The 288,358-nt window shown below is 37.9% G+C and overlaps 1 protein-coding gene across 1 annotated transcript; it reads left to right on the top strand.

The window, feature by feature from the left end:
• The first annotated feature begins 12,192 nt into the window (after positions 1-12,192).
• INSC (INSC spindle orientation adaptor protein) lies at positions 12,193-118,206 on the top strand. Its single transcript, XM_072865136.1, has 12 exons — positions 12,193-12,272; positions 47,900-48,245; positions 48,746-48,798; positions 50,920-51,043; positions 53,349-53,462; positions 60,584-60,709; positions 95,787-95,958; positions 98,005-98,183; positions 112,580-112,646; positions 115,518-115,673; positions 116,345-116,421; positions 118,078-118,206. Exons 1-12 carry the CDS (start codon positions 12,220-12,222, stop codon positions 118,204-118,206), a joined length of 1,596 nt encoding a protein of 531 aa, XP_072721237.1. The 5' UTR covers positions 12,193-12,219.
• The last annotated feature ends 170,152 nt before the right edge of the window (positions 118,207-288,358 follow it).

Genomic DNA, 288,358 nt, shown 5'->3' on the forward strand with positions numbered 1-288,358 from the left:
CAAATAATGAAAGCCATATTTGCAGGTGAAATATAGACTCTGTCCCCGTGAGGGGCTAGAGACATGTCTCTCTTGCTGCGGCCAATTATTGGCTTTGGTTGCATTGGCAATGTTGGGAGATGATGAGTATTTGGAGATGAGCAGAGTTTTCTGAGGCTGATCACGAAAAATGGAGATGTATGAAACTCTTAAACATGAAATGCTCTCTGTAGAGGTGGTAGATGGAAAAATGCTCATCTTTTAATAGTGAAACGAGCTCTCTGGAGAGATTTGGAGTTTACTTGGCTACTCTTGTCCTGTTCCTGTAAATGGAAGATTGTCTGCTCCACAGCCCACATATCACAGTAACAACAGTAACAAGCCTGAAGACTGAAGTTTTCAGGGAAATGGATCAGCTCTGTGACCTCTGCTAAGTTTTGGTGCGTTTGCACCTGAAATGGTGTTGAACACCAGATTTCTGGGAATGGAAGTTCATGGAGAACTTTCACACTTACAGATTTCCTTAGTCTTACCAGTCTCATGTGCCTGGAAGGTTAGTAGTGTACAAGCTTGTATTGGAAGGGAGTGAACAGATTGCTTTCCAAATGTGAATCTAATGTGTATCTGTCTGACTTTCAGTGAAGTATTAATGAGCAAGTTCTGTGGTGTAGTCATAAATAACTGCAAGGCTCAAGCCAAAATTGTGGATAAAAAACCCAAGGTCACAGTTATGTTTTTCTATGGGGAGGAAAAATAAAGTCTGGAATCTGAGCACTCCTAAGCCTAATGATGAGGAATTTGTTGAATTTGGCTACTAATAGCAAAAGCTTGGCTCTGGGACCTTTACTTCCAACTAATTCTGGTGTATAGTCTCTCTACTTGTGCCATCACAAACTATTAAAAACTCATGATAATAATGAGAAATATTTATCAAAACATTAGGCCTCTTCTGCAGTGAGACTTGTACAGTTTAAAAGATAATTTTTCTCTTCTTTCAATACTGCTTTTTAGAAAATCATGAGAAAAAATAATACAGCCATCCTGGAACAGATAGTGAGGTAGCTCATCATGTACTCAAAACTTGCATGCCAGTTCCTTTGCATAATAGGTTATCGAATGTCAGCTGAGGAGCGCAGCCAGTTACTGTGGTTCAGCTGATAGATGCGAAGTTGCTGGACTCCAGTAACTTGCTATGTATCTGGGAGTTACCAATGAGAAAGAAGATATAAGCCGTAACTTGTATACCTTCCAAATTTGGGGCTTTACTAAGTAAAAGTACTGTGACATGTAGGTAGTCACTTTTAAAATCAGATTACACAGGCCCCTACTGAGTTACAATATTTGTAGGAATGGTAATGCGTCATACAGAGTTATGATGTATATTACTCAATATTGCTCTAAGCTCATGGAGGATGTTGTGTTGGCTCTATAGCACAGCTGGATTTTAAACAAAAGAAAAAAAACAAAAGGCCTAGCACAAAGCCCTCTTTGCTCTATCCTAATATTTTAGTCCTTGTACTGAGTGTAAGTGGCAAACCCTGAAGCTCTTTCTTTCCCATTTTCACTGACTCCTTAGTCATACAAACTTTTCACTGATGGACACATTTCTGGAAAAGGGCATCCAGCTTTGTTCTGTCAGGATCAGTAATGTTATAAGCTCTCAGGTGCGGTGTAGTTCTTCATATGTACATCCATCAACATCCAAACTTTACTTGCTAACAAAGAACGCTCCTCTCCTTGTGTGTCTTTCTGTTGTTTTGTTGCCTGTGCTCTGCTCCTTGGCCCTTCCATACTAAAACTTCGGCCTATGAATTGGGGGGGCAGGGGGGAAACATTAAAAACAAAAAACCAAACCAAAAACTCCAAAAAGAAAAAAACCCCACCAAACCCCCATGAAAACTGTGCCATTACATCAGACAATACCGTTTCAACTTTTTTTGCTTGGCCTTCTGGAGCTCTGTGGCCAGAGGCTCAGGAGTGCTTTTGACACAAAGACTGAGTGCAGCATGCTGACTTGAAGTAGGCTTTGCACTTTCTGCTCCAAGCTGTTCCCAAGACACAATGTGATCTCTGGTGTAAATCTAATCTAATATGTATAGGCTGCAAAGTCCCCCCGAGCCTTTAGATTTGCTAGGGATTTCCAGATATGCGCTGGTCACATTACACCTGCCCCTGAGACACCGAATACGGGAATGATCCTACAGAGCAGTTCTGCCTCTAGTCCTGCTGGAGATTCCCTATCTGCATTGTTATTACAGCTTTTTGGCTCCTTCACGTTGTTTTCTGCGAGGGACAGATGGAGAAGATGTCTGATGATCGGATACTCTTTGGCAGTGGTTCAAAAATATAAATGCAGTATTTTCTCCTTAAAAAGGGAAAAAGCCCACTGCTGCTTTATTACTTGACCTTTATGTAGAATTATAATGACTAGGCAACATAGTTCTGCTGATAGGCTGTCTGGAGGTGTTAATTTGAGTTATTAAAGGAAAAAAGCAAGAAATAGAAACAACACATGTTGCTGTAGCTCAAAAGTTTGTAATTTTTGTGTATAGGTAATTTCACAAACATATTCTGATTTTTTTTTTTTTTTCAGCTTGTAGGAAGAAGTTTGTGTTCATCTACTGGATTTGTTGTCTCTATCTAGAAAAGACATGCTTAAAGTTAGAGACTGCGATTAGCATGAAGGTAGCCTAGTGGAGAAGAATCGCTGTTCAGAGGGCTGGGATCCTTGAAACTATATAGCTCAACCACACTTGCTTTACATGTTCCTTGGTGTGTGTTGGCTCATCTCGCATGCTTGTCACTAAACTAGATCTCCTGTTCTTGTATTCTGTTGAGATACCTTATTAGCAGGCAATAACTTTGACATCTCTTATTTATCTTCTTCCATTTTAACTTTTCTATAGCTCTTTGTCCTTTTCTTTCTTTTCCCCAGTATGTAGGGGAAAGGGGAAAAAATTATGATAAACTTTAGTGGTAGAAGTTAACAAGTTTATTGGTAATTCAGTTAGAGAAGTTGCTCAATGACTAGAGAGCGCTATTCTTGGCCTTTTGTGTTTGTGTTAACTTTTAGGTAAATGTGTGTTTATCTGTATTGGTCTAAAGCTGGTTTTAAGGTTTTTGGAGTTATGACAAAAAAGAGCAACTGGATATTAACTCTGTAAAATGAAAAACTTGATGGCTACTGGCAAATATTGTGAAAATACCACCACTGTTTACCATGTAATGCCTTGTGATACTTCCAATAAAGACTTGGCTAGTGTGGGCTGTAACCTGAATTAATAATATTGTTTTGCTCATCTCTGTTAAAATGTCAGACTTTTTTTTTGTTCTTTAGAAGAATATCAATGTAAGTAAAGATGTCTTTCAGACTGCCTGTCTGACTAACTGGAATGGATATTAAGTAAGATGAAATCCTTTCATTACAGAAAATGGGTTGTATACAGAGACGTGCAAAGATATTATTGTCATCTTTCCTTGCAGCAAGTGAGTAACTTGTGTAGGTCCTTATTCTTTTCCCTTCATTGAAGTTGTTAAATACAAGGTTATTGTCTTCTCTATGTACTTATTTACAGTATTAAACATTGGAATATTTGGTTTCAGTCTGTACTTGTCTCATGTTTAACTTTGGGTAAGTCACTTAATTTCTGTTTCTGTATTTCCTGCCTGGATAGGGAGATGATTTTGTTTTATGTCTTTTCATTGCAAGCTCCTTCTGGAATTTTTTGATGTTTTTTGGGGGAATAATGAATCTTAGCTGTAATTTCATTACATCTAGAAGCCTCATGTTAACAAATAACAATAAAATAGCGATATCCCGTAGGCATTTTTTCCGAGCAGCATAGTCTACACTTGCACAGGCTTGTACAAGGTAAGGTGCAAAAAATCTAGTCCTATTTTTCTTTGTGCCCTACACAATGGCTAGTTGAAATAACAGCCCTTTTATTTCTGATCTTTCCACAAGGGGACTGGGAAGGCACAAGGTCCCATCTCCTGTTGAGGAGACAAGATTAAATCCTTTAGATTGGATGGTGTTTGCATGTGGCTATGGTGTCGAGGGTAAATCAGACCAAAGCAGGGGAATTTCACTTGAGTTAATTTATTGCCACAAACCTTTTTATCAACACAAACCTCTGATCTCTAACATAGATGTTGGGGAAGTGTGGGGGAGCCCCTAGCCTGTCTTCAACTGCCCTTATTTTCAGGGAGACCTGGGAGGTTGAGGCGGTGCCGGCAGCAGTTTCCTCACGGTCCCCCTCAGCCCCGAGGCCGCGGTCCTGGCAGCGTGGTTTGGGCTGGCGCTGCGTTCTGCCGCTGGGCTTCTGCTTACCTCAGGGCCGGCTGGAACCGGTTCCAACAGGTGGGCGGCAGCTGGGGGCTCCCCTCACAGGGGGTGTGAGGGCCCTCAGACCCATGCCTGTGAGGCACTGAGTTTACAGCTTGTGTGTCCCTGATTGCTGCCTTATAGCTAGTCGGGGGCGGGGGGGGAGAAAAAAAAAAGAAAAAAATCCTCCAAAATGGAGAGGGGGAGTTGTTCTTCGGTCTGATGGCACCTGGGCATCTCCGAAGAGAAAGCCCTCACACCACGTAGAGGCCATCGATGCAGGCACCGCCACGGCCGAGGGCGATCCACAGCGAAGAGGGGTGGTCTGCAAACCATGCAGTTAAAGCTTGTTTATCTGTTTCTCTTCAGAAATACCTTCAAAACCAAGAAGCCATAGCCAGGAACAGGGATGCCCCTATTGTGAGTGTTTGAATTGAGACTTGTGTTGGTGCAGGTGATGTCAAATTGGCTGTTTGGTTTCTTTTAAGAAGGGAGGGGGAAAGCACTACGCAGTCTGTCAGAAAGCAAGGGAAGCGTAAATACAGAGGAGTTGTATGTCTCAGCATTTTATAGTGTCAAGTTGCATTAATACTGCTCTGAGAACCAATAAATATTTTTATATGGTGATTATTCTGCATCACATAAAAGGTAAAATATAGCTCTGGAGTGCACCAACTTGCCACCTATTATTCAGTTCCTGAACCTCAAAAGCAAATTTTTTTCCAGTGAAACTGCCTCTAAAATGCTAATTGCTAGAAATGTGGCCACTAATCAGTTTGCTCCCATAATATTGCCATCCATATAAATCGGTGTGCTTCTTCCAGACAGAGAGATTTTAAAGATTTTCACTGATAAGATTTAAAAAAAGATGCCAACTAAGTGATTAGCCCAGTGGCTTTTTGCCCAAAATAATTCGGGGGGGGGGGGGGCGGGGGGGGGAAGGAAATCTTAAAGTCTGTTATGCCCTTCTCTATTTCCTTATTTTAAATATTTTCATAATGTAGTCCACGATGATGCAAACTCCATCTTTCTAGTGATTTTATATTTAAATGGGAAAATTTGCTAAAGATACATTGTAAGAAAACTCATGCCTTGGCAAAAGGACTGACTGTAGTGCATGTGATGACAGATCTCTTCCATTCCTAATCTCTGTGGTTATACGTATGCTTTGTCATGGAGAAAGCTAGATTGTCTGGGTAACATGGGTCTATGCTTCCCCTCCCAGTGGAATCAGATCTTCTGGTTGCATTGCAGATATTCTACTTAGTGTGTTTCCATATGATCCACTTGCTAAAATAAAGAAAAGGAATGAAAAAGCCAACATCCCTTGCTTTAAAAGCAGACTTTTGCGTTGTGGTGATCGCAAAGAAGAAATTGTATATGTTCAAGGAGGACATCCTGAAGGCGTTGAAACCAGAAAGGTGAATGAAGGAATCAAACTCTGTATGCAGATGAATGAGACCGTGTCTTAAGGGACTGGCTTCAGATTTCTCCCCCGCCCCCTTGATATTTGTGGTTGGCAATGTTGCACTTCTTGTGCTGTCTTAAGATCTACAAAATAATGTTCCTTGTCTGAATTTATAGGATGATCTATTTGAACTGAGATAGATCTTTATCTGCATCTCCCCTTTTTTTCCCCCTATATTTCTAAGGTATATCTGTATACAGTAAGGCTAAAATGAGAAAAATCCAGAACAGAAGAGAAGTAGCACAGACTTCAGTTTGCAGGAATAACTACATTAGATAGATAGATACACACACATCATATCCCTTTTTTATATGCATGTATATAATACATATTTTATAAATATTTAATATAAATAATATGAAATAGTTATAAAATAATAAAATAGAAAATATTTTAGAAAAATAGAAAAATAATATAATTGAATATAACAATATATTTAAATAAATGTTATATAAATGCATACTATATTATACAATATATATTATATATATTTTTATATGTATCTATTCAAGGCCAGGTTGGATGAGGCATTGAGCAACCTGATCCAGTGGAAGGTGGCCCTGCCCATGGCAGGGGGGTTGGAACTAGATGACCTTTAAGGTCCCTTCCAACCCAAACCATCCTCTGATTCTATGATATATAAAAAGGGATATTGTCAAAGATAGTGACTTGTTTAAAATGAGATCATGTCTCTGCAGAAAACAGAGAAAAGATGGGAAGAAATATGCATTAAAATTAAAATCCTGTGTGAGTAAAAATGGATTTTTGTTTCAGATTGTAGTTGAAGTGTAAGGCATAAACTACTCAGCAGTGCTTCCTCTTTGATTATTGGCTCTGCAAGAGCAGCTGCCATGAAAGAATGCTGCAGGTAGCGCCTGTTCCCACCTCTCCCTCTTCTAGGTTTAATTTTACATTCTAGGGGCGTGGTACATACATCTGTTTATATGTTCCCATGCTAATACAACCCATTTTAATGCATCATTTGAAGGACTCTTCATTATTTCTTGTTCCTGGTTTTATGGCTTCTTAGATTTGTGACACCCAGCTTAATTCTGAGTTGGCTCTTACTATTGTAATTAATTCATGTCTCTGTAAGCCTGTTATAATGCAAAATGACAACAGAATCCTGAGTCCTCAAATGGTTAGTGTGAAAAACTTCTGATGGACCTGACGTGTTGCTGAAGGACAGAGTGTATGTATTTACTTTCTGACCTATCACATAAACGCTGTCAGAATTTTGCTCTTAATTTGATTTGTGGCATTCCATTAACAGTTATTCTGTGTACCAGGAGAATAATAACTAATGATTCCCAGACTCCCAGAATTGTAAAATAAGGACAGGCACTGTTTGGCAGAACAGAGATTGTACTTTACTACAGACAGGAACTCTTCATATTAATCAAATGATATCTAGTCTGAAATGACTTTTAGCTAATGACTTCTTATTCTCAGGTTAACCATATTACTTACAGGTAACATGCTCTTCTAATTCTGATGATTATTAATAATCAAAGGCTAGATGTGTGAATTTCTGTCTTTTGGAAAGAGAAATGATGCTCTTGATTGACCTTCTTTTAAGATGTTCTTACTGTTGAAATGATGATGTTAGGGGTTAGAAATGGGGTGGTAAAAGTTCATGGATTGGCCTTTTGATTTAAGCCTTTACAAGGGTGGACATGTGTGCAGTGAATGAGCTCAAAAATGTGAATTTAATTGTGTGAGTTTCAGGGCTTAATTATTCGGGACATCATTTTGTGGTGGAGAACTTCCTTAGGGCCATCAGTAGTAGGAGTGGGTGAGTCACACTTATTTCACCTTGAATATGTGCTGTTACTGTGATACTTTCGGACATGGATGTGTTTCTAACAGAATACCTGACTGCTAAAATCCTCCTAATTTCTAGCTTGTTAAATATAAGTTAACACGTTGAATGACGGAGAAGAAATTTAAATTGGGAGATTTTACAAGATGCAATTTGTTTTCCTACCAGAAAGAACATCTTTTGTAGGATGCTAAAAAGCTATGTTGCACTGTAGAAGCTGCTCCCCAATGCTAAACAGACTTGTGCAAGAGGAGGCTCCCAGCAGGGAGTTCCTGTAAGGCAGGAGAAGTCTGCTGTTGTGGAACCAGTGGTTTGACAGCTCCCAGCTGCGCTGCTGTGCTTTGCACAGGTTTCACAGTTGCTGCCAAGCCTGCTGTTTAGGATGAGACTCCTCCTTCTTTAACTTATGGCTGGGCTAGCTTGACAGCTTTTTAAGCTGTTTTTAGTTCTCTGTGTCAGTTGACAGCATCAGGGCCTGGTGCTTGTATATAAGCAAGTTACCTCTTCCTGGTGGTGTGTGTTTTGGTTTTTTTGGGGTTTTTTTGGCCATGAAGGTCACATCCTCTGCTGACACTGTTTTTTCTGTGAGCAATGCTTACATGCTGTTTCAGGTGTGATGCTTTGTTTTCTTCTTGTGTAGTAGTTCTCTGAAAGAAGCTTTTGGCTGACTGTCTTTGATAGCAATGAAATGTGGTTTGTGGTCTGCTTATCTACATCTATCTAGTAAACACGAGGAAATAACATCTTAATATTTAATTCAGTGTTGACATGACAAAGAGAAAGATGAAGGACACAAGGAGAGTCTGCTGCCTTGAATACATCTAATTCCACATGCACACACTGCTATCTACCCAAAGAATTAAACTGATTATAAGTCATTATTTATAATTGCAATACAAGTCTATGCGCAGACATTTACTTATGTAAAATCCTATGTAAGGTATTAAAAAATTGGCCTTATAATAGTCCAAGAATGACAATTTTATTATTTCAGCATAAGTGTCACTCAGGCTTGTACCAAAATGACAACTATTGTGAATTACAAGTAGTGTTATTTTTTTGGTACAAGTTTACCTAGACAGCATCTCTGACCAGCTGTGGGCCTGATCAGTGGCCACTTAAGCCAGTGCAAAAAAACTGTTAGCCTCCCCTGCACAACTCTGCTAATGCTGCCTATTAGTAAGTATATACTTAATAAATATTAGTGTGTGTGTATGTGTAGACATGTATAACATATATACAAAATATGTATATAGATACATTTTTATGAAATTTTAAGTCAGAGGGGCATCTTTTAAATGGTCATTAGGAGAAAGGTCTCTGACTTCAGGCACTGTTTCAGATCTGTAGCTCTGCTTGCTGCCACACTGTCTCCACCATCTGTGAGGAAGCAGCTAGCGGGAAGGATTGAGGCATGTGGGCACATGCTTACAGTTTGTGTATCCTTGAGTGCGTGTGCTCCTGTGCTTGCCACCTGTTGTAGTTGCGTATAGCCATTGTTTGAAATCTATTGAACTTCTTGGTGCCTCTGCACAGAGGCTCAGACAGCAGTTGCAGCAGAGGCTGTGCACATAGCCCTACCCATGTTTCAGTCTCTCAAGGAAAAAGCCTTGGAGAGGTTTTCATGACAGGTTGCTAGCATGTGTGTTTCTGTTAATAACAGCGTGTCTCTGTCTGTTGTCCTGTATTTGTCAGAGTAAAGAAGCCTTTGACCCCGAGTAGGTTTTTTTTTGTAGAAGATGAAAAATTTGATACTCTGAAAGTTTCTTGCTTTGCCTTGATGTGATGCTTAAGGCGGTCATCAACGTGGTCAGCTATAGCAGGAGACATTCCTTTTAGGAATGCTAGCTAGAGCTCAACACTGTGTTGTGGCCTTTAATAAAAAGCAGCATCAACTAAACAGAAGGATTCATCAGTCCTGTCATGGTCTTTACTAGGAAGTACAGTGGTCTTGGTCTTATGCAGAAAGGTGAATGAGAACACTGAAAACCGAACAACATCTGCCATTGAGCACCGTAATTGCCCAGCATGTGGAGCAGCCATTCTGAGCAGGACCAGAGCCTGTACCATATCAGGCACTGGGTCTTCAACCTCTCTTGTAGTCATGGGTTTAGGTGGTCTAGTGTGGTACTTTGCTGTCCTGGGGGTACAGTTGGTCCTCTGGCAGGCTGCCAGGTGCTTGGGGAGAGCATTTCCTCATGTGATCAATGTCAACTTAAGCTTAAAGATTTGAGTTAATATCTAATCATAGGCTTGAGACAGACTGTTTGGTTAAGATATTGGTGTGGCATTTTGTTATTGTTCCTGGAGCATAAGTAACCTCTAAGTAGGAGTTGATCATGTTTTTAAAGGCTCTCAGCCATAATATAAATGTGTGTTTTGTGGGAAGACAGCATATAAAAAGCTGCATTTTTGTCAGGTTTCTAATTTATAGGGAACAATGACATGCAATAACCTAATTTATGTCTGTGTACATTATGTCACCAATCACAACTAATGGAGTACAAGCAGATGCTTTGATTTGTATGTATAGAAATTGTTAGTGGGCTGCGCTAATGGTGAAGTAGCTTTAGCTTGCCAGAGGGAAGCTGTTGATTTTGTGTTGGTAGCATAAGAAGGTAAATCCTGTGCCTGATGCTGAGCAGAAGGAGACAGCTTGTGTCCATGAAGTCTGTACTTCTGCAGACTGAGAGACTATTTTCTCGGTCCTTTACATGATAGGGTTTAGGAGAGGAGCCTTCATCTTGGATAATAAGACTTTATGCAGACATGTTCATTTTGATTAAAGGTATCTTCTCAAATGAAGATAGTGATAATCGTGATAATTGGCTATTTCCAGTAAATCTGATTATATGATTATTTTTATTTGGTAATCTTAAATTTCTTTGACAAAGAGACAAAAAATTCCACTAGTAAAAAGAAATGAGGATCGCTGATTTATTCCAGTTGTTAGTGAAGTCTGTGCATCATATGCTAAATGCTTTAAAAAAACAACAGTAAGCTTCTTTTTCAAATTTTTGTGTGTCATGGGAGCAGAAGGATATATACTAATATTTTCATACTTGGGAATATCAATTTTCAGGCACAGTCTGTCAAATATCTGATATTTGCAATCTTTTTAAATCAGAGAATTCAGTAACACTTAAACTGCCTATTTTTAATTATTATTATTTTTTTAAACAGATTCTTCTCCCATATTTCAATATACTCCTTCATTAGATGCATGGGCTAAGAAGATTAAGTTTGTTTTTTCCAGGAAAATTCGGCAGGTGGGGAGGAACACAGGACAACACCATTACCAAAGCAATCTGGCACTAACAGTAGACAGAGCATGTGAATACATTACTCTGTTTGTAATACTTTTATGTACTCAGGACAATGTTTGTGGGATCTTGGAAAAAAAACAAGGACATGCATTAGCAATGAGATCAGTTTGCTAGGAAAGATGCTGAAGACCACTCTGTGTCAATTAAGAGCAATTTGGAGTGGCAAGTATCTTAAATGCTGGCTGACTCAGCTTGCAGAATATAGCCAATAACCAAATGGCAGAATTTCACAAGTGGCTACATCAAAAACATTCTGCCTCAGTTAGCGACACAAACAGCATTAATTTCCTACGTAAAGTGTTTTCTCCAAGAGTGAGATCCATTGATCCCAGGTTTTTCTTCACATCTAAGAAAGCATCATTTCCCCACTGTTCCTGTCTCCTCCAAATTCATTCATCTCCTCCTTGTTCTTCTTGAGTCATGGATTAATCTTTTCCTTCAAGTATTTTGCATTAGTTCTTCCTCTAGCCATGTGGGTGAGTGGGAATGACTTCATCTTTTCTGGTAGAATAAATCCTCTCTGGCTTTTGTTGAGAACATGCATTGATCCATAGTGGGTAATGCCCTAATGTAAGATGGCGCTAATTAAAAGAAGAGGGAGGGAGACAGCACCCCTCCTTTTTGTGAAAATGAGGAGGCTCTCTTTCTCCTTCTCTCTTGCATCTCTCTAGTACAGTAGTGTTTGGATGCGTCTCTTGGTCACCAGGTATAAAGGAAAAACATGGAGGAAAAAGATGTGTACAGCATTTCAAACTGATAGAAAAATGAAACTGTTTAACATGGAAGGATCCAATACTTCAGTAACTTAGACATCAAGGGCCTTTCTGTAAATGTAATACTAAATGATCCTGAAATCATATGAGCATACACTTGCTTTCTCTTGCAATCTTTCTCACAATAACCTGAAGAATTACAATCATACTAAATCAATTTCCTCTAGAGTTCAAGTTAGTTGAAAATAAATGAGGCTAAATAATAATTTGATATTAACTCAGAAATGTTCAACCCAGATGGCTCTGACCTGTGCAGTAGTCCAGGAAGTTCAGGAATATGCAAACCCTATGTTGCTTATGCCATGAAATGTCCTTAATGGCCTTGGTTATCTGCTGGAGTTGTGTGGTAGCCTGAGGAAAATAAGTCTTTTAAATTGTTTTTAATGACTTAGCTCCACAGATCAGTAGGAGAATGCCATGCTATCCTGGACTGAAGAGGCCTGAGTTTCCCTAGGATTACTAAACGACTGTTTGTTTTCTTCCTAGATTCTAGCCTATGGAGAAGTGCACATAAGAACAGGATAAATATGGCTTTTAAGGGCGAGGACCACTTAGATTCCCTTCCGTTACCTGTTCAGCGGTAAGTGGTGCACTCTGTCATCCAGACTTGAGTGATTAAATGACTCTAAGGCTGCAGCTGCACTTTCCTTTGAGGATCCAAAGATGCTTAAAGGCTTATTTTTAAACTCAGTTTTATGTAACGTTCATGCAAAATGTTGCAAATGAATGTGGAAATCTGGGATGCATTTCTCAAGGCATTTGCAAATTTGTATACCTGCAGTCTGGTAAATCATGACAGTGATTATGCAGTCATTATTTTAAATGGACGAACATGTTTGCAGTAGAGATGTGACTGTATTTACTGGATCAGTTCTTTGTCATGATGGACATCACCTGAACTCTCTGCACTCTGTGAAGACTGCTGAAAACTATAAATATAAATTTCTTCAACCTGGTTGACTTTCTTCAGGTGTAGCTGAAGATATGATATGAAGGTTATAGTATAATCTCTCTAGTCTGTGATGCCCTGGTGGGACTGGAGATATTGGTGACTACTAATCAACAGGTTTTTAAAACCTGGCTGTTGTTTGGCATCTACTAGCTGCATCTGCATAGTATAGTTTCAGTTCTAGCATAACGGAGGTTCCATGAAAAGAAAAAAATGAATAATGAATACAATAACCTTCTGCATTCTCATTGAACTATAGTCTTGATATGTGGCACAACTGATCTTTTTTTCTGGGGGGGGGCTGGGGGCTGCTGAATGCAGGAATAAAATAAAAAATAAAAAGGATTAAAATTTCAGTCTTTTTCCTAGTCTTCCTTCTTCAGGTCAGATTGTAAGTCTTTATTGTAATCAACTGGCTGCTGACATGCAATCTCAAAATGTGATGCTTTTCTTCACCAGGAATTTGATATTTCTCTACCTTTCCTGCCCAAGTCTTCCAGCAGATACTTTGATAATGCCATTAAGTTCACAGTCACAGTAAGACCATATGAGTATATTGTCTTCTGGAAGAAATGTTATGTGGAGGAACATAGTTTGTGGTCCCCAGGTGCCAAGGTAACTGATTCTAGCCAAAACTTGCTTTGGAAATCAGTGAGCCCTAGAAGCCGTGAATAGCCAAGCATGGAGTGGACTAGTATAAACAGCACTGAGGTGTCCTGTCTCAGTTATTAGTTTAATTTTCTTCCATGGGATGGAGCCATGGAATATCACTTGAGATGCACACAGTAGTGAAGGCAGATTAATGACTTTGCTATGGAAATGCTCAGGCTAACCCAATGGTCAGATAAGGTTCCAGACATCCAGGTTAATTGCTTGGTGATAACTAATGGGTTCCAGAAGCAGAATCCTGGATCAAAAAGTCAAAGAAGTTGTTAAAGCCAACTGCTATGTCAAGAACTTAGGTTGCAAAATGGGCTAGTGAAGCCTCTTATTGTAGTAGAAGACTAGCTGCAAACAGAACCAAAGGCAGTAGGTCCTATGGATGGCAAAGGCTGATCCAGGTTGATGGTGGCACGTTTTGTTTGCAAACACATAAACGGGGAAATTAGCTGCAGACTTTCTATGCTAGCAACTGGAAATGTGGAGTAGGAATAATGCATGCAGCACTCAACAGTAACAGTAGTACAGAATTGAAAAGCACTGAATTTTGTAGGCTAGAGATTTCTGGAAAAGGAAGCTGCCTGCAGGTCAGTTCTACTGCATTCAGGGAAGGAGAACTCTGCCATGCTATGTGAACAAAACCATGCTGCCTTATATCGACTCTGCACTATGATGTATCTTAGCACAAGAAGTGATCTGGAGAAGTCCCATATAGCGAGCACTATGTTCTGGCAAACTGCTTGGCTCAGCAGGGCAATTCTATATAGTGAAATGTAAAAATAAATAAATATTCCATAAATAAATTCCAAAAATAAATAAATTTTCCATGTTTATTTTGAAACAGAATCCTTTTTCCTTTTGATGCGGGTTGTTTTGAAGAAAGCCCATGTAACAAGATGGGCAGACTGAAGTTGTCAGTGGTCAGACAGGTGAAAGCACAGGGAAGGCTGGTACTGAAAATGATTAGATGTGTTTTTACCCTAAGAATTTTGTAGAAAGAACACAGTATGGACTAGAAGAACACAGTATGGACTAGGTCAATAAAGTCCAGGAATTGTACAAAATGTTTTTCTCTGGGTTAGAGAAAGGAGTGATATGGATCCTATAGGGAATTTAAAAGGATTAAGTCAGGTTTCAAAATAACTAACAAGATTCAAGGATTATTTATTCTTTATTGTTCCTGTAACCAAGCCTAGGTTGTATGCCTGCCTCAGGATTCCAGTTCATGCTCCTGCTTTTCATGAGAGGGACTTGAATTAACTTAAAGGCATGCACTGTGGTGTCCTGTCACAGGCGAAAGGTAACACAAATCCAACTGAGGTTAGTCCTGTGTAGCACCACAACCATGCCTTGCTTCATGTTTAGGTCAGACTCTTTCAGAAGTAAAAGCAGACACAACCCCAAGCAATAATATCTGTCTCCATAAGAAAAGTGTACCATACACATACAAACTGATTCCAAGTGTTTCCACAGCAGCCATTAAAGTCAGCAGTTATCTTGGCTGTATAAGGAATTTAGAACTGGGGCCTTAAACCAAGTCTCTGTACTGCATGAATTGTTGTTTACACTCTTCTCTCTCCTCAGATTTTGTGGGAAATCACAGCTTGTATTGGAAAGCCTCTAGAGTATTGAGTCACTATGCTAGTGGTTTTCTAACATACTGTCAAACCTGCTTTCTCTAATTGACATCTAGACTGCTATGGATACAGTATTTAAGACTATACAGTATCCTGAGGAAAAAAACAAATTATTGTTACAGAAACTTTATTTTCTGCTTCAATGAGTTAGGAAGTTACAATTAGTGATAGTTTTGACTCTTAGCAGAGAAAACAGTTGGAAATAGATCACTTTTAAAAAGAACTGATGTAGTTACTCTCCAAAAACTGTCAGTAGTCCTACGTAAAGCACTTTACAGGACCATAAAAAGTAATCTGTTGCCATCAGTGATGGCCAGTTTGCTATAGCATGTGAAGTGTGTATATAGTCCTTAGAGATGCATATATCCCCATTCTGAAGTATAGTTATTTTACTATAGCTTTTGAAAAATGTCATGACCCTTTCCTCATATCTTTCTATTGCTATTGCTTTTCCATATTTCTGGTGAGTTTTTCCAGATGGGAAAGCCAATGTAAAAGAAGCTGCCTTTCTCTTCTGTCCCTCCCCCTGCCTCCTGTGTAATGAAAGTTCATCCTTTTTGTTTTCTTTAAGATAAAATTGTAATTTACCGAGTTTTTTTCATTGTAGTCATGGTTTCTTGTACTTTCCATATTGGATAGTAAACTAAACTTAACATTTGGAGTGCTGAATCTGAAGTCATTCAGCTAAAGAAAGAGTGCTCCTAACAAAAAGTGAAGCAGAACACCGTTTTTGCTTCTTGGATTATACGTTCAGTTCAGTGTTGCTATTGTGAGAAATACAGTATGATTAGACATATTTTTAAAAAAGGAATAAAGGAAGGTCTTCTATGGAAATTAGGTAAAAAACCACCACCACTACCACCACCAAAAAAACCCCAAACGAAACCAAAATCAAACAAACATCCAAAACCAAAAAATGAAACTGAAAAAACCCTTCATCTTGCTGAAAGTTGTTGAAATTTGGGCTATATATCATGGAGGTACTCTTGAAAATGAAGTGGGGGTGGGGGCAGAGAGAATTTGTCTTCCTGATCTTCAGAAATGCAATACCACTGGACTGTTGAATACATTGTCTAAACATCCTTACAGCTTCAAAAATGAAAGATGATACTGGAGGTTATAATTTCAACTCACATACAAACAAAGGGCAATGCTGATTATTTAAAGGGGTTTTCTTTGTTTGCTTATAAAAAGTGAATACTTTGAGAACATAAACCAAGAACCAAGAACCTTGACCAAGAACATAAACCTAATAGGTGTCTATATTTAGTTTCTTTCTCCTGGTTTTAATACTATTACTATGTTGTTTTCTGGTGGAAGTTTACATCATCGTTGGGATGTAGATGAGAATTTTTATCACTGCTTCAGATGAAGGAGATGAGGCAGAGAAAGTAGATAAGCCTTTCATATCTAGGTACTTGTGGTTAAGTCCTTTGTAGCATTTCATCTCTCAAAATCACTTCCTCCATTTGACACCCCTAAGCAGGAAAAGTTTGCCATAAGAGACTTCTGTGGCAGAGCCAAAAATAGAATCCAGGTTTCCTGTCTCCAGTTCTTAAGCAAAAAACCAGTCCTTCCTCCTTTTGTTACTTTCTTCCTTTTTTTGTTGAACTAAAGATCTGAGTCCTATGAAAGAACAATATGAATGAGGTCATGCCATGCATATTTATAGCCTTGCATTGCCCTTTAAAATGTACTATGTATCTGCAGGTGTTCTTAGTGACTTCTCTAGAGGATCTGCTTAGGTGTCCTGTTATACAAATTAAGATTAACGTGCCCTTTGTTATGAAGAATATCAGTGTTAGAGTACCTATCAGCTCTTAAGAAATGTGAATTTCTTCCAGTATGCCTTTTGGGGTTTTTTTTAGCCTACTTTTTGTTTGTCTGAAGTTTTTTATTTCTTGCAGTGCTATTTTTGTATTTCTGCATGGTAGGTAATGTGGTAGCTGGAGATCTGCTTGCTGTGCATGCACGCTCTCTCTGGTGAAAGGAACTATACAAGCTGTAGTGACTACATCTGATCTGTACACTATGTAAGATATGATGGAAATTACTGAAGGAAGGAGATTCATAAAAGAACTTAAGAAAAAAATCCTGTTATAGGAACAACTTTACAATGGAAGTAAGAACATGGTTAATGTAAGAAAAGTATGCCTTTTAAGTCCAGGAATTGTAACATCTTGCCCCAAACTTAAGTTTACTGAAATAAATGGAGTAGTTAAAAAACCCAAACAAAACCTGGGAGTTTGTGTTTGCCAGTGTCATACACAAAAATCAGATTTTTTTTCAGTTCAGATTTGTTCAGATTTGTTTAGTTTTTAAGTTCAGATTTGAAACCTTTTCCTAAGTAATAATTTCTGCTGAGGAATGTGCTTCTCTAACATGCAGCAAGAGCAGGGATTTAGAAGGGTCTGTGTAAGAAGCCTGCACATAGCTGAGATAGCAACATAGCAACAGACCTATTGCAAAGCCCATACCTTGATGGCCCTTGAATTAGCAGTAGCTTAAGATACAGAGAGCTAAAGTGGAGGAGACACCAAATTTTATAGTATAAAAATTTGAGGTCAGCTTTGACTTGGTTATGAGAAAAACTATTGTTCTGCATCTGTGTTTCCTTGTCTGACTAGGTATAAAGCCAGATGAAATTGATATTTGGAAATTTATAATGTGTTTGTCCCCTTAGATCTAGAGGAATTGGGGATGACTTGGAGGGGGTTAGAGTGAGGACGTGAAGTGAAAGAAGAGAAGAATTTGTTGATTAGGTTCAAAATCCAAGGACAATACTGAAGGATTTAAGGAATCCACAGTGACAGAGAACCCAAAACTTTATTTTCTCAGCAGATGGTGTGAACTGGAATACCACCTCATTGCAGACTGCAGGGAACTATGGATGAATTGCCATCCACAGGCTGGAGAGGTGGGCCTGTGCGAACCTCAAGTTCAACAAGGCCAAGTGCAAGGTCCTGCACCTGGGTCAGGCAATCTCAAACATGGTTACAGGCTGGGCAATGGGTGGATTGAGAGCAGCCCCGCGGAGAAGGACTTGGGGATATTGGTGGATGAAAAACTGAATATGAGCTGTCAATGTGTGCTCGCAGCCCAGAAAGCCAACCATATGCTGGGCTGCATCAAAAGAAGCGTGGCCAGCAGGTTGAGGGAAGTGATTCTCCCCCTCTACTCCGCTCTTGTGAGACCCCATATAGAGTACTGTGTTCAGCTCTGGTGCCCTCAGCATAAGAAAGACACGGATCTGCTTGGGTGGGTCCAGAGGAGGGCCATGAAGATCATCAGGGGGCTGGAGTAGCTCCCTTATGAGGACAGGCTGAGAGACTTGGGGCTGTTTAGCCTGGAGAAGAGAAGTCTCCAGGGATACCTTGTAGTGGCCTTCCAGTACTTAAAGGGGGCCTAGAGGAAAGATGGGAAGGGACTCTTTATCAGGAAGTGCAGTGATAGGACGATGACTAGTGGTTTTAAACTGAAAGAGGGTAGATTTATATTAGATATTAGGAAGAAATTCTTCACTGTGAGGGTGGTGAGACACTGGAGCAGGTTGCCCAGAGAAGTTGTGGATGCCCTGTCCCTGGAAGTGTTCCAAGGCAGGTTGGATGGGTCTTTGAGCAACCTGATCCAGTGGAAGGTGTCCCTGCCCATGGCAGCGGGGTTGGAACTAGATGATCTTTAAGGTCCCTTCCAACCCAAACTGTTCTATGAATTGTTCAAAATAACTTGCAGGTTTTCAGTAAGCCAACAGAAAGCAAGCAATTCCAAGGCTACCTCCAGAGCTCTAGGACCAATGCCTTCCATCCATGAAGTGCTGGGCACCATGTTGTCTTTCACAACTCTGCTAAGTACTTTGCTGCTTGCTCAGTGGGGAAAGAGGTATTGCTTGAAATGACGCTAAAACCTTTATGAAACTGGAAGTAAAACAATTGTTTATATTTGGGATTAATTGATATTTTGATAATTGATATTGATAATGATTGCCAAAAGTTGAAAGTTGAGACTTGAAATAGAAGCAAGAGAAATTCAGAATTTTTATACTGCAGAAACTGCATTGATTCTACTTGTTTCTCTGCCAAATCAGGATGACAAACATGCAGAACTTTATGGAACATGCGGACATATGAGATGAAAAATACTGAAATCTATAATGGATTTTTTTTTAATAATGGAAATTGCATTTTTCATCCAAAAAACACTCAACATTTGACAAAATATTCCTAGTAAGGAAGATGTGTAAAAAATCTTTGTAAAGTAAGATGCATTTCTACCTGTTCAGGAATTGAGTTATTTCAAGGACTATTCACATAAGATTTTACTTCTAGAGCTTCATGTGGCCTCTGTACAGCTGAGAAGAGGTGTTTTGAGAACATTGACTTTGAGGTATAAGACATGTGAAGAGCCTTTCAACATGTTTAATATTGTGTTCAGATGTTCTTTATTAAGAAAAAGAACCCTGAACAGGGCTGTCAGGAAAAGAATGGATCCACCTATTTGGTTTCTATCCCTAGTGTGTCTAAAATTTCATAAATGCTGGGTGATTTAGTCCTCAGAGTCAAAGGTAGGGAAATTATGTTATCCAGTCATAAAAAGTGAGTCTTGGCTGAAATTGCACAGGTGTGCTCCTTTTTATTCAGCTAGCCAATGATCTCTTGCCCCTTGTATTCTGTAGGTGATGGGAATCTGTAGGTTTTGATGTCATCTGTTCATCTGGCCTTAAGTTCAAGTTAAGTTCTGGTTTTGACTGAATTTTGACCAGCAAGTCGTTTGGTTGCATGTCAGTTCATTGAACCATTTCCTGTTTGGTTATCTACCTATTTTCTTAGATATTAATCCCTCAAGTGAATGATTCCTAGGGATGTGACTTCTGTGAATTAACCTGAATAAAGGTTATTCGCTTTTATCTCATTCTGGTCTATTCTTTTTTTAACCATCTCAGTTCTTGTTACCTTTCTACTTCATATCTGCATGGCTTCTGCACTTTGTTACCACTTCTGTTATTAGTGCCTGTCCTCACAAGATTTGCCTCACTTTTTCACTTTTTTTATAGCACCTTGACTCTTCAAGAATCGGCAATCCATTTGTAAGTATGCACAACTCTAAGAATGTGTTTAAGTTCATAATTAATCATAAAATCATGTTTAAGTGCAACTGCTTTAAATGCTTTGTCTAATCAGTGATCGTATATGTCCTTACACTTTTTAAACATCTGGAAGTTCTGAATTCTTTCTATTTCATGGTTTCCGACAGTGTCTGCTGCTGATAATCAAAGGCTTGTTCTGTATTTCTGGCTTTTCCCACCTACGTCTGCAAACTGAGCTTCCTGTCTGACAAGGACTCCATGCAAAGTAGAAAACAACATTTGTATTTCCTGTTTGTATTTTACAGGCTACTTACTGTGTATAGATCTTGCCCTGCTAATTTGAATCCTACATTCCCTATAATAAATTTTATTTGGATGATTTCAGGAACCTGGATGTTGTGGCTCTTTAAAGCATTCAGATAAAGACTGTAAGAAACTCTAGAGAAAAAATGCATGTTATCTGTAATACAAGAGCTAGAGCTGAACAGTTTTGGAGTTCAAAGTTCACTGTGCTTACAAGGCTCTATGAATCGCTGCTCTATGAATTTTTAAAAGCCATTCAAGAATGGAATGCTTGCTGGGGAATTGAAAATGTTTTTTGAAAAACCTCTTTCTGCAGCAAGCTGTAGGAATAGAGTACTACAGAAGAAAGGAAGATGCTCTGCCAATAATGCAATAAAGTTGCCTTCTGGTGACAAGGAATAAATTCAGTTACTGCATAGCTCAAGGCACTAATGATGCCTCATTTAATGACCTTGTATTCTTTTCATTTCACTCAGTTACCCTATAACAATTCAGCAAAGAATTTTATAGCTTCAGAAAGGGAGCTTACCTTACTATGAAGTATTTCTGATTTTAGTGATTTATATTCCTCCTGTAAGCAAACTGAAAGCTGGGTTGTTTGTGGGGGTTTTGATGGCAGTAGTTAAAACAGATTTGTGTATCCATATGGTCCTTCTGGGAAGGATTTTCAGATATGCTAGTTGACTGGATCCAAAGGATGATGTTAGTAAAGTAGCGACTATTGATTTGCCATCATTTGGTGGCATTCATGAGGAATATGAACTCAACAGATTTTTATTTTTTTTCTTTGAATCCCTGGGTAAAATATCTCTGTTCCTATATTCAGGATGTTAAAATGTAGGTCAGCAGTTTAGCTCACAGGCAGTAAAAATAATTGCATTTCACTTGTACTTTATGCATTTTTGGGGTGTGCAAGTCTGCCAGAATGCAAGATTTTTCCTAACCTTTTCATACTGATAGTTTTATCACTATATCTTTATATTCAGTTGTATAACATGCTGTAGAAACATATTATATTACTTCCCAGAGCTATGCTGTAAAATATTTTATGTTGAACTGTAGAAGTCACAAAAGAATTTTGGCTTTTAACCTGAAGGAAATTTGAGTTTGTCCATTGTAATAATTGTGAAGTTATGGTGACTTTAAAATGTGAACAAATTGATGAATTTAAACAATCTGTTCAACTGGCCTCACTAGACCTTTTTTCATTAAAGTTGGTATTTCATATTTGTGGCTTGCTGTTAGTTGGGAACTTTTTTAAATGATCAAGCACCATCTTTCATCCTTAAAGACAGTTAAGAATTTATCCTGAATCGCTCTTGTCAGGGTCAAGTAGCATGTGTCATAGTATGTGGCACACAGGCACTGTAAGGAGGTCAAGCTAGTGCTGGTATAGCCTTTATTGTAGAAGTTTGGCTAATTATTTTCAGAATGCATAATTTTGAAATGTGGGAGTCTATAGAAAAGACTCTTCTTTTTGTGTATTAGAGAAATAGCAGTTCCCATCTGCCCAATGAATATCTTTTGTTTGGGACTTCCTTTTGAGGAAGGACCCTCAAATTAATGTCTTTGAAATAACAGTGACAGAACTTGCCTGAACATTAGGTTACCTTATCTGCCAGACATAGATGAAGTTTTCTGACTGTATCTTCACAAGTATTGCATGACATTTTTACTGTGACATCAAATCAGTGATCCTGTCAACTTTACACCCTGTAGCTAGCTCTTCTAGACATTGTTTTATGGCTTTGACTTCATGGTTTGTGCTTCTCTGCAAATTTTCCCTGGTACTAGCAAGACCTTTTCAAAGAATTTGAATGTTCTGCACGGTTGGTCATGTTTACTTGCATTCAAATCTTCATCATGCTTATTTTTCTGTAGCATATTTCAGAAGAGATGCTGATCGGGTTTACACATATTCTGCCACTCCTGTTGCATGTCTATGCTCTGTTTTCAGAAGACAGTCTTGCTAGTTATTTCTGTGTTTAAGGTTTTATCTTGCACATGGGAGTCTTCTTTCTTGTTTGTGAATCTAACATTGTGAATGATGCATTAATTGACACAAAAGCTGACACAAAAGCTTTGATTCCTTTTAGTCTACTGGATGTTTCTACTGCAGTTTGATCCTTGTCTGCTTTGTGAAGTCCTAGTAATGTAGATGGATTCCTGGAAGTTTGTGATATATAGCTATACCATGAGAAGCTCATGGAGTTTTTTAACTGTAAAGTAATTGTATTTATGTTGTCACCTCAGTTCTTTAACTCAAGATTTTATTTCGGCATATTATAATGATTTACACTTTATACCTGTTTTAGCATTAACAGTCTTCCCTTTTATTTCACAGATGGTGTCCCATATGCCCCCCCCCAAAAAAAAAAAAAAAAAAAGACAAAAATAAAAACCTGAAACTGTTTACTTTTGGTACAGTCTTAAGTAAAGTATCTAGACATCTTGATTATTTACCACATCTTGCTTATTTGCCACAGAGGCTTAGGAAAAACCTCCTAAAACCTACCATAAAAGTTAAATAGCTCTTTTGATTGAGGAGTTGTGCAATAATATGTTGTTATGTAATAATGTTTCAGCCGTGGGTAGCTGGTAGGAGCCACATTCTTCACTTCTGTATTGTCTATGTGAGCTTCCTGGCATCAAAGAATACTAAATGTGAACGGCAAGCATACTCTTTCTGAACCCAGTGCATTAGCTGTGGGGAAGGGATATGCAGAAGGAACCTCTCCCAGCAATTGTATGGCTAAGAAGGAAAAAGGAATACAGAGTCAGAAACAGTAGAGCATGACAAGATCAGACCATCATGATAACTTGATATGTCTTGTGACATGCAAGATAAGGAGTCAAACTTGCACTTAAGAGTTGAGGAACTCAGAGGGCTCACAGAACTCAAGCCTGTATCTTGCAATCATGTCTCGTGGTCATGGAACAATGCTGTGTGCCTGGCAGTGATGCTGTCCTCAAGGGGCTGAGGCTGCTCTCAAACACTGTCGCCTGGGTGTAAGAAGCAGTGAGCAAGAAATGGTAGACCTGGCATTTGCAGGTCATCCTGAAACTAACTGCACCCTTGTTCCTATTCTGCTCCACAAGAGCATAGGAGTGCCTCAAATCCTGTCTATGAACTGTATAGAGAACTTTTTTGCTGCACTGGCTGCAGTTTTTGGTGTGCATCTTAGAAAATTTTATTTTTGATTTTTTAGCAAGTTTGGTCACACATGGAAGAGTTTGCAAGTTATAAGGAGTTTTCAGGAAGGCAAAATTAAGTAGTATTAGTTGTAAACAGTACAGCTTACAAGGAAAACAAGTGTCTAATCTTTGACTTGATTACTTTCCAGGTCTTTCTGAACTTTGACAAATTACAGTAAAGACTGTGTCTTTGTTTTTCCATTTACAATATAGGGTTAGTAGTTATCTGTTTTGCAAAACTATTGTGAGACCTTGACTTTCTCTGCAGTTTTATGTGTATTGAGTAATCTGAATTTAGTATTCTGCTGGCAAGAATAAAGATCCATATTTTTGTCTCTCATTTTAGCAGCAAGGCCATATTATTGTTGTTATAATGTAAGTAATATAGCTGGGATTCTTGTTAGCCCTGGAAGGCAATTAAGGATGAAATCCTGTCTGTTGACTTCAGTATATCCAAAATATCTTTCCTGTATAAAATGCAAGCTTTGTTGAAGCATTCCAGGGACGTTCACCTTCACTGTGCTAACCAAGAGGGAAAAGAACCAACTGGTCCTCCTTAACAGGAATGGGGTCCTCCTCTTCATGGAGGTCAGGAAGACCAACAGGTCCTCCTCTTCATACAACTTGAAAACAGAGATCAAACTAATGAAAGGATCCTAATGCTCAAGAAAGCAGATTCACTGAATTTGTTATTGTGTTATTGTGAGAGAAGACAGTGTTGCCATCTGTCTTCAAAAGGGCAGTAAGGTTTGTTGAAGCTTTAATTTTGATTTGAGCATTATACATAATTCCTCATGATTCTACCCTGGTTATACTGCTGATTAATCTTGTCTTAGGCAAACCACTTTACCTTCCTGTGTCTTTCCTTGCTCCACCTAAGCTGCGGAAACACAATGGCAGTCCTTATTAGGCTATGTCCACAAGTTGTCATTTTAATGATACTTATATAGCCCTTGGTATGTTATGACCTCATATGCCTTGTTATGCCTGATTTGTGTGCATCATGCTATTGCATTGTTGCAGGCTGGTAATGTTGAATACTACCTAGCAGCCGCTTTCAGTAAAGGTGAATTGTATGCTTCTTTTCATAAAAACTAACGTGTTCCTTCCATGTGTTATATTTTACCATCATTTTCACAGTGGTGTTGCCTGGCAAGTGAGTTCACTAAACTCTCTTTACAACCATGGCTATAACAGACAATGATGATTAATTACCCATACCTTGTTATTTCTGAGGTGTTTTCCCACAATCCGATTTTAAAAAATAAATCACTTCATTAAGGATATTTTAATGTTGTTACTATGACTTGTCTTCTCAGGTATTTATTAGAAATACTAGTATGATATTGTGTTAAATACAATATTTGTCACTTCAGTTCACATTTCCTGGGAATTTCTTCCTTACTTAATTGCCTGGTCTCTCTCAATCTGGTTCACTGCTGCCTGGGGATGGTGGGAGGATCTTGTAATCAGTTGTTCAGTAACCTGTAATGAGCAAATTTAAGAAAGCTGGCAGAACAATGCTACAACTTTATAAATGGTTTTCTGCTTTTTTCTCCTTTTTGACAAATAGTATAATGATCTTAAGAAATGTGCTGGTCTGACCCCATTTCTAGGCTCATTAAATTTGCTAGTGTCTGTTAGTGGTTGTATTTCTGAGCTCATATTAACCCTGAGGGATTTGGAGTGATGGAGTGAAATGCATACAGGAGTTTAATATTAAGCTGAAATGTGACTGTTAGCAGTGCCAGTTGATTCTTTTTGCTCCTTATAGTATTATAGAGAATGTGATGAAGTGTGTGTGTGTGTGTGTATATATGTTATTTTATTTAGGGCAATATGCCTAAAGGACTATAGATATGCAATCTTTTACTTGTTTTTAAAGAAAAAACTTTTTATTATGTTGCATGTATAGACTATGCTTCAGGTATTTGAATTTTGTATCTTGCCTTTTGTGGTTACTTTATTGTTGAAGTTATTCCAGGGCTACAATGCAAATACAGAAAACATCTACATCAAGAACATAATATTCTGTCCAACTAAAGTTAGTGGAAATATTTTTCCACTGTCTTAAAAGGCAGCAGGACTGGGCTCAGAGTAAAGATTAGACAGGAGCAAAACAGGGGAAAGCTGAAAAAATAAAGGAAAAAGGAGAGGATCAGGAAATGGTATCAAAGTAGATCGAGGTTATTCAATGAATGACAAGATAGTTGAAAGCAACCTTTTGGGAAGCGCTACAGAGCAAAAATGTCTTGTTCAGTATCAGCTGTGCACACATAAATGTTTGATTTTGGAATTTACCTACTTTGCATTTTGAAATGAACTTTGTAGATTCAATTTGAAACACAAGATGCAGGAAGTAAGTTACTTTGCTACAGCAATGACAAATTATTTTTGATACTGCTTATGTAAGAAGGGTAAATTAATTTGGTTTATCTGTAGTTTAAAAATAAATAAATTGAAAAGTAAAGGACATTACATGATTATGAATCTATGGTTTCTAACTAGCCAGGAAGCAAATATTCAGTGTGATATTCCATCAAATTTTTCATTTTAAAAAATATTCTGCTTAGTTCAGAGCAAAAAGTGTACTGCTAACTGGGAGAACTAAATGGTAACTTTTAACTACATCTGTTGTCTCCCAACACGCAGGCCTGCCAGTAGAATCACTACACTGACAATCAACAGAGTGGTCCATGACTTCTCTGAGAGTACTGCCAGCTTATGGCCCGAGAGCCTCAGATATTCTCATCATAGAAAATCTCTACCTTCTTTGCCCTTGTAGCGTAGCCGAGAAGCTTTGAAACAGTAGCCAGAATGTTACCCTTTTTTGGTGTAAAATTTTTTTTAATCACATGAATGTCATTAGAATTAGATTTTTATTAGATTGGAATTAGAATTGTATCATCTTCATTGAGGGGAAAGTTTATATGTGAAGAGGGTGATCTTTATTCAGTATGTGAAATTACTGTTTCAATGACTGTTCACTAATTTACCTTTGGTTTCTGAGATTTAAATAAATCATAGAATCGAGGAATAATTCAGTTTGGAAAGAATCTCATGAAATATAGTTCCATCTCCTGCTTGCAGCAGGCTATCTCTTTCTGTTTCTTCCTTTTTTTTTAATGTTGATAAATTTCATATATTTATAGACTAGTTTTCCAAACTTAGGTCAACTTGATTTTGATGTATTATGTGTTAGCCAATTTGCTTCTGGGATAAGTGTGTGTGTGTGCATAAATAAAAAGCAAAGGGCAGGAAAATACTGGCATCAGGAAGCAGTAAAAACAGCTAATGATACCTATTCAGATTGCTATTCTTATTTGTCAAAGTAACAGAGCCATAGTTGTTTGCAGGCTGACTTGTAGGCCAGGCTTGAATGCTGGGCCAGTGGCTTCAGAATTCAAGATCAGAGATTTTTATGTCTTGTGCCATTGATGCAGAACTTTTCCCTTTATTTTGTGAACTTTTTTTTTAAAAATTGCCACTTTCAAAAGTAATTCACTTAAATCCCATTACTAAGGCTAAAATTTTCAGTATAAAATCTGACATGTTGGCCTGTCTTCAAGGCTTAAAGGATGAGACCTTGGCAGTGACCTAGTGAATATTACAAGCATCCAGGCTGCAGCAATCGAGTCCTTTATTCACAGGTGTTTAAGTTGGGTTCCCTATCTTGAGAATATTATTGAAGTCCTCAGGCTTCCAGATTTCAAGTAACAATATTTGTATGCTGCTATTGTTTAACATTTTCTTATAGTCCAGTGCACTCAGTGGGAAGTCAGGATGGAGAAATATGGCAGATCAATGTCTCTTCATAAATTTTTTTTTCATGTTCTTTTGACAGAAACTTCTCTCAATAATGGTTCAGGCATCAAGCTAATTTTCCCATCTCATTTAAAAAAAACCCAAACTTTTCTTAAGCCAGTGAGAACTTCCTGTGGCACAGTCCTGATGTGGAGGGGTAAGGGCTGTGTTTATGTTGTGAAAGTGAATCAGGAAGTGATTAGATCGGAACACTCCTGGTTTTGCTGGGTAGAGAGTCTAACCCTGTATTGCTCTTGGCTAAAGTACCAGAAACAACCTGCAAAGAAATCAGTGTGCTACTGCCAGGGGAAAATAAGATTCCCTCCGCCAGGCATTTTGTTCTGTTCCTAAGGGCTGGAATTGCACTGAAGGTTCTCTGTGGTTCAACTACTGGGTGAGAGGTTGACCTCAGTAATTTTGAAAAAGTATCTTTTTCTTGGTAAAGTGTGAAGACAGTCCAACTGAGTACCCTGTTACACAGCTGTCCTGCTGTAAAAGAGGGGGGGTATTTCAAAGTGTGCGTTGGACTCAGCATTGTTCTCCTGTAGTTCCAGTTGCTGCAAATGCAAGGACCTCAGTAAATGCTCAAATTTAGCATTTTTTACTATTTAAACTGACCCCTCAATATCAGTTTACACACACCTGCAACTGATCCCACAACCAAAAAACTGAATTTGGATTTTTAATTTAAATGTCTGCTGTGACATGAGGAGCACAGACCTTGCTTGTCGTTTGCTCCAGCTCCTTAGTTTGGGTTGCATGAACCAATCCTCCACAGCCCACCCACTGAACACCTTCCACACAGAGGGTTTTTAAGCCAGCAGAACACCAGCCTTGTAGGACTGTTAAGGACAGTGTAGCATCCAAGAGTAGATGTGCCAGAAGACCACGTGTGGAGGAAGTTTGCAGGCACAGAGCATCACAAGGGCTTTGTGTGTGCTATAAGGACTGTGGTAACAGAGGTGAAAGCTGAAGCAGACTGGCAGCTGCTTTGTCTGCAGTAGGGTCAGAGCTATACTGCAGTTGCAACCCCTCTCAGCCCCACTAGCCTTTGCTAGTGCCAGGTAGAATGAATCAGGCCCCATGTCTTCATGAGGTGAGACACTGGAGTAATAAAGCTTTATTACTCTCTTTATAATGGTAGGCAAGAGTTCAAGCCATTTCTCCTGTTGTCTTTGTGAACTTTCCAGCATCGAAAAATGATCCTGCTCTCTGCTTACGAATTAAATTCCAGTGTGTGTATGTATGTGCTTGTGGGAGAAACAGGGAAGGTCTTTGGACAGTTCTGATGTTCTTCTTCAGTTAAAATTTAGAACAGTGTTTGGCTATCTGCTTTTTAATTTGACACAACATAGAGATATGTATGATACACATTCAGTACACACTCTATTCATAGTGCAATAGCACAGAAAATTTGATTTCAGTTTATTCTTCCAGCAAATCTGTGCAGGATTTCATGTCTCCAGAAAGAGGCTTAAAACTGCATTTGGAAAAAATAAAAACGGCTCCATATGTTTCAAAAACTTACTGCCATTCTCTGTCTATCCTCTCTACTTCTACCTTTTGTGGGCATTTTTTGAGTGACCCATTCTCTCTGAGGGTTATAATTTTTTTTTTTTTTTACATATAACTATCTCTCCTGCTGTCCCCCCAGTGTGTCTCAAGGAATGCTTTTGCATCACTGCTCTTTCCATTTTGTATACATGATGCTTTTGACAATGACACTTGAGCTGAGATTTTCTCAGGATTGCTTACAAAGGCAGGTTACAAAGAAAACCAAAACCCTGTGAGGAGGTCGTCCCTCCATTTGTATTAGCTTTGTATACACTTGGTGTCACGTCACTCTCTTTCTCCCCCTACTCAGCATTTCGTCTGGACCCCCCATAATGTGTGTTTGTACATGGCCACATGCCCATGTTGTTGTAAAAGTATGCTTATGTGGACGCCCATATGAAGAACAGGTGAAGCCATGCTTAGGACTTTTCATACGCGTCTACACTGATTACCTGTCTCCGAAGAAATGCCTTTGGCAAATATGATCACCTAGGCATTAAATAAATCAGGAAAGATAAAACTGATAAGCTGGAACATGCATAATATTTCACAAACCTAATACAGGAATCACAGAATCACAGAATCGTATAGGTTGGAAAAGACCTTTAAGATCATCGAGTCCAACCGTAAACCTAACACTACCAAGACCACCACTATACCATGTCCCTGAGCACCTCATCCAAACGTCTTTTAAATACCTCCAGGGATGGTGACTCAACCACTTCCCTGGGCAGCCTGTTCCAATGCTTGATAACCCTTTCAGTGAAGTAAAATTTCCTAATATCCAGTCTAAACCTCCCCTGGCGTAACTTGAGGCCATTTCCTCTCGTCCTATCACTTGTTACCTGGGAGAAGAGACCGAACCCCACCTCTCTACAACCTCCTTTCAGGCAGTTGTAGAGAGCAATAAGGTCTCCCCTCAGCCTCCTTTTCTCCAGGCTAAACAACCCCAGTTCCCTCAGCCGCTCCTCATCAGACTTCTGCTCCAGACCCTTCACCAGCTTCGTTGGCCTTCTCTGGACACGCTCCAGCACCTCAATGTCTCTCTTGTAGTGAGGGGCCCAAAACTGAACACAGTATTTGAGGTGCGGCCTCACCAGTGCTGAGTACAGGGGCATGATCACTGCCCTAGTCCTGCTGGCCACACTATTTCTGATACAAGCCAGGATGCCATTGGCTTTCTTGGCCACCTGGGCACACTGCTGGCTCATATTCAGCCACCTGTCAACCAACACCCCCAGGTCCTTCTCTGCCAGGCAGCTTTCCAGCCACTCTTCCCCAAGCCTGTAGTGTTGCATGGGGTTGCTGTGGCCCAAGCACAGGACCTTGCACTTGGCCTTGTTGAACCTCATCCAGTTGGCCCCAGCCCATCGATCCAGCCTGTCCAGGTCCCTCTGTAGAGCCTTCCTACCCTTCAGCAGATCAACATTCCCGCACAACTTGGTGTCTTCTGCAAACTTACTGAGGGGGCACTCGATCCCTTCGTCCAGATCAGTGATAAAGATATTAAACAGGACTGGCCCCAACACAGAGCCCTGGGGAACATGGCTTGTGACTGGCTGCCAACTGGAGTAAACTCCATTCACCACCACTCTTTGGGCCCGGCCATCCTGCCAGTTTTTTACCCAGTGAAGAGTACACCCATCCAAGCCATGAGCAGCCAGTTTCTCCAGGAGAATGCTGTGGGAAACCATGTCAAAGGCTTTACTGAAGTCTAGATAGATGACATCCACAGCCTTTCCCTCATCCACTAGGCGGGTCACCTTGCCGTAGAAGGAGATCAGGTTGGTCAAGCAGGACCTGCCTTTCCTGAACCCATGCTGGCTGGGCTTGATCCCTTGGTTATCCTCTACATGCCGTGTGATGGCACTCAGGATGATCTGCTCCATCAGCTTCCCTGGTACCGAGGTCAGGCTGACAGGCCGGTAGTTCCCCAGATCCTCCTTCCGGCCCTTCCTGTAGATGGGCGTCACATTTGCTAATCTCCAGTCAACTGGGACCTCCCCAGTTAGCCAGGACTGCTGGTAAATGATGGAAAGGGGCTTGGTGAGCACATCTGCCAGTTCCTTCAGTACTCTCGGGTGGATCTCATCAGGCCCCATAGACTTGTGAGTGTCTAAGTGGTGCAGCAGGTAAATCATACATACTTTCTGCAGGTATATTAACCTTATCTTTATTTGAACCTATTTATAGCCTCCAGTCACTCTTGTGCTGGAGTACAGCAGTGCTGCTTCCCAAATTAGGTTCTTAAGTAATCTATGACTAGAAGTGAGCTTAGTTATGTTTTATATCTCCAAGAGCTTTAACAGTGAAAACAGCCCATTATCATCAGAGGTCTGTATACATCCCTGCAGCTTGTTAGGACAAGTTTTTCTACTTCAAGCAGATAAGTGTGGTACAGATTAGCTAATTTACTACGGTTACATAAGAGAAGACATGTTAGGATTTCAGGCATTCTTTTATGTCAGAAATAGGCGAACTTTTTGCTAATAGGCAAAGTGCTGCTGATATTTGCCTTAACACTATTCTCCAAACTTTTTTTTCTGGGTGCCTGTGAAGCTGTGGTGCCCAGCATGCTGTCACTATTAGGCACCTGTGCAAGGCATAGGCAAGTGGTAGACTGAGCCACATACTGGTGAAGAGGCAGTCGAAGGGTATTCTAGCTAATAGTAATGTGACCCAGAGATTATTCAGCATGGCCTAGAGAATTCCTTTGAGAACCTCTATTCTGCAGTGTTCTCAAGAAATATGAAGGTAGAAAGTTGAATGAATCTTGTATGCAGGTGTAAGATTATTATTTCACAACAGCTTAGGTCTGCAAATAAAATGAAGGGAAATAAGAAGGTGTTGTAGGACTGTTTATCAAGTCGTTCATTTGTTTTTGTCAAAGCTGAAGTTGTGCCCCAAATTGACAGGAATTCTGAGTACAGTTGGCTGAGAAATGGTTCTTCTGTTTGAATATTTGAGATTTCAAATGTATTTGTTCTACCTCTGCATAAAGATAGTGTTTCTCGTCTATTCCACTCAAGTATTTGAAACCAGCAGAGGAAGATCTTCCCTTCTGCCAGATAGCTTCTATTTCCTAAAAATATTCCTTGAAGTGGGGACTTAGCCTAAGGTCAGTATAAATGCCCTAATATCTTTCTGGATAAACATGTATATATGTATTGATAGTTAAATGGTTCCAGCACAGTCTATTGCATGGGTCAGAATCAGGAGATATTTGGCCTGTTATTAACCCACAGGTGCTGGGTTTTTGACTAGCATGGGTTGCATACATGTGCACTCTTCATTGTGACTGCAAGTTAAGTCTGGTACATAAAAAATGATCTGACCAAAAAAAAAAGGGGGGGGAGGGGGAAGAAAGAAACAAGAAAATTGCTCAAAAAATGGCCAGCCACTACTAGGTCTGATGTGTTAAACAGCGTTTTGATATTTGGTCTGTAGTCTCATGGATCTAGCAATTATTTTTTTTCGTATGAAGTATCATGGCATTTGATTTAAACTGTGTATGTTTCTACAAGTGAGCATATTCATACAATATGGACAAAAGTAAGATAATGACTTAATTGGCATATGCCCTGCCATAGTTTCACTCCTATCATCACCACCCATCTTTTCAGGCAGCTGTGAAGTACAGGAAAGACTAATTCCGGTAAGGTTATGCTTGATGGAAAATCCAGCCATATATTTAATAGATCAAGGGTGCAGTGAGACAAAGGTGAATAGAGGAAGAAGATACTGTCCCAGTCTCAGTAGGACCAATGACACTTCTATCAGTATTTCTCTTCAAAGCCTCACTATCACACTTTGACCTGAATGGTGCAGTCTGGAGTATCTCAAATCTTCAAAACTTCTGAGTTCAAATCAGACGTCTTGAGGGTTGAGGTGGTGGGAAAAGGTGGGAAGGGAAGAGAAAAGCAAAGATGTAAGCACACAACTTTTGTTGTCTGTACACATCTGGCAAAATACAGAAGATATTTAATGTTGTTTTCACTGATTCAATTATAGGAGTAAGTTTGCACCATGTAGAATTGATTTTTTTTTCTTTTTTCTACTTCTACGTACAGTATTGAATGTAATTTAAAGGTGGGAGATTGTGGTGAGCTATTATTGTTTTGCTTGTGCCTTCTATCACACTGTTTCTAATGCCTGTTTTTTGACCACCCTTGAAGAGGTTCATTGGCATTTCCTTTCTTCTGTCTATTGGAAATGGGCTGTCTTCAGCTTTTGTGCATAGCACTAGTGAGAAGCAGGAAAGCAGGGGCACTTCCTTGTTTGGTTTGTTGTGTGTGTGGCGGTTTTAATGCCTGTGTTATTGGTAACAGAGAACAGAGGTACCTGTCAGTGCCTTTTGAAGAGCACACCTATTTAAATTATTAATTTCTGGAATATATTGAAGAGAAATGTTGTATCTTTCCCAAAATGGGAATTGGGTAATTAGTTCTTGTCTCCTGATTTCAGGAGGAGGTTTCAGTTGCTTTGGTTTTTATGGATAATCTCCAGTCTAATAATGAATTCATTTAAACAAAACTTCTGTGGGAGAGGGACACTGGAGAAAGAAACTCCATCTCCCTTCAAGTTAGAGACGGCCCAAAATGCACAGCTTTGATCCTGTTTCAAATGTTTTCAGATTTAGGATCTGGATTTGAGGGCATTGTTTGAGTCCTTCCAGAAACAGGGGTCAGGTGAGAGGTGGAATCTGAATTGCACAGCCTTTTGCTTGCAGTCTGTGCCAAGTTAGCGCTAAGATTCCTGCGTGATTTTTTTGTACCAATGGCAGTTATAGAAAAGTACGTGCTGCTTGAGAACTGATAGACTTTGAGAAACTATTGAGCATGTGCTTTGAAAATTTTATGAAGTGATGAAAATCCTTTAATAAAGCAATATTGACTTATTTTTGCACTCCGGAAAACGGTAGAACATAGAAATCACATAGAAAACTGGATCTACTTGCATTTGCTTCTCTATACAGTGAAGTCAGTTATCTTATTTTCTGGTTATATGATGGCAGCAGGAAAGGATTGTTAATCAGACACTTGACAAATACACAGAGAGCTTTTTTCCTTCCTCTGAAGACTTTACTCTCATAATAGAGACTGACAAAGGGAAAGTAAAAGAGAATATTCAATGAATAAGCCACTTATTTTTTGTGTATCAGACATGTATTTCCCATTTGTGAGGAAGTTCTGTTATCCCACAGTAATTTATATGAAGCAAATTTCTTTAGCTAAGGCTGGTGACTATAACAGACAATATTATGGAATATTTCCTTGCTTCCATTTCTGATACATTTTCACATCCAATTTTCTTGCTCTCCTGGGAGGTATCATAAAGCATTGTAGCAGGACAAAAACCTAGTTCCACTTATCCTTTAATTGTTTTTTAATGCAAAATATTGTACTCACATAAAATACCCATTTATTTATATTTGATGCCAGAGGCCTAATTCATTGAACCTGGGATGTATTATTGCAAAACAATGGTGTTCACTACACTTTTTCGCTCCTGTTAGCTGTTTCCCAGGTTCCTTTCATGGCCAGTAAGAGTTTATTAATGCTAAATAAATAATTAAGAGGGATAATTGACTTATTTTTGTGCAATGGTACCAGAAATATGATTTTTTTTTATGGAAAATATCATTGTTCTGTTTTTAATGCACTGCAGAATGTGGAGCCTGCATACCCTTATGAATCATGGATAACTCATTTGTGCCAGAGATTCACTGACAGTGACCCAAACCCTGCTCTCACTAAATGAAGAGGAATAAATAGATATGCTGTTTCATCCCACTCACTAAGAAGGGGGAAAATGAAGAGATCTTTCTTCTGTCTTCTCATCTTGTAATCATATTCTCTCAGTCCCCGTAAAAGCCACCTGGTTCTATCCTCCGTGGTATGTAATTCTTTTCACCTGCTCCCTTCTGAAGATGGAGATTGACACCTGTGCAGTGGGGCTCTTGTCAGCAAGATTTCCTCTCTCCCTTGCTCCTCTTTTACATCTGAGATTACCAGAGTTGCTGTGAACAGCAGTAAGGTGAAAAGTCCTCGCTAATGAATTATTTCCAAGGAAGGAGTAGTCTGCAGGACTCCTAACCCACTCATCTCTACTTTCACCAGGAAGCCAGGCTGTGCTTGTTTCCTCACCTCATTCAGCATTTTGAAGAACCCTCCTGAACTCTTGTCTTTTTCAGGTCTTGGAATCCAATTGCTTTGGATTTTATATTTTAATGAGACTGTTCTAGCTCAGGCATTATTCACACTTCAGCTGTTGTCCCTCATTCAAAAGCAACTTTATGGTAGTAAAAATAACCACTCATTTCCTTTCTCCTTTTGTTATTTAGCCTTCAGAACTCCTTTCCGGATTGCTTTGAAAAACTTAGATTTTTGCCTTTCTCCACTACATGTGTTACGGTAGCATCTGGAAGTTCCAATCAAGATCAGAATGCTGTGCACAATGCTCAGTGCAAACGCAAGAAAGTGTCACTTCATACGCTAAGCAAAGGAGAGAGACAGAGTCTAGCAGGAGAGAAGGATGGCACAAGGTGACAAAACTTGTCAGAATATTAGTAGGACAGCAAAGAGTGGAGCCCAGCTTTTTGAATTTCTACTCAAGGAGTCTGTCCACTATATCACTCTGCTGCTCTCAGTAAATTTATTGTGGCTGGAGGGCCACACAAGCTTTAAGTAATTCAGAAAATACAAGTCTGGCTGTGTACAGCAAACGGAGTGCAAATATCTCCTGCTTCTGCTTGGCTCAGGGGTCTCTCTCTGGCAACTGAGCAGTGGATACGTAAGCAGAAAGAATAAAATAGTAGTATCAGCAGAAGGGAGGGAAAGGGAAGAGAAATCAGAATTTTGAAGTACATTCAAAAGGCAGGAGTGAAGCAGGGTCTTTTCCAATTAGATCAGAGCCTTAGACATAATCTGTTGTTCGGGAGGGATGTAGTGTGCAGAGAAGGGAAATGTCATACGCATATGTGTGCATGTACACATACATTCACAGAGTAACTGCTGTTATTGTACCCTAATTGGAGCATAAGGAAGGGTCCAGGTGGGGAGACTAACACAGCAGGTCTGTGCTTATTAAATAGCCTTTTAAGAGGTGATTTGACTATCTAGGACTCTAGTCTAGTATATATTGTCAGTTACACTTTTTCCAACAAGACTTTTGTTCAGGAAAGCAATTTGATATGTATGAATACAATCTGAATTCAATAATCATGCAGATTAAAAGAGAAGGTAAGAAATGCTTACTTTATGTAATTAGTAAGGAGTAGATATTAAACGCAGTCATAGTACCCTGACTGAACAAAGACTTAATTTTCAGTGCAGACAGGAACATTAACCATCTAGTTTTGACTGTCACATGCATGGAAAGAGAAAGAAACATATCTGAGGAGAAGCAAAACACAACTCAATCTACAAAAGGCAGGAAAATGATTCTATTTAGGCTGCTGAACTTGCTAGCAAAATTTTGTAGCAACTCCAAGTAGAAAGTAGCAAAACATAATGCTTATATCTAAGGAGTGAGAGAGGGTGGAATAAGAGATAACTGGAAAGGAAAAGGAAGAGAGGACAAATTCAGGAAAAATTCTAGTAAAGAGTAGCTAGGTTTGGGATTAAATGGGAAATAGGATGCCAAAATGTGAACCTGCCAAAGATGCATTGTACTGAATAACCTACTATCTTTCTCTGATAAGGTAACTTTTTCCCCTATTTTATCTTTTAACAAAGGAAAGTCAGTGGAGATTATACACATGGTAATTTACTAGTAAATACAGAAAGCAGTAGCTATTAGACAAAGGGTAAAATGGGAAAGGGTAATGGCAAAGGTTATTTTTGAAAGCAGAGAATTAGAAGTAGACTTCAAGTATTGAAGAAAAAGGATGAGTAACTGAAACCTCAAGGTTATGCATTTAGGGGCTGAGAACAGGAAGGTCTGCAACAATTTGTAGCTCATTCAATGGAAAAAAAATTAGGAGAAGGACTTATGTATACTAGTTGATAATGAGATGACTGTGACTGCATTTGCCAGTAAGATGTAGTGATGAAGGCAGCAAGATCAGTCCTAGACTGTATGAAGTGACGCATTTCTGGTGGAGATAAGGGTGTACTAATGTCACTGTGCAAGTTACTGTGAGACTTCGTTTGCTATCAAGCATGATATCAAGTCTTTCAGTAAAAAATGAATTTTGCAGCGTCTACAGATCTACCAGGCTGTTTAGGGCAGGGGGATTGGAAAGCAATGTAGTTTCATAAAAGGAACCTAAAATGTTTTGCTTGTTAAGTCTTGCAAAACAGTAGCTGAGAGCCTGTGTTTGCTTTCTAGAAACGCACTGGAAGATAAATTCTTATTTAAAAGGAAAGATGAAATGAAATGGCAATGAACAGGCTCTTAAGAAATTTAGATCAGAAATAAGAAATTTCTAGCCATCGGAGCAGTGCAATTCTAGAATAGCCACTTAGAACATTTTTAAGCTCACAATAAATTATTTTTAGGGTTGATTTTTAAGCCATTTATGAAGAAATTATCTGATCTGGTTGCTTCTGGTATCATAAGAGTGGATTTGATGATGTAAGATGACGTTCATTTTCAGTCCTCTGCCTTCTACGGAAGTATATAAGCATGTGCTTAAATATCAAATTTGTTCGATTAGAAACTGCTTTGTTATTTGAATGAGGCTACTTAAGGTATTTTTACCAACTTGTTCTGCTATTTGTGACACTGTGTTGCTAGTTTTCACCTTTTTAACTTGTCTGTTGAAGGGTTAATGTGAATCTTAGAAAAGCCAACACCAGGCTATCCTTTTCTTACTCCTTTTTTGACAGTTTTAGCTAGAGCTGCTGTGTAATAGGTGTGACCGAGGGTCCCCAAATTTCTGTAGTCTCCTGAGTGATACTGATCTCATAACTCCCCGTAAAATGGTTGTTGCTTCCTTCATTAAGTAATCGAGGCTTTACTTAATCAGTAGGGTTAGGACCTTAAATGAGTAAATAGTAAAAGGTGAAAGGCTAATGGTGGTGCTCATAATGCATGTCATAACTCCTTTGAAAAAGGCACAGAGAGCTGTACTGTTTGTTATTAAACTACAAATTAAGGCAGATTTGGAGGAAGAGAAAAAAACGTTCAATGAGGCACTGGCACTATTTTCATGGACTCTCATGTTAGTCTCCAAATTAGTCCTTGCTTGTGATTGTGTATGAGCATTTCCATGGTCTATGGCCCCATATTATTTCCAGTGTTGTTTTTCTCCTTCTCTCTTTCATTTCTATTTCTCCCTCCCTGCTAGGTGTTTACAAGGACTTCTCTCTTATGGCATATTGTTCTTATAAGGCTATGAGGAATATTGTCCTCTGCAATTACAAGTGTAGCCTGAGCATCAGGAAGCAGTGAACTGGGATGAGCTCTCTGGTTAATATCTTGAGCACATTTTCTCCTGCTGATGGCCTTGTTGACTTTTCTGTCACACAATGCAGGAAACGTGCCCAGCTATTTATGGGAGTGAGAACTTTGTGTGTACTCAGTAAATAGCAATTTAAATGTATGCTGATGACAACATCCCTTCAAGATTATCAACATACTTCAGTCACCAAGTTGGACTTAAAGTCCTGAAAGACGCTGTAAAAATGTTCTGAGTAGATCTGCCTTGTGATGTTCCATCAGGCTATGCTGTTCTGCTTACACTGGGCTAAATGCAGTCCAAAGTTATGGATTCTGTCATTGTGCACAAAGCTAAGACCCCTCAGCTCTGGTATCTCATTTTTCAGAAAAGCTATAGCTGTTTCATCTTTTTGCAAGACTCAGGCTATAATTTGCAAAGAGAACAAGAGTGGTGGGATCTTGCCTCTTCAGCACTGCTTTTGTCTGTGCATTGGAGGATAGTTTCTTATGTCAGGACCTAACCTCAGATGGAGGGAATGGCTACTTCATCCAGCTCATCAAAGAGCAATTTGCCTGAGGAATGAAGGGGATCTGCTTATTCACTGCAGAACAAATGATCAAGTAACACGCTGAACAAAAGAACCAATATCCTTGACAAAGCTTGGTCAGTGGATTATTTTATTTTTTACTTAATGTATAACTCTTCTGTCTATCTCACACTGATATTCTGTAAATATCATTAAAAATGAACAGGAGCTGATCCAAGAGAGAATGGTCTTACCCTCTCTTTGGATGGTCTTATCCTATTTTTTTTTTTTTTTTGTGCAGAGCACAAAACTGCCATAATGGTTTAGCAGGTTTGGCTAAGTGAGAAATCTCAGCCCAGAGAACATCCAGGCCAGTGTAGCTGATGGAGTGCATACTACTGCTGAAATGAACTTGCAGAGGAAAGCAGAGTTTAGATGATGATCAGTGTCCTGTTGCAAATGGCTTATCTCTGACCTTCAATGAGTAACAGACTCTCTTACACATAGACAGAATAAAAAAGGCCAATATTAAAAAGAAAAAGAAAAAGAAAAAAGTGCTCCATCACAGAGTTCCACTTGCAGAATTTGATAAGTTCACCTTCATTTCTAGTTTTACCAGTTGTTAAAATGGAGATTAAAAAAATATAGGCATGTCAGTAACCAACGCATTTGCGTGAAGGGATCTAGGAGCAGTGGATTTATATTGGCCATCCCCCACCCCCACTTCACCATGAATGGACTCTCAAGCAGTAGAGCCAGTAGGAGAGCATTTTTTTCCCTATCTACCATATTGTCCAAATTGTAGAGTGGCTAAAATTGCCTGCTTATAAGTCTGGTGGATTCCTCAAGTTCGATCAAAGTCCATCAAGTCTGATCTGAGTCCGTAAGAGTTTACTAAGTCTGAATATGCTAATATCACAGTGTTCACCAAGCTAATTGGTTTTGGAAATTTTAGTCAGTTTACTAGTTTATAATGACACTACAAATGCAATAGTATTCATTGCGAGTATGAATTAATAATACTATACAAATATAAATTCAACAGACATATTTTAGTTGGTGATTGCTGTAATAATATTAGCATACTGTTTTTTCAGCTTTGCCTGTAAGCAGGCCAGTTAGCCTTTTACTGTCATTAACTTGCTGATAGCAGTTTATTCAGCATTTTCCTCCTTTCTGTCAGGAAATTATGTTCTCTTTTACTGCTGTCTTTACCTTCTGTGAACTCAGTGGCTTATGTGCTTGTTGAGACAGCTACTGTTTTAGTAATTTAACTACCAGGCACAAAGTAAAAATCCACAAAACCAGTTTGAACTAGTCCTTTTGCCTTCTGACTATTCCTTCAGTTGACAGAGGCTGGAAAGGACCTGGCCTTACTTAAACTCTAACCATGTAAAGAAAATTGATATATGATAAGTTTATCCTAGATTTTACATAAGCTAATCAGCAAGCTGAATTGGTCTGTGATTTTTATATTGTGTCTTCCTTATGTTCTATAGTGTGCCAGTAATTCTGGGATGGTATAATATTTCCAGACATTTTTAGAGGGACAACTTACAGTGAGGATTTCTCAGAAAAACATAAAGATCGGAGAAGAACATTGGTGCAGCACTTAACACGAAATGATTTATGTGGCCTTTTAAATAGGTGTGATGAAGCTATAGTTAATTTACACATCATACCTTATATATTACAAGTGTTTATAGTGTTTTTACTTTCCTTATAGACATTTCTATATTGGTGAATGCAAAAGATTTCACAAAATGCAGTAGCCTGACCACAAATGTTTAGTTCTAAGTTTCACAGGCTGGTCTTCATTTGATCTCCCTGCAGAAGTTGGATGGATGCTTAACAAGGCACAAGGTGTTATTGGTTTTAACATATTTTCTCTGTAGTAGCACCGAGTTTGAGGCGGCTGGTGATTTGAGTAACTCCATCATCCTAGAGTGCAGATGCCAAACTGAATTTGGTGGTACTGAAGTTTCTGTAAACGGCAAGGAGGCACCATTGTTGGTTTCTGGTCAGGTGAAGAGACTCACAGATATCAGTTACCAGAAAAGTAGCAATATTGACGTGTCCCTAGTCAAGAAAACAGTTAACTTATTACCGCTATTGTTTTTTATTTTACTTGTGATCTTTGAGTAACTCTGATTTTGTTACCAATATTTATTTATTCTGCCCATTGGCATGCTGCTTCCTGAAACTAGTGGTAATGCCTCTATTACTTCTGCTGCATTTCTTTGTGGTTTAAACCTACTCCTAAATTAAATGGAAATGTTAAAACTAGAAGGGTGATTGATGCTGGCTAAGAGTTCTGCCTTCCATGTTATGCTTCAGGATATCTGGCTGACTACGGTGCACCTTTCCTTAAGCTGTTTTGTTTTGAGAAATGTTTCAGGGCTGTAGTTTGCATTATCCGTTACTGACTTCATTTGGGGAAATTGTTAGACTTTAGTAACTGTAATGACTGAGTAATCATTGAGGCAAATTAAAATACCATTTTAATATAGCCTGTTAACTTTTTTTGAAAACGAGGAATGAACTTGCTTTTATGTGTTTTCTAAAGGTTTAAATAATGCATACTAAACTCAGCTTTTTGTCCTAGTGAAGCTGGAATGCTGATGTTCTACTGGAAAAGAAGAACATAAAATCAAGCGGAAAAAAGAACACAGTACAAATCATCTGGCTAATCTTTTAGCTTGCCAAATCAATTACAAATACCAGATATTCATAGACCTCTGTTACCTTAGGAATGATCTACAAAGCAAGTGTGTTCACTTAAAAATCAGGAATCTGATTCTCAGCCACCTTAAAGCTATTCTGTATCTTCTAAGCTAGCTCTATAAAATTTTGCTAAAATCAGTGCAAATACAATATCATGGATCTACAAGTCTCTTCTATGCAATTAATATTGTGTAAAGCAGCTTGAGGATAAATAGCCATCTCTATGGCTCTTCACTAAATCCTTCCACTGAAAGTTGAGTTCTGCTGTCCATTGTATTCATGTAGAAACTGGCCCTGGGTATACTGGGTACCTATGAATAATTTTGAAAAGATGAATTAGAAAAAAATTAGAGAAGATTTATATTCAAAGAGGGGGCTAAATCCATTCAAGAAGTTGTTTGTTGCCAATTAATTACCTACTGCTAATTAGAACAATAAATTTGAGCACGGTTGCAGGACTTGGCATTGACTTTCACCATAGGCTTATCTGGAAGCTGTACTAAATCCTGTCATTAGGATTGGTAATAAATCTGTCATAATAGGTGAAAATGGATAAGAAGGCTAAGAAGCCTTGAAAACATAATTTGACTGAGCAGAAGTCTTTACACTTTATAAATATGACCACTGGAATTATTCACATGAATTGATCAGCTCAGACTTCAACACAATGTTATAAAACACGAAACTTTTGCACTTAGTGAAACTCAGTGCTAAAATGGAGGTATAACTCTTTTTCATTATAACATTTGCAATTTAAAAAAGAAGTGTATGTGCTGCCAGTAAAATTGTAGTAGAGAGCTCCAAGCTGGAAGTTTTAAACAAATGATCTAGTTATTAATTCTTCACTTTTGTATTCATGTAGCACCAACATGAGACAGAGCAATTCTTTAGATGTCAATCCATCTTGTCTATCCTGAAGATCTTGTGATTCATCAGTTAACAAACTACTTACTAAATGACAGAAAATAGCAAAAAAGAAGAGAAATGCTGGTAACAGAACTCTGAATATGATATGCCTCTTTTTAGAAATTTAAAATGTGATTTTTTTTTTTTTATGTGAGTCTTTCTCCAGGATGAAATTTCCCTGAAATGTGTTATATAGTGCAGAAATTTCTGTATGAAACAAGGGCTGAGCATCCTTTGAAGCAATATACTTTCAACATGCTGTTGCCCTAAGTTGGTCTCAGCCAGTGACATTAAATGATTTTGTCAAAATAACATAATTTTTAAAAGACTCTGGGTTTTTTTGCAAGCACACTAGAATTCAGAGTATTCAAATTGCTAGTTACCCAAGTTCAGTTGAGTGCTCTTGAAAACTTCATCAAATATTTTACAACCTCAATTAAAATAGAATGACTTTGAAGAAATGCTGGAGACTTTCTTTTGAATTTTTATTTTGCACTGAATTATTTTTACTGCTATTTTTACATGAAATGCTGCTTTTATAGTGTAGAGTCTAGATAAATTGCTTTTTTGTCAATATGCCATGACATACTAAATTCAGAAATTCTAACTGGTGGGGAACTATCTATATACATCAGGATCTCTGCCAGTTACCCAGCTACTGTTGCTCAATTAAACAGAACTGGGGAAAATCACACTGGTAAGGTCCCTTATGCTTGAACCAATCTTGATCAATGTATTTAATGACCTGAAAAATAGTTATAATAGCAGGATAACAACACTTCCTGCTGATGCAAAACTGTTCAGGTTAATTTAAAATAATGTGTAAACACAAAAAGTCTCACAATACTGAGCCACTGAAATGTAAAATGCCAGAAGAAATTATACGTTAATGAACATAAAGCAGTGCATGTGAGGAGGGGAAGGGAACTGAAGAACAATCTTTTTCATCACACATATAGAATAGCGAACTATAAATTATGTATTATCACTCCTGGAGAAGATTCTGAAATCCAAATAAGTAGATTTTCTGGAAGGTAAAAATGAAACAGCTCTCTGGAAAAGACTCAAGTAAAAGAGAAATTTAATTTTGGGAATTCTTGGAAAATCGGGACGGTGCAGAAAATGTAATTCAAATGTATAAAACCATAATTTACCTGAATCTTGGATATTGTGTGCTGTTCTTGCCATCACATCTTAGGACATAAGAAAATTGGAAAAGGCTTTTTGAAAAGGTGGGGAAAGTAAGTGGATGATCAGAGGCGTGGAATCACTTCTGTATGGTGACAGATTAGATAGACTGAGTTCCTCTACTTTAGAAATGAGGTAACCCAGAGAAGGTAGAGTAGAGCAAATAAAATAATGAATTAGACGAAGAGAGTGAATGTGGGACTGTCATTTCAGTATCTCTTAGCATACAAGAACGAAAGAGCTTGTGTTAATATCTCCAGGCAGCAAGTTTAAAACAAACAATAAGAAATACTTTTTCATATAAGAAAATAATCAAACAATGTGAGACACTGCCACTAGATGTTTTAAAGGCCAAAAGTTTAACTGAGTTCAAAAAGGGATTAATGGCTACTTTTGTTTCATGAATTGTAAAAACATCCTGCTCAGACACAACTTCTGGTTTAGGAAGTTCCTAAACCACTAATTGCCAGAAGATGGGAAGGAGGGGTTGCTCAGCTCTTGCCATGCCTCTTATAATCTTTCCTTATGCATCTCCTAATGGCCGTGTTGGGAGCAGGATAATGGGCTAGACAGATTTTTTTGGTCTGACCCATTATGGCTGTTTTTATTTTGTAGGCGTAGATTTTTTTTTCAGTAATGGGGAGACAAAATGGAAATTTTCAACTTGTTTTAGGAGTTCAGTAAATGCTGTCTGGAATATGATTCTTAATAGCTAATTAGGAATGATCACACTTTTTGCTTTCCTTATTTTAATGTATTAAAAATTAGTCTACAAATTCATCTGCTGAATGTTTAGGAATATTTTCTCTAAATACAGGGAGATGTGGATAAAGGTGGATCATTTATGTATTTCACTTGAGTAATGATGATATATGTGTATTTTAAAGAATAATGTGTCAGAAAAGCTGACATAGTGAGCAGGGGGAGTTTTCTGTGGTTCTTCTGTCTGAAAGGAGGTGAATGGTATTATTTTTGCCATTGTTGTGAGTTAAGGAATACTAAATTTCAATGACAGAACATCCTAAATTCTACAGTTGTACTTCTGACAAGTAGTAGCAACAGAGCCAAATGAAAGTTTCTTTAACATCTGTACCTTTTTTCTATGACTCTATCATCCTTTTTTCTCCTCAGAGTGAAGATTGGCTTTTGGGATTAAAGGAAATATGAATGATTGTTTGTTTTTTCTGACTAACCTTCTATTCTAGGTTTTTCCGTGTGAATTTATAATGTAGGAGTCTATTTGTACTTACTAAACAGAGATTTAATCAATTATCATAGTGCACTTTAGAAATGAAAAATACGTTATTCTGTGTCAAATGGGTTTATCCTGTACTGCATGCAAACTATGCACATGGTTATAAATCATGGTCTCAAACTTCTAAAGTTGTTGTTTTTTTTTATTAGGAAACCTTGCTTCAGATCCAAAAAGGCAATAAGGAGACTACACATAGCAAGAAGAAAACGAGTCACAATCGATCATGAAATGCAATTACACAGTATTCAAAGCTGAATGAAATAAAGACCTTAAGTAGCAGTAGCCTGTAAAGTTTAAAATTAAAAGTAGTTTCATTGTGTGTGGTGAAAAGGGGGATTAGATCAATGAAACTGATCTCTTGTATCTTGTTTGCTGTTGATTTATATGAAATTATACTTGAGGTGAGCTTCCTTTTCATATGTATGTTAATAAATTTTGGTCATTTGTGGAATATTACTTCAGTGGTCTGGAAGGAGATTTCTTGAGTTCAGCTGGTGCTCAGTGTATAAATGGAAGCACAAGAATTAAAAAGGCCTTCTGCCTGGTCATCCTTAGCTTGGCTAATGTAATTGCAGATTTTGTTCTAACAGTAAGGCTTTATATAACAGCACAGAGCATTACTGCTGTGATGCTGAGTTGCAATAAATCAGTATCTGGATTAAAAGAATGGGGGCTATAATACAAACTTTCTTTTTGTCCTTTCTGGTCCAGCAACTTATAAAACTGCAGAATGTATCCAGAAGGTTGACAACAATCCACCACACTGTCTGACTAGCTGTAGGATACCAATAGAAGTTTGGAAAAAATAATTAAGCCCAGTCTCTCTTGTTTTCACTTAATTTCATTTCTTCTTTACCTTTCATCTTCACTTCTTTGGAATCCTTTAATATCAATCCATCCTTCACTAGAGAAAGAGATACTAAAATTTTGAAGTATTTAATGTTAAGAAGACTTTCCAAAAACTAAGACTGAGTCTTCAGCTGATGAAGACTGTCAGAAAAATTATTTTATTCATTGTAGATCAGAAATCTGAAATTGTTGCTGAGTAAAGTGTCCCTTTTGGAAGTGTGTTGTGTATGCGAATATTACATTCTTTGGTCATGCTTGTGTTTATAAATTCTGCAGAAACTGTTTTAGACATATAAAAATCAAAATCTCCTATGCCATGGAGGCTTGCAGTGATTCTTTGAAGTCTTGGCCTCCTGCTTTGCTTTATTACCAGTGAATGATGTTGCACTGAGAGGGGATATAATGGGCCTAGTGAGGGACAGATATTGATAAAGTCAGTCTTTACCATTGCAACCCTGGTTAATTTCAGCAACCATTATTGAGAATCTTTTAAGCTTTTGCATAAAGATAAGGAAAATTTCAGTCATTTGAAAATACATTACGGCTTTCTTTTTAACAATAAGTCTTGTCTTTTTCCCTTAGCTCTATGTGACAGTCCTTTAGATTTATGTATATATTTATTTATATATACTTATTATATATCTAATATTGATAGTAAAAAATGTTTTATGTATTTATATATGTATTTACCAGAGGAACTAGTCTCTTGGGAGGATTGGGGAGGGGAAATGTAAACTGAAATAATGTGGACCTACTGTTAAATACGAAAAAAAATTTTGGATGGATGATTTCTGGAGATGGACAGTGTCTGTTCTGTCCTTGATTTGGAACCAAGGGTCAGATGGGACCCCTTGGCAGAGGCGATGCTCCTTCCTTTGGAAGCTCCATCCTGCAAAGAAAAACAGAGGTCCAGCCGTATTAGATGTGGTAGGTGAGAGTCAAAATACAAAGCCGGGAGCCTGCATTTTGTGCAGACAGTCTGAGAGACTGCAGGAGGCAGCAATGGGCAAGGCAGGCCTCAGAGAGAGGGAGGAAATTTCCAGGGAGTCAAAGGGATCAGGGTGCTGCTACTAAGGAATTCCCTGAGCTAAATGAAACAAAAGCAGAAACCGTAGCCTATCTGCAAAGACAAAGGAGGTAAGGATGAATGCAGTTGTGCAAACTTTGCTCTGACCTATGGTCCTGTACCTGACCTTTATATACTGTTAGATACAATGTTAATAACACTACTCATGACTAATAAAACCTGGCTCTGTATGTGTGTATGGTTGGGGTGAGGATTAAGGTTTTTTTATTAGGATTTGGGCACCTCACTATAAGAAAAAATTCTAGGCAACTCTACCTCAAGGCTCTGGGGAGCTCTGGATCCCTCACAAAGATGAGCTCAGAACAGCTCAGTACAGCTGCTGTCTCGGGTACAACATTTTACTAGCTGGAGGGTGCAAGTGCACAAAATGCAGGTCCGTTGCCCTTGTGTCAGGGTATGCTCATCAAGGAGTTTCTTTCAGCCTCACTGGTTCACAGCGTATTTGCTGTAGTGCAAAAACGTGCTTTGGAAGTCAGATGTGCAAATTGTACAGAGAGCAATGAGAAATAAGGGGGAAGGTAAAGGACTGGTCAGGAAGTAGAATCCAGCTGAGATTTAAGGGATTATGATAGGGCAGAAACTAATATTGCTGACAGTATCGTTTGCTGTCTTGGTTTGGCTGTGTCAGTGTGGGTGGAAGGGCTTTGGAGAGATGCTGCAAGGTAAAACTTTTTCTGTTAAGTGTCTAATAGGCAAAGTGTCTAGAAAAAGCTAACAGTACAATCCCATAAACAACAAGCAAACACACCCGTAACTTTGCTCCTTCGTCATACTAAACTCTGAATGTACAAGAAACATTTCCCCCAAAAAAGTGTAGCCTAAACGTCTCCTGTTTACTTATCTCTAATCTCTACTGATTTTTCACAAATAATTTTATAGCAGGGTATGTGGTGTAAAGGTGATTAGAAACCCAAAACCTGTGTTTGGAATAGAAAGCTAAGCATGTTGCTGTGTTACTGCAAGCAAATTGTTTGTTCAATTAGTTGCCTTTTGTCAATCAATTGCAACCTGGTAGGTGGATGCAACTGTATTATATTGCTGGTGGTTATTCTAAGGTTGTTTTGCTTTACCTCATTCTTCCTTCTCTTTCTCTGCCTTGTAGCATGCACTTAATTCAGGTGGACTCTGTTCAGCGATGGATGGAAGATTTGAAGCTGATGACAGACTGTGAATGTATGTGTATTCTCCAGTCCAAGCCAATCAGCATTGAGAAAGATGAACAAAATGAACTTATCCTTTCCTCACAATATAGCACATGTGATAACTTACAGCTGCTGTTAAAAAGAGCTTGGATCATAAGCACAGAGTTGACCAGGATTGCTCAAAAGCTGGAGAAGAATAGATGGCAGAGAGTCCACAGCATGACAGTAAGAGTCAACTGCCATGTACGTTCAATGATAAATGAATACAATACGTTCACCAGGAATTCTTCAGAAGAAATGCACCAGGTAGGATGCCTTACCTGATGTAATGTTTGTCTTGTTTAATTTTTTTATTATAATAATTGAAACTTACTTTAAACAATCTGTAAGAAATCTTTACATACTGATACTCGTCCCTTGTTTAAGACTTTCTAATCCCTTTTCAGCTATGGAAACATTCTTGACTCATTTTGGATCCTATTTTATCATAGGCTGGATTCTGAATGTTAACAAAGCTGACAAATTATATTGAAAAAGGTTTTGGTTTTGAGGACTGCTGGACTAAAGTAGTTAGATGCCCCATCTGTGAGTTCCTTTGCATTTACAATGTAGAAAATACTACTTTTTCATTAACTTCAGTTTTATCTCTACTCATTTTATGCAGAAAAGTAGAAAAAGGGTGTCCATATGAAATATTATGTTTCTGGAGGGTTTTCACCTAATTATCATAAACAAGCATTATTTATTTTTAAAAAGCAATTGTGTGTATGGATATTGCTTTAAAACCACTTTCTCTCTCTCTGCAGTTTGAAAAACTTTTAATAGACAAGTGTTCCGAATTTACAGCATTCACAGAAAGGTAATTTAAATTTTCTAATTGAAATATTCATTTTGCTGTTTTATGATGTTATAGAATTTCTAATGAGAAGTACAAATCTACTAACACCCTCAAATGTTTGAACTAGGCTGCTGCAGCTCTGAAAGGTTTTCTAAATGTTAGCCTCTGGAGGGTGAAGGGAGTTGCTTTTATCTAAACTGCATCCTAATGAAAGACGGGATCTGCTGTTGCACAAAGAGCCTGGCATAGACACAAAGCTGCGTGTGAGTGGATTTTTCAGGGCTTTTAGGCATTAAGGGAGAAAGTCTGGCTCTAATGATATCAGGGACAAAGTTCCCTTCAAGTTCTGTGGAGCCAAGATTTCAGCTGGTGTGAGAACTTACGTTGTGAGACTGTCATACTACATGTTCCTGTATGCACATATCCATGTATTAGTAAATAAAACCCAAATAAATACACATTCCTTTAAATTGCAGTTGTAGGTTTACTCAGCTCCGTGTACTCCAGAATGCTGAGACTGAAAAATAAGAATCTCTTTATAATTCTTGTCATGCTATTTCCCCTGCCTAACATAAGTTATCCTGTTTCGTCCAGCACATTTCAATCAGTCTTTTTCGATTTACTTTAAACACTGTGCAAGTCATTCTGCTCGGGGGATCATCAGGGAAAAAGACACCATCTAATTATCAGGAAAGAACATTTCTTGAGCACTGTTGCTTTTTGCCAAACCCACACAGCTCAGACTTTACTTTTATATTCTACTATGAGACACATTGATTTAATGAGAGCTCTGATCTCATAGTGTCTGCCCCAACTCAGCCCTCTCCCTCCTCTGTTTGACAAAAAGTTGATATAGGTGGGTGAAAGACAGGTAAAGCTGAAAAGGGGACCTACTGTGTAGGTGGAGACGCTGACCAACCAAACTGTATCTTCTATTACAGTGGCCTGCCTGGGTGGAATATGTTTTGACAATTCAAATGAATGCATTTCTGTGAGGAAGTAATAGTTATTTCATCTGAATTGTATAAAGTTTTCCATCGTTATCTCATTTCTTCAGTTACAGCCAAATATCAGTGGTTACAGGGTAGTTATACTAACTTAGTAAAGCTGCTGTATGTGATCTCTCTGCATAGGAGGCCAAATTTTACTTTTGAGTATGCTGTTTAAATTTAAATGAACTTTACTCATCTGGGCACATGTTCATTTTGGGTCCTTATCCTGCTATCATTAAACTATGGCAAAGAAGGTAAAGAAATGAAAATTATCAAAAGCACTTCTTGGTCATGAAAGATGGATGGATATACACAGCTGCAGTTGAAATGCAGGCAGACTAGAGTGACTGGAACTACAAGCACAAGTGAAAAATAGCAGAGTTACACAGAATCACAGAATTGTATAGGTTGGAAAAGACCTTTAAGATCACCGAGTCCAACCGTAAACCTAACACTACCAAGTCCACCACTACACCATGTCCCTAAGCACCTCATCCAAATGTCTTTGAAATACCTCCAGGGATGGTGACTCAACCACTTCCCTGGGCAGCCTGTTCCAATGCTTGATAACCCTTTCAGTGAAGTAAAATTTCCTAATATCCAGTCTAAACCTCCCCTGGCGCAACTTGAGGCCATTTCTTCTCGTCCTATCACTCGTTACCTGGGAGAAGAGACCGACCCCCACCTCTCTACAACCTCCTTTCAGGCAGTTGTAGAGAGCAATAAGGTCTCCCCTCAGCCTCCTTTTCTCCAGGCAAAACAACCCCAGTTCCCTCAGCCGCTCCTCATCAGACTTGTGCTCTAGGCCCTTCACCAGCTTCATTGCTCTTCTTTGGACACACACTGGTATAAACACAGCATCTGCAGCAAAATTTGGCCTGCAGTCTGTGAAGCAAATTGTGATCCCAAACTTATTCATTAACGTGCACTGTTGCCCTTTGATGGTATACTTACTATGTGTAGATAAAGCTTTGGTTAAAGTTCGGTATGATGCTAATGGCACAAAGACAGTGTCCTCATGTGAAAAGTTGAATTCCCATTATATTGCCATTACTAACACAGAGCTCACCTGTGACAATCTGCTTGATAAAACAATAGTTGTCTGTTGCATATTTTTTCATTCATCCCTTTCCTTTCTCTTTCTTTTCAGGTGCATACAAACTGAAGATGAACAGATACTGAAGTCCATGAAATCTTGTATTAATGAAACACTCACTACCGTTGCTCAGTATTTTGGCCAGTTAATAGAGCTGGTTTTAACACATGAGGCACAGGTTAGTTTCTAGTTTGGAAAAAAAACCAGTCTTTCAAAATTGTTGAATCCTGAGGGAAGCATCCATTAAGAGGAGGATTATAATTACAGCTCTCAATTTTCAGCAAACTCATGATCAGTAATTCAAATATCTTGCAAAGAGATTTAGGTGTTTGTATTCTTAAATTCTCCAATACGCTCAAATCCCAAACACAATGATGTTGTGTCTCAGTATGTTACGTACTTTTCCTGAAAGGCCTCCTTCATTGCAAAGCATCTAACATCTGGACAATATCTTGCTAATAAGACCTTTGGACGCATTTTCTCTTCCTTTCATGCAGGCACCGCTTTTCTTTAGAAACCTTGAAAAAAAGTCTCCCCTGCTGTCAATGATTATCATAAAAAGTTAAACTTTTTAGAAGATGTACATATAGCAAGTATATTATTACAGCACACATTTTAACCAGTGCATGTCTTACACTCTAGGAAGTAGTGATAAAAAACAGTGTTGTCATAAAATACACTGCTTGCTTTCTTGAGATCTCATTAGTAATCCCTTTGCACCCTCTAATCCTCCTCAAATAAAAAACCCCAAATGTAATTAAGCTCAATTAATTTGTCCATATTTTAGAGGTGATGTTGAGCTGAAATTTTATGTTGTCCATACAGAAAAAGAGGAAATAAGAGGCTTAGTGAAGAGGAAATAGTTAAATAGTATTTACTACAGTGCTAAAACAAAATTAATGCATGGTATTGGTTAAATTCTAACATACCTTGATGCATTAAAACAAACAAACAAAAAGTTGTGGCTCTTTCAGAAACATCCCTCATAGTTTTTAGACATTGTTGCTAGGAAGTGAGAATCTCCAGACTACATTTGCAGAATTAAGTCAAACTAACAAGCTACTTGCTATATGCGCTTTGGTTAGGCTTTATGAGAACTAAATGAAATGCCACATATGAGTTGAAGTGTGTAAATGAATTTGCATATTGCAAATTCAGTGAGTAGGTTGTGGTTGTTTTGATGCTTATTCTGTTTAATCTGAAAAGCAGTTCTTCATTGCTAATAGTTCTGTCTTTGGGCACTTTGACACCTACTGACACACCTGAAATCCTAGTCGCTTTGTCTTTTAAGGGAGCAGAATTAATTACTCTGCACTACCTCATGTGTATTTGTGTGGCTGAAGACCTAGAGTAGAGGTCATGAATAAAGACATTTTTAAGAACAGTTTTCTGAGCCATTCAGTCAGGCTTGTGTGCCCACTTCTGCCATACAACAACATTGTCTGTGGGTAGTTTGCTGCTCTGGAGCAGAGTGTGTCCCTGTGAGAGGCCAGAACTCTCATCTTAAATTGTGTACTCAAGAGCTTTCTTTTCTAATCAGTGTATCAGGATTTTATTCAGGATAGGTTCATAGCAAAATGTGAACTGATAAGTTATGTCTTTTATGGAACATTTTTCTAAGGGGAGATGCTAAAGGTGGGAGAACACAGCCTCTTAAAGGGAAGATAATAGAATTTTGTATCAGTAACAGTGTAAAATGTGGGATATTTCTTTGCACTTCTTTCGAAGTTGGATTAAATATAAAAATGCTTACCTTCTTCCTCCTAGTAAATGTGATCAATTCTTCCTCTAATGATTGTATGTACTTTCAGAAAGAGTAAAAGTAAATAAACTTCATATTCTTCTGATGGCTGTGTTTCTCTCTGAAGCTGCAATGGCACAGATGCAAAAGCAAGATAACTATTTACAAAGATAAAAATATTTAACTTATTTCATACGTTGGAGAAATAAATTATATTTCTCTATGAGAATTCCCTGTATTGGTCAATGACGTTTTCTGTGTATACTGAGAATAGCGATGAACCCAGAGCCTTAGAAAGTAGTGTTAGAAAGGGTATAGCAATATTCCTTACAAATAAGGTGAAAAATCTTGTATCGCCTTGTGATACAGCTTCAGCACTAAGACAATTAGTTGCCTTCTGAAAATTTTAGTTCAATCCCAGGCCAAACCTAATAATAATTTACTAAATAGCTGAAGAGTTCTTTATTGAATGTTCTCACACACATACCTGTTCTTGTACTCTATTCATATTTATTTTTAAATATCACTATTCTTGGTTACATCTATTCAAATGCAATGATAAATATGTTAAAGTGTTATTAGTTTGACTGCTGCCCATGTTTTTTGTCCTTTCCTTTCTCTGGGTCAGAAATAAGATGATATGCATTAAATGAACTAGACTTTCTACTCCATGTTATCTTTAAATATAACACTAGTGTTTTTCAATGGAAGTAAATTATGTTTATTATCTTGTGTCACACAGAACCTGCTGAGACAAATAGAATTGTCGGATAGTGTGTACATCACTGAGTCAGCGATTAGTAGTTTATTCAGCCTTACCCAGGAAGGTGCTCATCTGTGCCGTATCATAGCTAAGGTAAGGGGATTTATGGATTAATCCAAAGTAAACTAGTAATACAGGTGAGTTATTTTACTTAACACAGTAGCGGTTGCAAGTTTTGAAAGGTACAGTATAATATGAAATTCTGTATTTCAGGAGACAAATAATCTAGGTTAAAGAACAATAAAATTTACTCTGAGAAACTTTTTTTTCTTCTGCTGCTGCTTTTTGCAAGCCTGCCTTACTTACAATTATCCTATTAGATTAAAAAAAAAAAAAAAGGCAGACCACAAACCCAAAAATCTTTAATTCAGTAAAGCTCTGTGCAAGCAACTGCAGTAGGATGGTAAGCTCCAACAGGCTTCTGGGCATTGATTCAACTACAGTTGTCTTTGTGCCACCTGATGTATTACCACTCCCTTCAGCACCTTGGGCATTATTTAGTGTCTCTCCTGACAGTACTTTTTAAGTACCAGCCACAGAAGTGGAGAGAAACTTTACAATTGGCCATGCATATGGCTGATAAGTATGCAGAGAAACAGCAAGACTCTTCAGCTGTGTGTACAGAGAAGGTTAGAGATATTATTAAAGAAGTAATTTTAAAAATACTTTGCATCCATTATTTTCCTTTTACAGAGGAACAACATTACAGTTACTTCTGGCAGTGTGTATTCTCATTCATTGAGTAGTTGATGCTAACTTTTGGTATAAATGAGTAATTCTGCCAAGATCAATGATACTGGCAATCCCTGCAGAGTTTGCACCTTTGAGGACACTTGAACAAGTGAGAAAGACAGGGCATTGTGTGAGGTCAAGGATTGGATAATCACATCCACAGTGTATATAGAAAGAAGAAAACCTCCTTTCCGAAGCTTCTGCTTGTGGAGTGGTGTGCCAATCCCTTGTCTTGCTGAGAGATGTGGTTAAATAGTGGCATTTAATTCATTTTACTTCTGGTCTGCCTTTAGATGGATGTTTGCACCATAAAAAGTACTGTTCTGTTCTGAAGGCTGCCAATGAGGTAGACTCAGAAATGTGCAGTGGATCCTGGTAACAGCCTGAGAGGTTTAATTTTTTCTAAATTGATATTTGAGCTCCACTCAGTGGTATCCAAAAACAATGTTAAAATGTTGAGTATTGAGGAAGTGCAGAACTAACAAATTGAGGAAAATTAGTCTTGTGCTTTTTATCACTGTGCGAATTCCTAACAGTTTAATTTAGCAGAAGTGAAGTCTGACCTTCCTTAAATCACTCAATTAATTTATTGCTAAAACCTGGATGTGTTACAGGTTTACCAGTGAGGAAATGCATCCCCTTATGCAAAGAACCCTAAGTGGTGTTTGGTTGCCAAATTACAACAGTGATTGCTTCACCTGTCCTGTGTGTCCGTTTTCTCTGTGCGCTGTGAAATACATTTGTCCCAACTCACCATCATCCTTCACCCCCTGTTTTGCCTCAGTTATCTGCATCAGTGAGCAAGGTAGCAGAGGAATTGTAACAGACCAGAATTTTGAATTCAGTCACTTGAGTAGTTAGCTATGACAGTGAAAGTGGAGGGTGATTTAAAAAAAAAATAAATCTGGAACTGCGCCCACTCATTAAGAGGGTGAGAATGGATTCAATTTTTGTTCAGATTTCAAAATCTCCCACAGATACAGAAGTTTCCTTGAGAGTTGTCATTATCTTTGTAAAAACTAGCCAGAGAAGTGGAATATTTGTTTACAGTGAAAGCAAAACTCAACAAATTTGTTCATGTAAACTTGAAGTCTTACTCCCCATGACAATGTGTGATCTTGTGGAACGCAAGTTGTTAGCTTTTGTTCCTGTCCCAAGCTATAAATTACATTGTTGTTAGCTGTTAGCTGTCCCATTGTTGTTAGCTTTTTTTCCTGTCCCAAGCTATAAATTACAACTCTAAAGCACAGCAAAGTCTTGGACATGCAACAAAGAACCCTGATAACATTGTAAAGCTACAATATGATAGGAACTGGTTTCTCACTTTACATTTTGGTAAGGGTTTCAGTCTTCTCTCTCCCTCCCTCTACTTCCCCCCCATATTTTTACCAAAATTTAAAAAGGCTTTGAAATGCTAATCCCCCATGCTGAAATGTCACCTATAATTTTATTCTACCTGGAGGCATTCTTCGACTTTTTTTTTTTTCTTTTAGCATGTAAATTTGTAATCTGCTGAGAAAGAGTCATGTTGCTGACTCACCCTGGCAGCCAGCTAATCGTTGTCACTAGCTGTCAGAAGTATAAAGACTAAGATCTCTAACACAAATGAATAGTAGCAAGGGCAAGACAAGAAATGAAGGAAGAAAGCCTAAATAATAATAATAATAATAATAATAATAATAATAATAATAATAATAATAATAATCATCATCATCATCATCATCATCATCATCATCATCATCATCATCATCATCATCCTTGAATTCTGGGCTAATAGAATAACTAACGTTGAGCTGTGATTTTCAAACCGTAATATGTAGTGTTCATCTACAAGTAACTACACTGGTGGCAGCATAATGGAAACTACACTGATTTAGATAATTTTAAAAGCAAAAAGAGAAAATGAGGAAAGGAAGAGACAAGTAGAGTATTTGTTGCAACTACCAGGAAAAATTTTTAGTCAGGTTTCTCTCTGCAGATCAGTTTCCTACCTTTGGAACCAAATGTTGCTAAAATACTCCTCTGTCAAGTCTTATGACACATACTTAAGCATCAAACAATGTGACTAACTTGCTTGTATCATTGTCTGGTGTTGCATTGCAGCGGTGTATTCACAAAAGTCTTTTTTATTACATTATGGATGTATGGATTTGATGGATGGACTGTTCGGTGGATGAGGAACTGGCTGGATGGTCGCATCCAGAGGGTAGTGCTCAACAGCTCAGTGTCTGGATGGAGATCAGTGATGAGTGGTGTCCCTCAGGGGTCCGTACTGGGAGAAGTACTGTTTAATATTATCATCAGTGACATAGACACTGGGATCGAGCGCACCCTCAGCAAGTTTGCAGATGACTCCAAGCTGAGTGGTGTGGCTGACACACCTAAGGGATGAGATGCCATTCAGAGGGACCTGGACAAGCTGGAGAAGTGGGCCCATGTGAACCTCATGAGGTTCAACAAGGCCAAGTGCAAGGTCCTGCCACCTGGGCTGGGGCAACCCCTAGTATCAAGACAGCCCGGGGGATGAAGGGCTTGAGAGCAGCCTTGCAGAGAAGGACTTGGGGGTACTGGTGGATGAAAAGCTGGACATGAGCTGGCAATGTGTGCTCGCAGCCCAGAAAGCCAACCATATGCTGGGCTGCATCAAAAGAAGCATGGCCAGCAGGTCAGGGGAGGTGATTCTGCCCCTCTACTCTGCTCTGGTGAAACCCCACCTGGAGTACTGCCTCCAGCTCTGGGGCCCCCAGCATAAGAAAGACATGGACCTGCTGGAGCGGGTCCAGAGGGAGGGCCACAAAAATGCTCAGAGGGATGGAACACCTCCCCTATGAGGACAGGCTGAGAGAGTTGGAGTTGTTGAGCCTGGAGGAGAGAAGGCTCCGGGGAGACCTTATTGCGGCCTTAAAGGGGGCTTAAATACTTAAAGGGGGCTTATAAGAAAGATGGGGGCAGACTTTTTAGTAGGGCCTGTAGCGATAGGACAGGGGGTAATGGTTTGAAACTGAAAGAGGGTAGATTCAGACTAGGTACAAAGAAGAAATGTTTTATGAGGAGGGTGGTGAAACACTGGAACAGGTTGCCCAGAGAGGCTGTAGAGGCCCCATGCCTGGAAACATTCAAGGTCAGGCTGGACGGGGCTCTGAGCAACCTGCTCTAGTTGAAGATGTCCCTGCTCACTGCAGGGTGGGTGGACTAGATGACCTTTAAAGGTCCCTCCCAACCCAAACTATTCTATGATTCTATGATTGTATGTGTTAGATTTTGATCCTGGGTTCTTTCACATTAAAAATTATAAATTAGTCTTGGTTGTTAAAACTCTGCCTTCATGTTCTGAGAGCATAGTGAGACACTAAAAACCAGAAATTATAAATTTTGAGTGAACTTGAGCACTTGTCAAAAATTAGCATTACTTGAAGTAGACTGGTTCTAAATCGAGTCGGCTTTGTAACAACCAGAAAAATCAGTAAAAATCAGTTCCAGAGTTACAACAAATAAATGCTGGGTCACGGTGATATAGAAAAAAAGTCTTTGTTAATAAAATCATTTCACTGATGATGATTAGAGTCTAATACCAACTGTATTGAACTGGGTGCTATAATAATAGTCTCCTAAAAGAGAGAGATGCAGAAATGGTAACGAAGATAGGCATACCTGCTTACCACACCGTTCTTTGGAGAATTCTTAACTATTTGAGTCCCACCTAGATGTGCAGCAGATCACTTGCTCTGAGAAGCTTCTAATACATCTTGGCCTTACCTTTTTTGTACATCAGTTCCTTTTCTAGCAAGTATTTACTATGAAGATTTCTTTGGAGATCATCTTTCAAACTAATTATAAATATTGTCCTCCGTCATGAGGAAAGGCTTGATGAGAATTTGCTGAACTTTGAGTCATTTCAGGCTGAAACTGCAAAATATTACACCTTAGAGTTGGATGCCTTTTCTCTCCCCTCTTTGTTCACTCAACTCACTATGCACAGTGGGGCTTTTTATACTCATGACCTCTTTCACATACTTTTTGTGATTGTATTTCAGGTGATTTTGTTATCTACTGCTAGCCCTTCTGAACAGCATCTCACGGATTTCTCCAGGAAATGGAGACATCCTATTAATCCAGTATAGAAGACAAGTAGGTCTTCAAGCAGTAAAGCAAATTCTCCTCTTTTTCAGATACTGCTTCACGGAGTATGTGAAGCCTGTCCCAAATGAAACCTGAATTACAGCAAGAGCAGCATTTCATGTGTTATTTTGCTATTTCCAGTTTCTGACCAAAAGTCTGTAAAGGATAAATAAAAGCATGCTTAGACATATCAGGAACTTTTGGAAAGGTGCAAGTTAATCTCCAAAGCAAGCAAAGCTCCGTGCTGTTATGTTTCTTTGTCTGAATGGTACTGTTTACCCATTTGACCAATTTATGTATATCCCTGTCAGATGGAATAGTTTTGTCATCATTGCAAAAGATACAGTGGACAAATCTTGAAAAAAGTGAATAAATTCTGGGGAATGCTGAGATCCCAGTGAGGGGAATGTTTTTGACAAGCCATAGAATCAGGCTCAGTATTTCCTACCTATTCCATATTTCAGTTACAGCTCTCTAGGTTCATTACTTGTGATCAATATTTTACAGCTTGGTAATGGCACGCAGGGAGCAAAATAAACAGTTTAGATCTCCTCCTGACAAATGCAGTGATAAATCACTTCCTGTCCATCAGAGGCAAAAGCAGGGCACCTGCATTTGTCATGCAGAAAGCTTGAAGCAAAATGTGCCAACATCACTTGAGCTTTACTAGTGTTGTCCACAAACTTCTGCTTCTTATGACTAAAGCAGAGAAGCAGATTATCTCTGATTCCACTAAACTGTGGGGACTTTTAAACTGATAAGAAAATAAACAAAATAAAATCTCAGTTACCTTAGGTTTGGGGACAACACTGTAATAGCTTTTTTCTGTATTTTTCATAGATCATTTAATTACTGCTTGGGTGAAATCTCAATATCCTTTTGTGGAAGGAAAAATATGACTGAAACAGTTTTTGTGAGTGTACTGCCTTTTTTTTATTTTAAAGGCTCAGAAATGTCTTTCTGCAGTAGGCTATATATAGCAGTACTAGATATAAAATAACTCATACAGATACATGTGCACTTCTTACAATTCCAGAAATAAATTTTACTTTCAGCAAACCTCAGTAAGCCTACCATTTTCACTGATCTCACAGAAATTACATATACATGTGCAAAGACATAACATAAAACTTCTATCTGGAAAATATATTGAGGTGTTTAATTTGGTCTAATTCTAATTTTCTTATAAATTGGTATATATTTTTGTTAGACTGAACAGATGGCTTTGCTTGCTCTATTATTCTCTACTCTATTCCAGCAGAACTAGTACAAAAATGCAGAATTCTGAAAATGAGTGAAGTCTGAAGTCTGGAGATTTTATGTCAGTACAACCTGTTGAGCTTTCAAAAAACACAAATGGTTGAGGAGAAAAAGATTATTTCTGTGAATCTGAAAAATATTTTTATATAGAGGCTACAGAAACAGGCTTAAAAAGAAGGGTGTATATTACACTTGGTCCATGATTCCAATTATTTTTAATTTACTAGTGTAATCTGAATACTTTAGTCTGAGATCTTTCATCTGTCATTAATATTTTAAATGGTTTCCACTTCATTATATGTCTGCTCTTACATAATATAAGGCATCTGTAGTCTACCTGATGGCATAATGTTTTGCAATGTAGGACAATCCAAAAAAACCCACCGCATGAAGTGCATATATTGTCTGTATTTATTTATATCCTTCCATTTATTATGTGAACTTTGCTAACACTTATAAGTTTACAAGCTGTGTTGGAAATTAAGGATAGCTACTGCAAGGATGTATATGTATTCAAATCTTTATAATTATTGCCATGTTTAAAGAAAAAAGTGTAGGAATGCAAATTTTAGGTATTAGAGGATGAAGATATGGATTGTAACTGTATAGAACTTGACACTTATTTCCACATTATTTTCAGAAGCTCTTCAACCATATGACCTTCTCTTTCATATTTTAGCATTAAGTAAATATTGTATGGAGCTCAGAAATGTAGAGGAATGGGAAATATATGCTAACAAAAATCTGTTTTAAGCTAATAGCATATGGTTGGACTGACACTTAAATGTCACTCCAATCGCCACCTATTGATAATTCTTTGTAATTTTCGCATGAATGTCAAATTTAATTTAAATTGTGCTTGTAATTGGTAAAAGTCAATCGCTTAAGCACACCTCCCACTGAGGCTATATGACTTTTTCATCACTTAGTGTATAAGCATTAATCAACTTGAGTTCTCTGTGTGAGCTTAACATCTTTGTTGGTGTTGTGATGATAGCTAATTTGCATAAATTACTAAAGGAATCTACCCCCCATCCCAATCTCAGTTAAATACTAGGGAAACATTTAGTGCTGCTTTTCTGATTTTTGCTTTTCCCCTGCAGGAAGGAGGTGTAGTTGCTCTCTTTAAGATCTGTCGCCAGGATTGTTTCAGGTGCCTTTATCCGCAGACACTGAGAACATTGGCATCCATTTGCTGTGTAGAGGAAGGGATGCACCAGCTGGAAAAGGTAAGTACTTCAGCCTTCTTTACAGACTGCATCATAAAACAGAGAAGTCCTGTCTTTAATCTCTTCTAGGAATTGGTAACTTGGTGGTGTTTGATACTATGCTCCATACTATGCTCACTTTTTCTGTGCTGAACACATCTTCAGTCTTTACAAAATTAGTCCCATCAATAACATTATTCTATTGAGTTGCTTGCACAAATAAGCTTTCTAAGTGGGGATAATTTTCATAAAACAGGTAAATACATTAATGACGATGTCAAAAAGCTAGGGAAATTATAATTTCTGGACTCTCTGAAGTGTTTGTTTAGAAACTCCAATGTTTCAAATAACCCTTAAAAGACAGAAAGCTTTATACCTCTTTAAATCCTTTCCTGATGCTCAGGTAGGGCACCTGCTTGTGCTACTGCAGTAACTTGTGAGAGTTGTAATTGCACAGAAAGAACTGGGACACATATAGCAGCTAGCCAATAGAAAAATGTGTCTGCTAATCAGCAACAAGTCTCATAAAAGCCAATTTTAACTGGGATGGCAAACATCAAAACATTAGCCAGGTAAAATTGTATCAACTGCTTAGGCTCCATTCCTTTCTCACTCTCACTACATAGTGCTGTGTTTTGGAAAATTAACACTTCTGGTCACTAAATCATGATCTCATCCTTTGTATTTCATAAAACAGTCATCTTCCACAGCTGAATAATGGCCTCTTCAAGTTAATGATAAATGATTTCACTGCCACTTTACATTGACATATCTTGTAATTTACTGCCCAGAATTCAAGCAAACCGTGACAGAACATCTGCAGCAAAAAGCAAGTCTCTGAGCTTACAGTAAATGAAGATGACTTAAATTTTTTTTGACATAATGCTTGTTCCGAGTGACATCAGAATCAGTCTAAAAGGATCTTTCATTATGTCCACTATAATAGTGGAATTAATAGAGTTAGAAGTGGAAAAGATTGATTCAACTCACCTGGTCCAATTCCTGGCAGTGTCAACATGCATTTAATGTGGCCCATATCAAAATCAAAGCTGACGAAACAGAAGTCCTAGAAAAAGTGGTAACTCTGAGGCTCATATGTCTTTGATCTACTTTAATGTTGGTCACAAGTAAAATTGCTCAGGATAAACTTTGTCACAATCAGGATTGGAATAGAGTTTAAAGGATTTTAACTGAAATCCCCACAACTGCTTTCAGTAGTTCATTTTTCACCTGGGCCTTCAATTCTTAGATCACATCTTGGCAAAACCTAAGTCTGCAACATGAGGGACTAGACATTAATCCTACTCACCTGACTGAACAGACAGGTTTATGACAGGAGTATTTAGTTATCACTTTGCCGACTTCTTTGCCTAAAATTGTGTTGCTGAGGATCTGTAACTTATGTGAGTCCAGTACATGCCTGGGTTTCTGGTGGGAGAGGATGGGATATTTCATATCTCAAAAGAAACAGAAATTTTCTCTGCAAGGAGGTTGGTGTCCCTCCAATTGCTAATGGAAGTTAAACAACACAGGCCAGTACAGTGCTATGTCATCTGTAAATAATCTATCAGCTGGTGACAGCCCAGGTTTGCCAGTTTATAGAGCTAAGGAAGGACAGTAAACAAGAAAGTTTCACTACTCTTTGTACTCTCTCTTCACCCTTCTCGTACACCTGTTTAGAAGCAACAATATATTCTGACCATAGGGAAACAATGGAAAGTGAATGATCGGATGACCAGTATTTTGATGTGAACAGCACTCCAGTTTTTTATATTGTCTTCTTTAAATAAGAATGATTTTTTTCTTTCAAAATTTGAAGTACTCTTGCAAAGAACAAAAAAGAGGGTTAACAATATTAGCATTCCCATCATTATAGAAATTACCATAGAACTTCTTATCTGGCAGAAAGAGTGGCTTCTATTATCCAACTAAGTACCTGGGTGGTGGTGAAGCATTTAATTTGCTCTAATGTGAATATTGTTATGCCACCTAGTGCATTAAAACATCAGTGCAATTTGAACTTGATTTTTAATGACAGAAACTTCATTCAAGCAAATAAAGCTTGACCTCCAAACAATTCAGATTAAGTAATTCAAGATTAAAAAAAAAAAAATAAATAAAAACCCACACAAACCCACAAAATCCAAACAAACCCCACCCCCCTCTATTTTTCAATTAGATTTCACAACTATTAAAGTGTTTAAAAGACCACTTAAAAGAAAGCAGCAAGAGCTACCATTTCTAATGGAACTTTTGTTGGGGTGGTATAGCTTCTGCAGTAACTGCAGTGCTTAATTACTAAAGACATTAGGAATATTGCTTATTTATCCAATGCTCTTTGATCTTGCCAATTCAGTAGCAACACAAGAAGGTAACAAGAACATCTGTGTTAATGTAGATGGTTATTTAGAAAGCAAGCAAGGAAGTCAGTAGTTCACAGGAGGCAATCCAAGTATAGAGTATTTTAACATTTTTCGTGGGTTTTAAGATACCTGAATATTAGGCTTTCTTTATAATTAGTGCAGATGTAATGCGAATGATGTTATACCAGGTTTAAACCATTTGTCTTGGGTGAGTTTTTGGATTGCAATGTGGAAATATTTCATTTACTAATGAAGGAAAGTAACAATTGAGCGCTCATTTCTAAATATGTAGAAAATTGCGTATTTTACGCAAAAATATTTCCTCATTTTTTAAAAAAAATAATTCTTGTTCTTCTCAGTCACACATCTTTAAATATATATCTGCACTACTCTCTTACCAGCACACTTGAAAAAGCCATTATCACTTTCATCATCTTGATAAACAAGCTGATCTTTGCTATAATTACAATGACCACATAGTTGTTGCAATGACTAGCTTTTATTTTTTTAGGTGAATCTAGTGGGCTGTATGTATAATAATGCAAAATCAGGTGGTTAAAATGACAGTTTTAAAAGAGTTATTATTTCACTTGCAAGTACTTTACTGACTTTTGAAAAGGTACTGTTACTTTGTGGAACATTGAACTACAGAGCTCCAGGAACTCAACAGTAATAAATTAGTCAGGTAATTAAAGTAGAAAGATAGTGAAGAAATAGTCTAATTTTGTGACTGAGGACTGTGTGTAAATAAATGTTGTTCAATGTAACCTGTGCTCCACAAGTGGTAATTTTGGTGCTTCAAGCTGCCTATGGATGTCCGGTTGTTTGGTACACTTTAACTTCATAATCCACTGTGACACTAGCAGGTTTGACATCATTCTTTGGACTCAGCTGCCTGACCAGTCCCACTTCAGAGAGGAGTGGAGAGACCCTGGAAAAGCAATCAGAATTTTCCTCCTTTGCATTATTCCTGTAGCTGCCTGTCCCTGTACCCAAGAGAGCTTTGTCATCTGTGTCTTGTGGCACTTGAGCATGCAAAGTTTTTAGGAGAATGCTCACTGCATCAGAAAAGATGGTTATTCTTGGCCTAGGCATTCCAGAGTTTATGCAGAGACAATATATAATACAGGTAATAAATAATACAGAAAATAGCTAAAATTACTAAAACCAGAAGAACTGAAAGGAGTTTGGGGGAGGTGAGCATGACTGGAAACTGAAGAACAGTGTTGCTGCTGCACATGCAGACCTGTTTTCGTATCCAGCCCTGAGGTTTAGGACAGAAATACAATGCTGCAGTGGGAGATTGGTTCCCAGCATAGACATTTGTTGAGCGTTCTGTGAGCATTCTAGAGGGAAGAATATCTGAACCTTCATGAGTGTGCTTTGAAAACTTAATTCACCTCAAGGGTTCCTATATATAAAGGACTGTTAAAGGCAGAGAGTTGGGATAGATTAACGTGTGCATTTCATGAAACTTAAGGTAAAAAAAATTTAAAAATTGTGATCTTGATTGTCTGATAATGTACATCCTGCAAATTACATTAGGAATAACTGTACTTCAAATACCATTTTCTTTGTCAAGACACATATAAAATCTAACAGATACATCTTCAACATGGAGCAACCTTGCCTGGAAAAAGGGTTTTGTATTTGAATACAATCGTACATCTTTAGCAGTGTTGTTTGCCTAAAGCAGTTCTTCACCCCTTTCACCTCCTGAAGCTGCATTAGGTCCTTGTTTTGCAGACCTCTCTGAACAAAGTGTCTGCTATACCTATGCTGACATGCAGCCTCATTGAAGTCTAAAGACTGTGGCAGTTTCTCTGCTTCAGGTCTATCCATACAATGCTTCTTGTTGACTGGTGCTCGATGGCATGGCTTTCCAATTTTTGCCCTACACTGAAGCTCAGTTGTGTGATTTTCACTGAGGCAAACTTCCTGCTGCAATAAAAGAACTGCAGTTAGTTCAGAAATAAATAGCAGATAGTGCAATGTACTGCAATTTTTACTGTGCTTGTGAAACATTATTACATTAAAAATCTGCAACTCAGCTGCGACCTAGATCAAGGCTCAACTGCCACAAAAACATAATGATTTATACAAATGGTCATTCAAGCAGCTGCCTAAATATTAACACTGTGCAGTGTATGTTTACTTACACTATTTAAACTACTCCAGAAAGCAAGACACCTGGAATCAACTCATTAAGAGAAGATATTCCAGAGATACTGGTGACAACAGTTGTTACTTTCATTAATTAAAACCTTCTTTTTAACAAATGACACAGCTTTTATCACTGTGGTTTAAGCAAAATTGCCTAGGTATCGATTATAAATTGCTTTGGATCCTTCATTTAAAGCACATTACATAAGATAAGTATACCTCCAGAAAAAGAATCTGAAGAAGGGGGAAGCAAGTACAAAGTGTACAATTTTTGTGGTTGGGAAACTGCATGAATTTCACGAAGACTTCTTAAACATGAGTGACCTAAAATCTATTGTTCACTGTGAAACCAGTCTCATTTTTAAGAACAACCATGATCTTATATGCAATAATAATTTCTGCATGATGGAGATGTAGTCTGTCAATGATATACATGAAAAACAAGCTTTTGGTGGGAATTAAGTAAAACTTTTATTACAGAACCTGCAACTACAATTTATTCATAGCTTTTGGGTGAATGTGAGCTGATTATTTCATTCAGCTCTAACCACTTTGAACTTTCAATGTCAAACATTAACCTCAGTCAAAACCAGGGAGTAACTGTTTCAGATGAAGTATATGTGTTGCCTTAAATCTAGGGTGAGACAGAAGTGAGAATTATGGAGCGGGCTTTGATTATGAGGGCTTGGATGACCTGGTATGAGGGTACAGTCACCAATTCTAAAATTTGAACATGAAAGTTAGCTGGTGGCCTTTGGATTTCATTGTCACAGCATGTGAATGCTCCACAATCATGAATGTTTTTATTTTCATAGTACCTGGTATATGATGGAAATAGCTTCATACCATACAAGAGAATGCAAATTTGCCTGATCTGAGTGAACTATTTGAATATTCCAAATGTAATTGCAATATTCATTACATTTAAATATTCCGATTACACTACAATTACATTTGAATATTCCAAATGTAAAATACCAGGGGAAGCAAAACATTAGTAATGGTCTAGAAAAGGTGTGTGAGATTGCCAGTGATTAGGAAGGAGAGACCCATAGGTTGCTACATTTAAAAGCATGTCTGCAGGTTGTTCATTTCTTTTAAGAAGTGCAAGAGTAGTGTGCAGCTTTCTGAGGAGCAGTGAAATGTTGGTTTTTATTATGGCAAGTAGCAGCTTACTCACAGGACTTCCAGCAATGAGAAAATCTCAGGAAGTGCAGAGGTCTTCCTCAGCCTGTTAGCCTCTCGCACTCCTCAGAGAAGCGCTTTGTGTTAAAATTTCTTTTTATCTGGTTAATATATGAAAAATTCTTATGGCCTATTTCAGTGGTTTTGCATCCAGTTAGTTTCAGAACAAGGGATTAGATGGGCCTATAAGATGATCAAAATCACATAGCTATTTTATTCTAAAATCAGTCGAATTCAAGAGCTTAAAAGATTAATCATTTATTATTTTAAGAAAAATATTTTAAAAAACCCCATAGTTCTCAAAATTTAGTTTTAATCCATGGAAAGTCAAATTTCATGTTATTCTGTCTCCTGAGTGAGACAGGGCAAGGCTGGGTATTAACAGCAAACCAAATGACTTTTAGAAGTCATTAGAAGGGGATAAGTTATTGAGGGGCCCTTCTCTTGTCTTTCCCACAAAAACAGGTAACACATAAAGTTGTAATCCTTTCCGAGTTTTTCATGGTCTTGTTGAAAAACACACTCTCAACACTGTTTTCTGAAGAGGAATATCATTCTTGTTTTTTCCCCCAAAATAGTCCTTGTGAAGCTTCATGGACGGGAAGAAACTGGAAACTTTCTACATGCTTAAAACCACAGAACACTGGCTTGTGGGCTAAGAGCATGTGAGATGATTTAGATGAAAGAGTTCAAGTGATGCATTCTTTTTACAACCCTTTGGCTGAAGAGTCAACTGTTCTTCTGGTTTGCATAATGCACTTTTCTCCACCTGGGAACATTGTTTTGGCTCATCTTCCATGGCCGTTTGTAGTCAGGCTTTGAAATCACACTTGTGAAGTTACGAACAGTAAGCAGGAATGGATAAAGAGATTCCTGTTATTCTGAATTTTGAGAGAGGAGGATAACCTTTTAAAGACTAATTCAGGCAACTTTTGACATGCAGTGGAGAGCACACTGAAACTTGGTGTCATTGATAGCTGGAGCTGGGAACTGTGTCTCGCTGTTGTCACTGGGTAATTGTGTAGGTCAGAGGAGAATGAAAAGCTACAATGAGACAGAAATATAAGTTAACCTTAAGGAATAGTGTGGGGAACAACATTTTCAAAGCTGCTTTTCACCTAGCCTTTTTGATAACCAGGCAAATCTATTTCAGTAGCTGAGTTTGTGGTACAATTAGATAATGTAACGTTCTAGGCTTGCAGCTCTTTAATTTACTGGACACTTCTTCTCAGTAAGGCTGTTTAATTAATTGGCAGTGAAAAATGTGCTGGGTTTGGCAAATTACATTTCTGTCAAAGCCCTTGCAAGATTCATTAAATCATATTCGAGAGTGCAGGAACTGCCCTTCCTCAACTGCTGGCTTCGTATCTATTAGGTGGTGTTTCAATTTTTACCTCCTGATTACACAGCTATGTATACATAATTAGTAAATGAAGCTTCTTTCAGCACAATCCCAGGCAAGTGTAGCAAGAATTCTTAGGTCGTTGCAGGATCTGACCATCTTCAGATGCGACAGGCTGCAGTTCTAGGGCAAAATGCTTTGGAAGTCATGGAAGGGACATGTTTCTGAATACTGAAAACCAATGTGAAAACATGTTTAAAAAACCAAACCACCCCCACGCCCCCTCCCCCCCAAAGAAACCCCAAACCCCATACCAACTGGCAGCTAATCTCTGCAGTATCATTTGGTCTGTTGAAAACCTTCTGCCAGTTATACAGCAGATTAAAATTTGTTTGCTTTATGGTAGTACCCACTTTATCATGCAAAGAAAAAGCAAGGGTTTTTTTTGATGGACTTATTATTCAAGAGACATGGAATTGAATAAAGATAGACATTTTAGTGCAGGATTATGGGGCATTGCCAGATCTCTGTAGGAAAAAGTATACACAAAATGCTTTGGCTGAGGTCACTGCCATTATTCCAATTCTGTTAAAATGACTAATTAAATTATAGTGGTTGTGTTCTTGTAGCCCTGATGGTCTAAGAAGATACGTATCAGTTGCTCTAATAAAAGATATTACCTCTCCTTACGAACCTTGCTTCACTTTAATCATATTATAGATTTTAGAAGAGGGAGAAAGGAGCCAGCAAGCATAGCACTAAAGATAAACATTTTGATAATACTGGTAAAGTAGGACAATGTGAGACTTGGCTAAGGAGTTGGAGAATAGCTGCCGTTTGGATGACACAGATTCTGTTGTTTATCAGTAGATCCTCATTTAGATATCAGGCCTGGCCTAGACTCTGCAAACATATACACATGCACTTAGCCTTAAGCATGTGAGTAATTTCATTTAAAAACAAGAGAACCACTACCTGTTAAAAATGTCAACAGAGATGCACATCTGTTGGTCTGTTCATGATTGAGGTTTCAGACTGCAATAAATTTCACAGAGTAAATATTCATTTGGTGATCACTGAACAAATAGTGCTGTGGAACAAAGCAAAACTTTCAGAGTCGGATCAAATAGGTACAAGACCTTTTTGACAAACCTTGTCTGTCTTTTCACTAAGAGGCACAGCAGGCAGTCTATGAATTAATACATAACTCTATCTATAAATTGGTAACAAAAGTGTGAGTTGTCTTCTAACCCAACAATGAACAGTTTAAGTCTTTTGCCTTTAGTGTGAATCCTTCCATGTCACCCACAGATTTAGGCTTTGCTTCCCTTTGTCCTGTGCTTAAAGTGGCATATTGCTTAAGCATGGATCTGTGATAACATATCCACATGCAAAAATTTCATAATGGTCAAAGCAGCCCTGTTTTATTCAGGTTTTGTCATGTTTCAGTAAGACCTGATCAGGAGAAGGCATTGCAGTAGCATTCATGTATTATCAATGATGTGCTGAGAGTAGAGCTTGCTGCTGCTCTGTTGTATTTTTTTCATGGCTCCAGAGCAGTGTTCACGCAGAGTGAGAGCTGATAGAATTAGGCGTACTTTGGCATTTGGTTCCTCTATATGATGCAGTCACTGCAGGAGGAACAACCTCTCCCCATCTATGCCGCAGCTCTGTCTTTTTATACACCTCTATTTTTTTAGCTAAGGTGCAGAAGAGAGTGTCTTCAGATTTTTTTCTTCTTGTTTTAAAAGGATAAGTTTCATTGAAATAGATTTTGAAAACTGAAAAGGAAAGTCCTCAGACTATGCCAGGTTACTGAGGTGTTCACTTCAATGTGCAAGATGAAATTGGAGCAGTGCCTGTAGATTGCCATTCCCTCCAACTTCATTTTGAAAATTTGAGCTGGTGCCAGGTTACCACTCTATGCTTGTTTGGCTCCCATATAATTTACACATGGTTTTTGCAGTCAGTTATGTTGGTATTTTATGCTATCTATTGATTTTAGATTTCACTAAGTATTTTATTTAAAGCACTCCAAATAGCTCTAGATTTATGTTTCAAAAGTCAGGATGTTAAGAGAATTTTATAAATGAAAAATAATTTGGAAATCACCAGATGATGATTTTTCTGTAATGATTTAAAATATTGCTTAAAGCGATGACAGTGATCAGGGCAGCAAATGATCCACGAATGACGTCTGAAGGAACAGAAGCCAACACATCAAATGACAGGTGGGTTTTCCTTACCTAATAATAATAATAATAATCTATCAAGCAAATTTAATTTTAAGATGAAAGAAGAAGCTTACTCAGCTCCTAAACTGAAAGCAGAGATTAATGAGAATCAATTGAAGCATTTAAAAAGAGTGCAGGGAGAGAGCTATTTTGGACCTCAAATACTCCTCCTGTCCCTGATAGAGGCAGAAAAGAAACTGGAAAGACATGGCCTTACAGAAAGACCTGTCAGATGAGTAGCTTTCATAATTCTTCTTCTCACTCAGCAGGAAACTGTTGCATTGCATATCTGCATTTGTATCCATATGTAAACACACATACTGAATGTGCTTACATGTATACGTTAAATAGCTTAGCTGCAGCCACAATCAAGTGTGAGGAGAGATAGGGGTGAAAATACTTATTAAATGAGACAGACACATTAGATAGCTCCCCCCTCACAAAATCTCTGCTGAAATTAGATACGCTAGTCTAACTGACCCATCCTGCTGCGGACTTCATGACTCAGTATTGTTGATGATTTTTGTGACTCATTAGAAAAGTCCAAAGAGTTTACTGCTCAGAGCCTCCATTTCTTGTTTGGCTGACCTTTGAGCTTGCCTAAAACCCCACTGATTTCAGAGACCTCTGCAGGAAGAAAGTGTACCTACATAGATTTGGCTACACAACAGGGATTTAAACACCTTTGGAGCCTGAGAATTCAGTCTAGCATTATTTTCCCTTCTAAGGCTTCTGCCACATTTATTTTCATGCCTGAATTAACTATGATTCTTGGAGTCTTCTAGTGCTCTCTGTGGTTTCTTGTACATCTATTCTTGCTTGCATAACATTGACTTTCAAAATTTTTACACACATTTAATTTTGAAGGACTGAACTCTCACAGATGCACATTGCTAAAAAGCAAAAGAAAATCCTTTCTTCATTAATCTAAATGCAGTTATGGAATTCCTCACTAGTATAAAACTACACCTACAGAAGTACTGAATGACCAAACCCCTCAAAAATAAAAAATAATTTCTCCTGGTTCCAGGTGATTTCTATTTCTTTTCTTTGGGGCATGCCAGTTGGAAACAGATAGCTCTGTATGTTCCATCTGCTGGAGTTTTTAACTCATCCATAAATGATCTGATCTCAGTCATACCTGAGGATAACATGATGGAGGCTGCTAGACAAAGTGACTGGCTTACTTTGATCTGGTAATGAATATCTATTGGGGTGAGAATCAGGACTTGAGAGCACTGCAGCAAATTGTTTTTCCTCACAAGAGCATCTGTATTCTGAGCTAGCTTCTCAGCTTGACCACTTCCTTGGGCTTGTTTTTTCAGTAGGAGTTCAAACTAGCAAAATACATAAACCTCAGCTTACGCTTGGCTTATACCTTGGCTCTTTTCCAAAACCACTTTTGTAATTCTTGTACTCCCATGAGTGTTACTACCCTTCCTTGGGTTCAACATGGGGTTAACAAGCCTCTTGCATCACAGCACTTATCAGTATTCACACTTGCTTAGGCAGTGAGGCTGTAAGAGTCCTGCTGTGACACGCAGTTCAGTGCAGGTGTCAGCTAGGAACCTTTTCTAGCTGCAGGTACTAAGGAACCTTTGCAAATCGGGTCCCAGCAGTGCTCCCAAAATGTGCAAGCTCTGGATATTGTTACCGAGAGGGAAATCCACAAATCTGTATTTTGCAAAATCTAATTTTATACATATATAGTTGCTTTTGTTTTTGTTTGTTTTCACCCAAGGTTTGCCAAGATTGTCTTCAAAATACATGGTTCAAAACCTCTTTTCTCTTTCCTCCTCTCCACTACCTATCACTGCAACAAAGTGAGAAAACGCTTTACAAGACAGGGAAAAAGTACATACAGGAAACTTTTTTTATAACAGCTTCAACCAGTTCTGGCACTGGCCGCTATTACTGAAACTTTCTACCAGTAGATTTGCTTAGTTTAAATGAGCGCTTAGCAGTTTAAATTTCTGACCCAAACAGCGTTATATAAACACAAAGCTGTCTCAGGGTTTTCCTGTCAGTATTGGCATATTCTGACTCTGTCGCATGGACCAAATGCTAACTGTTGCTGGAGCTGAGTTTTTTTTCCCAGAGCTAGTTGTAAAAAAGAAACACAAGGAAATCAAAGGCAGTGTACGTTAATTGACCAGTTAGCTGAAACTCAGTATCCTTTCCTTGTGACATGCATTTTAAGTTGGGGCTAGAAGTATTGAATTACTCAGGTAAAGTATCCTGCGTGTGCTCCTAACAAAAACAAAGGAAGTTAATTGTATAAGTTTTTCCTTACCTCACATTTGTAATGAGCTAAGAGCTGCCATGTGGCTTAGCTGAAGCTCACCCATGATATGTATGAGTCTCCCTGTATTTCTTAAAAAAGTGAAGGTTAAATAATAATTAATGGCAGATGATGTAGAGGCATGTTTGCGCGTCAGTATAATGTTTTTTTGCTTAGGCTTGTTTGCAGGAAACCACTTAGATCTGGCACTGTGCCTGATTTATACTAAAACTTTCATATTTCATAAAGCATCTTTGAAAACATTTAAAGAGCTGTTGGAAAAACAATCTCATCCGTTTAAGATAATGATCCTATTTTTGAAAAACTAAACTTCTAAGAGTGTTGCTCATTTATTTACTGTATTTTACTTCTCTTGCCTATCATTAAATTCCCAGACAATAGCTCTTTCACTGACTGTTCCTTCCCTTGCCACTACTGTCTAGAGCTTTTCCTTTTCAGAGAGCTTTCAGTTTGTTCATTTGCCATCCCTGGGAATGGACAAGCAAGCTTTTGTATGGATCAGGGCATACTGATATGCAAAATCAGTTTCAATTTTCAGAGATACTTTGCTGCATGTCATAGAATGGCAGGCTTCCCCCTCCACCTTGTGTTTTAGGGTAGGTAGGTAAAGTCCACAGATTAATCAGGGCTGACATAAACCTGAGCTGGAAACTTGAGCTAGGTGTTTAGTGTTATTCTTTAATTTGGAAGTAATCTGGAGTCCTGGAGATTGTCTCTTAGGCCTTGTGCATAGCTGGTTTTGTTTAACTCCACTAGCTTTTAGACTTCAAGTAAAAGTTTGATCTGACAAGGATTTTCAGCTGAGATGAGGTCTTGGAGAAGGACTCCCTATGGGACCAGCAGGTGGAATTAAGATGGCAGAAGTCTTTCCAGTTTTTATAAGAGCTCATCTTTGTCACTTTGTTCTCACAAAGAAGGTGTGGGAAAAGTTCCCCAATAACTTGGCTTCACCATGGGCAAGTCTTGCCTGACCAACCTAGTGGCCTTCTATGGTGGAGTGACTACATCAGTGGACAAGGGAAGAGCTCCTGATGTCATCTATCTGGACTTCTGTAAGGCCTTTGGCATGATCTCCTAATACTGAGAATTCTGCCACACTAGGTATGTATGTGCGCACCCTTTATACTTTGTTTATAATCTCCAGATGACCTTATTTTCTCAGTGACAGCACTGAGTAGAAGATTTTTTATTTGAAATGAACTGTTAGTTTCAATCACAAGAAAAGAATTTTACACTTTTAAGATACCAACAAAATTAACAAAGCTCCAATTTTTGTCTTTTTTCATACAGGTTTTACAGTAACCCACTGTAAGAGGTTTGTTTCTTACAGACCTTGTTTCTTAGGGAAACTCCCTGTGCGATGTGCTAATTCTTGTGCAGGGTCAGTTATCCAGTATTATCCCTTAAAACATGGGCAACTATTAGCAATGTTTTGTTTTTCTAAACACCCTGTTTAGTTGCAGTAATGACATCATAGAATTTGATGGCACATTTAACAGAAAAGGTCAACTTCTTCACTGATAGATGTTTTAGATCCCCCTTTGAGTGCCACCAAGGCTTCATGGGATGTACATAAAAGCAAAATTTGGCCTCCCTTCCAAATCCACCTTCCGAAGTATTCATGCCAATACTGCCCAATTTTTGAGATCCAGATAAGCCCACGTTTAAACAAAGACAGACAAGAAGACATTAGGACTTTTGTAGAGACACGCAACTGTGGCATTATGGAGACACAGCAGAAGTCAGAAAGAAAGTTTCAGTTACACCAGCAGGCTTTGGATTAGGCCCGAAATAGAAATAAACAGGTGAAAATGTCATCATGAAGAAATCTGCACATAAATCAAGCTGTTTAGGAGAGAAACAAAGGGTATGGGCAGAGTTCTTACCAATATAACGCAACATAACCAGTGACCAACATAGTCTGTCAATGAATACTGAAACCCATTACGCGCCCTAAGCGATGCCAAGCAGTGTGCCAATTCTCCGGCAAGAAATCACCCCACTGTCATTCCCCAGCACATACTGCTGCCTTGCCTGCACGCTGGAGTTCCTCCACATCTGTAAATGGAGCTTGTTTGCACTTTGGTTTGCTTCTCTGTAACTGCACCCCTTGGATTGTATATTCCTTTTTCTGGGCTTAGGGCTCAGTATAGTGCAAGTATAATTAAAAAAGTGTTATCTTCTTATATGCAATGCAAACACATGAAAAGTTCAAATAACTTAAAGAGCCACAGGTCCCAGTTTTTGCCTTCAGGAGGAGCTCTTTCTTCAGTATTAGGAGAGCTGTATCTTAATGGCTTCGGTTCTGCAGTTTCTTTGCTAAGCTTCCATGCACGTCTTTGCAGCAGTGTCCTCTGACTGGTGACAAGCACACAGGGTGGGAAACAGCACACGGGGAAAAACACGCACTGTTACATAGCAGGATGACAGTAAGCATGTAATAGTTGCATTGCTTAGCGATAAACCCATCTGTAATAAACCCATTGTGTGTGTTTTTCTTATATGGTGGGTGCTTGCATGAATGCTAAGAGGGGCTCTCATCCTCCAGATCCAGGCAGGTATAAATGAAGAAGGAAAAGAAAAAGGAAGATTATTTTCTGAGAAACAAGCATATCTCTGGTGGGAACTGTAAAAATAAACCTAGTTATACTGGCATAATTTACACCATGCTCCTAGCATCAAGCTCTGCTATACTATAAAGCAGTTGCTTTTAGCAGATCCTTGGCATCCACAAAATCCAGAGAAGAAAGCACACTGTTGTCAGGAAGGTTAAATTCATCATACAGGTGGCAATAAATCAGAGAGGGCTGAAAACCCTCCTGTCTATGATAATTCTGGTTGCTTCCAACGCAAACAGGACACAATCCTTGTAGATTATCCTGACCTGAGCCAGCCCTCTGCAGAGGAGGGTACAGAAGATGAGGAGCATCTGTGCAATTAAACCCTGCTAACTGATCTTACCATGGGAAGGGGCAGTCATGATTTAATGCAGAAAAAGGATGAGGCAACTGGCATCAGTGAAGGGGAGAGGGACCTTCATCACAGCCAAAGCACTGAGGAGTGCTGCTGTTGTTACGAGGATGACGATCCTGCTGTCATAGCGGAGAACGCTGGATTCGACTCTGAGAGCTGCAGCGAAGCAGAAGAGCCAACCCAAGAGCACCTGTCTGTGGAGTCAGAAAATGAAAATGCAGCACTGAAAAAGCAAAAAGCCACTGATTCAGATGAAACAGGCACACTGAGAAAGCGCAACATGAAAGGACTTGAGTAATAGGGACAACAGTGGATGTTACCCAGATGGCGAAGGTAGAGGTCATAAACTGTCATTTGTGTGGTTTTTGTTCCCGATTAAGACTTCTCTGTGTTCATCTCCTTGTACCAATTTCATTCCCATGGTAACAATCAGTCACATCATCTACCTGAACTGGAAGCCGATGCCCTCTTTCATGCAGTCTTGTCATGGCTTACCATGACGTTGCCAACAGTGCTTTGTCCTTGCTTTCTGGAGACTGGTATCTTGAAGCAGATTATTTGGTTCAGATATTTGTGATTCTTTCCAATTCTGAAGAAACAGTCCTTGTTTTTGCCCTTTGTCATCCCAGAGTTAACCAAATGTCTCTTCTGACTTTCTCAAAAACATGTTTGTGTGCTACCAGTTATGAAAATTAATCAAATCCATATATATTTATGATATTACTAGGAAGCTGGAGGAGAAAGTATGCCTTCTTTCTCTTACTTGAATGCTAACTGATCAGCAGAACAGGCCATCGTCACAGATGTGACTCTTTCTCAACTGTACCATTGCTGCTGTATGCCCGAGAAACTGTTGTCACTACAGTCCACAAGTTTCATATGCTACCCCAACCCACAGCCCGTTTCCCAGCTTATTCCATGCTGCAGGACCAGTAGCCTAATCTATGTTGTGTTCCAGGAAGAGCGTGAGCAAGACTGATGTGTTATGAGTTGTTCTTTGACTTTGCCATAGCCGTGGTGAAACGTCTTGGTGAAACTCCCAGATGAGTGCAGGAATCGGACCATACTTTGTGTTAGAGAACAACACTAAAAATATCCCCAGGGATTAAAACAAAAAAAAGAGCAGTGAGAAGGTTTCTCCTTAAAAGTAGAGAAAAGAGTGAGGGTGAATCTCAGACTGAAAAGAAACCCCACCACCTCCAGGCGCCAAGGACCTCCCTCGGTGGCCCTCCAACAGACTCCTTGCGTGTTGCCGGCATAGTGTCCCAAAGGACACCAGGCCCTCTCCTCCCCTCTCCCTCGGGGCTCCGTGCAGAGGAGATGGCACCTCCCCACGCTCCAGGGGCAGGGCTGGGGGATGGGGAAGAAGAGCCCATGCAACACTTGGCAATCAGCAATTCTTTCATGGAGTGCTGGGAGACCTTGCGCAGGCCGGCTGCGCCTCCCTTTCCTGCCGGCGGGATGTCTGGGTGCTTCGCCCCCTCTCAGCCACTGTCGGGCATGGGGAGCTGTGCCACTTGCAGGGAGCCGGGTCGGTGGGGGGTCACTGAGGACCCCGACCCTCCTGCACCACTGTTGCTGCCACCTCATCCAGGGGAGCCCGGGCACGGGATGAGGAGGGGGCTGGAGCCCAGGCACACGAGGGGAGGTGGAGGGCAGTCCCTGTGCCCAAGGGACAGCGGAAGGGCACAGGGGAGCGATCCCCAGGAAAGGGGCCCTCAGCCCCCCCGACCCTCCTCCTTCTCCCACATGAGGCCATCTTCCTCCTTCTCCCATCTTTCAGGCCACAGGCCCCCCAACTCCCAGAGCAGCCGTATTTGGCCACATGCGTCACCATCACAGTGGCCTCCTGATGTCACAAGCCACCTTGCTACTGTTTGTTCGGGGCCCTATAAATACAGGGACCCCAGCAGCTGGCCCACAATTCGCTGCGCATGGTGGGAGGGAGGTGATTCGAGACAGCCAGCATGGCTTCACCAAGGGCAAGCCTTGCCTGACCTACTTAGTGGCCTTCTATGGTGAAGTGACTACATTAATGGACAAGGGAAGAGCTATGGATGTCATCTATCTGGACTTCTGTAATGCCTTTGGCATGGCCCCCCACAACATCCCTGTCTCTAAATTGGAGAGATATGGATTTGATCAATGGACTATTTGGTGGATAAGGAATTGGCTGGATGGTCACATCCAGAGGGTAGTGCTCAACAGCTCAGTGTCTGGATGGAGATCAATGACGAGTGGTGTCCCTCAGGGGTCTGTACTGGGAGCAGTACTGTTTAATGTCTTCATCGACGACATAGACACTGGGATCGAGCGCACCCTCAGCAAGTTTGCAGATGACTCCAAGCTGAGTGGTGTGGCTGACACACCTAAGGGACGAGATGCCATTCAGAGGGACCTGGACAAGCTGGAGAAGTGGGCCCATGTGAACCTCATGAGGTTCAACAAGGCCAAGTGCAAGGTCCTGCCACCTGGGCTGGGGCAACCCCTAGTATCAAGACAGCCCGGGGGATGAAGGGCTTGAGAGCAGCCTTGCAGAGAAGGACTTGGGGGTACTGGTGGATGAAAAGCTGGACATGAGCTGGTAATGTGCGCTCGCAGCCCAGAAAGCCAACCATATGCTGGGCTGCATCAAAAGAAGCGTGGCCAGCAGGTCAGGGGAGGTGATTCTGCCCCTCTACTCTGCTCTGGTGAAACCCCACCTGGAGTACTGCCTCCAGCTCTGGGGCCCCCAGCATAAGAAAGACATGGACCTGCTGGAGCGGGTCCAGAGGGAGGGCCACAAAAATGCTCAGAGGGATGGAACACCTCCCCTATGAGGACAGGCTGAGAAAGTGGGAGTTGTTGAGCCTGGAGGAGAGAAGGCTCCGGGGAGACCTTATTGTGGCCTTTCAATACTTAAAGGGGGCTTATAAGAAAGACGAGGGCAGACTTTTTAGTAGGGCCTGTAGTGATAGGACAGGGGGTAATGGTTTGAAACTGAAAGAGGGTAGATTCAGACTAGATACAAGGAAGAAATGTTTTACGAGGAGGGTGGTGAAACACTGGAACAGGTTGCCCAGAGAGGCTGTAGAGGCCCCATGCCTGGAAACATTCAAGGTCAGGCTGGACGGGGCTCTGAGCAACCTGCTCTAGTTGAAGATGTCCCTGCTCACTGCAGGGTGGGTGGACTAGATGACCTTTAAAGGTCCCTTCCAATCTAAAGCATTCTACGATTCTACGATTCTAACTTTTTTCTCTAATCTTGCTGAAGAAGGAAGCAACTTCCTGTAGCAGCTGAACTCTCCAAAGGCAATACAGCTATTTCCAAAAGGCAGAGCTTGTGATATAGCCTACTTGTTGACTTCAAGGGCTGTGAACAGTGATATCTTTGTAGAGCCAAAATTATCTTATTAGTTTTACTAGTCCCTACACTGCTGTCCTTAGTTACAACCAAGTGGTCAAGATACCAGCTAAAACTACTGCCTGCAGGCAGTACTCTGGCCCACAGGAGTTTATACCCTTTCCTCCCACCTATTTATGCATCCATTTTTTGTAAGGAAATATGCATCTTCTAGGTTTATCTTGAATTTTCAAAGGAACCCCTTTCTGAGAGGGATGGGTGACAGCCTTGATCTGAGTGAAGGCAATGCAGAGCTGGATGCTCATGAGGCTGAATCTAAAGTCTTGTGCCATTGGAGACCTTGTCACATGAAGATTTGCAACTAGAGCCATGCAAGATCTGCATGTGATGACATCATCATGTGCATGTGATGAAATCACTACCTGGTCAGTCTATTGTTTGCAAGTCTTCGTCTATACTGAGTAATGCTGCAGTCTGCCATATCTAGCTGAGACAAAGTTCATTTAGCGTCCTTTCATTTCTGACCACAGTCCCTGATTAACTAACATTTATGAAATAAGGGAAAGAAATGAAATCTAAAAGAAAAGGGAAAAAAAAATCCCTAACAAATAAGTAAAACAAGACAGCAATGCTGAGGTTGAATTCTTCTGGTAGCCTGACCATTGCGCTGAAGAACTCTGAAGGCAGAACAAGACCCCTTTGGAAAGTATTTCTGGTGGCTGTGAACAGGCAGTTTCCCTAGCCTTTGGTGAGGTAGGAAAGAATATACATGTTCTAGATTCCTGGAAGTAGGACTGGGCCTTTCTCCTACTGAGAAATTTTCAGTTCAGCTGTTAATAGAAAGACAGGGATTTTCCAGTTTTGTCATAGCAGAAATTGAGTTAGAAACTCGATCTTCTTCCCATCAGTGACGTTTCCTTTACGTCCACACATGTATGTCTAATAGCCACATATCAATTTAAAGAGCAGGTAGGTAGTTGTTTTATCTTGTTGCTGTTTTTAATATGATTCAATAAGTAGGCATAACGGGAGCAACTACGTGGGTGATAGTCATTCCTGCAGAGTTTGCTATGTCTGACGAACAACAGCCTGCATGCTGAGAAAAGAGCCCTAGCAGGGCTGTTGTAGCAAAGTGAAATGCTGCCTCTGTCTTGATCTTCTTTTGCAAGTATTTCTATTTCCTGCCTTGGTTAAATTTCTTGAACTTTGCAGTTTACCTTACCAAATGAATTGCTGTTTCTCCTTAGCCACAAACAGCCACTTGTGAGTTTCTCAGCGATGCAGGAATGGCCAGACTTCAGGACATTGGGCTTGTCTATTGCCTCCAGACCTGCACCACAGCTCTGTTATGCTGCATGGTGCCAGTGATTTAGCTGGCTGTAAAAAAACTGTGGGTCAGATTAAGATTCAGTCTTCTTGCGGCTTCCTTCTGTTGATTTCCCTGGTTTGTCATATAGTCTCTTTCTTTCTCTCTTCCTGCTATATCTTCTTAGTCCTAGAGAAGCCTGTACTGCCAGACAACTGCTTACACATTCTCCTTTTTTTCCCATCCCTGTGATAATACAACCAATGTTGGCAGAGTCACATAAGCCTCTGTTTTCAGGAAAATCTGTGTCAGAATATAGCAGAATTTCAAGAAAGTATTTTGGATTTCTGCTAGAAAAAGGCTAAGATTCTTTTAAAGATCAATGGCTATAGAAATTTCTGTACTTACCAATGCCACTGTCTACCAGACAAGAGTGTTGAAAGGAGTGAGAGGAAAGACCAGAAGTTATAAAGGTAGGCTTCACAAACACTGAGACACTGCTTCCCCTGTCCTCAGCAGCTTGAAACAATTGTGGTTATGTCAGTTCTGTCAAATGAATAGTATGACAAATGGTTCCAGTATGGAAGGATAGCATGAAATCTCCTTACAACACTCTTTTGCCTGTAAGAATTTTTCATGTTTAGTGTAAGCTCTCAAAATCTTCCATCAGGTAAGACTGAAATTAAATCTTGATATTATTTATTTATTTATTTATTTATTTATCATTGGAGGCCTGGGAGAAGGAAATAAAGCAAAATCCGAGAGCAGGGATGCTGTGAAATAGACAGACTAAAGGTGACTACATTGGCCAGAATTTTCCAAAGTGATTCATAACATTAAACTTCAGTATTTTTGGGTTCCAGGTTAAGTCACCATAATGAAATTTGGTATCTAGCAAGTTGTGGATATCCACCAACAATCAAATGGAAATTACATCCATTCCATAAAACAAATACTTAATTGCCATTAAATTAAAAGGTAGGCTGATAATGTATTTTCAATGTTACTGCCATCCTTCTGATGTGCACACAGTTTAACAACACTCACTAAGTGAGTGTTGTTAAGGTCACCCATGAGTTTGTGGTAAGGTTTTACCCTTGTGTTAGTTAAGCTGTCATCAAAGCACTTTAGATGGAGACATGTGGTGATTGTCCCTTCAGAGGTTAAAAAAGATAGGTCAAAATAGGGTGCTAAGTTGATTATCGGTCAGCATGGAGGAACAGATCCACTCATGGGGCTAAAAGGCTTATTCAGATACAAAATCAGGAAAGAATCTGAGCACTTCTGCGTTTGAGCCTTTTTGCTGTAGTGATATAGGAGGAATTAAATCCTCCTTGTATTTCTGTCTCTAAAAGGATTATCATGTGGCATTTTAAGGACATTAAAAATGAGCGATAACTCTCTGAATATGGTTTGAAAACTTCACGAGAGTGAAGTGCAAGTTGAAAGTCGTTTTTGCCAATTTGTTGACTCATGCAGTGTAATCTACACATAGCGTTATGCAATAGTGGCACCCAGTGGAGACTGGAATTACAGCAAAGTGTCCGTTGCTGCTGGGTAAGGCTTGCCCAAATCTACCCCGAGTTTAGGACTGTAGGCACTGATTTGGGAAGGTAGGTCTATGAGGACCAAAGCTATGCACAACTTAAATGTTCTCCTAAATCAAGAACTTTTACCTGTCATCCGGGCTTTTAATTTGAAAAGTTTAAGCTATCTGAGCTTTTATCTATCTATTCACAACAAACTCTGGATAGTGTGAGGGCCTTTTTCCTACAGAATAGACCCTCTGCTTTAGCTGCATTAGTTCAAAAACCTTAAGCAACATCTCATGCAAGAGCATCCTGGGGAGTGGAGGAAAAATGCCCTCTACTCCTACTGCCCTGAAAGTACTGCTTCAATAGCGACAGTATCAGCCTCAAAAGCTTGGAGAGAAAGTGAAGAGCAGCATGTGTGCATGGGGGGAAGGGGGAACAGAAGGAAAGCATGGCTCCTGATTCAGTCACAGTCTGGGCTTAGAAGCAATAGTCTGAATAGGCTGTAAGGTGTGGGAGAGAGGAGTGAGAACAGGAGGAATGCCAGATGTGTGTCACGTAGGTGGGAAGGAAGTCTCTAGAGAGCATATTTTAATATTTTAAATTCAGGCAATGCTAACAGTAGCACCACGAAAAATAAATGGACATTAATAATAAGCTGTAAGCAGATCAAACCCTCCTGTAACGTGGAGTCCTCGATATGTTACAATGTGCATGGAATATCAGATTTCTCTAAAGAATATATTATTTACTATGAGGCTGGTCAACACGCTGCTCCATGGGGAATGAGGCTATATGTGTCATTTTCTGTTTAGTGTTTTCTCAGGAGTCATGTATTGCAAATAGTTGTGGTGAGCAGGGATTTGGGAGTAACTGACTTGTAGTGCCAAAGAACTGAATGAAATAGAATAATATTCCTGTGTACCTAGTGCTATTGAGCTTAGATTTCAGTTCCAGGTTGCATGCCTACTCAGTGTCTGATAATATCAGGAAAATGTGATTAATGAGGATGGTGATCTGAGTTCCTAGAAAATGTTCATCTTTAACTTGTTTAGTGCCCTCTGCCCTTTTTTTTTGTATTTATTTTAACATTTCATTGTAAGCACTGGATGCTTTGGCATTTTGGCCATGCTGGAATTATTTTAGATCTTCAAGGAGAGGCTGGGTGCAGGAAAGCAAGTTCAAGTAACTGTTGTTTTGCAGTCAAGAAAGAGTTTAAAAAAGGGAGAATGACAAGTTGGACCAGTTTATTTACACACTTTGGAATTGTTTTCATAGGTGCAAAAGTCATTAGGCAGAAGAGGCTGCTTATTAAGTTCATGCTCTGTCACTGTTGCAGTACTATATTTTGCAAGTAATCCCACTAAGTCACAAGGACTTTCTGTTGATTAGGTTACTATTCAGTGTAAGAGATACTCTCATAATTTCTGGAGAAACGACTGCTTATTTTAATGATAATAGGTAGCATCATTACAATGGCATTTATCCAAGCATTATGTGGTGGTAGGTAAGTAGATTTTTATCTTTGTTTTATAGCACAGGGTGTGAGAGCAAAATTAAATCTCTCAAGAGTGAGAAGCTGCCTCAAATGTGTGACATGAACTTCATGGCTGATCCAAACATGATGTTGTACTACTGTCTAGGTTGAGGAAGGAATTATAATGAAAGAGAAGGGAAATCAGAGCTGTTAAAATAGGTTTGCAATTTATTTTTGAGCTAGATACTTGATGTGTTCTGACCAAAATTACTAAAAGCCATAAGACACCTTTCTTGTTACTCAGTAAAGATTGCTCCCATCTCATCCTGTATCCTGGGAGAAGAACTGGGTTACAAGACACAGGATCTCACCTAGGAAATACTCATTGATGAAGCCAAAGGTCTCCTGACTTCCTGCTCCTGTTAGAGGAATTTATTGTATGTGTTTAAAGGCTGTAAGAAATTGCTTTTCCCCTTACTCAGAAGAGGTTTTTTGAGGAATTGTGCCTCAGGGAACTGGCAGTGTTTGAATTCCCCAGCCCATGGCACTTCTGTGCTGCTGTGTCAGATTATGTTGAGAAGCACACCCTACACCTTTACTGTACTGGCTTTGCCATCTAAGTTGTATTACAAGTGATATTGATGTTACTCTGAGTAAAAATTCTGTGTGTTGCTCCCCTTTGGTTCATCTTCCCTTCAAGCTCCTTTAAACATGAAATAACACACTTGCATCTAATTTTTGGCAGTTTTACCACTTCTCTGCTAAAAGGATTTCTGTCTTGTACGAACTGGTCAAAATGAAGGACTTGCCACAAAATGTATGAAGAAAGTAAGGCACCTAGGACCTAGGGCATTGGAGAAGTCATTAGGATAGAGAAGTCCAATTAATCAGATGAAGACTTTCATCCCGAAAAAGGACGGGTAATTGAGACATACTCATATAATTACAATTGATTTTACTCACAGAAAAAAAAAAGACAAAAAGTATGGCAATTGCTGAAAGTGGTAATGGAAAAGGAAGTAATTTTAAGTAGGGATGATGCTGGCTTTTTTCTTTCCTTTTCCCTCTTAGTTTTTAAAGAAAGCTATGAGTGCTGACTTCTAATCCTAAAAAGAAATGAGTCAGGGTAAGCCTATACCAATAAATGGTATTTCAGAGTTTCAGGAAAGAGAAAATAACATCGAGAGAGAGATAGGAAAGGATATAACAAAGACCTTTTCAGTAACATGGATTAAGATTTACAATTGAGTTAAGAAAGATCAGTTTTTCAAGCTCATTAAAAGATGACTGATCAGACCTTTTTCCTTTTTTTTTTTTTTAAAGCAGGATGGTTTGTGGCCAGCTGTTCTGAACAGAAACATGATTGTACTTTCCCTTAAAATCCTTGATGCTTTGGAGTAGGTACTGTCTTGCATTTATGTTGGCCACTCATCTTGGTTTGGAATGACTTCTGTATTTTACTTCTGGTTAATGGTGCTCTTCAGTAACACAACCAAGGATCTAAGCCATAGGCGTCAGTAAAAGCCCAGCCGATATCTCTGTTGCAGTTGGGTAACTAGTCCATAATGGCTAGCAATGGAGATGACAGAGACACCCTCCAGGCTTTGTGCATAAGGAGTGGGAAGCCTTAGCTTTCTGCCGTGGCAAGGACCATCTTGAAGGTAGTTTGGATCTACTTTGCTATAAAGGTACCTTTGCTCAGTGATGTGACTAATGAATCTCCAGAGTTCACGGTGAATGGATTTTTGGACCTGAGAAGATCTGAGTGGAAATCAACAGTTAATTAGAAGCAAATGTGTTGTTTCTAAAATTCCCTGGATGCATGATAAAAGATGCTTTACAAAGCAGTTTAAAAAGTGTTTTAGAAAAAGACTTAAAAAACCCCCTCTACATTGCTCTGCTGAAGTCTGAGTGCTGTTCTAAACATACATGTTCTCTTTGGGGTCTGATCATTAAATGTAAAACTTGTACTCTCTAAAACTGTCAACCAGTTACTGTAACTTCTAAGAATGACATAACAATGCCAGGAAAGAAAAGCAAAGTGGAAAGTCATTTAAAATGTGTATCTATTCAAGGGCAATATCATGTACATATGGATGGTAACCTAGCTGTTTTGGGACTGTGAAGACACATCTAGTAAACATACATACTGATATCTAATAGATCTCACAGTAAACAAAATTTCACATTGTTGTGACAAACTTTTGTCTGTAGGCTTTCAGGGAGAACTGCCAGAAGGCGTTGAGTGAAAGCATTTAATTAGAGTACTCCAACAGTGTTGCTGCTATCTTTGCTATTGGTAATATGGAAATTATTTTGATTTGGAACAATATGGAAATAAATGCTATTGATATTTGATTTGGGTATTAGGAAAAAGCCTAGTCACAGACCAAAACCCTATGATGCTAACTATGGCATGTGCACACACACACACACACGCGTGCGCGCATGCAAAGTTTCTTCAAGAACAAACAATTCTATAACTATTTTGAAAACAAAAGCCCACTTGTTCAGTGTAACAACTGTTGTTTAGGTTATTAAACAGAACTTTAGAGCAGACACTGTGAACAGAACATCGAGGTGTCTAGGCAGTCTGCGAGCATTCATAACTGTAAAGACCTATAGTGAAATGTGGGACAATGTGGGATGTGGAACAGTTCTTAGCTCAACTAGGTCTTGATCCTGTGGAAAGACTTTAATTGACGGCTCCTAACTTCACTGGGGAACTATAAGACTTCTGTTTGTCATATGATTAATGTCCCTGAATTGCAAGGCACATTTCACACATTTTGTGTGAAACTAAGCCTGTAGCATGTTCTTTGTTCATGGAAAGTGAGAGAGACAGTGGTTTTTAGCACACCAGAGACAGTCCAAGACAAAGTTTTGAATGACCTTTACTAGAACACTTCTTCTAAGTAAGTTATATGTAAAGAACGAAAGAAAATGTGTAAGAGACATTGGCCTGAACTTTTTGTTTGGAGGCTACTAATCTAGTGATAAGCAAGAATAAAATGTGTGGGTTATTTTTAAAAGTTATTTGCACTGATTATTCTTTTTCCCCCCAGGATCCTTGTTGGCTTTGAATTTGGCATAATTCATTTATTTTGAGTCTTGTTTTGTATAGCTCACCTTCGTCATTAGACATCAAAGTAAATTTCAAAAATACGCTGAATTCATCTCTGGTAAAAAATAGTGGGAGTGATATAACACAGACATTGCACTGGTTTTTCCCTAGCAGTTGCTGTCATTGCTTACAGTGCTATCTCAGTCTTGTTGCAACACTTTCCCAAGGGTGAGAAGAATGTGACCAGGGCTCTACCTGCTGCCCAATGAAGCTGGACACAGCTGTACTGAGAGAGATGGCTGAAAGAGTTTCAAATCCTAATATAAATAGAAACAAGTTCAAAATTATTTCTTCCTTTTGTTCTTTGTCAGCTGTAGAGCTGAAATATTGTAAAAATATTTCCGTTTTAATATTTTATTTACAATCTAAATTATTCTATAATAGATTCCCAAGCAAATTACATTTATTCTGTTTGTTAGTGCTGTTGGAAAGGGAGAGTGCACTGCAAGCAAGTCTCAGGAGAGAATCCAGTAAGCCACTATTTCATTCTAGTGTCTAGCAAGGCACTGTCCTTCAAAACAGCATTTTTCTTTCTCTTTGATCTTAACAGAATTTGAACTCTTTCTAGAAGTTTGGTATACTTTGATCTAAAGTTATGTTCTTTGGCCACAAGGGTTTGGTAGTTCTGATTTCAGAGTGACATGTTTATACCCCTGTTTTCTAGATGTCATGCTTTTCTAGTATCTCTTCTAGATGTCGCATGACGTTTATCTGTGCTTCCCTCTGAAACAGAAGAGAGTAAGTCCTAATCCTGGGAGCCTTTCCTGGAGCCAGGGGAAGCCCTGAATATTTCTGTGGAGAGCTGCAGTGGCTCTTCTTCTGTTATTTATGGACTGGCAAGTGGCAGAATGAAGCCTGATCACATGAAATTTCTAGCCCAGATTTGGGCATTACAGATCTGGAGGATTAGATTGGTTTGGAATAAGGAATGAGAGTTTTTACTGCTTATGTGAGGTGAACCTTGAGTGTTACTGGGGAATTCTAATATTTACTACTTGCTAGTTGTTAGATTCCTTCTGTCATAACATCTCTTGTGAGTATTATGCTAAGAGTGAACAAACTGGCTCAGAGATTAGGGACACTATTAGAAAAACAGGCAGTGATTGGATGACAGAATCAGGACAGTATTTAGGACTTTCCTCAACAACATGCTTATTTTCCCAGATCTATGCAGCTTCTTAGCTAAAATATGGCAAGTTGAGGTTTTATCTTTGCCATAACATAACGCTTACACATTTTTCCATCTAAATTAACCAGAGAAGATCCTGGGCTATTGAAGCTGGAATCTGCTCACTAGGTAAATTCAATTTCAGTGATTTCTGTCATGGTTTTCTGTTGTGACATCAGTTTATGAAAATAAGCCTGACTTGCAAATATGATTTTGAATGCAGACTGGAACTGCCCCTGTATCAAAGTGCTATGTTGTAGCTATCTTTGGTTGCTGAAGAAATAATCTCTGTTGAAAGTGTAACCAAATATGTGGTTTTGTTCCTCCTTCAATGCAGCGTTCAAACACTAGCTTAACTTTAAATATGTATGTTTGTTATCCTCAATAAGGATGCTTATTTATGTTGAGACCTGGTAAGGCAGCAAACAATATCGAGTAGAAGAAAAATCAAAATTCCACTTGTAAAAATATTCCATTTTGTCAGCCTCTTAGCCTTGTCCTTATTTCTTCTAATATAGAATCAATAGAGCAACTATATTTGACCACAGAACAGTATTGGGAGGTGTTAATGGAGAGAAAAACCTCTGTGATCATTTTACCTGATGGCTCATAGTAGACCTCTGACTGCTCATAAAGATTCCATGCAAACAGATGATCTTAAACTTGAATTTCTTGTGCTTAAAGCAATTCTGAAATTATTTTATTGACACTGCAGTCATAGAAATAAATCAATGTTTGTAGGAGACCCAAGGAGATTTTCCTAACTGTCAGGAGAGGAATCTTAGGACCAAATAGCTTGAGTCTGCTGCAGCCAGTAAAGTTCCATCAATTTTCACCAGACGAAAACTGTTACTTTTTTACTTTTTTGAAATTCTTGTTTGAATAAGAGTAGCAATTTCCTCTGTTGTTATTACAACACGAATGGACTCTTATTGAGTTGCTCACTAAAAGTTTTATAGCTAAAGTGCTGTGAGTGTTTTCATTATAAATGGCTATCATAAAGCTCTATAACTTGCTTGTAAAAATTCTCTGCCAATAGAAATCTGGAACATACAAGGTCGGTTCTGGAGCTAATGTATTAATTAATTAATATTATAAATATTTATTAATTTATTTATTAAAATAATTGAACAGCCATTGTGAAGTAATGAATGTAGCAAACAATTATATTAACGCTTGGTGCCTCATAATGCTTTTCTTAAAAGCAACAAAATGTTTTAGAAAGAACAACATGGGTGAAGCACTGAGTCAGTTTTGGCAATTATGTGAATTTAGACATAAAAACATTTTTCTGAACAAGCTGCTGTATATATTTAATACATTCTATTAGATAAATGTCCTACTGTTATGGTGTGTTTAATTAGTGTACATGTGATTCAAACACTGTAGAGGCCTTGCATTTCAGACACTCTGGATATTTTTTAGGCTAAACTGACTGACACTATTGAAATGAGAAATATTTGCAGGAAAATTGTTTGCATAAGGATCTGTTTCTGAATGCATTTGCAGAATCTCATATTTAAAGTAACAGTAAAAAAAGTGACATCCTGTGCGATCTCTGTTGCTTATTCACTCTCTTTACCTTTCTAATGTAACTCTACTTTCTGCTGTGGTGTTTTCATTGTCATACTTTGAGCATAGGGTAGGGTTACGTTTGCTTCTAACTTCATGGTGTATTGACCTGTTCAAGAATTTTAATCTGATGAGAGGAGAAGTTGTATGTGAAATTACAGTAATAATTAATAATAAGCCCTTTTATTAACTCTTTAGCATAATCATGTTAAGGTTTGAAAGTATTGACTTAAACATATCCAGAATTCTAGCAGGAAGATTATCAGATACTTTTCCTGAGAGAAGAAAGACACTATGGAGAGTTAGATTAGCTGATAATGACTGATTCTCTGACTGTGACCTCCATGCTACTCTTTTTGGATAGAGGCACTTTCTCATTACTGTAATAGATGAAGAGGGTCCTCTATAAATGTGGTGTGCATGGGATTTTTTTTTTTCTCATGAAGAGGTACACTAACAAACACTTCTTGAAAATAAAATCCATGGTGTCACACCAAAAACTAAATGATACCAAGTAATCAAACATGTTGAAAGAGTGTTCTTGTTTTTAAATGCCAGACACCAGGTGTTTGAGAATATGCCCTCATGCAATGAAGTGTCTGTGACATTATTTATTTAAAACTAGATGATCCGAGCATGTTTTTTTCAGTGAGCACATCTAATTTTCTGTAGTGCCCTGCTATGCATAACCCTGGAGCCCCTGTTTGTTTATAGGAATAGTTGAGGTGTTTTTTTTTATTTTTCTCAGACTATGATCCCCCAGGGTAAATAAAAATGAGGGCTATATGAAAACTACTAATGTATGGTCTTTCCCTAATTCAGACTTCAGGTCCCAGTATCTTATTCAGCATTCTTATATAACACATGACAGTTCCTCTCATCTTGTTGCCGAGTCCTTTTAGTGTCTGTGTGGCTTCATTTTAATGAAATTCAAGCCCCAAAGTATAATATATAAAGCCTTATCCATTATTTAAAAGAAACAAGCATATACTTTCTGGAATTTGTAATGCAGATATCAAGAAAATCCTACAAATAGGAATAGATTCCTGCAACTTAAAAACAAGCCAGTATATCCAGCCCTCCAAAATGTAGGGCAAAAGAAACCTTTGGCTTCTGTCACGTGTCACATAACTTGAAGAATTTAATCTCTAACTTTATCATATGTTAACACAAATAGTTCTCCCCTATTCTTATATGCTCCTGAGATTACAGATAACAGTCATTATTGTGATTGTCTTTTAGCTGTGACGGAATAGCAGAAAGAGAATGTAACAAATGCTGAGTACAAAGGCCATTGCAAATGTCTTTTTTTTTTCCCAAACCACTATACTCATTTGTGCTCAGTAGTTTTCCTTATGTTTTATCAATGCATCCCAATTCTATAAACACCAACAGTGGTTGAGTGGAAGGATCTGAACTACAGATGATTTCTACATAACTGCAAGTGAATTCCATTGCAGTCTCTTCTGCCCTTTGTAGCCACTCAGCAGCTATCCTGTAGAATTGGAAGCATGTGAGGAGTAGATCAGGAAAGTTGAATGTATCCTTGGGTGGTTCACCTATGTTTGTAGAGGGTAGTTTGAAGCAATGTAAGCTGTGACTTATGGGAGTGGGAATATGTGAGCTGCTAGGCTAATAGCAGTGCAGTTCCTGGTTTCTTTTATCAGCTACAGAAATAATACTTTAAAAGACTGTCTTACCCTTCATATCAGTCCTCAAAACTGAGGGAGTTCAAAGCCAGCTATTCCCTTATCCTTGAAGCAAAGACAAGAAAGAAGTCTGGATGTCGATCTTATTGATTTTGTCCATCCTTTCTGTAAAATGACTTATTCTCTATTACCTCTTTGACAAATAGTTGTACTTTTTATCTGCAACAAGCTTAGAGCATCTCTGAGTGCCAAAGAACATGCATTGTGAGGTGACTGCTTGACTGCTTTCCCTAGGTTTTGTAGGGAAAAAAGGTTTACATACTATTTATCCTTTCACTCCTAGTCAGCCCAGAATAAGGAACTTGTTATTTCATCATCTGCAGTTTGTTTCTTCCTGCAGCATGGCCGCAAGGTTGCTACTTAGGCATTGCCACATTTAATGCACCCTTCAAGCTGATACAGCCAACTATCTCCTTTTTTTTTTTTGAGAGAGAAGGTTGAGATATCTTTTTTTCACGCCATATAACAATATTCCTCATATAGATCAGATCATCTTCACACTGCCACTTGATGGCTAAACACAAGCAAGAACAAATAGCTCTTCATTAGCTTGACCACATTCTGAAGGAGGGAAGTTTAAAAGGGAAGCTTTAGTTGAAGTTGCCATGAACCAAAGCACCCAGTCACAGCCAATTTAGATACAAAGGTTATTGCCAGCAGTTTTAAAGCTACTGAGATGGGAACCATTCAACCTTTATTCAGCCCCACACTATTCCGTAGAGTATACAATATGGCTTATCAATTAGGTCCCATGGCCACTGTTGTACAGCAGTAGTTAGAAAAATCATTGCAGTTTTGTTCACTGGTCACTGCTGCTGCCATGGAATTCCTGCACTAGCTTTGATTACTTGGAATAGTATTTGTGGACATTTTAATGGCATCACTCTATTAATATATCATCTCACTTTAAAAATAGCTGACCAAATCTTAATCTGGTATAAATCAGCACAGTTCTCAGTTAGTGAAGCTAAGGCAGTTTTTATCTGCAGAGCACTTGGCAGGGAAACTCTTCAAATATGAAAGATCATTGTGTGCAAGGTAGAATACTTTTGTCCTTTTCCCTTCCTTTCTTTCGACATAGAAATTAAACAAGACTTGTAGGCCTTCTACAGGTGCACATTAAGTTATAGAAGTTGACATAGGATATACCTCAGCCTTGATGATCAGGAATTCATTTCATGAGTAACAAGTCATCAAAATAACAGTATATGGATTCTGCTGGATGACATTTTCAATGGAGTTGCAGAATAGTGAAGTGACTTCATGGTTCATGCAGTGGTTTGGGGAGTGAAGTAGACTGTGTTCAAAGAATGCTGAGAAGGGGATTCAAACATTTTCTGAATATGATAATTTTTCCTTCCTTCTTTCTCTGTCTCCCTCTTCCTCATCCCATAAATTTTAATGTGTTTGGGTTTTTATCCAGCTATGCAGTTTCTATTGTCTGCTAATGTTCATGTCTTCACCTATATAGTTAACTTGTTCTAGCTCCAAGTTGGAGGTGCTAATACACAGCATGTGTGAAAGGATAAAACAAACACAACTCTGATCTGTCAGTTCTTGACTGCTTGATGCAGCCTCTGCTTTTGAAATTCTCCTCTACCCTACAGGGAAGGTTGAAACAATGTTTAAAAGGCGATCCCCTTTGAGATTTTATGTCCACATTTGCTGTCTTATATCTAGATCTCAACACCTCCCTTCCATTCTTCCTTTAAAACTGTTTTGGAACCTGCTGGTGCTGCTTACCAGAAGCAATCAGTTGTAGGCTGATAGTGTTATCCATGGATTTGACAGTAGGAAATCAGCCAATAGCCTGTAAGGATTTCCAATCTCAGCAAGATGACTTGGGAGATCAATTTAGAGAATGCAAAAAAAACCTTTGAGAAAGTTTACCAAGACGTAGAGATCATCTGAGTGTTAAGAGTGGGCAAACAGGAATGTTAGAGAAAGTCATAGTATGAGAAAAGGCCTTCAGCAGCATTTTATACAAATGAAGACAGACATTATTAAAAAGAAGGCAATGGGTCTTGGTTCCCAGAGTGGCATGGAAAGCCTGCCTTGAACCTCCTTGTGGAAAGCAGAGAGTTAAGACTGTTGCTGTGTGTAATACTTCAAATCACGAAGTCATTAATGCAATTCATCCCAAGTTCTGTATTGGTATCTTTAACAGATGCCTAGTTTTATTTAATATTTTTAGGAGGAAGAACAGGTATACTGAAGAAAGAAGAGGGCTGCCTCAGAACTCATTCATTCCTGTTGCAGAGAAAATAAATTATTTCCTTTCAGAAGACTTGATCTATGCAGTAAAGCAGTCACGTATTTATTTTGTCACTTGGGTTAAGTTTCTGTAACAGGGCTATGCTCATAAGGATGTAAGTTCCTGGCATTTTTCCAGTTATCAATATTGAAATATTAGTGATCAAGCATTTACTGAACGCCATTCCTCAAATGCAGGGTCTACACAGCATCTTGTTGCATTCATGGAATTCATTTGTTTGCATTATCTGGCTAACTGGTTCTTTTGTATTGCCAAGGTGATGAACAGATTTGACATTTAGCTGATTACTTCACCGAAATTAAACAGAAAACAGGGCAGCCATCCAAAGTTCCTTTCAGTGTGAAAGCTAATTATAAAAATGCTTTGAGCAGCAATTTCTTTTTGGATGTTAAAGTGCTTTTATTAGATTGTTCCCCTGTCATTTTAAAATTTATTGCTAGACACTTACAAATGGGGTTGCCTGCTGGAGTAGAATTATTTTATTTTCTATATTTAAGATGGGAGACAAAGGTGTATAGAGCAAATTCTACACTGAATTTGTTAGTATTTTACATGATTCTGAAGAAAAGGAGAAAAACCAACTAGTGCTGGCTTTCATGGATCCAAAATATATATTTTATCTTTGTGCTGAATAAAAACATATATCCACTTCTGTTTACAAATCAGCAACTCCCAATTTCCAAAACCAATTACTTAGCAAGTAAAAAAGTCAAATATGTAATTTAAAAGTAGAGTACAGCCCTTGTATTGTTAGAAGCTTGTATTTTATAGTGTACATATAAACCGTGGTGATGGAAAAATCTAACCATTTGCTTGTACCTGTCTTTCATAAGCCATTACTTGTTCTGAAATAGCATACAACTACTCTAAAGTAATTTTGTTGAGGTCATTGAATAAGAGTTGGACAAGTGAATTTTAACCAATAAATTTAGAGCTGAAGAGTTCTGTATCCTGTTACCAGATCTTAGAAGAAGTTTCTTGTGAAGTATTTTTTGAATGCCTTGGAATATATTTAACTTTTTATACTGACTGTTGTTATTAGCATCCTTCGGACCCCAGACAAGGTGTGATCTGGGGAGGTTTCAAGGTGACAAAGTTGGGGGGTTTTGCATATGATGTTGTCTAGCACACTTTGGCTACTAAATCATCTTGTGAGGACATATATTAATTCTTGACACTGAGATCTATTAATATACCTTGAAGCTAAGTGAATTATGTGAATCTGCTGTTTCAAGCTGTAGAATTCTGCCATAACTAGGAGGAAATATTTTGCTGTAGGTAGATTAATGTTGAAAGCTTGTCAAGAAAAAGTTTAATGTTGAAAATTTATTCTTCCTCTTGTTTCCAGTACTTGAGCTTCTATACTAAATCCCATTTGTAATCTGAGGAAAAATAAAGATATAATTTCTTTTGTATCTATCTATGTTATTAGAGTTCCAATGATATAGTCTATTGCCTATTAAAAAGTGCATCCCAATGAATGATCTTCCAGAGGGTAATTTTTGCTCCCATCAATCTGAGAGCTTTTCTTGTAAAATACAGTAACTGTCAGTGCTTATCAAATAATTTAATTCATGCCCATTGCATGATAAGTAATTAAGATAACTCAACATTCTGTATCAATAAATAACAAAAATGTGAATAAGAGATTTGCTAAATACCCTTTGTGGAGATAATGGATAGGACTTAACATGCATGTTCTGAGGAAGCTTTGAAGAGACAGAGAATGCAGTCTGAACAACAGACCTGAGAGAGAGTCTTGGTGAGCGTACAACACAAATGTAGGTTTGTTTTTGTTTGACTGTTAAAGTATATTTCAGTGCTAAGCCTTCATAACTCCTCTTTGTACCTATAATGTGTCCAAGCAACATATAAGCCAATTGACCCCACACTTTTTCAGAACTTCAAACAAATAAATAAATAAGGCCAGTTTTTAAAACAGTTACTCAATGAAATTTCTAAAAGCTCTGATCATTTGTAAACTGTTCATATAGTTACATGTTTCATTTATATAAAGATTTTAATTAGAGAATTTATGTGGATTTGACATAAACATGTCCGTAATTAATTATATAAACCTTCATGCTCTGTCCCCTCTAAGCACATCTACCTACCTGCTTGACAATGTGGTGAATTATTCAGGGATATGTTAAACAGGAGGAGAAACATAGTCCTGTTAATTTGAAAGTTCACAGATTATGTCCTTGTCTACAGAGAACCTTCCTTTGCTGGGTTTGGTTGTTAACAGATGATACGTTTCTGCAGTTTAAGCTATCCCATTGGCTATGCTCTGTTGCAGTCTTTCATTGTGTCAATGGGTCTCCTATAACCCAGGGCAAGGTGTGCATGTATGAAGTATCTGCCTAAACTGTGTAAGGAATGAGCTTAGAACACTTCAGACACTCTAAAAGCATAAACCTGTATACATTTTACTCATTTTTCTGTTTCTCCTCTAGGTAAGCAAGGAATATATGAACCTAGCTTTAATGTGATAGCTGTGCAAACTCATCAGGTGCAGTTTGGCCAGGGTCTCTCCTGAATAGTATTTTTTTGATCCTGCATTGGCTTTGTAACAAATTCAGAAAAAAGTGGCAAAAAAATACGTCTGTCAAGAACTTACTGCACACTCAGGCTCGAGTCTCGCAGTGGGACACACTCAGACAAGAGCTAAAATGAGGCTGTGGCATAGTAGCAGTTAGCATTTGCTTATCAGAACTTATTTTTGGATTAATGTTTAACTTGAGATGTCTGTCAGAAAATACTTGTTTGATTGACCAAAATCAACTCAGCAGAAATGTTAAGGGAGAAGGAAATGCAAGACTTTTTGCTAGTCAACAGACTTTTATGCTGAATTAATTTATATTTGCTAAATTGAAACTTCTTATATCATAAATGCCACCAAGTTAAAGTCATTTTTGAAATAAACTGAGTAGTTTAGCCACAGCCAAGAAAAGAGAACTGTAAACCCATCTTTGGTTGCAAAAGTATTTCCTGAAGTATTTCCAACCTATACCTATTGTTTTTCCATAGGTTGACGGGATACTGTGCCTGGCCGACATTCTTACTGATAACACTCATTCCGAAGCTACTCATGCAGAAGCAGCGGCAGTAATTGCACAGATCACATCTCCACATCTCACGTTCACTCAACATCTCAGCAGCTTTCTGGAAAATATGGAAGAAATTGTAACAGCACTTGTCAGTAAGTTCTTCATGAGACTTCTGAGTCTTTCCAGTTAAAATGACAGGTTGGGGTAGGACTCTCTTTCATTAGAAATATTCCCTAAATAATGTTTGCCTTTCTTTCCTTAACAGATAAAAGAACTCAGTGAATAAGGGCATTCTGCAATGACATAACATTTTTTACTCCAGTCCATATTTCAATAGAGTTTATGCATATTTGTCAAAGTACTATCTGTGTGAAATTCTACCATTAGAGCCACAGAAAAGACTCAGCAAAGTATCCTCTTTTCCCATGTTTTTCTGTAAAAGAGCAGTTTCTAATAGTTGCTAACCTTTATGCCTGTTGTATTTTCTAAACTGGCTAGAACTCAAGCTCACCACTGCATCTACATTTGTATGATACTTCAGAGGAAAAGTACACTATATTATAATCCATGGGCATTGTTACAAGAAAATAAAAGATCTGTCTTTCTTGTCTAGACCTCTGATCCATGGTAAAATGAGGCAAAGGTAACAGCAAGCTTTTCCTTAACCTGGGTCAGTGAGGACACTTCAGAAAAATAAGATGATATTTCTCATGACCTTCTAAAGAGTGGAATCTCTTATTTCTGGCACTGTGCTCCATCCATTTCAAATACTAGAAGCTTTCAGTCAAGCATTCTCTTCTTCTCCCTGATCTGGAAATTCAGTGTCCCAGAGCTTCATGTCAGAAAGTACAGTTTGGGTCATCTAGTTTGATTTCTCATGTATAATAGATCAATACGTATGGATATTTCTCTACTGAGCCCAATGGTTATAGTAAACTACAGCACTTCAATTTTCATGTGTTTTTTTTTTTTTTTTAAATAGAACAAGAAAAGAGTATAGTAGTGCCAATGCTTGAGGATTCTGCAGTGGCTGGGAATTATCTGAGACGTATTTAGGCATTCTTCAATATGCCCAAACAGAACTAGTGCTGCAGAAATCAAGGAAACAATTTATTCCTGATGACCAGACTGTCCAGCAACAAATATTGATGGTTCTGCCCTGAACCTGCCCTGAATCCAGTGGTTGGAATTAACCTGTGCTGAGCTTGGTTCTGCTGTAGCTAGACTGCTAGAGGCATCTGACCTGACTTAAATATTTAAGATGATTTTTCAGGTTATTACAGTGTACCACAGTCAAGGGACAATCTGAACAGCCTATCCAGAAGATATTAGCAGGTGGAGCATTTCCTCAATTGTCATTGTTTAAGTTCCACAGGAATTTTAGTAGTATATACTCTGCCCAAGAAATATGAGCATTAAAAATAGAACATGTATAACTTTGGAAGAGCCCTTTCAGTAATCACACATGAGTTTCCTTGTAATATTTATAACTCAGTAATTGAATTACTGTAATATGTTTAATTTTTAAACCATGTTGAAATCCAATTGTCAGGTGATTCAGTTCTTAGTTAAAATACATGTGTGCAAGGAATTAAAAGGGAGCTGTGTCTTCAGTACTTCTTATTGAAACTGGAAAATATGCAGGATGATCTTTGACTATAGAGAAATAGGTTTAGAGATAGGCAGCATGTATACGTATCTTGTTCTAAAGAATAGGATATATAGCAAAATGATTATCTTATGGATCAGTTACTGTAGCCTTCTGCCTCCTGTATTTTATGTATTTCCTGCCATTTTATGCAGTTATATCAAGCTTGATGTTGAACAACATTCAGTGGAATATTCCCTGTAGAATGGTATACTAGGTAGACCATCTCATTAACTGGATGAATGTTAGAAACACTTGGTGTCTAGGTTCATATTTACCATCTTTCCCTGCTTTTGTGGTTCAGATGAAGGTGCCTAATGTTAATATTGCTTATAACTTACCCTAGCAATATGAGATATTATATAATTGACAAAATTAAGATTATTTTATTTGTTTTGTTTTATTTTTATCTTGATGATTATGAGCTTGGTCTTAGATACTAAGATTACTAATGCAAGTTGCAGATGCTTAAATATCGCTTTGAAACACCTCACCATTCTTTTTGCAATGAAGGAATGACTTTTATTCAAGTTGTTTTCTGCATTCCTAGAACTGTGCCAAGAAGCCTCGTCTGGTGAAGTTTTCCTGCTGGCTTCAGCAGCTCTTGCCAATATTACTTTCTTTGATACCATGGCTTGTGAAATATTACTCCAGTTAAATGCAATGAAGATTCTTCTAGCAGCATGTTCAGACAAACACATAGTGGATACTCCATATTCCCGAGATCAGGTGAGCAGTTTCTCAGGAAGATGCTGTCTGAGCACATTTGTGTAAAAGTCAACAGGTTTCAGCTCTATGTCTGTTTTGACATAGTCAAATCCAAGTTGCTTTCATGTCTTCTATTCTTGGTTCTTTTCAATATATGGCTCTTTCTTTATCTGATTCTGTTCCTTTTTATTATGAGCATTATGAAATATGACAGCTTTTAATGCGATTTTGGGGAAAAAAAAAGTTCCATATTTCTAAGATACTAGATTTTTTTTTTTCATCATGAAGATGGCCAAACAGTGACACAGAGGCCCAGAGAGGCTGGGGAATCTCCAGAGAGGCTGTGGAATCTCCATCATTGGAGGTATTCAAAACGTGACTGGACAGAGCTTTGAGGCAAATAAGATATATATGGAGACTGCAGCCTAAATATACAATTGACAGTTCAAAGATAAATTAGCTCCAAAAGTTGAATAAGGATCTGATCCTCAGCCCATTGACGTTGGTGGGCTTTGGATCAAGCCCTAACTGTGTGGTAAATGGTTTGCAAGTTTTACTGGCAAATACCGCTGATGTACTTTTGCATTTCCCTTTCTTTTTCACCATTTTTTTTAGTAAAGAGACACGGAAAATTAAAGGTTTGTGCTAATGCACAGATGAAGTCAGAGGGAATTCTTTTGTTCCTCTCAGGTACTGCTATGCAATGGGGTGCTGCAGAGGCACTGCTTATTTGGCATCTCAGTGATGAATTTCACCTCAGCAGAGTAGCAAGTATGAGGCTTGAGGGTTTCAGTAGTTATTACTAAGGGATGGAGGTTGCTACTCAGCTCTGTTAACCTACTTCTGTTTATGAGACATTGTGAAAATAACTAAAAGTCTGTAGTTCAGGCCTCACAAGCCCATCCCCTTCCTACCTCTGAAGTAGCCAAAAGATGATTTATGGTAGACTTGGGATCTGCACTGCCACAGAAAACTCTGTGTATCTTTCTTTCATGGAAATCAAGGCACAAGGGACATTAGAAAGTGATTATTGGTGTTCTAGAAGGGTTACTAGGGCTGCTTTAGCTTATATTAAGAGCATTTGGTACTATTCCAGCTCAGGAGTGTTTATGAAAAGATGGAGTTAAGCCATAATTACTATATTGCTCTTTGGGCAAAGTCAAGGACATCAGCTGTGGTGTTTGACATGGCTGTATACTATTATTACATATGAAAAATTCTTCATGTTCTTTTTTTATTCCTCCTGTATGCTCTTATAGTTTTGATTTCCTTATTTATTTATGCCCTCATCTTAATTCTGCTGTCAGCTGTGAGTTTGCAGTTTGCTCTGTGGGTAGTACAGCAAGCCCCTTCTTTGTATGAGGAAGGCAGATGTTTAAAGAAATATGTATGACTTTACTAGGTAACAGACTAGTTCCAGGCCTTTTGCAGCTTGCAGGACATCTCATTAGCTAGAGGAACAGAGAACTGAATGGCTTCCTTCCAAGAATTGAGGACATTTCATCCCCAGTAGCCCCTTATATTCCTTCTTGGAATGAAAAACTAGATCAGAAAGGTGTGATGTTTTCTGTGGTGTGCTGCAGTAAGCTTCTGAGCTGACTCCTTGTTATTTCTGCAGCAATGGGGATTATGAAATCCTGCCTTGTGTTATTCTGTTACTGAGCACCTGATGCTCAGGTGGAATCTGAGTGCTGCTCATCTTGTCTTGAAGAGCTGTCAGTGTTGCTAGTCAAGCAGTTTTGGTAATGCAACCGCCTTAAGAGAAGTCTTCCTCTGAATTCCTGAAAAAGTGTGTGTTTGAGTAGATTGCTCACCTTTCAAAAGGGTACTTGTTTCAGTGTTACACTTGGGGGGAGAGGGTGTCTGCCAATTATGACAGTTTTATGGAATATTTTGCTTTTTAATTTGCTCTGTGCCTAGTTGTTGCAATGAGGCAAACACACTCAGCTAGAGAGAAAAACAACACTAAAATACTATATTTTATAAGGGTATTTTAAATTGCCATTTTGGCTTTTGATATATGTATGTTATATGTATGATATATGTATATTCAATTCCTTTTAGGTACATAATATAGTTACTAACTTTTCCCATTATATGTATTATTATGTCCCAGCCAGTAGACAGTTGCCTAAGGCTATGTAGATTAAAGTTGAGTAGGTTTGGAAATTTTTTATTCAAGGTTTTATTTTGGAATATGAAACCACTGTGGAAAACATTTTTATGGACTAATATCCATTCTGAATGATCAAGTCATCCTGGCCAGTAAAATAGATGAATCAGAATTAAGCTATACTAATATGTTGAAACAATTAAACAAAGTAAGAATAAGATTCATATCAAATACAACAAAATATGGTCTAATTACCATAAAATGTTATGAAAGAACCCCTCAAACTTAAATGGCCTGTTTTTCATACAGAGCTTTAATTTAAGTAACACAGTTATCCTATAGAAAACTATCCAGTATTTCTAAATACATTATTACTTTAGCATTACTGCTGATTTAAGAAAATTGTAATTTGCTAAAATAGACTGAAGCATGCTCACTATAAGCCAAAAATGGGAGAAAGATGGCTGAAATGCAAGAAAGGAACAGTGAGTTTTGTTTTCATTTGTGCCGTTTTATCTCATCTTAAAGTCACAGTATGTCCTTCTATACAACCTTTCTAAGGACAGCTAGCACTGGTTAGTTATCACCCTCCATGATGGTATAAATAAATAACATTCTGCCCAGGAGCTGGATGCTGGATGCATTATGTGTTGCCTGCAGAAAGCATATTTCTGCTCAAGCACCTCTAAAGTGTTCTGTCTTTTGACTTCTGAAAAACTTTTGTGTGCAAATGATAACAAACCTTTCCTGCCTTCACTGTCTGAAAACTGACATCCTTCCTCTTTATTTTCCCAGGCAGTGTTAGATTAGGTCATGTAAGAAATCTAGAACTGAGTGCTGGACTTAATGATGAACAAGATAATAATTGTCCATTTTATAGAAGCACATATTGCTTCTGTAACCAGCAGTATTACATTGAGATTGCTTAGTTTTATAACAAAATAATTTGTATGAGTCGTCAGATAAAGCAATAATTTCCAGATGCCTTAGTCTCTAGTTTTGGGTCAAAATGGGTATGAATGTGCCATGTTCTTTTCCTTGCTGCAGATACTTATTTTCTGGATAGCAGTTTTTTTACTTCAAAGGAGCATCAAAATATCCTTTCAGAAGGGTTCATGCCTAAATTCAGCAGTGTAATGTATACAGTCAGATGTCTTAATGGAGTTTAAGCAGTGTCAGAAGAAGGATTTAGCCAAACCCCTTATCATTCAGAGCCTTCTTTAGTTTAACCATCATCTTAGACTCTATATAGAAAAATATGAAATATGTATTTTTGTGCACAGAATGTTTATGTATAATAAAATTTTTATCTCTGCATTCCCACTTGTCTCTTCAGTTTTGCTAGTATTCTCACCTTACCTGTGAAGCTGTGGAGGTACAGTCTAACAGCTTCTGGTCTTCTGTTATTCAGGCAGACAACGAATTAATGTGCAGTGAACACATCAATTTTAAAGTTGTTATTTCTAGGTCTAAAATCAGTGAATTATGTTTCAAAAAAGTTTGAGGTGGAGAAAGGCTTTTAAGTTGGAAGGAGAAAATGGAAATGGTTGCTGCTTTTTCCCTGCTAAATTCTTTACTGTTTTCTTGGTGTTTGGGAAATGCTGCAGGCTTTGAAGCTAAGACCTTCTGTCTCATTTAAGATTTGAAACCCTTAATAATATTCTTCCTCTAGGTTCCAGATCCTTTTCTCTGCTCTTCCATTTTTTTCAGGGCATTTGCATTTTCCTTTTGTTGCCTTTCCCCCCCTTTTTTCTCTTACATGGGAGATTGTAGGGAAAGAGCAGAGACAGATGTTACTTTAACATAAAGAAGTTTTGATTTTTAAATGTTGCCTAACACCCAGTGAAAGACTGTGAGAGCAGTGTTTTTAACAAGAAGAATATTAACAGGTCTTTAGACTTCTTTTGAAAATCCCTGCCTGGATGAAAGGAACTTGCAGTACTACTTCTCAAGCTGAGTTTCTTGAATACTGGGGAATTTTTTACTCCTTGCCGACTGCTTTTTGTTTCTGCTTGTTGTCATGAAGACTCTGGGATTCCCGACTCCATTTTGTAAAATTGCTGACCAAATTTTCCCTTATGTATGGGAGCCAGTATGGGCTAACAAGAACAGGGAGCTTGAAGTAGAGTTTGAGCAGTGCAGCTCATGTTAGGTGCCTGTCTTCCTTATATCTGACAAGAAGACAAGAAGACAAAATCATTGCTGGCCAGGGGGAAGGCAGTTGAAGAGTCCTCGTTTATGCTTTTTAAAATTCTCTTCTTGGAGCAAAATAAGTATGAAAGGGGGAGCTCCCTCTCCTGGTTGGATCAACCCCTTCCACTGCTGAGCCATCAGCTGGTCTTTCCCAGAGAAATGCATGTGGTACCCTGGGACTCAATCATCTATGGCACATTACACAAGCAGCCAGTGACAGGGTTAGGAGCAAAGCTCAGTGGTCTGCCTCTGTCAGGTCTGACTTCAGTAGACCTAAGCTTCCTGTCTAGTTCTTGAAAATTGTTTTCAAGATCAGCTGCAAGTAACATTTAACAGTCTCAAATGGTTCAACTGCATGCTTACACATCCTTTCTGCACACTTTTGTAGATTTACATACTGTGGGTAAAAATGCAACACAGGACAAAAGGACAACTAGGTCATAAAAGGGTATCTGCACAGTTTTCTTGCACAGGTCTTTGTTAATATCCAGCTCTGACGTTAGTATAATGATGACTAGATGAGTGGTTAGAATTGCCTTGCCTCTCAGTGTTCTGGCTGTGAACTGTGGTTGGTAAACTATACACTAAAATTGTGTGATTCTTTCCAGTATTGACTAGCTCACACTGAGAAAACATGTTTTCAACTAATATAGCTAGAAAGAGAGGTGATAAATTACATAATTAAGTTATTTTAAAAACCTTAAGAAATTAAACAAGAAACAAGACTGCCAGTAACAGATGCAAAAATGAAAATTAGGCCAAAAGCCACATGACTGTATCTGAATTTAAACCATGCCATTATATCATTGATATCCTAATTAGTTTTCTGTGTAAGACTGTAACCGCTTCCCTGATGTCCTTTCTTTCTTTTTAACTGGTTATCTCTGTCTTTGCATATACATTTGAACAATATAAAAATATAAGTAACAGTATTGACTGGCATTATGTGATCAATGTTATGGATTGTTACATTTCAGGGGTCCAACACTGACTCTCCCTCTTCAACACTAATAATTTTGAGACAAAATGCCTGTTTAGTTACAATTCTGCCTTTCACATTTAGATTTGATGCAGGATAAGACAATGTGCTCCAACTTGCAAAGCAAGAGGTTCAGTTGGAAGAGTAAAATCTCAGCTCAGTTGAAGAACTCTGCTATTCTTTGCTAGCTTAGTGTAGTGAGGGTTTTATTCCTGGGATCAATTCCTAATAATGCTGCTGCTCTGATTTTGAAGAAGCAATTTAACTTCTCTGCATTTTTGTTTAATAATCTGTAAAGTTGGACAGACATTGCACTTACTCAGTGTAAAGTCTCTCTAGAGGAAACATGCTATGTCAGCACAATTCATTGCAGTTTTTATTTTCTGCCCTTGCCTGTCAGGTTCACAGTACAAGCAGGCTGGTGCTGGGCTGTTTACTGCAGAAACTATAAACAAGAGACTTTGCTGCAGGCTGTACCAATCATAAAGCTGTAAGTCAGGGATAGTTATGTATGCATTTTGCTGCGTTTGTCGTCTTTTTGTCTTCAGTCCTTCAGGAAGTGAGATAGCAGATTTTGAACAGCCTCTGAGTTTTGCCACTGATCTTTTTTTCCAAAACAGAATCACTGCCTAGGTGAAGGTTGTGAATTCAGTCTTGGTTCTGAGCAGGTGAGCTCATAAACAGTGTTTCTACAGATTACAGTTTCTTGTTTCTTTTTCCTCCTCAAGTAGAAAACTATTACCCTCTATGATAGGCACCACAAATTACTTCCTGACCACTCTGCTTGAGTTAGTGGCAGTTGAACTAGTTCTCTGCACTTTCTGCCTCCTCTAAAATGGGAGTAATTAAGTTTCCTCCCACATACTCAAACCCTGATTCCAATTAGACTAGCTAGACAAGCAAAGTTGTTTCCTACAACTGTGCATTGGCTTAGGCCAAATTGTGCTCTGCTCTAGGGAGACCAGATGTCTTATGTGTCTTTGGTTGATTGAGTCAGTTTCAAAATCTAAGAAGCTTTCTAATACCATGAAGGAAGTATGAGGGATGATTATTCCCCCCCTCCCCCCCCCCCGATTTTCATCTGAAAGACAGAAAACTGTGGCCTCAGAAGTGAGGGAGGAGACACACTCTAGCTCCATCACTATTTTACAGTCATATGACCTGGTTTATGGGGCATGCCCATTCACCATGTGACCCATGCAGGATGCATTTCCTATATGCTTCTTTAAAACAAAAAAAGTGAGAGTCTGGTTATTCTGCCTATTCCGTAGCTAGATTAGTCAGCAATATGAAGTAAAGTAAATAAAAGTGTAGTAAAGACATCTTTCATTCCAAAGGGTAAGATTGCTTTAGTTTTAGTCTCTATTGCTCTGCCACAGAATTCCAAGATTATAGTTCCCTGACACAGTCTCAGAGTAAACCTAGACTTTGCAAGCAGATCCTGTCTCTAACTGCTACTACTATTTTATGGGGATGTTTGCCTCTTCCAATAAGGTGACAGAAAGACCTATTCATCTACTTTTCTAGGTATATTTATTTCTCTGTTTTCAGGAAGAACACTGAATTCCCAGCCACAAAAATGGCTATCAGAAGCAATGGGAATTAAGTTTTCTATTTTAAGCAATATAATGTCCCAGAGAAAATTTCTAGAGATTTCTTAGCAAAGTTTTTTCTCCCAATAAATAGTAACCTGAAAGGTTTTTCTACCTAGACTTGATGTAATGTCTGTTCTTGACCCCTGCTGTATGTACTCTTTTGCTGTCTCCCTGTGGATTGATCTTGAATCATGAAGTTGAGACGTTTTTAATTTACATTCAGAAAAAAAGACTCCGTCTTGCTTCTGATTAGTTGTCAGAGGCCCCTTTAATGCCCCTTTATTTCTGAAGATGGGTATCTGGAACTTTGCAGACACACTCTGATTTATCCTTATGTCATTTATTTGAACGAATTACAAAATACTCTTACAATATGTAGAAAAATTAATTTTACTTAGCGATGAATCAGCCTTAAAGGAGTAATTAACTAAGAGAATTAGCAATTCTATATTGATCTACTTTGCCACTCAATTAAATTACTTGCTAATTCTCATTTTGAGCTTGTGTCTTTCTATTTATGTTGGGACTGTCAATAAAAGCTTACTGAACAGTGTGCCTTTATTATCAATAAAGGTATATTAGCATCACATCTTCCACCTCTGTAGACAGCTCCCTTTGCTCCAGGTGAGGTAAGTGACCCTCAAATGTGGAAGATATTGCCCCTTTAACAGGCTAAACCATGTGCTTTCATCTTCCAAGTCCTATTGCACCTTCCTTCCTGAATAGCTGGTTTCACAATAACGAGAAATACTTTTACATCATCTTAAATGTCCCGTTAAGGGAAAGTTATCAAAGAAGCGTTCTGTTTCTTATGTGCTCTATAGGTTTAAATCTCTTTGTTACTTAAAGCATTTGAGATTTACATTCTCAGTGTATGAATCTTAGTTTATAACAAAGCATTTTCAACTAGTTTTCACTTTTGCAACAAATGTTCAGTACCTTTGTGCACGGGTTAATGAGCATTAGTCACCATTAGTTATTAGTGTTATTATAGTGTTAGTGATCACATTTTTTTAGCAAGAGAATTTCCAAGCTGACTGTTCTTCAAGAAGTTTTGAACGAAACTATTTTAAAGGTTCTTAATTAACCATGGCTTCTCAAAGTTAAATCACTCTTGACAACTGAAATTCGTATGGTTCCGTGCAAAGCAGACTACAGAACTGAAAAGGAAGGTTCATCATTCATAAATTCAGTATGTATGAAAGGCTGGGTGAGTGGAAGGAAACTATGTGGAACTAAAAACACTTTTCAAATTATAAAAATAGATTTTGTTTACTAGAGTAACCAACAAGATCAACACTGCCAATTTTATAATAATGGATGATATTGTCACTACAGAGAGATATCTCTGTTTACGATCTGTTTACTTATTTTGCCTATAGAAATAGAGATTTTTAGTTAGGCTTTAGATTAATTTCCAGGGCAACTGTGAGACTAGCAACATGATGCTGTACTGACATTTGAAAAGTATGAAATATCTCTATTATTTTTAAGTTTATTTATTAAATAGGGAATTTTTCCATGGACCTAAAGGGGAGCATCCTCCCCCCCAAATATCCCTGCATACTTAGTTCACCAACAAATCATTTAAAGGTGAACTTTCAAAGCTTCTTGATTTTGGGTATGGTTTTTAAGCTCTGAAAGTTAACTCCTTAGTCTCTTAGTCTGGTGAAAAATCTTACTAGTCCCAGTGGAACTACCTGCATGTTAATATTTTGATAAGTTCATGCCTCTTTAAAAGGTGCTAAAACATGAGCTGGTCTGAGAATTCTCTTCCTGGCATTTTCTGTTTTACTGTGTCTCACTGCTACGTGGTTTAGGCGCATAGTGCATAGCACATATTAACAGGTAGGTGGTGAATGCAGGGATAAACCCCACAGGCCTGTTCCTCTGGTTGTTTTTAGTAGTGTAAATCATGTGACACTGACTTGAATAATTCAGCTTTCATCTGGTGGCAAACAAATATATTAGTTCATTACTTGTTGATCAAGTCTATTATTCTGTGTTGTTCATTACTACAGTGGTTTTAGGGCTGCCAGTTCCCACAGAGAAAGCTGCAGCCATTAGGTTTATAGGAGTCCTGCCATAGTGAAGCACCTGCCATTTTACATGGATCTGGATAACAGACACCAGAGTGTGGACTAGCCTGGGTTAGTCTATTGGGAGAGCTCTGCTGGAATACAGATATTGGAGATGCATGGATCAAGATCTAGCTCCAGAACAGATCTGCCTAGCAGACATACAGGCGCTGAGGCAGGGAATTACGCTGGATGGGATCAGTTCTTGCAGCACCTGGTTTCTAAGGCAGTCCACTATAATCCTGCTTGGCAATAGAATGTGAGATGAGATGTTTCATGAAAAAATCCCACATATGATGAAGCATCTTCTTTTTTTTCTCTGGAAAATTTCTGACAGTCTTTGCTTAATAGCACATCTGCAGATCCCACATATCAAGATATCACTAGGGTACCGGAATTTGTGGATGGCTTCAGCACAGACTTTCTGCATGGTATGATAGCACTGGCAGATGATCAGAGCTCATGTGTCCTGTCTTCAGGATATCTTCATTTTTATATTTTCAGCTGACTACAAGTTCATTGCATGGCTTAGGAATCCAGAAGAATTGCAAGAATCATAAATTGGCTCAGGTGCCAGTCCTTTATAATCTTGGAGTGCAACCTTTTACAATAAATGTTTTGAACAATTAATGAAATTGATACTAAATGTTGCAGTTGAACAGTAGAGATGCCATGTTAAATATTTTCAAGTCTTTCAATTCTTTCAAAATTATTTCAATTCTGAAAGAGGTTTTGGTATCTATTTTTTCCAGTAATTTACATCTATTTTCCTGGTGGAAACGAGGCTTAGGCAGTCACTTTTATATATATGTGTTTGTGTGCTCCATGTCTCACAATAACATCTGAACTGGTTTGCTGATTCAACAGGACTTCACAGTTACTTTTCAGAGACTGCCTAAGGCTTTATGAAATTTGGAGCCAGATAATGGGAAAAGAGAGGCTAAGATAAAGACAGCAGCGTGAGCCTATGTATCAATAGACAAAAAAAATCTACAGTGGGAGAGATGCCACTGGAAAAATTATGTTTATGGTTCTTGATCAACTCTAAATCCAAAAGAAATGAGACTTCATTAATACCAGTGCTCACGGAAGTGTTGCTTTTCAAAGCAAATTGAGTCTACATTTAAGTTCATGTTTTCATCTAGAAAGTTCATCTTCAGTATTAAACTTCCTTGAACTTTGGTCTGTATTACAGAGGAAATTTTTGTGTAAGCTGCATGTATACTGAATTTTAAAATAGGTAAGTATAGGAGAAATATAGCATTTGAAGTCAACTCTTTATTCAGGTTGCCTAGTATGTGTTTACATTATGCTATTTCATAGAATCATAGAATCACAGAATGCTTTGGATTGGAAGGGACCTTTACAGGTCATCTAGTCCAACCCCCCTGCAAGAGCAGGGACATCTTTAACTAGAGCAGGTTGCTCAGAGCCCTGTCCACAGAATCACAGAATCACAGAATCACAGAATCGTATAGGTTGGAAAAGACCTTTAAGATCATCGAGTCCAACCATAAACCTAACACTACCAAGACCACCACTACACCATGTCCCTAAGCACCTCTTTTAAATACCTCCAAACGTCTTTTAAATACCTCCAGGAATGACGACTCAACCACTTCCCGGGGCAACCTGTTCCAATGCTTGATAAACCTTTCAGTGAAGTAAAATTTCCTAATTTCCAGTCTAAACCTCCCCTGGCGCAACTTGAGGCCATCTCCTCTCGTCCTATCACTTGTCACCTGGGAGAAGAGACCGACCCCCACCTCTCTACAACCTCCTTTCAGGCAGTTGTAGAGAGCAATAAGGTCTCCCCTCAGCCTCCTTTTCTCCAGGCTAAACAACCCCAGTTCCCTCAGCCGCTCCTCATAAGACTTGTGCTCTAGACCCTTCACCAGTTTCGTTGCCCTTCTCTGGACACGCTCCAGCACCTCAATGTCTCTCTTGTAGTGAGGGGCCCAAAACTGAACACAGTATTCAAGGTGTGGCCTGACCAGCCTGACCTTGAATGTTTCCAGGGATGGGGCCTCCACTACCTCTCTGGGCAACCTGTTCCAGTGCCTCAACACCCTCATTGTAAAAAACTTCTTTCTTAAATCCAGTCTAAATCTGCCCTCCCTTAGTTTAAAACCATTGCTCCTTGCCCTGTCACAACAGGACTTGCTAAAAAGTCTGTCACCGTCTTTGCTATAAGCCCTCTTTAAGTACTGGAAGGCTGCTATAAGGTCTCCCCGCAGCCTTCTCTTCTCCAGGCTGAACAACCCCAACTCTCTCAGCCTGTCCTCGTAGGAGAGGTGCTCCAGCTCTCCGATCATTTTCGTGGCCCTCGTCTGGACCCACTCCAACAGGTCCATGTCCTTCTTGTGCTGAGGGCTCCAGAGCTGGAGGCAGTACTCCAGGTGAGGTCTCACTAGAGCAGAGTAGAGCGGCAGAATCACCTCCCTCCACCTGCTGGCCATACTTCTTTTGATGCAGCCCAGGATACGGTTGGCCTTCTGGGCTGCGAGCGCACACTGTTGGCTCATGTCCAGCTTTTCATCCATCAGTACCCCCAAGTCCTTTTCTGCAGGGCTGCTCTCGATCACATCATCCCCCAGCCTGTATTGAAACCGAGGATTGCCCCAGCCCAGGTGTAGGACCCTGCACTTGGCCTTGTTGAACCTCATGAGGTTCACACAGGCCCACTTTTCCAGCTTGTCCAGGTCCTTCCCAGCTTGTCCGTCCTTCTGGCATGTCAGCTGCACCAGTCAGCTTGGAGTCATCTGCAAACTTGCTGAGGGTGCACTTGATCCCAGTGTCTGTGTCATTGATGAAGACATTAAACAGTACTGCTCCCAATACGGACCCCTGAGGGACACCACTTGTCACTGATCTCCATCTGGACATTGAGCCATTGAGCACTACCCTCTGGATGCGACCATCCAACCAATTCCTTATCCACTGAACAGTCCACCCATCAAATCTGTATCTCTCCAATTTAGAGAGAAGGATGTTGTGGGGGACCATGTCAAAGGCTTTACAGAAGTCCAGATAGATGACATCCATTGCTTTTCCCTTGTCCACTGATGTGGTAACTCCCTCAGAGAAAGCCACTAGGTTGGTCAGGCAGAACTTGCCCTTGGTGAAGCCATGTTGGCTGTCTCAAATCACCTCCCTGTCCTTCCTGTGCTTCAGCATAGCTCCAAGGAGGATCTGTTCCATGATCTTCCCAGCCACAGAGGTGAGGCTGACAGGTCGGTAGTTCCCAGGGTCATCCTTTCTACCCTTTTTAAAGATGGGCACAATGTTTCCCTTCTTCCAGTCACCAGGGATTTCACCTGACTGCCATGACTTTTCAAATATCATGGAGAGTGGCTTGGCAGCTACATCAGCCAATTCCCTCAGGACTCTGGGATGCATCTCATCAGGTCCCATAGACATATATGTTCAGGTTCCTCAGGTGGTCACGAACTTGATCTTCCCTTACAGTGGGAGGAGCTTTACCCCCCTGGTCCCCAACATGTTGTTCATTGCCCCGGGAGGGGTGAGGAGAGCGGTTACATCTCATGTTACATTGTTTACAACACAGGAAAATGTGACTTTTTTGGGGAAAGAAAAATGTATCCATCTGGAGTGAGCTAATCTATAGTTTAACTGCCTTTCAAGTCCTACTAAGATTTTAGAAGATAATATAAGTAGAAGTTGATGGTTATCAATGATAAGGGTCTTTTATAAACGCCTCTGGAGAAGGTTACATATAAACCCATTAGACTAGTTCATAAATACATTGCAAAATATAGGGGGTCACATAATCAATGCAAAGGAAGTATAGCTGTAACGTCAAATAATTTTTGGTGTCAAAAGATACACACAAAATATTTTTATGTATGAAAATACTTATTAGACAAAACAACTTGAAGCGGTGGAATAATTGGCACGTATTCAAATTGTGGTTAATTGAATTCTTCATCTGTGGCTTAGAGAGCCACATGGGGTACAGATTCTGCATAGAGGAAGCAATTTTCATTAACAGGATATAATTTAGAATGAGAAAACATATACACTCTGCCTGAAACACAGTTAATAATTAATATGGAATAAATACATAGACATATACTGAGTTACCATATTTCTACCTGTCACTCTTTAGAGTTTCAGCAACTCATTTGCATCCTAAGTAAGTATATTTATTCAGAGAGATGACACTGTAACACTACCTTCAAAAGTGGAAGACCTTTATGTCACAGCATCGAAAATGAGTCATCCTTGTTATTAAAATGGCAAAGTGAGATCAGAATGGTGATTTGATCTCATGCCTACTTCTAAGAAGTTTGCTTGTTTGTGAACTGACACTGTACCATTAAAAAGCTGATAACCAGTTCTCAAATTGATCATTATTTTTGAGGCTGATCAGTTTTTCTCAACTAGAATAGAGAAAATGAAAACCTCTTAAGAAATAATATTATTTCTATTTTGTATTCTAATGATCTACATTTATTATTTGGTCTCTCACATATGCTGTTAATATTGAGATGTGTTTGCATGCAGGAAGCAAGTTATTTGAAGGATAAAGTAAAAAAGAATATCTTGTAGGATGTATGAGAGAAAGTATATGATATCAATGAAGGCAATGGGTGATTGAAAGCCAACAGCTCCAGGTGATCCAGTCTCTGTCAATGGCTTGCTGCATCACTTTAAGCAAGCTGAGTTACACCTAATCTTGGAAACAGTTAGTGCTATTTTGGATAAGAAATTCTGTAAATCAGTATCTGAAAACGTGCTTCTGTTGGTACAAAACCTAGTCATGGCCATAGCTCAGGAAAGGTATAAATGTATTTTTAAATCCAGCTCATTTTGGGACAGTGCTTTGACATGCACACAACTTATGGCTTCAATAAAACTGAAAAGTATTCCTTGAATACTCCCTTGAATCAAGGCTCAAAACTCCAAATCTGTTGCAAGGATTTCAGCTGAACCCTGAAGCAGAAAGGCAGCAATACCTTAGCGGTACTGAACGTAAGCTATGTGCTGGTTCTTAGTCTTCACTGTGAGCTCTGCCTGAGCTGGAATGTGACTATGGGATTTGTTTCTGAGGGCAGGCAGCTCCTGGCTGAATTCTTTGTAGGACTCCAGGGCTTTTTCAGTTGGTTGGTTTTTATAAATTTTTATCTTCCTCTTTCTCCCAATTTGATCACTGAACAAATCTGCTGCATAGATCTCTATATGATGGACTTTTATGCATTAGTATAAGAGTGTGAGAAAAAGAGGTTTTACTTTTCTTGTTGTCTGGATTTCAGTTAGCAGCCATATGTAAGATAAAGACCCCTGAGAAATCACAAAGGTGGGAATAGACAAGAACGCTTTTTAATTTTATTGGGTTTGCCATATTTCTGCCATACTAATTTTATAAACCACAGTGCTATTTAATATTACTGAATTGTAGGGCTATACTTCATATTTCCATCTCTTTTTAATAACAGGTGGTAACAATATTGGCAAACATGTCTGTCTTGGACCAGTGTGCTTCTGAAATCATGCAAGGAAATGGTATGTATTTTAGCTGAATTATATTCTGTATTTGTTTGTGGAGAATGTGGGTAGAAGGGAAAGGAGTGGTTACAAGGTAAAGGAGAAAGGCTTCACTAATAAGACTTGATTTTGCATCCTGTCTCTGCTGGATATTGCACATTGCTGCAGGGTGCAAAATGAGTCCTCGGGATGGTTCTATGTAACTGAAATAAATTACCACTGCTTTAGAAAACTTTGCATGCATGACCATATTGCTGATGTTCTCTGTGTGTGTGACTTATTCATAGATACAAAGCAAGATAGTACAAAGTGTTTCAACAACCTTTAATCTGGTAATTACATTGTATAAGGTGGCAATTCTTACACATTGAAAGACATAATCTGACACTGAGCCATGCATACCTGCATTTTGTGTCGCTTTTTTCACAGGTATTCAGAAGTATTATAAATTTTGAAGCATTACGTTTTTATTACTAAACAGCAGTTGCCATTTTTTTTCCACATTTCTTTAAATATCATATTATGAGAGATTCATTATGTTGAAAAATCCCTAGGTATTATAGGCCCACCAGAAATCTGAGAAGTCAGGGTAATAATTTTGTGGATAAGGATACAGGAAGATGTAACTGCCTTATTAATACAGCTACCAGCAAATTCATGGCCAAGCAATTGTAAGCTTTTTTTTTTTTGGCGGGGAGGGAGATATGAAATTACAGTGAAGCTTCACATATATTGCTTTTTCTGTCCTAGGAATATCCCTTCCACACTTTTTAAATTACGGTTTGGATAGGAATGGTTTGCGTTTGGATCCATTTGAATCTCAGACATGGCTGATTGTAGGTGGGAGAAGGGGTTTCAGCATCTACACAGAAGCGGGTCTTGAAATAGAATTGGCCAATTCCTGTGTAATATTGAATGTAGACGTTCCTTGCATTTCAGTGGAAAATTTGAGCTCTGTGCGCACAAATAGGACTGGCAAGGATCAGGCACAACTACTTTGCTTGATGTGATGCATGTGTGTACAGAGGTAGCATGCATTTGATGCCCTTGCTAAGGTGGATAGGTGTTGCAGTGTGAGACGAAATGGCAATGTGGAGGTTGAATGGATGTGGATACCGAAGCAATTTAATCACAGATATATGCAATTTTACAAATTACCTGACTTCCCTGTCCCATGTAGACGACAGTGCAGTGAGGGGGAGGAGCAAGGCAGGTTAGCATGGTGGTTTCTTATATGACCTTCTTGTTGCATGGGAGGGATGGGGCAGTGCCAGAGAAAGGTTGGTTAGGTCCACGTGGTGGTTCCTGCCATGCTCCTGGTCCAAGCTCCCTGTGTTCCTGGAGGTTGGAGAGTTGGTCCTGGACCTCTTGGTGCAGGCACATGGGGTTTCCCTACCCAGAGTCTTTTCTAGAAACTCTTGGTAAGACCCTGACAATTCCCAGGACCCTAGGTGTCTGTAATTATAGGATTGGGTAGAGAACACCCTGCTGATGATTTGTCTGTTTGACTTGTGCTGTTTTCTGATTTGCTGTTGTTAGCACTCACAATCCACATATGCCCTGAAAGGTTTTGCACTCCTTTATGATCAACAGATCGGTTATGTAGTTTGGCTATCTATTTTCTTGAGAACACGAAAACCTGTTTTGTTGTTTGGGACAGGTGTTTGATCATATTTCATCTACTTTTACTACAGCAGAAACTTGATTGAAGTTCATGAAATTATACTAACAGCTATGCCAACTAGGCCTAACTCATGCTAGATACTACAGTAGGTGGAGATGTACGTGTGGATTGTCAAGTGCAATGTGATGAAGTAAAGTTTGTGTATACACTCAGTTCACACAGAAGCATTTGCCCCCAGGCTTTTGAGAAGGGTCGACACTCATCTTGTGTATAAAGGCTTTTTGTGTCTGCCTAATGTAATAATCAGATGCTGGTCAGAAGCCAGATTCACAAACTGAGAATGGTCTTTGAATCCTGGAGAGTTTAGATACCTTTTCTTCTCAACTTTGACTTTTTTGTATGTTGATTGATTATTATCTAGCTGCATGATTCTGATGCTAATTCTCTTAATTATTTATGCAAATGTTCTAACAGTTAAAATCCTCTAATGCTACCTGAAGTAATCTGAATGCCTAATAGCATTTGGAGTCTAATAGCACATAATTGTCCTTACTTTTAAAATAATCTAGAAAATAGAAATCAGTACAGTTTTATTTGGTTTTGTGCTGCTACAATAAGAATATCAGCTCCTACAGGCAAGAATAAGTTAATGAAACCATTTTGACATGGATGACACTGTCTCTTCTGAAGTGAAGAGTTAGTCACACAGTAAACTTCAAGAGGCAGAATTTCATCATTTCCCTTGTTAAAGGATTCCCCATTCTAAAATACCCTTAAACAATTTGAGATGGGAACTTTTAAAGGCTTGCTTAAAAATACATAAACTGAAAAAAAAGTTTTACTTTCCTTTAATTCAACGCAAAACTTAATGTAGAGACCTGAAATATGTCACTACAGGTTTTTAGGTTAGTGATTACCTTCAGGTTAGCTTAGAAGCAAATAAAGAATTGCATTTAGTTTGACTGAAATAAATTTGTGAAATCTAAAATACCAACTTGTAGAGGTGTCGAGAAGTTGGAGGAGGGGAAGAGTTAGTGCACCTTCTGGGTCCAGAAGTTCTGTAGCTTCCTAGTGAAGACAAACTTATGCACAGATCAGATGTGCCTGAATGCTGATGGCCAAATTGCAGTCCACATTTATGCATTCTTCATGCCCTATTTGGGCAGTGATTGGTCTGTATTTACCGAGCTTGCTTTTTCCCTTTACTTTTTTGGACCGAGTTTTTTGTTGGAGAGAGGATAACAATGGCTCTTACATCCTTCTAGGTGTTCAACTTTTAATGGAAATGCTCTTTGAGAGATCATCTTCAGGAAATTCAGCAGAAGTTGCTGCTTGTGAGCGAGTCCAACAGAAATCTGCAGTTACGCTGGCACGACTCAGCCGAGATCCTAAAGTGGCAGATGCAGCCATAAAACTCAGCTGTAAGGATGTATCACTAGCTTAATGGCAGACTGAAAAAGAGGGATGAACTACCAGTCATGGAGAGCTCTTTTTAATTTTTAGCCTCACTTGGTACACTTTATGGAATAGGTTCCCTATACAGTCTGTCCAGAGAGTGACTGAGGAGGTTGTGCTAAATGAACCTCTGGCCCATTTCCCAGAAGAACCTGAGGTGCAGCATCCACTCAACACATAGCTGTGGCAGACTGTGCCAACTGACAGTGCTGTCTCCTCCATTCCTTTATTTAAACCCTTGTGCAGGATCTGTCAGTGGACAGAAAACTTGGACCCCTGCAGATTCAGATGTGATGAATCTAATGGGAAGCAACATGTTCTTTTGGCTGGAGCTTTTTAAGGGCATGTGGGAGGATTGATAGGGAGGTCACAACGGAGGTCACAGTTTCCACCCTGAAACAGCAATAGTGGGTAAAAACAATGCGTTTGTTTGTTTATGCTTTACAACTATTAATTATGACTGCTCTGAACTGCATAGCTCCATGGACAGTCCCTTAAGTATTTGCATATCATCTTTGCATTAGAGATCATATCTACTAAGGAAGATAAATATGAACCATCAAAAAAAAGACCTCATCTCAAAATAAGGAGTTTGTTTTTCTAAATTATTTCTCCTGATACTCTTTTGTGCACTCAGGTATTCCTCGCCTAATTAAACTTTGCAGATCACCAACTGAAAGAAATAACAGTGATTCTGTTTTAGTGGCATGTCTGGTAGGTACATTTTAATCTTTCTTTCATGCTTATCCTGAAAAATGCAGAAAAAGCAGCCCTTTGGATTTCAAAATGCATAAGTATTGCAGGAATGTTTTAATTCATGCCAGGGTCTCCTGCTTTTCCCCTTAAGCATAATCCTGTACAGTGTCAATTATTTATCCTCTGGTTGAAGATTTAAGCACATAGGGAAAAATGGCTTCATCTTCACATTATTGAGCACTAAAAAATTTCACTGGAAGACTTCAGAGTTTAAGGTTTCAGTAATTCTTAAATTTCATTCTCTGATGATGCTATGTTTGCTGAAATGAGCCTTGAATCACAGAGGTAGCAGCCCTTTACCTGCACACACACATATGTATGGAAATATTTATGTAAAGTGGCCAAAGAAAGGAAAGGAGATTTCTTGTTTTCACTGCAATCCATTTTTTTCTATTTGAGTCTCTAAGACAATATAGTGTCCAGCCAAGGAGTGGCCAACAGAAGGTTAACACTTTCTCTGCCTAGGAGAAAGATCCCAGCTCCTGGCCTGGCTCTCCATGGACTGTGAGCCCCAGCCAACTCTTGGAGTTGAGTAATTTCACCTAGCATTCTGTGAGAGGAAAGTGCCCTGGGGACATGGGTGATCTACAGTTAGAAGACAGGTTTCAATGAATGAAGACTGAAGAATATTGTTTGACAGTGCTTTTTAGTATTAATGTTATTTTAAATGTAAAAGTAAAACTTGGTTATTGCAGCTTTGCTTAACAGCTAGCTTTGCACCAGCACAGAAGAAGTTTTGTTCATTTAAGCAGGACTCATTCAGGATGAAGAGAGTATGAATGTGAACATAAGAAATGCTGTGATTATTCTTCATACATGCTGAGAAGGCTTGTTAATCTTCTATGGCTAGAGCAGAGGCCACAGAGTGATGGCAGCAAACTGACTGTGATTTTTCTGTCTCATTGAAGTTGTTGCTGCACATTCCTTGAATTCATGCCTATAGCTTGAGATACTACCTGCCTGTCCGTCTCAGCAATTCTGCTTCTCCTGATATTTTAGTAACTGCCTGATGACACTTTCTGATAAACATTTGGCAAAAGTATTGTCCTTGAGACATAAGCTGCTTCAGGCTCTGATAGGTATTGTCACTAAAGTCTGAGGGCTTGTACTGTTTGGTATTTTTAGGCTGGTTGTTTACTTTTTGTGTATTTTGAAGCAGGCGATTAACTCTTGTGTTAGTGCTGCATTGACAAACAGCACAGAGATAAGCTGGTCACAACTATCAGACCTTACTAATAGAAGACAATTTTTGTTCTTGAGGAAAGCCAGCCTGCTTTCCAGTTGCATGTGTCGTGTCAGGTTGCTAGAAGGTATGTAATTGTTGTGTATTTTTCTCCAGTGAGAAAAACAAGTAACTTCTTAGAAGGGAAGAGTTTATGAAGATAATAGTAACATTAATGCAATTTTTATTGTGCAGCCTCATAACAGGAACAACTGGCAGTTTTATGTGTTCCTAAATGGTTTGAAATGTACGGCTTCTTTCTACTATACTAGTATCTAAAAGATTTCTGTTATGGGCATTGCATAAAACTAGAGATAGTTATAATGCATTCCTGCAATGAAGACTTTGTCAAACCTTAACAGTATTACAATTGTGTTGTTTTGTTTTTCTAGGCAGCCTTACGGAGACTAGCAATTATGAGTCCTGATGGACTTGAAGATTCAGATTTTCAGCAGCTAGTAAAGCCCAGACTTGTGGATTCCTTTCTGCTATGCACAAATATGGAAGAGAGCTTTGTATAAATGTGAGCCAAAAACCTTTGAAAAATAATCAAGATGATAGGTATACAATAAGATAATACATATGCAATTTTATTTAGTCTTAGTCCTATTGTTATTTATGACTTATTTATTTTAAAACCATGAACATGTGGTTTGTAGGAGCAAAGAAACAGAATGACCAAACTTGTTTCAGTGGTTTGCAAATGTAATTTTTTATTTTATTTTCCTGCCAAGACACGTCAACAGACCTTATCACTGCGATCTAACAAAATGTTGTTGTCTTGTTTAATATAGTTGAATCAAGGTAACGAAGCCAAGAATTTGGTGCTCTGATGTTAAATGCTTCTAATAATGTTTTATCGCTGTTATTTTTCTACAGTTAGAACATTTTGCAGTTTTTTAAAGAAATTTATTAGTCTCATGCATTTGCTGCATTAGAAGAAAAATAATCCTTAAAGCTGCAAGTATATACTTTGAAATGAAAGGGATGTTACAGTCTGAGTCCAGTTCTTAACTGTTGTTATTTTTTAATAGAATTATGAAAATACGTAACTGTGATTAGCTGAGAAAATTTTTTGGAAAATTTTCAAATATTGGCTTGGAATTATGTTAGAGGACATTCTTATGCTGTATAAAGTTGTGCTCCATTAGAGAATACACACTTGTAGACAACTCTTTTACTTACATTTACTGAAATTTCCTAAAGAAATTGAGAGAATTCTAGAAAAATCTTTATGAAATCAAACACACATCATCAAAGTGAAAGTATCCACATAAGATTTAAAATCATTACACACTGATAGTTTTCCCTCCTTTCCAAGCCTTACAAGAACGGGAAGTGAGCATGTCCAGACATGTTTTTAATATTCAAGCTACTATTTTTGTGAAAAGTTGTGCATGCATACACTAAATAATCAGAACAGATAAATTAAGTGTAACTTGAATTTACACTTTTCTGTTTTTCTAACTAGTCCTATATTTCTGAAACTGTGAAATGGGACTTTTAGGAGCTCTTGGAGTTAACAAAAGGAGATTTTACCAATAGATAGCAACATAGAGATGATTTAAAATAGATTTATTTTTTTCATGACCATTCCTCTTAAAATTTGCCTTTTTGTTTTCATCAATAAACCATATAAATTTAAAATTACTCAACCAGCAATATCCTGAGAGTGTTTTTCCCCCAACTTCTCACAAAGCACTCTGTAGATTATTAAATTCTTGATGGCTTGCAACTATTGCTCTGGATCATTTTATGATTGGCAACTTTAGGATACTAGGACATCTGCCAAAAAAGTAAGTACATTTCTTCTTTACTGTACTTACTTTGTAGATATGTTAAGCAGTTTAAGTCATTAATGTTTATTTAGTATTATGTGGTGTTTAGATGAAAGGCACCAGGAAATTGCTAAGCTGTGATTGCCTTCCACATTTTCTGTGTCTGAGAAATCTGTCCTGCTTCAAGCAGTCATAAATGGTGGCTACTTTTTTCTCCCCTTGGGTTAAGAAGTCCCTGCCTTAACATTTCTTCCTTGTGATCTCTTCATTTAACTATATGAGCTCTATCTTGACTGAAGTTTTAAAACATTAGAAAACATACAATGACCTCTGTCATAAGCAACTACTCAAAGATAAGCATTGAATCAGATGTTTCACAGAATGTAATTTTCTAGTAAGAGCAGAGATTAATTCTGCTTTGTTTGCTTACTTTGAGACAGCTCCTTAAAAGTCTGAGATTGTTAAGATGTATGGTACTGTACAGCTTCAAAAATATTATACAAGTGATGGACTTTAACACTTTCCTCACTAAGCAGAAATACATAGATGAACCACGGATGCTTTAAATGGTAAAATCAACATTCTTGGTATAAACAATGAACTCGTAAAAAATGAACTCAATAAGGTCCCGTTGCTATCATGCTGATAGCATGATAATCCCTAATAGAATACAGCACATCAAATTCTGTTGCGAATGTGGTGTACCGAACCTCATTCTGTCAGCTGCAACTAACACCAGAGATCCTAGTTTGTAGATGGGGTAGGGTTTATCCCATAATAGGTAAAGTTAAAATCTCATTTAAAAAAAATTCCACACATGTAAAGTGAACTGAAGTCGCTATTAAGAAAATGCGATTATGACCCATAATGTTTTAAAGTAATTTCTAACAGGTCAATCAAATATTCAGTGAGCAGGCCAGTAGCAATGAATAAGTCTAATTTGCTCTCAGATACAATAATGTGAATCCACATCAATTGATTTTGCTACAGATATTCTCAATCTGTAAATATGCAGCCATAATTCTAGGCCCATATTGTCCATTTACATGTGTTCATATTAAGAATGTGGCTGTTTACATTACAGAAACAAAACACATTTAGGTGGATGTCATATTTGTAGTAGAAAAATGTACCTTTAAAGAGCCACTTCAGACCTGTTATCACCTAAGTGTCATTGAAACCATTTTTGCTAGGTCCGAATTTTTCACCTAAAGTAAGTTGTGCACTTTATTTTTGTATATGCTATAATTTATGAGAAAATAAACATACCTCTTCCTTTCCTCTTAATTAACTTGGAAATAAAAAGTCATTAAAAATACTGAAATATTATTTTCTCTTTACTTCTGAATGAATTCTGGATTAAAAATGTTTGCTTTGAAAGTGACTTTTCAGTTTTTAAACCAAAAAAAAAAAGGAACAGTTTAAGCCAGAGTAAACATGTTTAATTTCAATGTAGTATGAAACAAAATATTTCATAACAAAAGCTTTTCACTAAAATATGTATTTTGGTAGATCAATCTTTGGACTCCCTGTGTATATACATAAACAGTTACTAGAGTGAGGTAGAGAGTATGTGTAATACATTTACATATCAGTTCATGTATGTGGACTCATTGACCTATAGTGACTGCATGTAGGTTAGATATCTTAATCATTCTGGAAACTGAATGTTATGCTTGTCAGAAATGTTGTAGTTTCATTTAAATTTTGCTGAACATTTTAGATTTTGTATGAGATTAGAAATGTTAGACAAACATGCAGTGAACTGCAGGATTCTTTGTAACTTTGATTTACATTCCAGTGACTTTGGACAATGTGTTCAAATTTCAGCTTTAGTTTGAACTGTTTACAGATATTCGGGGCCCAGATGTTTCATTCATAGAATAAATTTTTTTCTCAGTTTATTGTGTGTTTGGCACATGAATCATTTATGTGGAATGTTACTTGTCTGACCTGTTCTGTTTAAATTAATATTTGTCTCTACAAGTGATAAGATAACTTCTTGGTAAATTGGATGTCTTACCTATTTTTTAGGGTTGCCTGTTAGTATCCAAAAGACAGGACTTGGCCTGTAGGGTGTCATGTTGCCTTAGTACAAGACTGATTCTGGTATCTCATATGGCTTGTTCCAAATATGTATGTTGACCATCTCCTTTTAAATAACAGCAATGAACAGTCGAAATAACATTGGCTTTTGTATTTTGAGAAATCTGCTTTGATTTTAAGTTTAAATTGATATTAAATATAATTTATTTAAAGTAACACTCTAGACATTGTAAATTATTCACTAGTGTTCCATTTTTAAGGGGAGGATTGAGCATTGAGCATTGAAAGATAGGTCTAGAGTGAATTTGTTCATTTGCGTTGGAAGTGCTTAGCTGGTGAGGAGGAGGGTGAATAGTTTCAGGCCTTGACAAGCTAAAGAACCAGGAACAAGGAAAACACAGGGTCATCTATTTTAGATGCTTATATGCTTTGCAGAAATCCTTATCTCCACTTTCTAGTTTGCTCTTGGGTCTGAGTTTCTCTTTCTCTAGCTGTCACAAATTTCTGCCTCTTGGGAGTGTTATTTGTATAACTGCTAGTTATCTGAATAGAAGAGAGTTAAATTCCAAGGTCTGGTCCTGCTAGTTATTATATTCATAAAATTTTTGCTGAGAAAATAAGTAACAAAAATAGCTTGTTAAATAAATGTACTCTAGATCACCTAGAACAAAAAGAAATGTTTATTGTTCCCACAACAGAGGGAAGAACCAGCATATTCTCCAGAAAACCTGAGAGAAAACATATGTGTAATAGTCTACTTCCAGGTATTGGTACTTTTACAAGCAGACTTGCTAACTAAGAGTTTATGAATTGATCAGTCCCCTGCCAAATAATCACTGAATCAAAGTAATAAAGGAAAACCACTAGACCTACAGACAAAACACTGGGTAATTAAAAATTTTTCTCTTTCCTTTTCAACAGCCAATCAGTGACTTTTTGTTTTAATAATTCTTTTTTGACTTTTGTTTTAATAAGTGCGTCTAGAACCCAAAGGAACCTATGGGAAACCACTGCAAAAAAAAGGTGTAGTAGTTAATACTGCTAATTTGCTTTAGAGAGAAATTAAAAAAGATCAAAAGGCTTAAATGGCGTCAAGAAGGAGGTGTGTCTAACGTGATACCTTTTCTGTTTTCGTGGTACTGTTGTGATCACCTGTGTCACAAATGTCTACCTGAAAGGTACACTGCTTGTACCCTTTTCTTCAAGCTTTCTGGATATTACCGCTGTCTTTTAACTAGCTTTTATCCATGTCCTCCACAACCTTTAGAATGTGACCTGATAATGCACACATCTCTTCAAAGTAACTCACTGATTTCGATGTATATAAAAACTTAGTCTGAATTTTTTTTATACCACATAATGTAAAAATCTTCTTTTTGAGTAGTTCTGGAAGGATATATCTAACAAGATATGTCTGTTATGTATGCTCATCAGGTAAGGCAAAGTTTATGATAAATCGAGAAGATATATCTAAAAAGATCCAGAAACAGCTATGTGTGTTTTCACTTGCATCAAAAGAATAATTATGGAATGGGCCCGAATCATCTAGGGAAACCTTCTTTGAAGCTATGGTAACTCAGTGTGCCTGCACTGCACTAAAGGAGAGCCAGAACTAACCCCCAGGTTTCAAGATTCTTGCTAGAATTAGAACTGTAGAGATCTAAAACATAAAATAAAATAAATATAAATAAAATCTCACAATATGAAGCTAAGGATAAATGACTTGTAAAATTTTGTGATAAACACAAACATTTAAGGAGTACGCTTTGTAAGTTAAGCAACATGCTTGTTTACACATGCTTGCTTCCACTTCCAAAGCAAGATACAATGCCCTTTGTCACAGCTTTTTACTTCTGTACTGCTTAATCATTAAAAAGTCACACTTTTTTTCAGAGCAGCAATTGTTCAAATTAGTGATTTCAAAAGTTTAGCCCATCTTTAGGGATGGATAAACAGGGAAGTGACTAAATACCGTGAAGCACAGCCAATCATTTACATGAGTGTCTCATCCTTAAAAGGACTCAAACTTTGTGGAATGAGACAGACTACTTCCTGGTTTAGAATATCTGGAGTAGAAGAAATCTATCATGTGCTTTTCTCTAGGGGGGAATTCTTACCTGTTTTGAAGTTCAATTCTGTAAGTATAGTCCAGACCAGTAATTTAGGTATTTTCCGTAGACCACAGAAAGAAGTGGGCAATTCTTTCTCTTTGAGGATGACTGCCCAAGACAGAGAGTATACATAATGCCATGGAGATGCCTTTTTTTTCTAGTGGCTATGGAAAAAAGTGCTGATGTTTTGTTTGGAGGAGATGTCTAAACACCTTGACATCTAACTATTAGTTCAGATCATGTGAGATGAATTACAGACTCACTCTGGAGACAAAAGGAAGGCACTTTTTCAGCTGGGGTTTCACGTGCTGTTTACGTATCAAATACAATTCCTATCAAAACAGAAATTTTTGCAACATCAGACTCTCCCTTTGAAATTACTAACCGAGACATTATTTTCTTGTCTGGTATGCACTAGATGATGACTCCTGTTTGCCAGTGTTGTAAAACAAGGAATGGCTGGACCAACTCATCAGGCTCAGAATATTATACCAGATTATCCGTTTCTTATTAGAGAAAAATCTCTTGCATTTAAAGAGAGAGAGAAAGAAAACAGGTCACAGGACACTAACTCAGAATAGTCTCCAAAATGAGCTATCCTGGACAATATGTGAAATACCATTGAGGTAATAAATAGCAAGCATTACATATGCCAGTAAAGCTACTGTTCACCAGAAAACAAACAAACAAAAACCCCCTCAAACACAGCATCCCTTCTTTCCCAAAAAGTAATAGGCTGAGCTCTAAGGAGAAAAAATTCCTCCTTGTTTTAGAATGGTCTTGTGCTGTTATTATCTTGTCTTTACCTGTCAAGTTATCTTCTCTGGCTTCACTTGTATTAATGATCTCATTATAATTACTGTTACATTAATAATTTTTTTCCTTGAACTCAAAAAGTTTAGCTCTAAATGTGGTATTAGATAAATAAGAGATGAAAAAATGAAAAATGGATGCTGAACAGATACAAAGCCGAAACTTGAAAAACTTGAAGAGATTTCTCTTTAGAAATGCATTCCTGCATAAAAACATGTTGAAACAAGGGTTTGATTAAGCAGCTTCTTAATGAAGTAGATAGATAGCTGAAAAATTGTGTGAAGATGTTCCTCTTCAAAGTAATGAAAAACTGTTATGGCTATAGACAAATCTGGTATTTCCAGCTCTTAAAGACTCAAGAGAACTTCAGAAATGGTGTGGTTTGGAGATTTTCACTTAGCTGTTTGACATGATGAGGTGAAGCTTTTATAAATTAATACCACAAGATAAATATAGGTGCATCTTAAAACCAATATCCATTAATGTGCCATTTCACAGACACCATCACTTTACAGTAGGCCAGAGATACACAAGCTCTTGGATATATATTTGCTGGACTGCAATAAATTTCTTCACCCCTTTTTTCCCCCATGATAGAGGCAACAGCATTTCAATAGCTATAGAGGACTTTGTTAACATTCGTATTCTGAATTTTTGCACTTGGCCAGACAGCTACCAGGCTTGGACCACAGGATAACAGTAACAAAGGACCCTTCATTACAAGGCAGAGTCTGGAACCTAGCAGCATCATGGGTAACACACTGATTAATGAGGACTATTTCCAGGTGGTTCAGGCCATCCTATTGGAAGACATGCTGACATGTTATAAGCATAAATGGAAGTTGCTTACTATCAAGGCTATTGCTAAATCCTTGCATGGAATTCTCTGCTGCTGTGCTTACTGTGGCTTAAGCACTGAGCTAGCAAACCTTAGCAACCCTTTCTTGAATCAGGAATATGCTTTCCATCAACGCTGCAGATGATCATATATGTGTGGTGGTTCACAACTGTGTTCCTTTCTAATTTTCTCTATGCCTTTCCACCTGATGTCAACGGATTAATGCTTGCCTGTAGAGTGAATCATAGCTGAAGGATCTGCATGGCCCAATATAAGGGAAAGCAACTGAAGGATCAAACCCAACGTCTGTGAACCCCACCAAGACAGTGACATGTTTTACAATGTGTTTGCTGGTGCTGTCTCATTGCTCTGTTACATCTGCATCAAGGCAATCTTTTGGTCTAGCACCTTGGCTAAAAGGTTGTCTGTTTTCTCATTTGCACAGTTATCACCATCTGACAAATATTTATCCTCAAATACTCAAATCTTATTTATTTTTCCCTTTTGAAAGCATTTTACTTAGAATAGTTACCAAAACTCTAGGCAGCACAGTCAGATGTAATTTCTGGATTCTGCTGCAAAGATCAGGTGAATGTGCATGAATTGTTTCATTGTTTTCATTTTTTGTCTCTCTTTCCTATGTAGACTAAAAACTACGAGCGTGGAGTGTTCCTTTCCATCTTTTTGTATGATACTAAGCTCTCTAAGATCCCTCATTTCATTTGAGGCCACTTCAAGATAATATATTAAAAATAAATATTAATACAAAGACCAGCTCCTTTGGTGGTACCAACATGTTCTTTGTGTTTGTGACTCTATGATATTCCTTGTGTGGAAATATCTTTGTAGCTTGTTTTGCAGTTAATAATCTGACATGGCTTTAACTGAGACAGTTGCCTTTTGTGTCCAAGCACATTTTCAGCTGCAGCATTCATTCAAAAAGAACAGCTGAATTCAAACATTTTTGCCATTGATACATCTATTGTTTGCAAGCTCATCTGAGTGCCTCTTTCATGTGGCAATACTTTTGTTGCTTCTCATACTCAATTGAAGTTCTGCCTTCTTCATTTATCCATTGATCACCTTCATAATTTGTTCACTTTTTTCATTATGCATATCAATAAGAAAATGTCCCAGATCTGAGATATTTTTCCGATGACACGGTTTTGATTTTTATTCATGATAAAGGATACGTTTAAGGACTTATTTGTTGCTAATCATGTAAAAGATCTTTCTTTATATGCTGAAATCCACCTATCAATTTCAGGTCCAGCTTCCACATAAGTCCCACTAAAGCCTTCAGCAGAAAGCTCACATGCCGGTACTGCAGTTGTAGCCTTGTAAAATTAGACATTTCGGATTTTCTCTGTAGTGTTCATTACATGTCTAATGTCCTTCTAAATGGATTAGTTCTCTTTTACTTCATCACACTGCTACCTAGAGCAGATAAATTCATCTGGTTTTAGTTGAACAGAGTAAAAAATACATTGAACTCTTTTTTTCCCTTTGTTAGTTTAGAACTTTAGCTCACCTGTTTGCTCTTGCAGTTGTCAACGACTGTGAATGATCTCTGAAGCATTAAATGGACTGTACACTAATGATACATTAACTATGCATTATCCTATTAACCATGAAACCAGAACACATGTAGTGGAATCATGGTGAGCAGAAGAAAGATATTAAGGCACTATGAATTTATTAATAGTGGAGAGGAAAAGAGGAGAGTTACTTTGTCAGGCAGGCAAAATATTCCTGGTGAAAGAAGAATAAGTCTCTTTACTAGGATCCTGAGGGGAGGTGGAGAAGCAAGAGAAAATTTACATAACTGAAATATTGGGTGTGGAATTGTCTAAATCAATAAAACCTCTGATTTTATTTGGAGAATGGCAACTATTAGTTAACTTTCCCTCCAACCTAGTTTCACAAAAAAAAAAGGGGGGGGCGCAGGAAATGTGGCTGTTTTAATTCTGATCTAAAGGTTGTAAGTTGGCAGGAGTGGGGGCAATAACTGAAAAGGCTGCTGAATATTAAATCATTAAAACATGGGTTTGGTACAGAGGTGATATTGAAATCAGGATCTCAGACTTTAAATACTTTGAATTCATTCTCAGATACTTTTGAGGTAGAACATCTTTTACTAAAGAATTATGGATATATTTTTCTTAAAAAATTTCTTTCTTAAACAGGTTATATTTTTAAATAAAAAAGTTTCTATTAAAATAAACACAAATGGACCCTCACTGATATTTTAAAAAGCTAACTAGAAAATAAAAACCATTTAGTTTAGAGAAGAGCCACAATACAAATCAGTTAAAAATTCTTTAACCATTACTTTGTTTTCTAGGGTCTTTCTGCATATGAATAAATACACTAGGTCATTCTCTGGTGAGTGTCAATAGACAAACTATGTATTTTATTAAGATGCTGAGGCTACTTTTTCTAATATAAAACTATTTCCAGGTCTTAGCTGTAATCAGTAGAATAAAATATGGCTGCTGGTAAGTAAAAATTTTAGAAGTATGAAGTATTTTTTTAATAAATTTCAGTTTAGCAGTTCTTCTAAGGCCTAGTGACTGCACTAGTGGAATAAACTTCTCAGTTACAAACTGTCCTAAGGTCCTGAAACAACTCTGCACTGTCCAGTGACTCCAGCAGTTCTAGATACTCTGTTTGCCCTTGCGTAAGATTTTACCAAACAGGTTCTCATATTTTGTTTTCTTTCAGGACATTTCACAGAGGTTGTGTGTCCCTTTTTACCTTGAGTCCAGACACTCCAGTGTCAATGGACAAAAGAAAATCTAGTTTCACCCAGGGGCTACTTTTTCAGTCACAGGCAAGTGAACAAACATGATATGGTTTTACTTGCAGTAGTTCTATAGCCCTACCCTGCAAACTGAAGGTCTGTTTCATGTGGGAGGCCAAGAGCCAGGAAATGTATGAAGTACAAGCAAGAGTGAAGGTCTTGCTGAAAGTGCTTTCTCCTGTTGAAGATGCAGCCAAGCCTTCATCTGGAGAATGGTCCATGGCCCCTAATGAGTTCAGGTGTCTATTGCCTTCATTCAGTATCGTGTGGACTTGTTTACTTTTTCAAAAAACCTCTTGAGCGGTAACTTCTCTCTGTTCACATCAGGACAGCTGAGAGCTGCAGCCCTGTGGATAATTCTGATTTTGTCTGCATACCTCTTTTTTTCCGCTTTATTTGTAACTCTTGCCCGCTGAAGAACCATCTTCCTTACTATTTGTTTGGTCATGACAGGCTTTTCTGAAATCGAGAAAACTGCAATCAAACTCACCACATAACTAATATATTTCTTCTGTGTACAGACAGCATTATTTTAGTAATACTGAAGCATTTTCTGGAATACTTAATGTTAATAATTAGCCAATTTTTTTAGGGACAGTTGCTCATATTATTCTCCTCCAGTCACACACTTTTAGTCAAGTCAATAAACTACTTTTAACAGTTCAAGTAAAAAGTCTTTTTTCAATTTTAACTTATTTTTAAACAAGAAAGTAATTTTAAAAGCTTAACATGAAGGTTTGATTTTTAAAAAACAGAAAGCAATCAGAAGAATCTTGTAAAAGGGGTCAATCCTCATGTAGCAGCCCAAGGTTTTACCGTAGGCTGCATTTTTCTTTTTTCTTGAGAAGGAGTACAATGTTGCTATTGTTCAGTTTCATGTTAGTTCTGGCTGCTATTCTACAACTCCCGTTGACAATACAATAGTCTAGAGGTCCCTTTACAGCTGGGTGGGAAATGAATTGAAACAATAATGTTTTATATATTTTTAAAAAGTGCTTGATAGTTTTTTAACTTGTTCAAGTGACCCAGTCACATGAATAAGGACATTTTAAAAAGTCTTAGTGATGCATTTGAATCTTAGCTCACTTCTTAAAATATTTAAGAGCCAATTTTCCTTACATGCGTAATGTAAGGCTGTCAATTTGGCTGTTTTAATCTGGGTGAAATCTGAATAAGATTAAGTCACCTACAGACCTGCAAATGAACCCTTCTGAAGTCTTCAAAACACTGTTGAACTCATCAGAAATATATGATCATTATGCACTGCTATGCATCCAAATTATCTTCCAAGTCTTAAGGGATGAATTTAGCCAGAAAGCCAGCTTCCCTTGGAGCCACCTGGTCACATGAAAAAAAACCACACACAAAAAAATCACACAATACATTTTCTTGTCCTGGGAATTGTTGAGGATTAATTTTGTCTTCCAATATTCTTAAAAAAATGTAAAATTTGTCTCTAAAGAAAAAGAAAATTCTTCAGAAATTACTTTAAAGAAAAAGAAAAATTCTTCAGAAAATGAAGTTTAGACTACAGAATTTTTCTGTAGCAGGATAAGTTTTTCTTAGGTTGGTTTTACATATTACCATGTTCTGTGGATTTGAGTTTCTTACCAGGATGAGTTTTTCTGTAGCAGGATAAGTTTTTCTTAGGTTGGTTTTACATAGTATCATGTTCTGTGGATTTGAGTTTCTTTTAAAAGAGCAGAGTAAGTAATTTTTTTTTTTATTCCATGATGCAGATAAGTGTAAAGTGATGAAAAGTTATTAATTTTATAGAGAACAATGAAAGATGCTACAGCTGTCAGATTCAAGGAGTCAAGGTCAGTATAAGCAAATGAATATCTATTGATGTTGTGTCTCCTCAATCAAAGATCCAGATTTTAGCTGGCCTTGAGTTTAATCTGATATTTATTTAAAAATATATGCTCCCATGGAGACTTAGTGTGCAAATGGGAAGGGAAAGTACCAGGAACCTCTGTCTGGATGTAGCTGGCCAGAATGAGTATGAGCCCTCTTCCATAATGTGGGAACTCTAGGCCTCGTGGGCCTCTTGTTCCCAATGGGAGTGGAGAAAAATGTAGCCATGAAAACCAGATCTCATTTGTCATGAGTGGGGTGGATAACAGCAAGTGAAAGCTGAAAAGAATTGAACCCAAGTGTTTAGGGAGGAGATACTACTGGGGCTTGTTTAAACTTGGGAAACTAAAGCAAACTAATATTGCAGGGACTGGATATGAACACTATAGCTGGAAAACCAACGGTAGTCACAATCAGGGCTATAGTTATAATCAAAGTATCGTTGAAAACTTTGATATTTATGAAGTATCAAATGACATGGGAAAAATTAATACAACGCTAGATACTGTTTTTTATTAGCAATGACATCACTTTGCAATTGACAGCTAATCTGCATGTGGTTTGGTTTACAATAGTGGCATGAGTTCTATAAGCTCATTAATTCATTGACACAGATTAGAAAAATGGATGTATTCTTTTTCTGTCAAAACACACAGATGTAACCCAAAGCAAAATGAGTCTCTCTGCTTTATCAAATTATGTAGTGCAAACTGAGTTTTCAAAAGATTCGTTTAGATGTACTTAAGGACTTGCTGGGGGAGAAGTGGTGACATCTACTGGAATTTTAGAACACTTCATCATGTTTCCAAGGCTGCTAGCAAGACATATTTGGTTTAGGTCTAAAGTTGGATGAATAATGCAGAAACAATTTCTACTTATATTTGTGCAAATTTGGAAGCAAATCTTCAGCCATCTTGGGGTTGCTTTTGGTGTAATTTCCTGCACACACTCATAGAGTTATTAAACTTTAATCATATAACTGTTGGCAGAAAATAAATGTTAAGCTCACACAGGAATACTATGAAAAGTGAATTTCTTATGTGCTTTCTGTAAGCCTGTGTACCACAAAGCTGATTCCACAAGTTATGTTCATTAGACTGGAGGATGGAAACAATATTAAGTGATTTATGGGACCAACTGCAATTGAACAGTGAGCTTGTGCTTGGAGTAGCAACCCCTTACTTTAAAAGAAATTTTAAAAAAATTCAATGAGAAAGGAATACGTGAAGCAAATTGCAACCCACTCCCCACATTTCATGGAAAGAAGGAAGGAAACTCATCCATCATTAAATGCATTCATTAAAAATTATTCACTCAGATACATTTAAACCATGTTCTAACTTTAATCTCTTGATTTCTTGGGGCTAGATTGTGATGTGTACTGCATGCCCAATAAGAGTGTGAAGGCTTTTCTTGCATCCTGATGTAGGTTACTTGGACCTTGGGACTGGGCCTGCAGGAGCAGCAGGGTTATACATCTGCTTCCTCTCTCCCCTCAGAGGGAGTATGCGGACGGGAGGGAAAGGAGGATGGGATTAGAGAAGATGAAGCAATCCCTCTTGGCACAAAAAAACCTCTGACTGTCTTGCTGGGATTAGCTGGGGGTCAGGGTTTCCCAAAATTTTACTATGATGAACCAAGGATAAATAATTCCCTCTGGGACAAGGAAGACGTAGGCAATAAATTGGCCTTTGAGATGTAACCTTGAGGTGTGTTTTCCAATGTTATCTGTGTGCTATTGCAATTTACCTATCCCATGCCCTTCAGTCTATGCCTAACCTTTAATCCTTAAAATCCAAAGAGCTTATGACTTTACAAAGTTTATGACTTGATTATATGATGTGATTGTGTCATACAATTAAAAATAGTAGAAAGTGAGGAGCAGGAGTTTTCCTGCTCACCTTAAACTAAAAGCCAAATTACCGATGTCCAAAGTAGTTCCACAGGCTCTCAGCAACTCTCTCTTTTACCTGGCACTTTGCATTTTCAGCCTTTGCATACAATGGAGTAAATAAACTGTGTGATTTCTGGTGGTTAACATTAAATAATTGTTCAATGTCTGATTCAAAATTATCTAGTGGAGTCAAACTCATCTTCCTAGTAGAAAAGCTAATCATTGGTAAACCCTGCAGCACCTAGATTTTTCTGCAATATTTAGAGTAACAGGCACAAGAAATACCCAGGGGAAAATGGAGAATGATGTTCCTTGAAGTCCCACCACCTTTTTTCATTCTTTCTAAGAACTGTTTCAAATATTACATGTAGCTGGTTCACATTATTGTGCCTGGGTTTTTTTTACCCATTATATCCTTTTTGTTAAAAATTGTCTAATCTGTGAGAAACTTTCTGTAAGGCTTTCCACCAAGCTGTCCTTAAGGATTTTCTACCATTAAGGAGATTTATTATTATGGTATGACAAAAGGAAACCATCTGCTGTCATTCATCAAAATGCAAGTCTACTGCCAGGCTTACCTCTAATTCTGAAAGCTGCAGATGTGTGGAGATTTTCTGTTGATTTTTCCACCTGTGAGCATATGACCTGTTGTAATATCCTATTCCTGCAGCCTTCAGTTGAGTCGTGTGAATCAAAGTAGATCCCCAGTCACAACAGCTTTTCTAGTAATGGGAGTTGTTTCACTTCAGCAGTGTGCTCTGGTTATGAGACTGCCTGGCTAAGGAGATTATAAGTGTGATAGTCTAACTTACCTACTACAAAATTGGAACTGTTTGGCTGTCAGTTAGCATTACAGTGAGAAACTCTGACATGACAGTTTTCTGACTTTATTAATAAGTTTTAATCCTCCAAAAAAATTTTGTTAGTACATGCTGACTTTCCTGCATTGCATCTCTGATTTGCTAGACTGACAAGTTTCTATCAATCCATCAATTTTATTTAGCTGGCCTGCTGCTCAGAAGTTTCTCTAGATTTATCATGACACAAATAACACATTTTTAACTGAACAGAGATTCCCTGAGTCTGTATGCATATCCACATCCATTTCTAACCATTTTCATGGCTAAAACCTACTCTTACTGCAGACCTTTGAACGTCCAAGATCTGTACACAAAGTCTTTGTATATTTTCAGTTAGTACTTTTCATAATTACGCTTTGCTGAATCAGTTCAGGGTGCTCAGTCTGGTGGGGAAACATACCTGTACGTAAGAAATGCAAAAAGTTGCCTGTACAAGGGAGCTGGCATACCATCTGGCACAAGTTCATGGTATTTTAGTACTACATCAACTTATACAAGCTGAAGATCTGTCTGAAGACATTAAGTGTTAAGCTGGAAAGACAATAAATGATTGAGGGTGCAAGTACTAAAATCTTCCCCAGACAATAGCACAGGATATCCGATTAATAGTTACGGTAAATGTCTGAAATGTATTTCATATAATTTGTGGCAATATTTGCTTTCAATCAGAGATTACAGAGAACATTTAAATTAGCAATGAGAATTACCCTGAATAACGAGCTCATTATTTACTATACTTGCATTTTGTTGAGCTTAGTAGTAGCACTGCCCGGTTAGATTTTGTGGATCCTTTTCTATCCTTTCTGCATGAAAGCCCAACTACGGAACATTTCTGAAAGCAACAATTGTGATTTTATAATGAACCACAAGAGGGGGGAGAATGAACATAAATGAAAGAACTTGATTTTAATGAACAACTGTTACATTTAGGACAATGCTGTATCAATGCTGAGTTTAAGAATCTCGGCCAGGTGTTGTCTGTGGAATGAAGAGTTTGAACTAATGGCGAGATGCTGTTCCTAAGATTCACCTTTTCAGGTCTGCTGATTTATTACTGAGTTTCACTTAAAGCCGTGGACAAACCACACTTCCAAAGTTGCAAAATACCATGCTGGGTGTACTCATCCCTTTCTTTATTGCCGTGATCAAACAGAAACAAATGCTAATGAAATGATAAAAATAGAGATCTCTTTGACCTGAATAATCAGTTTTAAAGCCTCCTACCCTGCCTTTTAATTTTTTCCCCCAATTATATAAAGGAGTTCTCTAACTCAAATAATCAAGGAATTTCTCCCTGGTGCATAGATGAGTTTTTGGTGTCAACAAGAAAACTAAATCATCTCACTGTTGTCATCATGGACTGATACAGGACTGGTGAAATTCCTGCTAGTATTTTCAAGCTACTTTTTAAAGAAGGCTCATAGTCCCCTGCTCCTCATGTGCAGAAGCAGCTATAGTGATGACAAAGCTGGGGACTCCTAGAGATGGTACTCTGGGACTGCTGAGAGCACATGCCCCTACAGCTGGATCAACTCTTGGGAGAGCACGCACCGGCAGCTTTGGCAAGCAATTGGCTTCCTAACCCCAGGACCCTGTAGGCTTGATGGCAGTTCCTATAGCCAGCTGGAAGGCAAGGAAGAACAACAGGTTTCAAGAAGCCACCCACTCCACTCTCCACTTCCTCTTATTTCAAAGTGGATACAAGGGGCAGGCAACTTTCCCAGTTTTTAGTCCTCTGTATCTCGTGTTCCATGTACCTCCTGGCCTAGGTTGTCAGTCTCCTGGGAGAGGGATAGGAAAGAAAATGAGTCTTACCTCCCCTAGACTAAAAAACAAGCAAAGCAACAATTATAACAGTAATATGAGGATGGTATTGCAGCAGGTGGTTGCAGCATGGCAAAAAATAGTAGCATAGGCAGCAAACCTCAGCTTTTCTCTGCAAGTAATTGCAAGTAGCCCAGTAGACTATAACTCTGAAAGAACACCATGTAATGTTATTAAGCAAAATTATAATGTGCTTAATTTCAAGTTCAAAAGCTGAATGGTGCTGAAGGAGGCTTGCAGAAAGAAATTAAGATAGTTATACTAGAAGAAGACAAAATGTTGATTACCAGCAGCGAGGTATCCAGATTTGACTAATGGCACAGTTATTGTATGCATAAGCCCTAATGGTGTTTAAGTGGTTGCTAGAATGAATGCAATTAATGTAATTTATTTGTCAGCATCCAAACACTGTAATACTTGGAATAGGATGGGAGGTCCCTTGCCTAGCATATAGCCCTACGAATATTTTTCAGTGTCTCTTTTCATAAGTACACAAAATCAGTGACTCTGATTTTTATTATTCTCCTCATTTTTTAAGGGGCATCATCTACATAGCTCCACTGATTTGAACTAAATTTTTCTTGTTTTGTGTCATGGATTTTGGAGGGATACTTGGGATGATCTAGTCTGGCTTGCCACTTGAAGGCAGTAAGTGACCTTGCATCTATCCTATAGCTCCTGAGTGAGTATATGTTTTTTAGAGAGATCCTCCTAGTTTAACTGAATTACTGTAGGGTTAACAGTAAATTGATTGCTTTCTTAAATTGCTCCAGTGATTAATGACAATCTATGCTTAAAAAAGAAAAGGAAAACCAATGTATTTCTAATGTGAGTTTCTTTCAGCTGGAAGCTGAAGTTAATTTTCAGCTACGGGATCTTGTCATGCTACGTCAAAGAACCCTGCATTAATGGAGAACTTTCCTTCCCCTACCTAAGTGTGACTGGGATGTAAACAAGACATTGGAATTACACAGATAAAGCTTATGATATTTCTCATTGTATGACTGTTGCTTTTGATCTCACATTTTTATAACTTTCTGACCATTTCAATATCTTCACTTTGTGTTGTTTTTTTGGTGGGGTTGTTTTTTTTCAGATCTAAAGACCTCATTAATGTCATGTATGTGGACAAAACCACCTTAGTGCTCTTGCTTGATAGCTCCCTACTTACAGAGGGAGTCAGGGGCATCAATCCTGTTGAGAGCTATTCCTTTACATCATATAGTTCCTCCAAATGTGTATAGTAACTCTACTACTACCCTCTACCGTCTACTTGCACTAATGTGCAAAGACTCCTAGCTTTGGCATTGGTACTAACCAAAACAGAGAGAAAGCAGATTCATTATTCTTGACAAATGAAAATTGATGAATATGTTAGGGTTAATAGCAAAACTTTATCAACATGCATTTTCTTTTCAAGTAAGTTATCAAAAAATATTAACAGCCTCTTTAAGTTACTGGTCCCCTCTGCACTGAGGACTGACATTGTAGGACTGTGATGAGACATGGTTGCCTTTCAGTCTGGATCCAGATCAATTACCTTATTGTGAAGCCACCAACAAGAAAGCTGTGACTAGGCTGTATATCAAAGTTCAACACAAATAGCAGCTGTCAAAACCATCAGATTAATTATTGTTCATTAATCATTTCTTGTTCAAGATGGAGAACCCTTCCAAATCAAGGCACAGAAAACTTGGAACTGCTGTTTACAGCAGTAGACATGTGTTTTGATGAGGGTTTATGGATTTCTCAAATGTTTATTATTTACATGCTAAATAATACTTTACTGGAAGTCTCTCCCTCCATACCCAACAACACAGTTAAGTTTTAAAAATTTCTGAAGAGATAAATGAATGCAGTTCCACTGTAAACAGTGGAGCTATACAAATTTATATGACTGCTTCCTCTTTATCCCCCCTGACTTACATGACTAGCTTGAAGGCAGTGTCATGTTTAGGGTAGCTTAAAATAGCATAGAAATATTTCTCTTAAGACATGTAACTACAAATGGAAGGCTTTCATTTTCTTCTTTGTCAGAGTTTGGCTAGCAAAATGTACACAATAAGGAGCATAATTAATAGGGAAGCTCCTTGTAGTGGAACAAATAAACAGTTAAAAGTAGCAGTCTTGTGAAACAATGGAAGAGTAAAATTTAGCTCTGATTCAGAAAGCAGTAAATTACTAATGGTTTTTTAACAATCAGCTATATTGAAAAAATGTATCCTAGCGCCTATGTGCTTCTGTGTTCCTCACTGCATCTCAGAATCTTTGAATTGCTTCTTGTTGCTACCTTGATCTTAGGAAAGCCTGTAAGTGAGAAGCTTGACTTAACATAGTGGTCAAATTCTACTGTGCAATATTTCCCATGCATACAATCTATATAATGATAAACCTGAGGTGCTTGAGTTTTTACCTCCAATAATCACAACCAAAAAACCACAAATGGACTTTTCATTTTTCCCTTGCAAGAGCTATAAAGCCTAAGGTAAACTCTCCTGCCAAATCACTTTTATGGGAACCTCACTTTCCTGTTCACTAGTTTTACTCCAATTAATTAAAAGCAACACTCCTGCCCTTCACTGTGGTTTCCAAGGTATTCACAGGGGGCACATGCACCACCCAAAGTCCTGAGGGACACTGAATTGGAGGTCCCTGGTGGGTTCATACCCCAGGGCTCCTGCACCTGGGGATTTGAGCTACAGTGTCCCCTTCTCTAAAAGATGGAAGCCTTACAATGCTGAAATGAGCAGGCCGCATAAAATTTAATACAGCGATGAAGACGAGCTTACGCAGTCCTGATTCTTTTGTTTGTTTGTTTGTTTCAAATAGGATTGATCATTTCGATGCCTCTGTAAGGAAAAGGTGAGCTAAATTTTTAAATCCGTGGGGGTTTTTTTGTTTGTTCGTTTGTTGTTTTTTTTTTTTTTTTTTGAGAACATATTCCTGTCTGTAAAAGGTCTTTAAGCATTCTGCATTCTCCTTGCTTTCCAATTAAGTTTTCTGGGCTTTCTAATGTGGTCCTCTGAGTGCTGGAAAGTAACAGAAACAAGAATGCATTTAATACCTGGCCTGGTGTCTTGGCAGAAAAGCTTAGCACTCCAGTGTGGGGAGTAGCAGGTTCAAGACCAACCCCAGGAGTCTTACTACTTGGACTGGCAGAGGGCTAGCGTAATGCACAGACAGTGAGCTCATTCTGCAGGTGGAGTGTTCAGCTGCATTGATCTTATAGCAAACCCAGCCTGCTAAGGTTTTGGAGAAACATTGGCTCTGATCTAAAAGGAAATTGTGCTGCCTTTCCCTGTCTTTCCACTAGTTTAGCTTGCAAGCTTTAATAACATTAAAACATGCTTTAAGCAAGAAGGCTGATGCAGCTACATGGACACAAAGTAATTTCCTAGAAATAGTAAATACAATAAGCAAAACTCTCTAATCTCTCATTAGGTAATTGTATTTTCATGGGGTCAGCCAGCCTCCCTGGCCAGGTTGAGGTCAATTCTAAAATATGTGTATTATATACATTAGGCATCTGTTAATGAAGCATAAATTTCATCAGCAATCTGGGTGCCAAAATCAACTCATTTGGGTACATGGTTTGCATCTACAGTGGTGTCTTACAGATTTGTTCCATAGCTGAAACAGCAAGTTTGTGTAGATGCCATGAATGGCATAAAGAATGATAAGGAATAATAAGGAAAAAAAGCAACATCACAAGCATCTTAGAGGAGCATAAATCCTCTGAATTTTTGCTGGATGAAATTCAGAATTCAGACTGTTGTAAGATGACAAGTAAACAAAGGGTAAAGAAGAGATCCTGTTACCAGAGCCAAAAATATCTGGTCAGTGCTTATAGTTATTTCCTTTGACAAAAGATGAAATAAAAGTAGATAAATATGAAGCAAAACCTCCATTTTAGAGCACCCTTTCTTGCCTAAAAAGGAGTGAATGGGGCTTCACTTTAAAAATTCACCAGTATTTTGCTCAGATCCATCACAGGGGCCCTGGTAGAGCAGCAGCAAGATGCCACCCCATCAGCAATCAAGCAACAAGCCCTCATGCTTCTTACTTCTCCTTTCAGCGTAGGGTATTAAACGTAGGATTTTTTCCCAACAATGGTGAGTCTAGAAATGAGAACAGGTTCAATAACCCTAATGCCAAACCCTATGATGATGGTATGACAACACTCTTCCTTTGCATATAAGCAAAAATGCTTGTCTGCTTTGGAAGTGAAGTGAGGCTATGTGTTCCCTCTCAACGTGAAGGCTGGAATATTGCTTTGTTTTATTTAACCACCACAGGGTCTAAGGACAGCAATGATTTTGGCCATTTTTTTATTGCCCATTAAAGTGGCAGAAGTGTTTCAGAGTAGTAGCCAATGTAAAAAAGAATACGAAATAAAATAAATTCTTCAGAGTTCAGAAATGGCTCCCTTTCATTCATTAAGTTTCCATAGCTGAGCACAGGATTGGTGTGTGCTTTGGCAGTGAAAAATAACATTTTGGAAAGAGCAAACTTTACCAGTAGCACATGTTAGAGCAACACTATAGGCTCCAAGTTGTGTTAAGCCAACTGTAAGTTTGACAGCAGAAATATATCAGTCTCTTTGAACAAATAATCTGAGGAATATATGTAGATCCATGTGAGCTGTTCTCTTAGTTTCGATTCAGTAATTTTCATGTGAAGTAAAGGCGAGATTTTAGTAGGCAATATAGCATGAGCAAATTATTGGGAAAAAGAATACACCATGCCAAGAATTGTCCCGCAAGACATTGAATCCCAATGAGAACTGATGACCAGCAAGTGTGTGATGGGAAAAGTGATCTCCTAATTCTTCATTCCTCTTCCTTTTCCAGTTGAGGAGAGGATGGGTAAGTAAAGGCAAGTTAGTCCTTCTTACTCCTGTGTATCCAAATTTCAGGGGGCAAGGAACTGAATAAATAGGAATATGGAGAAAGGGAGGATATATCTCTGTGTTTGTATGTGAGTAAGGGAAGGTAGATACAGAATCCTATTGAATCCAAGCCAAGGTCTGACAGTAGATACCTGTATATGTATTTTAAACTTCAGGTTTATGCTGCTTAATAAATAAACCTTAAAGCTAAAAATAAATGAATCTGCAGTGCAGTATACGCTACCTGTTAGCAAGAGTAAATTTTATGTTCCCTCTTCCTCACAAAAAATATTTTTGTTCTTGCAAATAAAGGAAAGTCTTTCTGTTTCCCTAACCTATGAATAGAAAATCTGACTTCAAGGGACAGATCTCAATGATCCTGTTAATTGAAATAATGATCTTGAGGTTGATTTTTAAAGTGTTATGTAAGCATCTAGTTATAGAGCTCCATGCAGATTTTGTTCCTCACTGGAAAAAGACATCCTTTTCTTGCTCTCTCAGAAAATATTTATCCACTTAATAAAGAGCTTGATAAGCTCACTTCTTGGTGAAATCCACCCCTCTGGTGGACAGAGATCACTAAATATCCATTTTCTTCAGAGCTTCCTCAATTGTGCCACCTGCTGCCATTAATCATGCCATTCTATTCACACAGTTTGGTGGCTCAAATGATTAGAAGGTACTATGATGAATGGTGCCATGCAGTAAGTAAAATGTATCCATGCATATTGAAGAGAACTTGGAATACTTTTGGTGACTTATATGTGTATACGGTATAGCACTAATTATCCAGCAGCTAGATACTCCATTGTGCCTTTGTACATTATGAGCTATTGCTAATTCTGTAACCACTGAATTTTTGTTTAGTTCAAGTCCAATTAGTCTGAGCTTAGCGTGACTGAGCGTCTCTCTTGTACAGCTAAGGGGGAGGCTGACTGCAGGACAAAATACTAAGAGATAGCCAGTAACAGAGAACAAAGTTTTGGTAATGAATAACCAGTGGATGAATAGGTTACATGGTTTGAGTATAAAACAGGACATTTTTGAGATGGAATGATATGTATCAGAAAAGGCGTATGAAGGCGTGACCCTTAAAAGCAGTTAGCATTCATATAAACTGATAGTTCTTCATTAGTGGAAATAAAAAATGCATAATCTTTTCTATGTGCGTCCATACCTGGCTGTAAAACATAGTGAGACCCACAGAAGCCCTTCCATCTACTTCAGTGAGCTTTGGGACAGACCAGTAATTGCCCCATTGGAATGACGTTACAAGGTACCTTCAGAGAGGCTGGTTGTTTCCATTCTGCTGCAGGTAATAGCATTACAGTCTAATGGTTAAGGGGCTTTTTATGCGTACTAGTTGAAAAGAAGCAGATCCTGATTGCTTCTGCAAAAGAAAGCAGCGAGTGAGACACCTTGGGTTTTTAATACTGTTAGCTTCCAGGTTAAACAGGACTGATACTCTTTTTGAAAACCTCTGTACTGTCGAAATTAGTGCAAACACTGTCATGAATTTCTTGGGGGGAAAAAAAATCAATGACATATTTCCCCCTTTATCCATCTAGCTCTGGGGAATGTAACGCTGCTGAATACGCTGGCTTTTCTAAGAGATGTAAAACAGAGTCTGTGATCATTTGTGGTCATTAAGGATCACTTTTTTTTTTCTTTTTTCATGAATAGAGGTGTTAGTGAAGGTGTTCTGGCCTAATTCCAGCTCCGGTAATTGGATTTTTTTTTTTTTTTACCTACACTCATTCCTTCAGCAGTTTCATTTGGCTATGTATGTTGGGCTCAATTCAGTGTTGCCCCATTGGCCCCCCTTGTGTCAGCTAGACTGATGCAAGCAGACACTAAGAAAACTGTAAGCTCTCCTTCCCTTCCCATACAGCCCTTTGTCCCAAGAATATAATGCTTGACACAGCTTCACCAGATGTGTTTTCAGTGCTATATCTGTATCACCTCTCCAGCAGTGGATGGTAGGCGGGCATTTCTAGATGGTAGTATTCAGTAGGGACCCAAAAAGTGAATGGATCAGCTATTAGAGAGAGACTGGACATTGGAGGCTGAGTCATTCTTCTAACACAATGATTTTTAGCCCTGTTTAGTTCCTGACAGGAACACTGTCAAGTCAGCTTGTGGCAGGAGGCGTAACCCGCTATGTGCTGCACAGCTGGATTTGTAGTGATGCATGGTATCAGCAAGAGATAAAGATAATTCTGTCTCTCTGTGTAACCTGGTAAAATGCTTCCAAAATTTGTCAGCGAGGGGATGAGTACACTGAAGACAGAAGTGCAGTATTAGATGGGAGAAAGGAAGAAACATAGGAGGCTGCGGTGAGAAGCTGAATCAAAATAACACATCCTTTGCTCTGACAGATATGAGGACATAATGGAAAACAAGGTTGCTGTCTTTCTGCTGCTGTGCATAACTGAAGTCATAAAGGATGATGAAAGGTCAGATACAGTGCAAACCTCTCATTTTTGATCTAGACTTTGAATAGTTTCCAATGTGCTATATGCTACCAGTTTTAGCCCTTATACCCTATGTTATGTAGAGGCTCTTCAGCCCAGCATGAGATGCCCTAGGATGCTTAAACAGCCTGGGGGTGGCTGAGGTTTGATGAACTACTAGAAATCTGGTTTTTTGGTCTCTCCACAGAGATCAGCAGAGCTAATATGGGGCCAAGCAACCAAGCTCAGAGATTTCCTCTCAGACATTCCTTGTCCTGTGTAACTCTATGCATGCCACAGTTTTAAATCCACAGGTAAACCCTTACCTCTACACCAGAAAAAGTCCTTTCACTCATGGAAGAGTGATTAGGGATCACCATGTGTTTAACTAGACTGGAAAATCCCCCAGTCCTCCTTGGAGGTTATTTTTAAATAAGGGTGACAGAGGCTCCCAAATTAGAGCACGGTACAAAACCCAGGGTTAAAAGCCTGCAATGAAACGTTTATGTCAGGTCCACTCCCACACCTCAGGTGACAGTGTCTCTGTCCCTGGGCTGTGACCGTCAGCAGAACTGGAGATCACAGATACGCAGTGTAGAGAGAACAGGTATCCAGGATAGATAAAAGCCCTGTACTTAGGAAAACACGCATGTACAGTGCTAATGCATATTACTCCCTTCAGGAGTGTAACTGTGTTTGCTCCTTGAAAACTTCTCCATAGGCTATCAAGGGTTAAAAAGGCATTTCAAAATCAGCTTCTATTGGACTATTTTGTTTGGCCAATATCTGACATGGGTTGTACTGAGCACGTTTTGCCACCTGGCCAATTTTTTTTCCTGCCAAGCTGTTCACTCAGGCTTGTGGTGTGAAAAATAGATGTTTAATAGTCAATGAAGTACTATAGTGGGTAATAGTTTATAAATTTCCATGACTTATTATGCTCAGCCTAAGTGACTGTTTATTAAGTGTATTTAAAGCCCCCCATCTCATTAACTTACAGTACCGGTGATTCCCTCCTCCCACCACTGCTGTTTTTAATGGAAAATATTCACCCATGTCTTTTGCCTAGGGCATGTGAAACAACTCAGTGGAAAAGAGACTGCCTGGATAAGAACAGGACATCATCGTTGGCTAGGTACAATGTGTTTATCATTTTCGGAAGTAAAGTGAATCTGAAATATGAGATATGTATGTTGTGGACCAAAAAAAATACAAATGTCCTTTGTATAAAATACAGCTGCCAATATCCTACCCTTTTCTGCTCTGGGTTTACAGTGAATGACACGGTCAGTTTTATCAGTAAAGCATGTCTCATGTAAAAAAATATTAAACCGGCAACTTAATTATGAAATACTGCCTTTATTTTCTTAATGAAATTCCATAGTACTTCAGGGAAATATTACATACTAAGGTTAAATAAATTCTCTGTTAACAAAAAACAGGCCCAGTCTTAACTTTAGGGATCTACTGTTAGCTGTGCAATGGGAAGGCGAGTTTCTATAGCTGGGAAAGGCTGCTAATTATAAAAGAAAATATTTTGTTCCCCTATATTAACTTCTAGAATGAAAAAGGTCATTGGTTGCTCTTGATAAGTTCTGTGAAATCTATCAAAAGAATCCCACTGACATCAATAAGTGTCCTTTTGTTGTATATAGTATTTTAGTAATGCTATGTAAGTAAAACTCCAGATTAATCCCTGAGGTAATTCCATTGAAGCTACTAGGAACATAGTACAGTTAAGTTTAGCCCTCTAACACTTGGCTTACTGCTTCATGCTCTTTACATCCATTTCCTGAAGGTCTCTTGGAAGCTGAAGATAAACATAAGATAATGACAATATGAAAACAGAAAAATTGGTAAGTATTATGATAATGCAAAGAAATGGCTCTAATAAAGGTAAAGGAAGTTGTGCATAAAATCCCCTCTGGTAAAGAGCATCTGAGAATACAGTTTTTCCAAACTGGGATGTTAAGCTGACACAGATGTTACAGAGCAGCCGCTTCCGTATAATCACCTCAGATGCCACGTATGGAAACAACCACAAACCTCACCTCAACCTGCAACTGCAACGAGCAGAGCAAGAGCAGGGCCACCTGTGCTGCAGAGAGCTGAAAGGCTCTCTTTTGGCCTGCGCCCAGGTACTTCTACACAGCAGATATAAAAATACGTACCCCCAGTGTTGAAGGAGTTAATGTGACATTGCAAAATGAGCTTTGCTATTTGCTGTTTTGTTTGGCCAATAGCTGACACAAGCACATTTTGCCACCTGGCTAATTTTGTGCTGCCAAGTTATTCATTCAGGCCAGTGGTGTGAAAAAGGAGACATTTAATAGTCAACAGAGCACTATATAGGGTAATAGTTTATGATTTTCCATGACTACTTAGATGCTGCTCAAATTATTCTTGATTGAGTAAATTATTCTTTTTTAACATCATCCCATTCATTTATTTACTAATGATTCTATCCCTTCCCTCCCGTACACCATTTTTTTAAACGGGAACGATCAGCCATTTCCATGTTTGAGGGGATTTAGCCAAACGAAAACTAAGCGCATGTTATAGCTTAGATTACAACTTTGAAAGACCTTTCGTCAGGGCATTAGAGGCAGAGCAAAATTCCTTTCTGAGCTTTCCAGCGAGCCCTGCACAGGGGTGAGGTGGGCTGTATAAAAACACTGACATCTTGGTTTAGCAGATGCAAATTTTAACCCTTCCTCCCCCGAAATAGTTTCTTTTTTCACCAGGTTGTTGGTTGGTTGGTTGGCTGGTTGGTTGGTTCGTTGGTTTTTAAGCTGAACCACATCCTGGCAGGGACGTGTCAGGTTTCGTGTTAGAGGCCTTCCATGACAGGGCCGAAGGGGAGGCACCGCTTCCCCTCGGCTGCCCCCACTCCCAGGGGGGTGAGCTGGGAGCCCGCGGGCTGCCCCGCTGACGCTGACGAGGGCGGCCCCGCGGACGCCGGCACGGAGGGCAGGTCGGGGCCCACGGCGCTAACCAGGGCCACCCGGGAGCCCCAGCCGCCGGGTGGGTCCGTGGGGCAGATGGGCGGTGCAGCCGGAAAGGCGCCTCAGCGCGGGAGGACCCGGCGCAGCGCAGGCGAGGGCCCGCGCCCGAAGGCAGCTCCCAAGCCGGGGTAGGCCTCCAGCGGCCTCCTTGCCGCTCTTTCCCCAGCAGGGTCGCCGGCGGTGCGGCTGGGCGCAGGCAGCCAAAACCCCGGGGCAGGGTGGCGAGGGGAGCGGGGCCGCAGGGCCCTCTGCCCCTTCCCGGCCCTCTGCCCCTTCCCGGCCCTGCTCTGGTCGGCCAGGGGAAGCCAAGTGTGCCTGTGTGCCAAAGCCCTCTGCTGCAGCCAGTCGCCGTCTCGCTCCCTTTCTCTTGCGCTCTCTCTCCCCCGTCTCTGCTTTTATTTTTTTAGTTACCTAGTTGAAAACCCCTTAACCCTTTGCTGACAGGGAGTTCTTGGCAAGGCCACCCAAGATCAATGTTGAAACAGCAAACTCCGTCAGGATAGCCTACCTGTTAATAGAGGAATTATTTATCCTGCAAGGTACTGGTACAGGTGCTTACATGCATGCCAGAGACAGCATTCTTTGGCAGATCTCTTTCATTCTTGTTTGTTTTTATACATACCTCCTAACGTGATGGAAGCACACAGGAAAGGCAATCCGTTGCCTTTCATAGCAAACACACTAGCGCTGTATGTAAATTGGCTTTCCAGACTTCTGCTTACTTTGTTAAACCAAAGGGAGGAGGGCAGATCAAGCCATCTTGCTTTACAGATGCTAGTTTATTAAGCTATAATGCCAGAAGTTGTCGAAGCAAAATTATGCTCACTTTTGTGAGTTTATCTGCTGTCATATAGTTCAGAAAAACACTGGTGTTAATATTCATTGTATGGCTTAATTGGTTTGATACAGCGTAGCAACACGAGTATAGCGAGATGCTTGTTATGTAGGTCTTCGTGTTGTTTCAAAGTCTTTATTATTATGACAGCAAAGTCTTGTTCATTAAAGTTTCACAATCCATTTTCATTAGGATGAAACTGATTCTGTAAATGAACAGTTGCTCTGAAAAATCAAACCCTTGCAGCTATCACAGGGGAGGTACAAAGTCTGTATTAATTATCAGGAATATGGTGTCGATCGAAGATGTTAATTGCCCTGATGGTTAGTTATTTGGGGAATTGCCATGCATTTCATGCAGGGATAATAAAAATGAATTTTTAAACAAAGAGATCTTAAAATAATATATAATCTGTGGAGAATACCAACATCAAAGGCTTATCTCAAAGCTTTGAATTTTATCTTTGTGGTCCAAAATGTTAAAGATGAGCTGAGCAATATTTCAGCTGGTTCAAGTTTGTGAGAGGAAAACAAAACAAGAGTTAATTAACTGTTATTACAAACCTTTTCAACTTTAATTTGACTTTCAAATATTAGCATTTATCTATGAACTATGCTTCTGGGTTTGACAAATTAGCTTTCACGGAACAAGTTTAATTAGGCTTCATTGTGCTTTTATGTCACTTTGCACAGTTCCAGACAATGAATGGATTAACTTACTAAAGTCATATGTTTAAAAGAATTTGTTGAATGCTGAAAAGGTTGACAAAGTTGCAAAGCTTTACCAGCCTAATACAGAAAATACGCATCCTGTTTAGCATGATAGCACACATTCTTTGCAGAGAACAGCTGGTGCTGACATACACAACCCTGCCTGGCTGCTGTCAATACCCACAGGCTATGTCACCCCCATACCACTCTGAGAAAGTGTGGGCTGTGTGTTTACTACCAAAGCCTAATACCTGTGAAAGACAGGAAGGAGAGAGAGCTACAGGTGCACACCACATGACTAGGCATGCTGGTTCTCTAGCTGGAATAAAATTATCTCAGTGTGAACTTGTGTTTCTGTTTTATTTTTAGATTTGTTTTTTTTACCAGTGGCATTAGGGATGCTCCATATTTATGCCTGAGAGATCAAAAAAAGGAAGAAGAGTAACTATGAGACTCTGAAGCGATACAGCAAGCTGATTTGACTCAACATAGTCCCAGGTGAGAGTGGTGAGTGTTGTAGAAAAGTATAAATAGATCCTGAAGTTGAGAAACATGTTGTTGCTCTCCCTCACAAAGGGATATGTCACTTTAGGACTCACTAAATACAGATCTGGCAATACAATAGGTCCTATCTGTGTATAGGAGAGCTTGTTCTGTGGCTGGGTATTAGACCGTTTCTGGTTCTCTCTGACTTCTGTTCCTTCTCTCTAGGCACGCATGTGCTTCTCTGCCCTGCTGGGGATATTGTAGTGTTAAACCTCTTTTGTCTAGACAAGCTAGCTGGTGCTCAGCAAAGTCAGGAGACCTTGAAGAGACTTAAGAGGTGATTTAATAGAAATTGTGCTTGTTAACAGAAAGTCATGGCAGTTTGTGCTACAGAGAGAAAGAGGAACAGAATTTTTCTAGGGAGCAGAGCAGTGTATCTGACCAAAGAACACAATGGTGATGGCTACATGTAGGGAGGCAGAAGGAAATGCTTTTAGAAACTGAAAATGCTAAAGCAGCAGCAGGTTTATGCATGCTTACCCATTCCAAATCTCATAGCCATTTCCTCAGTCAGTATAATTTAGGTTAACATGAGGACTGTGCTAGCTCATGGTTGGCTGACTGCCTGCAGAGTTGTTCCAGGAGCTGATACTGCACCAGGATTGTCCAGTCAGGCCATTTATACTCCAAATGTATCCTGTATTCCTTGGGCAAGAAAAGCCCTTGCCGTATATGTTGATTTAGTGGCTCAATGCCAGTTAAGGATTTTCTCCATGCAGGAGCATTGCCTGGGGGCCTGCTGGTTTCCTGGCTAAATGCTGAGGATGTGTCCTGTTATCTTTTGGATAAGAGTGCTGTTGAACACTGTGGGCTAGCTGAGGAAGCACACTACGTTTGATAGACAAGAAGAAAGGTCACGTGTGAGAAAGCGACAACAAAGGAGGTTAGGAGGATAAGGAAGACAAAGTAGGGAAGGATTGTGATGGATGGAGCCAAAGGCAACAAGGAAGCTGTTATTAAGCAGCACTGAGAAATAAACAAAACTAGAGATGACACAGAGGGGAGAAAAAGAAGTGACCTGAAAAATAGATTGCAGTGCAGTGATAGCAAGCTCAAACGAAACCAAAGAAACAAGCAACAAGCATCAGGCTGCCACTTAAACACCACTAGGCAGCCAAGATCAAATATCTCTTCAAGATACCTTTCCTCTAGTGACCATTTTGTAAAGGGTCCTTTAAATCTAGGAGAGAGAAGCAGCTTTAGCCCTATCAGCACACTATAAATTTGTACCTTTTCTGCCCTTCTAGCTGGCAAGTGCCAGTTACTCTGTTTTTCTGTGTGCCCATTATTGGAATTTTTCCAGTAGCTTTGCACAATTTATACTAATATATACAACAGAAATCTAGATGAAACCAAGTGAGGAAGAAATTGGAGAGAATATACAGTATGCTTTTATACTTTGAACTCCCATTCTCCTTATCAGGATTTATGAGTGCTCGAGAAGGATGGGCCCACATTAGACACCTTTAACATTATCCTGTATTTTCCTAAAATTCTACTAAAAATATATATAAAATCTAAAAGGTTATGTGTATAAGAGCTGGCTGGAAAATGGAAAAACAGTTTGTGGAATACTTCAAAATATTTGACATCATTTCTGTTTTATAAAGTTGAAAAATGAATAATGTTTGCAAAACACATTCCCTATTTTAGAAATCAAGGGTTTTTTTCTTGCTTCTCTTATTTGTTCCTTTTGGTACTTAATCAGTTAAAATCCATAATGCCTACACATGCTTACTTCCAACTTTCCTCCTGTTTTCACTCTCTCTTCTCTGCTTTATCTACATTGGGAAAGTTATAATAAAAAAATAATAAGAAAAGAGCTCCTTCTTTCCTAAGCCCAAGAAATAAAAAAGATTTCAGTTCCAGAATACAAATTTATGTGAAACTAAACACCTTATTTTGCTAAAGATCATTTCTCAACAGCTTTGACATATAAGACTCTCATATGTAGTCTGAAAACACCTTTCAGTACTCTGTTCATTACTTATCCTGATTGATTCCAATGAGAGATTTCTGAATAAGAGTAGTGTAAAATATTAAGTAAGGACTTCAGGATTTGGTGTGCTTACATTAAAGTTCCCAGTGTTGGAAAGGTTTATACATTTGCTTTAAATGTGTGCACTATAAGTAGGTCCTTTGAAGTCAATGGGACAAATCCTCAGTTGATATCAATTGCTATTCCTCCGCTGATTTCAGTGAAGTGATAACATTTATGGTAGCTGAAGACGTATCCCATAGGGGCTAAATGCTATTGTAAAGTTGCATGCTTAGAAGCTTTTTCCACACTTACACCAAGTCTATTTCCTCTCTGTTCCCAGAACTTTCAAGCAGCCTTTTATAGTATTTCATCTCACTGCAGTGATGACAGGAGTTTCATTTCAATGATGGAAGAGAATCCTATACTTCTGTGGAGCATAAAATGTTATAAACAAAAGACAAGTGATAAATCAGACCCACATACTATGCTTTACTTACATACTTTCAATGTATATAGTTTGCTGCTTGTACTGGTATGGAATTCTTTCAGGTACGGTTTTGATCTGTGAAGAGATTGCACTCCCTTGTGCCATTTTTCACTCTCCTGAATTGAACATGGATTCTGTGAAAATGTGGTCATTGAGTTTTGTTTTCTCTCCTGTTGAAAGATGAAATCAAGTAGGATTTTTCATCCATGTTGTCACATCTGACAAAGGCCTTCCTTACAGGACAATTTATACTCTGAATTTTTGCCTGTGCACCCCCTTCTCTTCTTTCAAGTGTCAGGCTGATTTTAGAGCATGCTGATCAGAAACCGCTCTCTTAGACTTCCCTGTGTTTTCTCTTGTAACTTCTTGTATGCTCATGCAATGCCAAGTGGAGCTTGGCTGTGTGTTAGGCCACAACATACAATAGTCAGTTTTTCATGGCTTATCCTTTAACTTTCTCTACTATTTGTCCTCTGGATTCAGTGCCTATGGTAGCATCAAAATGAATGTTTAGGTTGATTTTCATAGACTTGTAATTAGACCTAGAAATACTTTGGGAGGGAAACTAAAAAAAAAAAAAAAGAAGCTATTTTTCCAAATGAGCTCTTTCAGAAGATAAGATGAAGCATAAAGGTTGGTACCTGTGAGAGTTGTTGAGTTTTTTAAAAAACAGGCATCTGCATTAATGAAGATACAAAAATCTGAGCTTAGATTCTTCTGCACTGGAAATCCTGACAGATGAACTTTGGGGTAACAAACTTCAGCTGTGTGTGAGGCAATTGGGAAAAGATAGCATCATCAGACTTAGCCAAATCATTTTGACATGGCAGTGCTTCCATAAGCAGAACACAAATGTAAAGCTCAGGCTACGTCTTTTACTGCTGAATCAGGCAGTATAAGTATTTTCACACTTCTTTTCTGGAAAACAGCAAAACGATCTTGGGTAATTAGAAACAGTAGCCTTACTTGTAGACTCAGCAATGTATAAACTCTATAGCTACCTTTTTACCCAAAGCATGGTTCCCAGACCCCAGAAGACATGGCCCAAGGCCAAAATCCCTAACCCACCCTTACTCAGGGGAGGAATTATGGTCTCTTGCTGAAGGAAGAATGTATGCCTCTTGCTTCTGAGGTAGCAGCAACTGTGAGTGTACTTAATCCTTGGGGGGGGACATTCTCTTGTGTTGTTTTTCTGGAAACTTCTGTCAGCTTCAAATGCTATGTCAAGTTGTGTCCAGCTACCTTGAGCCAGAAACCAATCTGTTGGATGAAAATGGGGATGATAAAAGGAGGTAAAATACAGCTCCTTAGATTTTAGGGGGAGTAGGATGAATTATTCCCCCATCTTGTGTGACAATGTAGAGAATGAAAAGATGTATTCTTCAGAGGTATTAATCCTTAACAAATGTGTCACTGCAAGAACTTTGGGATGTATTTATGGAGACAATCTGTTACTAGCAAACTATGCACTTTGCTCACCAGTAACCTATTGTTACTGCAGATTTTGCAGGTAGATTGTCACCCATTTGCCGAGTTGATCTGTGCAATCTCTAAATCATTGCAGGCCATCTATTTGAAAAGCGTTAGTGGAGGAAGCATAATGTGCTTTCATGGTAATGTAAAATGCATTAGAAATGAATTGCATGATGCTTACCTCTCAAATTACAGAAAAGACAATGACAACCATATGTGCAAATGCAAATTATATATAAAAATATCACAGATGAATCCCTGAGCTGTAACACTTGTTGTTCATTTCTATAAATATTAACATATCAGGATTTATTTTGACATACCACTAAGATAAGTGCTAGAACTGACAATAATAATGTATAATTTATGTCCTTCATATTACCTTAACATCACTGTGCTTACATTATTGCATAAATTAATTTAATGTTTCTGACATGCAGCAGATTATTCAAGCATTTGTTCTTTTGTCTTCTACTGGTTTCTGTTGCTGTTTTCCAAATTACGGAATATTATTATACTCTAATGTTTATTTTATGGTACATACAATTCATAAAGTCACTTTAAAGTTCTGAAAGCTTTTATTTAGCACTCAGATAAACATGTGTTGTTATATGATGTGGAAGGAGCATTAGAGCTTTTGTATATTAAATAACTTCATGCTTGTGATGCAAATTGACAATAGCTGAGAAATGCAAAGCTCAGGATAAGTTGAATCTGCAGCCTGTACTGTTAGGGCACTTAGGAAATGTATGGTTGGTACTGGGTGTGTGTGTGTGAGAATCTCTCCCAAATGCATATAAAAAGTCCTAGCTTTAGCAAAAAATCTGTTGGAATTTGTCAGTTTGAACCACAGTCCTGTCATTACCTGGCCCATATGATAAGTTATACATAATTGAGTGTGCATTTTCATATGGGCACCAAATGCAAAGTAATGTGCTTATGGCATCCCACTGATTACACTGGAGTTTTGTTTTGCACTTAAGGCAAGAATTCAACTTTTTATTTCATAAAAAAAATCCCCCCACAAAAGGCAGAATATCCTCTCTGGACCTACAGTATCTTTTCTTTAAGTTAGGAATAAATTTCTAAGAATTGGCAATTAAACCCCTTCATTTCTTTGCACTTAATAGAAATGAAAAACTAGTTCCCTTTGAAAAAAAATTCCAAACCAGCAGCATCTCTATCATTTCCTTTGTCTCAGATTGTTTCAACAGTGCATAGTTGGAGGCATTTTAAACACTCAGTAACTGTTAGTTAATAGCAGTTGTGCATCTTCACTGAATCTGGAGAAAAGAGAGTGTAATAAAGCCAAGCTGTTTGCAACTCAGCCCAGGCCAGTAGCCTGGAGAACTCCAGGTGGAGGGTCCCAAGTTGAACCTCTTTGACTCTTGCAGTGTCCCAGGCAGGTACCACCCTTTTCCTGAGGCTAAAGGGAACACAGCACCACCTTTGGCTGTAACAGCTCCAGGGTATGAAGGACAGAATACACATAGCAAGAGTTTTCACCAATAGATTATCTGGACTGCTTCCCTTGGTCTCCAAAGTCTTCATGGCTACATAATTACTACCTATTAGTATTTAAAAAAATTAGAAAAAAAAAAAATTAAAAAAAAAAAAATTCAAGTAGGGGTACTGGCTTTGTCCTGACTCCATTTTGCATGTTCTCAGAAAAAACCCAACACTAGAGCAAAACAGATTTACAATTTAAAGGCCAGATTCACCTGTACAGTGTGGTAGTCTTATGTGCTTGCCCCAGAATCCAAAACCGCTGTAAGCTTCATTTACACTAGCTATTGGTGTGTTTAGTAAATTAGTGAATGTCATTGAAAATGAATAAAAATTATTCTATACCAATACTAAGTAATAAATCATTAGAAGTATCACAGGCTTGTGCTTGTTTACTGGTTTTGTTTGGATATTAAATAACTGTGGAGCTTCTCTGACAAAATGCTACAGAGCTAAGGTCAAGATTATGTGTCAGCAATTTGGGAGAGGCAGATATAAACATATGAATATTGTAATAAACCCAAATCAAACAATACAAACACTGGAAAGGTCCACTGAAGATTTGGACACTTGAAATTTCATTGCAGCAACCAATTTGTAGGCATCTGATCTTCAAGGTAGAGTCTATAACCCTAAATTACGTCTCTGTCTTTTCTGGATAGTGACTGTGGAAAGTTAGTCTCCTCAAAAGACAATCTTCAAAATAATTGTAATCTGTGCAGGGAGCTACTAAACTGTGGACAGTAAGGAAATACCAGGCAAGGGTGTTTTCTAACACCCTGCGGCTCTCCCAGCATAAAGTCCCAGGGACCCCCATTGCAGGATGGTACATCCAGCTGCCTTTCAGGGTAAGTATAGTTTTATTGAAGGGCTTGCACTTTCACCCGTTCACTCCCAGTTGATGTGTACACACATTGCTCCTCTCCTGGGAGATTATCCTAGTCATGATGATAAAAATTACATGGTCAGGGCAAGCATTATCCCTTTATCTTTATGCCCCTGTGCCAAAAAGGATGCAAGATGCTTTGTGTCAGAGCTGAATTCTGTGTCTTGTGATGGGAGATTTCTGAGGTTTAATTTTATCTCTTGAGGAATGCTTTTGTATTTTACCTGCAATGATGTATCTGGGATAGGAGGAAATCTTTTCTGAATTGCCTTTTATTAATTAGTTGATACACATAATCTATTTCTCAAAGAAATCTCACTCAAGACTTTTATTCTTTCTCAAGAAATCTGGTAGCAACTTGTTGCATTTGTTTGTTTGAAGACATGAGTAATCAAGGCACTAGTTTACTATGCTGAAAGACTATTAACAAAGCAACCCCTTGTGCACATTTGCAGACTACTTCTGATGCTGCTGAGTATGGAGCCTCTTTGGAGGTGCTGGCTATGCCACTCTTGATGGTGGCTGACACAGAACAAAGTGGCCTGTTGGAATGTAATTGCTACCCATGTATTTGTATATGAAACCGAACCAAAAAGCAGACTTCCTCACAGGATGCTGGGAATTATAATTTTGCAGTACTCTGATCATTAAAAGCTCAACTTAAATGACAGATTTAGATGGTTCAGTTTAAATCCCAAGAAAGAACACAACACTCTTTTAAAAGGCAGTGTATTTTGTGGTTGTTAAAATCAGCTATATAAAGGAGCATTAAAAACAATCTTTCAAGGAAAAACATTCAATATTTTAACACAGTTGTTGTTTTCCCCCTGCCAAATCCTTGAGATGCTGAAATCTTATCTGCTTAAGACAGTTTCCCATTTTCACTGGAGTCTGCTCTCAGCAGTGGTACAAAATAGAATATTCCTACTCTTTTGACTTATTTTGATGTAAATTAATCCCTTACTTTATGATTGGTCTTTCTCCCTTACTAGTGGGGATAGTACCATGCTTTTTTTTTTTTTTTTTACCGTAGGTTAAGGGCAGAAGAGTTATTATAAAATCAAAACACTGCTCTGCAGACACTGACATGGAGCAACATCTTCAGAATTTTACTGATGAAGAGGCGTTGGGGAGGCAATTGTATTCTGTAGTGTCTAGCTGCAAAAGTTGCCCTCTGACCAGAGCAGAATAGCTTCTTAAATGTGCAAGGGGAGCAGTCCTGTGATATCTGGTGCAGCAGCAGAAATTGCTTCCCACAGAAAAAGGAGAAATCTCAGTTTGAAAGAGAACTACAGGCAGGAGGCAATAATGCTTGAGAAAGACAGAAAAACTGATGAGGGGGTGTAGGCGGTAGTAGATCAACACTTTAAAGCACAACTTCAGCAGCATATCAGAAATGGCATGCTCCAGAAGTCCTTTAGGATGAGAAATGAGCAACTGGGCAAAGACCATAACCAGGTGATGGAACAGCAGCTGATAGCAATTGTTAGCATAGGTGTCAGCTGCAAGCCAGAGCTGAGCCCAGAAACATAAAGGCTTGGTGGAGAGAAATTGACATACCTGAAATCACTAGAGAGGCTGTGGGACAATTCCAACTTTCCTCCTAAGTTTAGCTTAGTGTCCTGTGATACCCCCACAGCAAGCAGTCAGGACGAGAAAGAAAGGCAAGAAAAGGAGTAAATATGTTGAATGTAGCCTTCTGGAAAAAGGATAGAAGAGTGAGATGGCTGGAAGTGGTGAAGGAGAGAACAAAGCAGAAAGGAAGGAAGCATCTGTAGTATCTTTAATCTTTTATGGAGAAGCTTTGCTGTGATGCACTTGCCTATATGCCTCTGCTTCAATAAACAATTACTAGCTATGGCAGTAAAAAATGTGTGAGGTATGCAAAGGTGTTGTAGTAGTCACTTTAGCATTAGTATCAAGGTTTGTTGAAGCCTTAGGCTGCAAACTCTGAACTTTCACCCAGATCCACCGACCGTGCACTGAACTTTTACTTGTCTACGTGAAGGAAGGCCCCTGAAACCGGTGCAAACCAGAAAGATAGGGAGGCTTCAACCTTAGCAGAAGCTGCAGCCTTAGAGATAAGAGAAGAATTGGCCCGCTTAGAGACAACGAAGGGACCCAATGAAGAACGGGAAGACCCCAGACCCCAATACTACTATTAGTCTGAACTGTCTCCTGAGGGGAGGGGAATTTGGATTGTAAGGTTATAATTGCCCAGGGATTTCTTTGTTCTGGGTCCCTCTCCGGAGGCACCCAGCTCAAGCTGTTTTCACCGCTGTACCAATAAATTCGTCTGGCGTACATCGTATTGGAGACTCTGCTTCGGGAAACCTAGGGTCGAGCCAGAGGGGAGAGGAAGCGCCTGCGAGTGAGCGTGTGTGTGAGCAAGGAGTCGAAAAGGGGCACCCATCAGCTCCGTGGAGCTGCCGGCTGCAAAGGGACTCTGGTCCGAGCAGTTAAAGTCTTGGGTGGTGAGTGTGTGACTCCCTGAGTGGTGTGGGAGTGCTCGGGCAGCGGCTTCTCCTTTAACAAAGGAACATATTAAGAAGAGCCCTACTACTAACTTCAGGACACTGGAAGCAGTATTGGAGGAATGGCAACTTTTTTGTCATGGTTGCAGTCTCAGAGAGACCCACAGACACACACACACCCACACATGTTGGCAAACTACTGTTAGGTTGAGACCAAGAGCGTGCCTACGCTTGAAAGTCAGTGATGGCAGAGCTGTAAAAGTCTATAACACCAGTGATCCCTAGTCTGGACGCAGCTGTACTGGCAAAACTAACTCCCAAGAGAGAAATTAGCTATGCTGGCAAAAGCTCAATTTTGCCGGTAAACCTACATCTACACTAGGGCCTTTTGCCAGCACAGCTGTGTTGGTTGCAAATCCCATGTCCTCGCACCCCTGACTTTCTGCTAGCAAAAGTTTAGTATAAGATTTGCCTCAGAAAGAAAATAATAGGGAGATTCACTTGTAATTATTCAAAGCTACTTTTTTTAATATCGAAAGTAAGGCAAAATCTCCATAACGTTATAGTTTATTCAGTCCCTATTTAGAGCTTTTCTCACTTGCATTTCTTAAATGTTGATTTTTATTTTGTGTTGAGTGCTTTAATACCAAATCATCAAAAACGCAATCTGGTAACCTGAGCCACATTACAACTTCAATACAGCACTGCCTCATTCTGTGCTAAACCATAGTTCTTTGATAAAAAAACTTGATAAAGAGCTACATTGTACAAAACACAGTACAGCCAGCTGCAAATATTCCAGGGCTATCCAGTAGTAAATAGCATAAAGTACAGAATGTGTGGACGCTAATGCTCTCATTCATTCCTGGATATATATGGTTTTTTTAAGTAAAAATCAGATAAAGCAAGCCATGTAAAATCTGCCTACCATCAGCTGAAAGCATCAAGAAAACTGGGCGATTTTATCGCTTATCTGCCAAATGCGAACACTGTGCAAATATAGATGTACTTCCAGAGCTCTAAACTAGATATGAGTGAACTAAAGCTCCAGATTCTTTCTCCTCTGTGCTCCCAAAAATTGGGGTTAGATTTTGCTTTTGTGGGTCAAATCAGACTGATTTTACCACTTTGAGAAAGAAAACTTAGAAGGGTTCATACTCTTAGTGTCACTGAAATACATTATATGAAAATAAATCTTCAGAAAATGTGTATGCATAAAGGAACTGAAGGTGTAGGCTCTTCCCAAGAGGCCTGTTGTAATGAATGAGGCTGATGTATGGGACCTGTCTGCGCAGCTTGTTTGTTGGTGAATCTGATGCAGATTCTCTTTCCAAATGGGAACAAAAAAGCAATGACGTAGCTTTGAAAGTGTACAGACATGCACAAGTGCCACCAGAACAGAATATTTCTGATCTCTGAGCTCTAATGTTGCTGAGCTACATGGATACTAACAGCAAAATGAAAGGTAAAAGCAAGTAATTCCAGGAGCACAGGAACTGTTGTGGACTGGTTTTCTGTGGAACTGCATAAAATGCTTGATAGTGAAATCTGACATTTTCCCATGGCTTGGAAGGATCTCCTGTCTTTACCCTAGGGTTATCATCCTGGTTTTTAAAAAGCAGAAAATTATTTTGGTCTCCCCAGTGTAAACTTTCCTGGGGACCAGTAAGTGCACAAGCCCAGCTTGCAGCTTTTCCTTCTATTGATGGCCTGTTTTCACTCAACATAATATCTTTGATGCTAGTTCTACTTGCAAATGTGGCTGATATGGGAAGCTTTGGGGAAAAACAGATGAACAAATGTGATTGCATCAGCCTTGTTTTCTGAGGAAACCAGCCTTAAAAACCCATTTGCACATCTATAGATAGATAAAGAGGCTAGCTTTGGGTGACCCCTTCTTGAAAAAGATTGCTCAGTATGTAGAATACCCTCTTCCAAAATCCTACCTGAATCTAATATGACAGTTGTAGGAAAACTCTCTCTTGCCAGGCATATCCTGAAGTGGTGCCAGAGGCTTGCTGGCTTTGAGACATGTTAGGAGTTATTCATAACTCAGTGTGGGTACATACTAGCACTGGAATGTGCAAAGTGATTTTTCGAAACCCACACAGAATCTTCAGAAGATGGTCATATTTGATGTAGGCTTTTTCATGCTATAGAGACTGTGCATAAGAAATCATAGCATGCATAAATAGTGCCAAGTCTTGAAATTCCAGCCTTTTTCCAAGGAGACACTTCCCACATCTTTTTTTCTTTTTTTTTTTTCCTTCTTTTTTTTTCTTTTTTGGTCATGCTGTGGCCAGGAGATGAGTAGGAAGTACGATATTCATTGTATTTTTGACATGGTGAAAATTACACTTGTGTTGCTGTAGTTCTGAGTGAATATCTGTGATATTTAGTTATGGCAGTAGCACCAAAGCATTAAAAAGAATTTCTGCACCGTCACAACTTGTCAGGAAGAAAGCTTAAACTCAGATAGATTTGTTTAAGTGGTTTCTGTTTTGTTTTCCTAGAGCTGTTAACGCAGGCTAGGCCTAAGTCTGGCTCTGCTGAAAAGCACTTCTCCTGAAGCTCCATGAAAGATGTGGGTACTGTGGTTGTTGCAAGGAATTTTAACGATGACTTGTTTCTCATTAAAAATGAGCAGCTTTGTGCGTAGATGCAAAGCTAGAATTCGATCTCTTAAAAAAATTTTTTTTTATTCTTCATTGTCATATATTAAAGTTTCTTAGGTTAACAAAGGGAACAGCCTTAAAGAAAAATACCAAGTAATAGGGTGAACGGGATGACTAAAATCTATGCAGTATATTCAGATATACTCTATGCAGTATATTCAGGAACACTGCAAGAGACTTGAAGTGATTCTAGGTGACAAATTATGCAGCAGAAGACATAGATGTGACACACTGTATAGTAGACTACCATCATGATACCTGTTTGAGATCAGGGAAGAATTTCCCATATTGGCTGATGACAGGTCAGTATTGATTACTAAAAAAGGATGGCTGCTCTTAGGGTGAAGGTCTCTGATGTGCCATAGGTGTGGTATAAAAATCTTGGCAGAGCAAAGATGAGAGTGTGCTGTCAAATACTCCTGCCACAAAGCCTTGGACTACTTGTTAGAGAAACAAGTATTTTTTAAAATTAAAGTCTGTGTGCTTTTTTTCTTCTAAAAATCTTAAAGTAGTCAAATTTATTCTGAAAAAGTTGAACTTTTCAGTCACTTCTAAAAGCATAAGTTCCTTTGTGTTTATTCTAACTTCCTGAAGATGGTTGTAACCAGATATTTTTCATAAGTCTCAGGTCAACAGATCTCTAAATACATTTCTTTCCATGGTGATAAAATAATCTCTTCACGAAAGCCTGAGTTTGTAGGGGACCTTCTAAGTCATAGAATACTTCCAGCCTCTGATAACATTAAATAAATTAAGAATTCGTCTGCTCTTCTCGCTACAGAGATCCATCCCATATGTTTGTTGTGCTTATTGTCAGTAGAAGGAGAGGTCAAACAGCTATTCCTTCCTGTACTGTTTTGTGTCAACGTACAGGAGATATGCCAAAGAAGTTTGGGGTCTTGCATTCCAGCAGTGAGGAACTTGCCTGCTGTGTGACAGAGGAAGGTTTGCTTGCTTGGTTTTTCTTTTACTTGTGGAAGGTCCATTGAACCAGCCTCTATGTTAGGAAGTAAATAAATAGTGTTTTGGCAGTCTTTTCAGATTACACAGAAAATGTGAAGTTTACAGACCATTGGGATAAATAACTTCCTTTCTGCAAGTGGTTCAGTGCGTGGCTGTAGACATGATGGAACAATTTGAGTTGGCGTCGATTAAAGGTCAAACAGATGGTTATCCCCTTACTTGCCTTGGGGCAGATGAGCTTTTTCATGGTGGTTGTTTTTTTTTATTTGAGTTGCCAAGTATACACCAATAGGTGATGTAAGGAAAGATTCAGCTGCCTTCCCCTCTTTTTTTCTTACCTGGGAAGGTGTGGCCCTGACCTATAGAAATTGCCCAACATCGGATCAGGCTAAATTACAGCTCTTACTGCTTCTCAGACTCGTTGCTTTGGAGCTAGCCTGTAGTTTCTGGCTGCTGAGTAACTGAATGGTGGGCAGGGGAGAGGGAAGCTTAGGGGAAGATCGTCGTTCCCCACGGTGCAGTGTGCAGTGATCCCTGTGAGTGACCAGTTCTCTGCGGTCGGGAAGAAGGGAAGTAGGGACAGAGCTGTCTGCACTTTCTGAGCGGTTTTGCAGTCAAGGGCCTTTCCTGATGCATGAGGGAGCGGACTGGAGTGTGGGCATTTGGGCCATCTCTGGTCTTTTTGATGCTGTTGCCCTTTAACCAGGGTAGGCCTCTAGCCCAGCCCCCGAGCAGGCCTTTGCTTGTTTCTGTGCAATAGCAGCCCCACTCTGCGAGGCGGCTGTACGAGCTGGGGCCTGCACAGCTGACAAGGCCTCTCTCGGCGGTCTCCCACCCCTTTGGCAGAGCACGAGTGCGAACAGAGCTTTCTTGCTCTAATGGCTGTGAAAAGCAAACACAAGTGGAACATACTCTGCAGATCGATTCTGAACTGCTGAGTGAATGCTTTCAAAAACATCTTCTTTGTTTGCCAATTTGCCGCCTTTTTTTTTTTTCACTTTTTCTATGCCATGGCTTCCAACCCTTCCGGCTTAAAAAGCAAAGACATTATTTTAAAACCTTTAGGGTCCTGAAATCAATAAATGGGGAAGAATCTCGGCTTTGTTTTTGAGCAGCACGAAAGGACAAAAGCCACCCCTTCTGGATGCAGACGCACAGAGTGAACATAGATGGGCTTTGGGTTTTGTAAGCTCTAGTACAGAATGTATCTCGTGGTGAGAAGAGGGGATATGAGACGAGGAATTGTTGAAAGGCAAACCAGTCATAATCTGCATTTGGTCAATGGTCTTTGGGGGCTTCAAATCAGATGACCTGAGCCTGAAGGCTGTTCTGACTTCAGTGGGAGCAGAGTTTGGGGATCTGTGGTTAGGTATCGGTTTCTCCTTCTCCTCTTTTTTCTTGGGCTATCCTGCATGGAAAAGTCCTAGTTTTTAATACACACACTCCAAAACCCGTACTGAGCAGGGCGATTTGGGAACCCCCTACGTGGGCTGTAGGACCCCTGGGTTAAAGAACACCGCTGGAGTGCATTTCTGGCTCCCCGTCTGGGAAACCTGTCGTGACTCAAAGCAGCAGTGACATACTCGCTCCCCCGCTGGTAGAGAAGGGCCTGGCCTGCAGGAGCAAAGGGCTTACCGTTTGCCTTCCCAAAGCACAGGTCGCCCCGATGCTATGCATATCCAGAGCCCCGGCGCAGCGGGGAGCAGCGCGCAATGCAGAGGGGTGCTTTTTGCTGAATGTGATCCATGCGTGTGACAAAAGGTGGTTATCGGGCTAGAAGCCCTTCAGGACGTGGTAGGAATGAGAAGCTCCTGGAAGGAGGACTCAGTTATGTGGGAATCGCTCTAAAGAGGAAGACAGAGAAGTGCAGAAAATGAGGCGGATCCCCAGTTGACATAGCATGTGGCAAGGAGGAAGGTGGACAATGCAGAGTATACAGAGAGTTAGGAGAACGGTGGTACATGGGAAGTGAGGAACGTGAACAGAGGGAAGAACAACAACAACAAAAAAAGCAACTTGGCTGTAATGGGCTGTGAAATGCAAAGGGAAAGAGAAATGAAGGCAGTCTCAAAATGCAAAATACATGTTTTATTAATTGGATGGAGCTGCCAGATGAACTCCTTCCCCCCAAGTCACCAGGATAATATCTTTATTCTACTGCAGCTCATCCACTAGTCTAGCTGGCATGAGTTATAGCCCTTTACAAAATGGGCATGTATTGCAAGCAAAGCTGACCTGTAAAATAAGAGCTTTCTTAAATGGGGTACGAGGAAATTATTTGGCTCCACAGACAAGATTACAGTCTCCTTTAATGAAAGTTTTGTATTAGACTTTCCAAGAGAGATAGAGGGAGGCCTTGCAGCAATTGCATAATTTTAAATATTAAAGGTGTAAATTTGATAAAGCCTCAAACCATGCATGAGGCTTAATTTTTCCACATTTCGAGATGGATCGTACGTTGGCTTATGAAGTTCAACATTGTTTCTGATGTTTTAAAATGTAGTTTACTTTCTAGCATATCTTTGATTTCCTATCAGTTAGTTTCCTGGATTATAAACAGGGAACACAATAGAGAGATGGTTACATCCTGTTACATGTGCTTCTTTGAAACTTTCACCCTTTATGGATCTCCTCGTTTCCTTGCAATGATTTTTCAGTGTTTACTTTTACTTGAGAGAGAAGAATGTATAATCAGTCTCTGCTAATTTTATTAAGGGTAGTTCTCAGAATGAAGGATGGTGTGGGACTGACACTTACGCCAGGAATTTGTTTACAAACCTGAGCAATGGTCCAGTATTGCCACTCAGTTGTAAGAACTGCTAGCATGACGCATGCTGGGGCAAATGAATGGTGTGTTTAGTCCAGTGTGTTTTCTTTGACAATTGCCAGAAGCAGAGACATTTCAGAGAAAACAGTATTGCTTCTGCGACTCCACTGTGGTAGGAAATGTCCTGCAGAACTGCTCTGAAAACTGACTTTGCTATAAACAGAACTAAGAGCCAAAGAATATTTTTCTGCCTTAGTGAGCATAAGTGTTCTTACTGACACAAAAATGAAGTCTCTGTTTTTGCTTGTGTCATGTTGAGCTGTTTGGTAATTCAGTTACTAGTAACAATTGTGTGTGTTATATGTACACACATTCAACAGGATGCTTAAATAAATTACTTGCATAATTGTGCAAAATGGAAATGAATAATTTGCTGTCAAGTAGGTCCTTGCAAACAGTAATTTACCCAAGAAACTCTTAAGGACAGCATGGGGGACAGGAAGGAAAGAAAAGATAGGGAGAAAAATTGAACAACAGAGGAAGGAGACTATATAGAGGAAGTGAAGATGCAATAACACCGAACACTCGGGAACAAATGGTATGAGTTGGCCATGAGTAGATTCAGGCTGAAAATCAGGAGCAAACCTAACAGAGCACTGAGAGACTAGAACTGCCTTCCATGAGCCCTATGGACCAAAATTACCGTTTCTAAGATGGAACTTTAACTACTTATGAAAGGCCTTATAGGAAGGAAGTGTGCAGCTATGAGGCCAGGAGCTGATCGTCCAGGTAGCACTCTCGTGTTCTGTGTTTCTGCAGGAGTCTTGTGCATATGATTATCCTGTGTATAGCCTGGAAGTGAACAGAAAACAACCATAACATGGTGCTTATTTTCCCATGTTAAACCATAATCTTGAGTATGGACAGTAGACAGTTAAGGGTCAGACTGTATGTTGCACAAAAAAATGTGACCTATCCTTTTATTTCCAAAAATAAACTATTAATAATAAATGTCACAGTAATCATTATGAGGCTACAGCTCATCTTGCATTCAGAAAGTGGAAATCTCCTTTACTAAGTATTTCTGGGTTTTTGTCATTAGCCGTTAGTATTTTATGTGCAGCCACATAATAACACTAGACAGTAAATGGTAGTAGTCAAGCAGATTTAATTTGTTTTTTAAAAAACTTTTCATGTGAGACCCAGTCCTCACCTCTACTGAGAACAGGCAGAGAGACATGGGCAGAATCTGTGTTAAGGTTATTACAGTTCAGCCTACAAAATTGGTGACGTTCCATTTTTAGTCTTTGTGTAGATCCACACATGAAAATTACACTGATTTTTTTTTAATAACAGAAGAGAGTTTGTGCACAAGCCAATCAATTCCTAAATCCATCTGTTCAGACCAGTATGTTATGCCCTGTAAATCAGGAAACTCATGAAAAATGAAAAGCGGTGTTATCATATTAGAGAATTTTTCTCTCTTTGGCAATACATATATAATGCCAGTTCCCATAATCGACTAGACTTTTCCCTATGCTTTCAGAAGCCTGCAGGCTAAATGGAAGTGAATGCCGTGGGCATTATGGTCTTGATTATATGGTGTATCCATTTTCATATCCTGGATGTCTGACCATAGCCTCTGGGCATCTGTAACAGAGGAGCAGGTCTACTAACTCGTGCATTTGTTACTTGTATCTACAGCTGCACTTTATAACGGTTTGGAGCACTTCTGCTGTTAAAACTGCTGTAAGAACTATTTTGAGTAAGTCACCCTGAATGGCTAATTTTGCTCTGGCTATTAGGTTTCACAGGTACAGCTCCTCATTAGATCCCAACTATTCTTCCCTGAGACTGCCACGCTTTCCAAGTTCTGTTTTCATTCCTTTTTTCACTTCTGTTCCTCTAATAATCAGTGTCCCCATGGGCACCTAAAAGCTTACACAAGCTTGAGTCACTCAGAACAATGTTTCAGTACTAGGTTTCTATGATGAGAATGTGGGGTGTCATGCAGAAAACAATAAAATATGTTTTTATAGAAGACTGAATTGGAGGGTAAGGGACAAGGAGGGAGGTATAGGGAATTTGTATTTTACTTTGTCAGCCTTCTGCAAAATGGTATCTTGCTTTTCATTCTAAACTCAATGTTCCTATTGTTGGGAGGAAAAAAAGTAAAAGTAAAACTAATTTTTTTTTCCCTGTTAAATGCACTAGTTACAGTTTCTGGAGTTTTGACTTCTTGCTCAGTGTTTCAATTTACCCACATTTATCAAAGTGCAAGAGGAGACATTTTTTCCTCTACTTTCTGGGGAAAAATCTTGGTAGTGTTAATAGGAGCTAACCAGAGAAGTCACAGAAACTCAAAGTAAGCAAGCTGAGCAGTCTTTGTAATTTTGGTGAGGTGGTGTGATTTCCCATCTTGAAACTGCTGTTTACTTACTGTCTTCTCCTGCACCTTGTCCCTGAAATAATTCTGCTGCTTCTCAATAAATGTTTTCCTCCAAAGCATTGTGGAGTACAGCTATTGATAGTTTCCCTAGCATATGTATAGCAAAATGCTCTCTTGGGTCATAGCTGGTTGAAATTTTCATTGAGGATCCTGTTCCCAAAAGCCTGTGCCTTGAGCCTGTGGGTACAAAAATATATTTAAACAACAACGTTTGTGGGTGGGGATGGTGGTATTGGTGTGGTTTTTTTGGTTGTTTTTAAATTGTGGGATTTTTTTTAAGAGAGATTCAGCCTGAGTAGTAGTAATTTTAAATAAATGCATTTCTGTGTGGTGACGAGAGGCCATTTGACCTGCCTGGCTTGCTTTGTCTAGTTTGGTGTGCTGTTCTCCTGTATGAAAGCAGGATATGGTATCTACATTTGCGCAAATTGAAGGTACAGTCCTCTTGGCTCGCTGTGCAGAAGAGTAACTTTCCCCACCTGTGCTTTTGCAATGGTGGTGCTGCTTGATGTGTGCATCCCCAGGCAATTTGATTCCTTTTAAAAAGACTTTCTGTCAGTCTGAAATTTGTGCTGCTGACAGTCCTGGTTAGCGTCATGCAACTCACCTAGCCAGTTCAAGCAGGGAACCAGACTACTGCAAATGATGAGTCAAGAGACATGCTTTCTCTAGCCTTGGAGAAAATGGTTCTGTCTGTGTGACTAACCTAGCTACCTGATTTTCCTACAAGACTATGAAGGCTTGGGAGACTCAGAAAAAATCAGGAGTGAAAAGGGTGAGAATAGGCTGATTGGGTAAGGATGAGAGATGTAAAGTTATGTGGTGAAAGCTCTACAAGTACTCCATGCCAATACCTGAAATTTTGTGTGTGTTTGAGTTGGAGCAGTTACGCTGGATGTGATATACACACAGAAAAGGCAGTCTTTGCATTGAAGCATTCATGGTTTCAAAAGGCAGAAAAAAAGAAAATATTTCTGCTATTCCCATTTTACAGAAAGGAGCAAGAGAAAGATGAAATGTTTAGCTCAAAAATGCCCAGGAAGCATATGATAAAGTAGGAAACAGAGCTTGAAGCTTTTGTGTCCCAGTCAGCGTTCTAAAGAAGGACCAGCTTTTAAGAGGCACATGTCCTGAATACTCTGTTATTAATAGTGATTTACATAACAGCTTGTAGCCCCATTTCAATATTACAGAATAGGACTCACTCTTCTTTTGTGAAAATGACCTGGATTTATATCAGCAGTAGTAAAATACTGTTGCAGTGAAGGGCTGTGAAGAGGGGGGAGGGAGTATGAAACTAAAAATAAGAAATATGTACAGTACATAATTCTAACAATGTTATCTGAAAGACAGTAAAAATAGACTCAATTAGATATTGTCAGAGCTTTTTTTCTCCATGCAGCTGCCTAGCCAAATATGACAATTTTTCAACAATATAAAAGTTCTAACACAATGCATGATACATTGTACTGAATTCATTAACACTTTGCTACCTTAAACATCATTGTAAAGAAGGAAAATAATGTAAGGGAAGCTTGTCATTTTTTGTTGTTGTTCCTTTTGTTTCTGTGACATGTTTGGAATTGCACGCCTGCGAGAGTTTTGTGATCTAAATTTAATGATCCTAAAAGGGATTTAGTAAGATATTGTTCTTTTCTCCTGCAGACATCCCTAGGCTGAGTGCTACATGAAAAGTGTGACTCAATTATACAAAAAATGTAATTTATCTTTAAAAATAAAAAGCCTTTTCATGCAGTATTTCCACAGGGATTTAGCCTTAGTGTAGAGCTTTCCTAGCTCTGCTTTGCAACAGTATAATTCCTATAGAATGAGAATTTGCATACAGTGTACAGAATATCTATGTTCACATGTGTACCCCCCCTTTTCAAGAATAAAGACATTAAGATGACAGTCGATATATTTGGCTTTGATTTGGCATTGAGACCTGCAGATCTCTGCTCTCATTCAGTGTTGTCAATTTACAGAATTAATAGAGTGGACAGTTGGTCACAGTGCAGATATTAAAACTTTAAAATTCAGATCTTCAGCTGTATTAACCTGCATTAGGCTGAAATGTTGGGTCCAGTTCTAATCCTTGTTGTGCAAACCAGCTCTTTTAGCTACCTTTTTTTAACAGAGTACTACATTTGAGATGATAGACATTTGCAAAATTATTGGGGGTTATGTTGGAGTTAAAAGTAGGAATAACATGTTGATCATATAAAGTAAAAAGACGTACAGCTTTGGGCATGTCGTTGGGCTTAAGAATATTTTTTGTGGATATAATGTGCTCTGTCATGTACATATGGCTTGACCATCTCACTTGAACTACAGAGAAAGCCTCTAGGAATGAAGAAGAATCGGATGCATTTTCGAAAGGCAATAAGGCTGAAGGCTGAGAAAACATATTGGTTATGGAGCAGTATCATAAACTTATAAATCTCTTATTATTTTCTCTTTTGTCTCAATTTAGTGCAATGTGTACTTCTGGCAAATTATCTGGAAATATTGCATTCCAAGTTGGACAAAACTTAACCAGGGTGCTTTTGCTATGCCCTTTTACCCTTAGCCCTGGGAATCGGGAATGATATCTATCCCGTGTGCTCAAAGCATGAGCAAAGAGGATTGCTGTGATTAGTTAATCAGGATATAGTAGGTGATAGCAGTTAGTTTCTGGGCAGTTAGACTAGAGTCCTCTTCACTTCTAACAAGGAATTCATAGCTGTATAGATCTAATTTTCCTGTTGCTGTCTTCTGTGGCACCTGTCAGAAGTGGTCATTCACTGCTGTTTGGCTTGTATTGCTTCCCGGGACTCTGCAACTCCAGCCCAGGAATGACAGAAATGTAGAATGTCAGTTTGACATGGAGTTTGCATTGCTATTTATACGTGTACATGCATATACTGAATTATCTCTGTTTCTCCTTTCTAAAGTGGACTTTGGAAAACTGCTTCCTCTTTCAGATAGTGGTCGCACTTTATATGAAAGGAGTCAAGGAAGCTTATGAGGGTGAAAACTACACAGAGGAATGAATTTCCCTAGGAATCTGGTCTTAATATTTACACTGAAGAACTGATAAAATTTTGAGTCTGACGGCAGCCTATTTCAGCTCTTTAAAGATGTTCTCTGTATAAAATTGTGAAGTTTCTTGACAACTACGTATCAAAATCAGGAAGGAGACATTGGAACTGAAGAACTTCAAATTTGTAAATCGCTGCAGTGTCATTTTCACCAGTTATATAAAGGTTTCATCTTTAGTTGTGGCATCTTATCCCAAATTAAACTGGGTTCTACATGGAAAGATACTGTACCAGTCAAACACTGATGAGATTAAGCCAAGTGAAGAGAGAGTAGCATACACTACCCACTATATGGTATGATTAGCATGAAAGAGCAAGAAAATATTTGTTAGGGAACTATTAAACAGTGTAAGCAACAAAAATGATACTGGAGATTGGGAAACACCCTGTGCCAAGGCAGTGCTCTCATGTTTCACCTTCTTACTTTCAACGTGGATAATGCATCAATCTGCACTGGCAAAAATAGTGGAATAGATGAAGGGGGAAAAAAAACCCCAAACTTTGACTGGACATCTACCTGAAAGCCTGGAAACAGACTGACCAAACTAGACATATTTCAGTCATCACCAATATAATGGGAACAAAAGATGACACAAGGAACTGTGTCTGTTCTAATGACATGTGAGGTAGAAAACCAGAAAATATGGAAAATATGTATTGAGTGTTGTAGAAAAAGCATGCCACATGGAATGTTCATGCCTATAGGCATAAGAAAATTAACTCCATCCCAGCCAAACCCAGTACAGCATGTGCCTAACTGCAAAAAGTTAGTTTACGCTATGCCATTGTGGAAAAACATGGAAAGTCAGAGCCAAATTATTATTATTTTTTTTTTAGGTATGGAGGGACCCCTTTAACTCAGTCACTTTCTGCATAAGCTTACTGAATTCATTCTTCTTACCATTCTACACTGTGTAATGATTACTTCAGTTCCAGCTGAGCTGAGAGTATGCTTCTATCTTCAACTGGAACTTTTTAAACAAAGTCTGTAATTACAGTTAAATTTAAACCACTTACAATTGTATGCGTATGCTAGTAAAATGTTTCTATTGCACCTATCTGTATCAAGTCTAGAAGAGCCTTAAAAAGACCTACCCAACGGAAAAATCCCAAAGAACTTCATGGATGTTTTCCAATGTATTAATTTGAATTTTTCAGCCCATATAGAATTCGTCCAGTTGTATTTATGGTCTGACAGGCACCAGTACAGATTGAGTTGTGTCTCTGCATCAGACCCTGTAAGCTTGCTTCAGAGCACTTTGCTGGACTGAATGTCTCTGCTCTAGCATTGCTGTGTGGCCATGGCATACAGCTAAAACCTGCTTACATCTGCTGAGGATCTTGTCTGGTATGGCAGTCAGCCTTTGGTCATTTTTTTGGTAATTCTTCACCAATATTGAAGTAGTCCACTAGTAGGCTTTGTGACAGTGCTTTTCAGAGAGTAAAACAGCAACATAATTGAAAGTCTGTGCTACTAAATTATGTAAATTATGTGTAGCCACTTCTAATTTGGGAATATGCAGTTTACTAATCCTTTATTTAGGGATACAAGGCCTGATATCTTAGAGTTCAACAGAAGTAATTACACTTTACCGATGAGCCTTGACAGTTGATTTATTTACTTTATGAATTTTACCTTAGGATCCAATGGGAGCAAGAGGGAATGGGACTACGTTGCGCTAAATTCTGCTAATGTTCGCTAAGGCACTCTTTGCTGCCTTTCATAGCATTGCTATGGACTTTTAAACAGTTGAAGGATTTCTGTTCCAGAGAGGTTTGGGTTTGAGTGGTGAATCAGTCCCTCATCTTAGTTACAAAAGTGTCCATTGGTTAGAGCTCTTCAAGATCCTTTCAGATGAAAGATGCTAATAGATGTAAGATAATGGGTACATGCAAGATTGTTGTCATTAATAAATATTGAAGAAAAAAAAAAAGCTCTCTTTGAATGATGTAAAATAACACCAATGAGTATTTAATCTGCTTTTTAAATTGAATTTTCAGCTTAAAGAGGGGAACTTTTCTTCTCGTTTGAAAAATTGAAATAGAAAAATGAATATTGAAATGTATTGGCTTGGGATTTTCAACGCAGTTTAAATAACTAATTAAGAAAAAGTTGCAGGGAGGAAAAACATTAAAATATGCAATAATTTATTTTTAATAAGTGTAAAACAGATTATTTTAATTACCACATTTTTAAAAATACGGGGTAAATAAAATGCCTTAAATTGTCATTCATAGAGATTTGGAATTGAAGTGTAGAGATTAAAGCCTTTTATCAGTAGATGTAGACAAAAGGCTTAATGAATAACGAACACAGAAATTAGCTGAAATGACAGAACCCCCTATGCTACATACTTTTTTCTGGGTTTCCCATGCTCACTGGCTTTTTTCACTTCTTTGGTGTTGCTTTTTAGAATAAGCTGTTAGCCAGGTGAGGTTTCATGGTCTCTTCTGTATCAGTATTTCCTTTTTATGAAGCTTTAAAACTGCTTTTAAAGACACCTCCTTGCCTTTAGAATAGCAGCTACCTGGTTGACCTCTTCTGCTGCACAAGGGCTTAAAGGTAGATGCTAGTCCATGTAATTTTTTTACACTTAATTTCCAGTCGCCCAGGTTTCCTTTGAGATCTTTGTAAGCAACGTTGCCAGAATCACCTAATGCCAATCAAGCTTTGGCAAAGGCTGCACACCCTGGCTGGAGTTAATACTTTATATTACTACATAAATTTCGGATCCAAATGCTCCCTATTTATCCTACAACTTTTCCAGAGGGGTTTTGAGGAGCCATCCTGCTGTCTGTTAGTGTATGAACTCAGTTCTCTGAACCAGGGTGTCTCTTGGAGAGCTGTATATGGTAGTGAAGATTTCTCCCTTTTGATGTAACAAATGCAATGCAGAAATAGAGCACAACTGAGCAATATTTGCTGTGTTATGTCAAGTGGGGGTAAGGTTTCCTTTTCTGTGTAAGCATGTGCTTTTTGTTGAGTTGCTCAAAAACGGCTAAATGACATGCACTCTGTGTTATTCACTTCATGTTTATCCAAAAGCAGAGTCTGACCCTGAAGTGCTGTCTTTGTCCTGGTTGTTATAAGGTTGTATGCTCATTGTGCATAAATGAGTAATTGTCCTTCAGAGGCCTGTGCTTTAGTTCAGTCTGCTAGGGCTGCTGAGCCAACAAGCACAGAAAGAGCTGTACTTTGGCATCATCCCAAAAAGTTAGAGGTCGTGAGCCAAAAACCCCAGGAAAGCCTTTCGGCTTTCCCGTCAGCCCGGTGTGCTGGAGTTCAGAGCTGGTGATCTCACCTGGAGCTGGGCAGCAGCAGGAGTCGGGGGGCAGCTGTTTCCAGGGGAAGGGGTGTACAAGTGCTCCAGGTCTTGCCGCCGTGGGGGAAGCTGTCCTGCTACCGAGCAGGAAAACCAGTCATCTTTTGCCCCTAGTTTTCATGAGGAGTATTTGTTCTCCTCTTCGCTTGTTCTCTTACGCATCTGATTTTCCTGCTTCTTTAAGGGGGAGAAGATGTGCCGAGAAACCTCTGTCTGTAAGCCAGAATAGTTCTGTCGCGTCTCCCTCTCATGTTAGCACTCCAGATCTTCTTCTAAGTGGGAGACAAATAATCTGGGAGGTCACTGGCAGTTTTGCTATTTCGTAAGGAAACATTAAAGATGGGAGGATTTGGCCCGATTGTAGCTGAAAGCACTCAGGCTCTGCCAGGATTTAATTCCTTGTGAACTCTGACCTGGAATGAATACAACATACGTGCTACTGTTCCTCTATAATTTAGCATCCCTTTTTCCTGTGTGGGTTTTTTTCTCCCCCATTCGTTTCTGTTAAACCCAGCTGAATGGTTTACCCTTTATAACTAGGATCCCTGCAAGGGAGAGACTCTCACTGTTTTTACAGGCCTCTTAAGACTCCAGCTAAAAGGTACTGGAGATTTGCCTTCGCTTGCGTTAGTAATGTTGCTGTTTTTGGATCCAAGGGCCTCCAGTTCAAATCCCCCCAGTGGAGTTAGATTCCTCACAAAGTGAAAAGGCACTCCTCGGATTAAAGAAACTGATTGAATGCTGCTGTGTAGACCACTAATGTGCTACAAGGGTACTCCATTCTTTAGCAGGGATTGCAGTGTGCTGCTAGGGGACTTCTCAGGCACTGTTACTTAGAAATTACATGGTGCTACACCAGCTCTGGGACTTGTAGATTTGCATTCACTCTGCAGCTTCATTAACAATTTTAACTGGGACATATTTAGACTACTCAAGCTGCTTCTATAGGGTTGATTATTTTGCCTTGTCCTTAGAAAACAGCTTATCCTTGTGAAAATAACATATAAATTGTACTATTATATTTAGTGCTGCAAGCTTTGCTGTTGCTGTTAGTTTTCTTTTCATTTTGAAGCCATGGAATTTCTGACAAATAATGCCTTCTGAGTTAAAATCCACCATCGTAAGAACATATTCTGTGCCTTTTCCATTCTCTCAGTGAATTCTACGAACCTCTGTCATTAGCATGGTTATTGCCTAGAGAATAAAGAAAAGGGAGGAAGGATGTTTCAGTGAGTAAGACACAAGATGCTTCAGACTTGTCATCTGATCCAGGGAAAACTATTAAATCCCTGTGTACCTCCATCCTATCTATAAAGCGCATGTGATAATATCTGCTCACCTCTGGAGCGTTGTGTGTGCCTTAATTTGTTGAAGGATTTTGAATCTCTCCTATGGAAGCTTTTATAGGAATGAAAGTGCTACTGTCATGAGCGCAGGTGTTTTGTGGTTTTCTGGTTGTGAAATCTGCTGCAGAATCATTGTCCTTGTCTAGCTGTGGTCCAGAATCTGTGATTTAGTTGTCAGTGTTGAACTGCAAAAAAAAGTTTGTGTAAATACTTCCTTTCCTGGTCTCAAGTGTTCAGAACAATCTCTCTAAACATAGGCTGTTTTGCCTCTACTAGACTGGCACTGTTAGCCTGAAACCTCAGGATCACAGGTTTTGTCATAATTAAAACAACTTATAATTATCGCAGCAATACCTGCAACATACACATACATTGGTCCTTTTTTCATCTTTCTGTCCTTAGGAATAGGAATATCCAATGTTACAAGCTGTAGATACTTAGATCGTTCTCCACAGAAGTACATGGAGATAATGAAAGTGTACAGGCAAGGCATAACAGCTTTAAATGGAACTAGATACCACAGGAGCAAGTAAACTTTTTGTATTATTCCATTCACTTCATTTTACATTGGAAAGATCCAGCTTATCTGAAATGAAATAAAGCTGCCACAGCATTTTTAGTCCACGATGGCATTTGAGACTTAATTTCTCCTGTGAAAGCACTGTTCATTTCTGTGGCATTCTGCAGGTGCTATATGTTTGTACCACTTGAGATCCAGAAGGTCTTAAATTTTGAGATGTTCTGTACATTCAGTTCCATGCAAAGCCTATAGTAAGCAATCTGTCAATTAAAGAGTATGCCTCACCAGTCCATCCTTTTTGAAGTTTCTTATGTGTATGTTTAAACAAAAAAAGGATAAGCCTAAATACTGTTTGCTCGCTTTTATTGTTTTTGGTGAGTAGCAGGAAATGATTATCACACTTGATAAAGCTCAGCCTTCATAAGGAAGGCAACGAAGAGCAAACTTTGTATCAGAGTGTAAGACAGCTTAGAGTAGAACAGTGATGAAAATACGTTGCAATACCAAGTTGCTTTTTAGCAGCTTCTCTGAGAAAAAGAAACTGAGTTGTTTCCAAGGATTTTTGAACAAGCATTTCGGGCTCCTTATGTTGTCTGTACATTTTGTTGTAATGCTGTATGCTGGAAATCTAATTTGGAGTTGCACAAAGGCTCTGACTGAATAAGATAGTCCGGGGATTAAGTTGTGACTTTGCCTCTTCATTGGGAATGGCCAGATTTCCTGATCCTACAGACTGTAATTTTTGTTACCCTGTTTGAGGAATGGAGGAGCCACTGGAATTTTTTACTCTCCTACATTTGATTGAGGAGTGTATGTGTGTGCATGTATTTTATTTATTTATTTTTTAAATTATCCAAGTAAGGCTCGAATAACATTTGCAGTGGCTAAGAAATCACTAAAGACTTTTTTCTTCTTTGTTTTGAATCCACCTCTTTCTCTTTCCCTAGTTGCTGGAATTGATTAACTTTTACCCTTTACTCGGTAGTTACGCACTGTAGGTGAGCTTTCCTGTCACAGAAGGCTTAACAATAATTCTCATCTGGTTATGAGCTTTGATGTCACAAGAAATGTGATCATTTGATGGTGTTTTTTAAAAAGCAAATACAGCATTCACTAGCCAACTAATTTGCTTTGCTATGGATTTCGGACAGCACTAAACTTTTTGCAAGTATCACACTTGTTGAACCAAATTAAAACATGATTAAGAGCAGCCAGCTAGTTTCTGAAGAACTAGCTGTTTATTATTTTTGAGAAAACACCCGCCGCTTATTTTCTTTAATATGTTTAAGTGTTAGTTTTTCTACGTGCATCTGGAACAACATCCATCTGCATTTCTGATGGTTGCCATTGGGTGGTGCCAGGCAATCAGTGTATACTATATGAGACAATGGTTTCTTTTTGTACATATCAAAAATCAAATGAGCTTTAAAATCTGATCTCAAATAATTTACAGTGCAAATAAACGAAGCAGCCAGTGCAAATAGTTACTTTGATGCTTTTTTTATACTTAACATAAAGGAAGGGTTTGTCTAATATATGCTTCTTTATGTGTGCCTGTTTGTGTTTGCGTGTATATATGTATATGCATACACGTATATGTGCGCGTGTGTGTGTAAAGTTTGACCTGAAATGTGTTTTTGCCCTAAGGATAATGATGCCTTGGTTTTGATCACGTTGTACTAATGTGGCTTAATTAATTGCCCTCTTAACGTCTCTGCTAATGTTCAGGCTTTTGTTGCTTGCATGTGTATTTATTACAAACCTGCTAAGTGTTAAAGCTGACTGGAGACAAATGATAGATTTCCAACTTCAGAGAAACAATATCTATTTAATGCATGTTTAAGGAAGACTAATTTACTGCCTTAACTCAGCTCACAATTGAGTGCCCAATGACAGCAATGAAATGTTAATATTTTAAAGTCATGTTTTAAATGTCTCCTGTCTACCTGGTTCAATATCTATATTATGCTGATGATACAGATGTATGAATTTATTCTTTCAGCTAACTCAGTTTCTAAAGTATTTGGTTTATAATAACCAAGGGAAAAAAAATAGGACTGTAGTTAATGAGAGGGAGATACAAATGTTTATCAAATACCGCGTTTGAATAGGCTACTGTGTGTAAGATAAAATTATAATAGTTGGGAATAAAAAAATATTATTAGCAATTGATTACGTGGATTAGGACAGTCTAAAATGCTTGATTTCACATTTCTGTTTATATTCACTTTTAATAAAGGGATTGAAGGTTTATGTTTATAAAACCATATCTTTAGGGGGGGAAATTAACATTCACAACTCATTTGCTCTTGAACACCTTTTGTTAATGTATGAAATGAAATGAAATGCAGCATGTGGCCTCGCAACTGAATAAGCTAAAATTAAAAATGATTTGTTTAACTTATATGGGTTCGTAGAGCTTGTGAGTTACATGGAGCAAAACAGTAATTCTTCTGACAAATTTTAGATGATGCTGTTTTCTTTGCCAGATAGTGGTAACTTAAAAAAAAACAACAACCCCCCCAACAACAACTACAAAAAAAAACAACCCAAAAACCCCCACCCCACAATCCTTCTTTCTTTCTAATTTAAAAATAAAATTAACCTAAACATAGCCTAATAAATGGGTTGAATAATTTCAAATTCACAAGAATAACTTTGGAGGATTGGTGTAAATAACCAACAACAGCCTGACAACATGAATCCTTTGTGATTCACACTTCTTACCATATTAATTTTCTCCTCAGTGAATGGGAGTAGGACCCACTTGAATCTAAGATGATGCCCTGAGTGACATTTTGAGGCTAAAAGCCTCTAAAATATTTGTAATAATTTAGATAGTGATTACCCTGTCTAGACCTTTTACTTTTTGCTAGACTTTCATTTAAATGTTGGACCTTTTTTCAGACCATAAATCAGTGGCAAATGTGCACATTTGGACTCTCCGAAGTTTTACTTTGAGAATGTTTTCTTAAAGCATTCCAAAACACTGAAATCCTGGATTGGCAAGGAGAAAAAAATCAAGTCAAAGGTAAAAGCAAAAATTATTTATGGAGCATTTTGTCTCTAATCCTAAAACTGAGAGTACTAATAGCTCCAGTGATGAGCTAGCTGATTCTTGTGGCTAATGCTTTTCATGAAGTCAAATTTGATTGACATTTCATCATAAATTCCTATTCCTCGTAACAAATATTTCTTTTCCTCCATTTGTAAGTGCCTTTTTAAGATGCTTCCTTTAAAACAATGTAACAGTCATTTGCAGCTTTTATGGCATCTAAATGTATGCCGTTATGCTGGCTTGGTTCTACTGACATTTTAACATTGTTAATAATCACTGGCCATTTGTGTGTGCTGTGTAAAGGCATAATGTGCTTTTATATAAAACACTGTTATGAGGGCTCATTATCTTGTGAGGCAGCAGTTATAATGAAAATTAAACAATTGCAAACTTGCTTTGCCAAGTGTTTTTTAAATAAATTTAACCAGGCTGATTCAGAGCTCCTACGTGATTCTGCAGGGTTATATATCAAAGCTGTTGGAGAGTTGCACGCATAAATTCCTTCATGCAATCATGAGAGCTATGCGCGGTACGCTTTTCCGTGCTCTGCTAAAACTGATCAGGAAATGCTTGTTACACAGGCGAGATCCTAGCAGAGCATGAAATAGGTGTAAACCTTTGAAACTAGTCTCTGTGGTACCAATAGTTAAATGGAGTTTACAAATGACCTTTTACTTACAGGTAGCCACAGAAGTACTAGATCTGCAATCTGTAAGCTACTCCTGCTGTTTTGCTAAACACTCAAAACACTGGCTATTGACAATTGCATGATGAAAAATTACCGAAGTAGTTGCACTTCTCAAGCTAAGAAAAGGTTGAGAATGCAAATATGGGCTATTCAGTTTTTTGTTTATAGGCTGCAAGGTTTTACCAAACACTTTACATAATGGACATAATATTTTACAACTTCTCCAGTGTTTCCACATAAAATTATTTGAACAATAACTACTTTAATAAGAAAGTAAATGAATTATGAGAAATCTGGGTAGGCTTCTCCCTGGTGTCTGAATTTTAGCAGAGTTACTCTAGCTGAGCATCTGGCCATTTGAAATTCACTTTTAAAATGACTGTTGCTGAGCACCCTTTCAAAGCTGAGCTAACCAGTGCAGTTTGTGTAATTTCTGACGGGCTTCCCTTCTGTTAGGATACCAGATTTGTCCTTGTAGGAGTGTATTCAACTGCTCCTCTGTCTTTTATTTTAATGTAGCACTTAGATGCAGATTGTGCCAGTACTGCAGTAGTTAGGGAAACCAAATTTCCTTTTTTTTTTTTTTGCACATGTTTAATTTCGAAAGCTACCAAGGCATGAAACAATAATTCAGAGAGGCTCCGTTTCAAATTACCTTTCTTCATTAAAAAAAAAAATAAAATAACCAGGAGGTCTAGCACATTATGTCACTAAGTCACACAGTAAGAGGGACCATCAAAGAATGGTGGGAATTATCACAGCAGCTTGCTCCTTGTTAGAAGCATTTACCTCATGACCCTTTCATTTGCCTGCTGCCACTTTAGTTTAAGAGTGACAACACTGTATAGCACTCTGCACTTTCCGTGGCCCTCCCCCCCCTTTCCCTTAGCACCAGATGCCTTTGTAAAGCAGGCTGGTGAAGCAGTGAACAAAACCTTGTGGGATAAGTCTGACACTGGAAGTTAATGATTATCAGTCGAAACAAAACACTTGTTTACATGTTGTAGTCATTAGAGGTTCCAGTCAGTCATACCTCGGCTGGGATTCCTGCCAAATGTTTTGAGGGTTCTTTCACAAGCTGTGCAGTTTTGTAAATACAAAAGCACTCTTATTAAGCCTTTTTAGTATTAGACTGTGCAATTAAGATTACGGGTAATTAGATTCCTTTATTTGGAGTAGAATGGTCCAAGATACACACACAACTTTCTTAGCCACAGGATACCATCAGATCTCTGTTTGGGTGTTCCGTTACAGATCAATGACTAAGAGAAACTCTTTTGTATTGTGCACATTTTTTCTTTATTAAAAATTGCACTCAAACTTGGGGCAGTGTGGATTTTTCCTCACCTTACTGTCAGCACCTCTGTCGCAGCCATAAAACTTTCTTTTTTGATTAGCATGTCTCAATTTGCTGGAAACACTTTGCCTACATCTCTCTTAGTATTGCCGGCTTTTCATTTCAGCCTTATTACAACTAGGATTAAGGAGGTGATTTGACTATGAAGGAATTTAGGAAAATTTCCAGTAAGCTAAGGATGATTTTAAGTTAACTGCAGGATAACAGAGTTGTAGAAATGAATGTTTCTTTTAACACCTGTGAATTAGTCCATACCTGAATAAATAAATGATTCCTTTGGTATTTGAAGTTGGTATAAAACAGCTCAAATCCCACCATTTTCTTGTAAACACTTTAATCATGCAAAGATGCATCTAATACAAATAATCATGTGAGCTGGTGAACCTTTTCATGTACTTTTCTGCTTTGACAGAATTCTCTGCATAGAGCACGATGGTAAATTATTTAAGGTTTGGGAGACCATTTTTTGTAACTGTGAATTGTAAGACAACTGAATCGTCCATACATATTTTATCTCTATTTTTTTCTTTGCCAAAGAAGATATCAGCTTTAGTTGCTCCAATGGAGGACTGCTCGCTTTGACATTTCCCGGTTGTCTGTAGTGCTAGGCAATAATTAAATATCAGGTGCATAAGCTGCTCTTTAATTTGACATGTGTGCTCCAGGCAATAAACACATGCAGTGCAACGTGGGAGTGTAATTGCTAAGGAATAAAATCTTGTACCAAGTGAGATCATTGTATCAGGTACTGTGTGACAGCTCATTTGATCATTATGCCCAGGCTAAAGAGGTTGCCTAATTAGTTTCCATTAAAACTCACCCTTTAATCAGGAATTATTCTTGCATAAAGAATGTCACTTGGTCCAGATGAATGAACAATGGTTCCCCCTTGAGATTCAACTATCTGTTACACTTGGGATGCCATATGTCTTTTCAAACAATTCAGCTACAACAGTACTCTGTGAATTTGGATCTCATAGCCCTATGCAGTATTTGCATTTTCTTGATACCAGCTAGCGTTCTATAGGAAAATCACAATGGTATTCTGTATATACTTCATCAAGCCAGAGAAGCTATGTTCAAGCAGCAGGAAGTGTGTTGTAAACACACAAATGACTAATGGGCCTCTCTTAACTCGTGTGTCTTAGTTGTTGTATATATTTCATAAGTGACATACATAGCATATATGCTATTACCTGGAGCTAGACTTTGGTCTTTCACCTAGAAACGTCAAGGTTCATCTAAATTTAATATTTTGAAGGGAAATAACTTTCTAGCTTTTTTTTCTTGTGACAATAGCTTTGCCAGCTGAAGCTGATCACAGAAGTAGCCATGATTTTTGTTCCCCCCCCCCGCCCAAATCTTGCAACTTAAGTGCCTTGCCCCTGCCCACAAGACCCATGAGGCTCAGCAGGCTACTGGGTTCATGCACGTGACAGATGTGGAGCTCACTTGTTGAGTATGTTTCAATATCTGAGCCACGGCTACACTTCTGCAAGTTCCCAGTTGTCCACCTGAGTTGGCTCATCTGCCACAGAGAAACTACAGTGGCTTGTCTGATCTGACCAGAAACTGCTCTCCAGGAGAAGCTTCTCCCTCTGGCAGTACAGCCTACTGTAGGCCAGGTGGAGAGGAAGAGACTTTCAAGTCAAAGCCCAGCACTTTTCATCAGTGGCCTCAGTCAACTCCCTTAATATATCTGCTTCTACAGATGTGAACTGGTTTTGTAATGTTTGCAAAATGCCATGGACTGGACTGGCAGTTTGAAATCTAGCATGTAGGCAGAGCTGCTAAGTCCTCTTACTTTCCCCAGAAACATCTTGGTAGTAAGCTGTGAGCTAAGTTTCCCTTCTGTTGGGGAGGGATGATCCTACAACATGTCAATGTCTGCACTGACTGTATTTGCCAGTGCGATGTCCGTCCTTCTTTTACTTAAATGGTTTATGGGGCACCCAGAAAAACAGGTCTCAAAAATACTTCCCCAGTCTTTTTGCAGCTCAGACTGTTGCAGACCCCTGTTGTGTTTGGAGGAATGAAAAACTGTTTTGCAGGCTTTGCATACCTGGAGGCAATGCCTTTTACAGAAACAGCTGCAGTCTAAGGTTGTGTGAAAGATTGCCACAAACATTAAGCCATGTGGCGTGGAACAAGTATCATACAGGATGCCTGCTCCAAGTTCGTTCTTGGTAAGTCTGAATGCTCTAACCTTCATACTTAAACCTAAGCCGTATGAGCTTTTACACTGCAAGAGAATTCAAGGCAATGAAAGGACATGCATGCAAGGTGAAATTCAAATCCTTAATATTTCTTGTTGCTATTGCTCTAAGTACCCCCATTTTCCATACCCAGTAGACGATGTGTCATACCCAGAGTGAATGAAACAGACAGGAAAAGTGGCTAAAGCACATGATTAACATCTAGAATCTGATGAGAAGAGAAACAGTTTGATGATCTAATGTGACTCCCTGAATAGCAGAGGCTTTTAATTTACTGATTCTCGTACCTTGAGCTATGTGTTTAGGAAAATAAGTATTCTGTGTTGTCTGGGAGCTGTCCACCTTTACCTAATACTTTCTTTGTGGCTGTGGTCAATCTCCGATACATCAGAGGAAGCTGGAGAAAAAGGAATAAATGTTTCTGTGAGAACAGAAACTGAATTCTGATTTCCTCTGGCTTCCTGTGGTTAATCCATACTATTTTGGCATTCTTGCATGTATTTTACACCCCCTTCTAATATCTCCAGCAAACATATCCTTAGTTCTCTGTCATGTTCTCAATGCCACTCCTAGTTTCTTTCCATGTCCCCTACTTGTATTTGCCCAGGCTTCCAGAGAAATATGTTGTGGCTGATTCAGAGTTACAGACATTGATTGGTGTCAGTTGCTGTCTCTTGACTATTAGTCAAAGAGGATTTGTTGCATCTTAGTTACTTCAGACCCAACAAATGCCTAGAGGGGCTCCATGATGATGATTTATGCAAATATTTTAGTGAAGCTCCTAGATGCTATCCAGACTGCTCTGGTGGTATGCAGTGATAAAGATCAATTATCACTAGAATGATGTGAATTATCTGGCTATAATATCTTTATTTTTAAGGAGGTTATTGATAGCTCAAAAGCAGGAGATATGTCTAGTAATCATGAATGAAGTGCCTTCTCTTACTCTGCAGGTGTCTCTCTTAGAAGCCTGTGCACTGAAGAACACACACAATCGTTGTAGATGACTGATCTCAGAGCAATCCTTTGGCAGTAAAGACTAACATAACTCTTAAATGAAAAAAAAAATTGGAAATTTATGAGCATTAATAAGGGAAATATGAATGCTGAATTAATAATGGGTAAATTTAATAGCATTATTAGTAGTAGTATTTGGTACAAAGGGCAACATGCCCAAGAGGGGAGTTTCGTTTTGTCTTGAATCAGGTTAACCTCTTCAACCAGTCAGTTTTTGTGCTAAGCATTATGTTTTATATTCTTGAGTTTTTTGGATGTAATCACTGCATTTTCCCTACCCGATTAAGCTTTTCGATTATAACAATGAATTCTACAGATTATTTATAATTCGTGGTTTAAAAAAAAAACAGAGCAACTTCTTTATCACTATAAAAAGAGTGTTTTTGCAATCATCTTACTGAAAATTCCCTTATTCTCACATAGTGGTAGGGGACATGGGAACATCTGAATTCCCTCATACCATGCATTCGATGCAGTAGCTCTGGCATGTTCCTTCCCTCTTCCTCCTGCGTTTCCTTTGCAATAAAAAATTCCAAGTGTTTCAAGCTTTCCTTCTGTGGATGTATTTCTGTGACTGCAATCATGCAATCATGGCTGTTGCCTGGTTTTGAATCCTGTCAGCTGCCCACTTCTTTCTCTGTGTTCATTTCGAGGTACATGGACAGAACATGGAAAATTATTCCATAGGAGGGCATCCCATTGATTTATAATTTTAAGGCTATTATTTAATTTTTGAACTTTCTGAAGATAACAAGATATTTCTATTTTAAATGCAATGCCATAAATCAATCTGAGTTCACTCTAGACTTGACCCAGCTTTATGGAAAGGTTCATGAACTCAGCAAACTTGGCTCAAATATTGATGAAAAGCTGCCCTGAGATGCATCATATTTTGATTAAAATCTTGCTGTAACCCTACTATAATTATTAAGCATATCTAATTATCTTCAGTAGCAAGCTTAAACCAAAAATGACCTAGGAAAAATACTTCTGCTATAAATAAATACAGGGGCTAAAAACAGTTGTGGGTGAGCATTCAGGGCCACTTTTACTTTCTCCAAACCTGTTTGCCAAGATCTGAATTTTATATCTTTTCCACAAAACACATTTTTCCATTACAAATACATATGTTTATCTTTGTATTATAAAGTGGGAACTATTTTTATTACTCTTGTATTAATCCAAGTAATCTTTTGTATTTCTATAAGAAATTTACTAGAGTGGAATCAAAACATTGTTCAGTATAGAATTAACCTTTCCCATATGCAAAAAGCAAACTAAACTGCATTCAATGTAAATAGAGTAAGAACCATCAGCATTACTCTATGTAATATCCTGATACTTAACAGTCCTTTTGGACCTGAACATATCAACCATACTTCAGAAGCTTTCATAAACTTGTATAAATGTTTTCTTTTGCAATGATTTTTCAAAGTTTCCAGTAACAATCATTTATTGGCCTCTTGTGAGTTGTACTGCATGGATTGAATATTATCAAGGAAAATAAACTGTTTTTGTTTTATTTCTCTGAAGTGCTTTCTAAAAGAATTCTTTCAAAATGTACATGTTGGATCATATTCTGCCTCTAGCTATGGTATCTGATAAAATGCCATTGACTTTATTACAGTCCACTTTGACTCTGGCATATTTCCATGTACTCCAGGCTGCCAGTATAACTGAGGAGGGAGAACTTGACCTGGGGTATGTTTTGCTTCAGAAAGAACTGCATTATTTATCCTCAGTGAGGAAAGTACAGTAATTCGCACATTATACACACTAAGACAGAACTAGCCCTAGAGTCCTGTTGTAAAGGTTCCCCCTTGCAGAGCTCCCCAGTAACGTACTTCCTGGAACAGTCAGCTGCAAGCACTCGCACATGGGGAACTGTGCTCAGCTTCAGCTCGTGGCTTCTCAGGAATATGAAATAAAAATTGAATTTAGACACTATGCAGGTCAGGGGCTGGGGTGAGTTCTGCTATGAGAAAGAGAGGGACTGGGAAGGAGAGCAAGGGCACTGCAGCGTTGGACTCGCTGCTCCTGCTAGGATGGGAAGGATGAGGGCAGCAAATGCTCTTGCTGCAGTGAGGAGGACCATGCGCAGGAGGACCTTGCTGCAGTGAGGAGGAGTATCCCTGCTGGGGACAGTGAGCGCTGCTGTCACCAGCTCGACTTACTGGGGCTCTTGTACAACTGAAATAGGTTCAGGGACAACAGCCATCTTTGACACGCAAGCTGATTGCCAGCCTAGAAAATGGCCAAAATTTGTTATACCTAGATATGGCCATAATTGCCCTGCACCCCCTAAGAAGTCTTGACTGGGGGGAGGGGAGGAATGAAATGTGGGTCTAGATAGGTTTCTCCATAATTTCCAGGTGCAGCCCGGAAGGCCTAGGCCTAATCTACATGAAAATAAGGAACTGAAGATGTTTTGCAAAAAATGTGAAATGGCATGTCATTTGCTAAAGACTATCCCTCTGTGTGGCTGGTCTGTCATGAAACAAAAGCCATTTTGCTTTGGATTAACTACTGTCAGAAAGATAATTTATTTCAACTGGAATATATTCTGGAAATTTATCTGTGTATTGAGTTAGTTTTCCAGCCTTTCTCTCCAACCATGAAGCTAGTAATTTTATCTTTTTATTACTTTTGAAATTAATGCTGCTTTCAAAACATGTCATTCTGGAAGAAATACCAAATATACTGAAATTCAAGATAACAATGTTAGATTTGGGACCAATCAATGCTTGTGTTTTGAACTATACAACATTTACAGCAGGAAGGATCTACACATCATCCTTAAACATCAGATTAGTACAACTAGAATTATAATGAAAAATCTCATTTTAACAAGATTAATGAAAAATCTCATTTTAACAAGATTTAACATCTTTGAATTTGCTCTAAAAATATAGAAATTTTATATGCGCTATGCCTTCATTTTTCACATGTTGTTCTCTAACTTTTTAAAAGGCCAGCTTTCATGGGAGCTTGCATCTTAAGTTCAAAACCAGTATGCATTTACAGCTGACTTCATTTTGAAAGCTTTTACCGTTCATTCTTTCACATAGAACATTGAACACATAATATTCACAGCCCTCATGATAATAGGTTTGTTGGGACAGGGAAGGCATCTTTCTTTCTTGTTCCATTTGAGTAATACATCTGGTTTAGCCACTTGAGAAATAAAGTTGGCAGCTACAACGTCTTGTTTAAGAGGTGCCTAGATCCCATCCTCTGTGGTCTGTTAAGAGTGGTTATGAAAGGGTCTCTTTTGAGCTTTGAAGAAAAAGGATTTTTATTCATGTCTTAAACTTAGTTTAAAAACAAGTATCATTTATTGCTCTTTTTTTTTTTGCGTTTGGTAAAGCTACCAACTGCTAAAATGGGACAGATGTACATGTTAAGTTGGATTGAGAAGTGAAGCAGAAGCACACAGATTTCACAAAGGGGACACGGAAGATCTCTAATGCTTTTCCTTACAGGAAAAAAAGGCACCAGTGTGGGTTTTAGAAAGTGGAGTGTAAGCTTTCAATGGCAAATGACTGGAAACATATTTTTCAGTTGGCCCAAAACACTGAAATAACTAATATCTGCAGGGAATAAAAGAAGGATCAATATGTGCAAGTGCTTTTGTTATTTAAGCATTTGCTAAAGTGGTATGATTCTCTTAAGTCACAAGAAGACACTGCCATTATTGTACCTGGAAAATAACGTAAAATAAATAAGAATGTATATATATTTATATGTGCTTAAAGAAAAACACAGAAATCTATGCACATCACAATTTTAATGTTTACTTATGTTGGCAAATTTTAAGAACTTGTTTGACATGCATATAATTTGCACATTATAGCTACGGACTGCTTGGCTGGAAAGTTGAACCAAGAATAGTGTCCAGGCTGACTACAGTCACAGTACAAGAAGCAGTTGTGTGGGTAGCAAAATGGCCCTACTGCCACTCCATCACTGGTGCATGGCCCCAGAAGGCTCAGGCTGGCTGATGTTGCTGGAGAAGTTAAGAACATGATGTGCTCTGTGGTTATTGCTGGCAAGTGGCAGCTGCACCCGCTACTGGCAGCAGATCTGGCATGAGGAAAGGCTCTTCCCTGGGATCTCCCAGTCTTCTGGCCTCTTGTCCCTGCTCCCCCTCCTCCTTGGCAGGAGTAGCTTGGTCCCTTCTCCTCGGGATGGCAAATCGGTTTCTGCCTACCTACGTGAAACAGTTCCGAATTATATATCCACTGTAGTGTTTTAACTGTTTATTATGTTTTATTGAGATAGGGACTGACTGGGTGAGCTCTGGCTGGGTGGGTGGGAAACTGGTTGCACCAACAGGCTGAAAGGATGACCAGTTCAGGGTCCAACTGGAGGCTGGTTACTAGTGGCATTCCTCAAGAGTCAATACTAGGGCCAATGCGCTTTAATATCTTTGTTACCGAGTTGGACATGGGTGGAGAGTACCCTCAGTGAGTTTGCAGATGACACTATGCTGGGGAGCAAGTCCAGCAATCCAGAGCAACCTTGGCATGCTGGAGGAATGGGACAACAGGAACCTTAGGAAGTTCAACAGAGCCAAATGCAAAGTCCTGCACCTGGGGTGGCAAACTGGCAAGGATGCACTTCTGTGGAAAACCACTTGGGGCCTTGGCTGATAACAAGTCAAACCTGAGTCAGTTGTGTGTACTTGTGTCAAGAAAGGTTAGCAACCTACTGCTGTATGAGCAAGAGAGCCCTTGTCTTTGGTGAAAGGGAGACAGCATCTCCAGTTTGGGGCTTGCCCGTAGACATTAGTAGGGAGAGGCATGTCCAGCAGAGGTCTACCAGAATCATTGAGGAGGCTGAAGCACATGATGTACAAGGAGCATCTTGAGAGTTCGTTCAGTGTGAGGAAGAGAAGATGAATCGTACTGCTGTCTTCAACTGCATAATAAGTTACAAAGAAGGTGGAGTCAGACTCTTCCTTAGATGTGCCCAGCAAAAGAAAAAGGGGCAATAGACACAGGTTACAACATATAAAATCCTGTTTTGATATTAGGGAAATTTCACACTGAAGGTGCTCAAACATTGGTACAGGAGCCCAGACAGGCTATGAAATCTCCACCTGTGGAGAAAATCAAAACGCAGCTGAACAAGGCCCTGAGAAACTTGATGTAACTTTTGAGTTGTCTCTAACCTTGTCTCTGGCCCTGCATTTAGTGGGGTGTTTGGACCAAATGACCTCCAGAGATCTCTTCCAACTTAAATTATTGTATGATTCTATTGTATATCTGTTTTCATATTATGATACGACTGCCTGCTTACAAGTGTTACTCTACAAATGTTACAGTAAGTTGTAAGTTTTAAAATGCAGATCTGATCTGAAAATTAATGCATTATTTTACATATTAATGCAAGACACACAGTATAAAAGGACCCTGCTGATTAATTTTTGCTATATATTATTTGTTTTGAGCAGTTTGAACTATTTTGTCAGCTATCCTGTTGCAGGAAAACCCTTTTCTCGGCACTATTTTTTCTGTGGTGTAATTAACTGTTTACTAGATGCTATGGTCACTACCTAGGTCACATACTAGGAGGAGTATCCTCCTCCTAAGCACCTGTCAGTGAATCCTAGTTCTTACTTGGATTCTGCTCCTTGCCTGAATTCTCTGGTCTTGATTAGTCTTGTCTGATGACCAGTCCCTAATCCTCTTCTGGAAAAGCATGCTGAAACATTTCTTTTCCTTCCTTTCCTGTGTGAAACTGCTCATTTCCCTTCAATTTTTGTCATATGAAACTTTTAAAAACCCTCTTTTCTCCTCGATCTGCTTACCTTGTAGCTGGCCGCTTTGCATGTTGCTCCAGAGTTTTGCTCTTGTAGGCAAAACTGGGTGAATGGACATACTGAGCCTTAGCTTGCAATTGCTCCTGCCTCAACAGCTGCCTACTTCTGTTTACTAATTGATCCTTGTCTCTCACCTAATGGATATGCAGAAGTGAATGCTATGAAGACATTTGTGACACAGCATAACATCAACGTAATAACATTGATCAATTCTTTAATGGGCGGGCAAGGGGGCAGCATCCCAAACTGTTGAACCTACATGCAAGCTGCAGTATTTTTTGGCAGAACTTCAGGAGCAAGTTTTCTTGGCTACCTCAATTAAAGCATTCAGAATTGTCGTACTTTGTCTTGATTGCTATAAATGCAGAAAATTTCCTGGCTTAGGCTTTTGGCTGGTGTCACCTGAGATGGTCCAGTGTCTGTTATAAACCCATTATAATGAGACATCCACCCAAGTGTCTGGGAAAGAAAACAGAACCATGTGGTTGTGTTCAGGAGGGCAGCACTTTGTTAAGAGAACTGCAAATTGAAGGGAAATATTTGTTGTTGCAATTGCCTTTGAGTACAGCAGTGCCCTGAGAACATGTCCCTGAGAGAGGGAGAAACAGAGGAGAAACTTAAGGATAAGTGTGGTGAGGCAGGAAGTGGATGTCACCTGAGATGCTTTTATTCACAGTTGGTTTGGAGAGCTCAGAAGATGCATGAAAAGACATGAAGACTTAATTGGTACTATTGCATCATTTTTTTGCATCAATTTTTTTATTGCATCAATAATTGCATCATTGATACTATTGTATCATTATACAGTTTTTCTATAACTTTAAGTGGTTGTTATAAGTATTACAATGATAACTACAGCCATAACTTTTTTCTACTTACCTGTATGCTGACTTTCCCTAAAACTGGCCTAAGGGGATAGAGGTCCTTTTTGTGGTTGTGATGGGTACTATTAGGATGCTCTTGCTTGATCATGGTTGTGCCATGTATCTTTGGGAAGAGTGATTCATGCTAGCAATGGGTGCCTCAGGGGACAGAGCCCGTGAGGGCAGGGGCTGCTGGGCTGTATGGTGTGGCTGGCTGGCAGGCAAGCAGCGTGGGGCCATGCTGTGCTCCTGCTCCTGTATCGGGAGGTTACGGTGAGCTGCAGGGCCCCGAGGAGACACAGGAATCTTCCTAGAGCCCAAGAAGAACAGGGTTTGCTGCTATTGAGAAACCATGCTGGAAGTGAGGGTGTGTTGACAGAGGAAGAGTATTTTGTAAAAACTCTTCCTTTTTGTGGCCTACTTGCTGTGAATTTGCTTAGGCTTTGCCATTTTTGCAATGGAGAGAAGTATCAGTGACGCAGGCAAAAACACCCAGCTTGGGCTAGAGGCAAGGTATCAACATGTGTGCCTGTGCCAGGTCGTTCCCTCAGACTACCCAGCTTATCTGAGGTGAGTCCCACAGGAGATGAACTTTTTCAGACAAAAAAGCAGCTGGGTGCTCAGAGTACAGACTGTCTGAAATGAGAGTGCAACCTGGAGCTGGGCACAAAATGAAATGTTGCACAGATAATCTAGAGACTAATCTGGAGTATTGCATTGAGTCCATTCCCAGGAGACTGCATTCAGGCCAGACTTCATGCCTTTATGATCTGAAGCAGCCTTAGCTTGCAAAGCTGAGAAGAGTCGGAGAACAGGGATTTTAATTTTCTTTTGCAACTACCTTTACTTCTCCCGCCATGTAATTTCTTGTGGTTACTGTATGTACACTTCCAACAATGATACTGATTTCCATAATTCTGAGGCATGCAGCTAGTTTGTGGAGCTACAACACTGATATGATCATTAGATCATTAGATCATATCTGGGGAATATTGCACAGTTCTTCTGCTTCTAAGTCAAAGACTTCTTCAGCAGAAGGCCCTGTTGACTTGCTGGAGAATGTAATTTTGCAAGGACAAATCCCTGGGGCTTAGAACATTTGTCAGCCCAATTCCAAGGGGGTATGGCAAGACTAGCTTTGAATTTTTAGAAGAAAAAGAGATTAGTTTTGCTGTCCAGAGGACAGGAGAGTGAACATAAAACCAACAAAGGTTGTTTACACTGCTTTACGTGGATCTGTATATACATTTACATAGAGTTCTGTCTTAATTGCAGGAGTAATATGATCCAAATTACTGATTGATATTATTTTGGGTAAACTACTATCTGGTAGATAAATTAATACCAGAGAAAGTTTTGGGCCACTGTTAGGGCTTTCTCCAGCAGTTTATGTCTGTCCAAAAACTATTATCATTGTTTATAGCCCTAGAATATTAATGTTGTTGCTATTAATAATAATAGCGAGTTGTGACTGCCTTTTCTAAAATTATCAAAGGACGGTGACATCTTACATTTTCATCGGAATTGCTTCTATTATTTGAACTGTAAGCAGCAAGGTTCAAATGCTTTCTTTTTCTTCTGCAGCAACTACTTTCTCAATAATTTCTTCATAAATGTTACCCTGTAATGAAGAGAAAACAGTAGTCTCTGTTTTCTTGTCAAAATAAAGCTTACATGACCCTGTTATTTTTACTTTTGCCTTGGCATCTCAGTATATCCGTAGTGCTATTCTGCCTATTTTTTCAAAGATAGCTTCACAGATATTTTATTAGTTATAACACACTATGTTTCCCGCGGTGATGACCGCGGTGAACGGAAAGATTCATCTCAGCAGCTCTGGGAGCCTGGACTCTCCCCCAGGGACTCTGCAGGTTTGTTCTTCACTGGAAGAGTCCACCCTGGAGCTTGTAAGCCATGTGGAGCTTCAGGCAATGGAAGTGCAGCTCCAGTGCCCAGCCCATGTGCTGACCAGCATCAGGGCTGTGATAAGGTGCTAGGGTTATGAGTAGTCCAAATTCATTCCCGAATTAAGTGAGAAATGCCAAGGCTAGCATCGCCAAACAGCTGGACATTATTCTTTTCAGCAGAGGAGAAGAAAGTGTTCAGGGAAACCACTCTTTATGAGTTATTGAGGGGCATGATGTACTGCAGCTCTGTACAGAGAACTCGCAGTTTAGAAAGCTGGTCTAGATGTTTCAATACAAATAACCTTAGTGGGAAAAGAATCTTACGAAACAGGGATCGTTAATTGAAGGAAACAGTTTTCCTGTATATTCTTGATTGTTCATAGAGCTTGCTGGTGGGTAAAGTTAAGCACCTTCCTAATTTTTGTACTGTTATTCACTCAATTTCCAAATAAAGCTTCATGCTTGTATGTGCAGTAAATGTTATGGTTTTTCACTTAATGGGAAAGGCATAGATAGGCATTGTCCATCCATCCATATCAGAATCAGGCTTGAATATGGAGATTTTTTAATGTTGCATGAGTGTTACACTTTAAACTTAGGACAAAAACTACTAATATAAAAACTTATATTACTTAGGTGCTAGAGGTATAATAATTTAAGTAATGTGTGTACAAATTGTAATTCTATGACATTATCATCACAAGCCAAACCATGTTTTAAAAGTACTGCTGCACGAATTGATGTACTTTGGTTTCAATCACATTGGCTGGCCAGAAACTTTTATAACTTATCTCAGCTACAACTCAGCTGAAATCAGATTCTCGGACAAAAGCCTTACTTATAGTGGTTCCATTAAGCACTTTCCATTAGCCAGTGCATGAAGAAAAGGGTGCAAATCCCATACTGGATGAGAGTGGACCAAAAAAAAGGGAAGAAATGTCTTAGAAATGGCCTAATTGTGGTGTAGGCCATAATAAGAAGTGCATTACAGGGGCTTTGAGAAGCTGTTGTACTTGAAGGCAGACCATTATCTTTGAGATGGTGCAGAGCAGTGTGTCTTTTCCTTATGTTGGAGCTAACAGAGGAGGAAAGTAGACAATTGTGTCCTCTCTCTTCCTTACATTGTCTGGATGCTAGTAGCAGTGAGCAAGCTGAACTTTCCAAAGCCTTCTCCCAGGAACATGTTCTTCTCATTTTTCCCCCCCCATGTATTCTGTCTTTACTTTTTTATCTTGTGTCTCTTCAGCCAGAGCTCTGCGATTTCTTTGTGTGAAGTGAAGTGTTTAGAGGAAGCAAACAGGAGTGATAAAGGGAAGGATAGGTATCTTTCCCTATGGTCTGCTCTGAATCCTGAGATCTGCTGTCAGAACAGCTTGCCATTGCAGCTGTAAACTGCTATGTTAAGGTCTGAGCCGGAGCCTGGCCTGGTGAGGGTCAGCAGGCTAACCCTGTGCATGTTCTTCTCTCCCCATTTGGTAGTAAGGCAGTGAAGAACAAATGAGGGAATGAAGAATCAGAGAAGCTACCACATCTCAGTGGCCCTTCACTGTGGGAAGGCAGTATTAAAAAGAATAAGTAGAACTTACGTAGAGACCTTGTTGCTCCGGAAGGCTGCAAGAATCAAAAATCGGAATAGCTGGAAAGCAGGGTCATCAGAGGAGCTGATTGCAGAGCTGGAAACAGGCCCCAGGATCTGTAACTTCCTTTATGTTTTTCTTTGCTAAGAAATTTTGTAAGGAAGCTTATTAGAAGAAAAAACCTTCCAAATCTCATCAATGACAATAGCTGGCAGCTACAGAGAAACTTAAATTTTAGTATTTCAGGAATCATGCAAATAGCTGTTTCAGTGACAGAAGAGGGAATTAGTTCAGGTTTTTACAAAGCACCTCCTGAAGTGAAGATCACTAATGAGTAATTTGGAATTGTTCTCAGATCACTGGCCAGGTATGAATTTGCAGTCAAGCATTGATATTGCTGCCTGTTAACAGCAATCTAATTAGTAACAGTAGTTCTAGGCTTTAAGTACGTCACTCCTCTATACGAAGGATTTTTCTGGAATTATCAGGTGCATAGTCAGTATTGCCAAACAGTTCATATGTCTTTGAACATAAAGTATTTTCTGAGCCTTTCCAAAAACTGACTTAAAAGAAAAGTTGCGTATGTTTCCATCTGTACCTCTGTTAAACTTGACCAAGAAATGTGTGGCACCCCTTTATATTGAGCTATGAAGCTACAGGTCAGATTCTAGCTAATAAAATATGAGAGAGGGAGCTAAAGTGCAAGGGAACAAGCATGCTGAAATTATAATAGACACATACTCATGGAATCACAGTTTTCAATTATTCTTTTAAAAAAATAAAAAACCACCTTACCACCTACCCCCAAAATATCTTTTTTCCTGACTGCTGCTCTTCTGTAATGAAATAACTGTTTATAAACAGTATAAAATGCTTTTCATTTGACTTCCAGAGGGATTCAAATGCACAGTTTGCAGGCTTTTACAAACAAGCCTAGAGAATTGTTGAACAGCAGTCAAAATATTCAGCTAAGACATGTAACTTTAATCTTCAGCAAGTTAATTTTTCTTGACTGAATAACAATGGACCTTTGGGCCAGGGACGAGTGCTGACTGTCATGGGTGGTGTGCACATGCATGTATGCACCAAACCTGGCCCAAGAAACCCTAGATGGTTAACTTGCCGTTTAGAAAGATAAACAATCTATTCAATTTAGAATAGAATAATAGTAATTTAACATACTTGAGCCAAAGTAATTACCTTTCACTGTTTCCACAGCATGAAATTACAGTCTACAATAATTTTGAAATATTGATTCTTTCAGGCATCTGATGTTAAAAGTGTTTCTTGAATACATTGTGCATACTGGAAGAAAGCGGAGTTTTTACATGCCGATGTTGAGTAATTTGACTTCTTTTTAAATACAGTACCTACTGTATAGTTTGAGTCTCAAACTACTGTGTTGTTTGAGACTGTCTAGCAGCTGCAGAGAAGTTGCCACCGGAATTCCTCATACATGCACCTCAGGTGCCATCAGTTTTTGTTTATGTTTTACGAATTTCTAATATGCAAAATATGCATGTCCCCAAGATAGGCTTTCTTCCTGGTTTTTCTTTGAGATTTCTCTTGTTTCTGTATCTTATTGAAAGAAATCAGTTTTGCATGGAGAACACCATTAATAATGAAATGCAGTCTGTGTGCTTTTTAAAAGTCTATTTCTTCCTTATAAATAAATGGTAATTTGTTTTAAAGCGTCATTGCACACAGTGTTCAGCTGGCTCTCATGCATTCGATTATTTTAAATAAATGTACCATAAATGGAACAAGTTCTTTCTAATTTGCAAATGATATGCAACATTTTTCAAAAAAAAGAGAGAAAAAAGAAAAACTGTAAAATTTGTTCTTAACTACATCTCATTAATGTGAAGCTGTTCAATGACCTGTAAAGATTAAAGAATTAGTGAATTGGTAAAATTATCAGAATGAAAAATCTGTATAATTTTGATTTCAATTTAAAAATCTGCTAAACAGTCTAGGGGCTTTAGAAAAGTATATTACTTTTTAATATCGGTTCCACAAATGTCCTAGTATCAGTGTTACAAATGGACTGAAATAAAGGCAACAAATAGTATGTTTAAATGTATAGTGTTACAACATTCTGTTAAAGCTGTTTTTTTTTTTCTTTTCATTAAAACAACTGAAGACATTTAATTAAGTGACCACTCTGCTAAGTGGAGCAAAAATTAATATACATAAATGAATTTATGTGTGGGCAATGATGCATAATTAAAAATATGCTTCAAATAAGGAGTTGAGGAGAAAGAAAACAGTTTAACAAGAATCTTCAAGACTATTGCCTCCTGAATTTTTAAAGTCAGACATGCATAGGGTTTACTTATTGGCAGCATTTGAACTAAAATTTATGACAAATTGTCTTTAAAATACTGGAGCTGTGGTAATATGGGACAATGATTTGCTGAATGCTGTTCTTGACCAGATAAATCCTCTTACTATCTTGTAACTATTGCACGTTACTCAGCTTGCTGAAAATGCTACCTTTAGGCATACCTCATCTTTGCCAGACTTTTATTCAGAACTTACTAAAGTTCTCCTTATGGCAAGATATGTCAAAACTGGAGTGCATGGAAAACATTTCTATGAAAACTAAAAGAAGATAATATAAATATAAATGTAATATAAATGTAATATAAATGTAAATTTAAGGAATAGTCCTTTGACATGGGATGATTATATTGATCATATTATCTTAGTTGTAGGCTACCTACTTGGGATAGAAGTTCACCTTTTATTGCTTAGCAGTTGGAAGAAGTCAGCAAATAAAAGCAGTGAACTTCCTTTCTTAAGTGAAAAATGGAGTCACTTGATCTTTAGATCCTTGAATGTTTCATGGCAATCTATATAGTTATCATTTGTGGGGCATCAGTTGTGGGGGTTTTTTAATGATGTGGTCTTTGTAAGATATGCTTTGAATAGCCATCATTCCATTCAACCCAAGGTTTCAGGCAGTTTCTCCATATTTTCCCTGTTTAGTGAACAAATGTCAGAATGATGAATGTAAAGCTTTTACATGTTGCCAATCTCACACTCCTGTTAAGGAGTATATAAGGTGTGTGGCGATGGAAAATCAGGCCTGTTTTTTCTTTTCTAACAAATACAGGAAAGAAGTGAATTTGGATTTTGGTTTTGTGATTGTTTTCGTAATACTTATGAGTGTTGCCTTAAAAAGCTCTGTGCTTTTTGTGTTACAGATTTCTGACATTTCATTTGAACAATTTCTGCTGACTTCAGCCCTGTTTACTGTTCTTGAAGGGAAACAAAGTAGGAAGAAAACTGCAGCATCCACCTATACAGCTCTTGTGCGCAGTGATGCTGCGAAGCGAAGGAGAGAGGAGAGCGGCACAGAAAGCCCTCCCTGCATGGCTTGCCTCTCCCATTCCAAGAAATCAGCAGCTGCCGTTCTGGTGATGTTCAGGTTCAGCTGAACTCCCATCCCCACTGAAAAAAAAATAGACTCCTTTATCCCCTGTGGTATTTTATTGGCAAGTTTAGTTCAGTAATGAGAGGGCATTTTGGGGAGTACAAAAGCTAGAGTCCCTAAGGCCACGTATAAAGAACAGAACAGCAACAGTTCTTTACTATTTTTTACTAATAAACACATGTAACAGTAACTGCCATTACTTAATTACTGCAAAGCAGTTTTAAACAACTGGCTTAACACTGTATTAACACAACATAAAAACAACCGCACCAGGAGTATCACTCGTCATTATTGGATATGGCCCTATTGAAGCCAATGGCATGAAATTAATAGGTGCAGGGTTTGGCCCCATAGGCCCCTGTTGGTCTAGGAATTCATTGCCTCATGCTCAGGTTTTCCATTGCCTTACAGCTCCAGCAGTCTTATTTTCATGAGCTTTCACAGTGTTTCTATTTCTAAATAAGTATGTGTCGTTTTTTTCATGATACCTATGGAGTAAGAGCTTAATTTCTTTAACTAGTATGTTTGTCTACTTCAGACACTAGTTAACCCTGAGAGTGGGTAACTATAAAACAACCTCTGCCTTCAACATGTAAAGCTATTCCCAGAGGGTAGATTAGATCTCATGGCTTGGATTTTCAGATACACTTAAGCAGAGCCCTGTAACTGCTGGGAAGTGTACCTTTTCTGTGCAGTTCTGCGCACTTCCAGGTAGTTTTAGTTTCTCTGTACCTGTGAGTTTTATCCAGCTGTTTTCTTCATCTACTAGCCCCGTTCTGGAAGCACGCCGTGCCTTCCATGAATGTCTACCAAGATACTTGGTTCTTGTGGGAGCAATGGAGGTGAACTGAGCAGCCACCATTCTGTTCCATCAGTGGCAACTTTTTATCCTCTGTGCTGTTAATCACAGTGAAATGGGGAGTCCACAAAGAAAAGAAAATGCTTAGAAGGTAGAGTATTGATTTTCAATGGTAGATGCTGCTTTCAGGGTTGTATGTGATGCAGGGGTGAAGAAGAAGGCTTGGTGATAACTGGCAGAAGGAGATGCTTTGAGGCAATAGAAAACTTGAGTAGCAACCTGTGTTATTTGTCCATTGTGTGGCATTTCCATTGTTAAGAGATTAAAATAATAGCAACTGTTTTTTTTCCCCGCTGGCTGTCAAAAGCTCATGCAACTTGCCCTGGTAAAAATTGCTTTATAATCTTTTGGACTGTAATGTTGTGAGCATTCTTCTGTTTTCTTTTTCTTTCAGAATCTTTTGATACAATGCTGCACAAAGGGCTTTTCTAATTACATGCAAGTTTTGTAAGTATTGTGTAGGGATCTACTACACATGAACTGATGATTTTTTTTAAAAGTGCTTTGATACCAAAGGCAAAAAGGTAATTGTGAGTTAAATCAGTTCAGGGTACGAGGAGGAGGAGAAAAATGAAGTGCCACAAGGATCAGTTTTAGGACTAATTCAATTTACTTTATACCTTAATGATCAAGAGGAAAAAACATATGGCAAAAGGATTTAAGATGCCAAAGATACAAAGCAAAGGGTAGTCAAAATAAAGAAAGAGGGCAGTATAATTAAGAATGATTTGGATAAATTAGCTACACAGATAGAAAGTAATTTATATTTCTGGATATTGAGCTGTATAAAGCTAGGGACAAATATAAAAAAGGAATGCAGTGCTGAGAAGTTATACCTTGGTTTTTTGTTTTTAGGTTAGAAAATACTGTAAATGAGAAGTATTTGGGAACATGCTAAATATTTCCAGCAGGACAATACTTTGAAACAGGAAACTTGCTCCCTGGTGCTTTTTGTGCTGCTTGATTTACAGACAAAGATTGTCTCTCTTCAGGTGTGAGCACTTTATTTCTTCACTTCTCATTTACGTGTTTTGTGATAGCAGCTAGAACCTGCATGGTGCCATTCTCCTTAAGCTTGTGCAAAAGAGAGGGAGCACAAGGATCACAAGGGCTAAATGATATCCTTTTGAATTTTTTCATAATTTTAGAAAATAACTTTTCTACTTCTAATATATTTAGAGGAAAAATTTCAGCCTCCTGCCCACCTTCCCTACTTGCAAGTTTTGCCATGCTCTTTACAGAAGGAAAGAGAACAACTAAAGCCCTTTTATACAGTGCTTGTGTCTACCTAGTTTGGACAGTAGATATTTCCTCACGTGGAATTCTGGACACAGTTACTACTGAGGAATATCAACTTCTGAAATCCAACCAATGTCCCTCTTTCTTCATGAACAAGTTTGTCATTAGCAAACGGTCTCCTTTGCATCCCTCTCACAGGCAGTATCCCTGCATATAGGGGTTGGACTATCTTCTGACATTACACTTGAAGATTTTACCCACTGGCTAAATATTGGGGTTTTTTTCTCTCCCCAAAGGTTCTTTTAAAAATGGTCCAGTAACAAGTGCAGGTGAGAATGAACAGAGTACCAGATGGGAGTACCAGATAATGATACACACTTTCAGAGGAGGTACCAGAGATTCTGTGCTCCTCTTGCATTGAACTCAGGGTTTGATGGTAATGGGGAAGAGGGAAAGCACTGACAGCTCTCTGGCCTAATGAAGGGATCACCGCAGTTGCTAGACGAGCTGGTGTCCAGCTGTGGGGGTGAGCTGACACAGTCAGCATGGCTTCTGTTTAACTCCATTTTTCTGTTGCAGTGAAGGGGTAGCACCTTGCAGTCTGGTCAGAGGGTAACCTTGACTGCATCTGCAGTACTTGTGGGAGGTACACTGTGTTCCCCATCCGACTCATGGAACAAATTTCTTTACTGTGGAAAGCAGGTTCTTAGGAGAGTGGGAAGGAGAAAGGTCAGAAAACTTCTTGATCTGGGTGTTCAGATGCGTATCTCAGTTCAGACATAGGCTATGCTTCTGCTTTGACCATGTCAAGTCAGTCACTTTAGTCACCCTGGAAATGATTACTTGAGTCTTTCTTTGAAAAAAAGGCAGTCTGATCTTATTGTACAATGTTATGTATGTAGATCTCAAGGGAAAACTCCTATGAAAATGTTTACATTAGTTTTTAATAGGGCAATCTTTTTTTTAATCAGAATCACTTAGTTGGAGACTTGCCTTCTTTTGGGATTAGACCACTTTACCTGGTTTCAGGGCATCTACCAGTGTCCAGTGCTTTTTGTCTGCATTACCAGTTGAACAGACAAGATTTGTGCAGATACCACCCTATACTGGCTTTACCCATGGCCCTTTTGGACTTAAGTTTCTCTCTGCGTCTTTGCATGTATATTAGACTGAAAAAAATAGGGTGGTGTTTTTTGCTCTTGGAATTTCATGGAAAGTCCCCAGGAGTTTTTCTGGTCTGATGTCTGGCAGGGGGAGTAAAGGGAATTCTTATTTCCACAGAAAGGTCGAACTCTGTGAAAACAATTAGTTGGAATCTCTGTGGGAAATAATTTGGAAAATCACTCCCTCCTCACCTAATGTAATTCCACCAAAGCTGTCTTTCAAGTTGAAGGCTGTTGCAGGAAAGTAAACTTTTCATCTGTCATAAAGATTTGCTGTTGTATTACTCTGTTGAAATGTTAACATCAGATGTCAGTAACGAAAATTTGGAGATCCGAGTTCTGTGAGTTTGTATTGAAATTTCAGTATCAGTCTTCCAAAGCTGGCAAACAGAAACAGTCTTAATTGTGAGAAATATTTGTGAATTTTAGATTTAGAAGCTAATTTTGCCTTATTTGCCATAACTTTCCATTACAACAAAGCATCCAGAGGGGAATAAGGGTTGATTGCTGGCATTTTGAATGCTTTCTCTTTTTTTTTGTTTTTTTTTACGTTCCCACCCTGCCTTTGGGAATGTAACTGCTCCCAAAGGTAAAAATTGAGCAAAAAGAGAGAAGTTAGCTGTTCAGTAGTAGTACTCCAGACTGTACAAAACAAAATGGAAACAGTCTGCAAAAGTTGGATCTTCCTCTTTCCTCTCTCTCTTCTTCAGAGAGAGGAAATTTCTCTTTCCACTCTTCAGTCTTTCACTTGCATGAAAGAAAGGGTGCTCACCTATTAACTAAAGTAAAAATAGTCTATTTAATTCTGAAGTAATGCCAAATTTTGCTATTGGGCCAAAATAATATGTTTAGTGTAAACATATTAGATGTGAGGGCAATGATTTATTTTAGTTCTGTACCAGAGTAGGAGGAAATTGTTTGGGGGAATTAAGAACCAAAAGGAAAAAACTCACTTTGACTTTTGATTCAACCCCCTGCTTTGCTTCAGCTGTATCTGTTGCTTCAACTGTATCTGTTCCCCTTGTAGTCACTTCCTTTGCAAGGGTGGAAATATGAGTGAGATCACAACTAATGCCAAACACAAATTTTTAATTTGCTAATATTTTCCTGCAACACCTCATCATTTCTATTTCTTCATAACACCCCTACTGTGGGAAATAAGGTCACACAACACACTAGTACTTATTTCACAATATCTCCTGATGAGGAACATTTTACTATTCTCACATCTCTACCCCTTTTTCTCCTCATCTCCCTGCCCTCCTCCCTCCTACTCGGCCCCTGCTAATAGCTGGTCTAAATTTCCCAGATTAATCCAATGTGCAAGAAACAGTGATACAAACTTGAAAATTAAATATACACAAAAGCAGAGAGGCTACAGAATGGAAGATGCACGTCCTACTTGATTTGCTCTGTGACAGACAGACTTATAAACAGATACACAGCTTTGCCCATAGCCACTGTATTCCACAAACCCTTTGAAATATTTCAGTTTCATGTCTGTGATAATTAAAGAGCAATGACCTTCTCATTAGCGCCAAGAGGGCTGATGATGATTGTTCCCCATTTTTCTTAATGGATGCAAGCTACATGCATGATCTTAGAATATCAAAGCAATTCTCCAAGATATTTATTAGAGTCAAAATTATGAAAACACATAGCAAACCTTTAGTTTGAATTACAAGTGTTAATATATGCAGAACCAAATGAATAGCTCATCTTTCTTCCTCTCTTGTATCTTAAATTTTTCATTACAAATTTCCAGGGCTTCAAAGTAGTATCTCACAGTCGGTCCCCTTTTTTCTCTCTTGCATGACAAAGAGCTGTCAAAAATTGTTCCTGTGTTTGTTAGTATTTTTCTCTTTTTTCTCTCATCTAAATGTCAAACAACTTAGCTTAAATAAAGCACAGCATTCTTCATCTGGTGCTTCTCAAAAGAAAAACAACACCACAGAAGGCGTCTAAAAAGGCCCTAATTAATGTTTCTCATTGATTTTGTTTTAGTGTGATGTATTTTATGAAAAAAATATGAATCCAGAAGGCACTCTCATTAAAATCATTAGTGGCTCAATGTTAGCTGAAAACAGCTCATTCTTTGGTGCACTGTAGTGCTTAAAAGCACGTTCACACACACAGCTTCTTATTTAACATCACAAGCTAGTGTTAGATGAAAACTAGCATTAGTTTTGTCAGGTACTATTGAACTATGATGAGCACAATGTACAAAAGCTGTATCAAGGTGAATAATAAGAATATACTGTCGCCGTAGCTTGCATATCTCTCTAGGCCCTCTTTCATGCCTAAAACCCCAAGAATGTAACTTTCTGTAATTGATTTCTGTGTTATCCATTTGAGAAAAAGTAACAGCCAAAAGAAAAGGAAAGAATAATCTCGGGCCTATTACAGCAGTAAGACCTAGAGACAGTCTGTTTTTTAGGCAAATTCCTGGAAGCTTATTGCCAAGATTAACAGAGGCGTGTTGCTATTGCAGAACAGTGTTCACAGTTCTGTTTTGGTGCAACCACACAGTGACTGTAGTCGTGTGCCCTCTCCAGCACTACTTTGTAGTTAAGACTAGAAGAAGAAATTCTGTGTGTGCCTTCCAGAGGACCAAAGAAAGAAAAAAAATTAAAAGAAATAATTAAATGGGTAAGGAGGTATTTTCAAATAGTTTTCAAAAGAAAAAATTACCGCTTTTTTTTTTTCTCTAATCTGATGCAATCATTATTATTTATACAGGGCAAAATGTGCTTTCCAGAGCAAATATGAGAAAGTCCTTTCTAAAGCACTGTATGACGGGAAACCATTTTCAGAGCAACACTGCTTTTGTACTGAAATATGACTTTTGCAGACAGAATTATTTCCAACATAAGAAAGCCAGTTTAATGATTTAAATCTGCTGTGTTCAAGTAAAACTGACCATCTTCATAAATCATGTGTTGTTTATCTGAGAACATTTCAGTAAGTCGGACAAATTCTGTGAAGTTCCAGTAGAATAATGCAGTAGAATAGGCTCAAAAGTGAGAACTGTTGCTATTGCTATACTCTGACACAAGGCATTAGAAATTGCTTTGGGGTTTTTTAGATTTAGGATGTACAGAGCTGCAAGTTAAGCAGAAGCACATTTTGGCATCAAACATACGCATCTTATTTTAAAAAATAATGAAACAATAAGTAATGTTATTTTTTCTACTGTCTCCTTTGGATTTTTATAAGAATCTTTATAAGCTGTAATAATACAGCTTGTAATAATATCTTTGTATTATGGAACCATACTGACAAATAGGACTAGTGAGCAGTAGTGTATAAGAGGAATAGAAATATCTGGATTAAACAGTATAGCTGTTTCAGCTGTTTAAGCTTTGTAACACGTAGTGAAATTACAGAATTTTCATTAATTTGTGCCTTGTTTTTTAATATGTCATTCATTATAAAACTTCACTGAAAACAGAATCATTGATGGATGTGTACTAATATATGGCACACTCTGCCACAGAACTCGCATTTTTAGTAGAAGAGGTAACATTTATTCTGGTATGATCACCGTTAATGGGGCTGTCAACAAAATTTTTGTAGAAAAATAATTACACTGCAAGTAAGGCCATTTAGATCTAGATATGAGTAGTAAACCTGTATTAATTTAGGATTCAGACTATGTTAATGGTTTAATATTTTTTCTTTATAGAGAACACAATAGTGAGGTCATCTGTAATAAAGATGATAATATTGAACCTTGGTAGTTTTCATTCCTATGTCTATAGGACATTTATGGCTGAAATATGGTTGAGAGAGCCTTAAAACGTTGTTTTATGGCAACCTCTGTGCAGTGCTATAAAGCACTTTCTGTTAATGATAAATAAACTACGGAAGATCTATGTCTTAGTAAAGGGCCGTGTTCTTTCCCTTGTGAACAACCTGAGTTTAGCAATGTTTAACTTAGCGTGGTTACATGAGCTCCAATTTAACCCTTTTGCAAGGAGATGTAATTCCAGTACTGTTAGTGGATGTATAGACAGGCACACTGCTGCTGAGTTTGGCCTAAGAAACACAGTACACATAAAAGTTGCCATGATTGTTCTTTGACTCTCAAATGGCTTACTATCTCAGGAATTGCCTCATAAAAAATTATATAAAATTGTCCAGTTTGTCTGCAAATAATTACTTCAGATGCCTCTTACTAAGGCTGTGTGAGGCTGTCATTGGTACTACTGAGTTCCTTAAGAGGTCATGAATAAGAAGCACAATTGGCTTTCATTCTTTGCTGAAATATTGATTTAATTTATTCATGCTAATGAAGTTGTAGAATATAATAGACATGGTACTGTACTGAAAAAGAGAAGGGCAGGTTTTGCGTTAAAGCTTCTGTGTATTGCACTGATGTATGGGGATTTCAGGCTGAGAGCAAGCTCAGAAATATATTTAGGCTGAACTCCAGTTTGTATCTTACTCTTGATCACACAACTGTGAAGCTGAAGTAATTCCATTAAATTCAGAGTGAATTTAGATCTTACATAACTGAGAATTTTTCTAAGTTTACAAAGTCTTCCCTTTTGTCTTTTTTATTTTTTCTTTTTTTCTTTCCTTTTTTTTCTTTTTTTCTTCTTTTTTCTTCTTTTTTTTCTTTTTTTTTGCTTTTCCTGGAATATCTCAATTCCTGTATGCTTATCCTGGGTGCTTGTTGAGACTGTAGAAAACAATATTGCAAACAGAAAATGTCCTGAGATCTCTCAGGTCTCAGATGAAACTTGGACTGGGACATCTGGAGCCTCTCCTATGTTGTCACTTTTCTCCTTCTTACACATGTTCAGACAGACTTTCTCCTTGCCTCTACATACTTTCTGGTGAAGGGGACACAGCGGTCTTTGTGTCAGGGTACTGCTGGATGGCTGGTCCCCATTTACAGTGTGTTTTTTCAAGGATGATTGGCAATGAAGTCTATGTCACTGCAGTCCCTGTATCCATTCAGTGGAAATGGTGAGCTTCCTGATGTCCTCTCTAGGATGGAGAAATATTCTTTTGACCTTAAGGTCACAGATTGAAGAGTACTGTTCTTATTTCACTGCTCGATTACTCTCAATAAATGCTATTTGCTACTCATTTATTTCACAGCTGAGCCTATGGTTAGGTCCTCACGCACTTAGGCTATCTTCAAAATACGAACCTATCCTTGACTTTGAAAGTTTGCAATTACAAATAACTAATGCAGCATAGAAAAGAAGAGAAAGAGGGAGAGAAGGAGGGGTTAAGGACATTGCTAGAGATCACACAGGCAATCTAAGGAGAGCCAGGTCTCCTTCCACTAGCCCTGTTGTAATTATTACTAAGGTATTGCGCTACCACGTTTTTGCTAAGATGTGAAGAAGTATTACTTTTATTACTAATATTTGCTACAGAAATAGAATGCTGCTTGATTGCACAAGCTGCTTCTTGCTAAAGAAAAAGCTTCAGGGACAAGGATTGTGACTGATAGTTGTCTCAGATATTTTGGATGAGCCAAGAATTCATTGCCTCTGGGAAAGTGAAAAATTTTAACATTAAGGAGTTCCTGGCTCATGTGGGTGTAACCCAGTATATTTCTTTCCCTTCCTCATGGTATATCTGCATGTTATATGTGGTTACTGTCAAAGAGTTGTGTACTCCGACAGCAGCCAGAATATGTTTTTTATCTCCTTCAACTTAAAGAGCTTTACTCTGATGTGCAATCATTAGCCATTCTTCAATAACTGATAGATAATGCTTTTGCAGCTGTAATTTGCTACAGCTGCATCAGAAAGCTGACTGATGGACAGAGAGGAACCAGAATGATGAAGTTTGGCTTCAGATCTAAACTTAATCAATGCTCGGAAGTTTCTCATACATGAGCTTTATATGCAGGATCCCCTCTACTGATAGTATCTTGCACTGGTTGCGCTAATAGTTATTAGCTCCTTTCGAATGTATTGGACTTTAGGAAAACATTTTCCTGACTGTAAAAAAACCGTTCTCAATGCAACCAGCCCATAACTAAAACAGCCGAGTGACAATGGGTCTGCCTAAAATGGAAGGGAGCACACAGCCATAGCACTGTTTCTGGATTATCTCAAATCCTAATTAAAAGAAAAGATCTGCCATATTAAGAAGCTGCTATGTGCCTTACTTAACAAGTGCTTTGAATTCCTCCTGGAATAGAATTTACAATTTTTTTCTTAATTCTAAATGTTGTATTTTGTCTATCTTCTGACACTGAAAACAATTTCTTGTAAAGCATCTGCCTCAGTTGATAACCTGCATTTGTCTGATTTATATTTATGAGTGAGTGTTATCCATTAAAAAATATATTTCTTTACAAGCCAAGGAATTTTCTGCATTTTTATGAAGCCCCTCCTCCCTTTAATCACAGCAGTACATTTGATTTTTTTGTACTCTAAGAATTCTCTCAAATTCACATTTTCATTTCTTTTTCTTTTGCATTTGCAGCCCTGAATATGTGTCCTGTATTGTGCAATTCTTTAGTAAGTATATCAACAGTGAACAGTGAGTAAAGGGAATGTATTAAGCAACATACTTCAAACTCATGGTTTTAATTAGCTAGGGACAGGATTTAGCAAGTCACAGCTTTTATTTAAAAAGTCTTGACATAGCTCAAGACAGCAACAGCAAATTTAACACTTAAGGCCATATTAACCAACACAGATGGTTTCAGATTCTCGCTTTAGAATGATACTGTTGCTTTAGATGATGCAGAGCAGTTGGAAACTTTTTGAAATAATTGCTGGTTGCAAGTTTCAAGATTTAGCTGTGAGTTATGTCCACTATATTCTATCCATGCAAATGCCTTGATTCGTTTTATATATCAGTGTAAGAGACTTGACACATCAATGATTATTTGGTGTTCAGATCTTTTACTGCAGGCCTGATTTGCCTTTATGTAGCAGTTTATACTGCCTATAACAACTGCACTATAATATTCTTTTTTTTGTACTCTGTGAAAATATCTGAAACGTGAACCTTTTTCCCTTTACATTTCAGAATGTGTTTTTTTTCTTACTTTAAAGCTATGGGCCAAGAAGTACATTTTTAGCAGTATGTGTAGCTGAATAAACGTACAGCTCCCATTAGCGTTAATTGGAGTTGCATATTCTACTTTGCCTCTCAAAGGGTTGAATACTTATGCCTAGCTGTTTAAAGTAGAGTAGGAACATGCCATTTGAAGCTACAGACTAGTGCTAGAATTTCTGGCACAGAATAAAACCTAAATGTTGAAGTAGTTTTAACATAGGCTTATGTCAAGCATAACCTTGCAGACTTGTTTTTCTGTGCACATGCTGCTTTACTTGCATCCATTTGCGATGTTGTTCACTGCTTAGTAGTTTGGGCCATTAATTGCAACAACAACTTGAGATACATGCCATTTCTTCCTTTCTGTTTTCTAATCAATATTATGTCTCCTTAGTGCTATAATGAAGTCAAACTCTTTAAAAAAAAAAAAGATTTGCTGTTCTTTCAACAGTACTGTCTTGCTGCCAACACTAATGTTTCCCCTCTGGCAGTTTCTAGCATTAGAGATTGAATTCATTGGAGAAGAAAAAATACCTGAATTATATTTTTATTGGGAAGTAAACTTGTATTTATACTTGTGCCCCAGCATCAGGGGTAGTCATAAGCATAGCTCCTCTCCTCTAAGACTCTCAGACCTCACTGGGGAGGAAGCTGCTCCGTCTCAGGAACTGATCTAGCAGAGCTGACCTTCCCCCTGTTTTGACAGATCTGTGTATTCAGAGCTTATGAGACAGACCAAGGATGAAAGCATTTTTCCCAGGCAAAAATCTCATTTGTATTTTTGGTTTTTAATAAAACAGAAGTCAGAAGGCTGATTAACAACACCATCTGGTGACACCTGCCCAGGACCCATATGGATTGGTGGTCCACCATAGTCAGAAAACACTTGCCATAGTTAGTTTTTCACATAAAACACCACTCCAAAACTAGGAGACTGAGGAAGGAGGAAGAATTTGTAGTCTAAAGCTACAACAGTTTTTGACTGTAGATGATGTTTTCTTCGTTAATTTAGAATGTTAGTGATACCTAATTATCAATATCAGGGAAATGAAAACATGTTTTTAACAATCACTCTAATTTAGTCTGTAATTGTGTGCCTATGAGGTGCTTTTCAAACTTACATGGCTACTTTTTGGTAAGGCGATAGGATAAATTAAGGTTTCTTAGGTACCTGTGCAGTGCATTTTTCACTAATTAAACTTGAAAGAATTTCAAATGTTGTTTTATACTTTGAATTTTCTAGCCTTAGTAATATATGGGTATGTATAAATATGCACATACACACACATATATGGATAAAATCCCCCAAATACTAATCTTCCTTAACTTTCCTTTGAAATTACGTTTGTCTGAAAATGCATGTGGATCTGTAGTTGGTTTTATTCATGCTGAGAAGTTTATTCAGGTCTCTTTGCAGATTCTCTTCTCTCCATTGCTCTTTTCTTATTTCAGCACCAAACCAAACATGTTGAAAATGCAAATATCTAAAAGCAAAGAACCAATTTGCTCAAGGATCCAGCATGATCTGCAAAGACAAACAGAGGAGTTTGTGGGGAATAATGTGCACCTAGGGAGACAGTGTGGTTGAGTCTAGGGAGTGGAAGGGATGAGGAGGAAATGAACTGTCAGCTGGAGCTTGTGGAAGAGAAGATTGCCTAAAAAAAAATAAAAAGCTCCCACATGAAAAATAGGAGGAAAAGATTCTCCTGTTGGCATTGTGGTGTTCTGTCAAGTGAACAGTGAGTGAATTGCTTTGGTTTAGATCTTGGACCCCAACTAATGTTTATTCTGCAGATAGCAATCTTGTTGGTCTTCTAAAAATAGTTCATTCAGATTGCAAATATGCACAGATTGCACCAGCCCTGAAGAACATACGCCTCCAAGATGTTGAAGAAATGATGAAGTGCCTATGTAACATGAATAATTTTTTTTCATAATTTTCTCTCTGCTAGACTTTTAACTACTGCTTGGTGAGGTTTTGGGAGCTGACACACAATTTCAATGTGATTTTTCCCTTCTCTTTGCCCATCTCCCACCTGTATAAGCCACGGTTCATTCTCATTTAGAGTCCTACAGGAGGGAGCCCACTTATTCTGTCCTCCCTGTGATGTTCCTTTTTTCCCATTTACTGTTTGTTTTTTGAAATTTATAGTTTGCTTTCTGGTAGTGTTTGGAAGCCTCAGCTGTCTGTGCTGTGCGCCCATGTACCTACATAGAAACAAACAAACAAACAAAAGGCAAGCTTTGCCTTGAAGACAATGTGATTGAAGATGCATTTATCATCCACTGAACCGTTATGTAAAATGGAAAAAAGAGATCTGTCAGTTTTAGTTGCCTGTTGAAGACCTGGCATAAGAAATGACTTTGTTTTTCCTTGCCACAGTTAGGAACCTATTATTATGCATCGTATGGATTGTGTAAGTGCCACTGCTGAAGTACATTTCACGAGGACTATCTCAAGTTTGATGGGCTCTTTAGTGCATGTTAAGTTGTTTTTTATTTGGCTTCTTGCTGTCTTTTCTCTTGAAGAAAATAAATGTACCTATTGGCGTTTGGTTTTAGGCTTTACTTGATTTTTTCCCTTTTAATATGAAACGTGTCTTCCTATGTTCACTTGCTGTAATGGTTATACACATAAAAATTGTTGTGTTGCAAGCTAGACTGAAGGTACTGGCAATGCAAAACTGATTAGTCTGAGATACTGTACAATGAAAGGCACCGTAATCAGTAGTTGGCTAAGGCCAGGAGTGGTATGCTTGTACTTGTGCGTTACCTATTTGTGTCGCATGCACCTATACTTTGGGGTAAAGGGAAGGTTCTTTGGGTCTGCTGAACAGAAAACAGAAATTCAGAGGTCATGGTTGTAAGATATCTAATAGATGAAAACAAAGAAACACAAAGTGTAGAAGTAGCTGTGATCTGTGATGACTCGCTTGCAAGGGATTATTTGAAGAAATAATTTTTGTCACTCTGGTGTATTAAATTACTTTGTCCCTAAAGTAATAAGTGCAGGGAGACTGCACTTTCCTCCACAGATCTTACATTCTGCTGTTTTTTCTTCGTTATTCTCTTCCACTAAACCCTTCTGGAAAGAGCTGTTCAAGTCAGGTCAGGCACTTATTAGCCCTCATTAGTATTTGAAATGCTTTTTTCTCTTCCCATGCTTATGCTGCTATGTCCCTGTAATCACACCTGCCTTTTCGTATCACAGTTAACCTGCCCTCTGCTGAAAGGGAACTGAGTTATAAGGGCTTTTTGTACACAGCTACAACAAGACCCAACAGGTAATGCAGATGCTCCTCAGGCTAATTTAAGTATCCTGTTTACAAAGATTTGAATAATTATTCTGCACCAGCATTAGCTGATGGATGGTGGCACTCCGTGGCACTCCGCCTGCTTTGGTTAATTAGTGAAAAGTCATTTGTGAAGGAAAAGGGTAGGTGGAGCTTTAGCTTTGGCTTCAAAACGTGAGTGTTGCCAATATGGCAATATAAATGCCTACATGATGATTTAATGGTTTGCTTCCTTTCAAAATGCAGCCCACATGTGCCCAACTCTGTTTTGAAATTGTGATGTGGAAGCGACTCTCTTAATGGTTCACAAAGTTTCTCCCAAGTTGTGACAAAGTCAGCAGCTGAGGCATTATTCTCCACTTGGCATTTCTTTCATGTCAGCAGTAACAGTTTTTAAAAGTTAGATGTACTCTGCCTCTTATTTTTCATTATGCGCTCTGTCTCTTTCTGACTGAGGCTGGCAAAATTTCTTGACAAGACTGCCATAATGTTATAGAACCAAAAAGATGAAAAATCAGAATGAGGATATTCAGTTGCAAAATAATCCCTCCTGTGATTATTCCAGTCTAAAAAATCTGCTTGTTAGCAAAGTTTTCTGAGTCAGACTGTACCTTTGTTCAGTCTTTGCTGTACCAGGGCTCAATAATGGTAATGATTGGTGATAAAATACATAATATATGGTGTAACAATTTGGGCTCTAGGAACTAAGGACTGAATGCAAGGAGTTACTTTAACACCAAGGTCCCCGCTGCTAATAAATAGAAGTTAATCCTCTCAAAATTTTGGGGGATTGGGCCCACCAAGACTGTTACTTTATTTCACATAAGCAAGGTAACACTATTTGATAACCTTGCACTGCTGCTCCTCCCTGAACTTTTTACAAGTTTGTAATTTCCTCAGGACTGGGTCTGAACCAGTTCCTGTGCTGCAGGACCAAGACATGGCACAGACAGGTCTTCTGCCTGAGTAAGGAGTGCAGGATTTGGTCCCCTAGAAGTACTTGATCCCCCAGAAAAGGGAAAAAAATGTAATGATTAAGTTGGGGAAACATAGGTTAGTACTGCTGGAGAACTTGTTGGATGCATAAGCTGTTGCTCACTTTTATAGGCTGTTGTAAAAACAAAATGAAATAAAATATCTATAGTTATTGTAGGAAGAATTGGGAAAGCATCAAATCATAATTAGAATGGCAGGAAAGAGTTTGTACTCATTATTCACAAAAACAAAATAGATAAGTAGTTATTGATTAAAGGGATGCATGCTTAACAGCAATTTATAAATCCAGGACTCAAAAGATAATGTTTGTTTTAGTGCTTTTAATTATTTAACATGCAGTGACATTTCTGTTTTGCCAACAGCAGCACAATAGGTCCCTAATGAACTGCACTGAGTTACTAATAATTAAACCATCAGGCAGAAGTAAGGGGTGCAGCATGTTATTAGATTAACATTCTTAAATAATCATTCTTTTGTTTTCTAAAGAAAACTCTTTCTGAGAGTCTTCTCCCCTGCCCCAAACCAACTAGACATCATCCTACTTGAAAGAGCGAAGTCCATTCATGGCTGACAGTTACAGAATCCCTGAAATACTGATAAAAAAAATCTGAAGTTATTCATAGGACTATGATGAAAGTTTGGTATCAGTACTTCAAACTCTAGCCCATGAAAACAAATGGAAATTGATTGTTTGCCAAGGGTGTTGGTCAAGCTTTTTCCTTGCTCTAGTTAACTTCTTACTCTGTGATTATTTGATCATTTTAAGAGAAAAAGGTTTGGAGTGCAATAAAAAGTTGGTTTATATGGTTTCTCGAAGGGCAGTATCAGAAGGCAGTGGACTTGTTGAAGGATGCTGTTCACCAGGGAGCAGAATATATTAGCTTGTGTAAAGAATAGGTTGGCGATGAATACAAAAACTAGTCTAATACCTTCAAGTAAAACCTGTTGTTTATTTCTAGAATAAATATTCAGTTCCACTTGCACAGTAGCTTCAAAAGGATATGGAAGAAATAAACAGGGTGTTGAAAGGGAAAACAAGAATAATTGGGGTTATGGAACACAAATAATATGAAAAGAGATTGAAAATACTAAGCCTTTTTATTTCAGAGTAGAATGAATAAGAAGAAATATGATGAAGGGATCAGAAGTAATGACTGGTATAGAGAAGGTACATCAGGAACACTATTCACCCTTTCTCTTAACACTAAAACAAGAAAATATACAACAGAATGAAAAGGAGGCAAACTCAAAACTGACAAAAAGAAATACTTTCACTTGTTTCCCTGGCAGAATTCCTTGCTAAAAGGTGCCACTGAGTTACAGAACTTAGCAAGATTTTTTTTTAAAAATGGTCTGCTAACGTTAACAAATATTCAAAATATGCTGGTTATGTCACTTCCAAAGTTCCCATTTTCACTCAAAGTTCATCTATCTATTGGCAAAAACTTCATTTTGAGTCAGATTATTCAATAACCAGGCTTCACTGGAAAGTAGGTGGGTCTGGCCTGTGTCAGAGGCTGGTTAAGGGAATGGGACACTGCTTTTCTGGCATCCAAGGTGAGGTGTGTTTGATGCCTTCTGCCCTCTCAATCAGGTTGGGAAATTCAGATGAGCTGAACTGAACAGTTAGTTATGTACCGTTCATCCACAAAAGCTGTGATGTGGAAGTGTCTGGGGAATGGACTGTCCTTGTCCTTGTTGGTAAGTAGAGGTTGTAAATGGAGGGAATGTAGCATAAGCCTGTGGCAATGAAGTTACCAACTACATTTTCTAGATGGGCTCCTATATTGTTGAGAAACTTCCACAGCTAAGCAGAATTAGGCCTCATTTGTATTTAAAATAATCCAGATTCGGTAAATGGTGTTGAGAAGCTAATGTAGCAGGGAAAATGTGACTAAAAGGGAAGAGTCTACACAGGGCTGCGAGGAGAAATGTAATTTACCTTGGAAGAGGACTTGTTTTTTGGCTTGACTGAGTTTTACCCCACCTGTAAGAAAGTAACATTGCTTATTTGTCTTTTTTGTCAAATGTTAAGGTAGGCAAATGGAGTGTAATTTTTTTGCAGTACTGCCAGAAGTCAGTGTGGATACTTGGGCACCTATAAAAAGCAAAGACAACATGCATGTACTTACTTATTTTACCAATGTTAGCCTTATTGAGATCATATTTTATGCATGGAGCTTTCTTTCATGTGGTGTTTTTAAGACTGACACACTGCATAGTGCATTCTTGGGAGTATATGTCCACCTTTAATCCATGTCACCCTTAGGTCAGGTCAGATTCTAACACCATACTGGTGCTAAATGGGTAGGACTAAAGTAGTCCTGGGCTGGTTCCAAAAGTATCCTATTAAACAGACGTACATCCTTAGGCATATTGTGTATCTATCTGACTGATGCTTCTCTAGTCCTTAATCTTAGAGTAAATGCATATCTGATCTGCTGCAGACTGAAGTCCTCCACAGATCAGCACTAGATATGGCTTTGGGTCGGTATCTTTGAGTGTACGCATCCTTTAGGGGAAAAAGAATCTTAAATGTTCCATTAATGCTAAAAAATCTGCAGTGGTTATTCCTAAAAATTAAATTCTTTTCTTCAAGTTGGTACCTTCATTTGTAGGGCTATTAGCTTGTCATCAAACACGGAAGGTTTCTGGGTGCCATATTCCCATAACGCATGCATTTTAACATGCCTAGGTCTTGATGTGAAACGTCTCACCACTTTGAGGCTCTTAGAGCTGTATATTGATTCATACTACTTCTTTCTCTCTGGTGTTTGGCAGCAGCCAGGTCATGTTCTGGAGAGGCTTCAGGTAGCAGTGCTTCTCATCTGTGTGGGCTGTTCAATTCATATAAACTTATTATAATGTTTTGCTAGTAAAAACCTTTGTTGTACTCCATATGTATATCTGGGGAGACTTTGCCTTTCCCTCAAATACATTATCTCTGAATAGTCGCTTTAAGTAGCCTGAAATCATTCATAGGTGCTCAGTTTTATGCTGCTCTGCTTTGGATCCATGATTTATCTTAATTCTAACATTACTGGGAAGCCTTAGCACTGGAGGTGCTATCCCAGTGTTACTGTGCTTGCCCTGGCAAACAGGCTGAGAAGCTGTCTGCATAACAATCATGCTACTGTAAATATGCACAAAGACTGCACTTGCATGAAAGACAAAGCAACAAAAGGCATCATATGCTCTATTTTACAGTTTAAAAATTGATACTATATTAGAAGAAACATGAAAATCAAACTGATTTTTACAATATTAGTAGATGATAACAATGCTGTTTTGAAATTTTCATTACAAAGGGTTTTCAAAAGTGGTTACTAGGGGCTTAATTTTGTTCCCAATAAAGCAGATGTTGCTGAGTTGCAGTTTGTCTGGTCTAGGAGATTGGGAAAACCCGCCCTAAAAAGTTATCTTTAAATGGTCCTTTAGGCTTGGTCCAAATCATAGAGTAGCAATTACCCTGTCCTTGAGCAGTGGCCTGCACCAGATGTTTCACAAGAACTAACAGAATTTTACAATAGGGAGATTCAGGCTAAACCATTTCCAGTTTTCTGTCCGGTTTTCTCAAGCAGTCATATCATATTCCTTCCAAAATGTTTGCTTTTACTCATGAATGTTCTGGATATCCTTGAAAGTGGTATTGGTAACTCCACCATTTTGGTGTTTATGTTGGCAGGCAGGCCGAGAGCATGCGTGTCATGGCCATGCTACTGTAAATCTGACCATTGTACATGCAGAAGTTTATATGTACTGTATGAGAAATACATTGTATGGAAAGTACTTTCTTTTGCGGATTTTTTACTTTGTTTGTGAAACACAGGCAAAATGAGGGGTATTACTTCATACTGCTATCATCTAAGTGCCAGACACAAAATGAAGAATATTTCTGTGATTGCTACATGCATGTGACTGCTGCCAATTTCCTACCAGCACTTTGGGGATGGGACAGCTAAAAGACTTCCCAGATCTTATGCCTTGTAAACTAACTTAGACTGAATTGTTAAGGAGGTATTTTTTTAATGTTCATGTAACTCACTTCTCTCTATTTGTATTTATATTTCTTCTGAAAGTCTGAGGAATCTGAAGAAAAGCGGTGCATGGAAGAACTTCAACCCACTTTTGCAAATTCATGAAACTCAGCTAGTACGTGGGTTATTCAGACTGAATCTCAACATAGAATCTTTTGAAATTTGCTCATCTGTCAAGAACATGCTATTTCATTTAAACTATGAAAAGACTAAATAGATTCCATAATTTAGTAAATATTTTGGCTTCTGACAGCTCTTCTTCTTTTTCTTCTACTCTTTACATTTTTGAGATTTTTTTTCCTCCTTGATGCCATGTTCTGATGAGACTTGCAGGTGGCAAAAGAAGTAATTTGGGAAAAGAGTTAGGAGGAGAGTTTCTTACAGTAATAAGTTCCTGATTCCTTCATTTTTTTTTACATCATATAGATAATTCTTATCATTTTAGGACACTAATCTGAGTATTTGGTAGTGACTAGTTGGATTGGGCCTCTTGGATTTGGGCCCCTTCTGAATACGAATGCAAAGCTGGAAAAAGTCATGTTGAATCTTTTTCTATGTGATGCATCAAAAGGTTCAGAAAAAGTTCATTTTATTTTTACCTTGAAGAATCATGATTAGCCAGAAACTATGCTTTCAGAACCTGCAAACAGTCCATTTATTTGCCAGCATCAGAATGAGGCTCAGAGTTCCAGTGAAAACATCTTTTTGTCTGCTAATGTAATGGGTGCTTATTTTCTGCATCTTCATGTTCCTTGGAAAAGCATCAGGGTTTCATTGTAAATCCATTATGTCTCCCTTGGTCAGAAATTATAAATGACAACTAGTCCCAAGGTAAAGAAAAGAAAGTATTATTTTGTAGAGTAAAAAGGGGTTAAATCACTTTTTATCATGAATGTCCTCCTGGTTATGACATATTCAATGTATTATTTAGTTTAAGTGCATGATTAAGATAGAACCGGGGTACTTCTCGAGAGCGTTTTCACAGACGTTATACTTACAGTACCTCATTCTGTGGTACAGAAGAAAGAAAAATGGCATGTCCCTTTGTGAACCTATCCTTTTAAAATTAGGTTATAGATTATATAGTGGTGTGAGATCGTCTATGAATTTCTGGGTCAGAGGTACTTTGTTTTCTTTCTTTTATACAGCAAAACCCTTGTATCTTTATTAAAAATTTATTTGCTGTCAATAATTAAATGCTTATTATTTGATCTTTAATGGGGTCATGATTCCCATATTCCCATATTAATGAAATAATGCAAAAGTAAAAAATGCCTTTCAGTTGGAAAAAGTACTTATTATTCTTTCTTTGTTCTGAGTAAAATAGTTTATCTTAAATTAAAAATTAAAAAAAAAGAATTTTCTTTAATCTTAGAATTAAATTAGTGCTAATTAGTTCTATTTTCTCTACAACATTCAAATGCTAAAGTCTTAGTCATTTCTTCAGAGTATTAATAGTGCCCTTTGGCTGTAATCAAGATTATCTTCAATTAAAAGCAATACAGTTAACTGAGTTACATTAACAGTTATTGTTCTCAAATCACAGGGTTAAGAACACAAATCCTGTCTGTTTTCAGCATGGGTATGTTGCAGGGGTGTATGATGCATGGACATGTCATTTACACATTAAAACTAAAAAGCACTACCTTATAGTGTTCACTGATGAAATCCCTTCATATCTGTAATACACTTCAAACAAAGCAGTTTTTAAAAAAGGTAATGTAGGGAGAATTCAAAGACACTGCAGTAAGCTAAAACATTTTTTGGATTTGGTCAGTGTTCGAGTCGTCTCCCCCCCTGCCCCTGTACACCCCTCCCCCAGCACTTTTTACTGTAAACTCTGTAAATTATGGGGCATTTTGAATGAGTGAGTTCTGCTTGATATTCACAGCTGTTATTCTCCTTTGTGAAGAGTTAAAGAGCACTTGCCAGTCTGCAATAATTCATCTTATTTTATTAACGCTTTTTTTAGTTCAGAAAATTTGTTATATACAGTAATAGTGGTTTCAGCTGAAAATAGAAGTATTTCATTCAAATTTCTTAGTGTATCCAATATGAATAAATGCTGGTCCCATAGAAACAGAAAAGAGGTTTTCATCCATGCTCATAGAGCAGTTCTTTCTGGCTTCAAAAGCTAAGCACAGAATATGGGAAAATTTTGTTAACATTGCTGTGTTTACAAACAAAAAGTATAAACATCTTGAGCAAACAAAACTGATGAGGGGAACCATGCTTGCTTGTTAGCAGATTACCACCCCAATAGCAAAAATAGAGTGTGATTCTTTCTCGGTAAAACTTAATAACAGTTGGTGATAAAAAAAAAAAAAAAGCTTAAGAGTTGCAAAAATATTCTTACGGTATTTCTATAAGCACCTGCCAATATCACTTCTATACTGTATTCCAGCCAGAATAGAAAGCTGTGGGCACTTCTAGTGGGCTCCAATACTTGGAAGTTTCCATCAGTTTTGATTACATTTTTATACTTTAGACACTTTACTAAATTATAATCTCTGTTTGTTATATTTTTATTTTTATTTAGATTCATACGTTACTAATCTGCAGACTGCAATGGTGATTTTTCTGTGTTGCTACCCTTCAGGAGCTAAGGAGGTAAACAGCATAACTGGACAGATACTGTCAGTAAACCATTTGTATTCTTCAAATTTAAACGGGTTTCTAAGATTTTAAAATCTGTTTTCTCAAAGCATAAATGCAAGCAAAGGTTTTCTTTGAACTAACATTTGTATTCTGTGGAGCAAATACCCTTTTTGAGTCTCAAAATCCTGGCACAGCCATCTTAGTTTGACACTGAGGCAATAAATCAAAAGGGATGGACAAAGATATGAAACCGTGCCCTTCAGAAAGAGCATTGTGTCTGTACATGCAAAAATAATAGCTTCCTTGGAATGTGACAAAAGAAAATTGAATATAAAATATGGTGTTAACAGACAACAAATCTAATTTTTAGAGGATTCATTTTCAACCTCAGTTAGGAGGATTTCCTGAGGAATCATATCCTTGGTACAATATGTAGCTAGGTATGTAGGTAGAGTTTAATGCTTTCCTTCTTGGAGGAAAACTAAAATTTGCTAAACTTTCCCAGGATGTTACAGTGTTTGTCCCAGAATGCGATTTTTAATAAAATGAAGAAACAAAACATAGAGTCCAAAACAGAAAGTCCCAATGACTTGTTAGATTCTCCTGTGATTTAGACGAGGCCAGGTAATCCTCTGGAAAACTGCTACAGTATTTTGTGACTATAGAACGCTCATATCAAACTGGGAATACAGGAGTGAAGTACCTTAATTTTACCCAATAGCCAGTATGTTGCTTACCCCTTTCTTAGGTCCCCTTCTCTTCTGCTTGTATGGTAGGTAAAGATTTTAGCAGCCAGATTTCATCCCTCCTCTGCCCTTAGAGGAAATGCAGAAAAATTGACAGATTTTGTGGATTATGGATTTAATTCTGGATTTTTCTATGAATTTATATATGTTTGTGTGGGCGAGTGTGTCTATGTATTTGTAGGGTGGAGAGACATGGTTTGTGTGTGTGATTTTTCAAAAGAGGGAAACTGAATTTCTCACCTGAACTAAGCACCATCTTAATTTTAACATTAAGCAACATATTTAAGAGAAAAAATATTTATTAAGCTTGAAGAAAATTTATAAGCAGAGCTTCTTTCCTTTACTGGGCATGCCCCTTAACAAAATGTACAAAACTTGATTCCACCTTGTATCTGTCTGTTTTAGCAAGTTATATCTCTTCATAGCTTCATTGCTGCTAGAGGCCTCAATTTGCTGTTACAGGTTACAGAAGCCTTACCCATACTTCCATTTAATTTTTAGACTGGGCTGCCAGTCATCTAAGTTGTAGTTGTAGTTTTATGATGGATCATAAGCCTTGAGATTATGAAGTCCAGGATTTCAAAGGCTGGTATCTTCTATCTGGCTCTACCTGTGGATGACATGAGGTATTTCCTAGGAGAAGAGTTCTGCCTCCAGTTCTGTTGCTGGATTTTATACCCAGAAGTAGAAAGTATTGGGAAGGATGTGTAAAGAGAGAATGGGATATAGAGGCACTTTGGGGCTGTGGAGTGCCTGTTTCTGTATTGTTCACCTTTCACAGTTAGATTAGCTGGTCTGGGAGTATGGTAGGCTATATTCTGATCACAGGCATTACAAATTTGTCGCAGTGCAATTAAGACTGGGATGTGTTATGTTGGGTATTTTGCTACTTATTCCAGGCTTGCTCTTTTTTCCAGCAAGACCTACATTTATACTTATTTACATGTGAAAGTGTGAAGGACAGATGTACAAAATACTTCCTACCTGAGTACAGCAGTGATGTGCACGCAGGTGTACCTGGTGTACTCATGTACACTCATGTATCTCAGTGAACCTCAGATGATTTCCCTTTATGATATGTGAAAGGAAATACAGTGCTTCTTAGCCCTATCTCTTTTTATGTATTATTGTGTTGGGTAGAAGAAAGAATTACTGTTTATTATCTCTCTTCAGTTACCAGTTGATACAACACTAAGTAAGGAAAATGGCCCTTAGTATCTCAATTGATTTCAATAGACATTGGATCTATCTAGAAAAAATTGCCAGGATTCTCCGAATCTTGATGGGAAACTGTTTGAAATCTCATTCAGTTTTGGGTTTTTCCTTTCTCCAACATTTTGGTTTTTAATATCTCTCCACAAAACCAACTGCTCAGATAGATACACATTTTATATGAGTACTTTATTTCCCAATTTTATTAGCCAGAAGGAAGTATTAAAATGAACATAACTGTCAGCCTGAAAGCTGTGACGCTGTAAGAGTATTCAGACTGACTGGCTGATCTGAGTCATTATATGTAAAAAAAAAGAGAAGGAGTAAGCCAGCCAAAAAAATCCTTTTTCCCCTAATCACGCTGTGGTGAGAATGAGGAAAAAATGTTTTGTCTCACAAATCTACAGGAGCTGAAAATAAAAAACTCAAAGTTCATTCTCTACAGAGAAATGAGGAAAAGAACCAAAGAGCTCCATCAGCCCCTGGAGCTCTACTTTCAATTAATAGAGCTGTACATTAACTCCTCTGATGTTATTACATTATGAAATTCACAGTAAATTAAAGCAAAACCTGCTCTTCATTGAATTTTCAGTCTAATTTGAAATCAGAAATGAATTAGAAATGTTTATGTATATGCAGAGAAGGTCAGTCGCTTTGGTACCTCACAAAGAACAACCCTGAAAACCTGGCCTTGTCACCAAGCGTGGACTGTTGTGGCTCTGCCCAGCCGATGAGGAGGTTCACCTTGAACTCAGGCTTTGGGGAAGGCAGCTTAGAAAACTCAGTGCAGTATTATAGCATTCTCCATTTTTACTTTAAGTGAAGGATCTCTCCTTAGTAGGTTCCTAATATTTTTTTGATGTTTCAGGGTGTAGTTCAAGTGAGAGTGAAACAATCATTTCCCAGGTATAGTTAGTGATGTGCAAGAAATTGTCTCAAAAGGTTTCAGGAGTTTGATTGACGAAATGAAACATGGTCCTGACGTGAATTTACTGAGATTACTTTTTAATGAATACGACTTTAAAAGCATATGCAAAATTAAGATCAGTCACAAAAAATGCATTTGGATATGGCATTTAAAGAATGATATACATAATGTATTGGAAATTAACTTTTATAATCTACAGAAAATGATTCTTGTTGCTGGCTTTCTCAATTTGTGAGAGCTTTGGCAATGAAAATATTAATTACAAGCAAAGGAAAATGGAATTATGTAATTTTTTTTTATTAATATTGCCTGTGTGCCAGATAATGACCTCTTAAAATACTAGTGTGCGTGATTAGGGAGTTCTTTTACAGTCAAATCCTGCTTATCTCCCACATGCAACTTCTCTCTGAAGTTAAGGAATGGGTGTGTCTTGCAAAAAAGGGTTTGGCCAGAATTTCCCCCTGTGCTATTACTTAGAATTATCATGCTGGTTTCGCACTCTGTTTTCTCTCTTTAGATTAATGGTATTCCTAGTGAAGACCATGAAAAAGTTCACAGTGACCTTAATGACAAAGTGGTAAGTCCTTTGCCAAAAAGTTCATATAGCTTCATTAAGGATATATTAATTTATACTGTATTTACCTGTTTTGAGTCTTTTGATAAAACACAGTTCAGTTTGAGAATTTAAAGCTTAAGAAAACAGCTGAAAGAATTGGATTTATTTTCTGCTGTTGAAAAGAAGAGGAATCTTGGCAGTGGCCTTTTAGTGTCTAAACAGTTATCAGGAACATGCTGAATTGCTCTCCATATCTGTCAGGTGAAGGACAAGAGGAAATCAGCTTAGTTTGTAGAAAGATGATGTCTCCATTCAGGAAAAAAAAAAGTCTCACTGTACAGATAAATAAGCAAGTAAATAACAATTTCCCTAAAGGAAGGAATGCAACTGGAGATTTTAAAGAACTGTTAGCTTTCCCTGGTAAATGTTTAAGTACAGATGACTCTACCTCAGGTCATGGTATTAGGCAAAGTGATCTGCTGAGGTCCTTTTGATCCCTGTAATCGTGTCTGACTTAATGATTGTGAGGACTTATTGTCAAAAACATTATGGAAAAACCTGTTCTTATTCTGTTAATGAGTTTTGTGATTTTAAGGGAGAAATGCACTTCTTTCTCTTTCGCTTTCTTCTCCCCTATTTATCTTTCAAAAGTGATGACACCAATTTTCCAGCTTTCTTTTGATGATGATTTGTCCTTTAAAAAAAAATCACAATATATGTTTGACTTTCTGATAATGCATGAGTGACTGTGCTCAAGATGTCTCCTCCCTGTTGTACACACAGTTGCACTCTGCTAACAAAAATTGTCTCTATCTTGTCTACTACCTCTACTTTAATTGCATTTAAAGGGAAGAAATGCCAAAAATGCTTCATGCTTCATGAGAGAAGACATATAAACTGTATATAGTTTAATCTTCTCATTGACTGATAAGAGGAGTAGGTGGAGGTATGGTGACTTCAAGGAGGGGCTGTGTTATTGCAACTGGTTTCTCTTCAGAATAAAAATGAGGTGAAGTTTTTCCTACCCAACTATTAGCTGAAAACTGGAGCTATTATAAGCTTGATCCTCTTTCCACAAAGAAAGGGTGGGAGAATGATGGAAATGTTCTCTAGACCAGATCTTGTTCTCCTCCACCACAGCAAACAAGATGTTTGGTTCTTAATAGCATCTTTGATGTGACTAATGATGCTGTAAAAATAATTATATAATTTAGTTGTTGTGATTCTCTTTAGATTGTCTACTTTTTGCAGTAAGCAAAACAATACCCACGTTAACAGAACTGCTCTGCATAGCTCGATAAAAGTGGCTTTATCTAAGCGTATTCGAGAGCTCTGTATCTGCTATAGCCACATGGAATAAAAGTGAAAAATCTAATTTTGTATGTAGAAGTAGAATACTTTCTAAAGGAAAATAAATGAGGGGGTGGGTGAGTGAATAACCTTAACATAAAGCAACTCATGCATTATTAATCTAATTTCCTATAAAGTTTGAACAAAAAGCATGTTGAGACATTACTCTGTGTTTCCTTGCTAGACTGTGTTCATAATGCCCTCTCCCATTTTATGTAACATATTCTTCAGCCTAAATAAGATATTCTTGAAGCCTCAGGATTTTCATGCCTTCAAAGCTCTCTGTTTCATTTCTAAATATTATAGATTTTGAAGCACAAGAGGCTTTAAGTTTGGTACCTCAAAGGCTGTTAACCCTTTTAGGTAACCCCCAAGTTGGCTTTCATATTTGCTTATTACCCAAAATTCTTCACAAGGAGCTTCAGCCTGTTTTACAATTAAAGGCTTTGATCATATTTACTGTAGCTACGTAAAATATTTCTGCATGAATGTTACATGAGTTCAGTTTCTGTATTAGGCTAGAGTTTATCTGATACCCAGTATCTACATGAATCCTTTTCTAACATAATTATTAAACCCAAACATTTCCATTCTCCTCACTAACCATAGGCAAGGAGGAGAGCTGCTCCTGTGAGCTGTCCCAGGATGCTTACTGTGAACAAATTGCAATGCTAGAACCCAAGAGTCTGGGGTCAACCATTGCAATATTTCCATTCCTAGATAATCAAGGCTCTGTCTGCTCTTAGTCTTTTTTACTTTAGGTATACCATATGTCTGGAACTGTTTGGAAGCTTTTCTCAACTGTATATGAGCTTTAAGCTCTGGTGCTGAGTAGCAGAACATACTTACCAACATACGTAGGAACAGCTTTGATTCTGCTGTGTTCATTCATAGCAAAAAAGTATGAAAAATTCTTTTATATATTTATTAAGAATTACTATTACTCCATGCAATATGCGTTTCCAATTCCTCTTTTTAGTATATTTTCCAAATTTTTGTTAAATTTGGGTTTAATTGCCTGTTCACAAGAGAATTACCTTGAGAAATACTGAAGTATGGTGAAGATAACTTCATGCTTTTACTTCCTTTGCATAAGAAAATTACTGAATGCATAATGTACCACATAAAGGATAGTTCTGGTATAGGTAACTTTTGAGAGAACTGTGCACTTTTTGTAAGAGACATACCTAAACAAAACTTTAATTGATTCCTGCCCTAAAATTCAATAAGCATTATTTCAATGACAGCTCCTAAGAACCTGCCTATCTTTTGTATTCTCAGAATAGTTGTTTTGTTATCTGTTGTTCACTCCGTCTTTCCAAATTATAAGACACAAGTTAGTTTTTGAAACTGCATTAACCAATGAGATACATCAGCTAAACTCTATGTAGCTAGAAATTTTGGAGCTACTTTGTCTGTTTCGTTTGGAAATGTTTTGAATTTGATGAGCTTCATTAGTGTTACAAAAATGTTCATTATGGTTCTTCTCCAGTTAGATATACGAAGAATGCCATATGAGATATGTGGGACATGAGAGTTATTCTTACAGTTTGGTGAATAAACTTGAACTTTACTAGAGTTTAATCTCGGTAAAGTTTGTGACAGATTAAGTACAAAATCTGTACTTAGTATTGCAGGAATAGTATTTTTTTGTATAATCATTCTTGTCTATTTTGGATGTATTGAAGATGACCAGGACTATCTTCTCTTAAATTAGTAGAATTATTTCTTATTCTTTCAGATGGGACTTAAGCTTTCCAGAAAATTTCCATTTTCATGGTTTTGTTGTTGTTTGAAATGGTGATTCCACTGACGTTAACAGCAAAATCTCAGTTTTGAGTATATGGTATTTTTATGACATTTCAGGTTTGGCACATACGCACACACACCCCGCAAGCAAACTACCCTTCTGCCCCCAAAGAAGAGAAAAGCTAAGGAAGTGTTTCAGCATTTGCAGACTAGAATATTTTGGTATGATTTTGCTTTACTACTTATAGTTTTTATGTTTAAATATAGAAAACTGGAATGTAGTGCTTTCACTGTTTTGATACAAATAGAAAGTCCTTCATACAAACTATTTAAACCAAAAATTTCAAATATAGTCATTTGTGGGCAGTGTCACATTTCATTTTTTTCCTTGAGAAAGCTAACACATTCATAGAAATGTTTCAGGTAAACATTGGAAAATTCTTCCTGGCTCTATTGCTTTTCAGTGAGATACTGACAACTTCCAACCACTGAGAATCAGTCTCGTTCCTTGTATTTAGTGTCCTGTAGCCTGAGAATTATCCAGCTACAAATTTCCCTTCCATTTGTAGCTTCAGAGAATGTTCTTTCTGCACGGAAGGAAGGCAGTGAGCTGATTCTCTAGTACACCTTCCCTTGGACTGGGTCCACAATATCAATTGTACAGAAATCACACAGGAAGCAAATTTCAGTATGTCCCTCCGCCCTTCTGATTATTTCTAGTTGTTCTGATATAGGTATTGACCCGCATTCCTCAGGATTGTATTCTCTTGTGAACACTGCCTTCCCTCCCTGCCCCTCCTCATGTTTAATACTTTGCTGTTCACCAAAGCATACAACTCTTCTGCCACTGCTGAGATTTTAACATATACCTTTGAGTCTCAAAAATGCAATAGATTTTCAACACTAATGAATTAGTGATCAGGATACAGAATCTTTCCCTTTTTCTCATTTTCATAGAATTTTCTGACATCAGTCCTTTCACTGACTTCACCAGTTTGTTCTTTACATGACTTATACTTAAGGAGTGAACAAGTCTAGCCTTAAACTTTCTCTCATCTTCATTGCTAGGACTGATATTCTCATTTGTTTTTTACCAATTAGTTTTGCTAAGTGCACCTTTCCACAGAGCATTCCTCCTCATCTCCTATGCTGTAATTTGTAACCAAATTCAATCTTCCAATTTAGAATTCTTCCAGAAGCAGATGACATTGGGCTTCTGTATCATACGATTCTTGCTCATGTTACTGGTCGTATTTCTCCTATGAAAACTCTTTTGATTAATTCTTCTCATTAGTCAACTTGGTAAACAAATTACTGCAGGAAGCTTAAAAGCTTGGGTTGAAAGCCAGAACAGAAGCAAAAGATGTCTTGTTTGCAAGTCACTATTTTCCCTTGAAAATATCTGCTCTTCTATCAGGTTGTCATTTGAGGCTGCTAGAAGTTTTTATTACTCAGGGTTAATTGCCTCTGGCACAATAATCTCAGATTTCTCCTGAAAATTACTGATAGCTCACTCTTTCCTTCTGAAATAAAATTATTTTCCTATCATGAGAAATGTGACAACTTTTTAAAATTTCTTTTAAAAAATAGAATAAATGGCATTAGGACCCATATTCCTCTGCCTCCTAGTTCTGTTTTTCACCTCTCCTAAGGGTATTGTTTTTCTGTTATTAGGTAAACTTTCTCCAGTCTGACATGCCATCATACATTAGTCTGATAAATATAACTAGTTGCTTTCTTGGGAGACTAGTCTTCAGCTCTCATGTGTATGTGAGCATTGCACTGCAAAAAGACCTTGGAGTGTTTTTAATTCATCTGTTTACACAGTTCAGATGTAGATTGTCTTTCTGAATACTCGCATGATCAGGAACGCTTTTTTGTTATATGTCTGTATCCTATACTGTCTTTCTCATAGTATTTTAGTTCACTAAAAGCCTCTGGGAAGGAGGCTGCTGGAAATCCATAGTCCTGTGTAACTGCTTGCAAACCTTTCCAAATAGTTAATGTATTTTAAATAAATTACTGTAATATGACAGGAAAAGATAAGGTAATAAATATCAGTGTAACTAATTTCTGTTTCTGGAAATACCTTTCCTGAAAGGAACTCTCCACAAGGTGATAGTTTTGTCAGTCAGTGACCTTGCCTCAGCCATGATGTAATTCTGGAATTTCCACTTCTGTGCTCATCCATGGAAGGGAAACGTGAGAATATCACGGTCCCAGGGCTGGCAGCAGTAAGACTGATACGTGTTTTGATTGACTGTGGCTTCTGCCAGACCCCTGTGTTCACAATTTCAGAGCATGTGGAGGGCAGGATAGAGTTGTCACTGACATCCCCATCATATTTCCAATTAGTAAACATGTTTCTTGTGCGTTCCAATGATTTAGGAATGGGAAAATGTATTTTGCCTTTGAACAAAAGCCACTGAAGATTTTCTGAAAAATGCCTGATTGGAAGTGTGACAAATTAAAGACATTTGGAATTTTTCCGAAGAGATTTTCAGATGTTGGGCAGATGTTATTGTTTGCTGACCTAGGACTTTGCAGAATGACAGAAAATAATTTGATTCTCTAACAAAACATTGATTACACACACTAAATAGCCCTGGTAAAGTATTTCCCTTATGGCTTGCACTTCGAGGGTTATGGTTAAGTGAGCACCCCATGTCATCAAACATACAGAAGGTGCCTTTGCCACTCTGAGGGGATGATCCCAGCATTTAAATAATGATTTACTGCTGCTTTTATTAGAACAATTATTGGTTATTTCAGACTTGAAATGGGCAGATTAAGCTCTGTGAACCTCACAGCTGAAACCTCACAACACTGGCAATTTTCAGTGATTAAAGTAATTTACTTTATCTATAAAATGTAAAGATATTTCATAATAGCCATAGAGCAAGTACAGGGAGGTGTAGTTTTCCTGGAGATAATCAGACCTCTGGGGATAAAGGGTCCTGACTGCACCTCATGCATTGCGAGACCCAGAGGGCTTTATTATCAGATGATTACCACACCCCCATTTCCATGTCTTTTTGCTTAATTAATCACAGTAACATTATTGCCCAACTTCAGACAACAAAAATAATGAGAGAGGCTTTAAAAGATTCAAAGACTAGAGGAAAAACAAGAGATCCCATAGGAAAGTACCCATAGTGAAACTGAGGTTTACAAATCACTGAGATCTATTAAAAATGATGCTTACATTTTGTAAAATGCCTTCTTTAATATAAATATAATTATGTTTTAAATATTGTAAATGTGTATATACAATATAAAACATATACTTGTTTTGATCAGAGGAGATGAGATTTTATTTTTAGGACAAAAAAACCTTTAAAATATCACAGCCATAATATTGAAGGTTATATAGCCACTTGCTGTTTTATTTGGAAAGGTTGCCATATCCACTGTGTTGTTCCTTATTTGGTCCAAGTACAGTTCCATGTACATTCTTATTTCTTTTCTGCCTTTCTAAACTATCAATTGATCATCCAGTTTATGGGGGCAAATCCAGAGTAAAATCTTCAGGTATTACTTGCCAGAACTCACTTCAGAAATCTGCACAAGCACATATGATAAAACTTCTACTATATTCTAATCTCTCCTATTAATATATCCTTCTCTGCCACACTTGACAGTTGTTCTTACTGTACCTCAGTATAATTGTCTGTAAAATAGGTGCCTGATTTTTAAAAAGCTGGGTGAAACATAATTAGTTTACATACTGATGCCCTTCCTCCTTACACTTAGTAACATTACCTTAGACTGTGGGCAGAAGTCTTTTATTGTAGCTCCAGTCCTATCAGAGAAGGTATTACTGCAAGCTGCATATCAGTGATCTCCTCCTGATTCTGCGTTTAACAAACTCGTTGCTTTTCATATGATTCATTAAATATTTCTAATATTTTGGGGAAAATGGGGCCAACCTTTCAATAACCACAAGCTACTCATTTTGAAGTCATAAAAGATGCAAGTCAAGGAGACAAGATTTTCTTGAGCTTTGAGTTTTCCAGATTTTTTTTCTATTAGACAAAATACACCGGATCTGCACAGCACAGCCACTGTAGCTGTATGCTTTCCAAAATGGAAGCTGATACAGGTGGAGGATTATGCTTCCAAACCTGTTTCAGAATTTCAGTCATCAATGTTGAAGCATAGATAGTCTAAATTGGAAGACAAAATGAGTTTTCAAATGGTGCTTTCACCTCTTAACTCAAACAAAAGTATGCTTAGGTGCGTATGTGTGGGTGGTCAACTCCTGGGGATGCCCTTGAGTTTGAGTAGAGCATGTGTTGACCTGCCTCATTTGGACAGGCAGCTAACTGTGTTCAGCTAAAATGTGGTGGTCAGGAGGAAGGCTAGATTATTTCTGCTAACCATTCTTACACACCACTAATTCTAAGTGGAGGCAGAGCCTTCTGTTTTGTAACTTACTGTGATAATATCAACTGCTTTCATCTCACGGGGGTGTTAAAACTGGCCTGTAATCCCGTCAATGGAAAAATGCATAAAGAGATTAGAAAATCTTTGTGCGTGCACTACAACAATATCCCTTTCTTTAAAAGTCTCTCATACAGTGTATTTAAAACTTCTGACTGATGTGTTTGAATTGTGCTCATTAATTTATCATCTTTTAGAGAAATAAAAGCCATACTTTATTAGGGCAGTTGTCAGTAGGTATACCGAGGGGGTCTATGATTCCTCTGTTGACAGATTTCCCAGTTTAAAACTCTGTGTTTTTTGGTGCCAGGGATCTCAGCAGTAGAAGCAAAATATAAATAAGATAGTAGGTATTTGATACCTAATTCAAGTTGAGATCACCTGTAGTCTTCCCTGTTCATTATTTGATAGGCAGCAAGGAGAATATCCATCCACAGGAAAGATTTTGCGATGTTCTTGGCTCTGAAACCTAGTCTATGACATGATAACGCTTTCCCAGGTTAGTGTATTTGTGGCTGTCTTAAGCTCTGTAATAAGAAAGGCAAGTTTCTGTTTTTAAGTCAGTTATATTGTTATGCTGGAGAGCAACATGAACCAGGTAAGCCAAAATAAATGTGTAACCATGAAATCTGTAAGTGGTCCATCACATCCTCTAACATCTACATACACTCTGTTCCATTTTGTAATTTTATCTCAAATCTGGATTTTGATGGGCATCTAGAATGAAAGCACAATGAAGAAATGAATCAACTCAGAAGAATACTACACACCTGTTTGAACTAATAACTTTTAATCTTGCAGAGGAAAGGAAAAATTCTAAATTGCATACAAATAATGTTCTCAGAAGCTCTCGTGTGCTGTAGAAAGCATGAAAAGGTTTGTAAGCTACTCACATCAGGCAGCTAGTGGATTCCAGTGAGTAAAACTGGTTCAGTCTGTTGGAATGCAACAAAATAGAAAAAACAGAACAACAACAAAAAGTAACCAAAAAAAAAACCAAAAGGAAGGGAGAAGTTACAGTCAGTTTTGAGAAATACATGTACTGGTATTTTCAATGTCAAGTTCTTATACCATCCCCATCTCAGGAGCTTTCAAATGGCTATAGTTTCTGTCTTATACCTTCTAGTGACATTAATGTTTTTATTTTGAAATTTACTATCATTCAACTCCAGAACAAACCCATTTTCTTTAATTTCTTTCATTTCTGCAACAAATGTGTTCATTTTGAAATGTGATTTTTAAAATTTAAAATATTTATGTAGATTTTCATTGTGGAACATTCCCCCCCCCCCCCCCCCCTCTAATTTACAGGTTTTCCATAGGAAATAGTATATAATTAAAATAATTTTGCCCCAAACAGCATTTTTCAATGAAAACAATGCCAATTAAAGCTTTTTAAACACCTCTGGTTTATGGGTTAAGATCTACAGTTAATTTCCCAAGATATCACTGATTTCTGAATCCTGCCACGTGCAGTTTGTTGGTTCAGATGCAAACTATATGGGAACTTTTGCGTTCCTCCCTCTACAGATGTCATTATGTCTCAAAACCTTTTTCAGAAAGCTCAAAGCTGGTACAAATCCTTTTCCCTTTCAGAGTCTTTCAGTGATAAGATGTACTGAAGTCAGTATCTGAAAAAGATCTGGGGTCCTAGGGAGAACATCTACAATGTTGTCTGTTTTTAGACAGGAAAATTGTTGATCTTGCACTGTCAGCCAGTATAATGGTCTGATAATGATATAATGCATTTGAAGAATTTCATATGGATTTTTTTCTCAAGTGCTTGCTGAGCTGATGTTGAAAATATTAGGCATTTTCTAAAACTCCATCTGTATGGTCTCAAATGCTTGCTTTCTTAGCTCCAAACTGCTGTATATATCATACTCATTCAAAACCACAGCTGAACATGCCCCACAGCTAAAGGTCCTATAGTCTTTTCCAATGCCTCGACATTGATTTTGGAATTTATTCTTGAAAGGAAAATTATTCAACCTGATAGTTGGCTACATGTGGAAGTAGATCCAGGTGTTTTTGTAAACATAGGTTTTCCAGCAAACCTCTCTGAGGTTTTCCACTCAGAGAGTGTTATGGCTTAGTCAAGGGGTGAGAGTAGACCAAATTAATTTCGGGGGCAGGACATGGGTTCAGAAGTGGGAAATTGGTGGAATTTGGGGGAACAATGGGAATAAAGTATTTTTCCCCATAAATTTACAGAAGTCGAACCTTTGTGAATGAAGCTCTTTCAGAAATGTTAGCTGGATACAAACTATACATAGAACCCAAGAGCCCTGACCCCCTTTATTTTTTTTCTCTGAATATAATTGATAGACCCCCAAGTCCACTTTCAATTTGACAATTTAAAACGTAGTATCAGAAAACAGAGATGGGAAATGTGTAGAAATTCATACAATCACTATTGCCGCATCCTTTTACAAAAGAGAGAACCATGAAAGATATGCAAATTGTCCATAATTATACTTTTAGATGGTTACTTAAATACCTGTCTTTTTCACACTACAGGCACAAAGTTAGTATACCTCAGATATGCTAATAAAAACAAATGTCTATGGTTTCTGGCAAAATAAAAGCTCCAGTAGTTTGCTATGTGTACTATATACAACTCTTAGGCAATGTCACGGTGCCTACTGAGACAAGCTTGGATAAAGCTGCTACAGTATAAAGATTAAGGCTATTTTATATTCTTTGATTTTTATTTTAATGCTCCCTGCATTTAAATGACTGTATTACTAATTTTAGCTGATATATTAATACATGTGTCTCAGCTATTTATATGTACAATATGAAACCCAAGTAAAATACCAAACAGGATGTATGATTCTGTGACTCAGTAACATATAATGTCTTTTCTATATGGTAGGTTTGTTCACAGGAATGAATAGGATTTGCAAAGTATTTAACTCTAAGAACTGACTTTAGACATATCTTTATAGAATCTCCTTAATTAAAGGTGAAGGTTAATGAGAGCCTAAAATTCTCTCCTCTTTTAATTTCAGATTTTGTCACTTAAATCCAAAGTGACTGCTGGCCCTTACACATCCCTACTACTTTTAATAGCATTACTGAGAAAACAGTTTCAAATCTCTATATATTAATGGTGATAGAATCTGACCGACTGTAAATGAGAAATGAATTTTCATAAAGATTTGCAGATGGTGAGGATGTAAGGATTTCTGCCTTTTTACTAACTGGTTTTGTAAAAGTGCATAGGAAAACCATCCCTCTGATTTCAGGGTATTCCATTACCAATGTGTAAGGTACTTGGAACAAGTAGTGGATTACTGAATTCAGGATTGTAGATTGAGTCTGAGCCTGTGGTCCTTGCACTCTCCAGAGACCTGAAAAGTTCAGATTTGAGCTTTCAGTTTTGATCTAACTTGTAATTGACCCTCCAGCATACATAACTTACTTCCAGCACAGTATACTTATATTCTGTCTTTAGTTATATTCTTATTCTTCTGAAAGTACTTTATTACATATTTTCTTCTTAATCAGACACTCATTTAGTATATTTCATCTGTGTCTCTCAAATCTCCACCTTCCTTAAATTAATCACAGATCAGATTAATTGTACTTGGTAACCTGACACTCTCTATCTCAATTATCTTATCATTAAACCTAGTGATCTGAGAGAAGGTTTACCACCAGGTTTTAAACTTTTCTTGTATAGTGCATAATAATTCAGTCATCAAGGCTACCGTTACACTTTTAAGCATTTTAATATTTTTCTCAGTCTCTTCAAGTCTTAGATGAATATTATATCTTTTACCTCCCAGGCCTGATGACCTTGGATAAAGAATAAAATGGATAGGGATAGTGGGTAAAACTGAGCTTTTTTACTGTCTTGATATGCAGCTGAGTTACTCTACTATCGATATATAAGTACTTAGGGCTATTTGGCTATATGTCTACTCCTATTTACTTGAGTTTTCATATAGATTTTTTTTAATAGTTTAAAGGAGGAGATCAACGAGTGCCAAATAATTATTGAGGATTGGTTAGTTTGGAAGGTTTCCCACAGGTTTTTGGAGTGAGTGACAGCTCTGATAATAAGCAGAAGTGGGAGTCCTGTTTAGATTCTCATACATAGCACAAAGTCCCTTCCCTGTCCTGCCACTGCGATCTGCATATAACTCTGTGTTTTTTCCTCCTCATTCCTGCTGGAAAGCAGGGAAAATATCTAAAGAGGCTCAGGTAAAATTTATACTGTAGGAATAGATTCTTCTGGAGCCCAGAAAAGAGAGAGGTTACTACCAGCAGGGAGAGACTTTCTGCCCACCCGAAGTAGGAACTCTTTTTGTAAAAGAAAGAGAAGGGAAAGGACTTTTTAGAGGATGAATGTGTTTGGGCACTTCTGAGCAGAATATCTGATGTCTCCTTCATTATCTTTATCTTATCAGTTAGAACTACTCATACAAGTTTAAGTTCTTGTTACTCAGAGAGACAAAACTGTGGTCTTGCTCTGCTCTTTTCACTGCAGCTCATTTTAGCAGCCCTGCTCATATCATGCAAGAATCAAGGAATACATTTTCTGTAGTAAGCACAAAAGAGTTCACATGATAGATGCACTGGTTACTGTAGTGGTGAAATCAGAGCGTAAAGCCTTGGAACCACAACATAGGTATTTATTTCCTCTCCCTGGCATATCTGGTTTGGGGTGATGCTAAAACTTATCTAACTCTTGAGACTTCTGAACAGATAGTTAGGTCTGTAAAGGTGTTTTTCAGGCAAAGTTACAATACCCTTAGGCATGTCCTAACTGCTAACAGCATTAAAAAAAAAAAGGAATCCACAAAGCTCTGGACAGTCTAAGAGTGCAATAGGGAAGGCAATTTGGCAGGTAAGGCATTCTTTGGTAAAAGCATAGAATGCTGAACTGCAATAGTTAGATAGGTCTCTGTGGGCCATCAAGAACACATAAAGACTGCCAACATCTCTTATAGATCTTTTCACAGATCCTATTACAATTCACAGTAAAGTGATCCTCTACCTGTCTTTCCTGAGGGGTCCAATTAAGGTAAGGATTTATTCAAGACTTGTACTGACCTGGGGCTTGCACAGTGCAAATCTGAGAGGAACATGATGGTTCTTCCCTTTTATCTCAAGAGCACTCCCCATGCAAGAGTTTGCGCTAGCAGATTATCTGAAAAAGGATTTTCTAGTTGGGAATTCTCCCATTCACTGCTTTATAACTTGTTATACTTCACGTAATTATAGAAAGAGGGAAATGAACTTATTTCATTCATCTCCTAATGGCTATCCAGACAGGTGTCCTCAGAACCTGAAAAGGCATTTGAACCAGGATACTTTGCATGTCAGATTAATATTCCAAATGCTGGTCTATCAGGAGGATGTGCCTTTTGTTGTCTCCTAAGGATAATTTATTTAGCTTTCCTTTCTGTATGCTGATGAGCCCACTTTTAGGCTGTGGATTTCATGAGATGTCAAAGAATGTAAAAATAACTGTACTTGAGCTTGTATTTACCCTAAAGTAACCTTGTATATATATAAATACACATCTCATTTACCTTAAATATGTCCCTTGGTTCTTATGCATTGCTTGTTTATGATTGTTCCATAATTTTCTTGTGGAACTGTTGAGTTTCGTGAGGAATTCCAGAGTTCATAAGCTATGAGAAACAGGTAGAAACTACAATCCCGACTGTAGGTCCACTATTTATGGATTTGAATAAGACTGTCTACTTTGCACTTCTGCCTGAATCAGACTCTTGTCATTGCTGTCTGTAAATGTTTCACATCACTCTTCAGTCATTTGTCAAGATACATGCATGTGAAAGTTGATATACTTGCATTGGTGTCACAATGATTACTGCTAGATCATGTTTATTTGTAAATTAGATAATCAGTGAATCTCAGAAAGCCAACAGAATATACCTGACTGAGCTACAGAAACACAAGGCCAATTCACTGTGAGCAGCCCCTCAGTCTGTAGGATACGTAAAATAGCAGTGCTATGACTGTGAATCTAAGCACAGGTGGAGGTAGGTGTTCATATCAGAGCTGCTAGCACAATTTCCTGAGCTAAGCAAAAACGAGGTATGGAATTCTGGTCATCCATTTGTAGGAGCACAAAAGGCCCAGAGTTAGTCCTCTGGGACAATTAGATATCATCAAGACTTCAAAAGCGTTAGGGGCTATATATTACATAGGTGGATACTTGCTAGTAATGCAACACCATTTTATTTTATTAATAATAGAATAGTAATGGAAGAGTGATTAACATTATAGTATAAACAAATACAGAGCATACCAGGAGAGAAGGAGAAACAAAACAGAATTGTTGTGATAAAAGGAATTTATTTCTCCTGATGAATATTCAAATAAAATGTAGAGTTTGCAGTTTTGGTTTATTTCTGTTAGTTAAATGCAAATTTATTTAATTCTTCTTATAATGCTTTAGTATTCACATTCTTATTTTTACATTGCTAGATATAAAGAATGAAGAGAGAACTTTGCAATTTGCAATTAATGACATTTGGTTTTATTAAAAATAAATAGAGAGCCATATCAATAAAGAATAGACATTATGAAGAAAATAATTTGTCAAAATTCTTGCCTCTAAGTAGGCTGTGCTTGGAGGTTTTATTGGCCATATTATCTTGGTTATTTAGGGAAAGACATATGACCTGCTCAAGGTAAATAGCTTGAAAGCATTTCCACCTGAAACTGAATCTGTTTATGTGTAGGTGTAGTTGGGGCCTGCCTTGGGCTTTCTGGGCTCGTTGCAGAGCCTGAGGCAGTGTCTTACATAGCGCAATGTTACTGAACCAACTCATTAGTTACTACTGCAAGAATGTTAGGGTAAACATATACTAGTGAGGTGACTTTAATAAGCTAGCTACCTGTACCATGAATTTACTGAATACAAAGTTGTTCCGGAGGATTGAAAGACTTGAGCGTTCTTATATATTTTTTATTCCTGGAAATGAAAATTTGGGAAAAGTAAGGAATTGCAAAATGCAAATACATAAAGGCTATTAGACACCAGGTGACTGATCCTGGCAGCAGGTGGTCATTGGAGTGAGCTTTATACCTACATGTGCGCACCTGTGAATCAAGGGAGGCTTGCTGGGGAGTGATGTCATCACACAGCTACGGAGAAGTTGTTGGACATTAGTTTCATGGAATCCATTTTACACTGGAGTTATAGGTCACTATAAACTTCCTTACTCTTTTCTGTAAATATGACTTGACACCACTATGATACTATGAATTGTTAAAAGTCCATGTCTGCTTTGCCAGCAGGTGCTACACCAAAGAAAAATTACCATGAAATCCATATTTTGGGTACACTTCTAGTTGTAATTCAAGCAAACAAATTAAGAAGATGTAGCTTATGTCCTACATGTGGCTATATGTGTTAATGGTACCACTGAATTAAAAAAACATCTCTCATAACCAGAGTTAATCTTTAAAGTTTATCCTTTTGCTGATACTTAAATTCATGTAACAAAAATCCTCAAAGTCTAAGGAAAAATACAGCCAAAAGAAAAATCTTTCATCTTGTCTATATACTGTGACTATCAATATGTCAAGGCAACCTGAAAGAGCCTACAGAATGTCTGTGCATCGTTTAGATTCTTCTTCAGCCTGATTTTTCTTCCTGTTTTAAGAGAATAAATAACACTTGCATACACTAAGTATCTGCTCTGGCATGATGAGTGATATCAGAAAGATGGTTCATAAGAATAGCTATACAATTAAGAACAAATAATTTTTTTCAGAGAGTGATAGAAGGATGATCCTCTTTTAGATAAAGGCATGGACTCATAAGAAACTTGGTGGGGATGTTGAGATTATTAAGTCACCTAAAAGACTCCCCTGAAGTCCTATAGTCTCATAATAAGTGTAAAAGTAGTGAACACTTCTAGTAGAAAATAGCCATGGAAATGCAGAAATATCAAGAGTGCATATTGCAGAAATATGAAAAGTTTTACAAAAGAAAAACAATTTTAAATATCCCCATGAAGGCTATACTTAAATAAGAAAAAAAGAAAAAGAAAAAAGCAGATGCTATTAAAAGTAATGGAAATAGGTGCATAGGTTCAGAGGCTCATTTTTTAATCTCATTTCATTCTTCAGGTCCCTTTTTAAAGCTGTCCTTTATCATTATGTCAAAAAATAATAATAAAATTTTAAAATACTTACTTATACAGTTGCTTGGATCCATGCTTCTCATGCTCACTTACTTGCTTCCTAGAACAGCCTTTCTGTCTCTCTATTTTAAGCATTCTGGGGAAACTTCCACTCTGATGATGTGACTATAATAAATTAAATGCAACAAAATCCTTTTCTAAGCCTACAGTTCCTGAGTGTTATGACAAAGCATATGCTAATAGAGTGTTAGAGCTTATTGGAAGTTCTTAAAAAATATCATCTGCTACAATTTTTGCAGCTGAAAGTTATATTCAAGCAGAGGTACATTTTTATATGCTTAGTCTAGTGCATGGAAATATATTCCTGGAATTAAAGTTTACCTAAACTATGCAAAACACTTTTTGCATGTAGTTACTTTTGAAGGTCTAACCTAAGATTTCAAAGATGAGACTGGTACTAGAATGGAAGCTGATCTACATAGGCAAGTCCACTCTTAAAGTACTCTATGGTTCAAGAAAATGCCTCCTTTTCACTTGAATGCTTGGGAAGTCTTTAAGTATGCAAACTAAATGAACTGAAGAGCAACACTGTATTTCGCATCTGACTACTCAGTCAATCTATGTTCCTCATCTGTAACAGGTAGCATTAACACTTATAAAGAGCATGGCTACTAAAATCCACCTCTACAAAAAGTATTTATGGTTTAAAGTAATAGCACATGACACAAAGCATCACAGTTTCAACATAAGAAGGACTTGGACCTGTTGGAGCCAGTCCAGAGGAGGGCCATGAAGATGATCAGAGGGCTGGAGCACCTCTACTATGAAGACAGGCTGAGAGACTTGGGGTTGTTCAACCTGGACAAGAGAAGGTTCCAGGGAGACGTTATAGAAGCCTTCCAGAACCTGAAGGGGACCTACAAGAAAGCTGGAGAGGGACTTTTTACAAGGGCATGTAGTGATAGGACAAGGGGTAATGGCTTTAAACTGAAAGAGGGTAGATTTGGATTAGATATAAGGAAGAAATTCTTCACTATGAGGGTGGTGAGGCACTGGAACAGGTTGCCCAGAGAAGTTGTGGATGCCCCCTCCCTGGAAGTGTTCAAGGCCAGGTTGGATGGGGCTTTGAGCAATGTGGTCTAGCGGAAGGTGTCCCTGCCCATGGCAGGGGGCATTGGAACTAGATGATCCTTCAGGTCCCTGCCAACCCAAACCATTCTATGATTCTATGATAATCCAAATCAGTTTTAGGTGTTAATTTTCTTAGATTTAAATAAAATTGTCAGTAGATCTTTTAGATGCTTTTGAGAAGACCAAAACAATTAGTTTAATTAGTCAATAAAAAACAGAAATAAATTAGCTCTGCAACTAATTTACTGAAAGAGAAAGACTTATCTATTATTTCTTTATAACAAACTTTGACCACACTCAGTCTAGGGAGCTCCATACAAAAGATATACAGGACTAGAAAAAAAATAACTGATTAAATTTTAACCAGCTGCTGGGCAGATAGTTTGCCTGAGGCACTTTTGTCAGTTTCAAAGGGTCCTTTTATTAATTTTGCATTTTGTATTTTGTTAGTGGAAAGAGCTAGCTCTGTTGGGACTGCCAAAAGCTATAGGCAGCAAATCTTACAGCAGCAAAGAGGAAGCTGTAGAGCATGCCAAGTAGATTTAGCACACTGAGCACTCTAAATTACATTTGTTTTATCAGTCCTAAAAATATATTAACTTCAGGTGTAAGTTCTTTGAATAAAGCCTTAAAGCTAGTACATCCAGTTCCTCCTCTGTTTATATAAGGCTTTTACTTTGTCTATAAAAATAAACCACTGTAGTCTTTGCCAAATATCTACCCGTGTAATTTAAATCTTTTCTTCTTATGACTGTTGGCACATTCTTTGTTGGTCTGTTTTCTTACTCACGTTGATCTTATGCTCCTACTGAAAAAAGTATTGGAAGTATTATCTAGATCTTCCCCACTTTCCATAACATTCAGGTACAGCCTTTATGGTCAAAAATATTGATGTCTAAGTGGAATCAATATTTAAATAAACATGTTCTGCTTTCATTTGAATGAAGCCCAACATCCACATCAGCATGTAGAAAATGCTGCATGTAGCATATTGCTCAGACAATTTGTGAGCAGAAGTTAGAATTCACGGGTTAAATGGAAAACACAAACCTCTCTTGTGATGCTGGGAATTTCACAAGTTCCACTCAGGCAGCTTCAAACAGCATTAAACACAAAGGAAAAAAGTATACCCTCAGGCTAGAATTTGCAGAAGACTTACCTAGAGTAGAATGGAGCTAAAATTAAGCCCGAAGACAAAGCATTTTGGCTTACATTTAGAAAACTGAATGGCAAAGTACATATTTTTAGAATGCGTATCATACTCCTTTTCTAGTTTCTTTGCATTTTTTAAGATACCTTTTTTTTCCCAAGCAAATTTCTTTATCCCAAATCAATATATGACGGTGTTACTGCTGCATTATTTAATGTCTTCAACAACTGTTTTTGTGTGCAGTCCTGTGTTGGCTAACCTCATTGGTATCATTTATACATAATGGAGCATGTTCTTGCTGCCACTGAAGGTAACAGTAAATCTGATAATAGCAAAATTTACTTCATGGGAGAAAACTGAGCTCAAAGTAATTAAAAAAAAATCAATTATATCCATGTCCTTTTCCACCTAATGTTTAGTCAGGTTTTGTGTAGTATTTTAAGAAAATTGTGTTTTATGCTCTGGATTACCTCCTAAGTTTATCTACCATGTATAAGTGCAAAAAAAAAAGTAATCAGGAAATATTTAAATTGTAGCAGCTCCTCAGTCTGTAGTTAAATGAAGTTCTACTTGGGAAAGTACCAAGTAAGGAAAAAAAAAAGATATTATTTGCTGGGACAACTGAGACTGTCAACTCAACCATGCTGTGTGAAAACATTGACATTAATTATCTTCCAAGACTCAGTCTGAAGGTCCAGCTGTGGTTTGGCAAGTGCATAAATAAATGCTTAGCTTATGAGATATAATATTTCTGTGAAGTTCTAGGCTCTTGCTCAAGTATTTTATGGAATTGGGGGCAGATAACTGGGCGTTTACGTTGTGTTCATAACATGGAGTGATGCTAGAGTCTGCAGTGCTGGCTGAAAACACCAAGGTGAGCTTGGATTCCGGAAGGCATATAGCTACACTAGTGGAGCACCCTGCTCCTCCTACTCCTTAATAACTTGAGCCTCTGTTATGTAGATAACAGCTAACTCTCCTATAAAATTAGGTGGCAGAGTCGCCAGTAGCCATACAAACTCTCTCTGTAATCAGAATAGGTTCTTTGACATTATCATAATTCAATACTTTAACAGACAATTTTATCAATGAGATAATCTGAAAAAGCAGAAGTCAGTTCTTTCTTTCATAACTGCATGTGCTCCATATTGCTTACAAGAAGTGACAGTTGCTGATGAGAAGAGCTAATTCTGTAGTCCCCGTGGAGCATTGGGAATGCCAAGGAATACAGTATGTTGGCTTTTGAGTCAGCAGAGATTTATATACTGTGCTTAACTTTATGTTGTAGCTAAGTAATGCATACATCTTGCAGGTTCAGTATCATAATTTCTGCCACAGTGTAAACCTGATGGACCCTTTCAGTTCCACTGAGATTGTACCATTAAAAATCATGAGGGATCATTCCCCATTTGTAACTGAGCAAATAAGTCAGTAGAATTCCAGACTCTGGCAATGTTGGAAAGCAAGTTGTTTTTTCATGTTTCCTGGCCTTCCTCTTTCTTGACTGTAGACAAGTATTTGATTGATATTAGAATAGAATTTGCCATTTCAGGTAAGTGAAATGATTTATTTCTGTGTTGATTAATTCTTTGAGGGAAGTGTTGTATTGTGGAGCAATGTTAATGTTAAGGTTGTAAAAACAATTCTGCAAATTTTCAGTCATATGCTAGCTTGTTTTCTCTCTATGGTATCTTCTTCACTAATGGATGCCAGATCATGGTCAAGCTAATGTCAATTAAAATTCATCACAAGTGGCCAGTTTCATAAACTTGGAGCCAGTATTACTGAAAGTGATTAGTGAGTTTGGACCTCTCATTTTGTATGTTCTCAGTTTATATGAGGCTGATGTATGACATACCCTATGGCAACAACAGGACATATATTCATTCTCATAAAACTGATGCTGCTGGTCAGCCATCGTCCCTACCTCTCTGAAAGTATCTGAAAGGATGCTGGACCAGATTGCAAGTACTTTCCACTCTGTATTGCTTTGAGCTGCCCATATTATTTCTCATTGACTGTCACAGCTGTCACTGAATCTGACACTTATATTGAAAAGAACCTAAGTTACTCTGCATAAAACAATCTTACACAAGCAGAAAGCAGTAGGAGGAAGAAGCGGCATGTGATTTTAAGAATGAAAATGGAGACTAATATGAAACTACCACTTGTGGCCCATGTATTTCTTGCTTTAGAAATTCTTCTAAGTTTGCCTACCCTTCAAAATATTAATTGGCTGCAGAGTTCAAGTTTCTCTCATTTTGTTCTCATGAAATGATGAGATGCATTGTCTTACTGCTGTGAAGTCAGATCTTTGCATGACTCTTTCAATTTAGTTCTATGTTGGGTTATTAGCGAGGATTTTTTCCTCCCTTAAGTTTCCTTTCATGTACAGTGACATGCAGGTACACAAGCATTCAAGAGTCTTAACGTTTTTCTGTGATGTCCCATTTAAATTAGGTAAAATCACACTAATGATTGAGGGAAGGGAACACAAAAGCAGCATGAGCTTATCTGAAATGAATTCTCCTTTAGGTTTCAGTGAATACCTGCTGAAAAGTTGTTATGGTGTTTTATCTGACTCTACATGCAGAATAACATGGTTCATTGATATTTTATCACAGAAGAAATGTATGCCTCCTATTGTGCTTCAAGAATACGCAGGCAGTTGGTTATGCCTACTCTTTTCACCCCACTTTTGAACATGAACCATGCTGTAGTGCTCAAAATGGTTTCACTACACCAGTGTGATGCTGGAAAAAGGTAGTTTTATGTGTCTTTGGTTACATCATCTTACAGTGCATTAGCTGACGTGAGGGAACCCATAGTTTCAGGTGAGACAAAATTTAACTAATTTTGCATTATTCCCCTCAGTGTGGCCAATGTAGAGGATCATGCAATAGCCAGATGACCCATGGTGTTCATATTCTCCTTTCGCAGAACACTGCGTCCTTTCACATATTTTTTCAGTTGCTCCTGATAAAGGTCCTGAACACACCGCTTTATGTCAAATAGCCTCTTTGTTGTCACACAATGGGTCCAGGCATCTAAAAGACTAATGAAGTACAGCATGATTTTTCAGTACTAAAGCTATATTCTGCACAGTTTGGCAGGTTGTAATATCGATATATTTAATGCTGATGATTTAATCTAAATAATATTAAATTGAAAACTCGAGGTTAAACTTTCAGAAGAGAAATAATTACCTTGCACACACACTAATCAAATAATTCCCTCCCTAATCCTGAGTTCTGGATTTACTTTGAACTAGGGATAGAGAACTCATTATGGAAAATTTTGAACCAGCTAGGAATTTGGGGGTTTGAAAGTATCTCTAAAGTAGCCTGATGAACAAGATCATCAGAAGATAAGAGGTATGTTAGAGACATTGATTTCTTTATGGTAGGCTGCAGAACATAAGGAATATTCACAGCTATCTGCCTTAGAAGGTAGAAAAGCTCAATCTGATAATTTTTATAAACAGTTGTGGGAGGATGGTAGCTCCACATGTTCTTTGACCTCTATTTTTTAATCTCTGTGCCTAAAAGTAAATTTCAGATGTACAGTGGTCAATTTAGCAGAAAGATTTTCTTTCACATAACAGTAAATCCATAAGAACGGTGGCGTTAATTTTAGTGGTACCTAGCAAAGCATGATTACTATTTACAGGTATGTTTTTCTTTTCCTTCCCTCTTCTTTATGTCTAATACAGGATCAGGCCCTGAGTTTGAGATTATAACTTGCAGTACTGCTACTATTGAGTGCATATGGATAGTTTGTTTTTAAATAAATGCAGTTAGACTTGCAATGAACAGTATTAATTCCTTGACTTAAATATATTTAACATACAGTATAAAGAGCAAAAAGTAATGTCAGTAGTTCCATTCTGTAGCTAGACACAGGATGAGTTTCTTATAACTCTCACCCCTACATTACAGTCAATCTACCTTTTCAATATTTAGAGAATTTATATTAATTTTGATAACTGGCATCTATAGTATGGCTTTCAGGCAATTGCTTCAAATTCACTTCTGCTTCACAAAGTAATTACAATCACTTAGCCAAGTTCTACACTTGTTTATAGTCTGTCTAGTCCTTATGAATTAAATGGACCTTTTATATATGTTGTGTAGGTATGTTTATAACAGAAGTAAAGACCTGGGATCTTTATAAGAAGAAACCTAGTAACCATTCTTTAATAAGTACTTTGTTGTAAAATGGGTTGTTTTTCTTTGATACTAGTGGCCAACTAGAGCTAATCGGTGTTAAATTTTACATAGGTATAGTATTTATGGCGCTTACATTTTCAGCATAGCTTGGGAATTTGTTTCAGGTTCTTTTTTTTTAACAGGGTATTTAATAGTACCAGTTTGAAATTTTTCCCTGCTGAGACTTTCCTTTGGCAGCTCAGCTTTCTAGTACTGGCTGATTTTGTCAATCTGCATGATTTTGTGTGGGCTGAACTGCTGCTTACTGGTGTGCTTTGCTTTTTTGATTGTTGTTAGCTTTGTTTTCTATTATTTTTTGGTGATTAGCTCCTTTATTTATTTGTTATGAAGGAGAGAAAAAATTGACAGGGAATGATCATAATAACACTTTGGAAATAAAGGTTCAGAACACAACACTGAAGACTTTTCCTTTCTTGAAGTTCTCAGATAAGTTTTTTTGTTTGTTTTTTTTAAGTAAGAAATTGTGGTAAAGAGGAAAATACTGGAAATTGCAATCACATCTTAATTCGTAGATTGTACTCACATTGCCCACTGGTGTATTACTACTGTTTCTCTAATTTCCTTAGGAGTATACTAAGGAATTTCTGTTAAAAAAACCCCACAAACTCACAAAATTATAATAAAAACCCAAAAGCAGACATTTCCCACTCCAGACTTGTTGCCTAGTACAATGTTACATATTTAAAAAACATTGCCTCCTTAGTGGCTACACTAGTGTGTCATTGGTCATACCATTAACAACAAGAGTTGTAGTGCAGACAGAAAAATTGCATTAAGAACTGAACTTTGGTAGTTGTAGCTTTTTTTTTTTAATAAAGGAAAATATTTTAAAAGCTTTCAAAATAAAAAATGGAGAAGTATAAAATCTTTAGTTTGTGGGCTACATAACATCCTGTCAGTGCCAGAGGTTTGCTTTTCTTAAACGGCAAGAATAAAATCAGTGTGAAGACTATGAGAGGTTAAAAGGCAGTTTGAATCCAGATGAATGAAGTATATGCAGTGGAAGAAATAGTAGGAAAAGAAGACCAAACTCAGGGAAACAAAAAGGCTAAGGCTAGGTGAAAAAAAGCCAAGATGTAAAAAGACATTATTAAGGTAATAGTGGAACAGGAACCTTAGAGATACAGTTAATATATATCAATTAACAAATTAGCCTGACGTTGCACTTGGGCATTTGGGGCCCAGTCAGTATGGAATTAAAAGATGATAGAATTTAATTAATATTAGGCAAGGTGGTGCAATATGTATGGTTCCTAATATAAGTATTATGGCACAATATTCTTAAAATTCTGAAAAGCATATTAATCCTGCTTTTGTTTGTTTGTTTGTTTAAAGTTCAGAAAGTCTTAAATAGGTTCAGACTGTTTAATACATTTGAAAATTGCAAGGATGGAATCGCCATTTTTTAAAGTTGTTTCCTGTGGGGGAAAGGTGAATCACAATTTCCTGGTTTGTATCAGTAGACTGGAAAAAAAACCTTGTGAAGTTCACAGCTGAATGAAATGGAATATTAAATCATAGCATAGATAAATCTGTTTTACAAACTAGTCTGAGTATTTTTGCTAAGCGGGTTCATTTGGACTGTGTGTGTTTAACACAGCTGAACACAAGGTCTTATGTCTAGCAATTCAGGTATGTTAGTTGTCCTTATGAAACAGGAGACCTTATTATGAGGTAATAATATTGCCTAAAGTAATAATATTGAACTTTAGGGCAGTGATTGCCCAAGATTTGGGGTTTTTATAGCTCATTCAGTATTTTTATAAGTAATTTTTCATTAGGATTTAAATACTTCCAGCAGCCCAATAGAAAGGGATACTGCAAATCCGATCAGCACTCAGAAAACTAGAACTCTGTGGGTGGGACAGGTAGCAAATATAGTCTTCAAACGTTACTCCACAACAAGGTACTTCTACTCAATGTCTCTTTCTGGTGGCCTCACTTGACCAATGTGGGTCACAGTTTCAAAGTTTAGTAACGCTGTTGAATGGTGTCAACACCTACATTTCAAATCTTTGCTGTTAATTTGTTTTTGTGTAAGCATATAAAGCACAGTACATAGAGTCATCGAGTATACATGCTGACTTTGAAAGCTGTTTTAATTAAAGCTTTAATATGCCACTTTCTGTTGCTGCTTGCAATTCCTGCAAGAGGAAAAGGCTCACAATCTATGTTGTTATGCATTTCAGATATACATTCTCATGTGCACTTGTCCTTCTGTATAAGAAGATTTCCATGTAAACAAAGATGGAAGTGTGTGAATGTCATTTAAATGTCTTGGTTTTTATAAAATCAATATGAAAGATTAAAATTAAAGAGTTGCAAACCCAAACATCTTAGTTCACTAAATTTACTTCAGGTTAATCTTATATTTTCTACTTATTCAAAAAGGTTCGTCTTAAATTGTCCATAATCAATTACTGATTTCCACCTTTTGTTGCTAAAAGTGTCCTGTTTAGATGTATTAACCTTCTGTAAATACAGAGCTGTTCTGGCTATACTTTATGTTCATTTAACAGATTTCAAATAGAATTTCATGTAATGGTGAGCCTGGGACAAAATCTCATGCAGGTTGGATCAAATTTGGGAGAGTGATAGGTGGAAAGTGTTTTACAGAGAAAGATGTACCCGTGCAGGTCACTACAGGTAAGTCAGCTGTTGAAATGGATAATTATCAAAATGTCTTCTTCTTAGAGGGGGAAGAATGGTTATTTCACATAGTGCAGGGAAAGAGGGTGGAAATAAGGAATTGTGGCCAGGAACAAAAAACAAAAGAAGTTTTTTCAAAATTAGCTATGAGTTAAGATACAATGTTTGAATAGGAATCAATCACACCTGATCTTGGCACTTGCATGATCAGTGAAGTCTCATTTCCATGACTAAAATAGTATTGTAAATCCCAAACATTAAAGAAAATGCCCACTGGAAAAACAGAAACCAGCCAGCTGTCTAAAACTAAGATAAGAACAAAATCAAAAGAAAAAAAGTAATGGTTCTTCACAAAATTGAGCAATTGAACAACTTGTGGTTTGGAGTTATGGACTTTTTAGTTTTATTTTCTATTTCACAAAGAAACTCACCCATAATGAATAGCACTGATTTAACAAAAGTTAATGAGTGGAGTGGATAAAAGCTAGAGATGTCTATTTTGCATTACAAAACAGTATAATGTTTTTTTCCTGGTTTGGAGCAAAACCAAATTAAACATTTAATGTTTCAGAACTTTTCATTATATGAGGATATCATCTAGAAAAAAGGCTGCATTTTTTGGAAAATGAAATTTTCCCCTCTGTGTGTGTTTTTCAGTTGTGCCTAACTTTTATTATGCCTACAATATTTTATGGCATATAGCAAGAATCAAAATATTAAATTAATTACTATATTTATATAGATCTCATTTAAGGAAAGCTGCTTTTCATTGAATGCTACTTGAAACATCTTACTATTTAGATTTGTGTATCTTGTGTTACATTGGAAAATGTTGATGCTGATAAATATATGTGGGTGGAAAGTTTTCAAGATAACTGAAAAAAGTTTTACATGGTAGCATATGCTTAAATATTTCAGACTAAAACTTTCTAAATATTGAATTTTTTTTTTTAAATACCAACGAATAAAATGTTTCCCTTGGGAAAAATCACAAAAATATATGGGAAAATAAGTATAAGTCAAAATCTGTAAAAATGTTATCAGGGAAAAAAGCTTTAGTTGGCATCAGTGGAATTTCCTGACTGAAATTTTCAGTACCTAGTTAGGACAAAAGTAATTTACATTTGGATGCCTTTAGTGGATGTTCTGGATGGATGCCATGGATGCCAATGGATGTTCTCTTTGGAATGTTCTCTATGTAGAAAAATGTTTAAAATGTTCACATAAATTAAGAAAAATGGTGCCTTACAGCTCAGTGGAAAAGTTATGGTCCTGGTGCAACCCTCAGTTAGTAAAATACCATTTTTACATTACTCACTGAGGTGCTAAGTTGCAGTTTTAAAAGGTACCATCATTTCAACCTCTGTGTAGATAGCAAAAAGCTGATCACATAAGTTAAAAGTATTGGAAAATTAATATCTGGCTGCACAAATCATAAGTATCTTGACATCATAAGTTTAATGTTTTCCATAATCAATCCAATGGCTTAGGTTATTTACCTTACGAGTCCCGCAAGGAAAAGAAAGCTGAAATACCTGTATCATAATATTTCTCATAACTGATTAATGTTTGCCTTGGGAATTACATGATGTTCAGTGTATTTATTTTTTGCTACTTCTAATGCTAGGTAGAACCTTCCATAAAAGAAAAATGTACTCTTGGTCCCTTAAGCAATACAGAAGGAGTAGCTAACATGCGTATGTTACAATAGTGTATAGTCATCCAGACGTATGCTATGTTTTCTATTTTCCAAATGAGTTTTCAGAGTCAATTGGGTTAACAGGAGAGCTAATATTTCAAGAAGAGTTTAAACAAACTGGTTTGTTAATTTTCCCTAGGGATCAAAAGTGGGAAATAGGGAAATGGCTAATAGGAGCAACCTAGAGCTAGTGATACTGTGCTGATAGAAGGAACTGAATTAACTTAAATGCGTCACATTGATTTAAGATGTTTGTGATGTATTATAAAATGTGTTCTTGCCCTGCATATACCATTGGAAAACAAACCATGCATTTTATTAATGTAGTATCTTAAGACCTTGGTAAAAACTTAGCCAAGGCAAACTTACCTTTACTGTCTTGTGTGCATTTGCTTTAAGATGAAAAGACTTGAAAATATAAAATAATTTGTAGGAAATGGGTAAAATACATAAATGGCTGCTCTGATTCTTTCTGATCTATAGAACTTCCAGTGTTTTACAATGCTCCCTTGTGCATCTTTTTCTGAATGGGGGCAGTGTTTGAAAAAGGAACCCAGGGGAGCACTGTTTCTGCAGTTGTTTGGTCCCCTCTGGAGGAAAAAGAATAAGCACGTGGCCAGGAAAAGGTCCCTGTGTGCTTCACCTCCTCCCTGGGACGTTGTACACTGTAGAGCTTCTTTGCACTACAGTTTGGATGCAGCCACAGAGAACCCACACCATGTTGCTTGCAGGCCTGTGGATAGACTCTAATGCACTCTGGCAACATGCCCCGGAGAGTCCAAAATATGGGTGGTTGTCACTCAGCATGAGTGAGGTTAATGGGCATAGGCTTGTGACCAAATACAGAGAAAAAACAGGGGAAAGAAAAAATTCCATAGTGCCGCTTTTCTTCTAGTTCAGTTATAAAGCAATAACCTTATCTTCCATTTAATTATAGATATTATTGTCACCAATATCCATACTAAATGTATGAGTAAATTGTTACCAAACCATGATTAAACCCCTTATTTCTGTTCTATTTTGCATTATACTAAGAATAGGAAAGCGAAGTTAAGTAGCCATGTTGACTCTCGCTTCTTCACATACCTTACAATTTTTTAGAGCCTTGTGTTTAAAAGCCGCATTGTCTGTGACTTATTTATTATTTTTATAATTGTCTTTTTCAGTCCTTTGACAGTGAGGGTTGTGTTAATTTAGAGAAAAATAAAAACATGACAGCAAATCTAGACTAGTTTCTTCCCAACTACTTTCCTTCTGTCATGAACTCAGTGTTACTTACCCACCAAGGAAGAAGGACTAGCTAGTAACTTATCTTGACTTATCATCTGATGTGCCAGATTGGTATGGGAGGACCTGCAACAGGCATGAAAAGATTTGCAGCATAAATCTTTCAAAAATAATGTCAAAGTATCAAACCATTGATACTAGGCAAGAAGGCAAGAAGGAGGGCCTAAGAGAGTCATTGTTGGGCACTGCAAAATAGTGTCCTATTTGGATGTCCTGTAAATCACATATAATATTTTTAAACAATAGCATCCAAGAGTCTCCTACACTATTCCTTTCCCTCCTCCTAGGAGCAAAGGCTGATACGAGAGCTAACATGCTAAAATGGGGAAGCCTACTGCCACCGTAGTTGTACTGTCTGGCCTATGGCAATCGACAGAGCGAGTTTAAATGCTTTCTTCAATGCACTGAGCTGAATGCTCCATTCCTCAAAGCTGCGAGTTAATTAATTGCCTCATCTCCACAGTTACAAGGCTATTGTTCCCCACTTGGCCATTGTCGTGTTTATATTTCTACTCAAGAAATCTTTCAGATCAGACTGTTGGTTTGTTTTAAATTCCATGGCCGTTCATAAATGATACAGGACTCACATTTAGGCATCAGAAAAAGTGAAGTAAGCATTGTTTCACTTAATGCAAATCAAAAGTACCCAAGGGGAAAATGAATATATTATATGGACTTGGAAAGGTTATGTATGTCACGTGTTTTGACAAAGACAGAAAAAGCGGTAAGGCAAGACTGAGTATGGCAGGCCAGAGTGAGTATGGCATCAAACCTGGTATTTTAAAGAAACTTAGGTGATTTTTTTTCTCCTTAATACCATTTGCCTGTTCTCTACTTTTATTTTATATGTATTATCCTTTCAGCACGCAGTTTAAATTAGCTACTGAACACAGTACTTGCCTACTGCTGCTATAGGCTGCCACCTACTACAAGGCTGAAGATCTTTTCAAATGCTAGTTTAAAAGTGAATATATTAGATTGGTCCAAATATAGTATAATATCAGAAGGAGAAGACAGAGTGTTTTTCACTGAGTCTTTTTATATGTGCACCTCTTCTTCTCACTCCTCATTACTTCAGTGTCCCTTTTCCTTTAGCTTTCGTTGTGCCTACATAAACACAGGAACCTCAAATATGAAAAGCAAATTCAAACAAAAACCTCTTCTACCTTGGGATAAGGCATGGCATTTGCCACAAGACTTGCATTCTGCTGTGTTGTATGCTTTTCCTCAACCATACGTTGGTCTTACCTATTGAGACTGTAGGCTTTTTGACAGTCTTTCTGCTTCTGTTAGTAGAGCCTAGCTTTTGGGATTACCGTTTAGTCTGTAGTAGACCTTAGGCATTGCCATAGTAAGTAAAATTACAATCAGGAAATTATTCTTGTCTTAGTTTTGTCACTGGCTAAGAGTTTAGGTGCAGTAATATATTGCAATAGTGGTGATGCTGTTACTTTATTTATACCTTTTTTTGTCTCATTGTTATTTTGGTGAAATTAACTGGAAAAAAAGCCAGAAACCTTCTTTGACTCCTTTATTTGGACCTGTGTGCTGAAAGCAGGACAGGATTATAGTTTTAATAGTGCATTTTATAGTGTTTTCAAAGCTCTTCTTGGACATTGGATAGAATCTTTTCCATACGTGCCTAATAATACACCTAATTAAAATATTAATTTCACTCATATTCAGTGAATTTCTCTGATACTTTTAATCCTTTGGGGAATTTCTTAACAGAAGTTGTGCAAGTAGGTTTGAAACAAGTACCTTTCCTAATTTTAATATATGTGCCTTCAAGGCCCTCAGGAGGTATTTACATCAACCAATGATATGGGCTTCTCCCTATAGCCGGAAAAAAGCAAAAAACCAAATAGTATCCCACGCAGGATCTAGCCTCTTTTACATCTCACCACCTGGCTTACAATGTTGTATATCTTTCAGCTGAATCATTTATGACAAGAGAAGCTGTTAAAGTTTCTTTGGCAGATTGTTTAGATGTAGCTGCCAATGAAAAGACATTAATAAGTTAGCTATTGCAGCTGTGCTTGGATGTACCCAAGGCAGTTTCAATTTTACTATTATTAAAAAAATCTGGCAATTCATATTGTTCCCCCTGTTTGTGCTCTTGAGCTGGGCTCTTCAGGTTCATCTGGTTCCAGAGTTAGCTTTAGTTTCTGTTTGTTTCAGGGACAGCCTTTTGTAGAGCATGACGGGGAGCTGTTTATGGTGTGGTGTTGAGTGGTAGGCTCATCAGATGTCAAGCTGTAACAGCGCAGGGCTCTCAGAGTGACAGCAGTACTTCACAAGCCAGACTTACACTACCCAGATACGGCTCAACAAACAGCTGTAATTCTAACAGCTTGTTTTTCTGTCTTGCCCAGCTGAAGAAGGTGATAGTGCTTTGTGTATGTGTGATGAAGAACGCAGGTTAAGTGTGTCCATTAGGTTGTATTTCAGTCACAGAAAGTCAGGGTAATCTCTCTGCTGAAGTCAGTGTAATGTTTATATACATGTTAACTACTTTTGTCTGAGTTACCAAAGTGCCACTTACATTAATTTTTTTTTGTGACTAAGTACTGCTTTGTATGTCCTCTACAGAATACAGAGATCCCATGAAGTGAAAAGTTGGCACTGGTCAGCATTGTTCTGGCATGAATGTTTGTGAGAGCTTTTGTGTTGTCTGTCAGAATGAATAATTATTAAGAGATGCATTAATCACTGATATCTGGTGATACATTTGGGTAAATGTAACAAAAGCAGAAAAATATGAGAAATATGTCAGCATGATTTATTTGCAGATGCAGTTCAGTGAAGCTTTTAAATACATGCACCGAAAACTTCTCTAGAAAGGATGTACTGCTTATTCATAATCATTTGACTAGAAAAATGCAGGACACCATTTACGTGGTAGTCTTGGAAAGCTGTTTCTTTGTCTTTGTTATCCTTTTCCCTGGCAGGGTTGTTTCCTACAAGCTGTATTCCTATACTCTGTCCAATTTAATTCTGCCACCTTGATGACTGCTGGAAAATGCATTGCAGCACTGGCTTACCCAGAATCGCAGTTAGTACCAAGCAAACACAGTGAGCTTTATTAGCTTAATTTCTAGTAGTCAGTATGGGACAATATCGTCTGACCAACCTCATTTTGCCCAGTGTAATAATTTTTTTGTATCTTCCCTTATTGTCCTACATCTCTCCTTTCTTCCAGGTGCTCTGCTGCATCTGCTTCTAGTCGCACTTGCTGAGACAAAAACGAAGTTATGGAATGGAAAGAAAAAAACAAGATTCCTAGAATCATCCAGCCATCATAGAAACAGACATAGCTCTTTCATGTTTACAAAAACCTCCCCATACTTTTCATGCTATGAGGAGTTAAATTTCAGATCTAATAAAGACACACAGCAAGCACAAAGTTTGAGCATCAGTACACGCACTGTAGAAGTTCATGATTTACTTAAAATGTGCTGTTAATGACGTGATACTAGCTTTTTGAGTAATTCAGTTTTGGAAGGATATAGGGTTTTTACTGCAAAAATCAGACTTTATTATTAGATGTGTTTTACTTTCCAGTTTAGGCTGTAAGAAATGTTTATAATAAAATTTGAAGCCCTAAAATTTTAATTATAGACTGAAAAATCAGGTTAAGTGCAAGGAAATATTTACAAAGATTCACAGATTTCTTTGTTTCTGGCCCCATTTAAGATGAAGCACTGAAATATTTGCATCTTGCTATCAAATCACTGATGCAGTAAAATGCTTAACTGCAGAAGTTCAGGGGACAAGTCATGTCATACTGGCTAGACTCATATAAGGTGTGCTCTTTGGCTCCTGGCAAATGATCCTGAGCTCTGGAGATCGTTGTATGTAGCTGGGTACAGGGTTTCTCCCTGGTAAGAGTCACTGTGAGCAGTTGCCACTTCTTATTGTGCAGCACTATTACTGTACCTACGAACAATTCTTCCTAGGATTTTACCAGTTAAAAGTTCCAGGCATACCTCTAATATTTCCCAAAACTCCTTTCAAAGGTTAATAAATAAAACTGGAAAGTTTTGTTTAGTTGGATGTGCTTTTTAGTTGATGTTTTTTTTGTTTTTCACTATGTTTTCTTTATGTTATCCTGATTGGTATCATTTTTCTTTTAAAGAATTCTGAGCACAATATTTGGTAGTTTTATCATATTAATTTCAAGGAGAATGCTAAAGTAGGACAGGACAAAACACGAATGTTCTCTTCTGCCTCAGAAATAAAAGTAATAAAGGTCTAAGGGCACTCCACTAATATTCTGATAACAAAGATTGAAGTCTTATTAATATTGACTTCATCTGTGGTTATACAGCATTTGACACAATTATCTTGACAAATTACTATTAAATGGAACAGTCTTCTGTACAGATGTTTCTATGCCAGCCTGTCTATTAGCCTGGCTATTTATACATTCTGCTGTACATCTTTGTGATGGATTTCAAAAGAGCTAAATTGAATATTTTTGCTTAACTACAGTAGGTTCTAGGAAATGTTATCCCATGGCTACTTGTCCTCAGTGTGTGACAGATGATACAAATCACCACAGTATGCCCTCCATTAACTTGAAACATTTGCCCTGATGTCCTCTGGAAAGACTTGGTGCATCAGAAAATTAATGTATAAAGATTGTACCTGTTGCAAAGTTTTTTCTTCACTTAGAAGTCTTTATAGGTCAAAAGAAAATAGACTTAAGTGCTCCCTACTCAACTATAGTACTTAAAGTATTACATAGTCAACCCCTGGTGGGTGCCTTTTACACCCTCCTGTGGTCCTTTCTTAAATTGATGTAATACTGACTCTCCTTGAATTTTTTTCATGTTATTGTAGTTGGGAGTAGCAGACTGCAATCATTGGTGGTGTTTTGTGGTTAAAACTACCTGCAAAAAAAATGTTCAGAAAGTAATATTTTTACAGGAAATATAATTGGGTTGAACATGGTTTTCTGCCGAAGTTCACAAGGTATGATTGCTGAATGCAATTATTTGATAAGACACATAAGAGAATAGGCAAATATCTAAAAATAAGTTCAAAGAAGTAAAGAATCAGAAGAAAGTATGAAATATTAATTGAGATTTTTACACAAATGGAATGAAAAATATTAATCAACATAGAGCATCCCAAATAAATACTCAAAAATGTTTGCAAGGATATAATTTGTCAAAAAAATCAGACAGATGATACAAAAAATTCTTGTTTGTTTTTAATCAAAGGCACCGTGCACGGAATCATCTAATTACTTGAAGCAACTGCAGCACGGCACATTTGAACATTATTTTCCTCCATCTTTTTTTTTTTTTGCCAAATGTATAAAATCTTCTTGATATACTCACATTTCTTTTCTGTTGCCTTGTTGTTTATATGCTTCAAAAAAAGATCATAGTTCCTTTGTGTTAGGTTTTATACAGACATGAAAAACGAATGTAGTGTCTCTCCAAAGATGTTGCAATTTTATCACATAATGAGAACAAGAGTAAAAGAAAATTTTGGAGATGATAGATAATTTTTAGGAGTCTTACTGGGAACTCTTGAAGAAATATAGGAACTGTAGAAGGCAAACCAGGAGTAAACAGTAGGCAGTTAATCTTACGTGCAAATGCTTAAGATAGTAAATGCAACATAGGAACTATCTAAAACAGATGTAATTTATTTGTGTAAGTATATTGTTACTCACCATACAGTATATGAAATAATAGGCTGAGAATTATGCTGTATATATAAAAAAATTCATCCTAGTACAGCATCTGAATCATTGTTGACTGTCTTAAAGATGAATCTCACAAAAAGAACAGAAGAATTTGAAGGAACAGTATTACAACTGAAGAAAAAATTTTAAAATGTAGATTGGTTTTTGGAGTCCCAAGTTGAGATTTGCTGCTGCCAAATCATAGAAGCAGCCATGTTTTTCACTTGTAAACTGAGCAAATTTTGAGCTATAAGTGAGTAGGAGACACATGTATAACCCCATGATGATATTTGAAAGAGAATAGCTTTGCTTTAATGGGAACTAGTTGATATAGCTGGGAGAAAATATCCTCATCAGTATTTCAAATGTAGGACCTAGAGAGAGTACTCTGTCTCATGTAAGTGTTAATGCTCTTTATTTTCTTACTCTGTGCATTCTGATATTCTGGTGTTTGGCTAACTTTATATATACATTCATGTGTACATACATACATATATATCTCATAATAAATACATGTCAAATTTCATTATCCTTTCAAAGAAAAGCAGAGCAAGAATACTTGTATTCCTTAAGTTGACTTTGTTATGAAACCAGATATTTAAATTCTGAGTCCTTAATTAACCCTGTTTTCTTAGGCAGTACTTACTTGTGAATTGATGACAGTCGTACTCAACGCAGAGTCAAAACTTCTTTCTTTCCTGGGACTGATGCGATGAGAGAATGCAGGTCACTGTGATACGACAACAGGTCCGGTCCCGCGTATGCTTTTGTGAACGTGGCAGTTCACTTCTAACTGGTCAGGTCAGGTTTACTGCCAGTGCAGGGCAGAGTAGAAAATTCCTTCCATCCTTTCTTTATCAGCTTTTAAAACACTTTTGATAACAGACCACTTCAGACCCTTTCCTCCAGCAAAGAATTAACATAACTTCCTGACCAGATCCCATATAGTCTTTACCAGTCTTATCGCAGAACTGTCATTCCTTATTGCAGTCATTTCTCTCTAGCCCAAAGAAGAGGAGGCAAAATTAATTCTGCTTTACCCCTGTTGCCCAGCTCAGAGGAGAAATTGAGAAGATAAATCCACAGGGGGAGAGAAACTTTAAGCATGAGTGAAAAGTGTGTAGGCTAAAAAAGGAACTGGGAGTTTTTCCAGGTGCATATTCCCTGTGCACAGTTGCAGTATGTTTGTTTAAAGCACAAAGATAATTTTATAGCAGTCCTTAAAATAAGCCATCCCATGTAAAGGCAGTTGTCTATGCTGAACAGTAATATACAGCACAGCCATAATTTGGCTCGTCAGTACTGTATCAAAAACTCTCCATAATTGCTACAATATGCACTTTGCACAATTTCAATGTGTTGAATTTATGTCATTTATTCTTAAACTAATCCTCCTTTAAATGTTCCCTTTCTGCTGATGTGAATTGAAGAATTCTTTAGTTAACACCATTAGCTTTTCATGGTATCTAAATCTCTTCTGCCATGAGCATCAATACTACAGTGCTGCTGTCTCCAAGCAGTTCTGCATCAGTGCTTTTAGATGGAACATGACAGATACAGTAATGTTCTCCACGTAAATTGCTCTCTACATATAGGCAACAAGCAAAATAACATGGAACATTCATTGCCCTGTGACTGCAAAAATTACAACTGTATTCATTGTATGCTGGTTCAAATGCCTGAGCCAATCATAATATACAGCAGTCTTGGTGAATTTTAAAAGCCACGTTCTAAGCAACAATGCACTGTCTTTCTCCCATGGGGTTCCTGGAAGAAAGGATTTCAGCTGTAGACAAATTTCTTCCTCTTTTTTTCTAATAGTGTGGAATTGAAAACTAGCTAAATAACTTTGGATTACAAACTGTTTTTTAAGCTGATGGTCTCGATTGTTACCAATGGCTATAATACACAATAAATATACTGACTTAACTATTCTGCTTAATTTTATGCATGTATCCTAATCTAAATAAGCAAATGTAATTCAATGACATACATAAACTTATTGCAGAACAAAGTGTTACATTCTTTGTAGAGTTGCAGTCATTCACTCCAGCCTTCTGGCTTATAAATCCAGCTAAAGCTGATAATGTTGTCATTTGCCATTTAAACTCAATCCTTTCCTTGTTGGAAGCAATGGGTAGTTTTGCTACATATGGTAATGACAATATAATTCTCACCTTCCCTGTTTGTTTGTTTGTTTGTTTGTTTGTTTTTTTAATGATGCAATGGCATCCATTATTCCTTAATTTCTAATGAAAATTTGTAAAGACCTTATTCTATAAGGTCTAGATTCTATAGGGATGTGTTTTAAAGACATTGTCTCTTTAAAAAAAAAAGCTGTGTTATATATTGTGCATTAAATGTACTATTAAAAGTGGGATATTCTTAGTGTGTTTGTATGGTGTGTAGCTTTACTTCCTTATAGAGATTTCTTTTTGTTACACGTCAGGTTATCAGGAAAATGCAGTTGAAGTTGCTGTTATGTTTAAGAAAAAATTAAGACAGTTATGAAACAGAACTTATAATTAACAGAGAGAGCAGAACAGAGCATTTTATAAAAACTTACTAAAACTCAGTTAATGTAAGAATACTTAGCATACTGTGTGTAGTTTAAGTTACTGCCAACTAATAATCAAGCAATTTAGTAGTAAAGTTTTTAGAATCTCAATCTGCAAACAAATTGTAAAAGAAAAGGCCTGCTTCAGTTTTCAGACAATTTGACGGTGCAACTTAGTGATATCCCTCTCTGAAGTGACATCTCTTGTCTTTATGAAACTGTATCCTTGTCAGATTAATTCTGACAAGAACCTGTGCCTATGATCGGCCAAGGTTCTTTGTGGGAACATTGGACTGTCTGGCACAGAGCAACACAGGAATCATAACCTGCTTGGTTCCAGGATGTTTATTTTCTATAAGCAGGGAAATGGTGGGATCTGAAAAGGAAGGAAAGAAAGCTTATTTGTAAATTTTTAAAAGATTGCATTAATGGAGGGCGCACTTCTAACCCTGTCAATTACTTCTCCAATTTTCTTCATCCCTGTCTCCTTCAGATGATCACTCTTTGGTTCCTCATTCTCTTTCAAAAGTTTTTGTATAATTCCACTGTGCTCTGATTGTCAGTCTGCCTGCTACTCCCATTTTAAAACATGCCATATTTTCCTGAAGAACTGATTTCCCATTTGACAGTATTCTAGCTGGTAATTTCCAGTCTGGCTTCTCCTTTCCAGTATGTCACACTGCTTGGACCCAGATTACCAATGTCCTTTCATACTTCAGTATGTTATTGCCCTCACTGTCTCGGTTATCTCTTACTCTTCATTGCTGTCCATCAGCTTTCATGAATCTCTCCTTTCTTCATTCTTGTACTTTATCAACTTTGCTACCAGCTGCTGCTTCCAAAAATGTTGGTAATGCTGGTAACTTTGAAATGGTTTCCTTTGTTTATTGATATTTTTCAAGTTTCAGAACTAAGATCCCTTCTCTCTGTATGACGTTGTTTGATCCCAAAATTTTGGCTGCCTCTGTAAGGTAGAGAGTTCCTAAGCATATACCAGACATTTTTGCTGCTCAAATCTTTCAGAGCTAATCATTTTGCAAATGTGTTCTCTGGGGTATCTGCCTGCATTTCAGATGAGCACTCTAGAAATGACTGTCACAGTTTAAAGTGTTGCTGCTGCTCTAATCCAGAAAAGGATAAAGATACTTTGAATATTTAAATGATGGGAGGTAGCAACAGAATAGTCAGCCTTGTACTCAATCAGAGATGGCAACAGTGTAAATCTTTGTGAATATGAAAATAAATAGCTCCTCTTTGACATAATAGAGAAGAGCAAATTGGTAGCAAGATGGAAGGTGATGGAGATGATCTAATTTAAGCATATATACTAGCATAACATTTGTAGCCACTTCTTGAACTGATGCAGGAGGGCAAGTTTTTTGTTTAAGATCACACAAGAATTGTAGCAGTCAAATCATGTGGAAGTCATATCCTAGCAGTCAAGACCAATGAGAGCAATCATTTTACCTGAGTGGATGGATTAGAGATTACTTTCTTCATGGTGCTGTAGAAAAAGAATGTGAAGTATTTAGCCATTACTTGTACAGGTGGACCTACAAAAATGTGAAACTGAAGATCTGTCCTGGCTGTTGGCTGGAGTGATAGGGAGGATGTCATAGTGATCCACAGAGGACATACTGCAAAGAGCTTATAGGGAGGATTAGGAGCCCTCTTGGATATGCTGAGCTTTTCCTAATGGCTAAAATGTTGCATGAAAGCACTAACAAGCCTGAAATAGAATTGTGGTTAAAAGCTGCTTGTTCTGCATGATGTCTGTATGACATTGACTTTTGTATTTGTTGTTCAAAGCAAGGCATAGAGCTACTAGAGAAGGTCTGACAAGTCAAAGATGGGATGAATTTTGACTATGGCAAGGCCATCAGAGGCATTGATAAGAACAGGTTAAACTAGATGAAACAGGCTAAAACATGGACTAGAACTGGGGGAGAGGAAACTTTAGGTACTGTGAACTGGTCATTTGATGAAAGCAAAGTCAGACAGGAGGAGACATGGTAGTAGTTGCGGGAATCCAAGCTTATTTTTAAAGAGGACAGGTCCCTCATTCTTACCATGAGGGACATGGTTAGAAGGGAAGGATGGGGTTTTTGTTGGGAGGCTTTATTTTCTAAATGCAACTTAAATTGCAATCTAAATCTAGCATAAAGTTTACTATTGCACAGAAACTTTTAAAAATATTTCTGCTCTAGTCAAAAGTATGCTTACAGTTTATGCAATCACAGAATGCATTTACATTATGTGTTAAGTCTTATTTTAGTATGCCAAGTCAACAGGCTATGTGTCAGGCACAAACAGTAGGTGGAAGATACCTATCTAACCTGTGTATTGTAAGGTGTTGCCTTTCAGGAACTTCAGAGATTTGTATTCATGCTAACAGACTGAATGAAACAAAAGCCTTCTCTAGTTCTCCTTCTGACTTCTGTTCCTTGGAGGTAAGCACAGCTACCAGAAACAGAAGGAAAAGGAAGAGCCAAACCCCAGCTGTCTGGTGTCATCTAAGCTGTTTGTGCAAGTGCATTTCCTCTTTGATGTTCTTGGCAATGGCAACTAACCAGCTGGGACGTGTGTCAGTTTTTTTCTGTGGAATGGAGGGGAGGAGGAACATTCATACACAGACACTCTTGTTTCTGGTCTCTTTTGGGAAGCTGCAATTAACAGCTGAGAGGTTATTAAAAATTTCTTCCTCAATTACGTCTTATCTATGGCTTGCTCCTTTTTAAACTGTATAACAAACCTTGATGAGTGGCAGGGCTCATTTTAAGACCATAAGACTAAAGGCAACAATTTCATGAGGAAACAAATTAAATTATAATCCTGAACCTCTGGCCTAGGTCATGTAGGGCTAGCTTTAAACATGGGCTAGCTGGTTCAGATAGCAAACACCATGAAACCATGGTAGCACCTACCACAGGTTTACCACCTGGATAATCATTCAGCTTCATGATTTCTGGAGCTGTTAGCTACTTTGTTATCAGTCACCCAAATAAGCCTACAGCTAGCATACCTGCTAAGTTTACCCAAGAAGCAGTCATATCTGTGATGGCAGCATAAATACGACTTTTGACTGAGGTCATGATTTTTTTTTTATTATTAAAAAGAAAAGGCTGTAGCTGTAAACCTTTAAGACTTAGACACTTCACTGAGACTTCTGTTAATGTGCTGCTTTTCATTTCACGCTGTTTATAAGCTCATAAGGTTATGGCTCTTAATTTTTTAATTCCTATCTTAGTAATATAAGTTTTATGACTTTATGTAGTTCTGAGAAATTCAGAATGGCAATAACTTTCCCACTGAACAGTTTTGTGCAAACTTTGTATCAAAATTTGTCAAGGCCATACACGAATGTTCAGTAGCAGTCACTTGACACATCTTCTATTGCCAAGAAATAAACATTACCGATTGAGTAAACAAAATGTTTTTCTTTCCTTTCATCTTTTGAATACAGAGATAGAAAATAAAATGTAGGACTGCATGAAATAGTAGATACTATAATCAATCTATTTGTACATCTCCTCTCCTCTCATTTCTTAAACCCTAATAAAGTTGTACCATTGCGTCTTATTCCTCAGTTGTGGTATACCTTCTAATCTATCAAATTAATCAGGCATCCTAAAGTTTTTTGTCAATTTATCTATCATGTCAGACAAGAAGCATTGGACTAGCATACACCCATCACACTAAAATTCAATGGAAAGTAACCCTGTTTACTGCAGCATTTTACACTAAGTGTAGATAACATACTGTTGTTCAGCAAACAAAGTACTTTGTAATGTAGAATATATTAATTTGCTATAAGGTATTTCAAAATAAGGTGATGTATTTCAAAATAAGGTGACATATTTCAACACTTTTCTTAGTGCCAACATTACAAGTATGAAGAGACTGGTTTTTGATAGATTGAGCAGCACATAGCAAATCAGAAGTTACTTTTGGTGGTTGCTCCTTTAATGAGATGTATCACACAGCTTGGATAAATTATCTGCTGTGTGAAGCAACTTATCATGCCAGAATATACAGTATATTGTCATGGGCTTTTTTTCTTTTTTTTTCTTTTTTTTTCCTTTTTGATTCTCTGGTATTCTGATGAATTATTTGCAGCATTTCCCTTTCACTGCTGCTAGAATAATCAAGTTATATTTCTTGAACATCAGTCTATCATTTTCATTGACTTCCTCCGTTGTCAAAGACATAGGGAGGAGGAAAAAACCCCACTGCTTAATTTCACAAGACATTCTTCTATTTCCTTTGCTCCTTTGTTTCTTTGCTTCCTCTGCTTTCTTTGTTACAGCTTTTAACTTAGAGAAGACTTTTAACTTCCTCCACTTCAGTGTAAGCTAATGAAGTCTCATTATTTATTTATTTTTTAAATAAACTGTAGTTTCACCACCATGGTCCTCTGAGCTTTAGATGCTTTCTTGTCCGTAGCATCAATTGATCATCTTCAGGTTTATATTTTTCTCTACATACAGAATATGCTTAATAATTTTTTGGGGTTTTTTATTTTCTTTTTTTTTTAAAAAAAACTTTTGGCAACCAGAAAGCAACTGTTAAATTCTCATGTTATCACATTCAACAGGACTTCAGGCAAAATAGCGGAGAGACCTATTTCAACCTCAGTTTCCAGCTGCAGCTGAAAGTATACATCTCTACTTGAACAATTAAGATCATGATGCGTATGCAAAAATTTATTTATTTTAAATAAATAACATACCAAATTCACAAAGACCAACCTATAACAGGTTTCCTTACAACACAGTATTTTTAAGTGTTTTTTGCTGGTATGTTCATTTTAGAGGAAATTCATTTATGTTTCAAATTACTGAACTTCCCTGACCTCCTGGACCAGTTCTTACATCCAGCAGTAAAGACAAATGGATGTATCATTATTCCTTGGAAAAGTTTACTACACATCTCTCTGGAACATTTCTGAAGCTGAGTTGCTTCCAGCTTACCCAAGCCTTGTAAGAGCGTTATTAAAAAAACAAGGTCACCTCTGTCTTTTTTGGGTGAGGTTTCTTAGAGTTCAGACTATGTTTGTATGATCCTACTGAATTTAGCAGGAGATATTTCATTGAAATCTAATCATACATTTACTAGTCTGTGGGTATTATAGACGTTTTTCCCATGTTCATCTTCTATACCCTTTGGAAAGTTTCTCTAAGAATTGCATTAGTATGTTCTAGTCTGATCAGATTAAGGTTTCACATTTTTATATCAGTAATTCTAACATTAATTTTTTTAGCTTTACTTATCTCATAAATATTTAACTCCATTGATAAGACTGATGTTTATTTTCAGTTTGATAGTATAGTCTCATGCATACATTGTCACCCTTTGTTACACAGTCATCAAGATATCAACCTATTGTCAAAAACACAGATACAGACCCTAAACATAACTGTGGCACTGTGATAATAATCTTTCCAATAGTTGAGGATATTTATTGATGGGCAAGTCAGACACATATTGCTTTCATAGCCTTGCAGGCAACAAAGTCCAATTTTACATATTTTTTGCATGGAGACAAAATTTAATCCCAAGGAACAGAACTGCCAAAACGGGACACAGCCCAAGAGGACAAGATTTCTCCACCAAACATTAAGTATTAGACCACACAGGCCTGCCCACAGAAGTGTGTTAGTTCAGTAACATAATAAAAATGCCTATGCCATTGAATCATCAGCTCTGGAATTTCCCAGAGGACTTTCTCTATGGTCTGGTATATAAACTAAGGGAAGCCATCACTGTTCAAACAATAGTCATGATTACATAGATTTGGACCAAAAATACCAGGTTTCCTTTCTCCTATCTCCCACCCCAGTGAATCAGTAATTCCTAACATACTCATTTGTTTCTGGAAAATCATGAGTAAATTTGTGGGAGGGATAGAGTGATTGTGTCTTTTTCCCTCCTCTCTTCTTTGTAATATTCTTTATAGAGTATGGCTTATTTTCCCCTGTGCTGTAAGCTCAGTATGGATTTTAGAAGCTTAAAGAAAAAGGTGTTTACATGGTTGGAACCCTTTGTATAACTTCCTGTAATTCTTTGTTATTCCTCCAGGCAATTGAAGAGTATATTTGCAACAACAGCTCCAACAAAACATATTGGATTTATTATTTTGTGTATGCAAGGACAGTTGTGGGTAACTCAGCATAACATATTCCTTTAGTGTCACATACAGTACACTTTATACATGAATTTCTGTAGTTCCATCTCCATTAGCAAGTGGTGCAGTGCCATAGAAGTGCATCTTCAGCACAAAACATTTGCTGCTCAGGACACAATGTACACTTTTATATATCTTTCAAAGCAGTTTACTTTGAATACCTGTTAGTACCTGGAACATGTTAGCTGTGCTCCTGGACCATGACTTTTGGTTTTGTTCCATTCAAAAGGAATGCAGATCTCTGCCTAACGTTACACCAAACACAGAGGGGATGCTGTGCATACACCATACAACTCATTGCGTATTCCCTCTGACCTCTGTATGGGTCATGTAGGTTAGTTTGCCTATTTCATCATTATGTTTTTAATGCTGATGTGGCCATTTAGGGTTTGAATTGGTCCATTTGTGTTAGAAATCTCACCAATATGGACATACCTGGTTTTGTAGCGAGACTGAGGCCAACAAACTCTTTTGCTTTTGGCCATAAGGCTAATTTAAAATGTGACTGTTGTTTAGGCATCAATTTTCTGAGCCACAGTAAAAGTAATGCTCTTTAAAAAGCCTTTAGAAATACCTTATTATAAACAACTTCTCCTTATACTCTACGTGCAACTTCTTCTGTAATTATTTTTTCACTTTGTAAACCACAGATTAAACTAAAGATTATGATAAACTATAGCAACCTTAGTGAAAAGAATAGAAAATTTAAGAAAGGCTCTGTGGTTAGACAAAAGATGCAGTTTGTTCAGTACACTACCTGATTCAGTACACTATCTGATTGAAATAAATTTTTACAGAAAGAGAATAAAGACAGGAAATATAGTGGGATTGTGATGTACACTATTCTGACCATACACTCAATATTTTGATAGTAAAGTTCAAACTAAAGATACATTGTTCTGATCCAAAATCCTCTGAAGTGAACTTCCAGTGATACCCATTTGTTTAGATCTACTTGATAATCTATATTTATACAGCATAAATCATTGGTATGGCTTTAGTCTTTGTAGAAAGCACTAAAATTATGTACAGAGGGAAGTCTCATTATCTGACAGTATGGAGTTAGCTAAATATTTTTTGAGCTACTAGAAAAATAATTATCCCCCCAAAAGCTCTCATTTACAATATAATCTGTAAATATGCTTTTAATGAGCAAATCACAAATCACACTTAATGATCTTTGATACATGAGCACCTTTTGGTGATAGAAGAGAGAAGAATTTTACAAATTTGAGCCAGCCAAAAATATTTTTATATGTGACTGAAAATATATTCATAAGGCAGCTAGAATTAAAATATGTAGAATATAGCTTACAATTAAAAAGCAGAAAACCACTTTTAATATATATTCAAAATGATAAAATAATTGCTAAATTATGCAAATTTTATGATAGACCAGAAAAACAAGTAGATTTTTATTTAATTGCCACCTTTTGCTGATTCAAGTATGTTAATCACAGGGAGTCCTAATAGTTCTATCAGGCTTTACTAATGTATTCAAGCAAAATGAACAAAATAACTAAATGTCTAAATATTGATTTAAAGTGTTCCAAGTATTAATGAAGTTTTGCTCTCTACTTAACATGGGTTAAACTGTGGTTGGGATACCTTCATCCTTTTGGGTTGCTGCTTAAGACTGAGCAAACAGGATCTAAACATGACACTGGCAATTTCTTCATCCCAGTGTAGAGAAAATGTATCCTCATTGGAATGGTTTGTGCAAGATTCTTATTGCTTCTGTTTCCTGATAACCTCTGTAGGATAATGGACTATAATTTCCAAAAGCTTCTATGTATTGCATGATGGGTGTAAGTTTAGAAAAGGTTGGCACACGTATGCTGTTCAGTGAGGTGGGTGAAGAGTGGAAAAGGAGGTTCATGCTTGCGTTTGTTAAGCCTTCGACATTTGGACATGGCTCTGGGAGAAGGATAAGGACTAAGACTGCTTTCCCACCCTGGACAGCGAAATACCAGACACAGGAATGATTTACCTTTGTGTGATTGGGATTAGGGAAGCTCTGCTACCTTCCAACTTAGCTCTGTGAACAAAATCCTCTTTTTCACTCACGCTTTTTATTGTTGGAATTTAAGTAGTACAAAACAATTGGAGACTGTTGTGGGGCAGTGCTGTTGAGAGCAAGAACTCTTAAACTCTTTCTGTCCTTCCCAGCTCATTTGATGTCATGTTATGTACAACACCTGCTCTCTGATGGCCTATCTCCAACTCCAGTACGTGACTGTGGCTAGTAACAGTAGCACTTCCAGTGCAGCCAGTGTCCTTGTCATTTTTTACTGCCTTTACTGCTGTGTTAAAATTATTCCTCTGCTATTCATGTAGCAGAGGATTTCATTATGGTGCCATTGTTGGGAGTCAAGTTAGAGAATCTGTTGTCTGGACATTGTGGCACTTAGATGCTTAGGAACCAGTAGCCCCAGTGATGTGCCTTCTTGAGATGGCAAGAATTGGGGGAATGTTGATGCTTCTTATAGGCTACTCCCATGTGGCCTCATCCCAGTGCAAATTTTCTGCCTTTAGTGCAAGAATAGTCCCATGTTATACTAGGATATCTCTACTACCACCTGATGTCCAGTCCCATGTTATCTCTACAACCAGTGAGAGGAATCAAGTTTTCATTGAGATATAGTAGTATGAAAGGGGTATTCCTATCTTACATTTTATTGATAACTAAATACTAAAATATCCATACCAAACGTCATGCATTGTGCTGTCACCTTTGACATGCAGGCACTTATGTTGCAGCAGAATCTTACATGCCCACATTTCTACTTAGGTTGAACACAAGACTTCTTGCAAGCTAGATAATTTTGTATGACAGTTATGAAGGCTTAGGTTTTTTTGTCTGCTTCACAGTGAAGAATGAATCTCATTTCATCCTTCCTTGAGGAATCAAGGATTAGTAATTGTCAGTCCAGGGATGTTCCAAACTCTGTGTATAACTTACAACCTCAGCAGAAAAAGAAGAAAATGCACTCAGTGCCACCTCAGTCGTTAGCACTTAATGATCTGTGCCTTGATCGTGGCAAGATAAGCCCTGATTCAGAAAAGCGTTAACTCGTGTCCTAGACATTATGGGCACCCATCACTAAGCAAAAGGTTGGTCCATGCAATTAGCTGGTCAGATAGGGCATTCCATAACTAAATGTGCACGTTTGTTTGAATGTGTATAAATAAATTCTGCAGGTGCAGCCCTGTCATTTTTAGATGTTCATCCTTTGACTTTATTTATTGTTCAGAGGTGGGGAGCACACAGTCCTTCACCAATGGAATTGTAATGTGAGTGTTTATAAAAACATGATCCAAAAGTCTGACTCTGGACCTCTCTAGAAGCACTACCTATTTAGGAAATTTGGAATTTATATTAAAATATGAATTATTTTCATTCAAATTTCTGTCTCTGTTTCCTTCAAACTCTGTCTGAAACCAGTGAAGAAAATGTTTTTTCTTCATGAAGATGGAAAAAAATGAAGCACAAATACCTGTGGCTAAAGTAATTACAGCAATTCTTTTTCACCACTTGTCCCTGTGTTGTATTTTTGTTTCTTTAACATTTTAACAGTTCCTGAAAAAATGAGACTGACTGAGGCTCATTGGGGCTGCTATTTTTCTTTTATTATTATTTTTATTGAATTAATGTCTAGAAGAGGCAACTGTAGGTTGTGGTAATGATTTAGGAAGACGCTGCATGGAAAGAGAACAAAAGTGTGGCTTAGCTCTAAACAGTTAAAATTGTGGTAGTAATGAGCACTACTAATAACTGAAACATTTCTCAGTTGAATCTGCCTAGCCAATGGATGAGGGCCCACTTCATCATTCAGGGAATTATCTTATAATTTTATCATAGTATGAATTAGAGAGACAAAACCAAAATTGATTGAAAGCTACAGGAGAGACATTAGCAGTAACCTTTAAAGAAGAGGAGAAAGGGAGTCCAGAGTGCCAGCAAGCACAAAATACAAACTGGTTATAGACATAATTTTGGTGGAGGAGGGGTCACTTTCTCTCTACCCCTGAGCTTCACACTGGGCCAGAATGTTGTTTATGATCAAAACACTCACTGACATTAATATTTGGTGCATTAGTTTTCAAGTATATGTAGATTCTAGGTAGAGCTGTTATTAGATAAATGTCATCATTTCAGTTTTATAAACAAACAGGTTATTATCAAGTCCTATGTTTTCCAACTTCCACTACACAGTGTTCTTTTGTATGCCTCAGACAATAAGCTGACAGCTCCATGGAAATCTCTTACAACATTCAGTAGTCAAAAGTGTTATAGAGTTCACTAGAAGCAGAAGAATGCATAATGCATTGAAGCAATGTTTTAGGCATTTATATTAGACTTTTAATGGAAAAATTAAAAAGTAATGCTGCTTTGCATTGCAGTAACTGTACATCAACAGTATGTCTTTATTTCTGGCACATGAAGGGTAGTTTCCATAGCAGCAGGAACTGTAGCACTGAGCAACATGGAAATTGGATTTTTTCTCTTGTATTTTACAGATTAGAAAGGTAAAATGTATGGAAATAGGGGAAAGTAGATACTACAGAAATGTGATCTTTAAAACCTGCTGTTCCTTTCCAGAATTCTGAAACTGTAATGGAATAAACAATTCTTGCTCTTCATTCCTCCTTGTTTAAGCCTCACATATGCTTTAATAAATGTGTATAACAGCTATTTTTGTTTCTAACTGATAGAACTAGAAAATTGCAGAACTACATCAGTCTACCTCCTGGTATGGTATCATTTATTAGCTGGCAATTCTTTCACTATTGGCCAAAAGTGAATAATAATTAAGGCCTATATTGCACTGAGACTGTATTTTTATATTTCATTCATTTCTGTACTGATAGCACTTGAGGTATATAGAAATATATAGAAGAAAGAAGAAATATATAGAATATATAAAGAAATACTGTGTGTGAAAAATGTGTGCTATTTACTCAAATTGATGATAATTTTTCTATCAAATTCTTAAACTTAAAGCAGGGGGATACTTTGCTTTTGTTATGTGCATAGAACTTAAAAATGCAACTATATATTCTAAAGTACACATTCTCTTATTCTCCTAGACACAGAAACATAATAGAAATCTCTTCAGAACAGAAACAAAAAGACTGAAAGGTATTGCAGAGCTAACCCACTTTATTGTAGGAAAGCGTAAATCAGAGTCAGAACCAAAAAATCTTGGTCTCAGAGTTGCTTCTCTCTAATTTAGCAGGAAGCAGCTCAGTAATTATTTTTCTTAATATGTAACAGTGAGATTTTTATTTACATTATCATATTGTTTTTACAGAGAGTGAAATGGTCACAGTTGCATAAAACACTTCTGAAGCTCCTTCCTAGTGAAACAACATGAAAGAACTTTATACAAATGATACATTGAAAATATTATTTAAAGCATGTATTATAAGGCAAACTTACTTTCTAAACATTTTACCATAAATTGAAGAAGAAGCTGTATAGTATTGAGGACTGGTATGTTAGGAAAAGTATACAATTCACCAGTGAGCAATTCTTTTCAGAATACTTCTGATTTTCATGTTTGGGCCAAATGCCTTGTGCAGATACTCCTCTGTGATAGTTATTATTTTAGTAGGGAATAGCAATTTTAAAATTATCTTTTTTATTGGGAGTTTGGTTCCTAACTCCTTTAAGCACTCTGAAAAGTGCATTTAGTCACACTTTTAAATATTGTTTTGCATTTTACAGTCCTTGCTACTGACTTGCTCTAAATGTTTGTGGCATCAAGTCTATAACCACCTTTTAACAGGATTACCTTGCAGTGTTTAGAGATTTTAAGAAATAGCACACCTCCTGCAGGATTCATTCATAAAGAATAGCTATTATCTATATAAAGAATAAATATTCTTTATTTGTTCCATGCAGAAGAAGTACTTTTCTTAAAACACATCTTCAGCTGTTTGTCTTGCGAAGGAAATTCTGAGGGGCCTCACAACGGATGGATAGATAGAGTTTACAAGGACAGTGTGCTCTGTAGGAACCTGTTTGGATGTGCCAGGTGCTGCTTTCCCAACAGACGTGCTCAAGTGTACAAGGGTCTAGAGTGTTAGAGGTTTGCTGCCTGCATGTGTGAGCCTGGACTAAAGGACTTTGAGCAGTTTTCCCTTCCTTGTCTTTAAACTTGCATTGCTGCATTACTCCTGATCACAGCACTTTATTTTCTTGAACATTCCTGAGAAGTTATATACACATTTAAAATAAAATACAATAAAATATGCACCATATTTTGATGCATGGATACAAATTGCAAGATTTCATGTTTGCTTTTAAACTCAACAGCTTTTCTGTAGTCTTAAGCCTTCATTATCTGAGCAAGGAAGTTTATTGGGTTGCATAGTGTCAAGAAGACAACATCAGTTTCCAACGCTGTGTAGCACTGATATTTTTTCTCTATTTAGGTTATTACAGACTTTCTACTTACCCCTTGTTTTGTACAAATAGCTTATCATCCAGAAGAGAATAAAGAAATATACTTATTTGTCAGTCTGAGTTCCTGCTATGATTTATAACCAAATGCTTTGTGGCAAAAATGTATGCCCAAGCCTAATATGAAGCTTGACTGACTCTTCATTTGAATGGAATTTTTTCTTGACACATCAGTTGTAGCTAACAAAACTAATAGTTCAATATGTTGTGGAACAAACCTCAAAGCTTGTCTGCCTGTTTTAAAGAGACTTCTGTACAGCTTGTTTAATGTATATTGATATATGCACAGAATCGAGCATTCCAGTCAGTGAACAGGATATGCTGTATGTATCTGAGGCATGGGAGAAAAGGCTTTACACGTTTGATGGTGATGTAGACAATATCTTCCAGTGTTTGGTAAATTTATATTTATATGATTATTTCTTTTATATGAATTCATGGGGGAAGAGGGGAGAATGAGTTTTAATTCCATTTTAAAGACCATGGCTTGAATCTTAGATTATATTAAGAACATTTAATTAAAATTATATTAAGTAAAAGAGTTCTATTGTTACTATCTTCTTTGTTCTCCCTCCTTTTTTCCAAGCTCTCTTCATCTATGAATCTGATATTTGAGTATGTCAAAAGATATTTGCATCCATTTTTCAGCTTACAATACTTGCAGGTAGGATATCAGGTAGGATATCGTTCCCAAATTGCTAGAAATGGTTTACTAACGCAGAATCTGAATATAGTATGGCAACTTTAGATTATGACTATTGTATTTTTCTTCATGCTTCATCATCCATATACTTGCAAGAATATACACTTAGGACATAATGTGGCAATATTATCCCTAATTACTGCATCAAAAACTTACCACCACAAGTAAAGATAAGGAATGAAGTTTTATGAGTGGTTATTAGTCCCTGGCCTTTTATGACATACCTAAGATAACACTTCAATCTTGTTCTAAATTACACTTCTGGTGGATAGACGTGGCTCCAGAAAGCATGTATGTCATCGAAAAAGCGGTTGTGTGAAGTTTTACTTTTCTTCCATCTTCTCCATTTCTTCCTGGATTTGGCATTATCCATATGCAGAACAGGGAAGAGCTTCTGGCAAAGGCGCCTGTTTCAAATGATTGTACTGCTTCAGATCAAACAAGTCTAGTAATTCTGACCTTGGTGGTCACATTGCACCAGATGCTTTAATTAAATGCTGTAAGGACGTAGGAAGTGCATAGTGATAACTCCCCACTTTTTCCCTCCCAGCTTCTGGCAATCTGCAGTGGAGCTTGGTATTATAGCTGTATCTTTTTGTTTAATACTCTTTAATAAATGCTTCTTTCATGGATTTGCCTAATAGCTTTTCAAAACCATTTATACTTTCCAATTCCACAATATCCTTTGGTGATGAGTTTCACAGTTTAATTACTTGTTATATTAAAAAGTGCTAAGTTGTGTTTGTTTAAAATTTGCAGCTGAAAATTCCATGGGATACTTCTCACTTCTTACATTGAGTGATAATTTCCAATTCCCTTCTGCATATCATTCATACTTATATGTATCTCTATGGTATTCCCTCTTAGCCATTTCCTTGCAAGCTAGTCCATTTAATTTATTTTCAAACGGAAATAATTTTTGATCTCTGATCATCCTCTTATCCTTCTTACATCTTCTTTAGTTCTACTGTATCCTTCTTGAGATGGGGTGACCAGAACTGCATGAATGCCATGGATTTCTTTAATAGCAATAAGGTTTTCTGTCCTAAGCTCTCAATGCTTTCCAAATAATTCCTAATGCTCTATTTGTCTTTCTAGCTGCTGCTGAGCAGAGCTGACATAGAAGTATCATTGCAAGATCTGCAAAGACTTCAAGATCTCTTTCCTGACTGGTTATAGTTAAATTAGCATCCATCACAGGGTAGGCTTTTTTTTTCCTCTTCTCTGTATGTATCGCTTTGAATTTATCAAATTGAATTATATCAAGCAGTTTATCATGCAGTCGCTCCATATTGTGAGATACTTGTGCAACTCTTTGCTATCGCTTTTTTCTTTCTTCTTTTTCTTTTTGTTATTATATTTTGAGTAAGTTTTTACTATCAGAGAATATCTAACTTCTCAGCTCCTTTCCAGATCTTTCAGGAATACATTGAGAAGCATACATCATCATAGGATTCCACTGGTAGCTCTTGTACATTGTGAAAACTGACTATTGAGTTCTGTCTTTCACACTCTCTGAAATGTATAGATACATAGATACCTGCTTTCCACTTATTAATGCTTTCCTCTTAAGAAACGCCTTTAAGAAAGAGCCTTTGGTGAGGACCTTTGCCATAAGGTTGTTAGAAATTCCGGTGTATAGTATCAACTACATTACTCCTATCAACACGCTCATTGACTCCTTCAAAAAACTAACAGATTTGTGAGGCTTGACTTTGATCTACAAAAAAGTCTTGACTGTTGCTCACTATATCTTATTTACCTACTTGTCTTCTTATTCTACTCTTTATTATATTTCCACCAACATGTCTGTTATAGAAATCAGATTTACTGCTCTGTAGCTCCCTAGAATCTCCTGCAACTTTTACGGAGAATTTGCTTCACTTTTATTACCTTTCATTTCTTTGTTTTCTAGGCTGATTTATGCTAACCACCAAAATATATGAAATTCACACTTGCATTTCTTTAGAACTCTTGGATGAATTCTGTCTGTTCAGGACAATTTGCAATTGTTAATTTCATGATTTTTTTCCTATTACCTCTTCTACTGGCTCTTCAGTTTCAGACAAATCCTCTGATGCATTCCTCATAAAAAAGGCTCCTTTAGAGCAACTTCTCCACCTCATTCCTTTTGCATTTTTGGTGTGAATAGTTACTTTAACTCTTCTGATCTAGCCTAATATTCCTTAACTGTTCTTATTGCACTTCTCATGTATAAGTCCTAAAGGATTTTTAATAATATTTTGTTTGAGAGGAATTTGAAGTAATTCTGTTAACAATTCTAGTAGCTTACATGCATTGTTTCCTATTTTCCTCTGTTTGACCATTCTAGGAATTTCTGTACATGTTAGACTTTGATAAATTTCCTTTTTTCCCTTAAACCTCTATGATGATGTTACCTAAATAAATAGTCTCCCTTACATACTTAAAATTTTTGTCCTTTTCACTGCTCCTTTTAATAAGGAGATTTCCTTTTAACAAACTTCTTCACTTTCACACAGCTTTCCTTTCTGAAATGAGTAACTGCTGCAATAGAATTTTTTGTTTGGATGTTTTGCTGTTCCTTTAGATCAGAAAAACTTTCCCTTTCACAGCCTTCTAGGCAACACATAGGAGACCAAACTAATGCAGATTCAGTCTCACAATCATGTAAAAAAATATTCATAGTGATTCCCTTTGGAAAATGTCATGACTTCTGAAGTGTCTACCAACTTCTGATTCTGAATCTCCACTGTATTGCAAGTTCTTTATATCCATAAAAATGAATACATAACAGTTGCAATTTATTTGACAATATTTAAGGCTCATTTTCAATGTATAAAATGAGACAATGTAAGGTGGTAGACAACATAGAAAGAAAAGCCCTAAATTTATTAAAAGAAAAAATTATTTAATATGACTGGAAATCTGTTACATTAATAAAAAAGGCTTAAATGACTGTCACTGTCACTGTTCAGTTTATGTCTTGCACAGAACCATTACTGAATAAAAATCTATACTGGTCCTGTATATTATTGTTACCTATTTTGAGGGGGAAAACATAATCATATTCCATTCTGTTAGAATGTCTGTTTTATGAAATTTTGGTCTTATCTGGAATATAATTAAAACATAATTTTGTTATTCTTTGGATAGAAAAGTACTTAATTTCTCATTCTTTTTGTACATAAATATATGCCTTTCTGGAAGGGTGGAATTTTATGGATCACGTTCTGTTGTTTTTTTGGTATTTTTCTTATATAAGCTTCACAAAGTTATACTTTTTACTTGTATATTTACTTATTCCATCTGAAGATCTAATGTACTGGCTTCTTTCTATCTTTAATTTTATTTATTCTGTGGGCTATTTATTTGATCTTTGCATTTCAGATAAAGGAATAGTACTAGTATTAAAGATTTTATGCTATATAATTTTCTTTCATGATTTCAGAGAAAAAAACCCCTAAACTGCCTAGGATGAAAAAGGAGCACAAATGTAGACAGCTGTATTAATGACAAATGTTTTGGAAGCCTCTTAAAACGTACCTGTAATATTTGCAAGTTTTCTTTTTTCCCAAGGGAGTTTAGTACATTTAGAAAATGTCAAAGAGATTTGTGAATATAATTGTAGTTGTTTATGTTTTTTTCCTCTCTCATGATTTAAATAAGAAGCAGGTTTACCATATACTTGTAGGTATATGATTCACTGAATTCCCTTCACGCACCCCTCTCATCTCCTTTCTTTTCCCATCTCTTATGGATGTGAGAAAAGTGGGTGTTGTATAAAAGAAATTATGAATTTGGAAAATATAAAGGCTTATTGGATGGAGAGAGGACTGATTAATTTATTCAGGAAAGACTGTTGATGTGATCAGGGAAAACAAATGAGTCATATGAACAGTAAGGGCAGGCAAAGATAGCATCTGAATGGTGGTCTAGAGTGCGGAGTGCTGAATAAGCAAATGAGTATTTGACTAATCCAAGAGTTAGGCATTGTGTATCAGTAAGCATGTAATTCTCGGTGACTCTGCCACTTTTGCTTTTTTTTTGGCTAATGTTGATAGGGACATGCATGCACAAAGATCTGCACACTCACACACGAATTTGCAGTAAAGAGGATGAGAAAGAGTGAAGGAATATGTTAGCAGAAGTTTCTTTCTGTGTCCCCATTCAAGAGCAGATACAGAAGTGCTGATGTAGTGTTTGTAATGGTTACAGATACACGTATTGTGGCTGTTAGCGTTCAGGCAAAGATGGGCTACCAGGCACTTTCCTGAGCTGGTAAACTTTCTTGACAATTCTGAAATGTTAACAGGCATTTTAAATTCTTAGTGCAAAATTAAAGGAGATTTAACGGAAAGCATTCTTTTAAAGCATTTTCTAAAGGCAAAACCCAAAAATAACCCATAAGTATCACATTTTTATTTTTACCTCCACCTAATGTGGCACTTCTTAATTTCCTTTTGGCAAGCCAGTTGTAATCTTTAGCTGGTAACTAATTTGGTCATAAAATACTGACCCAGATTTTTCTGGATAATTAACAAGTCAGGCAAATCAGCAGAAGCAGGTGTAGTATATTTTCAGTACCAGTGGAGAAAAGCAGTTAGCTGGTGTTTTAATTCTCATTTCCAGTAATGAACTATATAACATTCTGGCTGGCTAATGCCATTAGCATTGTCTCCTCCTCCCCTTACTTCCTCACTTTAAAAAAAAGGAAACTCAAACCAGGAGTTTATAAAAGGCCAAGAATTACTGACCCTTTTTGCACTCTTCGTACAATCATGTTATTAACCTCCTAGATTGAGCCTTTTGTAGAACAGTAATAAAAAATTTATACAAATATGTATCATGTTACAAGCTGAGACAGAAAACAATGTTTCCATTCTTCAAGCAATTAATTATTGTGATTAATGTATTCCCCCTTCTCTAAGCACAATTCTGCCAGACAGAGCCAGCCCATTGACATATTGTAGAATTATAATGCATATCTAATTAATTAATTAATTGACCTGAAAAGGCAGGGTGTTTAGCCTTCCCTGTCAGGACCAAGAAACTGTTAATCAGAAAGTGCTTGCTTTCCACACCACCCCACCCCTCCCTTTTTTTATTTTTGTGCTAATTTCAAATCTTCTCCCTGCATCAGTGAGCAGATGAGATCTTCAGCCAGCTTTCATCTTTCAGAAAAATGAATAGTGCAGAAAGAACATTATCAAATGAGCTGTTGAAGAAGTCAGTGAATATGTCATTGAGTGTGACTGCTTCCAGAATGAATTTAGATTTATCTCTGTTATCTCCCCTCTCCCGACTCACTCTCCACACTCTGTTTGCACTCGGTCCACATGTCAAGCAGGGTGGGTCATAATGAATCATGAGGGACAGTTACTTGTAGTATAGTGACAGGTCCAATTGTGATACAACTTGTTCTGGAATTAAGTTTGTTAACATTATAAATTGTCTCATTTGACCAGAGGTTTAAACACCTAGAAGCTTTTATGCATGCAATTTCTTAAAGTATTTCATTTCCATTAGGCAGCTGCTGCTTTACAGTATTCCACAAATGAAATTGTTTCATCACATCAATAGCTGCACAAAACAACTGTGACAACAAGAAGACTGTTTTTGCCCCCATCTTGCAAACAAGTATCATTCAAATCAATAAATTCTGGCAACTGGATAACACCAAGAGAAGATATTATTTAAACTCCATTTTTAAGCGCATCTCCAAATGCTTATGCTGATGTAAAATTCTGATACAAGCCAAGGAATTTTCATACCATCCTGTTCAGCTTCTGTAGAAATAACCCACTGAGTTAGCAACATTTTAAGTAGAAAACCAATAAATATTTTCATTTTTCTTTTCAAAGCCAGTACTTACAGCTTTTTCTATATTTGATGCAAAGTTGTCGTAATGAAGATTATTTTTTGCATGTGATGGAAAATGGTATGATTGCATTGCAATACTTTACCCACAGGGAGAAAAAGAAAGACTAATATTTTTCTTTTCTTTTCATATATTGTCAGTATTACCATGTAACAGAATGTGATATCAAAAAACCTGCAAAGTCAGCACACCTTCTGAAATGTTTGTTGTATGCTGTAAACCCTTTGGGTATTTGACTAGTTACTTCATACTTGTGATCATACTTGACTAGGCTAGTCCTACACAACAAATATGTCTTAGATGCTTTTCAGTTAAACAAAATTAATAAGTAGTATCACTGAAGTTTAAAAATATATTTTACAGTTAATTTATCAAAATCACCAGAATAACTGGTTGGTGCACCTGATTTTTATTTTTATTTTTTTAATTATAAGACTCTTTCATGTTCAGAAGTCAGGGAATTTTCTGCAAAGTTGTTTTCTTGTTGATTTTTCCATGGGTTTGCTGTTTGGCAGGGGGAGATTGGCACTGTTAGATGTATATTTTTTCTCAGATGTCTGTGAGGGCATAAGTCCACATATGCACATACACACATGTGCCATCCTCTTCTTTTTTTCATATATACACAGAGTCCAGATGTCCCCTGGAAAAGCCTGGTCAGTTGTGACAGGGCCATTTATGCTTCCACATACACCCTAGGCTGGAGAAGGTGTTTGGACAGTAGTCTGTCATAGAAATAAGCAGAAGTCCTGAAGAAGTATTTTAGTGTGAAATACTCACACCTTGGCGTTTGCTTCCCTCACCAACCTTTGAAATAACTAAGGCAGACTAGTTGTTTGCTATGAAAATGCCTATGAAAAATCACGTACCAGTCTCACTGGGTGCCAGAATAAGAATTTTTTGGTTCACTTGGTTGCCTGTGTCATGCATAACCTGTAAAGCTATTTGTAATTGTGCTTCATGCTCTAAAGTTAAGTACTAAAAATATGGTGAGCCAGTAGTGATCGCTATTGGTCCTGTCAGTTGTCTTCAACTGACATCAGTCAGAGCTGCAGAACTGTCCATGCTGTTGTGGTAGAAGTAAGGACTGCATATCAAAACTTGCTTACTCACACTAGCTGGAGATGGGAATGTTATCATGTAACCTACTGATCAATCCCAGTTTATCCTGCAACTCTGATAGCAAGCATAAGTTGTCTGAAAATAATTATTGAAAAATAATTCACATTAGTTTTGAATTTTTTTTTGAAAATTTTGAAAATTTAGTTTTGAAATTTTTTTTGTTATTATGTCTGGGTCCCAATGCTTACATATTGGTGTTGTTGATTAAAGGATTGCAGGCATATAAAAAGGTAATGAAAATCAAATGCTAGACAGTGAATTGAAGAAGGGTAGCAATCAAAACCCATCTTAAAGCCAGGGCAAGTTTTGGTCCTAAAATCTATCATTGCAATGGGAAAACTACAAAGAAGCGTAAGTGTAAATACTGTCATTTTGCTCATTAACAATATGATGTATTTACAGTTCTTTATATTTTTAGCAGTTCTAAAGGATATTGCTATATTTTTTTATTCAGGGCTGTAGTTGCAAAAATTATTTACAACCTCTGAACAAGGAAAACATTAAGTGTTTGCTTAGGAAGTGCTATTTTGCAAAAGACAAACTGAGGCCTGGGTCAACTAAGCAAGTTTCTAAAAGACACAGAGGAAATCCAAGTCAGAACTGAGAGCTGAAATTCCTCCTCAACCTTGTCCATTGCTTTTATTAAAAAGTAATCTTTCCCTTCTACCTGACCCTCCCCAATGCTTCTAAGACTGTGAATAACTAAGGAACCTAACAAAATTGGTAAGCTAAATATACTGAACATTATTCATCATTAGACACATTAGACCATTAGACACAAGCAACTACCGCTTGTGTATTCTTCTGAAGCATTTATAGCTATGTAAGAAACTCCTGACATAGGTGAATTTCTACACAGATTATCTTCAAGCATTAGAAATTCTAATCGTGGTTATTTCTAAACTCACAAAAGCTGATTCCCAAGTTGTAGCATACCAAGAAAAATGTGTTTTCTTTCCTCTTCAAAATGATCAGAAGGTACTTCTAACATTAAGACATCCACAAGGAACATGTTTTGTCATCGTGGTCACAGTGTTAAACATCAGCTTCTTCTTTCATACAAGTACTTTGTTTTAGGCTATACATATGTGTGTGCATATATATATACATGTATATATATGTACATACATTGTTGACTGTCTTACTTTTAAACTTTTCCCAGCAAAATACTTCTAAATGATGAACAAGAACCATCCCTTACCATGCATTGCTGTCTGATTTTTTGCTTGCTCTTCATTTGTCTGAGCCAGGTTACTATTACTATTTGCCTTGAATTTGAGGATCTCTTTATTTATTTCTGTCTTTTAATAATCTTTTCCCCCCATAATAAATTCAAATACACTTTTGTGGGGCTAAGTTTTCTGATGTACAAAGCATTGTATAACCCTTCAGTCTTCACTGAGTTTACGTGCAGGTAAGATTCCTATTAATTTCAGTGGTATTTTTCTTGATTATGGACTAAAGATTTCAGGATTCCATCCCCCCAGACTCAGAAAATATCAAGTAAAATGTTTATTGCAATTATGCTAGAAATAAAGCCTGCAGGTAATAAACTATCACAAGCACTGATAAATCACAGAACGAGAGTAAAGCATTTGAATAGATCAGGAGACACTTAAATAAGAATTAGATGTTGTTCGCATAAGCCCTGGAGTCACCAGCAGTATTTTCCTTTTGTCAGATAGTGCTACAATTGATTGTTTTGAAGGTCTTCTAGCTTTATGGTACAAATGAGAAATTTTACGCAAACAATTTTGCCTAAATTTAAGAGGCACAGGACATGAAAATTTGACACTAAAGAATGGTAACATTTTTGTTATAATTTGTTTACCATTTGTAAGACATCTTACTTGCATAATTATTGATATGACACGAAATAGATAATAAAGACATTTCCAAGGTAAGTTATACCCCTCTTAAAGCATAAAACCCAATTTTTGTTAATTATTCCAGAATTCTATTACAGAACATAGTTACAAATACTGGAGGTTAAATCCCAGAAGAGATTTAAAAAAATATTTGTCATTTTCTTTATTGTGTGATGGGGAAATCTTCAAAATACTGACACAAAACCAAGGAAATGCTGAAATTTTGCCTTGTGTTTTAAATCTCTGCTGTGGGGGAAATAAACATCAAGAAAATTTTCTGTTCCAATGTGTACATGCTCCAGACACAAAACATTTTATCTGAACTCTTATGCCCCTATTAGTCCTGAGTAGACACTTGTTAACCAAATGATGGACCTATTCAGGTCAATGAGTGATATCATGGAACATGAAACATGTACAGCTTGGCCTGTGTAATGCTGATTGAATCTGGATTGGAGTCTTATTTCTTCATGTAATGTGTACTACTTTCATCTATCATCAGATGCCTTAAATCAGCATGGAATTAATGCAATAAAGTACCTTAGGCAAAGACTAAGCCTTCCCAATGCTTTAAGCTTAGGAATTGTCCATTTGAATACTGCATGCCAGTTGATGCTTCAGTTCATATATAAAACAATGACTGATCATAACTTGAAGTAGCACTCAGCTCCGGTAAGGGCTGCCGAATCAGGTCCTCTGTTACTAGCAACAAAAACCGGAAAAAGAGGAGTGGGTTTTGATTTCTGTTATGTGCATAGAAATCTATTTAATTTAGAGAAGTCACTCCAGATTTACACCAGTGCTAGTGAAAATCAAAATCTGGCCCATTGTCTTAGCAAAATACATCAAGTCAATATCAGTTCATCACAGAGAGGGAGAGAGAAAGGGAATGAGAGAGAAAACAAGGATTTCGTTAGCAATGCATTCTGTAGTATAAAAGATAAAAAGGAATATCCAATTAACACACCACTATAATTGCTTGCAGACATTCTTTTTTATTTAAAGATGAAATAGCTAAGAGTTCTCATCAAAACTAGGGTCACAGCCTACATATTAAATGAAAGAAATTGATTGGGCTTTATTACACCCTGACTACTGCAAATGTGCCTCAATCACTGATTGCTATAAATTTATTCTTATAAACTACTAATTGCCCAAGTCATAATGGTAACAATGGTATAATGAAATTATCTTGATCAAGCTGATGCACAAATTTTGCTTGACAACATGAGCAGTGTGAGAAAAAAGGAAAGAAGACATGCATACAAATACATAATGTTTCATTAAAATTAAAACCAATGTTAAAACAACTGTTCTCTGAAGTATACAAAGTTCTGTATTAGAAGGGCTTCCCTTAGAAAAATCATTTAAGAAGACAGGCATTTACATTTATAATAAAATGATCTTGCATTTTTTATTTGTCTTGAAAATTAATGACTGACTTAATCACATTTGATCAAAGGAGGTAAGTTGATGTAGTCATGTGTTTCTGATTGCATTAAGCCTGATCCAGAGTGGCATGATGGATATTTAATAGTCTTGCTGTCCCTCTATATCTTGTCACCATTTCTTGATATGCATGGATACTGTAGAGTACACCACAGCACAAAACTGTACTTTTAATAGAACAGACTAAGTTTAGAAAAAAGGAAATTCTGTTGGAGCTTACATGGTGGAGCTTTTAGAAGTAGGTTATCCACCATCAAAATCTTTTTATTTAAAAGACAAAAACCTCAGGTAACTCTCTACATAGCTTGAATGATTTTCTCCTTTTAAAAACACATTTTACTTCTACGCTGCCTCTTTTAAAAGACATTGCTACAATAGGTTTCAAGAACTAGGCAGAGAGAAAGTATGTAGAAACAAAGATAGCCATCCAGAAAATGTAGGAAATTTCTAGAAGCTGGAATGCAGAGCATTGCGTAAAATGCTAAAATTGATGCTATTTATATTGAGCTAATAGCTGTTTCTACAAGTGTCAGCTGAGCCATTCAGAGGGAATGTTGGTATGTATGAGAAATTATTTCTGAGTAGTTCAAATGTAGTCCCAACTGTTTCAGAATTAATCTCACCAAAAATTTTATTTAAATGCATGCCTAATTCTTTCTCACTGGAGTATTTCATCAGTATGAAAATTGTCTTTTTTTCATGAGCACATCTTGCTTTACTCTCTCAAAACATAGGCCCAGACTTTTATACCAGGGTACAATATTTTCATTCTTTAAAATAAATTGCTCCTAAAATTGGTATAGTTGAGACAATCCCATAGGAACGTAAAAAACTCGGAGAAAATCAAGCTGGAAGGGTTTCAGGAGGCCCTTTAGCTTAGCCAGCAATCCCTGCTCGCGCTGGGCAGTGTATTTGATAGGCTGCCCCGCATGTTAAGTTTGTAACTATTGCAGTCTGTCTGTCCTATTGCCAGAAAGCTTTTTGCTAATGGCTAACCCAAATCCCTTTTGCTGCAATTTATACTTAGTGACAATTATTCCATGTATAAGGACCATAGAAAATGGTTTATTCCTTCGGTCTTTGCAATATCTTTTACATAGGGAAGTCTGTGCCTGTGCCTCTTTGCTCTTCTTTACACACCCCGCTCTTCCTGCTTCCTTCGTGTTGTTTTCTAACCCCTCATACCATGACAGCAGTTTTAAAAAAAAAATGTAGATATACAGGGCAACGTGCAGGAGTTTAAGACAGAAATATCAAAAACGTCAGCCTCGTAGGAATAAATTATGTGGAGGGGCGCACACCTACTGCACCTGGCATGGCTAGGGCACAGCCACTTTTCCATCCCCGCCGGAGGAGCAGGCAAGCTGCGGCCTGGGGCTAGTCCTGCTGGAGCCGCGCTGAAGAAACGACATCACCTGTGCGGCCCCCCCGGCGCTGCCTAACCGCTCTGTCAGGCAGCTGCGAGCCGCCACCTGCCGCATCCCTGCCTGGAAGCTTCGCGAATCCTCGCGGCGCCTCAGAACGGCCCCGCGGCGGGAGGGGGGAGGTCGCGAGCCCACCGCCTAACGGTCGCCTGTCCCCCAAACAGTCAGTCAGCAGGTGAGCGGTGCTCTCTCCTAACGCTGGGCCGCTTCAGCTGCTAGCCCTGAGGTAGGCACAGAGCCCGTTGGCAGATCACAGACAACTGAAAGATAAGATGTTAAACAAATTTAGTGTTGGGGAGTGAAGGAAAAGGTATCTTGCTTTTATTTTTTCTTTCTGTGCATGTGTTTCCCCCACATCCCAGTTTAGGGCTCCTCTACCTTTCAGTAAGAGTTTCCTAAATACATGACTTCCACCAGATTTCCTCACGTCAGCTGATTTCTAACACATGTTGGTGGTGGCTCTGTGGAAAACCATAACTCAGTTCTTGTACTAACCTAGAATTTATCAGTTTAAAATGGCTTTTGCATGTGAACATCCAGCCACTGGGAGTTTCTTGAATAGAAGTACCTACTTTTTTTAACTGTCCATCTCCATCCACCTTGTATTAACTGAATTTTCCCCAAAGCCTTCACCAGCTCATATTACCTTTCCTATATGATAGATGCATTAACTTGTTACCCTGAAGGGCTTGATTGGAAGCAGGTTTTTAGGATTGACTGGATTTTTCTTTCTTGTAAATTGATTTGTTTGTTTTTCTCCATAAGTAAAGTAATTAAATGTAACATTCGGGGGCAAAAAATTTTTCAAATTATTGATGCAATACATGTATTGTTAATTCTGTGGTACTAATTCTATTCTAACCAAGTGTGTGGTAGTAACTAATAAGATCTTACTGCATCATATTTGTGTGTTTAGTGAAGTACTGGGATTCTGCTATGGTGTTAGTGCAGCTGTAGATAGAGGTTTTTTGTTTGTTTTACAAAACACAAACCCTTGGCTTTAGCACACAAACCCTTGGATTATTCTTCTTGGCTGCTCAGCAGAGAGATCAAGGGTTATAGAACAGGGAAACTTATTCTGTCACTAAATAAGTTTTCATATATTGGTGAGATAGCCTGTAGGTAACGGTATCTAGATTACGCACTCCATGTGTATATGCTACGCCAACGTGTATTTTAATGTTCACGTTAGACCAGATTTTGTGTTTTCCATCATAAGCATTCTGCACTTACATGAACTGTGGATACTAAGTAATGTAAGTACTGTGAATATTGATAGTTATTATATGCTATTTGCTTTCCTTTTATTATTATTCTTTTGCTTTATATTGCTTTATTATTTTTTAGTCTGAGTGGATGAAATTGCTTTAGCTTTTTCTTAAACACTGTTAGACAGGACTTCCTGAAAAAATACATTTTCATACCTGGAAGCCAATTTTTAAATTTTTTTTCCTCCATTGGCCTTTTCCTTATTATGTTGCTGATTTTAGTTGCTGTTTTCGGTTTGACTTGTCCTATGACCAGCTAGCATTTCGAAAGGTATGTGTATCTACAAGTGGGCATGTTTATAGATTCAGACTATATATGAGAAAGAAACTGGCCTGTACAGGAATAGCTGGTCTAAAAATGACAAATCTCAGAACTGGTGTCAGAGAACAAGAAACACTGTAACAATACTTAGAAGATAATTGTGGGGGTGTTTCTGAAATGTTAAAATGGGGATTTTAATCTATTATCTACTGAGAAGGGTGAGAAAGTTCCTTAATATTATTAATATAGTCACTGAATGATACCTGGAATGCTATGCTGTGCAATATTACCATTATTTCTGGAATTTGTAGAACAAGAGTGCAAAAGCTGGGTTTCCAAAATGGCCTGTTCGTGTAATGCTGCAACACTTGTTCTCTGTCTTATCCTCATTCCTTTATCCATCCATCTCTGTATCTATCACAAAATGACAATCCTAACTTACTTTAAACTCTCCAAAGGTATATTCTTAAATTTTAATGTTGGAAAAGCTTCGTGACGACTAGTACTTTGGCTTAATGTGGTATCGCTTCTGACAGCTGCCGCTGGAAGAAAAGCAAAGGATGACTGCATTACTGTCAGTTTCTGTCAGATTCTGGTTGCCAAACTCTTGCAGGGATGATGACAGTGAACCAAACAAGAGTGACAAAAGGAGTCAAAGCTGTGGTTTTGAATAAGGAAGAGTGGACACTTGAATTGCATTTTGTTTGTGGTATTCATTCTGTTCTACATGTGGACTTTTTTGTGGCATGGTGCTTGCTCCCATTTTTTTAATTATTTGCTCTTCAGGACTTGTACTTGCTTTTGGCACTCTCAAAAATAAAAAAAATAACTGTTGACAAGCACAGCGTAGGTCAGAATATGAACAGAAGAATACCTGTAACTGTGGAATGTACTTGAAGGAGAAGGCAATCTCAGAGGTGTGACCCCCAAGTACGCCGAAACATGTCTGGATAGCAGTTTGCAGTTGTAGATGCAATGAAAATGTGACCTTATTTTCCAGCAAAATAAAAGTGGGGGGCGTATATTAAATTAATAAACTAGCTCTTCATGAAACACCACTTAATTTTCTTTTTCAAGCTAATTTCTGTATCTTCATTTATCCAAAGATTGTTTCCTGGATGAGTTTCTGAATAAAAGAGCTGGTATACTTCTGTGTGTTAGACAGAAGTAGAACAATAGCTGCAAGTGCCATTTAAACACAGGACCATTATGTGTCTTGTTCAATTTGCACCCCCCCCCCGCCCAAGCTTTCCAACTCTACGATGACAAAGTAGCAGTGCAACGGCATAGAAACAACCTGTTTTTACATATTATTACTTTTTTGTAGTGAAGTATACTGTGATACTGCCTCAGTTTGCAACTAACTGCAAATTTTTCTAAGTAAGTGCCAATGATTGCCAAGATTAAGGGTGAAGCTGAGACTGTTGCCTGGATCCTGGTAACAGAAGTCCAAAGGATGCAGTGAACTTTTCTTGCCTGATTGTATTTCCCTGTTTTCCCCAGTGTCGTCTACTCCCTGTCCTTTCCATCTGTTCTTGGCCCTACAGCTGTGATGAATGGGCTGAGTGGGGGATAATGACATATATGTATTTTGTTGACTTGGGACCTAAAACAGCTTTTGCTGTGCTTACTTGCTAATGTGAGGTTTCTGCAATGGTAGGTGAGTTTCTGCAATTGACAGAAATACAGTTAAGCTACAAAAAAGCTGTATGCATAGTGTTAACCATTTTATGGATAGATAAGCTAGTGGGGTAAGTGGGAATGAAAATAAATCAGTGGGCAGGTACTGTGACTAGTAATAGGAAACAAATACTCTTTTGATAGTTATTTCCCATATTATCCACACTAAGATAACACTGTTAGTTCAATACTCTATCTAATGCTATTGAGAATTGGTACTTATGGCTTATTTTCTACACTTACACGAGAACATTAGACTCGTAATTAGACTAGACTAAATCCATTGTATGTTTTGTACTTTGTGTCATTGTTCTTCAAAGCTGAGATTCACTATTTCCTACATGTTCTCTGGTATCATCAGCTGAAACATGCTGTAGCAGTCACAGGAGAGAATACTGTGACAGATTGCAAAACAGTGGTGTTTATATTTCAAGTTCCATTAGGAATGAGCTGTTTTAAAAATTGTATCAACTGTGGTATTTCAGATTCTGGGAGGTTTTTCAAAGGGCCTTGTACTGGGAGATGATAAAAGATTTGTTTAGTTTGCTGAGTAAGTTTGCTGAGTAAGTTTGCGTAGTTTTGAACTAGAGAGAGTTTTGTAATGCTGAAAGTGGAGCCCAGGTGAACCACAAGTCTGATCCAGCTTGGTGACATCTGTGTTCCTAGTTCTAGAGCGGCATTCAAATACCTTTAGAAACAGGGATTTACTGAGAATATTTCTTGTTATTTATTCTAGGAAACACATATTGTTTTTTCCAGTATGTACTTTTTTTGAGCAATGTAGTTTCAGAGTGTTGTTTTGTATTCCTAGGAAGGACATATGTAGCGCTGGGTGAGTTCCATGGAAACCTTGCCCATGCTGGACTGTTTTGTTTTGGGTTGTTCCCCCCCCTCCCTTTCTTTTCTTTTTTCTTTTCTTTTTTTTTCCTCCCCCCTCAGTCCAACTTTGGTTTATCAGAGGTCAGAATTTGCAATCAAAGCCTGACTGCATACAAGAGAAAGATTGTCCTTCTACAGTCTTCCCTAACCATGGTACTTAGGCTTCCCTGTAGCAATAAAAGTCTATGTGTGATGAGTGGCTAGTTTGTTTTATTTTACTCTCTTGAATTATTGTAGTCACAGAATAGCTGGTCCGAAGAGCTGTGCTTTAATCTCATCTGGAGTTTTTATATGATCTCAGTGTCTTATAAATGAGTTATGTGCTTGTATGTTAGAGCTATGATGAAGCTTTGTGATATGATTTTTAAAATCAGACCATTAAATGTAGGGTACTATATGAGTGCAAAGCATGCCATGGGTATTATTTCAAAGATACATACTCTCACTTTTAAACTTTCTTCAAGCTTAAAATAGGTGCTTCCAGTCCTAAAACAAGAGCATGGTCGAAGGTCACATAGTAATTACCTCTTGGACACAATTCATTGGCATTAGAAGGGTATTCTTCAGTTGTTTTGTGATGCAGAACAAATGCTTCATTAATCAGAAACATATCAACCTGAGACTGAAAACTAATAAAATCAAGTGCTATGACTCGACATTGCTGGGGACACCACTTAATACACATATTTCTTCATGCAATTTTCAGCATAAGTATCTGGATTTTTTTCTTGAATGTGAGGATTTTAGAAGACTTTTTTAATAACCCAAGACTTGTGAGAAGATAAAAAGAGACCAAAGCTATCTTCACAAACAGGAAAAGAAAGGACTAGGATTTTTCTGTAAAACATCTAGACTTTTCATTTACTACACAAATTGTGGCCATTATAGTCTCTTCAATACTGTGGAGAAAAAATAAAGACCGTTATAAAAGGCCATAATGAGCTACATAAATGCTGGTTACATCTTTAGGGAAAATTCTCCATGTACACCAGTTCTGAATATTTTGTTATCTTTTTGTCTGAAAGGAAGGATGAAAAAATGAGACTGCGGCATACCTCTCTTCCTCTTAGTGGGGTAGAATTTGAAAAGCGGATCACTTGAGGAAGTCAGTTCCTTGGTTACTTTGCTATTAGCCCTGGGCTCTGAACAGACATGGTTTAGAGTGTGATTAATCATCTTTTTTTTTTTATCCTTACTTTGATACCTGGGATTTTTCTGAGGCAGATAATTTCATTCATTGTATTTTGTGATTTCGCTGTGTTTTGTAATTTTGGCATGCATCACAGTTTTAAGAAAAAAAAGAGTATAGATAGCAAGGGGAAGAGTCTACATATTCTTCGTTTGGAAAATTCTTAACACTGCTTACTTTTTTCTCTCTGTATCAAACATGTTAATATATCTGGACCTGAAGTATTATTTAAGTGCTTTTTTGTTGTTGTTGCTGTTTTGTTTTTTTTTTTTTTTTAAGAAATTGTTGATAATTAAGCCACTTTAAAAGTAGAATTTTCTCAACTGCAGCACTAGTGTTGGGAGAAAAAAACAGAGACTGAACAAAAAGTCATAAGACCAGCTATCATAAATGAGTGTTGGCCTAGAGCATTACAAGATCACATTATGTTGTTTTATGTTTTGTTGGTTGCCACTTTGCCATTTTGATGACTATCTTTTGAATATGTTACCATTCAAATATATCACCACAGCACAAAACATGACTTGTGACCTCCCTTGATGTTACCATCTGACTTGATTTCTGTATTCCTTTACTGTACTCCATATAGATTGTTATTGCTACCACTGTCACATTGTTTTGCATTTTTTCCTGGCTAGAACAGTGGCAGAAACAGATTAGGTATAATGTTTTATAAGTGGATGCATGGTCAAGATGTCTTATAAATATTTAAGCTTTCCATCTGTTTCAATAATCTGAATGTTTCTTTTGATATTTGTTACCTGAGTTTAAAAGATTTAAAACTCCAAAATATTGTCAGAAGCTTCTAGCAGCTTCTAAAATTTACTTTAAAAAATTTATTTGACCTGGAAGGAAAAATATTGCAAAGACAGTGCCAGTACTTTTCTTTGCAAACCGTCTTTGTAATGTACAGGCCAACTCTTGAATAATAATAAATGGTTGAAAGCAGAGCCAACCCAAACTTCAAGGGTTTGGGTTTTGAAAAACTTAATTCTAAACTTCAAAAAATGTGCTGAAATTGCATCACCAATTATCTTTCATTTAAAACAAAAAAAAAGTCACACAGAAATTATTTTTTGTAGTCTTCAAAAATAATTTAGGACAGAGCTTATGTGACAGTCATTCTGAGCCTCAGTCCCATTAGGTGTGGGTCTGGGAATTTAGTTTGATGTATTTGGGAGCGTGAAGCTATGTGTCGCAGAACCTGACTTGGTCAGAGTTAATTTTATTTAAAATTACAGTAGGGATCTTTCCAACTCAACTGGCCACTGCTCTTGCCTTTCTCAGGAAAATGTGAGACCACTCTTAAAAGGGCTGCTCTAAGAAAATGTCATCTCAGGGACTGGTGGGATGCTTACCTTAAGGGTCACTGCCAGACCTAAAATTTCAGTTGACTCGGAACTTAGAGGTATGTGATCTTTCCTGTCATTAGTTCAGTTACCTCTCTGCAGAACAGAATACTGACCTTTATGGAGAGAGAGGAGCTTCTACTCTTTTGTGAATATTTTTTAAAAGTATTGGAGTTATTTCTTTGGACTTGATAGAGAGGTTGTCTGAAAATTTCCTTATGTAATAGATGGAATGGATAACTTTTAGGTGAGATTTCAGACTTGTGATTTCCTAATGAAAGGCAAAGAGAACTCTGAAACTCTAGACCAAGTTGCTGTAAAATCTAGAAGAAAGGGTATGGGTTATAAAGGGTTGTGCAGGTGCTTCTTATAGAACCCCACCACAAGGAAGTTATGGAAAGAAGTGGAGTAAAAAGTGCATGACAAACACTAGAAAGGCATTTTTATTTGTACCATATAGTGACAGGATACATTTTTAAAAAATGTGGGGGAAGAGAAACTATAAAAAGAGAACCAGAGTATTCTATGACTAAATGAAATGTAAGGTAAGAAAGGCTCCTTGAAACAGAAGGGCCAAAAGGCAAGATTTGTTAATTTTGTTGGTGTATGTTGCAAATTGTAGTAGAGCACTGACATCATGATTACTCACGATGTTTCTTTTTGCTATCATCATGTCTAGTCTAGCAGCCTCAGTACTAACACCATGTCTGATTCCTAAACTGACCAATAAACTCACTTCAATTCATCAGCACAAAGTTGTAGGATGAAACTGGGCTCATTTAAGTCAATTTTTAGAGAATCTTGGGCTCAAGTTATATGTCCAGCACTTAGAAGAAGTCTGAACTCTGATCTGCTCCCACCAGCTTAAGAATCTGTAAAGCCTATTACCAGCTCAGCTGTCCAGGGGGAATATCTGTTACATCCCTTGCCTTATAGTCCTTTCTTTGTGAAGAGAACTTCACAAGCAAGCAGTTTTGTTTTTTATTCTGTGATCTATCCCTCCATCCTCTTAATCTCTCTCTCAGTGCTGAACCTAGTCGTCATGTGCTTCAGTAGTTTTAACAGTCCATAAATTATAGACAATA

This window comes from Ciconia boyciana, chromosome 6 (assembly GCF_034638445.1).
Source record: "Ciconia boyciana chromosome 6, ASM3463844v1, whole genome shotgun sequence".
NCBI classification, from domain to species: Eukaryota; Metazoa; Chordata; class Aves; order Ciconiiformes; family Ciconiidae; genus Ciconia; species Ciconia boyciana.

Excerpts from the sequence above, each read along its gene's own strand:
- INSC (XM_072865136.1), top strand. The coding sequence starts at position 12,220 with ATGGCTTTTAAGGGCGAGGACCACTTAGATTCCCTTCCGTTACCTGTT. Across the intron at positions 12,273-47,899 it reads CTTCCGTTACCTGTTCAGCG|CATGCACTTAATTCAGGTGG; the intron begins GTAAGTGGTGCA and ends TCTGCCTTGTAG. Across the intron at positions 116,422-118,077 it reads CTGTTTTAGTGGCATGTCTG|GCAGCCTTACGGAGACTAGC; the intron begins GTAGGTACATTT and ends TTGTTTTTCTAG.